This window comes from Anas platyrhynchos, chromosome 2 (assembly GCF_047663525.1).
Source record: "Anas platyrhynchos isolate ZD024472 breed Pekin duck chromosome 2, IASCAAS_PekinDuck_T2T, whole genome shotgun sequence".
Taxonomy (NCBI): Eukaryota; Metazoa; Chordata; class Aves; order Anseriformes; family Anatidae; genus Anas; species Anas platyrhynchos.
In genome coordinates, this window is record NC_092588.1 from 112,264,648 (window position 1) to 112,510,221 (window position 245,574).

General features: G+C 40.3%; 3 protein-coding genes and 1 long non-coding RNA gene across 6 annotated transcripts; 2 read left to right on the top strand and 2 right to left on the bottom strand.

Annotated features, from left to right (window-relative positions):
* Nucleotides 1-11,232: 11,232 nt before the first annotated feature.
* On the top strand, nucleotides 11,233-98,627 carry CTDP1 (CTD phosphatase subunit 1). The gene is made up of 13 exons (XM_027451192.3): nucleotides 11,233-11,778; nucleotides 24,517-24,600; nucleotides 29,072-29,165; nucleotides 30,540-30,668; nucleotides 31,920-32,070; nucleotides 37,961-38,051; nucleotides 39,174-39,340; nucleotides 40,859-41,944; nucleotides 48,146-48,287; nucleotides 50,584-50,814; nucleotides 57,288-57,453; nucleotides 75,704-75,891; nucleotides 97,561-98,627. The coding sequence occupies exons 1-13, from the start codon at nucleotides 11,405-11,407 to the stop codon at nucleotides 97,700-97,702; spliced, it is 3,045 nt and encodes a 1,014-aa protein (XP_027306993.2). The 5' UTR covers nucleotides 11,233-11,404; the 3' UTR covers nucleotides 97,703-98,627.
* Nucleotides 98,628-120,063: 21,436 nt separating this feature from the next.
* LOC110353027 (uncharacterized) lies at nucleotides 120,064-130,517 on the bottom strand. The gene is made up of 3 exons (XR_011806896.1): nucleotides 127,188-130,517; nucleotides 125,236-125,396; nucleotides 120,064-121,104 (listed from the first exon to the last, which is right to left on the bottom strand). It is a non-coding gene; the product is annotated as an uncharacterized lncRNA (long non-coding RNA).
* Nucleotides 130,518-130,577: 60 nt separating this feature from the next.
* On the top strand, nucleotides 130,578-192,894 carry KCNG2 (potassium voltage-gated channel modifier subfamily G member 2). 2 transcript variants are annotated; one of them, XM_027451191.3, is made up of 3 exons: nucleotides 130,578-131,187; nucleotides 163,335-164,158; nucleotides 183,134-192,894. In XM_027451191.3, the coding sequence occupies exons 2-3, from the start codon at nucleotides 163,415-163,417 to the stop codon at nucleotides 183,926-183,928; spliced, it is 1,539 nt and encodes a 512-aa protein (XP_027306992.2). In that variant the 5' UTR covers nucleotides 130,578-131,187; nucleotides 163,335-163,414; the 3' UTR covers nucleotides 183,929-192,894. The 2 variants fall into 2 exon arrangements, with proteins under 2 accessions (XP_027306992.2, XP_038030945.2); XM_038175017.2 differs by lacking the exon at nucleotides 130,578-131,187 and adding an exon at nucleotides 146,651-146,751.
* On the bottom strand, nucleotides 191,146-241,615 carry SLC66A2 (solute carrier family 66 member 2). Of its 2 annotated transcripts, XM_027451190.3 has the most exons (6): nucleotides 241,460-241,615; nucleotides 240,994-241,270; nucleotides 232,821-232,954; nucleotides 228,608-228,661; nucleotides 208,251-208,467; nucleotides 191,146-194,283 (listed from the first exon to the last, which is right to left on the bottom strand). In XM_027451190.3, exons 2-6 carry the CDS (start codon nucleotides 241,194-241,196, stop codon nucleotides 194,076-194,078), a joined length of 816 nt encoding a protein of 271 aa, XP_027306991.3. In that variant the 5' UTR covers nucleotides 241,197-241,270; nucleotides 241,460-241,615; the 3' UTR covers nucleotides 191,146-194,075. The 2 variants fall into 2 exon arrangements, with proteins under 2 accessions (XP_027306991.3, XP_071889448.1); XM_072033347.1 differs by lacking the exon at nucleotides 228,608-228,661.
* Nucleotides 241,616-245,574: the final 3,959 nt, after the last annotated feature.

Genomic DNA, 245,574 nt, shown 5'->3' on the forward strand with positions numbered 1-245,574 from the left:
TGTGTTGAAAGTTAGGAGAACGTGAATTTGTCCAGCTCATGGATTGCAAGTTATCTTCTGTGAAATCTGACAGCTGTGCAGCAGAGCTGGCAACAGCTCAAGTACCAGCTCTGCGGTAATGGTACTTGGCGTCTCACTTTCTAGGAGAGGTAGAAAATTCTGTAAAGATGACGACACCCTTAGCTTGATGGTTGTGTTCCTAACAAGCAGTGCCTCCCAGGCCTTTCCACATCTTCGCTAGGGTTACAACTTTTCTGATCTCAGGGAGATTGCTGTGAGCACCTTCCATATACCGCAGGCTTTTACTGACACCCTCTTTTCACTGCTGTGCCAGAAGTCTGCTGGCTTTCTCAGAGTTACACCATGAATTGCCCCAAGAAGCAGAAAGTAGAATATCAAATACTGTTCTTTTGCATCCAGTATCTTCTACAGAGCTTTCAGAAGACACGTTGTTCATCTCCAGGAATGTAGGTTCTTAATCAAAAGAAAGGGAAAATAGTCTGGGTGGTCAAATGGTGAATAATAGTAGCTGTGGTATGGCAGGCCAGGTGAGGAAAGTACAGATAGCCTGGAGCTGAGTCCTTGGGGATCATTTGGAACTAATGGTCAGCTAAAAGACAGTTTGGGGACTCTCCTGATGTTGATTTGGGCCTATGAAAAGTATAGTGAAGTTCACTTGTAAATAGGTCATAAATTCCTGCTCACTGGCTAAATGGATTTTTTTCCAGTGAATCACCACTAGGCATAAAAAGGAAAAAATGGACAAGCCAAAAGGGCATGAAGTCAGCCAACAAGAGAAAGAGAGAGATTTCATGCAAATAGTGTGCAAAATATGCAGTTGAAAAGTAAAATGTTTGCTAGAAAGTCTTGATTGTACTTGAACTCTGCATGAGGATGGTTCTGATAGGTGCTTTCACATTCAAGGCTTGCTCTTTTTACTAGACTGTGATTTCACTACAATAAAAAAAGAAAAAAGTGAAGTTGGTATACTGAGCACTGTCTTCACCCTCAGCAGACACATACCCTATTCACTTGCATCTCTAAAACAGAGACTTTTTGTCAGACTGAGATGCATACAATACATACATTTGTCTAAAAACCAGTGACAGGGTACCCTGGGATACTGTGGGTTCTTAGCTCTCAGTATGTCTCACTTAGGAAACACATAGTCCTAGTAAAAGACTGCATGATCCAGGACTGTGTTAATTCAGAGCTGGCTTCTCCATCTGTGTAATGTATCAAAAGCTGTAAGAAATTGGCCCATATAGTAATGTATACTGACTGAGGCTCCTGCCTGGATCACTAAGAACTTTTTTTTTTTCTATTTAAAAACTGCCTATCAGCAGCATCAGGGTGAATCCAAATTTTGCGACAAAGAGGACAGAATATCTCTCCCACAAGATATTCCTGAAATAATGAAAAAGAAAAATCTCAGCACTATGTAGAAAGTTTCCAGATAAAGAGGGAAGAAGGACTTAACCCTCATTTTGCACACCCACATTGTTTCTGAGTGTCTCAACATATGATTATGGGTTCCTTAGCAATGAGCATGGAACTGCACTTCCACCAATGCAGGTACTTACACCTAATGTTACTGCCATAATTTATGGTTGGTTAAGCTACCACGCTTGTCTCTTATGCTAATGCAGCATATGGTATGTCTTCTTTGATTGTTTATGCGGCTGTACCATCTTCTCCCCTCCATTTCAGATGTACTTGTTTTCATCCCTGCTTTGAAAAAAAAAAAAAAAAAAAAAAAAAAAAAAAAAGTGGTGCTTGCCTCACCCTGTTCTCACCTGTTCTGTTACCAGGCACATCTTTCCTCAGCAATGCACTATACCAAATGACTTTTTGTTATCACTTCTATTGGCAGCTCTGTTCTAGGTCACTTTTGATTTGGCCTATCTCCTTTGCCATGCTATTTTTTTTTTCCTTTGATTAAAGATCACTGCATACAGCTTATTCTTTTTTTTACCTCTTTATCCCTTCTTGCTTTTTTTGAACGTTGCTTGATCCACCACAAGCACGAATGTGTTACCTTCAATACTCTTCTGAACTGGTTTGAATTCTACCTGATCCGTTTTACCTGCTCCTATGCAGACGAAAAAATATACTTCTTATTTCCCAGCTGAGTGGATTCTTCCCTAGTGTTCTAAATAGGCTTGTGGAGATTTTTTCTCGCAGAAATAAAAACTGTTACACTCAGTATTTTCAACTTTATTTCTCAAAGAACACGGCGGCATTTTGCTTAAGGGACAGTACAGACAAATGTATGCCACTACCGCTGCAGAAAGCAGTCCGGCTGTGCCACCTTGTGGGCACGGTGCACAGCACAAGCCGCGCTATCCAGCCTCATTGCTGCCACCTGCCCGTCTCCAAAAGATGTTCAAAACCTTTTTTTTTTCTTGGGCTGAAGACTCGTGGCAGTGGTTTTAAAGGGAAGGGAAAGGTAAAAGGTGTTCGTCACAAAACATTTCTCACATCTGTTAAGAAGGGCTTTTCAACGACTTGCTGTTTTTCATCTCTGTACATTTTCCAGTGGAGGTGGGGACCCCCTAGGACATTCACACCTGTAGATTATTAGGCAGCAAAGTGTCTTTCTTAACCACCACCAATGGACCTCAACAGGTCACAGGAGTCTGCTGAACACAGGCTGGAAATAACTGTTCTAAAGTTTTGCAGTCACAAACAGCTTCAACTGCCTGACAATTCATCTGTCCTTTCTGGCTGATGGTCTGCTCTAGAGCTTGAATGAATTTCAGCTCTTACGGCACAAGAATTTCTGCTATTAGCTTCTATTCACTTTTGTCCCAAATGAATCAACAAGAAAATGCCTTGATATATTGTCCTTCTGCCGAGGAGGGAAGGGATGTTGAGTTTTACATATCCCTGCTAAGGACGGGGAGAAGTGCTTCCAAGTCACATATTTCAAAAATCTGTGAGCTCCAAGATGTGAAGCCTGACTGTCATGGCACCAGGGGAGTAGCCTCAACAAAGTAAATTATGGTTTACATTATGACTAAGGACAAATACCTGAAGGGTTTTCAAGGGCAGGACCAAAAGGATGTGTCTGTGCTGAGGTACGTATGGGTAGCCCCACTCATGTAGGTGTGTATGTGATAATCTCTCGTATGGATGAGCTGGCCTGAGCCAGTTTGTATACTGACATATAGGGCCATGCAAAAAATTTCTGCACTCCTAAAAATATACCTATGCAGATTCATCAGTGTAAAACTAACTCCTGTTGTAGAGAAGGGGCAGAGGGAGAGGAAAGTAATGAACTTTTCTTTTTTTATATCCTTTTCTTTCAGGTTGCCCAAGAAAAACAAAAATTGAGAAGCTAAATTAGCCTCTTCTATATTTCCACTGAAGAGCACAGAGCTTTGCCAAATGTATTTGCCAGAAATATCTGAGCATGAAGATTGCATTTTTCAAAAAAGAGCCAGGTGATGTAAAAGTTGGTGAAACCACACATTTAAGCTGCCTGCAAATTGATTATTGTGGTGTCAATAATTTGTATTTTCTCCTTTTGAAGGCAATTAACAATATTCATGATAGTTCAGTGTGAGTGAGATCAAGCCCCAGATGTGCATTTTATTGTATTCTTTGTGTTAAATTCATTCCTGTAGTTGCATCTGCAAAAGCCAGCAGAAAACCTGGCAGAAGGTCCTTGGCTGAGCAGTCAAGAAACTAGAAACAGGAAAGGATTGCCACAATGGAAGCAACCCAAACCTCTTTTACACAGGGTGTTCACATGGAGCAAAAGCTGCTGTGGCTTCTGATGATAAGTCCTCCAGGCTTTTCAGGAGGTTAAAGCTTAACTTTCTACTGGAAACTCTCAAAAAATAGGATGACGTTATTTCACTTCCCCAAGTGAAATCTGCCACTGGTTATCACAGTGGGTGCAATGAGGTGTCTGGATGTATGTATATAGCACAGAAGAGCTGTGAGAGCTTTTAAATATCTCCATAATTTCTTGAAATATATAAAAATGTAATACCACCTTACAAGCTTCTTGCACTTAGGATGTAAATGACTATTAACTCCCTGCCATAGCGATTGGCTGATCTGTGACTCTTGAACAATGTCTGTGTAACTCCTGAGTAGTCCAGGTGCATCACATCGTGTAATTGGCAATGGGATTGTCTAGCACCAGGGTAGCTGCTTCATGCAAATCCTCACCTACAGGCAAATGAGGAGAGTGACTTTGCTCAGACACCCTGCATTGCAGCTGCATACCCCGGCTTTGGGATGGAGTGGGGTCCTCAGATTGTTGGCAAGCTGCTGTCACATCCTTTTGCAAAGCAAGCCATAGCTCTCCTGGGAACAGTGAGGTATACACTGTGTGCTTTGTGGCTCTTACCCATTTCCAGATTTCAGTAAGTACACAGAATCATAGAACATCCCAAGTTTAAGGGACCCATACAGATCACCAAGTCCAACTCCTGGCACCACAAAGGTCTACCCAAAAATTCAGACCATATGACTAAGAGCATGGTCCAAATGCTTCTCAAACTCTGACAGGCTCGGTGCCGTGACTACATCCCTGGGGAGCCTGCTCCAGTGTGCAACAACCCTCTCAGTGAAGAACCTCTTTCTGATATCCAGCCTGAACTGGCTCAGTTCAGCCTGAACTGGTTAAGCCTGCCTCAGCTTAACACCATTCCCATGGGTCCTATCACTGGTCACTAAAGAGAATAAGTCGGTGCCTGCCCCTCCACTCCCCCTGGTGAGGAAGCTGTAGGCTGCAATGAGGTCTCCCCTCAGCCTCCTCTTTTCCAGGCTGAACAGGCCCAGAGCCCTCAGCCACTCCTCATACATCTTCCTGTCTAGGCCCTTCACCATCTTCGTAGCCCTCCTCTAGATACTCTCCAACAGTTTCATGTCTTTTTTTTGTACTGCGATGCCCAGAACTGCACACAGTACTTGAGGCCTTTCTACCCTCAACAGAGTCAACAACTCCTCCCAGGTTAGTATCATCAGCAAACTTACTCAAAATACCTTCTAGTCCTACATCCAAATGATTTATAAAAACACTGAAGAGCACTGGCCTTAAAATGGAGCCTTGGGGGACCCCACTGATGATTGATCATCAGCCTGATGTTGCCCCATTTACCACAAGCCTTTGAGCCCTGCCCATCAGCCAATTGCTCACCCATCGGATGATGTTTTTGTCTAGCTGTATGCTGGACATTTTGTCCAGTAGGATCCTATGGGAAACTGTGTCAAAAGCTTTACTGAAATCCAAAAAGATCACATCAGCTGGTTTCCCTTGATCGACTGGATGGGTGATCTTATCAGAAAACAAAATCAAATTTGTCAAACAGGACCTATCCCTTGTGAACCCATGTTGTCTGGGACCAATGACTGCATTGTCTCCAGGTGTGCTTCAGTAACTCCCACGACAATCTTCTCCATATTTCTACCAGGCACTGATGTGAGACTGACAGGCCTGTAGTTGTCAGGGTCTTCTTTCTTGAAAATTGCTGCATGTTGCTTTTAGACTTCAGGAGGCTGGCCAACTTGTATACTTTACATCCTCCCAAAGTTTCTACATAAAAGACACTAGCGTGGTTTAAAGATGCTGTGACAGGATTACAGCATAAAAATCTGAGTATGAAAATATTCAGCCAAGTCATCTTTAAGAGGCATTATATAATGCATTTTGAATATTTATTATAGCAAGAACACACAAAGTAAGGTAATGTTTTTTAAGAGAAATTTAGCTAAGCATGTTTCAAACATAGAATCGCAGAATGGCTTGGGTTGGAAAGGACGTTAAAGATCACCCAGTTCCAACCCCCCCTGCCACGGGCAGGGATGCCATCCACTAGACAAGGTTGCTCAGGGGCTCATCTAACCTGGTCTTGAATACCTCCAGGGATGGGGTATCCACAACTACTCTGGGCAATCTGTAACAGTGCCTCACCACCCTCTGAGTGAAGAATTTCCTCCTAACCTCTAATCTAAATCTCCCCTCTTTTAGTTTAAAACCATTACCCTTTGTGATAGGTCACTACACTGTCTGGTAGAGTCCCTCAACAGTTTCCTGTAGGCCCCCTTTAGGTACTGGACGGCTGCTATAAGATCTCCCCGGAGCATTCTCTTCTCCAGGCTGAACAGCCCCAAGTCCCTCAGCCTGCCTTCAGAGGAGAGCTGCTCCAGCCTTCTGATCATGCTCATGGCCCTCCTCTGGACTCACTCTAATAGGTCCATGTCCTTCTTTTGCTGGGGGCCACAGAGCTCAATGCAGTGGTCCAGGTGGGTTCTCACAAGAGCAGAGCAGAGGGGGAGAATCACATCCCTTGACCTGCTGGCCATGTTTCTTTTGATGGAGCCCAGGGTACGGTTGGCCTTCTGGGCTGCAAGCACACATTGCCAGCTCATGTTGAGCTTCTCATCAACCAACACTTCCCAGGTCCTTCTCATCAGGGCTGCACTCAAACCATTCTCCATCCAGCCTCTATTTGTGTTTGGGACTGCCCTGACCCAGATGAAGGACCTTGCACTCGGTCTTGTTGAACTTCATGAGGTTCACACAGGTCTAGCTCTCAGGCCTGTCCAGGTCCCTCTTGATGGCATCCCTTCCCTCTAGCACATGAGCCACACCATATCACTTGTTGTCATTGGCAAATAGGCTGAGGATGCACTCAATCCCACTGTCCATGTCACGGATAAAGATGTCAAATAGCACAGGTCTCAATAGCAACCCCTGAGGAACACCACTCGTCACTGATCTCTACTCAGACATTGAGCTGTTATCTGCAACTCTTTCAGTGTGACCATGCAGCCAATTCCTTACCCACCAAGCGGTCCGTCCATCAAATTGATGTCTCTCCAATTTAGAGACAAGAATATCACATGGGGCAGTGTCAAACGCTTTTCACAGGTCCAGGTAGATACTTAAGTAAACAAACTACCAAATATCTCCTTTACCTCCTTAGAAGTCAGCCGTACTGAGTGCATGTACTTTTTAAATTGCCCATCTATCACTTTCAAGAAATGCTTCTCTACAAGGCTTTATCTAAAACCCCAGTGCTTTCACTTGGCAGTTATATGAAGCTGATATCTACAGCATATGCTTTTGTTCACACAATGTATTCAAATGCATAGGCGTGTTAAAATTCTGATGTTCTTTTTGAACGGAAGTCTGGGAAAAACATCTGCCTCTTGATGGAAGTCATCTAGTATTACCAGACATGAAGTCAAGCATTTTAACATGGTGTATTCCTTAGCATTATACTTAAGGGAATTACAGATTCTTCCCCTAATGTTCTCATTATACACCATCTCAGAAACTTTCCCTTGCACCTAGCTAGGATTGATCAGTGCAATTATTTTGTAAAGCTTTGCCTCAGTGCATTCAAACTAACCAGAAACATTAATTATTATGTAGATTTCATTTGTTACTCTCCCAGCTGAGATTTTTGTCTGCACAACTACAGGTGAAGAGAAAATCACAAAATAGTTTCTGTGGAATGAGAGGCTGCAGAGGCTTTCTGAGATTAACATTGCTGTAGAAGCTGCAGTACCCCCTTGCTTTGTTCCAGAGATAAGTTAATGGATCAGTGTTGGTAAGGTGAAGTTCTTCTTACTTCATTCCTTGCCTATAATATCACCTATTCTAGCCCTGTGTGGCTATGCACTGTTAGACTTCAAAGTCACTGAATTCTTACATACATCAAGCCTGTCAGTAAGGGATCAAATATTTTCTATCCCTACGCAACCAAGGAGGTCTGATTGGATAGATACGATGCTGAAATACAAAGAAGCTGTGTGGTAGGCCACCTTTCAAAAAAGCACAGGTGTTCAGAAAGCTGCAAGAGATTAAATGTGAGTATTGGGTGAGAGAGATTAGCAGGCAAAATGAAAGCAGAGTAACCATAGGTCTGAGATATTTGTAGGGCAAAGTGACATCATTTTTGTGACATGGCTCTTCTCTGCTGCCAAGACTCACATCACAACATAGAATAAGGGGACATTCAGTACCGACAAATACAGTTGTTGTTTTTGTTTGGTTGGTTGGTTTTGTTTTGTTTGTTTTTAACTGAGGTCATCTTCAAACAAAGGGCAAAGATGATTATGCTCAGGGAATCTGGAGATAGTCTGCTGTCTTTTCTGGTTTCTCTAAAGAGGTTATTTCCTCTGGCAGAAATAGAAAAATAAATATATGTATTGCATGAACATGAAGCTGGTCCTTGATGCTTTATAGTATTTTAGGAGGGTCCTGCCAATAGTTACTCATTCACTGGTGGTTTGTCCAGGGATCGACACTGCGGCCAGTATTGATGTCAATGATGGGACAGAGTGCACATTCAGCAACTTTCCAGATGATACAAAGCTGGGAAGAGTAGGTGACAATCCAGAAGGACTTTGTTGGGCTGCAGAAATCAGCAGATAGGAACCTCATCAAGTTCAAGCCAAGGAAATGCCAAGTCCTGCCCTTGGGGCAGAAAAACCCCACGTACCAGTACAGGCTGGGGACCAGCTCTGGAAAGCAGATCTACAGTAAAGGCCCTGAGAACCCTGATGGACACCAAGCTGACCATGAACCAGCAAATGTGCCCTTCCAGCAAAGAAGGCAACAGTATCCTGGGCTGCATTAGAAAGAGTGCTTGCCAGCAGGACAAGGGAGGTGATCATTCCCCTCAGCACTGGTGACACGACAAGGGCTGTGCTGTGTGCAGTACAAAAGAGGCATGGGCATACTAGAGAGAGTGCAGCAAAGGGCCACAAACATTATTAAAAGACTTGGAGCATCTGTCACATGAGAAGCAGCTGAGAGAGCTGGGACTGCTCAGCATGGAGAAGACTCAAGGGATCAATGTGTATAAATACATTGAGATTGTGTTTGGGGTGGAAAGGAAGGTTGATAAAGAGAACAGAGCCAGACTCTTCTCAGTGTTGCTGGCCAACAGGAAAAGACGCAATGAACACAAACTGAAATACAAGACATTCCAGCTTTTTTCGCTATGAGGGTGTTTCAACACCAGAACAGGTTGCTCAGAGAGGCTGCAGGGATTACCATCCTTGGAGATACTGAAAATCCAACTGGTGAGCAACTGGTGAGCAACCTGCTAGTTACCCTACTTTGAGCTGAGGGATGAGGCTATTGATCTCCAGAGGTCCCATCCCGCCTCAGATACTGTTTCAGTCTTTCTTTGACTATCATGCCTACCAATCTTGATGGAACAGGTTTTTTTTGCTAGACTTGGAAGTCTATAAAGGCTTTAAGAATAGGGAAATACCTGATCAATTCTCCTGCTCCTTGAGACTCCCCCTCTTCCTTTGCACTCCTTAATAGGAGCAGTCCCATAAGGCAGGCATGGAATAATTGCCAGAGGTGACTTAGAAATTAAATTTATATTCACATTTTAAAGAAAAGGGGCAGGATTCAGGAAGCTTCCAGGGTGGAGTGTAGTTGCATTCCATAGAAGTTTGCTAGGCCGCCAACCCTAGATGTTGACCACGCCAGAAGAACTTGGTGTACCGACTCTGAGAAGAACTATACGGGGTGGAGTGGAGTGAGGAGCGGAGCCACGCTCTGTGATAAGATGGGAACTTGGTTGTTCTTGTGCACACTGAAACCAAGCTCTGTATTTATTACCCTGGGCCAACAGCCTGTCACGTTTTTGACAAAATGTTGTCCTTCTGGTGAACTTTGCCCATTATAATACCAAAACACACCTCTGTCCCAAAGGCTACCCACTTCCAAGGCGTAACCACACCTCACTGTGCTTGAGCTTTAAATTTTTCGTCTATACCTTTAAAAGCAAAGTGAGAAAATTTCACACCAATCATAACAAAGGTATGCATGACTAGAGTCACTCAAGCTCCACCTGACAGATGAAAAGTGATATAAATTAGCTTAAGGGAGAGAGGATGTTAGGGAAGATACCCTTGTGAAAGATACCTCCTGACTTCTGGGATCAGTTGATGGGTTGAGCCTCTCTTTCCCTCCCATATCAGGACACCTTTGGGTAAGATTTGAGCACTTGGTTCTGCCAAGTACCTCCCCCACAAACTTAGAAATCTTTATAGACTCGCTTTGTATCTTTTAATGCGTTTGTATCCAGGCTGTGTTACTCATACTCTAGGTATTTTCACGTGCTTTGCAAACAGTGAATTTATCACCGGCAATCCAAAGCACCTGTGTAGCCGTTCCTTCAATAAATTGCACTACTCGTTAATCTAGCCATGGTAGTTCTCATTGAACATGACCAAACTCTTTGCGTGTGCCCGTGGTAATTCATGGAACGTGACAAGACTGAGGTTGTATTATGTTATTTGTGCACCCGTAATCATGATAGTTCAGTACCCTGAACACGACCAGACTTTTAACGATGAATTGAGCATCACTTTTAACACGACAGCAGACCTCAGCCTGCTGCCCCTGAGCAGGACATTAACAATCCGCCCCCGAAAAGGAAAAAGCCTGGATGCAAGCTAAAAACCGTGGCCAGGTGAGAGCTGAGGAGAAATGCTGCAAGGCAGCACTTCCAGGTGGAACTCCCAGGTGAGCTCTGGTGACTGCCACCGGCCTCATCAGCGGTCACCAGTGGTGGTATAGATGCCAGTTTTCATGTGCAAAAGGACAATGATAAGTTTCTTCAGGGCTGATTGTTTTTATTTTAGATTAAGAAGTAGGAAATAGAAACAACATAGGTTGTAGAGGGTACCAGACTCCCCAGTAAGGTTTGGTCTTGTAGAGGAAGGAGTGGTAGGCAAAAAGGAAGCAGCTCATCTTTTATGAGGTAGCTTTACTGCATGTACATGACAACGTTAAAATAATATTATTTAGAAGTTTAGGAATCCCTGGAAGTCTTTAAAAGACGTTTAGATGTAGAGCTTAGGGATATGGTTTAGTGGAGGACTTGTTAGTGTTAGGTCAGAGGTTGGACTCGATGATCTTGAGGTCTCTTCCAACCTAGAAATTCTGTGATTCTGTAATATCCAGCGTTCAGTTTTAACTCCAGTGTTCAGTGTGTGGCCTTATTCCCCGCTTAGTTCCCTGTGCTCAAGTTTTCTTGTAACTCCCTAGAACACTGAGCACTGCAGGGCTGGGACGCCATGTTCCCCCTCGCCCTGAGGCAGGAGGACTACAACCCCCATCATGCCCCGCGCCCCCCGCCCCTCAACCAAAACCCCGCAGGCCGCCGGTGCACGCTGGGGCGTGTAGGCCGGAAGCGTGTTGCAAACGAGACGGGGGGGGAGTGGGGGCCGTGGCAGGAAGGGGCGGGCGCGGGCAGCGCGGCGCGGCGGTGCCTTTAAGCCCGGCGGGGCTCGCAGCACCCCACGCCTGCGCACGGCGGCCGCGACCTCGCTGCGTGTCGGCGCCGCCGGTGTGTGTCGGGGCGGCCGCGGCTCCCCCGCCGGGCGCGGCGTTGCCATAGCGACCGCGAGGATGGAGGCCGGCGGCGGCGGGGAGGAGGCCGCGGGTGGTGGTGGTGGTGGTGGTGGCGGTGGCGGAGGCGCGGAGGGCCCGGCGGGGCTGGTGACGGAGATCCGCGCCCCGGGCCCGCGGCCGCTGCGGCTGCTGGAGTGGAAGGTGTCGGTGGGGGCGGCCGTGCAGATCGGCTCGGTGCTGGCGCTCTGCGCCCCGCTGCCGCCCGCCCCGCGGCCCGCCGTCCCGCCCGGTGCCGGTGCCGCCACCACAGCCACCGCCGCCGCCGGCAGCCCCAGGCCGCAGCGGGCCGCAGCCGAGCGCAAGCTGAAAGCCGAGCGGCCCGGCGTGGTGAGGGAGCTGTGCGCCAGGCCCGGGCAGGTCGTCGCGCCCGGGTGAGTGCCGGGGGACGGGGGAAGGGGGCGGGCAGGGCACCGCTGTTAGCGCACCTCTAGGTGAAAGCGGGCCGGTGGCTTGCTGCCCCGCGCTTCAAGCACGTTTATTTATGTTTTTCCTCAACAGGAAGCCATCGGAAGCCTGCGCTTCCTCTGTTTTATGGCAGCAAGCTGTTTTGTTTTACTGCAGGTCTCTGGTTGGCAGGTGGCTGCACCCAAACCCAAACTTTACTAATTGAAAAATAATTCCCCTATACTAAACCTCTGTGTATACAGGCTTTTTCAAGGGGTCAGGAGAAAGCAATTGTTTTCTTATCAATAACATAAGTTGCAGAGGAGATGTAATAGGCTGCCCAGGGAGGTTGTGGAGTCTCCTTCTCTGGAGATATTCAGCACCCATCTGGACACCCCCAGCTCTAGGGAACCTGCTTTAGCAACAGGGTTGTACCCAGTGATCTCTTGAGGTCCCTTCCAACCCCTACAATTTTGTGGTAGGCTGCATTTTGCTTGCTACCGAGAGCGTTATTCTTTCTGAGGTAAGGCTGTGGCTTTCCCGTTGTGCTGCATCAGTGTTTAGCTACCACATCTGCCGTGAGATGGATGATCTTTCAACCTTCAGCTTAGCGCAAAGGTGCCGTAAATGCTAGGTCAGAATAAAAGCAGCTGGAAAAATGCAGACCAGGATTTTCAAGCAGTGCATGTGTGATGAAATTCATCTTGATAATGCTGAGTGGAGGGGGAGATAAAGTTGTCTTGTGTGTTTGTTACGTTAGCTAAGCACTTGAGGGGGGAAAAATGGACCAAGAAGATGGTTAATATGAACGATTTAAAATACGTGGGTCTGATACAGCAGCTCTTTAGGTTTAGCTTTGTGCAATGTAAACTTCAGGGCTTGAATGCACCGATTTTTGTGCGCTGCTTATGTTGGTTTGTTCGCTCTTGATTCACTTGACTGTAATTAGCAAGTGCTTCCTTTTGAAACAGTTAGAAAATAAATTACTGTTCTTTAGTACTGTCGTTCCAGGTTTCCCAAAATGCTTGTTTCTGAAACCGATAAAAGTTAGGTTTTAGTATTGGCTATTGTCAGCCTTTACTCTTCTGGAAGTCTGAGCTTTCAGCATTGTTTCTTTGTTACGTGCTGTAACGTTAGCTACTGAGTAAATATAAAAGAAAACTTCAATTGAAGAGGTGGAAAAAGCGTGACCTGAAGGGAGTAGAGCTGGTCAACAATTTGAGACATCACTGCTTTTGTTCAGTAACTTAGAAGGTTTTGTGTGGTGCATATTTGATTTCTTGCCTGTGACTTGTCGTTTTGTGGAATGGAAATAATAACATAAAACTATCAGCAATATTTAGATGTATATTAAGGTTGTTTGTTATTAAAGTACTGTAGTGATTAAGGTAGGCAACATAACTGAAACTTTTTTGTTATTTCCAGAGGATACACTTTTTTGTCCTTTCCAATCCAAGCTCTCTGGCGTCGCAGGTGCTGTTTGCTGCTTTCAAACAATTGGGTTTGGCCACTTTAGCCCTGAATTCTCTGCAAACCATATGTGCAAATATTTGCCAGTCACTTAAATGCTGTAGGCATACTCTTTCTAGTCCAAATGTTTTTTACTTTTATTTAGAAATGAAAATGTAAATTGATTAAATCTTTTTTTATTTGAGGATAAATAACATGACTAAGTTCTTACCATGGCGGTTTAGCCATCTTTATTTATGAAAATAATTGTCTTATAGCACAGTTCTCTTAAGAAGATGCATTTCTAATGTTTGGTTTGTTTTTTTAACCTGTCAGGCACAAGATAAAATCTTTAGGCATGTGAAAAGAGCACACCATGTATAGCACTTAATTTTTTTTGTTACTTGGTTTGCTACTTGTTGGAATAGGTCGTGGCTTTAGCAGTCCTCTTCAGTGTGTGTCATCCTCTCTGAGTGTTCCTAGCGTGCACTGTGTTGGAAAAAATAGTTAAAATGACTGATCTCTTGAACTTAAGAGGAAGCTTCTTCATCAGTTTTTCAGCAGGCTCTAGTCCTTGATCCAGTCTAATGTATTGGCGTGCAAAGAGGTGTCATCACAGAGAAAGGGGATGGTGCAGGGTGACACCGACAGCCTGAGGCAGGCAGGAGGTGGCTGGTGCTTATACAAGCATAGCTAGGTGTGCATCAAACGCCAAGGCAGGGCTTGAGAGACCAAGTATGACCTGTTGGAGGACTGTAAATAACATGACAGCAAGCAGTTAATGGAAGGTCTTTGATGTTAACAAAGCATAATTTCCACTAGTGGCAGAAGCAACAAATGAAATGCCAAAAAGTGCTGCTGCACTGCTCTGTGTATAGTTAGTGCTAGTTACCCGTCAAAGTTAACCAGTTTGGAGCTGCCACTGGCACGTCACGATTCTGGGCTGGGTCAGTATTTTATGTGAGTATTTGTGTAAATTTTTGTAATGTGAAACACTTGACCCCTTTCAGACCCTAATGATGGGATGGACTGCTGAAATTCTCTTGCATGGTTTATATTAACAGAATCTTCCAAAAGATTTATTACCAGTACATTTAAGTTGGACATTCTTCTGTCTTGCTGTATACCCCTAGTAGGTAAAATGTGTTCTTTTACAAATAAGTATATGAGAGTATCAAAGTCTTGGTTAAATGCATCTGGATTCTGATCAAGCCAAGGTTTTATCTTTTTGGAGAAGATAGCAGGAAAGAGGTGGGAATGTGTTCTCTAATTTAAAAAAAAAAAAAAAAAAAAAAAAGCCAAGTAACAGCACAATAATCTACAGTTTTTAATCTAAGAAAATCTTCCTTTGATTATCTAATGTTCCAAAGCCTCAGGGCTTCATTTACCACACAAGATGAGAAGGACTTTTAACCCTGGACCTCAATACCTTTCATTTTGCAGTCTTCAAGAGGAGTAAAATACAGATGAATTATACTTTTTGAAGTGATGGGACTTGTAACAAACTATAAGAAAAACAATTTGCTGTTTCGGTCAGATGCAATTTTTTTTCACAATATCCTGTCAAACATCTAATGAGCTTATTAGAGCCTGAAGAAAATCTCGTTACTCAGTATGGTTGAATAATACTTAACTTATTTACTATATTTACTTAGTTCCTTTCTATATTCGTATTCATTCAATTTTTTATAGTAAGTTATGGCATGCATTCTTTGCAACCTGTGTTCTGTGCATCCTTTATTTCTTTCTTATACTGTGAGTGCTGATATTAGGGAAGCTGCTTTTAATGCATCCATCTGGTGTTTGGCTGAAACTGATATTGAAAAAGGTCCAAGCTCAAAGCCAGGGGCTTCCTTACTTTCTTCTATTCCTAGTTCTCTGGTATCCAACAAGATGGGAGCTCACGTTATAGCGAATGCCATGGGAGGGTCCTGCAGGAAGGTTGAGGGGTTTTTTATTGTTTTGTTACCATCTATTTTCACAAACTTTGTAGGACCTTTGTTATCTCAGCAAATCGACCTGCTCAGTGGTGTTTGGTTGGAATCGGACCTCAGGTGCAGAAGTCACCAGGAGAGAGGCAGGACAATGTACCGTGTGGTTATAGCAGTGTTGTGCATGTAGTTCTCCTCAGCGTGGCTTTCTTTGCCTGTGGTTTCAGGATTTCTTCTGGCTGATGGGAGAGGTGGCTGGTAGGCATCCTCACACTTTGCTCACACTTCTGTGTGCCTCCAGCTTGCACCGAATTGTGTGTTGGAAATCATGTAGCTGAAGCTGGCTTGCCCTCCCTTCTTGCTTTTCAGCCTTCCAACCCAGACTCCTGCTAAATTATCTGTACTCATCAGTACCCTCATTTAGCTCAGTAGATGCCGTAGGAGTGTAGTATGGGGAAGGGGAGGGCAGAATTTGCTTTTCAAACAGTAACCAGCATTTAGGTCACATCAAACTGGGCTTGTAAAAGCCATTGCAGTCCTTAAGGGGTTTAATAATAGTTTGAAATCAAGAAATAATGTTACTGAGGTTGTGTATGTTCCATACTGCATTTCATATGGTGGTCTTTAGTAACACGTTGCTTTTATGCTTACAGGGTTTCTCCCAGACCAGGGAAATGTCTGTTCTCAGAGTTCTCACTACAAGTTGGTCATCTTCGTTGGGTGCAAGGACTTTGCCAGTGTGTGTGAGCACAGGCAGAATCCTGTGGGTCAGCAGAGTGACATAGCTCATTGGACTATTTTATGCATTTCAGTGTAGATCTATAAGATGACTAGCTTTTTTCTTTTAAATACTATGTATTTGTAGATGTCTGTGCTGGAAATCTGTTTTGCTTTTTCCCGGGCTGCAGTGAATTTCTATTCAACTGCTGTCTAGGTAGTTTCTTAGCTGTATTTTTGAGCTTTGCTTCAATACCATATTTGTTTAGAAAACCAGGGTCTTTTCAAAGGCAAGCCTACATGTTGTTTCTTTCTTAATTGCAAGACAAATAGTGTCCTGAAGATAAAATGTCTGTACAAAATTTCTGACTTCAAGACTGAAATGAGACTTGAATGTTTGTGCTGTGCAATACCTGGGCCTTCGAACTGGAGGGGAGTGGAGGAAATAAAAATGAGGAAAGAAGTCAGATGAGACTTGTGCTTTGAATGTTCTCAAAAGTTTGTCTTGACCTAAAAGTTTTCTTGTTCCTTGTTTTGTTTTGTTTTTTTCTTCTTGAGAAATCTTAGTACAACTTGTGTGCATGGAACTTTCTCACTTGATGACTGTGCATTTGGTGTTAACCTAAGGTCTGACCCTAGCAGGGATCCTAGCCTTTTGGATCTTTTTAAGCCAGTATTTCCCAGTGGAAGACTCTTCTTAGCTAATTTGATAAACCAAGATTTGAAGTCCATAAATAAAAATAAATATGGGTTGATGGTATTGCAAATTCTTAAACACTACTGAAAGTATATATAAATATTTCCAGTTGGGACTTCATAGCCTGAAGGTTCAGGAAAAGAACTACCAGCCTTTCATTATGGGATCTCTTTTTCAGAAGAATGAAAGATAATTCATAGCAAGTTGTCAATAAAATATCCTTATGAAAAGTGTTCTTTGTTTTGTGTAGTTAAAAATGTTAGTTTTTAATGTCTTCTAGCACATGTGAGTAGTTTAAATATGGAGAGGATGCCTTAACGTATAGGGGAGCATAGTAAAACTTCCTGAAAAGCAAGTGGTATTGTGTTACAGGTTACAGTTGAAGGATCTTGATTGCACATTCTGTTCAGGTATTGTTTTGCTGATCCCAGACCTATGGAATTGGAAATCTCACCATTGGACAGTAGTGAAAGGATATTCTTGCTAACAGGTGACATTTGCTGGTCTGCAAAGTTTGTTGGAAAGTAGAAAGGTGATCACTTTGTTGGTTTGGAGCAGTTAAGTACTACGTGTGTAACTTGTACTATGAAACTCGGGGTGCAAATCTCTCGCTGTATCGCCTAGTATGGTGAAATGATACTCAACAATGGTGTGTTTTATCCAGAACCTATATTCACGTATCTAATGAAGAACTGCTTGTTATCCAAAAAGATGAACTCCTTCCAGCTGGTAGAAGCTACTTCTGTTGACCTTAGAGTAGCCTTTTTGTGAGAAGGAATTAGCCTGAGTGAAATACATAAGCCATTTGTGAGAGCACACTGTATCTTTTCTGATGCTTTCTCTATCACTGGCCCTATTAAAAAAAAGGAGGGTGGGCAGGGAAGGATAGAAAGACAGAGGGTGAGAAGATGTGATCTTTCCAGTTGTGGAATAATTGCCAGAGGTGACTTAGAAATTAAATTTACATTCACATTTTAAAGAAAAGCTACAGCATTCAAGAAGCTTTTGGGGTGGAGTGTAGCTGCATTTCTTGGAAGCTCCCTAGGCCTCCAACCTTAGATGTTGCCCACACAGGGGGTGCTTGGTGTGCTGACTCTAAGAGGAACTATACAGAGGGTGGAGTGGAGTGGGGACACCGCAGCCAGGCTCTGTGATAAGATGGGAACTTGAAGGTCCATCAGAACTGATAAGCTGCATATTTGCTATCTTGGGCCAACGGCCTGTCATGTTTTTGACAAAACGCTGTCCTTTTGGTGAACTTTGCCCATTATAGTACCAAAACATACCTCTATCCCAAAGGCTACCTGCCTCCAAGGTGTAACCACGCCTCACTGAGCTTGTGCTTTAAGTTTTTCTAGGCTATACGTTTAAAAGCAAAGCGAGAACATTTCACGCCATTCATAACAAGTGTATGTATGGCTAGAGTCATTCAAGCTCCACCTGATAGATGAAAAAATGATATAAATTCTCTTAAGGGAGAGAGGATGTTAGGGAAGATACTATTGTGTAAGGGAAAATACCATTGCGAAAGATACCTTCTGATTTTGGGATCAGTCAATGGGCTGAGCCTCTCCTCTGCCCCCCCCCCATCAGACCACCTTTGGGTAGGATTCAAACATCTGGTTAATTGGGCATTGCTCCCAATGACTTTAATCTTTAACATAATACAAGTGCAATGGGAAGGGACTTTTACTTTAGTCATCTGATGTTATTGAAATAACAGGTCTAGGGTAACTTGGCTGATGTTGGTTGACTTGTACAAGATGTCATTCATCAGCATTGTCTGCATCCAGAAGGACTCTTTCTCTTTACACACACTGTGTAAAAAGCTTGCAGTATACCAGATAGATTTCTTCTTATAGATGTGTGAAAATGTTTTTCTTAGTATGCTTTTTAAAGTTAAAGGACAGATGGGAAACTGCCAAGGTATTATTTTGCTCCTAATCTTAAAAAAAAAAAAAAAAAAAAAAACAAAAAAAAAAAAACAACTTGCCTTCCTACAAGTGCTTTGAGAATGCAGTCGAATACAGTAGTGGCATCGGACATGCAGAGTAGAACTGAATAATGCATATGTTTGCATTGTAGTGCTTTGTTGCTGTAAAGTTGCATCCAAAAATTTGTAGCATTCAGCTGGTGTGTAAGGCAAAACTTCTTGGTCCAAGGTTAGCAAAGTAAATTATATGAATTCCCGTTCTCAGGAGAGGGAGTGGATGAGTGGTCCTAGCCAAAGAAGGCATGTTTAAAACAGGAAGGGAACTTAACCTTCTAGGTAACATATCTGTAGATATATGTGGTATTTTTCCCTTTTTATACTGAATAGCCTTTTAAACTGTTGCACTCTGGTTTTGGAGTATTTGTCAGAATTTGGCACTTCCATTATGCTGTTGGTTATCCCTACAGCATAGTAAGTCACACAGGTGTTCCCAGCTTTGGAACTGCTGCCCCTTGCCTTGAACAGTGCTGTGTAACCCATGACAGTTTTATTTGTAAACCTTTTTTGAGGGTGTTAAGAGTAATTAAATTTTCCTGTATAGGTGTGTGTGTACAGACGGTTGTATCAAGATGAAAGAGTATCAAAAAAAAAAAAAAAAGGAAAGGAGGAAGCTTTTAGACTTGAGGATTCTGCATCCTGTAATAAGCCTTCTCCTATTTTGTTTGTTGTTTGGGAATAATGGATGAAAGGACCATGATAGCTTAAGTGTGATCTTCTTGAGAAAGGAGAAAGTAGTCAAAAGTTCGGGGATGATATAATGTTTCCTTTTAATAGATGCAGCTTTCTAAAGTAGGGGGATAGGTATCAGAAAAAATCTGGGAGCATCCTGTGCACAGGAGGTAGGATAAGCCTGGGACGGTTGCCACTTGGCTTTGCAGCAGTTTAGCTGTGACTTACCATTGTCTTGTAACTTACATGAAAGTCAATTGATGTGTGGTTCAAGAAAACCCTGTACTTGTCATCCAAGGTATTTTTAATTGATTGTTCAAGGACTTTGCTTCTTGGCAGATATTCTCAAGAATTTAAAAAAATAAAATCTGATGGTTAAATACCTATGGAATTAATCTTCTGTGGTTGTTTCAAGGTGATTAAATACTCGAAAAATCCTTGCTGTGAAACTGGAGTCCTATATAATGGAAGCTGTGGTTGGAAGTTACAGTAAGTTGGGCTTGAGGGCTCTTTGAGGTGCTGCAGCCACACGCCACTCAATGCTGTTCTGATGTAAGCTAACAAGAACATCATTTTTTCACAAATTTTAGTGGATTAAAATGTAGAAGCAGGCTTTAAGCTGAATGAGACTTCAGTTATCTGCCACTCTAGTCTTACGACAGCTAAAATACTGTGTATTACTATGTGGTCTAGATCAGTTGGACGATTGAGTAATACCTGGTATTAATAATCATGAGCCTGGTGTGTATTTGCTATTTTTATCTGCTCACAATTTGTTGATAACTTTTTGAGCATGCTGCAGGATGGTGCATGGGGTGGGGGAAGAGTTTGATTAGTTGTTCATTGGAGTCTTCTTTTGATGTATTAGTACAGTTTTACATCTGATACTAATTGCAAAATCATATGGCATCAGGTGGAGGACAGCAGCTTGAAGTGACAACTTAGTGACAACCAAGGAGTATGGGACACCTGTGGTATTTCTTTATACTGTAGTGGTCCAAGGAAACTCAGAAATTCCTTGGCTTTTGGTAGATGCTAGTGAAGTACAAGCAAGTATAAGGCGGTAACTAGGACCTGTAATTGTCAGTTTTCCCACTTATACACTTGACAAATTGCCCTCTTTTTTTTTTTTTTTTTTTTTTTTTAATGCCAGTGCTTTGTTCATTTAAAAAAGACTTTGTGAAAGGCATGGCGCAGTCTCCAGAGTGTGGAGGTGTTCCAGCTAGTCCTGAACAAACAGGGGAGGTAAATGCTAACAGCAGGGGCCTGGTCACTGTCGGGGACAGTTCCAGGAAGTGAGGTGCTGAAACTGCCTGCATTTTAGCCATGTGTTTTGGTTTGTTTACAAATACCTGCATCTTTTCCCCATCAGCAGCCCTTGCTGGATTACTCTGTTGGCTGCTTTGATGCTAAACCCAGCAGCAAACCTGGACAGGGTTGGCTGGTCTCCCAGCTCCCAGGTTAGTGAAGTAGCCATTTCTGGACGTGCTTTCAAGAGGAAACTCGAGGGTGTGGGGAAGCAAAGCGTCACCTTTCTTTGGCAGAAAGCCATTAGATCAGTTGCCTGTGAAAAGGGTGCCCTGGTATAATGAAAGGCTGTGGCTAACTTACCCTCAAGTTGGAGTGCTTTTGAATGACTTAGGATAACCCATCTGTTACCACATGATGCTGAGTGGACAGACCCTTAAAGTACAGGTCTTCATAAGTTTTTCTCAGGAAAGCTGTCATGGCCATTGCCCTCCTGTGCTGGTGTTGGATGGCACCTCCACACCCCACATTGCTGCCTTCAGTTTTCATTGCTGGAAGTGTAAGATCATGCTGGAGGGGAAAAAAAGAAAAAGGAAAAAAAAAAAGTAAAACAACAAAGCACAAAGCAAATAAAACCTTTGGTGGTTGCTTTTTCTTTGTAGTGGGCTTGCTTCAGTGATCTAGCGAACCGTTCAAACTGAGGAGTAGCAAATTGATGAAAGAACAGATACAAGAACCTTATGTGCTAACTCTCCCATTGAAATTAACCTGCCTGGAACTGTAGCCCCCATTGCATTTGTTACAGACTGCTGCGTTTTTGAGTCAACGCTAGTGACCAGGCTTTACAATTAGCAAAGGCATTGACTTCTGCTGTTAATGAAAGCAAAATGCTCATATCAGATTTCATGAAAGCTTTTTTTTTCTTCCTCGTGCTTCTGATTAAAAGCAGATACAGTTAAAAGGGTTGTTTTAGAAACAGACAAAATGTAGGAGTGTGGAAGTGCTGGGAGAGCAGTGATGGGCTTGAGGTCATCCGGTGCATCCTGAGGCCGTTTACTAATGGTTGTCCCTGATCATGATTGTTGCAACAAAAATAAAATTTTGCTATACTGGTATCCCTAGTGTCTGTTTCTTATCTACAAGCACATCTGGAAAGAATGTGAATAAGATCTTAAAGCAGGTTTCCTTATTTACTTATTCAAGTTTTACTTCAATCACATTTTATTTCTTTCACTTAAAAGAATCAGTGTGAGCAGTGCATACTGCTGTCCTGTTGCAGTCCTTCGTATTTCAGCTTGGATATTGCAATGATCTACCCCCCTCCATATCCATCCCCCCAGTTTTATCTGTTAATCATCTTTGATCTTGGTCACTATATTTTGAAAATCCATCACTTCAGCGGTGAAGGGAATGCTTTCAGTTCTGAAATTCACAAAAGCCATTTTTCTTGAGTTCCATGGCTATTTTTATGCAGCATACTTTTACTAAATCTGCTTTTTTAGAATACACTTAAAACATATGTGCTAAAGTTTATATGGGTAAAATATTTGGACGTGCTTAAGCCTTAGAAGAAAGTGGAGGCCTGGCAGTTGTCTTTGAAACGTGACAATCTCAGTTGTACAGTGCTCACAAGTTCACAAGGGCAGAGTTCTTCCTCTGTCCTTTGACTTACACATTATAGTGGAAATGGAATTAGGGAGGGTTTGCTATCTGACTTCTTTGCTCTAGCAAGCATCAGCAAATTAGATGTTCTGCTCACGTTTAAATGTGCAGGGTCGGAACTGTTATTTAGCAGTGTGTTTGAGTATGTGACCATTTATAGAGATGCTAGTTAGAAAAAATATCAATGAATAATTTAGAACTCTCATTTTCTTATAAGAATCTCTGCTCTGTTGAGATCAAAAGTTCACGAGCTTGTGATGAGAATTTCTTGCATATCCTAATTTAACTCTTACCTCAGTTGAGGGTTACACCAGACCCTCTGGTAGTAGGCTTGGAGTGTGATTTACCTCATGTGCCAGGTAGAGAATGTCTGAAGAGATTTTAGCTTTCTGAGGTGTCATCAAGAGTTTTTGTTTTTGTTTTTTTCCTGAGTTATTGAAAACCAATTAAGTTGGGGTAAGCACCGATATTCCAGTCATTGTAAGGTTTTTACACGTATTCCCATGGCTTCTGTTGTGTTTTGGTTTGGTTCAGTTTGTGTTTTTTGGCTGTTGACGTGTCTGTATAATTTCAGGTTCATGCACTGAACGCAGGTTAAAGATGAGCAATTCTGGCATGCTCATTAGTGTGAGCTGGTAGCCGAGGGTAGGTGAAGAAGGAGCTTAGGGATGAACCAAGGCAAAGGAGAGCAAGGCAGGAACGTTTGTAAAATGGGGAGAAAGAAGGATGAGTCAAATGATGAAGAAATGTAGATTTGGGGGGATGAGAGGGGAAGTAAGCAAACAACAAATTACTAGTAGTTAAGGACCACAAAAATTGCTCGTCTCTTGTGAGATCAACTGTTTATTATTATTTGATCTATGAACATATATACCTTCTTTATATTTGTTTATATATTTGATTTCTATAATACTTTTATGTTTTATAAATATTTAGGTATAACATACATACTCTATTTAAAAAATGTAAAATGCTTACAGAGGAAGAGAAGGTATAATTGACAAGAAGTTGATGACTGCAATTGCAAAGGGACTGAAGCTGCCCTTTTGTAAATGAAAGTACTAGCAATATGGTGACTTATGAAAATGTTTATTTAAATACGCCTGATCAGAATCTATCTTTCGCTTTCAAAGACAAAAATAATCCCAGCGTGTGCGTTAACTGCAGTGCTGTTAGTAAGTAATCTCATCAAACTTTTGGTCACTAAGAAATTTGTGAAGTACTGGAAGCAAGCAGCTATATGCGTTATCTGAAGAGTGGATTTCTTCTTGCAATCCTCAAATGCCTAGTAGTCAAATCAATAAATGAGAGACTTCAACAAATGTGGAAGTTTCTTTCCTGGCGTTCTTTTTATTGTAGTGTAGATTTGAAATCTAAGAGAACACTACAACTAACTTATGAATGAAAGAACATAATTTTTTTTTTCTACTCCTTTTTATTTTTTTGTATCTCTGAAAAATTAGACGTTGCAGCCTGTGGTGTTGGAGTTGGGGTAACTTTGTGGTGGCTGAACTATATCTGCCTGTTTTTTTTATTTTCTTCTTAAAAGTCTGTCTTAAAGATTAATTCCTTTAAGTGTATTGAAGAAAATGGGAGGAGTGTCTCTCAATGACTATTCGGGTACTTGAGAGAGAAGAGATCATGGATGTTTTCAAGACCTGAATTTTGAGAACTAAATTTGAACAAAAGAGTACTTCAGTTGGATCATTTTACTGACAAGCAGTTTTATTATTTTCTAAGCAGTTTAGAATAGTAAATATCACTCTTAACTGAAGCATTTTGAGTTCTAATTTCTGGTTTGTTTTAGACATTGGAAGAAAATAAAATGTAATTTTGCCTGTCTGTATAAAACGTGACAATCTGAAGCTTAAGCATAACAAAATTAAAATATTTTGTTGATAAGTCTAAAGAAATATGTTTATGCCATGACACAAAAAGATAAACCACGATGAAATTGGTGTAGAACAGAAAAGTTTCCATATTTGATAGTCAGTAGCATGTTAATGGGAACTGAGTCTGACCGAATGTAATCTGTTTCTGTGCTGTTCAAGCAATGCTTGTTTTGTTAATGCACTAATTTCTTTGCTAAATTAAGGTTAGAAACTGACATCATTAAATATTTTAGTGACTTTTAAGGGTAGTAAATTGAGTAATTCAAATCAAATACTTGTGTCGTATTTTTTCCCCCCCTCTCTGTAGGGGGTAAGAGCACGTGTTAGGGGGACAGTACTTGAATAATAACCAAAATTATTATTTGAACTCTCAGTTTCCAGTCGGTAATTTCTCAGTTTCCAGTTGGTAATCTAAGTGTCTGAAATCAACAGTAGAACTAATGTGTGTTTTTTTTTTTTCTCGCCAGGGGTGTCTTGGTGAAACTAGAAGGATGTAGCCATCCAGTTGTTATGAAAGGCTTGTGTGCAGAATGTGGCCAGGACTTGACTCAGTAAGTGTTCCAGAATTTTTTTTTCCAGACTATCATTGTTTGTGATTAGGGCTTCAAGCTCTTCCTTCTCTCATTTACTTTGCTTCTCTGTTCTGAGGCTTAGTAGTTGTGAATCATATCTGTAAGTGGAATTGTGGAGGTATAGGTAATAGTAAGGAGGGAGGACAGTATTCATACTGCCTAACATAAGCAGGTCTACTCAGAGTACTCCTGTAAAGTTGAGGAGGAGTTTGCTCTAGGAGTTAAATTATAGCACAAAGCATTCTTCCTTATTTGATTTTAAAAAATCTGTTGAGAATATCTTATGAAATTCTTGCTTAAAGTAGAGTGTCATGAATATATTAAGTCATGATCACATTATTAATAGTATGATCATATATTTTTAATGGGAAAATTGATATATGTAAGTGAGAATCGGTGTTCCTTGTGGATAAAACCAATGTAAAAAGAATTTGGCAAGATACATGCCATTGTTGCAAGCTGCTGTAATTTACTTTTACTGTTTACACAAGGCACTTATTCTGTTATCCTGAAACAGACTTTCAAATGTGACCTCTTTCTCCTTATATGTCACTGTGCTTGCAGACGCATTGTTTAGTACTGTATTTACTTTTAGCTATTACAGAGATTAATAACTAGGAATATGGGTGAATAAAATGCCATGAGGGCGCTTGGATTGCAGTTCACATTACAAATTTACAACTCTATTAACTGCATACTCTTTCTGTGGAGATAACCTTAGGATAACTTACTATCTCAGAAAAAGTAAAGAGCGTGCATACAGACATGAATTCTCATCACACTATAGTCAAATTTGCTTTTTATGTGTTTATAACTGAGGTTGAGAGTTGGAAGTTGTGTCGATAGAGACTTAAGTGTGAGTTTTTTATCTGTGCAGGTGTAAATAGCTGTGAGGAAGTATCAGTATCATTCATGTGACCTTTCCTCATTTAGATGTCTGAGTGGGAGCTAGCTTGTCTCTACTGTTTTCAGTTTAAGGCTTCAGAACCGTTTTCATTTTTTGTAAAATATTCTGCCATGAATCTGAAGGAATTTAAGCCTTAAGCCAAAAAAGCAAATTTGAAGGATGATTTTATTTTTCTTTTGCTCTCGTTAGTACAGTTGGTAAAGAGAATTTTCTTATGCATGTCAAATTATTAATTCAATATCTGTTTTCTAAAATAGACTGAATGATAGAATGGATTTTAAAAATTAATGGTGCATGATCATTCAATTTGGTAGGAAGTACTTTGGTTTCTTTTTAATTCATAGTCATTATTAGGAATTATTTTGTGAACTGCATACCATAAACAAGATAAAGTGGACCAAATATTTAAACTTTTATGCTTTGCATAGCCCAGTTAATGGAAGGGTGTAACTTCTAATGAAAAGTTGATTGCTAATACTTTATAGATGAGCATTTGTCAAAACAACAACCCTAACAAAAAGGTAGCAATTGCAATAATTGCAAAATAGGGCTTTGCCAGTCCTGAATGGATATTGTCATATCTAAATATTGGTGTACTGTTATTATTTCATAAAAATCTACATGAATTCAGGGTTTGCAGTGTATTCGGTTCTCTCAGTTAAATACTACTTTGCTTCAGAGAGCATCCTCATTTTATACAAAATGGCTTATATATTTGGTATAATGTATTAGGTCTGCTGAACCTACACATCAGAAGGCAGTGGAAAAGCATCAATGCTTTTCTTGCTTGAAGAAAAGTGAGTGTAGATAGTTCACTCCCAGCATGCCAGGTGTTAACCAATGGGGCATCCTTTCCATTACACAATTCTTAGGTTCATTTGTATGGGCCAAGTGAAATACTGCTTATTTCTGGATACAGGTAGTGCTTCCAAACACTACAGTACAGTAGAAGCATATCTTCCTGTGACTGTCTTTTTCAAGCCCCTACATGGCTGAAAAATATTTTTTTTCCTCAGGATCTTGTTTGTAAACTATGTGGCACTATTTTCATGAAGTGATACATGCTGGAAATACAATACAGCCCAGAGGAAGCAGTTTAGGAGGTTCTTGGAGTTTGTGGAAGATATCTTCCTGACTCAGCTGGTTAGTGAGCCTGCTGGAGGGGTGCCCCGCTAGACCTGCTGTTCATGAACAGAGAAGGACTGGTGGGAGATGTGGTTGGAGCTGTCTTGGGCAGAGTGACCACGCAATGGTAGAGTTCTCTATTCTGAAGTAGAAGTATTCTGAACTGTTCTATTTTCCTCCTGAAGTCAGGAGGGGGGTCAGTAAAACTGCTGCCTTGGACTTCCAGAGGGCAGGACACTGGTAGGGAGGGTCTCTTGGGAGTCAGTCCTGAGGGGCAGAGGGGTCCAGGAAGGCTGGACTCTCCTCGAGAAGGAAGTCTTCAAGTTGCAGGAGCAGGCTGTCCCTGTGTACTGTAAGATGAGCCAGTGGGGAAGAAGGCTTGCATGGCTGAACAGGGAACTTTTGCTGAGTCTTCAGGAGAAAAAGAGTTTATGTCCGGTGGAAGAAGGGACAGGCAAGCTGGGGAGAGTACAAGGAAGTTGCCAGCATATGCAGGGAGAAAATCGGACAGGCTAAAGCCCAGCATGAGCTCAACCTGGCCCCTGTGGTTAAAAAAAAAAAAAAAGCTTTTTTTAATATATTAACAATAAGAGGAGGGCCAAGGACAACCTCCATCCATCCTTTACTGGATGCAGTGGAGAACATGACTACTGAGGATAAGGAAAAGGCTGAGGTTCTCAGTGCCTTCTTTACATCTGTCTTTAGTAGTCAGACCACTTGCCCATGGGGTACTCAGCCTTCTGACTTGGAAATCTGGGACGGGGAGCAGAACTAATCCCCCATGATTTAGGTGGAAACAGACCTGCTACTCCTTGCTTACAGGCCTATCAGCCTGACCTCAGTACCAGGAAAGGTGACGGAACAGGTCATCTTGAATACAGTCACACAGCATATGCGGGACAACCAGGGAATAAGGTGCAGTCAGCATGGGTTTATGAAAGGCAAGTCCTGCCTGACATTGAATACTGTGTTCAGCTTCGGGGCCCTCACTACAAGAAGGACATTGAGGCCACGGAGCATGTCCAGAGAAGGACTATGAGGCTGATGAAGGGCCTGGAGCACAAGTCCTGTGAGGAGCAGCTGAGGGAACTGGGGTTGTTTAGTCTGGAGAAGAGGAGGCTCAGGGGAGACCTTATTGCTCTCTGCAACTACCACAAAGGAAGGTATGGGCAGCTGGGGGTCAGCCTCTTCTTGCAGATAACCAGTGGTAGTAATAGAGGGAATGGCCTCAAGTTGTGCCAGGAGAGGTTTATGTTGGAAATTAGGAGAAATTTCTTCTTAGAAAGAGCAGTCAGGCATTGGAACAGGTTCTGCAGGGAGGTGGTGGAGTCACTGTCCCTGGGGGTGTTCAAGGAAAGGTTGGATGTGGTGCTTAGGGACATGGTTTAGTGGGTGACATTAGTGGTAGGGTGATGGTGGGACCAGATGATCTTGGAGGTCTTTTCCAACCATAATGATTCTGTGAGTGAAAGCTGTTTTCACTGGCTTTTATATTGGATCAACAGCCAGAGATTAAAAGAATTTTGTCCTTGGTTGGACAGGTACATGGAAAAATTAAATGATGCATGTCACATGCTGCAAAACTTGTACAGTAGTATTTTTAGTGTAGATGGACCAGAAATAGTCTTGAATTGGGTATTACTTTGCAACAAATTTTTGTGTTAGTTGGAAGCTAGTAATACTGAAGCTATATAGAGTTACTTGGTCCATTTTCAAGGAACTTCATATTTGCATGTACGTGTGTATAGATAGACATAATCATGTATATGAGAGGATATAATTCCACATGTCTGAATACATATCCACTTCTATATCATTCAGATGTTCATATGAGTGTGTATATATAATTCACACATAGTATACCATTCTGTGCCAAAGGGAGGCATATGTATAAGGTTTTTTGGCTGCTTTTCTTGAAGCAGCCAGTCACATGTAAGTCACTCTGCTACACATAAAGAGTAACTTTGCCTATCATTTGCATAGATTTATTTCGTAGTCTGGCTTGGAGAAGAGTAGGCAATAGTTTGCTGAATGATTATGGAAAAAAAAAAAAAGGAGAATAAGTTTTAACTTTAGTAGTTACACTTAACTTATAACTTTTCAAATACTCAATACATAATGCCTTTTATTTAACCTTAGTGTCATTATACAAGGTTATATGAAGCATAACTAATTACAACGAATTTTTTGGCAAGGTTTTTATGGAGAGCTTCTTTGGTCTTTTCATCCTTCCCCCCCCCCCCCCCCCCAGTAACCCACATTTTCAAGAATTTGAAAGAGCATATTAGTCAAAGTAGCTCTTTTTAACCTTTTTTTTTTTTTTTGGTGGTGACTGGTTTGGTACTACAGGTTTTAGTGTGTTGAACTTTTCCTTCACCAGTTTTGCTCTTTTGATGTCTGTTTTCCCTTTGTGATTAGGATACAAAGCAAGAACGGAAAACAGAATGTACCGCTATCCACAGCAACTGTGTCTATGGTTCATAGTGTCCCAGAACTGAAAGTGAGCTCTGAGGTAAGTACTGTCATGCTTTCCTTTATTTGTACCTTTCATTGTAGCTCCACTGTTGAGAAGCTTAGTTATAGGAGCTTCTTCAATGTTGTATATATTTATATAAAATATTCGGCTTCCTTTTGAAGAGAAATTTGGTGATGAACATCTGTAGCCCAGGGTTTTTGTGTGTTTACCCTAAGGTAGATTGATTGTATCAGGTTTTACAGTGGTTATTTTAGGGCTGTGCAGTGGAAAGATGGCACTTCTGCGACAGTAGGTAGAAAACTTACAACTTTAATATTTCTGTCTTGAAGAATGGACAGTTAGCAGAAAATTCTGTTTCCACTATCTGAAATATGTTCAAAGTTTGCAAAGTCCTTAATCAGGGTGAACACACATTTCAGTGAAATTAATCCTTGAAATACAGTCAAGATACTTTGTTTACAGTTTACCTCTATTTAAAATTTATTTCATTATTTTTCAAATATTTCATTTAGATGAGTTACCAAAATATTCATGTCAAATTATTTAGAGGAAAAAGTGTGTTTATTTTTACGATGGGCATCCCATTCATCTTTCTTACCAACATGATGCGGACTTTTTTGTGGTGTTTTTACTTTTTATGTTGTTTTTTTATCTTGTAGCTCTTTAAAGCATGCCAATGAGAATAAATATGTAGATACAAGCAGCTAGAAGCCATCCCCATTGTAGAGGAGCGTTTCAAAGGGCAGTTTGTGCTTGACACCTGCTGCTTGAGAATGCTCCACTTTTATGTTTAGTTGTCTGGTGGCTAGTACTGCGACTTGCCATTAGAAGTGACTAAAGTGAACACAGAGCTTAATGCACTACTTTGAAAGTTTCAAAAAGAAAAAAAATCAAACTTACAGGAAAATGCTTTTTAATCAATGCCTTGCTAGAACTACATGATTAAAATATTTGAAGATACATATACTTTAGGTTTAGATTAGCACCTTCAGTTTAAACCTCAACCTAAAGTTGTCAACAGCATTATACTTAATGGATATTATGTTTGGCCGTTTTATAACAGAAGTTTTCAGAACTAATGATGAAGATGTTTTACCCCAAAACTGCTAGTCTCAAGAATCTTGGCCTTAAATGAATTTGGTGTTTACTTATTATATATAGAAAGCTAGTTATTGAGTTAATCAATTTTAAAAGTTGTTAGTATCATATAGGTTAGTATAGACCTTTGGAATATTATTTTTATAGGAAAAATCGCAGATGTGGCTGTGATCACTTCATTTATGTTGAAGCATTATTTCTTTTGTAGTTAGCTTGTAGCAACATTTCTTCTCAAGTTCACAATGTACAGACACCAATAATCCTAGTTTATTTCTTCAAAATTAAGCTTAGCCTGTGAATATTTCATTTTAGCAAGCTGAACAATTAGGAAGAGAAGATCAACAGCGACTACACCGAAATCGAAAATTAGTGCTTATGGTTGATTTGGACCAAACATTGATCCATACTACTGAACAGCACTGTCAACAAATGTCCAATAAGGTATGTATTTGGTATCTGAAGAATAACAGAAAATTAAAAATGTCTTCTGAAATACATTCCTTTCCCCCACCCCTCATTTAAATTGACAGCTTTTTCTTCCATTAATGTGTCACTTTTCACTTTTCCATTCTAGTTGCTTAAAGCAAAAAAAAATTAAGGTAGCTATTTTTAATCTCATCTTTCCTTCCTGTACAGCCCAGACTGAATACCTAGTAATAAGACCTTTTTTTGTTCCTCCAAGTGTGAGATGTACATAGTGAATTATCATCAGAAGTCCCTTTCTGGGTAATTCTGTGTTTTACTAGGTTTGTCAGTTCTCCCTGAATGTGTATTAACACTCTTTTTTTCTTCCATGTGTTTTGTTTGCTTGCTTTCTTGGGTGTTGCTGTTTAATTTCATTAAACACCTATCATTGAATCGATAGGGGCTCTTACTGTTTATAGTATTTCCAACATGGAAACTTTAAAGCAAGAAGCATGTTGGAATGTGTCTTCAGTGTCTTGTACAGACGGATGCCAATCCAAATTCCAATTCAGTGTCATGCAACCTGTGGTTGCTTAGTTCATATCTTTTCTCCTGTCATTCTCTCGCGTCCAGTAGGTTGAGCAATTATTCATACCTGCTAGCAAAACCAAACTGTAAATGTACCTAAATGTAATTGATATGAAAGAGAATAGTGAGTATTCAGTTTAATAGCTCAAAACCCTTGGGTATTTGAAAAGTTGGGCCTTTATATATGCAAGTGCTTGGTTTTAAGAAAAGCATTTTTAAAAAGATGTTGAGACTTTTATTTGAGACTTTTTCTGCAAAGTTCCTCCCTGGTTTGCTATCTAATGGTATAATTTCATAGATGTACTATTTGTCATCCACCTAAGACTTTTTTTAAATTAATCTGAGTGAAGTCCATGCAGTAGTACTAGTTAAAGTGAGATTGTGAACTTTCTGAGAAATTTTTCAAGGAACATTTTTGAGATTGATGTGGTATAACTAAACTTATAAATGAAAGTTATTTTGATCATAAACATTTCAACAGTGCAGCTTCCTGAATTTGCAAAACTTTATATTGGACTGCTTTGCCTAAAGCAAAAATGTGGTTTGGATTTTTTTATCCACATAATCCTTGTGGTAGAAACTTGCTTTAGCCTAATCAAACAGAATAAAAGTAGTGGAAGTCATGAGAGGGGGACACTTCTGTGATGTTGGCATTTTTGTTTGGTATTTTGATGATATTAAACATGCTTTTTCTTTTAGGGAATATTTCATTTCCAATTAGGTCGAGGTGAGCCTATGTTGCATACTCGTTTGCGTCCACATTGCAAGGAATTCCTGGAAAAAATTGCCAAGCTGTATGAATTGCATGTTTTTACATTTGGCAGCAGACTTTATGCACATACAATTGCAGGTGAGTAGTATATTATATTCAGCAGTAGCCTGCCTTTTATACTCATACAATTCATTGTCTTCCAGTGTTTTGTTTTCAAGTATTTGTTCTTTGGTTTTGTGAAAATATTTCCTAAATAGTCTGTCTCTAAGCAGAATTCTTGTCTTGGAATTTAGGCACTATGCATGTATGGCCAGTAATAGTCTTTTTTTCCTTTTTAACCAGACATGCTTTTTATTGCTTCCCTGATTAGTTAGAGACAGATTGTAGCATGACAATTACTGCCTTCCTATTGAATTAAGATATTTTGTTGATGGAATTTAATAATTATATGCAACATTACTTATCTTAGAAATCGAAAACTACAGTTCTGTGTTGAGATTTTTATGGATCTCCTTCAGGGGAGAGGGGGAGCAGGGGAGAAACCTACTGTTTCCCTTCACTAGAGGAAGCTTGCTCTGTATCAAGTTAAAGAAGTTTTGTTCATGTCCTGGAGTTGTGATGCACTTAATAGAGGGCTAAGGGAGGGATCTAAAGGTATTTTCATGTATTCTGCTCAAAAACTCATGTTTTCTCCTTGTAACTGAAAATTTGCATTTAAATTCTAAAGTTTATAGCAGTAATAGTCTATGGTGTGGATCATTGTGTGAAATGTTTTGTTCTTCCAACATACATAAAAAGCAATCTACCCTGTTATGCAAGTGTATGGATCAAGGTAATGTTAAGGGTGTGACCACGTTTAAACTTTTTCTGGGAAAAAAAAAAAAAGAACTTTATCTTTAGTCTTCTTGATAGAGAAATCTGAGGTGAAAATCATGTTCTATATTAACAGCCTGTAACTCAGTATGATTAACAATGTTTTTAGGTTGTGGCTCTGCATGTCAACCTATACTTGCTGCTCTTCAATTTCACCTAGCTCACCCCACCCATCTACTTCAATTGTCTTTAACATCTTTTTTTTTGTGTGTCATTTTTGCCATGAGTGCAGTGAGCAATACTATCACAATGAAAAATAGCCATTGGGCAAGAAAGCAAACTTTCAAAATAGAGCTAACTATCCTAGTTAGCTTGTCTTAGGTCTTAGTAAGGAATTGTCTAATTAGATAATTCTTCATGCACGTTAAATATGCCACAGAAAATGCTTATAATAACAAATATAAGAGATTGTTATAGTCAGAAAGTAATTCCTATTTGTGGTCTCCAACTAGTTCTCCTTCTCAAAACAAAGTTCAGGAGAGTCATGTCCTCTCCTGCCCATCCAAGTGAATGTTTCTGTTATTCAATATTGACTGAGTTGTTTGAAGTTCTTCCTAAAGCTTTGTCCTTCTCACTGATGGATTATATGTTGTGTACTGCTAATGCACAACACTGTTGTACCTTAGTGTCTTCCTTAATGTGGAGCGTGGTTATTTCTTTTAGCAAAATTGGACTTAGTTTTTCTTATATAATAGATCTAAATACCTGACATTAAGAAAGCGGATGGCTGATCTTCTTGAAATGGACTGCTTGCCAAAATTTGCCTGTGGCATAAAGTCTGGAGATGCATACCACATATGCTTCAGACTCAAGAAAAAGAATGAAGTGTAGAGATAAGAAAGCACTTACTATTAACCAATGATTGCTGTTCTCTGAATGTGTGATTTGGTTTTGTTTGCTTATTCTAATCTCTGAGCTAAAGTTTTGTTCATCCTACAGTCCCCATGCTTAACTGCTTGACAGGTCTCTTTGAGGGCATCATACTTGACCTGCACCATCTGCTTCATAGAGGAAGTAGCTAAAATATGAGCACGCTAGGCTATTGTAGCTTCCTGACATCTCCAGGCTTCTGCATGCTTTCATGAAGTTGTCTAACCTCATCAGAAGCATTTGAAACACAAGTGGATTACTTTTTTTGCAGTGATAATGATACTTTCTGCTGAAATATGATGGTATGGAGATACAGTTAATACATCCTTGGGTCCATGTGCTCGCTCACCTGCATAACCAAGATGCAGTGAGAGAAATATATATATGTTAATACATATGCAGACCACCTGATGGCAGTATTGGTTAAATGATTTCTGATAGGAAGCTGTAGGCTTGATATTCTACCATTATCCCCATGCTACGTAAAGGAAGGACTTGTAACAAAATGCCAGGAATTTTTTTTGTGAGGTCCATACTTGTTTTCTCAGCAATTCTATATACAGTCTATGTTTTTCTGTGAAATCTGAGCTGCTGCTTCCATGTCCTGGAATGCTTTTCCCTCCTTTTGAAACTAGATGACATCAAATCAGTCCTTTTCTACTACCCCCATTGACTCCTGTCAGCTGTTAAGTGGGGTTAGCAGATATTTGTAAATACCATTTGTCTGAAGAAGTCATTTATCATAAGCCCTTTCTTAATTTGATGCAAAGTGGTATCTTGTACATCCATGAAACTTCGGATTTTCAAATCCAGAAGTTCCTGTAGTATTTCTCTTCTATATGATTATTTTGACCAATTTAATTTTTTCTTCTGCATATAAGAAGTTAATTATCTTTTAATACTGACATCAGCAGCATGTAAAAGTTTATGCCACTGAATTTTGGGTTCTGTGTTGATTTCACCCCAATGCCGTAATGGGTGGCTAAACTACACTACAAGAGCTCCCCCCCACCTTCAGCAAAGGAAGAGGGGGAGAAAACCTGTTGAAAAAGAGGGCTCAAGGGTTGAGATAAGGACAGGGAAATCACTCACAAATTACTGTCATGGGCATACCACTCCACATAAGGAGATTTAATATAATTTATCGTGTATTGCTAACAGACTAGAGCAGTAAGAAACTAAAAGCAAATTAAAAACACCTTTGACCCCACTCACCTGCTTTTAGCTCTCCCCCCCAGTAGTGCAGAGGAACAAGATCTTCAGATCATGTAGCACTACGGACTGTCTGCTATTCAGATCTCAAATGCTGTTGAAAGATAACAGTTCCTTCCTTGTTCTAACATAGGACCTAAACAGAACTGAAAGTGACTAATTTCTTCAAAAGTTCTAAATAAGATGATTTTTTAAAAAGGCTTCTTCCAATATATATTGGATCTTAGTGTTACATCACTTCTATTTGGAATTACTATTCACCTCAACCTTTCTCTAAGATTTGATACTTCCCCAGAATGAGCTACTTAATTTTGAATATTGTCTTGTATGTTGGGATTTGTTTATTTTTAACTTGTTGTTTACAAGTCTGGTTTTCTGAGGTTTATACAAAATGCAGCTAGATAAGTCTGTGTATACAGTCTGAGGTACTCCAAAACAAACAATTGGGAGGAATAGTCTTTGCTAGGTAAGTCTACTGAATAGTCCCAAGTAATATCCCGTCACAGGATAATGATAGGGTCTTCAATTTGTTTTCAGGAAACCTGAGACTATTTAAAAGCACACTTTCTCTATTTATCAGAATAAGTAGAAGGTGTCCGTTTTGAATTGAAACAGCAAGTTTTGACCAATCATTTTGACTTCTACAAAAGTTTTTATTCTTCTAAGCATGCTTACAAACTGTGAAATTAATTAACATTTATCCTTCTGCTGGAATGAGTTGAGCAAACTGATGCTTCTCCAATTAAATAAAATTCAGAACTGACACTAAAGCAGCAGGCTGTGACTGTAATTTTATTTTAGGATGTGGTGGTGGGAAAGGGATAGTAATAAATGAAATGAAGTTAATAGCACATCTTGGAAACATTCTACTATTTCTGTGTATTTGATACCTTTTCATCCTTCCCAAGTCATAGAAATTTGCAGCAAAATGCCCCCACAAAAAAGTGGTATCTAAAAACTATTTTGACAGTCTGTATTAACATTTCTTAAAGAAAACCACCAATATTTTGCAAGGTATTATCCATTTGAAACTTGCAGCTTTAATGATAAAGGTTAACACCCAGTATGCTATCATCAAATTCTAAATCTTTTCACGCTAAAATATTGAAAGACTTGTATTTTAAGGTTGCTAGTCTTTAATAATGGGGGTTTCCCAGTTCTTTTTGTTACTGAAAGCAGTATAGCTTTTTTTTGTAAATAAAGAACTTAAGTCTTAGTTATTGTTTTATCTTAGAGGGCATGCCCACATCTATTTATTTTTAATCTAAAGTTTTTATTTCTTCAGACTTGTGTTTTAATTGGCTTATGATTGCAAATCATAAGTTTTGAAAGACCCACCTCTTTTAAGATGGGCTTAGATGTTTGTGGGTCTCTGGTTATGCATATCCTCAGTGTATTTTCAGTGAATTGGGGGGTGAGGAGAGGCAGAGGAATTACTACATTTGGCAAGTCTTTACTAAAGCCAACCTGGATAGCTCTAGAACACTACTTCATCTGTAAGCCGTAGCAGTAAGAAGGGCTTCTGTGTTTGGAATTTCTTATTCAATTTCCATTTTTTTAAACAGTTTTTGCCAAACAACACTGCAGTTAAATGCCTCATTTTGGTTCTGCCATTTAATCAGTACCCTCCAGTCCACTTTACTGTAGGGGCTCTCTCTGTATTCAGATAATTAGCAGAAGAGAATCTGGCTGGGGAGAACAGCAACTTGTATGACAGCTAATGTAGTTTGTCGAAATATCTGTGTTTACAGCAATAAATCTTTGTAGCTAATTCTCTCAATTCATTATGCCTAGGTACTGCAAGGGTCTCACTACAGGGGATGATTCTACGAGTTTGCAGCAATTCTTAAGCATAGTCGGGTGAGTTAAGGTTGAACCTCTGTCCTTAACTCGGAATTTTCTTGCTTTTATGGGTTTTAAGTTATTCCAATTCCACAGTAATATTAAATACATACAAGATCAACCTTGCAGAAGTGACTACTTTTTTTTATTTTTCATCTATACCTTCTGTTTCTGAAGACCCAACTTAACATACCCCTTGGGAGCTGGACTTCTAAAAAGGAGTTGGATGTGTGTGGAAAACCTCAAAGCTCCCTGAAAGAAAATGTGGGTCCTTAGAGTCAGTAGTCATTCTGAACTCTGCTTCTGGCTATAAGATGGCCACCATTTAATAAAATAAAATAAAAACTTAAAAATTGTTCCTAAGTAAGTATTGACTGCCTTGTATTTTTCATAAGAATAGTGAGAAGTTAATGCTTGCTTCAGAGTAAATTTGGTGAAATTACAGATCCCAGTTAGCATGCAATTATGTAGCTGTGACATCTGTTCATGAAGATAAACTTCATTATTTGAGGATAGGTTCAGAAGCATGTGCATGTGTGTTTGTACACCTAAGTCACCATTTTCCTAAATAATGGTATTTTACTTTGCTTTAAAGTCTGCTAGCACAGCTTCTCTTGTTTTTTCCTTTTTTAAGAGTATAGTCAGACAAGTAACAGCAATCAAGCCTAAATATTTCTGAGATATATTCATTATATGTGAATGTATTAAAGTAGCGTTAAAGGTACAACTTAAAACCTACAAATGCTAGAGCTCCAGCTAAAACCGTCCCTTAACTTGCCCATTGTGCTTAAGTATTGCAGCACACTGCCAAATCTTGTGAGACTTCTCTGCAGTCCCTAGGCATAATGAGCTAGGGAGAGCATTTAGCTTTAAAGACAAGCAAAAAAACTACTATTGAGGTCTAAACGTAAGTTACAAAAAGAGTGTGTATCTATCACCTGCTGTATCTTTCAGCCTAATCTGTTTGGATGTCACAAATTAGTTACTTTCATATCAAATTTGTTGCTACATTGAAAGAAAACGAGATGGGATTTTTAAAATGAATCCCACTGTATTAGTTGGGAATATTTGATGTACTGTACTTACCTTTTACTCTATATATAATCTCTTACCTTAAAATTGTCTGATTGTTAAACTGCCTTTGCACAGATTAAAATAGGTGAATTATATAGAACAGTTACAAAGGAACAAGTGTCTTGAGTATTGACCTTGTGCCATCTTCTTCCAAAAGGATTTCTGGACCCTGAAAAGAAACTATTTTCCCATCGGATATTGTCAAGGGATGAATGTATCGATCCATTTTCTAAAACTGGGAATCTTAGGTACGTATGCGGGTCTTATGTTTTGAACAGAACAAAGAGAGAATACTGTCAGTTTCATTAAATTTACTCCCTCTGTACTTAGCTCGTTTATAGTGCTTCCTTATCTGCCTCTTAAATATCAACACTGCCTCAGTAAAACCAAGATGCTATGCCTTGCAGCATTTCATCTATTTAATGTATTCTCTGGCACTGGAACAACAAGTATGTGAAGCAATTGCATGTTATTTTTCACTTGGTTTTTATTCTTGTAATAACTATATTGCCATTTTATTGCTTGTAGACTTGTGTAATGACTTGTATATTGCATGTTTTTAATTACCTCAAAATTCTCAGTTTGTTAGTTCAAACATGCATATCTAGGTTTTTGGCTTTAAAATATGCTGTACATTTAGAAGCTTCTGTTCTGCAGTGGTGTTTTCTTGTTTGTTACTTTCTTTGAAATTAGGTCATCTAGAGCCTTTGAATTCATACTCTAGTCTAAACTCAGGTTCTAATCATGGATCATTATTATCTTTATTATAGGATAAAGACTTCTTCCCAAAAGACAAATATTTATTTCATGAAGCTAGATTAAAAAGTTGTGCACTCCTCATCAGACTGTAGCAGATGAGAAGCTTCTTTCTTTTCTTGCTATGTTTTTTCATATGCATTTATATATCTTGATCACTACTCCTTGTGGTTGATATAAATATTAGTACTTCTTGTTTCTTTTGTCTTGGATTGAATGGGTCAGCTCTTTTAAAACTGTTCTTGTCTTTTTCCTACTTATATAGACAGTGTATTATTTGTGTGATGGTTGGCTTGGGGCTATTTGTCAATGTAAACTGTCAATGTAAAACTAGACTGAAATGTAACATTTTGCTCTTGCTCAAGCTTGTTGGTTCTTGCTTCTGGCCTTTGGGATAAAGTTTTAAAAACAGCTGTTTTTATTAACTTTATTTAGCTTGACTATTGTATTTTGATGTCTGTAATTTTAATATAGGTGATTTGTTTTGATAGGTTCATATATCTGCACATCCTGCAGACATACACATAATAAACCAAAATCTCAGCAACAGTTATTTTAAGCAATGGTATTTATTTCTAAACTGTATTCATTTTATCAACTATTTTGTCTCTTAGAGATCTCTTCCCATGTGGGGATTCCATGGTTTGTATCATTGATGACAGAGAGGACGTTTGGAAGTTTGCACCCAATTTGATAACCGTGAAGAAATACGTATACTTTCAGGGGATAGGAGATATTAATGCACCTCCTGGATCAAGAGAAATTCAAGTGAAGAAGAAAAGTAATTAAACAATTCGTAAATTTTATTTTTTTTTCCACTTTTCAAACATGATTAGTGTAAGTCATTGTGGTGGTCTTCATAGTGTCACTGTTTCACTCAGGTGAATAACTGTAGGCTTATTGTCGTTGACAGACTGAGTACTCATGCAGCACATATGCAAACAGCTCAGTAGAACTGGACTATTGTTAATAGAATCATAGAATCATAGAATATCCTGAGTTGGAAGGGACCCTTAAGGATCATCAAGTCCAACTCTTGACACCGCACAGGTCTACCCAAAAGTTCAGACCACGTGACTAAGTGCACAGTCCAATCTCTTCTTAAATTCAGTCAGGCTCGGTGCAGTGACCACTTCCCTGGGGAGCCTGTTCCAGTGTGCAACCACTCTCTCTGTGAAGAACCCCCTCCTGATGTCAAGCCTAAACTTCCCCTGCCTCAGCTTAACCCCGTTAAGCTGAGGCAAGGGAAGTTTAAATAGCTTTCCTTTTGGTGGGGCATTGCAGCTAAAGTGGAGTTTTGGCAGTACTATTTTGGATGTTGGCAATAGTATTATGGATAAAGTTGAATTAGCATTTGTTCAGGGGTACAATGTATTTGAAAGGTGATGTCTAAGAAATAATTGCTTTTTGTCCAGTTTAGCCAAGTTTTTGTGTTTTTGTTTAATTTAATATTATACCATTTTTCATCTTTGAACTAGAAATATCCAGTATGGAAATAATGTAATGCAGCTGAATCAAGGCGTGGAACTTCTGTCCTTGATGGGTATCATTATTTAAAGGACACACACAGAAAAGAGGGACAAAGTGGGATGACTTCATCCAACATTCCTGATGAATATATGAGTGCAACTGTTTGGATGTCTGCTGCTTCTTTAATTATCTCTGTCTTCAGACATCTGATGAAGACATCGTAAAACTACTGTTCTGTTTTGAGTTCATTATACCTTACTTGCATTCCATCAGAACCTCAAATGAACTTTGAGCAGTATCTTTGTCTAGCTAAAATATTACATCTTTTCAGCTCTAAAAGTGCAGTTATTTCGGTTATGAAAACAGGAAATTATGAAAGCCATGGAGTTCTTGTAGTTGAGGTTCTAGACCAGGGCTATCTCAAGTGAATTCTGCCCTGTTTTTTGTTGTTCGTTTTTATCCCCTCTGCAGTAGTTTGATTTCCCGTGAAATGTAGTCCAAAGTCATGCTACAAGAATGTGTCTTCAATGTTTGCAAGGTTGAAAAATGATTTATGACCTCTGTGGTTAATAATAATAATAATCTGCTTAAACAGCTACCTTGCAAAGGTGAAGTTTATTAGGCTTGCTGGTTCTAGTAATAATTGGTACATGAAATACCTTAAGAGCTTTGAGTAGTTGTCAGTTGTCGTTACTGAGCATAGCGAAGTCTTAACTTTGCGTGTCAACTGTATGTTTAAGGCAGAAGGAAATTTTAAATAAAAGCTTAGTCAAGATTTAAAAAAAAAAAAAAAAACTGAGAAAATATGTATGTCCTCTTTTTGTCTTAGTAAACCACTCTACTAAACCAGAGGCACAGGATTCAACAGTGACATCAGCAAAAGATGCTGAAGAAGTGAAGAATGTTACGTGTATAGAAGAACAAAGCAATGGTCTCAAGAAAGCTACAAAGGACACTTGCACTGCAAATGGAAATACTTCTGTAAGCAGTGAAACATCTGTGTTAGATTTGAGTTCTTGTGATAAAGTGAATGCCCGGGACTCCTTAAATGATAGCACTGATCACAAAACAGACTGTGAGGTCAGTAACAATTTGTCAAGTACGAAGGAATCTCCGAATTTTTCTGAAGAAGTTGATAGGACAGTGTTAGAAAAACAGCAAACCCAAGAGAAGACAACAAGTGATTTAGACTTTGAACTCTCTAGTGACAGTGAAAGTGATGGTGGATTGGATACCAGAAAGTCACCCGTTTCTGTATCAGATAGTGAGAATGAGGAAAAGAGAAGTTGGAAGAAGTCCAAACAACCTCTGCAGGATGAAAATGTACAGCAAGGAAGTTGCCCTGATGCAAGTGAGAAAAAGGATGGTCAGGTGAACCACTCTGGGGACACACAATCTCTACCTAGTGAAAATATTCATGACAACACTGATCTTGAAGCACAAGAAGAAAGTGAACAGGAAAGCATTTGTGATTTAGGAAATGGGTGTGCAGACAAGAAAGAAGCAGAAACAGAGTCTCAGAATAGTGAACAGTCTGGAATTACAATGGGTGAGTCTTTAGACCAGAGTATGGAGGAAGAGGAGGAGGAGGATGATACTGATGATGATGATCACTTAATATACCTCGAAGAGATCCTTGTGCGGGTTCACACTGATTATTATACCAAGTATGATAAATACCTGAAAAAAGAGATTGAGGAAATTCCAGACATCAGAAAAATAGTACCAGAGCTGAAAAGTAAAGTTTTGGCAGATGTGACCATAATATTTAGTGGACTATACCCAACAAACTTCCCTATTGAGAAAACACGGGAACACTACCATGCTACAGCACTTGGAGCTAAAATTGTGAAGAATCTAGTACTAAGTGCTGATGATCCTGACAAAGCAACACATCTCATTGCAGCAAGGACAGGTAAGTAAATGAGACTAAGGTTTTCCATCAGCTTTTTTCCTGTGAGAATCCATTCATGCTGTGTGCTCTTTTTTTGTGTAAGCTACAGACTTTAATGCAAGTGATTAAATTTTAAATTAAAGAATAGATCTTAAGTTGGCTTAAAAATTCTTAAAAAGCTTTTTTTTTTTGCTGCTTTTTGACAAAGTATGACTATTAATTGTTGAAGGGCAGACCGTCTAAATTATCTCTGTAGCATTTCTATTCTTGGTTAAGAATTGTTGATATCAGGATCTTGACTGTTATGTACATTGTATAAAGCAACAAACTTCTATCTGTCACAAATATTAGTGGTCTTGCTATAGAGTTATAGAGGTAATTTCTTTTTTAGTTTCTCAGATATCTCCTGTAATGATTTGGTTTTGTTTTGTATGGAATACAATTTATCTTGAGTCAGGGATCTGATGATATCCTGTCACTCTCTGTATCATAGAATCATTAGGGTAGGAAAACACCCTCAAGATGATCTGGTCCAACCATCCCCCTACTACCAATGTCACCCTCTAAGCCATGTCCCAAAGCACCACATCCAACCTTTCCTTGAACATCCCCAGGGACGGTGATTCCACCACCTCCCTCAGCAACCTGTTCCAATGCCTGACTGCTCTTTCTGAGAATAAATTTCTCCTAGTTTCCAACCTGAACTTTATCTGGCACAACTTGAGGCCATTCCCTCTACTCCTATCACTGGTTATCTGTAAGAAGAGGTTGATTCCCAGCTGCCCACACCTTCCTTTCAGGTAGTTGTAGAGAGCAAAATGCTCTGTTCCCCTGAGCCTACTCTTCTCCAGACTAAACAACCCCATTTCCCTCAGCTGCTCCTCACAGGACTTGTGTTCTAGACCCTTTACCAGCTCCGTAGTCTTTCTCTGGACACCTTCCAGGGCCTCGATGACCTTCTTGTAGTGAGGGGCCCAAAGCTGAACACAGTACTCGAGGTGTGGCCTCACTAGAGCAGAGTACAGGGGGACGATCACCTCCCTGGTCCTGCTGGATACGCTATTCCTGATACAAGCCAGGATGCTGTTGCCCTTCTTGGCCACCTGGGCAAACTGCCAGCTCATGTTCAGGCAAGCATCATTCAGCACCCCCAAATCCCTCTTCTCTGCACAGCTTTCCAGCCACTCTCCCCCAAGCCTGTAGCACTGCATGGGGTTGTTGTGGCCGAAGTGCAGGACCCAGCACTTAGCCATGTTGAACCTCATCCCATTGGCCTCTGCCCATAGACCCAACCTGTCCAGGCCCCTCTGCAGGGCCTTCCTACCCTCCAGCAGATCGACACTTCCCCACAGCTTGGTATCATCTGCAAACTTGCTGAGGGTGCACACAATTCCCTCATCCAAATCATCAAAGATATTAAAGAGGATGGGCACCAACACTGATGCTTGGGAAACACCACCGGTGACCGGTCGCCAGCTGGATTTCATTCCATTCACCACCACTCTCTGGGCCCGGCCATCCAGCCAGTTTTTAACCCAGCAAAGAGTGTACCTGTCCAAGCCATGGGCTGCCAGCTTCTCCAGGAGAATACTGTGGGAGACCGTGTCAAAGACTTTGCTGACATCTAGGTAGGCTACATCAACAGCCTTTCCCTCATCCACCAGGAGGGTCACCCAGTCATAGAAGATGAGGTTGGTCAGGCAGCACTTGCCTTTCATGAACCCATGCTGGCTGGACAGGTTAGGGTTGGGGAGCACCATGTGTATGTACGAACACATCCTGGCTTCTAATTTTTAGCAAATTCCTCACTGCCTTGAACATTTGTAGTGAATTGTCCACTGATATAGATCTTAGTATAAAATTTGTTTTAACTTTAGATTTTGATTATATTCATGTTTTACAGTATTTGAATCTAGTTCATTAATTTGTGGAAAACTATTTTCAGTGCTGTTTTGAATAATAAATGAGTTGTGGCATTGCTCATATTTTTCCAACTGTTTTATCAAGACCGAGGCTCTTGTTTGGGATATTAACGTAACATTGGTCTTGCACCTGAAACTTAACACTGGAAAATCCATTCAAATATTGCAAATTTAAATTAAAACTAAAAATCATCAGAATACTGCTATTCTTGAGTTGTGGGGGTGAAAAAACTTTATTGTCAGTATTTAGAAGCTGATCTGTGTCTTCTGTAAGAAAATACAAAATAAGTAACTTGGCAGCTTTTTCTGCCTAATGAGAGAGACTGTTGTCAACTTTCATTGGCACTCTGTAATTATTTCTGTAACAATGGCAGTGAAATAGGAATATTTAGAGTGAAAAAGCTATGTTCTTTGATTCATTTTCCTTGTAAGATTTTCATGGATTGCATGTGGTTTTGGTTTTGCAAGGGAGTGGTTTGTTTGTTTCAACTGAAGACCTCTGAGATGTTTGGTTAGATTGGAATAATTTTGCTGTATCATTCTAATTTTATGACAGAAACTCTGATGTTCAATCAGAGATTTTAAGGATATAAATTGTCCTGTCACAGCTGGATTTGTGATAATTCAACCGTCAATGTGACTTTCATAGCTATTCTTGTGGTGTTAGAAGGTAAATTCTGCAAGTCTGTCACTGCATGTAAGCCACATGGATGTTAAATTTCTGGCTCCCATGGTAAACACATGAAGCACTGCTTGATGCCAAGTTGCTTGTGAAAGGGTGGAAGTTTTGGGTTTTATTCACAAATAAATTTCTGAGGTACTGAAACCAGAACAGTTGTGGGGCCAACCCTACCCCATCAGTCTGGTGCTTAGCTGTCAGCAGGGTGCTTTTGGATGGCACCACTAAGAATGGCAGACTTAGGACTCAGACCAAGTAAGTTAACTTACAAGATTACTGTTCATTAGTTGCGCTGTGGCAAAAGGACGTGTTCCTCATGTGCAGCAGCTGTGGGGGTGAATAGTGCTAGCTTTTGGATTTCAAAGAAAATTTGACTTCCTTTCGTTTCCTTTGCTAATGTGAAAAGAGAGCATCCCCTCAGACTTGGAGGGATGGGGGAGAAGGTCCCCCCCCACCAAGTGAACACATCATAGCTTGGTGTATGGAATGGACAGTTAAATAGTACCATTTGGGATTGTGTTTGCAGCATCCTTGCAGCCTATAGCAATAAATTTAAATTTCTTTTAGTGTGTTGGTGTGCATAGAAACTTGTCTGTTTCTATGCAGACAGACACTTAGTTTTTCTGCAGATAAAGATGCATTGAATTCTAAAATAAAGAAATCTTTGTTCTTAGAGAAAAGTAAAATTTTAATTTTCATTGTATAGGGGGGAAATACTATTTCCCTGGAATACTTAGATTTAAGAAAGCTGTTCAAATAATGAGTGACTGAGAAAAGGCTACCATGTATTCCTTCCCACTCTACCTATATGACATTTCATTTTTTGGAACATCTGTACTTTGCTTTAAGCAACAGCAAACCACACTGAATGATGATTTATTTTAGCCATATACACACTTGACCGAACAGTTACAACAATATTTCATAAACCTTGTTAGATTCCTTCCCAAACTAATGAAAGATACTGTAGTTGGTTGTGTTTTTGTGTGTGTGTGTTTGTTTTTACTAAATTTTTGCTCTTGGAGAGTAAAGATAAAGTTGTTCAGGTCATTCAAAAATTTTTCTATTTGGATAGAAGGGTAAAGTTTTCAGTCAAGACCATCAATTTTTCTATTATTTTTCAAAGTATTTCATTCTGTGTCTTTTCCCATACTTTGAAAGCTACATGGGCATCACTGCCTTACTCTTGGTGACTTAGCATATGTCAATTTCATTAAATATCAGGTTGCTTAAAATGCCATTGCCCTATGAACTACAGCTCCCCTTCTTCACCCTTATTTCTGTATTTAATGCTTATGCCAGAGTCTAGCTCTGAGATGCTGAGAGAGAATAGGAAGCTGCCAGCTGCTAGTGTTCCTGAAGTCTTGTTAGCCTGTCTTATGAACTGGTGCAAGAACTCACCCAACATAGCAGTAATGTATCTGCAGATTTTTTTTTTCCTGAAGAATCTTTCAAATGCTGTGCCAATAATATAAAACTAAAATCACTGCACTACTCTAAATGTGGGCACTAACCAGTGAAGAGCTTTTCCTCTCACTGGCACAGCACAGTGCAGTGTTCAGTCTGTAACTCTAGACCTGCTCTCCTAACAGTGTATCTATCAGTGTTTTGTGGTCAGTTAATCCTCATAGGGCAAAACCCTGATGTCTGTCTGGCATGTCTTAAGTCAGTGTCGTTGCAAATTAACACTCTGATTTGATCATGAATCAGGAAGGTTTATATATATATTTTTTTTTAAGTAAGTCTGAAGAGAAACTTCTAGCAGTCAAGTTTTCCAAGTGATGTTCAGTAATCTGGTTACAAGCTGTAACAAATTTACATTGCCTTCATGGTATTGGAAGCAGGAGGGTTGTGAGAGCAGATCTGGTCTCTCCCTTTAGTGTGTTTTGGCTCATTGTCAAGCAGTCCCGAGCATGCACGCTCGATTCCTTTTGGATCAAAGTGAATTGGAAGGTGCAGCCAGAGAGCACTTGCCAGCGTTCAGTCCACAGGACCAGCCAGGGTTAATTTAAGACAAAACACCCTGAAATCATTATGAGGCGGACATCAGTCCTTCAGCACCTGTTTTGCTCTGCAGATTTCCCTCTTGGGCTAGGCTATTTGGTAATGAGAACATATCCAAGTAGGCCGTATAACACTTATTAGTCTTCATAAATGTACAGCCTAAGTCTCATTTATCTTTGTTGCTTAAGTGTTTTCATACTTCAGGTAAGAGAAAATAAACTGTTATAATAAAACTGTCTCCTGAAGAACATCTGTAGAAGTTTATTTTTACATTGTTGATTTTAGATACTTTTAAAGTAACAAATTGTCAAAGTTAGTAGGAGGCTTCTGTTTTGTTTTTTTTTTTCTACCTTCTGTTTGCAAGTTCAGTAGTAGAGTTGGTCAAACCCTTGCTTCAAAATAATCTTCTGCCAATATTGTGTGTTTCTAGTTGTACTCATACTTAGCTGTTTCATATGGCAGGGCATGTATGCCTTAACTTTTTGAAACAATTTTAGACTGGAATTTTAAGTAAAGAAAGGTGATTACAGGAGAATTGGGGGGGGAGGTAAGGAGGGAAGTCCAGAAAAAGGAAAAAAAAAAAAATCTCCAGTGATTTTTAGCTGGATGATTCAGATATTCCTACCTGTGTTGGAAGTACTGTTGTTTGGATGGATCAAAATCCTTTTTACTAGTCTAATTGTTTCTTCTTAGTAAGCGTGCTTCTGAATGGTCAAGTTGCACCAATGAGAGGGAGAAGAGAAGGCAAGGATATTCAGCACTGCAGTACTGTTTCTTCTCTCCAGTTAAACTTAGTGTTCCACCAAGTCTTGCTCAAAGAACATCATATGTGTGAAGTTTTATTTTGTCAAGATGCAGAATTGTCAGGCTTCAATTAGTTTACAGTGGGGAAGGGGCTGTGTTTTTTTGTTGTAGTTGTTTTAGAAATAGGAACTAAAAGTAGTGCAATAATGTATTTATAGATGCCCGTGCACTAAGATAATATGTACAAATGAAGGAATTGCTGTGTATTTTAAATAAGATGACATTCTACTTCTAAAGGGTGGAGTTTGTTACTTATATGCTGTGTTGCTGATGGCTTCATATGGACTGTGTAGTAGCCTGCTGTGTTTAACTTTACATTTATTGTTCCCATTTGGCACTAAATAATTCATTTGTCTACTTTTGAAGGTGCATCTGTCAAACAGAGGTTGAGTGAGTGGCTGGCTGTCATCTGATAGTGTACTCCAGTATACAGACTGTGCATTAGAAAGATAGTATGGCAAATCAGTCCTAGGCTATAACAGCATTGAAGAGTCATTGGTGCTTAGACTCTGACAAATATAAATGAAGGAGATGAAATACAAAATTTGTGTGTTATTTATTTAAAGTAGACATGTAGAGGTTTCCATACAGATTAATTTTAGTGGAATACTTCTATGATGTCAGTTCCTTGTCTAGCTTGAATAGGACAATATCATGTGTTATATAGTCTTACTTTAATCAGTTGGAATTGTTTTGGTGGTTTTTTTTGTATTTTAAGTTTAGTGACAAAAATGCTTTTTCTTAAAACAGTGTGTGCTTAAAACTGTCTTGTGTATGTATCTGGGAACACTGTTCTGTTTGACTTCGTAATAGGCACAGAAAAAGTACGACAAGCTCAGGACTGCAAAGACCTCCATGTTGTAAACCCCGACTGGCTGTGGAGCTGCCTGGAGCGCTGGGACAAGGTTGAGGAGCAGCTTTTTCCCTTGAAGGATGATTACATCAAAACACACAGGTAAATGGAAGCCTGGGGAAGTAGAGACCATGAAAATAGATTATTCATACAGTTACTTGAACCTGTTAATGCAGCTATAAAACTAGATTCTGATAAGCTCAGTATAATGTCCAATGAAAACTGTTTTTTGTTTATTTCTATGCTTAAACTGAAGACTGTTAAAGGACTGATAAACAGTTCAGCAATTAACAGAATTAGAAGAATCCTGTGGTACTGCTCGTTTCTTCAGCAGTTGTTTTTTTTAGCCATCTTCAGTTGGAGCAGTTGACTTTGTTAGTTCATCTACATGCTAATGAAGAGAATGCCACCAAGATGCAGGAGTAATAATACCAGCAAATTAAAAAATAAATAAATAAAAAAAATATATGATACACTCCCACAACATGACACATTGAAGTGTTGCATATTTTTTTCTAAGGCTTGTTCAGGAGGAATGGAGGAACAGAAAGCTAGAACAGAAGAATCTAGTGCTGGGTGGAAAGTGTAAAGGTAGAAGGAAAAACTTGAAGAAAGGGAGTATAAAAGAGAGAGAGAGAGAGAGAGAGAATAAGTTTTGGGGATGACAAAATATGTTGAAGGAGAAGGTGTTATAAATAATCAGTGCATTAGGGTGTCAGCAAGTAGGAGGAAGGAATAGCCAAAAACTGTATTAACATGGGAAGTCAAAAGGCTGTTAAGGGCAGTCTTCTTTAGGAAAGTGCCATGACTAAAGTAACTTCCAACAGCATACCATAGAGCCAGCCTCTGTGCTTGATCAATTCAGATAGACTTGCATTAATTAATAGCACCCTGCAAGCCTATCAGAGGACCTTCCCTTCCAGGTCTAAGCAGGAAGGGGCATAGCGTATTTTCTGTATTAAAACAGTACTAGTATGATCAAATGACTGAACAGGCTAGAGATTTGCTTTCTGAGGGCAAAACATGCCTGTGTAATGTCAAATGCCAAAAAACAGTAGAAGTAGAAACATCAAAAGTAAGGTCACTTATCAAACAGGAGATTAGGTGGAAACCCAGGATCCCTAAAACTAAGTAAAGAGACATAGCTCACTTGTGGCTTGACTAGAACACTTTAAAAAAAAAAAAATGCTGTCAGTCTTTTTTTCTTTAAATAAGACTTTGGAATGTTGATATGTGATGTGTAACTTGTCACAGAGGCCTGATTCTACTACAAGACTTGGTGCCTGGCAGTGGACAGGAACGTGCAAGGATTGTTCTTGATGTCTAGGTGAATGTAGGACTTCCTACCTATCTAAATTTAGTCTTCTATTTTATTGAAACATGATAATAATTTTTTCCACTTTTGTTTCAAATAAAATATACTTTAATATCCTACTCTTTCCCTAAATCTTTAATGAGTTAGACATCTATCTTGAAGCAAGTACTTCATTAACCCAAATTGTGCAACTTTTTCGGATGAAGCTGTCTGAAATAGTAATTACTGACCAAGAGCTGTAAACTAAGTGAAGGATATACTCTGAGAAAATATTTGAGTATAAATGAGTTTACTTCATCTTTCTCCTATTCTTAAACTTGCAATTGGTTGACCTTAAATATTGATTCTACATCCAGACGACTTCAGAGATGTTGTACATGAAAGTCTATGTTAAAAGGTCCTGTGTGGCACTGCTAATATTTGTTACTATGTAATGTAATTTTTTTCTATAGTATTGGTTTCATAGTGTATAGCATACTACTTCATCTGATTACTTTTTTTTCTTTAATGCTTCAAATTGCTTCTTGTGGCACATAATCATAATTGGATAGTTTGCCATAATAGTTGTTGTAGTCTCCGGAAATGTTTTTACTAATGCTTCTAAAATTGTTCTAAAATGCAACAGGGTGATCAAATGTGATTTGGTATTTTAACAAATGAGTTTGGATGACTGGCAAATTAATGTATGTGTTTATTTTGTCTCAGGGCCAAGCTGAAGAGTAAATATTAAGATATGATACAATAGCATGCTCTTCTCTTTGTGATATATATGCACGTTATTGTGCTATTCTGGTTGTGTAGTTGTTCCTACCAGGAGGCAATTTCAGTTATTTTTAAAACATTTCTAAGGTACATATACTATTTTCATTTTTTTTAAGAATGTAAGTATGACTTTGTCTGTCTTTGCATTTTTGTTTTAATCTCAGTGAAACTTTAATGGGGGGAGAAAGGGAATGTTTCCTCAGAAATCTTCCAAAGCATTTTTTTTTTCTCCAAAATAAATAAATACCCACTTCTGATGTTCTGCTTAGATAGTCCATTTCAACTTCTAAAGCATTTTTTTTTCTGAATTTCATCCAACAGAGAAAATAGCCCTGCCACGTTTCCTGATACGCACAGCACATTTCAGACAGCTCTGTTTCACCCAACACCCATCCATCCCAAGTCTCAACCTGGTCCTGAAGTTCGACTTTATGATCCTAACACAGGAAAGCTGATCAGGAAAGGCTCTCAGACCCCTGGCCAGCCTGTGTACATCCAGTCTCCAGCTCCTCCCATCACCTTACCAGTCCATGGTGAACACTCGTCCTTCAGGTACATAAAGCGTAGCTAAGAGTCACGTCAACTGCATTTTCAGATGATATAGTAAATTTAAGTCATTATTTTCGCTTTTGATCATTGTCATCTTTGCTTAAGTTTTTTGTTTTCTAAAAAGAGTGGACTGTTTAAATAATTAGCAAAAGGAAATGAGTGAAACTGAATGAGTGAAAGCTGCAGTGAAATTGAGGTCATAGAATTCCAGATGCTTTTTGTGCTTTGCATAGGTGTGAGTAGAAACTTAAAATAAAAAATAAAAGAAAAGAAATGTAGTGTGTAACTTGTGTGCTCAAAAAGAATATTAGAATAACTCAAATCTAAAGTGAGGCATCCTCATTATTAACAAGTTTTTGTATACTGGATTTATTTGTGTTTTGTCTAAAATATATCTGATAGCACTTGGCTTGTGTTTGTAAAATTTTCCTCTTGACTAATAATTCCTTCAGTTGTGGCATTAGTCCTGTTTTGTTTTGAGGAATGTAAGTAGTGATGGAAGAGGAGTGTGGCTAATAGTATTATTTAAAAAGACCATATTATTGGGTACTAGTTAGTAATCCTTAGAGCATTAAATCAAACAGGTGGAGGCCTGCTTTTTGAAGTGTGAGGCTAACATCTGGACTTTGTCAAAACTTGTGGATTTGGTTAAGCCACAAAGGCAATGGATGCATAAAATATCTAAAATTCATTCCTAAGTACCTGTCTAAGACACCCAATTTTCTGGAATACTCAGTGTTCTTAGCAAGTCTTGTGGAATCCAGTGGTACCAAAGTATCCAGCTGTAGGCCAAGCACTTTGTTTTGTAAATCTTGATCAAAATTCTTTTGTACAATGTAATCAGAGTAACACAGTTACTATAAAACAGTTTATCAATCTGCTACAAAAATACAAATTGTAATCATAAATGCAAACTTTCTATCCTATCTCCTGCCTTTGAGGTGTTTCACTTGAAAATACCTTGTATATTGTCATAGCTTGTTATATTTCCACTTTCTTGTTGCTAAATTATTTTGGCCTACTTGTGTTTTTTTCAGTTTTCAAGTTTTTGTAGATTTTTACTTATTTCAGCTTCATTGTTTCTGTCAACACAGGAGTTTAAGTCTCTTGTTTGTGATGGCGTTGTTTTCAGTTCTTTTTAACTGTCTTTAAAGTCTGTTTTTTTCCCATTCATTTAACATGGCATAGTGAAACATTTTAAATAGTCAAGATGTAAGATGTATCCAGAGAAGCAAAAGCTGTTATTTTTTTTGTTTGTCAGATCTTGTGGAAAGAGGGGTCTAGAAATACTGCCAAGAACAACTATCACAACAGTTGTATACACACAACCTAAGATGCTTCAGCATGATCGTTTACTTTTTAAAGCATTGAATGATTAAGTTCAACATATAGCTCTTGATGCTTGTTCTACATTTGTCCATCAACAACTTGATGAGTAGTTGTGTCCACGACTAAACCTTTATTCTTTAATGCAGAGGTTTTTCATTTAATCATTTTATGGAAATCGAGAGAAACAGAGTTGCAGAATCACATAATGGTTTGGTTTGGAAGGGACCTTAAAGATCAGCTGTCATCTTAACCGAGTTTTTCAAAGACCCAGATAGATTGTGGGGGTGGAATGAGATTGTATCTCCTTCCCACACCCTTATTTAATTTCATTTCAGCATTTTTGACTGCCAGTGCTTGAGGCTGACATGGCTTAATTAAAGGAAGTGGATCAAGTTAGTCACTACTGTAACTTTACCACAAAACTAAGCAGCTGTAAGGAAGATTAGTGTTAAGAAGATGTATGCTGGGGGGAAAAAAAAGGCGGGGGGGAGGAAAAAAAACAGGAAATAAACACCACAGTATTTTCATAATGTCCTGGTGATTTAGTTCTAGTGATAAACTTACTGACTTGTAAACACTGATCCCTGAATTAGGGCATGTCTGTGTTCCTCAGCGCAGTTCATCTGTCTTCAATTATGACTATAAGGAATACCTTGATAAAAGCTGAGAGGAGAGAATCACCAAATACTACTTTAAGTACTTTGAATGTATAGCATGTACAATACAGGCCAAACTCCAAGGCTGTAAGTAACAGAAGGCTGAATGAACAGCTATACTGTGTTTTAACTGAGTGAAAGCAGAAGCAGAAGTACGGTATCATCACCTTTCTTTTTGAACACATCAATGCTAATTTCTAAAAAAAAAAAAAAAAAAAGCTTCAGAGGCTATTTAAAAATTGTTGTAATATTTGACTTCAGAAAATACTACTGTAGTGCAGTGATTTCTTGGTAAAGGGCAATGCATTTTGTGTCCTTACAGACTTAATGTGCTAGTTTGTTCACATCCTACAGAAATATGTGAGTATTTGTAATTAAGCTATTGAATTTAAGCACAGATAAAATTGTTTTCACTTGCAGCTGCTACTGTTGTGAAGGAGTAGTTAAAGCCTGCAATGATGTTTTTTGTTAATTTCTAAAAATCTTATCAGATCTTGAATTCTGGACAATGGGTAACAAGGCTGCTCCGATGTGCAACAAAACCACTGAGGAGTTAGTAGCCGCATACAGTGATATTAGCAGTGATACTTAATAATATTCTCTATTCTTCAAGAATAGACGTCCTTATGCTTAGAAGATAACCTGTTGCAAGGCTACTTACTGAAAAGTGCTATGAGTTATCTGAAAACAATTTCATAAATCTTTCAATTCTCACTTTCTATTTGGATTTTAATATTCTTGTTTTAAGTTTAATTCTGAAAAGAAACTAATCTGAAGTAGGACATGATTGGTTTAAGTATCTACAAGCAATTTACAGTGAACTTCATATGGTTCTTTTAGTCAGTGTCATCAGTGATGGGTATAGATCTTGACATTGTGCTTGGTTCTGTGAGACTCGAGAACACCTGCTTTTTGTCGTAGTTGTTGCAATCTAAATAGAAGGATAGAAAAGAATTTGTGGCTGTACTGGAAAGGATCGAAACTCTTGTTGGTTGTTCCTGAAAGCTAGCAATGCTTTTCTTCCTGTGTGAGAACAGTAAGGATAGCTCTTTAAAAAATAGGCAAAGAGCTTTGATGGTGCTTATGTATTTCAACAACTTGCACTTCCATAATGGAAAGTGTTCTACAAAAAACATAGGAAATACTGAAGCTGTAACAGCTTGTGAGATAAATAATTTAGTGTTGTCCTAGAGAAGAAATGCAGTTGACATCTTGTAATATCTTTTCTTTATTCTTGTCAAAGTTATTCTAGTGAACACTAATAATACATTCACAGGTAAGGCAAGGCTTAAAAAAAATAGGTATAGCTTACATGTGAGAAGTTAAAATCATCATTCTGATATCAAAAAAAATGAGAAGATTCACCAAATGTTTGGTTTGAAATGGTGGCTCAAGTAGATACTGAAGTAATTTTGGGGGGATTCATATAAACTTCAATTCTGAAATTTCTTGTCTAATTTACATACTCAGTATTACATATTTTCTTATCAGTTTTTACAGCAAAAATACAAAAAGTATAAAATTCAAATGATGAATGGAACTTTTTAAAAACACTTATGATAATATTGTAGCTTTTGGCCCTGGTGCGCTGTCAAAGGAAGTATTAAAATGTTTGTTACTTCCACAAATGTTGAACCCAGCCAGCATGCAGAGGGCTAACATATTTTTGTAATTGTGCCTGTAAGACTTAATAAGTATCAACCAACCTATACTGGGTTGAATATTGTGTCACTTCTGAAAAAGTACTCTTGAATCTCATCTGATAAGAAATAAATGTAAATTCCTGCATTTGTATGTCCTTAAATTTTAGTCTATATAACAGATGAAAATGTAAAGCCTGAAAAATGTCTTTAATAATAAAAAAAGTTTGTCACAAATCTCAAAGAAGTCTGTTTTATATTGCTTTTTGGAGTGCTTTCTTACCTAGTGTTTCTTACCTTGTAGCTGTTGGAAAATACTGGAAAAAATCTGTCAGAAGCCTTGAGAAGCTGTTACTAGTTATTTACAGTTAATATTTGAGTGTAAAATAATCTGATAAGCATGACCTCACCCTGTATTCTTGATTTAATATTTTTAACCAATGGTGAAGTCTTCCAAGACTAACCTGAGACTTGTAATGTTTTGGCATATTATTACTTCAGAATAAAGAGCTTCATAGCTATGTCAACTCTCTGGAATGCAGTAGCTCCTTTATTAAACTGTCCAAAATAGTTTTCATTTAATAATGATGGAAAATAATTCCTGCCTTGCCAACATTTGAGGTGAGGGTAATGTTCTCTAAAGTACTCGAAGTATATACATAAGAATACAATGATGCAGAAACTGCAAAAAGAGAAGCTCTTTCTGTCATCAGTATATGTTTCTTAAAAATAGACTAGATTTTTCTTCTAGTGTAAGAAAATCTGCTTGGCTGCCTGCCTGCTACATATAATTAAGGTGTATAATACTTGGCATAGTCAAGCTTTTTTATACAGTTGTGTAAGATGCTTATACCTTTTTGTTTTGTCATTTGCTATTTTACTAAGAATGTAAATAGCATCACCACCTTTCTTCTCTTGGCTAGAGTACCTGTTAAAAAGACATGGAAATCATATTATCAAAGACCCTTTTGGAAAATACAGTGGGGTATTGTATTTCTTCCTCTCTAATGAAAAGTATTGCCCAAGAGGAGTTTAATACCAAGGGAAAAGCGTGTAGTCTTGTAAAACAGAAATATTACTATCTTTTTTTGGGGGGGGGAAGGGAACTGTTAAGCTGTGATTAAAATCCCTTAAGAATAGAACGGGTTTGGATAGTTCATTTCCACAACATCTAAGTCTTTTCTTTTTTTTTGTTTCCTAAAAAATTCTAGTATATAAAATTGACAGAATATGAGGCATCTGATTTCTGCTGTGCTGCTAAGTAGTGTTGAGCTGATCTGAACCTTCTGTAACATGCAGTGCAATTCTTGGCAATACAGCAAATGACTTGAGTTTCTTACCTCCACCCGTAACTTTAAAAATTAATTCACATCTCAAGTATCTGTCCATGGGATCTGACAGGAATCAGACTCCTATTTAGGAAATAAGAGTCCTCAAAATGAACTCTATTAACAGCTTCAGCTGGCTTTCAGATTTCATGCATTCTGGGACTGAAATACTGATCTGAAAGAAGTCTTGATACTTAGGATACTTAGCCTCATCAAGAAGCTGTTAAGTTCATGACAGAAGAAATGATGCTGTAGAAAATTACATGTGACTGGATTTACAGTCTTATTGAATCTTTAGTACATGGTTGTGGTGTTTTTTGGATGGGGCTTGTACTTGTGCTCTAAAGCTGCTGCTTGGCAATGCAAGCTCAGTAAGAAGCAGTCATGCTCCACTGAGACTTGCCAGCAGACACTATGCCTTCTCCTTTCTGAATTGCTGCCACTGTCAGACCACTGTCAGAAACACCTTCATAATGGTGTCTCACCTGGCTGCTACAACTTGAAACAGTTTCTGATTTCGGATACGCACCTACTCTTATACTTGCTTGTGCTAATCATTCTCCACGTACAAGGTCTTGCAGCTAACATAAAGAATTAATGACCCATAAGCTTTTTATGACCTTGAGATCTTTGAATAGGATCCTGGATGGTGCTGAGCTGCTGTAATGTGTTTGAAAATACTAGTGCGATGATAATACCAATATTTTTAGTTAAATGTACTGCATAGCAGTTTTAGCTTCTGCAAGTCTTTATTAGTTAGGTAACTTTTGCCCCCACCATTATTACCTAAGAGAGGTGGAAGTCTTCTGTTGTTACAGATATTGTCAAGCTTTTATATTACAATTATATAGCAATTCACATGAAGTTATGATTATTTTATCTATTCTGATGAATATCTTGAGATTTTTTTATACTTAAATGTATGGTTTAAGTACAGTAACTAATAAGATGATAAAACTCAAATTAAAAGAAAATGCAACCATGTCTAAATACACTAGCCAAAAAGAAATATGGTCTGCTTTGTATCTCATCTAGACATCTAGGAAACATTTGAAGATCGAGGCTGCATATAAGAGCTTTCTACTTGCAAACCTCATGTTTGAGAGGTTGAGAATTAGAAAGATATACTTTAAGACTGAAGAGTACAAGCATAACATAGATCAAGAAAACCTTATTAGAATATAGGGATTGTTTTATAAATGATAAATGTGTCAAATGGACAAACTTTGAAGTATTTTATGGGAAACACCTCTCCAGCTAATGAAGCTCTTAGCTTCGTGAATGGTTTGATGCTTAAATAACAATAAGACAGGAGAGTACCTTGTCAATGGCAGAATAAGACCTTAAGCTGTAAGAGTGAAAATAAAAGCAGTGTCATTGGAAGACTTCTGTTGAAGAACCCTGAAGCTTGTTAAGTAAAGTCACCAATAGTCAGTAGTCACAAAATGCGTGTAGGATTTTATTTCTAGGAAAGCTATAAATCAAGTAAATCTTTCTTATGTGGGACCCCTGAAATTTTTCAGAGTTGTTCAGCCACACCAGCAGCAGATTTTTGAAGAAGATGACCTACCAGCAAGTGGAAATGAAGAGCAGCCTGGTCCATCTAAGCGGAAACGCCAGCCAAGTATGTCTGAGACGATGCCCCTGTACACGCTATGTAAAGAGGATTTAGAGAGTATGGATAAAGAGGTGAGCTTAATTGTGACAAGTTTCTAATGTAATAATTGTTAGTTATGCATAACAGTTTAGCTTCTGTTGAATTACGCATATATGTGAACAGACCTTATATGCCACTGTAGTAACGTGAAACAAAAGCTGTAGCTGACTAAGTACAGTTTGGTTTAAAACAAAACTATGTTCTACAAAGCAAACGTAACTTCAGGAACTGGAGTACTCATATGTGTAAGTAGGCCTTGAAAGCAGAAATTCATCTTAGTATGGCTTTTTATCAAGAAACAGCAGAGTTGCTGTGTGTTAAGTTTTGCGAGGTGTCACTTCAAAATAAATCTTCAAATTATTTGGACCAAGTCAGTAGCAGGATGGGAGAAGAGAGGTCAGGATATAAAGGGCACGGGCTGTAGGGAGTATCAAAGAGCCAGAGAAGAGAATGGGGTCTCATTATCCATTAATCTGTAATTGCAATGCTGTTAAATTACAGCTGTCATAGTTCTACAGATGATGGGAGCTTTCTGTTAAAGAAATAACTGTATTTTTTTAAAACACTACTACACCGTTTGAAAATTATTTTGGCCCTCTACCAGCTTTTTTCTTTTTAGTTACTTTTTGTGTGCACTTTCTTCAAATTAACTGCCTTCCTGTGTAATGCCAAATGATACATAGAAGGGAAAAAAAATCCTATCATTGCATGCCATGTTTTCATGAATTCATTACAATGTACATGACTCTACTATAAAATCTAGTGACCCTGGAACTCTAATTCATCTGTGAGCCTAGATCGTTAACTAGGGCTGGAGACAGGAGTGGATAACTTGATGGTTTCTGGCAGTAAGTTGCTTATGAGGTTCCAGCAATAACAGGCCTTCAGAGTTATCTTCAGAAAATATAATAAAAACATGGGAAGAAAACTGCACACTTTGTCAAGGAAAACATTTATGTATATAACATACCATAATTTTGAAACATGCTGTTGTTGGAGAGATTCTAGAGGAACTTCAAGCTGATATTTTAGGGGAAGGTCCAATAACTTTTAACTACTGCAATAATCTACCATGAATTTCATATCAGTGCTGTTAACTCTACCTAGTAACTCTTGGAGTTGACAACTTTTGATTTCTCTTGTTTATTTGTTGCCTGTTCTATCTAAGATTTTCACAAGAAAAAGTATTTCTTCTTATCATGGTGCCAGTTCCTGAACCCAACTGTTTCTTCCTTTGGTGTTTTCAGTGGCACCTAAAGCAACTTGTTATTACGGGTAGTTTTTGTGTCTGAGTACTAATGTTTTGTAATGGTGTGGCTTTTGGAAAACATGAATGAATTGCTGTTGCAGCAATTAGCTAAACGCACTTAGCTAAAAGAAAGTTGGCATGTTTTTCATAATTGCTGCAAAAAATATTTTTTAAGATACCATTCATAAATCTTGCTAAAACCCAGAGCTTCTGGTACTGTTTGTTTTGTGATTCATTACTCTTTATTTTGCTGCAGACCAAAGAAATGAAAGTTTTTCAAGTTATCCTACAAATATAAACATCTTAAACTATGATTTATCTTAAGTTCTCATTTTATTTAGCTTGCATATTTGGAAAACTAGACTAGATGAACTACAGAACAAATCAAGCCTGATTTCCAGGGCATTGTTTTCATAGTTGACTTAGCGTGGGTTCCAAGAATGTGATTTGAGGTTATAGTTGCTGCCAAAAGGTTTTCCTTTCAGTGGTCTCTGTTCCCACCAACAATGTCTTTGTATTTCTATGATCCCCAGGCAGCTGAATCAGAAGAAACTTTCTTGTTGCTGTTGTTGGGGGTGTATGTATTGGGTTTGTTTGGTGGGTGGCGGGGTGTTTCTGGAGTAAACGTTAGCACTGACATGGAGAAAAGTGCATGGAGGATGTATAACATGGAGGTTGAGCTGGAAGTAGTAGTGTCATCAGGTTGCTTCTCCTGAGAGCTGACTAGAGAGCCAGCCGGGGGAGATGAACCTTTCCAGACTAGTTTTGTCTAGTTTTGTGACTGTTACCTTCATCCTGCTGAAGATGTGTTCATGAAGAAGAAATGTAATTTAAGTAATAAAATAGGATTCAATGGTGTCATGTGGGAGTATGCTTATGAAAAAGGAGGAATATGTGTGGTAATGTAGTCTGTAAAATGTTAAAAAAAAAAAAAAAAAAAAGTTTATACAAAGTAGTGTGGAAGCTGGAGAGACTTGATTCTCCAATCTAATCACTTTTTCATTTTCAGTGTGAAGCATTTATTTTCAAGTGGCTTAAAGCAAGTGACAAACTTTAGTCTTGCTGGGTTTCTTCACTCTGAGGTTAGTTTTCTGTAGAGAAATGATGATGCTGTTATGCTAGGAATCAGTGTACTGGTGCTATTTATGTTCATAGAGCACTTGTGTTGTGAAGTGGCTGGCAGATGCAACAAGAAAAGTTACTTGGTTTTGTAAAGAACATGTTCAGTGCTCTGTCACCCTCTCAGTAAAGAAGTGCTGTCTGCTGTCTCATACGCAGTTTGTGCCCATTCCTTCTCATTCTGTCACTGGGCACAACTGAAGTCTGATTCCATCCTCTTGACACCCTCCCTTTAGATATTTATATGCATTGATGAGAAAAGGTCAATAAGTTATCGCAGCAAAAGGCACAAGTCTACTGTGCCCCTAAGCCTCATCACCTTACTAGAAGAAATGATCATGAAAAATAATGTCAGCATTCTGTTTTCTCAACGCTTTAGGGAAGACTGAAGGCCACTGCATTTTCTTGTTTCTAAATCAGTATCTATTCCACATCTCCTCTTCCTTTCACATCCCACCTCGCGGTTTGTTTGTTAGGCTACCTCAGACATCTCTTTGTCAAGCATATCTTGAGCAAATTTTTGCAGCCACAATCTCACCTCCATTTCCTTGATTCAAATAGGGTAAATCCTGAAACATGTCCATGTATCACTCTTTCCAACTTGCTTATCTTCCTTTGAGTGTTGTCTGCAGCTTGCTACAGTGGAAGGGAGAGAAGAAAGAAGGGAAGTCAAACATTCAAAGGAAACAGGATATCAGTTATTTCTGCTATTTTGTATCTTGCTTTAAAGAACTTAATTTCCATTGAAAACAGAAACAATTCTAAAAAGTAGCTCTGCATTTTTTTCTTTATTTTAATTTTCAAAAGATGTAATATTTATTTTAAATCTGTATCAATAGTGGTCAAGTTGTAGGTATGTCATCCTGATCAGAAACATTAAGATTGACTTTTATTCAGGCAGTTGAAAGAACTCTAGAAATGTAGTGTAGCTAAAGCTAGTGGAATTAAATTATCAGCATACTTGATTATCATATCATACTTGTCTTTTTTTCAGTCTGATATTTGTCTGCAGAGCCTTAGTTTGCCCACTAATTGCATAGAGCTGGCTGTCTGATACTTTTTATGTTTATTAGAAGGACGTCATGGTCAAAACTTGTTCTAAATGTAGCAGCTCTAAGTGTTTGTAAATAGTTCTGTTTGTTTTTGGTTTTTTTTGTAATGTTTTACATGGAGATAACTGATTACTGAAGTAAGAAGGATTATTATCTACTTTCATATTAACTCAAGTAGACAATTGATTTTGGACTGCTTTTGTTTCCAAATGTTGCTTAGAAAACATAATTTAAGCTCGCTTTCCCAGTCTCTGGTGTACTTGGACATCTTAGTCTTACTCCCCTGTGCAAATAAAAATTCATTAAAAAATTAAAATATATTGGAACCTTCTGGCACATTCAGACAGCATACTATTATTAATATATTAATCTTGTAGCTAAAAATTGGAACTACCTATATGTAAGAAAGTGTTAGATGGCACTCATGAAAAAGCTGATAATTAGGTGCTACTCATTTTGCACAAGATTCTGTATAATATGATTACTCAAATTCTTGGCAGGTCAGGCCATTGTTAAGAGAAAATATAAATAATGTATGATTGAGGTTGATTCACTTGTCTTATGCTCAGATATCTTAACAGGTAATTTAATCAGGAGATAAGTACAAATGGTTATGCTACAACAACAGTTATTAATGGGCTGTACTAAACAAACATTAACTGAAGAGGCAGCTGTGCTTACTTCAAAATTGACCCCTTTGAGGAATCCGATAAACTGTATGTATAGTAATAAGACTTTGCCTGGGTTTTGTCTGGATTTCCCTGTTTATTCTATTGACAATCAGTCAATGATTGAATGGATTTACTTAAAATAAAAGATGTTCCTGCCATCTTGTATGTTTTTCATACTTTTCTGATGCAATCAAAATATTGTTCAGATCCTTTGCCATTCTTCCAAAGCTGTTCTCAAAATTGTTTTTGTAAGGAGTCTTAGCATTTCAGAGGGTTTACTTAAAGTACTGAGAAAAGTAGCTGCTTTTTATATATCGCTATCATTCTAGCACTTCTGCTAAGCATAGAGTAGAAATTCTTATGCAAATGAGGTCAAATCTAAGCTCTTCACGTTTTTTAGATTTAAACAACTTTTATTGTCCCTTAAAGTTTGCCTGCTGTGTAGCAAATATTTTATTCTAATGTTATGCAATCTGAAATAGAAACTGGATCTATAAACATCTACTTACAGAATATATTTACAGAGTGTCAAAGTGAAGCTTGAATATTCTGTAGAGAAGAAAGCATTTCCATACATTCTGTGTTTGATTTTTCTGGGCAGTGCTGAATAGGTCTTTATGTATCTGCAGCCTTCTGTGTTTTGCCTTAGTAAAGAGAAGCCGTAAAAGTTTTTCAACTGCTTGTTTACTGAAAATGGGGCTAAACTTCTCTAAATGTAGCTCAATAACTTCACTGGAACATATGCATCTAACTCCATATTCTAAATCAAACACAGGCTGTCAGCGCTACTTGGATTTAGTTAGAAACGAGTGGTCTGAGCAATATAAAACAATTTAGAAGCTGATCACTAACATAATTCTGAGCATTCTGTGTATAGGGTCTAACTGAGCCTCATCACATAACTGAGTATGTTTCTACACTAAAATTTTAGTTGTTTTTCCTCTGAATAAGATTTAAACTTCTGTTGAATTCTTGGTCCAAGTATGAACTATTTTTTTCGTGCCTATTACTTTATAAAGATGCTCTGATATTGGTATTTCAACATAAGAAAAAATATTAGGCAGTATAGCATAATATATGCTAGGTATTGTGGAATACTTTTAGAAATGTGCATATTTGAGGTAAAATAGCTTTCCTTTGCTTTTGTAGAGTCATATCAGCTGCTGGCATCAGACAGCAATTATATTCACTTACTGGCTTATAACGGATATAAGTGAATATAGCCATTCAGTTCTCTCTCTGTGTGCTAGTCTTGCAGTTGCAAGTGTTTTAGCTACTTTGTCAACATTATCAGGAATGTTTGCACTCTGTCTACAACTTTAACAGACTATAAAAAAATGCAGAACTACAGCTCCCTACTGATGGAAAAGATTCCATGATGTGAGGCAGTCACAAAATCAATAATTACCAGAATAACCGTGTTGCTCTAAGTTTGTGGTCTACCATAGTGGTATTAATTCTAGATTTTGAAAGAATGTAATTGGTATTCTTATTGTTCTGTTTTTTATATATGAGCTTGCACCTTTTCGTAACAGGGATTATATTCAACTGTAGACCATGTTCTCTGTCACTCCACATAGCAAGTTTAATATTGCTTTCTTTGAGATGAGCACAGGCAGCTGCCTATCTCAGATATTTTAGTGCTCTGACATCAAACTTCTTTCATCAGAGGTATTGAGAACTGGATATAGCTGGCATACCACGACACATCAATCATCTCAAAACTTGTGTAGCAGGCATCACCTTCATATTGAGCCCACCACTTTCGAAAACGACCACTGCATAGTGCCTGGACTTATATTTTTTTGTGTCTGTGTTTGGTGGGGTTGGTTTTTTTGTGTGTTTGGTGTTTTTTATAAATATCCAGAACTAAGCATGGAATGAGTGGTCTAGCTATGCAAGGCACTTTTTGCAGACGCAGTGCCCATATCACTTTACTGCTTTGTTTAAAAACCCCATGCTTTGATTATACAGGTCAGCAGGAACCATTTCAAACCAGCTTAGCTTCACTATCTTCTTTAAGATTCCATTAAAGGCAATTTAGAAATAGTTTTCCTCAATGTTCATTATTTCAGTGGCTTTATTAGCTTGAATGCAGTAATAAATGTCTGTTGGCTATTATGATAATGAGACCAATCTAATAAGGTATGCTGAAGAGGGAGGTTCACTGACAACCAGGCAGTGCTTCATGAAGCTGATGTCTGGTAATGGTAATGCTAACCTCAGGTAAAATGAAGTCCTGACACATCCAAGCTGGTTATGCTTATAGATAGCTTGGATCAGGGAGGGTGTACTGGTTGGTTCATAGTATGTGGGGAAAAAAACTTACACTGAACACAGCTTATCTGTGTTTATGGAGCATGGAGTTTTGGAGCTCATAAGCCCTACCATGTCCTAGGGGATTTACAAAGTGATAATTTAGGTTCATTTGAGCTGTGATACAGAAAATCTGCACTTACAGATACAGGAAAGCTGATTTTTGCCTGTCTTGTTTTCTTATCTTAGTATTTTGAACTTCTTAGACCATGACTTTTGAATAGCTCTTTATGATGCTCAACAAGAATATGGGGTCTCTGAAATGTAATAATGCTTATTTTCTCCAAAATATGTATGTAGTGATGAACATCCACAGCTTCTGAGTGAAAGATATGCTTTCAGTATATCTTAGAATAATAAAATCTAGAACTGGTTTTAGTAGAGACATTAAAACCTCTTGTAACAAGGATTCGTTATAAGAAACAAGTAAAACACATGAGAAGCAAAAATATACTGTTTTCATATACATGTTGTATATACCAGAAATTTTTCATTTATACCTGAATATATTTTCTTTTTAAGGTATGGATTATTTGGGTTCTCATACCTATTGGAGTAAAGTCCACAGTTTTGACTATTCTTCTGCAAAAGCAATGTTTTCTGGTTATTATACTGTTTAATAATGGACTGTTTCTTTGGTTGCAGCATTTCAGGAAGTGTTTGTCTCCTGTGCTGAAGCACATTAGAGACTTAAATGCAATCTAAATAATCTGTAGTTCATGTTAGAGTAAATTAGTACAAATCAAGTTACCTCCCACCCTTTGATATCTTAAAATAACCGAGTAAATCACAAATGATTCTCTCAGAAGCTTTCAAGGATAATGTGCTAGGTAATAAGTGTACTCACAGCTTTATTTACAGTATTAACTAATACCTTTGCTGATGAATTGAAAGAGAATACGTAGGTTAGTGTCCTGGTGCATTTTTCACAGCAGCTGAGAATTTGTTTAGAAGTACAAGCTGCAAAAACAACTTCATTTTCCACATTTTTTTTTAAACCTTCCACAAGTTCAGCAGATGTTGCTATATAAAACAAAATAACGAGTGCATAGAGAATACTGTAGAAGACTGTCTTGTTCTGTTTTTAAAACCAATTGGACAGACAACAAGATGGATTGATGGTAGAAACCTACCCACACCTCTACAAAACTGCCCGTGTTGAAGAACATAATATCAATTGGACTAGAATGGTTGTGACTTCCAGCAATAGATTATACTTCATTCTAGTCTTTGTTATCTAGGAATCCTATTGTTTGTTTGTTTTTAATTTGGGTAATCAATATGTTGTCCTCTACAAAATGCTTGTGGATGTAAGCACCATAATAAATGTAGTCGTTGTCTATGGATTTTGTCATTTTGACAAAATGAATAAACGCTGTCAGAAGGCACTTGAACATTTTTTGTTGATCAAAAAATTGTTGTACAATGAAGCTTATATCCAAAGAAGAAATGCTTTGAGGGAATGATTGGAAGCAAAACAAACAGAATAAATTTTACATTGATTTGTTCTTTTTTTATAACATAATATAAAACCAGAATAGGAGCTCAGAAAAAGTATGATCCATTAATACTAAAGTCCTGTTACTGTACTGCCTTCAGCACTTCATTAGCATCTTACTACAAGTGGCTCCCTTGGTAGTGAAATATGTCAGAAAAGATCACTCAGAGCTGAGAAGCTGTGTCCCCTCAAATTGCAATGTGTCGTTTTTAGTAGTATGTTATGATATCCAACTTTGTGTTGTGTTTTGATTGTATTTAAACTCCTTTTGCAAGTGTTCTTTCATTAGCAAATTAGATTGATTTATGTTAATAAAAAAGTCATGAACCCTAGACTAGTTTTGCATGTCTCTTGGTAAATGTTTACGAACAAGAAAAATATTAAGACTTACAGCAGAGCTACGCCTTAGGTAATAACTAGATTGTTTTGAAGTTTTGCAAGTTTGTCTCATCAAAGCTTCATACTGTATGTCTGCAAAATACAGTTTAAGTAGGAAGGGTAGCTTTCAGAAAAAACTATTAACAGGTGTTTGGAAACATCAGCAGACATCTCTGTAGATTTTCTAGTCTCTGCATGTTTAGATAATGCCTTTTTTTGTATTAAAAAAAAAAGTGCAATGGAATTTTCTACAAAGACGTCACCTGTAGATTCCCTCACCAGCTCACTCCTCTAAGATGTGGATTAGTCTAAAGTCAGGAAGCTTGGTAAAGTATGGTTCTTAAGGGCACGCAGCTAAGGCTTCTGTTCCTCTGCAGGTTTTTGGGGTTTGTTTAAGATCTGTAGATATGGGAAAATCTGAAAGATTACCCAATGGCACAAATTTTACTATCCATAACATAATCAGCTGATAATGTCAGTAAGCTGCAAAAAGAGCAGATGGTTTGGTCCACCAGTTTATTGAATTCTAAGTTGTTTGAGAGAGCATGTGGCCTCTTGCAGATAGCTAGCGATAGGGCAAGAGGGAATGGCCTGAAGTTGCACCAGAGAGGTTCAGGTTGGAAATTAGGAGAAATTTATTCTCAGAAAGCACTCCTTAGTTAGGCATTGGAACGGGTTGCTTAGGGAGGTGATTGAGTCACTGTCCCTGCAGGTATTTAAGTACCAGTGGGACATGGTGCTTAGGGACATGATTTAATGAGTGATATTGGTGGTTGGGGCATGGTTGGAACAGATGATCTTGAAGGTCTTTTCCAACCTTATTGAGTCTGATTCTAATGCTTTTAATGTAGGTTTTCCAAGATGTTGGTCTGCTTCCAGTTGCAGATATCCACTATTCAAGTTCTGGCTATGCATTTAACATAGATGCTTAATCAAAATCTGTAAACAGTTGTTTGTTCCTGGTGTCACATATCATTATGGCATGGATGCTTGTGTAGACATAACATAATTGTGAAATGGAACAGGGAACTTGTGTAAGCAATAACTCACCTTAAAAAAAAGTACTTAGAGGTAATTAAGCTGTTAATACCACTGAAAGCTGTTAATACCATTGAGACGCAGCTTATCAAGCAATGAGATAATCCAGTCCAGCAGCAGGAAGCTGAAGGTGACAGTTCTGATTGCTTCTGGAGGTCATCTTACAAGATCAGAAAATCTGTACTTAAATTTAAACCGATTATCTAGTTGCTGAATATGTAGTGATTATTTCACTTGATACTAGGTATTGTGTTACACAGGGGAGCAGAAAAAAAAAAAGGGGGATAAAGCAAACTAAATTCCTCCTCCCTTTTGATGCAGAGTTTTCATTCAGTAGTTTTTTCTTTGGCTCTCTCACAAACACTGTATCAAACACTGAAATGGTATTTATGGTGTAAATACTTCCAAAAATGCTTCCAGTCATTAATTTAAAAAGCATGCATTTTCTGTCCTGTTGAGAACATGCTCTAAATGGAAAGGCAAAGTATCTTCTCATCTTCTGAGCTCCTTTCTTTTCGCACACTGATGCCAGTGTAGTAGTGTTAAGATTGGAAGGGATCTCAAGAAATCGTCTAGTCCAACCTTCTGCTCAGAGTGCAGACAGCATTAAATTAAGAGCAGGTTGCTTAGTTCTTTGTCCAGCTGGGTCTCGAAAGCCTTGAAAGACAGACTCTCCTTCTCTGTGCGTAGCTTGATCAGATGCCTGACTGATCTTATGATGAAAACATTTCCTTTCTGTCATGCTGCAACACCCCTGTTTCAGCTGGCGACTGTTGGCTCTTGCTGTGACATGCTTCCCTCCCTAAGGAGCCAGGCTTAGTTTTCTCAACAAATGTTGTCTTTGGTACTGTAAGGTTGGCACCATAAGTTTGATCCCTCTTCTCCTCCCCTCCAAGGTTTCACTTCTCCAGGATTAATAGGCTCCAGTCCCTCAGCAAGTGCTCTCTCCCCCACTGTCTTGGTGGCCTTCAGCTGAAATAGCTCTGGTACAGTCACTGTTCTTCCTGTATCAGGGAGTTTGTAAAACTGAATGGAGCACTCTAGCTATTATCTAACAAGTGCTGAAGAGGGATAGGGACAAGATGATTAATCACTTCCCTTAATTTGCCAGCTACACATCTGTTAGTGTAGCCTGGTATGTTTTCATCCTTGCTTGCTTCCAGGGCACGTAATCAGTGTGATTCTTCCACTTTTAAGACCACATGTCTGTTTTTTAAAATGTTTTGTAGTATCACGAGACAAATACTAGAAACTTCTGAATGCAAAAAAAAAAAAAAAAAAATCGTATTTGTGTTACACAGTAGACTGATAAGCAAAAAATAAAAAGCATATTAACCTGAAAGGAAGAGGAATATGAATTTAATACTACTTTTTAAATTATGGGTGTAAAACCACTTTCTTCTGAGGTAAATACAGGAAATATTGTTAAGCATAGAAACATGCTATCTAGTAAAGTCATAAGATCTTAATGTCTGGATTTGGAATGGTTCAGAGAACATCTTCAATGAGGGTACAGATCTGTTCCTTCAGAGAGGAAGGGAGAGAAAGGATTGGCTGAATCTTCCAAATATTTTTGAGTCCTGATCTTCTTTTTCCCCTCTAATGAGGGTGAGGAGGATGACACAGATGGGCTGTGTACAACCACATCATAGCTTAGAGAGGACAGAGGCAGACCTTTCCCAAAGGTACCTGTTAATGGGACAAGATGGCATTGACATGAATTGCAATATGGGTTATTTTGACTGTATATAAGGGAAAACTTTTCTAGCAATGAGGGTGATCAAACATCAGAACAAGTTGCTCAGAGCAATTGTAGATCTCCATATCTGGACATACTCAAAATTATTCTGTAATTCCCCTGAGAAACCTGATATAACTGGAGTGGCTTCAAGCAGTGACCTGCAGAGTTCTCCTCCAACCTAAATCATTCTGTGATTCTAGTTGGTTCCAAACTAACAAACTCTCACGTGTCCTGTAAGGTGTTGGTTTTAACAAGTATCACACAGAATTTCACACAGAATTTCTAGGTTGGAAGAGACCTCAAGATCATCGAGTCCAAAAAAAGTAGGATAAGTGAAATTAAAAATAAATAAATAAATAAAAGCAAGATTAATACTTTGCTTCACAGAAATGCTGAACACTCAAATGGTTTCCATTTCCAACTTTTTTCCTTCAAACTCTTGAGATTGTTTACCAGTCAAATCCTGTGATTTTTCAGTAGGGAATCCAACAGAGGAGACTATGCAGTTCATGACCATGTATGTAAGGGTATAGCCTTTTCTCTAACCTGTTTTGTTTTTGCCAACTATTTCAGCAGAGTGCATTGAAATTATATGTAGTGATCCAAGATGTGAAAGTCAATATTTAAATAAACTACCTATGAAATGTCTTAAAAGATTTTTTTCTGAGGTTTGGTTATATTCCTTAAAATGTTTACATGAAATTTTCTGAATGAGACAGTGGTAATTGTGTTGGACAACAGGAAAATCTGCACATGAAAAAAGAAACGGGTGTTGAATCACATGCATAAATATACGTGATTGTAAAAATCAAGTCCAAATCTACTTCCAACAATTTAACCTTCCAGTGACATTTTTATAGAAATAAATATTTTATTTCAAAATACCATAAGTCCAGATCTCTTAATACAGACTTTCATTGTAGGAAAGTTTTATCATTCACGCAGTGTTATAATATCGCCTCTAAAAGCATCTTAAACTCCTATCTTTTCTTGAAGATATGGGTAATAAAGTCCTGCTCAGATAATTGTTCCTAAGCATAAGAGTTCAGAAGAATATAATATATATATATATATATATATATATAATCTAATCAGTTCATTGAGACAAAGTGCAAAATCAAAAGTTTTCATACTTAAAACAGGTCTTTTACTCATTAAAAAATCAAAAAATTAAAAGATCAAAGGTAACTTACTAGATTAGCTACTGTATTTGGGGGGGGGGGGAAATTCCAATGTCAAAATTTTTCAATGTCTTGTGGCTAAATGATACAAGTGGTGCAGAGTATGTTAAAGTATTCTAGTCCTGAGGTCTCAGTCTCTTCTACCGTGCTTTCTGTGGTCACTTGACTGAACTTGGAGAGGAGGAATGTGTCTTACTTGACTCTTACTTCATTTTGCTTAATGACTGGGTAAAGTAGTAATGGGGAAGCAATGAAGGTGATGTTGCAAAAGTAAGCATGACAGTATAGGAGAGTCTAACAATGTTACTACACTGACAGTGTTTCCTCCTGCGGGGAGGCAGTGTTCCTTCTGTGTTTTATGTGAGGAATGGTTGCTTTCCAAGGACACAAGGACAGCGCTCTTCATACTAGTCTTTTTTTTTTTTTTTTTTTTTTTAACTGAAAGCCAAAACTTTAATGACTAAGGGTTAGAAACAGGCTAAAAACACATTCTTTCTTTGAAGTATAGTTGTAGATCATTTTACTTATTGTCTTTTAATTCATGTCAGAGAAGATTACTTTCTGGAATTTTAGCCTGGATGTTTTCAGGAGTCTATTGAAGAGTCATTGCATTTAGAAGCCAGGGATCTCTTATCTCTGTTAAGGTATTGTTGTTTTGGAAATGCTGCGACCAAAGAAATAGAGGGCTCTATCCTTTCTGCCTCTTGTAGACTCGATCTATCCTTCCTCTCCATCACAACCATAAGATAATGTACAGTCAGAGCTGAACTGAAATGCTGGTCTTGTACATCAGTGATTCCTGACAACAATATCCTGCTAGGATAGATGAACAGCTGTATTCTGGCCATAGGTATTGCAGTCACTTTTATTTTATTCTTAGACTGCAACATTTAAAAAAAAAAATGTAGTTTACAAGGTTATTGCAATTTAACAACCTTTTGTCAGAGGATTTCTTCTGAAAACAGAGTAAAGAAAAGGAAGATTACAGGTATGAATGGCCTTGTAATCAGATAAAGCAGTAGTTTCCAGGCTGCAGATGTGTTGCTGACTCAGGAGACTTTGGAGAAGCTATTACACTATCTCTCTTGAGACATTTTCTCTATGGAGACTTTGAATTAAAAGATCATTGTGACTTTTACAATTAGTAACTCTTAGTCCATGGGAATTTGTGTTCCAAAAATTGGTAGTTAGGAAGGGTTTTTTTCTTTCCAACATCATGAAGTGTTGCTGCTTCAAAGCAATTTCATTATGCTAATAATAATGTTGGTGTTTAGAAGAACTGCACAGAATGCTTAAATCAGCTCTTGAGGCACCCTAATTACCAAGGCAAGACTCAAGCTCATGTTTCTTTTAGTGGTTTCAAGTGTTTGCCCTTAAGATCTCAAATTTTTACAAACTTTCTATTCAAATCTAGACATTGCTTTCCAGCTGGGAAATTCAAAGCCATTCAGGACTTCTGAATGGCATTCCTTAAAGGGCTTATCATAAACTAGGATGGAGAATCGTTACTAGCCTAGCATTTTACTAATAGTATCGTTGTGTAACCTCTGGGTAATATTTTATTTCCTTTCCAGTTTAAGTGTTAATTGTGGAGTAAAAACCATTCAGTGAATTGTACAGTTCTAGTCACAGATACATTACCTTTTCATTTGCAAACATTAAGTTGTCTGGTTAATATATGCAACCATTTTGTTTCATTAGTTTTTTTCCTAGCGGTATTTGCCTTGTAGGAGTATACATTATTGCCCAAGGTTGCAATTAAAATGTATGCAGGCTTTATAGCCAGTGCTGTGCATCAGTACTGTGAGCTACATCTGTTGGGACTGCTGTTGTCACTGTTCATTCCCTAGCAAGGTCCAAGTATAATCTCCGGTGACTGCCAATGAGAGCTCCTCTAAGTAACTTTTCCATAGTCCTTCTAAGTTGTTTTTCAAATTTTATCATAGCAGTAGCTGCTCTCAATGTAGAGCAAAGGCTTAAAGCTTCTTTTCTGACATAGTTGCTTTTCATCCTAAAATTGGTATGTCTTTTACTAAAGGCTGCTGTTTTTTATGTGTGAAATTTAATAACTTTAGATGGAAGGAATTCCACACCACAATGGATGGGAAGCACATGTTACAGATTCTTTTGCTCTCATTGTGAAGGCCTTAATCTTAAAGTAACTCAGAAATCTCTCTGCTACTTAAACTAAGAGAGCTATCTAGGGGTATCTACAATACTACTTCACAGAGGAAAAAAGGCAACAACTGCCACACAAAAATATTATAGAATCATATATTATCCTGAGTTGGAAGAGACCCACAAGGATCATCGCATCCAACTCCTGTCCATATATACAATAGGATATTTAGAAAAAAAAAAAAAAGATATTTTAAATATAATACGTTTTGAGAAATAAGATTGCATTTATTCAGGGACTTTTGCCACTGAAGAACAAGATGGTGATGAATGGAGACTTGATTACTCAGTTAATATTGTTGTATTCAAAAAACACAGTAAAATGTTTTAATGGTACCATGATTGTTAATGAAGAAATTCATTCTGGGGCTGTTTTTGTGGTGTTTGGTGGTGTGCGCTTGTTTGTGTTTTTTTTTAAAGGTAGAGAGTCTGAATCTCAGCATACAAAGGTGACCCGACAAATATTTGAAAAACATAACAGAAAGTGTATTTACACATAAATATAAGAACCAAGAGCAGGAATAATTAACCGCTATTAATATCAAGAAGAAAAAAAATATAAACACCACAGTTCTATTTCTTAATTTTATACCATTCTGTATAAAAAGGCAGAATATCAACACTGATATTCAGTAACTATTCCTGTTTGTTTTTTTTTCCTTTCGCATTTATTTGGTTTTAGACATGGTTCAGTACTTAACATCTGTGGGCCACAGGTTTTCACTTGGAAATTTAAAGACTTTTGATCTAGTGTTTTGAGGTTTTTTAACCTCTTATATAAAGACTTTATGCCTATTTTTGAGAACTCAGGTGTATAAGTCTGTCCTTTTTTTTTTTTTTTTTTTTTTTTTCTTTCAGTATTTTAGGGAAGCAATACTTCTAGATAGCTTCCAGCTTTCTGGGTTTTCTAGCAGAATGCTGCCTACCAGAAGACTAATCATAGCTTTAGCATCTAGAGCCTGTCCTCACTGGTCTTTTTCTTCCTTCTCCCAATCCCTTCCTTATGTTGAATATTTTGGATGAGATGTTGTTTGATCCTTCTCCCGTATGTTCTTATTAACCTGTTCTTATTTTCCCAATTTTCTATTGTGATTTGATATTTACACTTTGTATGTAGTTCTGTTTGGTCCTTGGTATCTAATATGTTTCTTGCTGTGAATTAACTTGTAAATTTATTTTGAAACAGTTGTTTTAATTTTAAAACCAGTTAAACAGTGGTAGAAAATAAACTAAGGAAGGCTTCTTTTTCTTTTTAGTGCATAATTTTGCATTTTTTTACAACTGCTACTCTAATCTGTAACCTGAATGTAGAACTCTGTTTTTTAAAAGATTTACGCAGATGGGACTCACTATTCAGGGGAAAAAAAAAAAAGAAAAAAAAGAATATCTGCTTGTGAGAGACATCTGTAAAATACAACTTCTTGGAGAAGTATTGCTTTAGTAATGAGGGTATGCAATTTTAAACACAAGATTTGCTGGAAAGGAGTTGTTATAGCTGTAGATTTCTTCTATCATTTGACTGTCAATTTGTGGACATGTTAGTTATGATGAGTATAATTTTAATAAAGATATACAAATATTGTGTTCCTGCCATCCCATCTCAGAAAATGTAGTACTAGAGCACTTCAGATTTTGCATTTTCTATACACACCACTTCACACACTTCAGCAGGATTCACTGTCCACTTATCTCTAGCAGTCTTTCCAGTCTCTTTGACCATCAATTTGCATTCCATGGTTCCATATGTGTGACAAGTTTTGGTCATGGGAAAAGCAGTTTGGATTAAATGAGCTGCATTTTGTCTAATACATGAATACTGATGAACTGTATCTCATCGATAATGAGATCTGTTAATTTGATACAGCAATTCTTGCAGTTTCTACCTGAAAATGTCATCTGTGTTCAGATGCGCTAAGCTGATAGGTGGTTCTCTTTTATTATGTCTTCTCCACAGCCCTCACAATGAGAGAGCTGGGTATTAGCAATTTTTCATGTAATAAAAATGTATCAAGACAAGGGCCAATGGAAAACTGGATTATACCGTAGCTCTAAGAACCCAGTAGATTATTTTTCATTTTGTTTAACAATCATTACAACCCAGGATAGTGTAGCATTGATTTTTAAAACCAGTTTGTAAAGCTTGAGCTGCATATCCCTGAAAAAATTAAATGTTTTGAATATAAAGTTTTGATAACTATACTTTATAACAAAATGTCTTTGCTTTCTCTTATGCTGGTGAGTCTCAAAATCATCATTCTGCATCATTTCTTTTCTAACGTGCATCTATATAGATGGTTAGAATCCTCAGTGGAAAGTAGCACAAGGAAGAAGAATGTTCGGTCAGACAGGAGTAGCTGACTACTACTGGCTATGAGAATATTAATAAATCCCTCAAATCTGTTTGTTTAGCAGAGGACTGAAGACAAATGTTACATATTTTATCTTTCTGAAGTCAACAGGAGAAGTATGGTGGGAATCACCTACATGTTTGAAGTTGCCCTGTAGAGCACCTTCATTATCTTGAATCATGTGTCTTGCCTCTCTCATAGGACATCGTTAAAAACATAAAAATAGGTCTTTTGGTGATAACAAAACTGTATTTTCTATTTCCTCTCCCGTCTTGCTTGCAAACTCTCCCTCGAGTTTTCTTTGTTAAAAAATAGTATTTCATTTACCTCTACTGTATTTGAGATGGAATACTGGAAAGGTGTTGAATTTTGCACTTAGTTTGAGAAACGGAGTAGCTCTGAGTTTCGTGCCATGCATATCAAGGTAAACAAACAAACAAAAAATTGAGGTGCATTTATGAAGCACTAGATACAATGTGACCTTTCTTATTTCATGGCTTTTGTTTGCCTTTTGGAATTTATCTATTGCAAACGATGTAAAATCTTTTGGTCTGTGTTCATACACAGAGGTTTTCTTAGTCTTCAAAAATGTGGCATTAGTGAGAATTGAGACTAATGAGATGTATTTCAATTTATGCTAAGAAAAGCTGCTTTTAGGAATAATGGAATGCGCACAGTTAGCTTCTTCCCATATCCTCCTGTGGGATCTTCAGCTATATTTTCTCATGATTTCTTATTTTTCTGAAGGTTGAATGCTAACTAAAAGGATACAAACCTTTGAAGCTCAGCAGGGTGGATCATGAGTATGATTTGCTTTTAGTGTTAGTTTCAGCTGTTCTGGACCTGATGGAGCAGAGTAACATGAATTTCATACTCTTCCAAAAACAATGCTAACTATTTAGAAACAAAGGCCAAATAATTGCTTAATAAAATACATAACCATATTCATAAACTTGCATTTATTAGCATAAGCAAATTGGTTAGAGCAGGATTCATTATGTTCAGTTCCATTAGTACTGTAGTATTTAGGAATACACTTACTTAAAGTTAGGTATCTATCTAGAAATATCTGAAAATGTAAGAATAGTTATTAGCTAGAGACTTTAATTTGCCTTGCACAAGTGGTTGTTTATATATGTTATAAATTATAGTATAAAATATCGATCCCTTTATGTTACAAATGCTGTCAATTTAGAAATTAATATAGTTTATTGTTTTCAGCTTCAGTATTACTATAATTAACTGCAAATGCCTTCAAATGTAACTGTATCGTGTCTGTGAGTATATATACACCGATCGAGTTAGGCAGACAAAAAATATTTAATATGAATAGAATGTTGCTAGAGCTGTTACAGAAACTTCAAGCTATTTGTGTTTAATACAAATTTTCAAAGAGAAAGTCAAAAAAAAAATTTGAAGCATATCCTTAATGATTACCTAAGAGCTATCTAGTAATTACAGAAGAATAATTATAGTCTTTTAAAGGATGCATTGACTCTTTACTCTTTGGTAGGTTGATGACATCTTAGGAGAAGGCAGTGATGAAAGCGACAGTGAAAAAAAAAAGCCAGAGAAGGAAGGTGAAAAACCTCAGATTAGTGCAACAGAGACTGTAGGAATGAAAACAGATCAGAGACCCGGATCATCATCGTCGTCATCGTCATCATCAAGTGAAAAAAGCTTAACAAGCAGTGCACCCAGGTATGAGTTTTCTCAAGTGTAAAAAGAAGCGTTAATGATGTTTCACTGTGTTCCTGCACTATTTATTGTGTTTTTTGACAATACGATCTTTGTTGTTAACCTCAGTGTGTAGGTAACTTTTCTTGGTAGCTAGTTGAAATTGCCCTGTTGATTTCTGCAGTGTTTGGGGATTGTTTTTAAAGAAATGGTTGTAAGAAATATCTATTGAGAACCAGGATCTCATCTGTTTTGAAAGAACTGAAGATCACTAACCCATACTTACTTTAAAGTAGTCTTGATCTTGAATCAAATTTGGGACAATGTGCTCTGTAGAGTTAATTTAAATGAAATACTAAGTACGGTTTTGGGAAGCTATGGCTTTTTTTGTTTGTTTTTAATTCTGAATTTTTGAGATTTTTTTTTTTAGTGGGAAATTCATAAAAATGAGGTTAGAAACTCATTTAAACTTAGTAGTCCCTTTTGCAAAAATTATTTTGATGTCCCACCGTTGATGGTTTCATAGCCATTGTTCAAACAAATTTGCTGGTAAACTCGAACTTGATGAAATAAATGCCTATTTTAAATGCATTGAGGAAAGGTACTCAGTCTGCAACTCCTTAAGTTTTTAAGCCTGACAATATATAAAAGACAACATAAGATGAAGATCATATCAGTTTTAATTAAGAATTGCTGGGATCATCATCCTGTACCGCCAAGTGTTAAAAAGACATGCAGTGTAGCTTTTCTGCTTGCTTAACTGTATAAGAACATATTGTCTTCTGTTGTAAGAATTTAAGCTCAGGAGCTTAAATGAACTAACAGTTTTTCTTTAATAGTGGGTAACGTACATAGGAGGATGTAAGCAATTTATTTACATTATTTTAACTTTTTTGACCTATTCATGTGATAAGTTGGAACCACCTGCTTAAAGATTAAAGCAAGTACTGCAGTCCAAGTTAAAAGTTACTGCCTTCTGAACAGTAAGATGTAACTAAACATGAGATCAGCTCACAAAGTGCTGATACAGTTGTTGATGTTGTATGCTTTCTAGACAGGAAATTCTGCTTGATAGAAAGGAGTCTGTCATCCTAATTCCATTTTAAGTTTGAGTTTTGGATTGATGTTTTCATGGTCGATCAGTGTTATACGTGGTAATGGTACCAGAGAGATGATGTAAGAACAGTCATTAAACAGAAGGATTGAAATAACCCGGAACTTCGTCCATTCCAACAGAAATAATGGTTACAGTTTCTGGGGGCCATGTTTCTAAAACCTAAGTGCTGTACAAGCATACAGCAAGATCAGAAGTTTCTGTTCTGAAATTTGGCATCCTTGAGGTGTTAGGAGCATAACAAGGCTGAAATTATATTTAGTAATTTTCAGTTAGTTCTGCTCTGTCGTATAGTCTGGAGTTGCATTTTATTTGTTACCATGAATGCCATCACCTCTTGCCACATTGAAAACACAGGCCTATTGCAAAGGCCCACCCCAACTATTAATGATGTAAATCTACCCTTGGATTTAAATCATTGTTTCACAACTTGCTTTAATCTCCCTCACATTCCTATTTTAGCTATTAATATGTCCAAAGTCTATAAAATAAAAATAAATTTTCAAAAATCATCAAGAATTGAAGCTTTTACCACCTTCCTTTTTGCCAAATGTGTGCATTCCAGTATGTGTACTCCAAACTGGAAAATTTTTGTGTTCCCTGATGGTACAACTTAATCTGAATATAACTATAGTTCAGACAAGCTAAGAGTATCTTTAAATGGATGAATTTCCTTGCATTTCTAACACTCAAAGTAAACATTCTTTGTATGTAGTGTACATAGGCAACTAAAAACTTTCTACGGCTTCAGCTAGGTTTTTTTTCCCTAGAAATAATGGTGAAACATTCCAGACTGAAGTCCAGGATCAGCTTCTAACGACAAGTGCTTCTGTTGGCAGCACAACTTGCTGTTCTCACATGAGCAGGATGTTCTGCAGAACGTTAATGTCGCTTCTGTTTGGAAGTGAATTTGAAGGCTTTAAAAATGAAGAGGCCTCTGGGCATGCAAAACAATTTATTTATATACTTGACTATCAGGGAACTACCGTTATTGAATGAATTTCCAATGTAAACATTAAGTATATATTTCTATTTAAGAACACTTACTTGAAAGCTATCGTTATCCTTTTTTTTTCCTTAGCTCAGAAATTTGTTTCTATACACACTTTCTCGTAAAGAAAACTTTCTATTCAAGGATCTATGCCCTATCCCCATTTTCACTCCAACTATTCGCGTTCTTTTGTACTAGTGTTCTCAGAATAGTAGTCCTAATTGTCCTTATTTAGACTTGTAATAAAATACATATAAACTATAAACTATAAAACTGCCAAAATATTTCCTGATATACATGCAGTTATGTCTTGTAACCATGTCTAGTAGTGTAAGGAGGTAGGTAGCAAAAAGTTGCTGTATAATTATGAAACTGCAACCTGCTTTTAAAAAAAAAAAAAAAACTCTTTATCATGTGGGGCAAAGATCTAAAATACTCATCTACCCAAACATTTTGCTGTTGTACAAATTAAATACACAATGCAGTCATGCCTAAAAGCATGACTTAGATTCCCAGTCCTTCTTAGATGCATTTAGCTTAAAGATCTAAAAAGCACACTGGAAAGGAGGGAAATTTTGGAAAATAATAATGATTGAAGACATCTGTCTTTCCAGAAATTGTCTTCAGATAGCCATTTTAATAGGTGGGATCAGTCGCATTCAGTTGCCTGACGCTTTTTTCTTACATAACTCCACTTCAGTGGCTTGTATCATTGCCAGTCATAAACTGGTAGAGCTAAAACACATTTAGATTTTCTCTGTATTTCACACTTCATTGCTTTTGGAAAAATTTAGTAAAAATGGTTCAGCCTCTTGAGTTGAGAAGAGAAAATTCTATTTAAACTTAAAAAAAAAAAAAAAAAAAGGCTTTTCATTATTTGGAAAGAACTTCTTGTGGCTTGTTAATTTTGGAGTGTTGGATCTCGGGTAACAGGTAGCCTATGGATCAAGTCTGTACTTTTTTGAGTCCCTGATGGAAGTTGACCAAATACAGTCAAGTTCCAAGTATACGTGTTTCTCCAAAAAGTTTGTTAGGCACATGTTAGGCCATCCTTATTAACACTTCATATGATTAGTAAAGGATTTCATATCCAGTATTTACTGCTGGAAAAACTTATAAGTAGTCTAATTGAGAATGGACTAGGATTCTAGTGATTCTGACCTAATTTGAGTGTCTACATATACTAGGGTAAATCTCACTCCTTAATACTTCTTTGCTTCAAGGTGCAAAAAGTTATTTTTATGAGAAAAATGTGCATAGGGTAGCTATACTTGAAAAATGTAGTTACAGCCCATGCTCTGTTTTGTCTCTTGTTTTATGAAAAATAGATTTGATCAGAGTGAAATGCTCTCCAAACTTCTTAAGTGATTTCCTTCCCAGAGCAATCTTTATGATACAGTATATACTGACAAGTTATTTTAATGGTATCTTTACTCATTTATTTTAAAAATGAATTACTTTTGTAGCAGGAAAGTTTCAACAATATTAGAATATAATTGCAAATGTCTAGACAAGGTGGGGAACTTAAAAAGTAGAAGAAAAAATTAAAAGCTGGAAGTCTTACTCTTAAAATTGCATCCACCTGCATGCATGCTCCTGTTCATCATCCATTTTACTATCTTTAAACTAGATTTCTTTTTCATTTTAAGGATGCCATTTGACCACAAACATACTTTAAAAAAAAAAATCATTCTTGTGTTCCATTCTTAGAAAAAAATACAGAATAGATTTTTCATTTGCAAGTGTAAGCAATGTTGCAGTTGGCTAACCCAGTGCTCCTTTTACAGATCTATTTGAAGACTTCTAGTGCAGAAAAAATGACTATTCAAATGTCATAAGTCTAAATTTGTATGCATGTTTGCCCTAAAATATGGCTGTTAAAATCCCATTTTGATGATATGAAGGGTTACATTATACCTGTGTAAAACAGAAAAATAATCATACTAACTGCCTGAAAGACTTTTGAATTTCAAATTTGCAATATATTGCTCAGTAGACTTGAGTCATTGTAACAGCAAGCATACAGCCTTCTTAACAAATCAAGAATTTCCTCTTATGAAGTGATTTACATCATTTAAAGCTTTTCCTTGGTTTTACTTGTCATTTGTCTCTTATAAGACAGTTAATCTTTCAGTCTGTGTCTATTTAAGTACCATAACCATATGGAAGATCCAACATGAATTTTACCCTGAAGAATAACAATATTCTTTCTACTTTGCTGTGCCTGAAATGTCTTTTAGCTAACTCATTTATTTGTCTTTTCTTTGTTAGATGCGCAGAAGGAGTTGTAATGCTTCATAAATTTCTTTTCACACAAGAATTCAGAAGTGATTTCTGTGAACAGATTATACCAAATTTGCTGTGCTGTGTTCCACATAACCTTCCTAGAAAGTTTTTGCTAACAGAAAGGTGATAGTCTCTGGAGGTCCTTCTGTGGCAAATATTTGATTTTTCAAATTTTTCTCAATATTAAATTAGGTCACAAATCTGCTATAAAACTAGACGTTTTTTTGCTTCTTCAAAACTATGAGGTATAGCTATGGCATGTTATATCTAGGGGGCTAACTAAATCATAAAAAAATGCTGGTTTGAGAAATAAGTACAACCTGCTTTTTTTGAGGTTTTTGCATCACTGTTTTACCAGTGTTAAGTGAGGGTGCAGAGGATTGGATTTTCTATGCCTTTGTAACCCCACAGGTAGATGAAAAGATGCTGAAAGTTATTGGTAGGTAGATGTAGTGGTAGATGTGATCTAAGGAACATAAATGTGTTGTGCTGTTTTATTTGATATTGAAGCTACCCGTCAAGAAAAAGTCAGGCATGCCTGACTAAACTGCTTGCTTAAGGAGTGTTAAATTTCTTTAAAAATAAATAAATAAGGAAAGAAAAAGCTAACAAAATTTGAAAGAAATTATCTTGGAGACCTGCCACAAATAGTGTTATAATAGGTTTTTGGCACTGAACATTTATTTTCAGGAAGTCTGAGTAGAAAACTATATAATAAAAATTAAATCTGAGTTTTGAATTTTGTTTTTTATTGTAAGTGAAAAATACCTTTCTTCTTCGTTTGCTCTTATATACTGTCTGAGAAAACTATTCTGCAGGAGGATATTTGAGATATGAGATTGAGACATATATTAATTTGCTTGTTTTTTTAAGATAAGCTATCTTGCTATTAATATCTTAAACCTTCAGAACTAGTTTGTGTGCTTCTACCCCCACCCCCCATCTTTATTTTTTAGCTTTTGTATTTAATTTTCTTCCGTTCTTGTGGTAAAGTTTTTCATTCTATTCCTAATTTGAAGGAATTAAGTTTTATAAACTTGTATGGAAAAGTTCTTGTGGGCAAGTCTAAAAATTAATAAATCATAGTTTAAAATACTCCAGCTGTCCAGAAAAAAATAGCAAAACATACGATAAAGTTGTCAGTAATGGGGCTATAACTCAATTCACAGTTGGTTTTGAAGAATCTTCTGGTTTATTTCTATATGCCATTCAGCTCCAAAAAAAGGAAAATTTTGTACCATTGCTGCTTGATGAGTTATCACTTGATCTGTGCAGAATTAGGCTCCTTTATATGCCATCAAATCACATTTTCAACTGTGATTTCATTAATATAATAATCTGTATTTCAAATATACTAACATCATGACCAGCCAGCATTATAATCAAGTATAATAGTAAAATTTTGCTTTGCTCAGAAAATTATAATAGCCTTCTCTTTGTAAGGGACATTACAAAATGTAGGTTCCTTATCTCTGTGGAGCTGTTGGTCATTTTTCATTTCACGCATGGGTAGTCTCAGATGTAGTGATTTTTCTATGGTCACTCTTCCAAATTGGTGTAATCCAGAGAAGGATTAATGATGATGATGTGACTGGGTGGGGAGTAGGGATTCCTGGTGAATTAAAGCAGTGATACCAGAGTTGTGTGGATGTATTTCTTTCATTCAAATTTCTTCGAAAATAAATCAGAGAAGAAACTATAGCAAACATTGGAGGAGTTGTGGACTCGAATGAGGGTGGAAAGGCCTTGCAGAGGGATCTGGATAGGTTGGAGAGCTGGGCGATCACCAACCGCATGAAGTTCAATAAGAGCAAGTGCCGGGTCCTGCACCTGGGACGGGGAAACCCTGGCTGCACGTACAGACTGGGCAATGAGACGCTGGAGAACAGCCTAGAAGAGAGGGATCTGGGGGTCGTGGTAGACAGCAAGTTGAATATGAGCCGGCAGTGTGCCCTGGCAGCCAGGAGGGCCAACCGTGTCCTGGGGTGCATCAAGCACGGCATCGCTAGTAGGTCGAGGGAGGTGATTGTCCCGCTCTACTCTGCGCTGGTGCGGCCTCACCTCGAGTACTGTGTGCAGTTCTGGGCACCACAGTATAAAAAGGACATGAAACTGTTGGAGAGTGTCCAGAGGAGGGCTACAAAGATGGTGAAAGGCCTGGAGGGGAAGACATACGAGGAACGGCTGAGGGCACTGGGCCTGTTCAGCCTGGAGAAGAGGAGGCTGCGGGGAGACCTCATCGCAGTCTACAACTTCCTTGTAAGGGGGTGTCGAGAGGCAGGAGACCTTTTCTCCATTAACACCAGCGACAGGACCCGCGGGAACGGGGTTAAGCTGAGGCAGGGGAAGTTTAGGCTTGACATCAGGAGGAAGTTCTTCACAGAGAAAGTGGTTGCACACTGGAACAGGCTCCCCAGGGAAGTGGTCACTGCACCGAGCCTGACTGAATTTAAGAAGAGATTGGACTGTGCACTTAGTCAAATGGTCTGAACTTTTGGGTAGACCTGTGCGGTGTCAAGAGTTGGACTTGATGATCCTTAAGGGTCCCTTCCAACTCAGGATATTCTATGATTCTATGATTTGAAAGAAGTACTAAGAAATGAAGTAACAATCGCTTTGTATATGGTAGGCACACAGCTCTCAGGAAGAGCAAACAGCGGTGGCAACAGTGTGCCTTGGTACTTAAAGGTCTTATCTACATTGATATTTTAGCTCAGGTCAGGAGCAGCGTGCCTTTGAAGCAAGTGTTCGTCACTGTTTACCATGCTTTGGTGTGTGTCTCAAAGGATCTGTCCCATGCACAAATCAGCTCCTTTAGGTGAATGTAAGCTGGGATTTAGCTGCAAGATCTTGCCTGCTATGCTCCAACTGCTAATGTACAAGATGGGAATGTGGATTGAATGATAGTCCAAAGTAAAACTCTATTTCTGTATTTTCTGTCTTTAATCAGCTGTAAGGTTCGTATGTAGCAATGCCAAATGTATTTCTTCCCTACATACAATGTCAATAGGGCAACAGTAAGTCAACTCAGATACTCCATTTAAACTTAGCTATGTGTTCAGAGTTGTGTCCTAGTTTTATCATTTCTGATAGTTACTATCAGAAGTATACAGTAACCACATTTTTGTCTTTCTTTTTTGATAATTTAAGCATTGGTACATTGCAGTATATTGCTTTATTTTAAAATTTATAGTGGGAAATTACTTAAATTATGAGAGCATCACTGAATGGTAAAATCAGCTATATAATGAAAATGCACATGGATTAGTTTTTTATGAGTACTCAATTAAGTAGATGAGATATTCATATCTGCAAGCTTGTTAATGAATTTAATGGCCTAAATTTTCAAGCTGTTACTAAAAATATATCTACTTGCAAGTTCTGTTAATTTCTAGGTTAAATTACAGTTGTGTTTCCAGCTGCTGATTAGTCTTGTTGGTATACAGTGTGCGTGTGGGTATCAAGTAAATAGTGAGAGAAATATTTCAGAAACTAAACCTGAAAGAATCAGTAAGTTAGAGTTACAAGTGGTTGCAGTTGGCCTCATGGCTTTTTTTCTGAGCATTGCTACGATTAGCTTTACCCCTATAATATGTTGTTTTTATCAAGAATTTTATTATACCAAAAAGTAGAGACAGCCTAGATATTTGTACTTAAAATGCACCATAGTTTATCTTTTTTTAACCTTTTAGTTGACTGAACTTGAGCTTACGTGCTTTGAGGTTCTTAAACAAAAAGCGTATTTACTGTATTTTCTTTAGCAGCTCTTCAAGTAATGAAAAATAGAAACTTCTTGGCAAAAATATTTTGATGGAGAGGCAAAAATTAGTTTTTTACATGACATGTTTGTCAAGCATGTGAGCACATTACTTGTCTTTTTTTAAAAAAGTTTGGATTTGACATAGATAAAATCGTACTTATTCTGTTGTTCTTAGAAAGCGATGACAGTATTAACCTCAAAGCATCCAATTACACTGAACAGATAACATTTGTTAAAAAGCTTTCTCGTGGCTATCTGTAGCAGCCTTCAGGAAGACATAAAGGTGACCCAATCAGTTCTCAATTATTCAGAAAAATGCCACATTCAAAAGTCAGTTCTCAGTAAACTAAGTTCTTGTTTAGGATGGTTGTCTGGGAAAACAAGCAGCCCAGCAGAATTTTGATGTATAAAAACATGCTTTCATTTTCAGTTTTAATTTTGAACAAAGCTGAGTTAATCTGTAAACTACTAATATTTTCTTACGTACAATATTGTTTTATGTAGGTAAGTCAAATGTTGACTTCAATATTTCATATATATTAGGCTTGATTATAATGTAGTCTTAAAAACCTATCTGACTGCAAAGCTGCATTTTATTTCTAGCTCTGAATCAGCTAGAATATAGATCGTTCCAAGAAATTATAGGTTTGTTTTTTGGAAGGATGGTACTTCGCTAGTAATAAATCTACAGTGAGTACCTTTTATCTGGCTCTATTATTACCTCTCAGGCAAGGCAACTGTTACTGTGACTTATGATTTCATGGACAACAGAAATACTATGTGAACATTCACATAAGAACCAAGAACAAAGTAGTTGATAATTATCTTCAGTTTTTGGTACGTGAGCTGCAGCTACACTGGGGGGGAGGAGGGGGAAGCCAGAAAGCTGGAAGTATAGTGATTCATTTATTCGCTTCTCCTACTGTAGTGTCATAGTCAGACTCAGTTATTACAATAACCTCAGTGTTTTCGGTGCTGTATGTTCTTTGAAATTTAGTTTTATCCACATACAAAAATATGTCCCTGAAACTAGAAAGATGCTAGAGACGTCCAGATGAACAAAAGGAATGTTTCACCTAGAAGTAAAGCCAGTGGATGTTTGTGTTCCTTGATTTCTGTAGGACTTTGATCTGGAACTTTAATCAGCCTTTCTGTCTTTTCCATGGTCTACTGGTATGGATAGTTGTGCAGGGAGAAGCGGTTCAAATTTTCAGGAGGTTTACAAAGATCTATCTGTTAGTATCACATCTTCTTAATGAATAGCCCATGTTTGTTTAGCTGTGTTTTTTTATTATTTTTCTTGTTTTTTTATATTGTGAGAGCAGATGTATCAGTCTGTAAAACACTAGAAACTATGTGATGATTGATTATGATTGGTGTCTCAACATCTGGGAAGCATGTAATTGGTTTACCTTGTGCTTTTCCATGTCCAGTTGAAAAGACAGTTTTGCGTCTCTCTGTGGTTGCTGTCACTGGAAGGATATGAGCAACAGACTAGCAACATATTACAAATGCCATATATCATAAAAGCTGCTTCCTTCTTCCAGAAGGAGGCTGTGGTAGCTCGGGAAAATGAAGGGGTACTAGAAAGATCTGGAAAACAACAGAAAGCACCAAATAATTTTGAGTGATATTTAAGGCAATGGATGATGAAAAGGATAGGAAGAGTAAGTATTTTAGCAAGTCATTTAACTGTCTGCCCATCGTTGTGCTCCAGTACTGTTGTAAACACAGGACCAGCACGCAGCTGTTTTCTTTTTTTTTTCCAAATGATTTGAAATGTATTTGAGTGGAGAAGAGGTAAGGACAAGGAAGCACCACAGGTGAATACTGCCTCCTCAGAATCTGCTGGCTCTCAGATGTGTCCCAAGGTACTTAGCACTTGGATCCCATAACAGGGAAATTGTGAATGATTTCATATCTCTGCAGGTCTAATCTAAGACTTGTTCAGCATCAGACTTTTCACTTGATCATAAGATTTCCGGTAATTGTTTCATGAAGGTGCTGAGGGAGTTGGCGGATGTGATTGTCGAGCCACTTTCCGCCATTTACAAGCAGTCATGGTCAACCAGAGAGGTCCCGCATGACTGGAGACTTGCTAATGTGACACTCATCTATAAGAAGGGTCGTAAGGAGGATCTGGGGAACCACAGGCTTGTCAGCCTGACCTCGGTGCCAGGAAAGGTGATGGAACAAATCATCTTGTGTGCAATCACACAACATGTGCAAGACAACCAGGGGATCGGGCCCAGCCAGCATGGGTTCATGAAAGGCAAGTCCTGCCTGACCAACCTCATCTCCTTCTGTGACCAGGTGAAATGCCTGGTAGATGAGGAAAAGGCTGTTTAAAGCAGGCAACTCTTTAGATGTGGATTTTTATTTAACCAGAAAGTAAGGTGCCAGAGAAGTACTGTAAATGATGTGTGTGCATGATTAGTCCTCTAAAATTCCACTGTCTGTGCTGTGATGGAAAGGGCTTCAGCTCAGAATAAGCTAGTTTTCAGGGAGTAATACAGCTATTAGATCTAGTATTTTTTTCTCAAATCCCCTTTTGTTTTAAATATCTATATATATCTACATATATCTATATATATATAAATATAGATAGATAGATATACACACACATATATATATTATATTATGTATATTACATATACATATGTATGTTTGTCAGGGCTGTATCCTGATTTTTTTCTCCTTTGTAAAATAGTTGTTCTGTGTAGAAATTTAATCAACGCCCAAGAGAATAGAATGGAAATCCATTGTGCAGGGGGATGTTCCGATACTTAAATTAGTGTTCCATTCCCACTTACAACAAAATCAAACTCTCAAAATTATCCTGAAACATTACTGAGAAATGCAAATATACCTTGTTGTATGTTGAGAGGTGCATAAATCAATAGGAAAACAAAAGCATGTTTATTCATCTGTTTTAGCTGAAAGTCCTTGTTCTAAGGCTGCAAGCACACATCACTGATACGTAGCACAAGAGATACTCTCTCACCTCAGGAGAAATCACAGAAGGACATCATTTACTTTGTAGCTGCTGCCTATAGACTCTGAACGATCAGAGGCCTGGAGCACCTCTACGGGGAGGTCAGGCTGAGAGAGTTGGGGTTGTTCAGCCTGGAAAAAAGAAGTGAACACCTTTCAGTGTCATTCCAGTACTTAAAAGAGGCCTACAGGGAAGCTAGAGTGGGACTCTACCAGCAAGTGTAGTGATAGGACAAGGGGATTTTTAACTAAAAGAGATTTAGATTGGATATAAGGAAGAAATTATTTACTATGAGGGTGGTGAGGCATTGGAATAAGTTGCGTAGAGAAGTGGACACCCCCTCCTTGGAAGCATTCAAGGCCAGGTTGGATGGGACTTTGAGCAACCTGCTCTTAGTGGATGGTGTCCCTATCCATTGCAGGGGGAGGGTTGGAACCAGATGATCTTTAAGGTCCCCTCCAACTGAAACCATTCTAGCTTTCTAAATACTTTGAGCTGCTAATCAATGAGGTATTTCAAAGGCCTAATACAGTATCTGTTAGTTAAAGAGAAACATGCGTTTTGGAAAGCATCAGATCGTTAACTGGATAAGAAAAAGAAGTTACAGGAGAGAACAGCGAGAGTGTAAACTTTCACACATTTAGATTATTAACTAGAGCTAAAATTAACTGAGGTGCTGGTTCGCATTTAGATCATGAGACTGAAATGGGTCTTCTACTTCTCTGTTTCCTACAAGGAGGAAGTACACAGCTTATGCATGTTTGCTAAAAGTGTCAAGCTGCTAAGTTTCTATTGCAATTTTTTTCTCCTCTAAAATAGATATTCTTATCCTTGAATCTTTTAGAAAGGCTAATTATACAATCTTAAAACTCTCTGTCCCTTCCAAGCAAGCCTTGGTGCAGAATTAATGCACAAAGCAACTAGCGTTATTATACTGAGGACTGCCCTACTGCCTGGGTTAGCCTCAAGACAGTTTTATAAAGTGTAGATGGGGCCACTCCAGCAACTGTAAGTGACAAATGTGCCCAGTGTTGTAGTTCACACATCATATAACCCTGGCACTTGTCCTCAGAGGGCTGGCTGTGCTCCCTAGCCTGCAATGTCAATGCTTCCTTGGCCTCCAGGAGCAGCCTGCTCATAATTGCAGCCAAAGAATGAAATTAGCACGGGAGTATGCTGATGATTATTATTGTGTGGTCTGTGACAATGTTCTCATCCTTACAAACTTCAGTATTATCACTAGTTCTTTTTTTCCCCCCCTGAAATCTTACATGACAGGTGCCGTAGCTGAATTTCAAGCGAACTGGCAGTATGTCACTGGGTTTTGCTGGCTTCTCCCAAGACGATTCTTTTTTGAGAGAACGTCTGAATTATTTCTGTTAGATGGTATTCTTAAACAATTGTATATACGTTGCTTCTTGGTAGAATTCATATCCTTAAACATGATATTTTTTTTTCAATTCAAATCTATCAAATTTAAATAGCAGCAGGATTTTTTAAAAACTTTTCTCATTTTGCTGGGAATATTCTTTTCCAAAGCAATTCTCTCTCCATATGGGTATGATACCACTTTTGCCAAGTTTCTGTAGAATTTGGTGGTTTAATAAGCAAGGTATTCTTCACTTTAACTATAACCTAAATATGGTTAATATTACATTAAGAGCAAAGTATTCTGTTACAGTTCCCTAAATATTTTATTCATTATTCAGTAAAAAGCTGAACACTGGTACTTTCAACTTGTGCAAGGCATTTTAACATGATTCTGTGCTATCTTCACATTTCTTTCTACAATATGAAGGGTTCACATCACTGCGAATTGCTAAAAGGCATGTCAGCTATACAGCACTGCTTTTCTTGCAGTGCAGGCAATTATCAGTCATTGCTTTGTGTTTGTATTAGGTCACATCAGGTAGAAAGTCTGAAATCCTTTGAAATAATCAGGTTAGAGTGACCATTTGCCTCTGGCTTATTTTACTCCCTGTTGTAATGCCTAGAAGTCGTGTAGATACATTTTGTTCTTTGTTGATACAAACTTGTTTAGATGTATTATACAATAATGCAGTATTATCCAGCAAACGTCTCTGTCTGCAGATAATATAACCGAGGTTACACCTGTTAGTAGGTAATGATTAAGCAGTTGAGATTGGGAAGAGAAGTTTCTTTGAAAATGTGAAAAATAGCATAAACCTCTCTTATACCTAGTGTTTGCAGTAACAGATTTTAAAACTAGTGTGTCATCTTAGTGTATAGAGAAGTCACTAAAATTAACTAAAACATCGATGCCATTTTTTCTTTATGGGTTTTCCTACTTCAATACTATGCCCTATTCTTGGGAGTCTGCATGACACACAAGTACTAACTGCCCTAATCCTTAGGGGAAGACGAGGTGATCTGAAGTCTTCTATCTCTTACTAGAATTAGGGAAGAGCTGTTACAAGAGATGCTTATTTTCTTGATTACTTCAGTACTAAATAGGCTTCACTTAGGCATCACATAAGAAATGTGCTAGTATTTGGAAAATGAACTGAATCTAAAGTATTTCTTTTTTTCTAGTTTATAAAGCAGCAGTAGTTTGGAACTGTAATGTAGGTTGTCAAGAATTAAGAGTATTTACCTTCTCCTTTTCTCCTGAAATGTTCTAATAACTGCTAAAGTGTATACAGGAATTGCTGTTATTCTTATGTTTTCTTTTTTTCGAACTCTTAACCATTTGTAATGATTTGGTCAATCTGTGTAACTTGAGTTCTGGGTGAAGTAATGAAATTGATTTATCATTAATGCTTCAATGCATTTGAAGTAGAAGTCTTTCTGTAGTCAGTGCCTTTTATCACAGCAGAGCCATTAACTAATAGCTTCTACCCTGGGACAATGGAGTGGCTAGAGCCTAAGGAAAAATATTTTTTTATAATGCATCTGCAAGAAGCACCAGTCCACAGCAGCTGAATTTTGTAGAAGTAGACTATAGAAATCAAGTATTTGTTATTGTCCTTTTAGATAGAAACAGTGAGGCCTGAAAAGTGATGAGACATTCACAAAATCAGAGAAAAAGGACAGAGAAAAGAGATGTGCTTTTCAGCAGAGGATTCTTTTTTAACTATGGAGCTAGATGAAAAAGAAAGTGCAAAGCATTGAAAGCAACACTTCTTCAGTTTGGAGAAGAGTCTGTGCACAGAGAGGAGGGTCTCAGCCACCTTAGGGGACCCCAACATAGAGCTTAGGGAGCATTTTAGACTAATGAGACAAAAAAATCAGGTGAATATGCCTGATTCTTATCTAGCTCAGTTTTTCTTTTGCTTCTGCAGTAACAATGAGTTTGTCTTAGAATCAAGAGCATGTCTTTTGTTTACTTTAAGTAGCATATCACTGTTAAATGAACTGTAAAATGAGCATCTTTGGGGTCAGAGTTGAAGGAAAGGGTACACATAAGCTACCTGGGAGTCAGAAGAGCCCATGATAAGGACTTAGAAGCCTGCAGCAGGTGTGCATGAGGTGAAAGAGGAGTACAACGAGTGCTGATAAGATCCCAGCATAACCCTAACTCAAGGAAATCTGGCTATTGACACTGAGCAGCTCCCACATAGGTGGAATCCTTAATATGTAACACTACCCCTTGAGAGTCCTGTCTGTGGGATTGTTCAAAACCATCTTGCAGGTACAAGTGGAGAGTTTTCGGAACAATACACAAAGAGCAGTTAGGTGATACTGGCTCTGTAGCCAATCTGGGAGAGGTGCTACTGATGTATTGCCTATATTAAAAATTTGCCAAAAGTACTGTTTATGTTTGAAGAGATGAAGGCTGCAAGAAACAAGGAAATGAGTTGGGAGTTCCTAGCTTTGTCTGCTTAAGGTTTTATTGTTACTGTTCTGCCATCTAGTATTATCCACAGCTCTACCTTGGCTTGCCAGATTGCCATAGGAAGAGGGGGAGGACTGGAAATCTGAGTTAATTAACTGAGTTAATTTGGAGAAAGAAAAAAAAAGCAAAAAAGAAACATCCTGCTTGGTGGTGAACAGCTAAAGCCAGCCAATTAGACATGCTGGGGAGGAGGGCAAGGGAAGTGAAGATCTCTTGTATCATACCCTCCAAATATGTTACCTTTTTTTTATTATTATTAAAAAATATGTATATATTTTATTTTTATTTAAAAAAAAAAGTATTAATTTCTGACCAGTTCTCATAACCCACCCTGAGCTCTTAATGTCTGGTCCCTTTTCACACAAGGGGAACAATAAGAAAACCATTTCACTCTATCTTATAGTTCAGAGCACTTGTGCCACAAATAGTGCACTGTTCCAGTTCTGGCTGATGGTAAAAACCTCCAAGTATCAGATGGTTTTGGAGTTGGAGTTATTTCTGTTTCTCCACAGGAGCAATCAGCTGTACCAGTCTCTGGTATCCTGTTCCCCCTCATCAGTGAAACAGCTCCCCAAGCACTGGACAAATATTTAAGCACTTATTATTAGCACCACCCCCATTTCAGCCATCTGTGGATATTAATATTCGTTTGCAACTGTGACTTGAAAGGAGTGGTGAGAGATAAAGAAGGACATAAAATTCACGATGAGGAAAACTGGTGACATACTGCTTTAATTTACATACCAGTGAGAAAGTTGACACAAAGCCTCTGAAGAATTGCCTGGCCATAAAGTAATTTAGCCAGCATTTTTCCCTTTAGTGAAGCTGAATGCTTCACTGCAATTTATAAGCTATTAAACAATTAAGGTTTTTCCTTAGTAAAATATATGGATATTTAAATATCTCTTGAGAATAAGGAAACCAAGAAGTACATTAACAACTATTAGCAAAGGTTTTTAATCCTTCATTCCATGACACTATTAAGACCTTGGAACATTAACATGAATATTGTGAAGGCAATGTTGTTCCAATCAGGAAAAATAGCTAATATGTTACAACCCTCTAGTTTCCCTAAAGAGTTCTAAAAGTACTTTACATTTCACATAATAATTAATGTACATTAATCTTGACCCCTGACAGACTGTAATGGCTGCTAAACAGCAGTATATATTAACAATTAAAATGATTACTTAAAGCCTGTTCTGAAAACACTGAGAGAAGAAAGGCAGTGCTGTTTCTTAATGCAGGGGATAAAAACCAGAAATTAAAATGGACAGATCACCAACTTGTGAGTGGTTTCTTAATCATATGAACTCCTACTAGGCTTTTCCATTTGGAAAAACAAAGTCAGGTTTTGCAGAAAACTTGAGCTTAACATAATGTACTTCTGAAATACGCTGATTGCAGGGACTCGTCCCTGCATTGTTATCAGCCAAGCATGTGAAAAGTAAAACGTAGATGATTTAAGTCCCCACTCCACAGAAGTGTCTTTTGCTATGTGCCTCATGCATATTGCAACCACACTGTACAGAAGGATTTTTTCTTCATTGAAAGGAGCGTCTCCCTTTCTCATTTTGCCACTTTTAAACTGCTGGTGTGGCTTATGTGTGCCTTCAGATATCCCAGGAAATATACACTGACGAATTTAATAGATGACAGTATTTGATTTGCTGGTTACAAGGAAATAGCCCTTGAGTTACTGAATTTGAATGTTCATAAAAATACATTCATGCTAGACAGGCAAGCTTGCTGTGTTCCTCTTCTAGTTGCTTTGCTTATTAGATGTTTCTATTTTAATGTAGCATTGTATTTCTTAAAAGGGTTCCATTAAGATGTTGAACAGACCTGACAGAATCTGCTTTTCAATTAACAGAGAGCAAAAAAATCCAACGCTATTTATTTTCAACTAACTACAAACTAAGGATGACAGAAGCAACAAATACTGAACTTCCTTTCACTGCTTTGTTTCTTATGACTCTTCCAGAGAACTAAATTTGAGTGAAAACTAAGAGAATGGAATTTTCATTTGACCTATAGTACTTTGCAGTCATATTGTAGTAATTATTCTAACAGTTCTAACAATGCATTTTTATTTTAAGCATTTTTTCATGGTTTATTTTTCACATGCATGCACCATGTTCAATTGCAACTTCATAGTTTCTTCTATTCCTTTCTCTACTTTTGGAGTACCACTAAGTGTATTTAGGGCTCACTAGCATTCTGTAGATGAAATTTTCCTAAAAAAATAACTTTTTTGCATTTATAATTGTGTTTTATATTTTAATATCATCACGGATTCTACTTGATGTTTATTTAAATATGTTGCTAATTCATTTAAATACTTCTTTTCTGAAAATGCAGTTCTCTTTTAAACTGATTTCTTCATCCCAGATAAGAAAAATAAAGTAATGCCTCTTTTGGTATGATTTAAAGAAAGGAGGTGAGACTCGAGAATTCTTGCTTCAGAAAGTTTGAGATGAACTGGGCCATAGGAAGGAAAGCTGTAGTCTAGAATTGTATAACTGTGGGCTTCATAGGACTGATTATACAATGGAAAAATATTTAATGCATAGGCAATGGAAATATGACTTTTACATGTTTTTCACAGAGCTGTCAGGTATTTAAAGTTCCAAGTTTAGTCTTTTGGAAAACTTAATTGTTTGTGAAGTTAATAATACTTAGTTATTTTGTTGTTGTTGTTTAATAGAAGTCAAGCAAAATTGCATTTAAAAATACAAATCAGGCTAATGGAAACCTGTAACGTAGAGCTGAATCACACTTCCTAAATATTAAGAAGGAATTATTTATGTGCATAACTTTTGCCACACAAAAGTGTTATGCACTATGTCTTGGAAGCTTGAAATAACAAGGAGTGGGCACAAAATAAGAGGAAAACATACATTTTATATTGTTTGTTCTCTTAATAGATATGCTGCCATGGGGATATACTGCTTTACTCTGAAGACAGTAATCATTGATATGATGTTATTGCTCTTTACCGAATTCAAAAATAAAAAAAAATGCAACATTGTATTATTGATGTTATTACTCCATATTTTTATCAGAGTTAGCTTTGCATTTTATTTCAAAATATGTATTTAGATACTTCTGGAATAACTGTACAGCTGTGGTTTACAGTACACAAGTAGTGAAAGGTTTTTATATCTTAATAAGAGCAATCATTCTGGAGAGGTTTTTCCTTTCTTACAGCAGAGGATTAACTCAGATGTGTTTGGGTTTTTTTCTGTTACTTTGTTTCGTTCTTTTTTTTATGTTTTTTTCTCCTCCCAGACAGTGAAGAAGTTTTCATATCTAGACTGAATAGAGTTGTCATTCTATCTTTTCAAAAGAACAAGGACTGACAAATAGCATTCATCTTTTTGCATTTCCAAAGGTGATGTTTAGTACAGCTGAATGAGGGATGGAACTATGTCAGGACGTTCCCTTAAAGTTTTCTGGAAAGTCTTTCTGTCGACTTGTACACCATTCTTACATTAAGTAGTTAATTGAGTATTTCAGGTCCCTGTATTTTGTTGATTGTCCTCAACAAAATGAAGTTGCTGTGGCATGGATTTAAATAAAAAGGAGGGTTTGCTGCAAGGACTAGTAATTCCAAATGCTTTTCCCTTAATTTTTCAGTAAATAAACAGTTCCATATTTTTAGGAAATAATCAACTGGCAATGAAATACTGGTTTCTTCACAGATATATTTCTATGGAATCTTTGCTATTGAGTTAGGTATGAACAAACTCACAGCATTTGCAGTATATGCTGTCAGACTACCTTTTGGTTTTCGGTTGGCAGAACACCATCAGTTTCCATAGCTATAATATTGTAACAGGTGAATATTTTGAACTGTGAATGTTGTGCTATAGTTTGCCCCCATGTCTTTATTTATCTTACTGTTTAGTTAGCACTACATGTATGCATCTGATCCACTACCTGTTAAACAACTTCTTCCTTCTTTTTCTTCTTTAATATGCAATCGGCTTTTTTCCAGCTAATAGTATCATTGATGACTAAAATAGTGCTATATCTCTGAAGGTTGAAATCATTGAGAAGTGAGCAAAGTGAAACTCAAGCTCCATACGTTTATATAACTTTTAATGGAAATGTGCTAAGATTCCTTCTGACTGGGCATTTTTAGCCTAGGCACTTCTTCATCTGAACTGTGTGCTAATGCAGCCTGCATAAAAGCCACCAATATGCTTGAGAAGCTGATTTTTATCCTGTATTAGGCTTGACTTTTGTGCACTGTGATTCCCTCATCAGGTTGCATTTGAGTTGAGATAGCAAAACCTGCGGGAAATGCTTTTACCTCACCCCATTTTTCCTTGTTAAGAATTTGCACCCCAGATTGAATCCATAACTTGCTGGGTCATTACTCACAAAATAACTGAGTAACAGTTGAGTGTGGAAGGGCTTTCCAGAAGTCAAATGGTCCAACCCCCTGGTCAAGCAGAGGCACATACAGCAAGCTACCCAGGACCTGGATGGCTTTTTGGAGATCTCCAAGGATGGAGACCCCACAACCTCTCTGGGATACCTGTGCCAGTGCTTCCTCATATTCAGAAGGAACCTCACGTGTTTCAGTTTGTGCCCACTGCCCCTTGTTCTGTCAGTGGACTCCGCTGGCTCCATCTCATTGCATCCTCCCTTCGGGGATTTACATACATTGATATATACATTGATCCCCTGAGCCTTCCCTTCTCGGCTGAATAATCCAGGCTCTCCTGGCCTTTTCTCATAGGAGAGATGCTCTATTCCCTTTACCATCCTTATGGCCCTTCGTTTTATTAGGGCCATTGGGAGCCCAGGGCTGGATACAGTATCCCCGGTGTGGCCTCACCAGGGCCAAACAGACCTCTCTTGACTGGCAGGCAATACTTTGCCTACTTCTGCCCAGGATACCCTTGCAGTCTTCTTTGTGGCAAATGCATACTGCTGGCTCATGTTCAGCTTGGTGTCCGTCAAGGCCCCCAAGTCAATTTCTGTAAAACTGCTTTCCATCTGGGCAGCCCCCAGCACAGGTTGGTGCAGGGCTTTGCACCTCTCATTGTTGAACTGCGTGAGGTTCTTGTCACGCTAGCCAGCCTGGCCAGATCCCTCTGGATAGCAGCGTGGCCCTCTGGTGCCTCAGCCACTCCTCCAGCTTCATGTCATCTGCAGACTTGCTCTTACCACCCTGTACTGCAGGAAAAATAAACCTAACATCACTGTGATGAGGTAATCAGTAAAGCAGCAGCTGTGTATCTTTTGGTCCCACTGGTGCAGCATCAGGGTGCTACAGTACTGTTCTCTTACCATTTTGATTCAGACGTCCCTCCTGGCCTCACAACCAGGTGTCAGTTTCCTTGAAGAGCTGAGAAAGGGAAGGTCAGGCTGAGCCAGACAACAAGACAAGTAGTCCAGGCTTCTGAGAACTAATATTTCTGGAAAAGTGGTAGTAAGATTGTCTTTGTATAAATATAAATTGTTTTGTATTTCAGTTTTGCTTAGAAACTCATATTTGACTTAGAATATTTATATTTGTTTCCTTTGGGTATATGAGGTTCAACTTGGTATTTATCAAAGGTCTTTCTTGCTGTAATGATACATTTCTATGCTCTTAGAAGTAGAGGAACAATGGTTAAATTGTTGTTCTTTCCAAAAAGATACTTTATTAATTTTTTGTTACTGAAAGTGAATGCATTGTTTTTAATGAAACCCTCCCTACCTGCTGCTGAAAAGGACAGTTATTTAGGAGAGACCTGGTTTGCACATATTTCTGCTTGAAATTTGATCAAATGACCAAGGAAGGATTTTTTGAAGGTATTTCTACATCTCATTATGAATTCTGTTGAAAGTCTTGTATTTTTGCCTCAGAAGTGTATGTCTGATATAAAATTCCCTTTTGGCAAAGAAAAGAGATTTTAGGATTCCACAAATCCAAATTCTTTTGCTTATGGCTATGTCCCAGTTGAAGCATTAGATCTTCCTCTGAGATCTTTCACAACCAGGAATATGATTCTTTCAGCAGAGTGTGGTGCACATAAGGTTCCTGTTTAATCTGGTTAGTTCTCTGGAGATGCGAAGAAATGTGTTGTTCAGACCAGCAGTGCTAATTCAAAGAGACATAAAAGAGGAGAATCAGATCCCAGGTTTGCAAGCGTGCAAGTTTAGATGCTAATGCAGTGAGAATGGTTGATCAGTTAAGGTTTTTTTGTTGGTGGTGGTTTGTTTTTGTTTTGTTTTGTTTTTTAAAAGGAAAAAGTTATTTTGTCATATGTTTTTGAAAAATATATTTTGGTATTCTCTCATTCACATGATATATTTTTCTTTCTTTTGGTATGTGAGGGGAAAGTAAATCAACTGTGTTGGGTGGTCTTTTTTTGTTGTTTTTCTTTTTGAAGCATTATACTTTGTTTTCATTCTTTGTTTGGAGAAATGGGAGAAATAAAATTAGCAAAACTTTGTTTGCACCCACATCAGACAGTAACTAGCAGCAATTAGAAAATCAATTGTGGAGGTAGTAGTTAGACCTCTTAAAAGTAATTGCTTTACCTTTTTGTCTAGCCCTGGAAAAAAAAAAAGTGGAGTCCTTTAGTCCTGTTCTTTTTTTTTTTTTTTATTCCACCTGTCATATAATAATGGTCTGAAAGAGCAATCAGATACCTCAATTCACAGACTTTCTCTCCATCTACCCTTCCAGGGGTCACAAGCGCAAACTAGATGAAGATGATGCTGCCAGTGAATCCAGTAAAGAGTCTAGCAATGAAGATGAGGAAGGAAGCAGTTCTGAAGCAGATGAAATGGCAGCAGCACTTGAAGCTGAATTGAATGACTTCATGTGACATTCATGCAGAAGATGGAGTTTGTATTTATATTTTACTTATCATAAGCAGATCAGACTTCAGATGAGTCCCTTATGTCAGTACTCAATGTTTTTCCAAAATATGTGTGTATATTTTGCAAAGCAACACGAGAGTTGACACATTATTTTACAAAATCAGAAATAGATGTTTTTAAGGTGTTTTACTAAAGGAAAATATCCTTTTTTTAGACAAAAAAAAAAGTATTAAATGGGACTTGGTGTGCTATGCCAAAGACATGTTATGAGCTCTGCAGAACCTTCATGTACAGTACAGTTACAAAAAAGTAATACAAAAATTTGTGATTTAACATGCAACAACTTTTCAAAATATTGCGGTTTGTTGTTTATTGGTTACAATCTTAAAAAAAAAAAAAAGGGAGGGGGAGGGAGATAAAGTAGATGGAATTGTCTGAGTAATACAGCAGGAACCTGATGAACTGATCGTCGTTTTCCATGAATAAATGCTATCAAATATAAGAGGATTTTTAAAAGAAAAAAAAAAGAAAAAACAATTTATATTTGTATAGAAACAGAGAATGTGATATGCAAGCTTTGTGAACTCTGCACTTGACCCACCTGTCATTCGCTTCTAAAAGAGTACATAATGATCAGAAGTCATGTTTTTAAGTTACTTTGTGAAATAGTTGGGTTCATTAGGGAAACACTTTAGTTTTTTAACTTTTCTTCTCTGTAACCAGAAATTTAGCACAGCATACTGTGTTATTCTGTACTGCCATAAGAAGCATATTCACCCATTTGTGTTCTTGGAAAGAACGAGTGCTGCTTCAGTCTAGATAGGATTTAATTTCTTTGAAAAGAGATTTGATGTAAAGTTTTTGTATATTCTATTTCATATTTGACCCACAAAACAGATTTTCTTTCATTTAATAAAAATTCATTTTGTAGATCGTTTCCCTTTCCTGTATCACAGAAGTGAGTAACAAGAGTTCATTTGCTTCTGCCAATCACAATGCCCCTTTGCACATTATTTTTCTTGTACAGTACATGAAAATGATGAAAAACTCTGAAAGTGAGTGTGAAGTTGTAGATTCAGGGAGTTAACTGAGCCAGAGAAGAGAAACACTACCTCTGAAAATTACCTTTTCTTTGGTATGTGAACTGTTACATTATGACACTTTCTCTTCTCTCTTTGGTTGACCTGTGAAGATACTGTAAGAGTCACTACTGTGGCATGGGATTTCTGAGGCTAGAACTGTGGTATATTCTCAAGGCTTAGCAACTGGAGAGACATTCTTTTAAAATTTGTTAGCAAAAGAATGCTCATTAATTCACGTCTGGTGCAGAAATGCTTAGTTTTGCCACTTTAACGGTACAATTGAGAGAACATTTCAGTAGACTCTTCTGGTTTACAAAGAACAGGCTAGTTCCTAAAGCTTCATAATGATGATAAAAGGATGAGAGAGAAAACAGGAGAATCTTCTCAGGTTAATACTGCTTTTCCACTTCAGAATGCAAGGTCAGCATCCATGAGAGAAAAATGTTCTCAGTAATAAAATATTAAACTTCCTGGACATTTACATAGGGACCACATAACTGAAGCCTACACTGACCTGTTTCCTAAGCTTTTCATAAAAACAAACAGGACTTCTCCAAATGAGCTAAACTGTATAACAGAAAACAAACAAAGACTGCACAAAAAAAAAATCTAACAGAAGTCAAAACATTTTTTTCAGCAACTTTAATGCAGCCTCCCCAGATAGTGGAGGATGATTCCCTTCCATTAAACTAAATGTCAGGGCTGGTGGGTATTTTCTGTGTTTTCTTAAATTTCTAGCTGAAATAATGTGAAGTAATACCAACTTTGGGGGTCACTGTGATGCTGCAAGTGATTTCACAACATGAATTTCAGCAGGGAACCATTTTGGCTGATGGTCTCTGCCAGTGACACAGCTATGAACATAAACACAGCTAGGGAACAAAATCGGTAGATTGCTATGACTTCGGTGATGTTCTTATCTTGGTTTAAGCTGCTCGTTGGGTACCACGTTCCTGCGCAGCCAGCTGTCTCAGTGCTAAGTGGAGCAATTCCATACGCACAATTTGAAAAGCTTTTTGGTGTGAAAGGCTGTATCCTGTTCCCAGTTTTATTTTATGGCTGCCACTTTTGCTGTAACTACTATTTGCGTCTGTCTGGGCAAGAATCCTAAAAACGATCAGCCCTCTGCTAGACCCAGTATTGTCTGGGACCCTTGTGTAAACACCAAGCAAGAACTCTTTTCCAGACAGTGATAGACCCCATCTATCTAGGGCTCTGGTACCAGCAAAGACTCTTCTGTCTCTATGGGTTTTACAAAAGATTACAATGAGTACCATACACAGAGGCAGGGAGCAGGCAGCACACTGCCAGGATTACAGCCAAGCAGTTCCCTAATAACTGTTGCATCACAGGCAATGCTTGTTTTGACATTAATTATTCAGGTAGCTCTAATAACCCCAGCTCTTTAATCCTCGAGGTGTTGTGGGGACCGAGTATGGGTTTTTTTTGAGAGGTACTAGCACTGTTCACTGCCAGATTAATCCAGCAATTCAGCTTGCTTGCTGTTTAAAAGTAGAATTGTGCTCCTTTTGGTACCTGCTTTGAGTAAACTGGTCACCAGACTCTGTACAGACAGGGGAGAAAAATGGAAACTGAAAATTGAGTAGATAAAAAGTTGAATGCCATGGCCAACCTCCCCAAAAGAAGCCTTTCAATGTATGAAAGGCTTATGCTGCCAGGAAGGGCTCTCTCAGAGCAGACCTGAAGCCTGGGCTCCTGTTGGACTTACTGAGCACTGCTGTTTTCTAAAGGGGTACCAGGCATGGAAGTGAGCATAGAAGAGGCATACAACGCTTCATTAAGCTTTCTGTAGACATACCAGCACTGCTGACTAGGAAGGACAGCTTCTGATGTCCGACAGCTGTTTAAGAACAGGTAAAAGCAGTCAGTTCAATTTAAAGACTGACAGTTTTGCTTTTTCCTTCTAGATTTGCCCTAAGCAGTTCTTAAGAGAATGGGAAGGCATCCCAGCTCTGTGTAGGGATGTGTTGAGGACCTGTGATGAAAGCAAAAAGCATTGGGTAGTGGCCTAAGCTTTTTTACTTTTGTGCTTAGGTGCTGGAGGAGGGGAAGGTGAGGAAACTTGTCACTTGACACTGAGATGTGAAAAAACAAGTACGCAAATACTTCCCCTGTCAGGTTTTGTGCATATGTGGAGCGGGCCCTGGTGTCTTCTCGGCGTTAGGTAGTAACATCCTCTGCAGAGGCTGCAAAGTCTCAAGTTTCTTTCTTGGCACTACTGCTTGTAAAATAGGTGACTGTCTTACAAGTGTGAAAATCCACACACTCAAACTCGGAGCTGTACCTAAAGATTTCTCAGTTCTGCCTATTTTTACTACAGCGAACGCTGCAGTAGATGACAAGTCAGAGAATGAATATATAGTAGTCCTGTTAAGGAAGTGGATAATTTCATGGAGTTGAAAATTCAGCATGGGAAGTCTCCCATAAATTATTAAATCAAGCTTATCCAAAATGTAAACATTCGTGAACCACTTTTAATTAAAAAGCAAAAGCACAGATTCAAAACATTTTTTTTTTAGGAGAAATTTTCCCTAGTAGCTAAGACTGCTAGTCAAGCTGATGCCATGAAAAGGTATGGTTATGGGTGTGGTGCCTCAGGAGGGAGAGGCAAGGCAGGGCGAGCAGGCAGGGCAGAGCACTCCCCCCCACCCATACGAACACCTCCTCTAATGGTGGTCTGCCGCTAGCTCAGCTGCAATGGTGTACACCAGGCACAGTGCTCTCTAGGAAGTCTGTACACACCCAGACCGACTGCCTGCTCAGTTCAGGTCTCTGGGTGCAGGGAGTGCCTGAGCCTGCTGCTACCACCTGCGGGGGGCAGAGAGACTGTGTGCGTGAGGTGCGAGCAGGTGGACGACCTGGTCAGCCTGGTGGCAGAACTCAAGGAGGAGGTCGAGAGGTTGAGGGATATCAGGGAGTGTAAGCGGGAGATAGACTGGTGGAGCAACTCCCTGCAGGGCCTGAAGGACAGGTGCCAGGGTGAGACACCCCAAATGGGGATGGACCCCCTGCCCTGTTGCTGTCGGGCAGAGGGAGGGGACCTGGGAGTTGAGGAGGAATGGAGACAGGTCCCTGCTCGACATCGCAGGTGATGCCCTCCCCTACCGGCCCCACCTTCCCTGGTGCCCTTACACAACAGGTTTGAGGCCCTGGAGCTTGAGAGGCCGGTAGCTGAGGAAGAGGTGGAAAGTCTACCCAGGAGGATGCCTAGGGCGAGGAAGTCAACTCCACGCCTCAGGACTGCCTCCACCAGGACAATCTGGCTACTGCCGTCAAAGACAACAAAAAATGTTTTTACAAATACATCAGCGCAAAGCGGAGGACTACGAGAATCTCCATCCTTTAGTGGATGCGAGGGGGAACTTAATTACAAAAGATGAGGAAAACGCGGAGGTGCTTAATGCCTTCTTTGCCTCAGCCTTTAGTGGCAAAACCAGTTGCTCTCTGGATACCCAGTACCCTGAACTGGTGGAAGGGGATGGGGAGCAGAATGTGGCCCTATCCATGAGGAATTGGTCAGCGACCTGCTACGGCACTTGGCTATATTCAAGTCCATGGAGCCAGATGGGATCTACCTGAGGATACTGAGAGAACTGGCAGAGGAGTGGCCAAGCCGCTTTCCATCATTTATCAGCAGTCCTGGCTATCGGGGGAGGTCCCAGTCAACTGGCGGCTAGCAAACGTGACGCCCATCTACAAGAAGGGCTGGAGGGCAGATCTCAGTACCAGGGAAGCTCATGGAGCAGATTGTCTTGAGTGTCACCATGCGGCACTTACAGGGCCACCAGGTGATCAGGCCCAGTCAGCATGGGTTTATAAAAGGCAGGTCCTGCTTGACGAACCTGATCTCCTTCTATGACAAAGTGACACGCTTGGTGGATGAAGGAAAGGCTGTGGATGTGGTCTATCTTAACTTCATCAAGGCTTTTGACACTGTTTCCCACAGCATTCTCCTCAAGAAACTGTCTGCTTGTGGCTTGGACTGGTGTACGCTTCGTTGGGTTAGAAACTGGCTGGATAGCTGGGCCCAAAGAGTCGTGGTGAATGGAGTCAAATCCAGTTGGAGGCCAGTTACTAGTGGCGTTCCCCAGGGCTCGGTGCTGGGGCCGGTCCTCTTTAACATCTTCATCAATGATCTGGATGAGGGCATTGAGTGCACCCTCAGTAAGTTCGCAGATGAACCAAGTTAGGTGCATGTGTTGATCTGCTCGAGGGTAGGAAGGCTCTGCAGGATGATCTGGATAGGCTGCACCGATGGGCTGAGGTCAACTGCATGAAGTTCAACAAGGCCAAGTGCCGGGTCCTGCACCTGGGGCGCAATAACCCCAAGCAGAGCTACAGACTGAGAGATGAGTGGTTGGAAAGCTGCCTGGTGGAGAAGGACCTGGGAGTTGATAGTTGGCCGAATATGAGCCAGCAGTGTGCTCAGGTGGCCAAGAAGGCCAACAGCATCCTGGCTTGCATAAGAAGCAGTGTGGCCAGCAGGGCTAGGAAAGTGATTGTCCCCCTGTACTTGGCTCTGGTGAGGCCCCACCTTGAGTACTGTGTTCAGTTTTGGGCCCCTCGCTACAAGAAGGACATCAAGGTGCTCCAGTGAGTCCAGAGAAGGGCGACGAAGCTGGTGAGGGGCCTGGAGAACAAGTCCTACGAGGAGCGGCTGAGGGAGCTGGGCTTGTTCAGCCTGGAGAAAAGGAGGCTCAGGGGTGACCTTATTGCTCTCTACAGGTACCTTAAAGGAGGCTGTAGTGAGGTGGGGGTTGGTCTGTTCTCCCACGTGCCTGGTGACAGGATGAGAGGGAATGGGCTAAAGTTGAGCCAGGGGTGTTTTAGGTTGGATATTAGGAAGAACTTCTTTACCAAAAGGGTTGTTAGGCACTGGAACAGGCTGCCCAGAGAAGTGGTGGAGTCACCATCCTTGGAGGTCTCTAAAAGACATTTAGATGTAGAGCTTAGGGTTTAGTGGAGGACTTGTTAGTGTTAGGTCAGAGGTTGGACTCGGTGATCTTGAGGTCTCTTCAAACCTAGACAATTCTGTGATTCTGTGATCCCCACAGAACAGATTGTTTGCTTTATTTTGCACTTTCTTTTTAACATGATCTTACATATTATTAATAGTTGTTATTTTATCATTTTATTCTGATTATGCCAGCCTTTCCCCTCCCCACCTGAAACATGCTATAAGAACATACAGCTCACGTAGTGCCTCTTCTTGTCATCACATCACCTACCTGTTCTCCCCATAGAAACATCAGAAACAGGCCTATACATAAAGGTTTCCACCCTCAGCACAGCCCCATCAGCAAAATCCTCCTCATCCTGGTGTACTGCTGCTCTCCCAGCTCCTGGTCCAGCATTGTGATCCCCAGCAGTGAACCCAGCAGATACCAAGGCAATTCTCATTCATGACCATGCAGGTAAGGTAGTCCTGCTCGGGAGCAGCAGGAGGATGAAGTCCTCAGTGCTCCACCTGTTGCACACATGGTCACTTCACAAAGCTGGTCTAGGTAAGTCTCAGTTTCTTCCAGGTGGGCAAGTACCTCCCACAGTTGTTTTTAATGAAGAGTCTTAGACTATCTTTATTTTATATGTATGAACAACAGTGACAGCAGTCCAAATGTTACAGATTAGTGGAACCACTGCCTCTCTACAAATTCCTGAGCAGGGGAAGTGGAAAAGGAGCTGCTGGTCTCTCCTCCTTGGTGACCAATGACAGGACACACTAGGAACGGCACAAAGCTGTGCCAGTGGAAGTTCAGACTGGGCATTAGGAAAAATTTCTCTTTTGTGAGGGTGGTCAAACACAGGAACAGGCTTCCTAGAAAGGTGGCTGATGTCCCATGCCTGTCAGTGTTCAAGAGGCACTTGGACAATACCCTCTGTGAATGCTTTCATGTGGAGGGAGGAACGTCTTTATTCCTCAGTGTCATACACATCATTATGACAAATGAAAAAACTCACCTTGCTTCTGGTCTAGGTGCCCACCCTTCAGCTGGCTGATTCCCAGCAGCTGCACGGTCATTTTCACCAAAAACTAGGACAGCTGCTTTCCTGGAGCTCCAAGGGGAACACATGTACTGCTGTGATCTTTCTCCTCAAAGGACAAAAACTGTCTATTGTCATCAATATGTGCATATACACAGAGAAAATCACTGAACCATAGTCGTGGCTGAATTAGGAAAGGACTTCTGGAGTTCATTTAGTCCACGCCCCCTGCTCAAGCAGGATCAGCTGGAGTAGGTTGCCAAGGACTCAAAACCAGGCAGGTTTTGAGTAACTCCAAGGACGGACACTCTGCAGTTTGTGTGCAGCCTGTTCCAATGCTCAGACCCCCTTCACAATAAGAAAGATTTTCTTTTTTCATGATTAATGAGGGGATGTGCAAGGGAAAAAGAATGAGCAAGATTGTTATTGCATATATCACATGCATCTCTTAACACATTCCAGTATTTCTTCCAAAGAGGAATTATTAAGTAGATTTTAATATAATTGTGGTGGCATTTTTTGAGCCACTTGAAATTTCCATATGGGAAAACAAGTTTTGAGAAGGTTGTCAAGCATTTGGTTGGAGGGCAGAATTGCTAGAATGGTGGAGAAGCAGAAATGAGATAAAAGCTTGTGTTTTTGCATAAGCGCTGTTTCTGGTACAGCCAATTATCTATTTCACGGTATTGTGGCACTTTCTCTTTTCGCTAGAGGAACAGAAAGAACCTGTGGCCTGATCTCAGGGCACAATGGCTTTGTTCATATACCCCAAGCCCAGAATATTAAGACCATTTACTTGGCAAGGTGGGAGCTGATGTTGACACAGATCCTGTTTGTTCATGCAGCAGGAGACGGGTTTGATGTGTTTGCATTACTCTGCGTTGCTGAGATGCTCTGGCACTGTTTAAACCCACTGGAGTTCTCTTACCTTGTAGTTTCCATGCCCAAAGTGCCTGTGCTGTCACAGTAATGAGTTGTGACTGATTTGCATGGGAAAGAGCTCCCTTGTCAGAGGATGGTTCCTGTGTGACGAATTCTGTTTCCTAACAAGACATGGAGCCTCATCCAGTAGACATAAGCATATATGGCATTTCTAAGTATCTCTGCCCCAAGAAGAAGATGGAATGATTTAGCAATCGGATAGGTTTGGAGGTGCTTTAAATATTAACCTTTAACACGACAGTGCATTTTGTGGCCACATACATGGGATGGACATCTATGTCTGGGGCTCGTTATGTGCTGCCCTGTTCCACTGAGCTGCCAGCTGTGAGTCAGTGTGTCTCACAAGGGGGGGGACTGGGAAGAGGAAACGGGATGAGGCTTTCCTCCTTGTGCATCCTTCCCGCTTCCCTGTTTAGTTACCCACCTTCCCGCTGGTATCTTCCAGAGCCAAACTCTCACCATAGCTGGTAGACAGCAAGTGTGTTGCAAAGTCACATTGGTTTAACACAGGGTGACAAAACATCCATCTTTTTCTGAGTTTGCTGCAGGACTTCAGCAATGCAGACATCTCCTATCTGCTCCTCACAGGAACAATAAGAAAATGCCCTACTTATTCCCAGGACACCCCAGAGAGCTGAGTTCCCCTCCATGTCCCTTCATTACAAGAGACCAGCACCCCCAAGAGTGTTTGCCTGCCTTGTCTCTCAGATTTTGGGTGTTGTCGCTCTTTCACAACAGCCAAGCTGTTCTCACCAAAGCACCGCCTACTGTTGCTATTGATCAACTGTCAGCAGCAAAGCCTGGAGGCAACAGCCTCCTCCTCATCGTGCTGCCTTCAGACCAAGTGCCGGTACTTTTTGGCAGGGAGTATAGGAAGAAGCCATAAAAGCTTTTTATATTTTCAGATCTACTGCTATGGATGTGTATGACCCTTTCAGGACAAAAGTATTAAATGTGCCACTTAGTGCCCATATAAATGGTCCTTGGTAAGTTCTCTGTTTTAATTAAGAGGATATGCTTGGTCCTTGGAGAACTCAGCATGCACTTGGGTGAATAAATGTTTTAGTAACTCATCTTTGTCTCGCCTAATCTTATAGCTGCAACCTACAGCAAAAATTCTTTTCCCTGACACAGAATACCAAATTAAAAATGTCCCATTTTATTTCTCCATTTCTTCCTTTCTGGCCTTGAATGCAAATCCTTAGCCAGCCCCTCAGACCACACAGAAACCCCACTTCATGGACAGGACCCCATATGTAGCAGCTCCCTGCTGGCTCTGGAGGCATCCTCCTTGGCACTCACTTGAGGAACTGCTCAGGAAAACAGTGGCACCTCCAAGCACATCTGAGAGCAGTGGCTGCGTGTCTTCAAGCACTGTCCAAGACAATTGCTGTCTGCTTCACTGACCATTGTCTTTTTCTCAGTGGTGGAAATATCATTTCAGCTGGTTTGTGTGACACGGTCAGCTTCCCCCCCCCCCCTCCACTGGCTCCTTCTGTCAGTAATTCAAGCCACTTTCCAGCACTCCTTTTTTTACATTACACTTAAAAATTTCTCTTGCATTTTACACTTCAGAAGTCAGATAAGAGGTGAAAGCAGAGGCCCCAGGTGGACTGTATGACTTGAAGAGAAAAGCAACTCAACAGTCCAAAAGTTATGCGTTGTCTAAAAGAACTCGTCTATTGCAACAGAGGCTGTGCTTGGCATGCATTTAATCTGAATGTACAAACCAGGCAAGGGAAGATATCAGTCAGTCATTTTTCCAGCCTGAGGTACAATCTACAACTATTTCTGATGACTATGAGCTGTGTATTGGATTTAGAATTGGGATTTTGTTTGATGGTCTTATTCCGTAAGATTGTAAGATTGTGATCTAAAGTAAACTGTCCACACAAACAGGCTAGGTGTGATAAATGTCTGCATGTCAGAAACCTGGGATGCTTTTAAGGACAAGAAGAGGAGAAATCTAAAGCAGTGAACAAAGGCTGCACACTGTTTCATTACACAAGAGGGTTGTTGATCCATGAGAGAAAGCAGAATGGCAAAACAGCAGTTCATTGGACTAAAAATTGCCCTAAGTAGCATGTGCTCATGACTGCAGTTCAGCAAGCCTGTATTGGCCCAGCACCTATTACTGTCATTGTCACTTGAGCCTAAGTCTATGATTAGGCCCTCCAGCAGAGTCTCCTGATTTGGTTTATCACTGGAAAGCAGCTCAGCTCATCTGTGCACACTCTGCCCGAAAATGGGTACAAACCAGTGCACAGCATGGGTTAATGTCTGCTGTGACCTTTCATTACTTTTATTGTAACTGTCTGCCTTTGACAACTGTGAGGCTAAGTCACTAGCAGACACAGCATCAGTGCTGAGTAATTAGTCTGTGAGTAATTCTTGTGTTCTTCCCATCTTGTATCATGTATGTCATTACAGCGTTGCTTGGTGCCTTCAGCTGCTTTTTGCTCACTCTGAGCTAACAGGTTTCACGTCCAATAGGTGCCACGTCCTTCTCAGCCAAGCCAGGTCTCACCTTAGGCACAAGGAACTTTCCCCTGTGTCCAGGCTGCAGTGATGCTGGTGGTGTGCAAAGCCAACCCAAGAACTCTATAACCGTGGTGCAACGTCTGTACAATGAAAATGTAAGATGTTCAAGGAACATCATCTAGCTGTGTTTCATTGCCGTGACACTTCATGTGCTGTGGCACAAATAGCAGCACAGAAACAATTGATGTTTTCGTGCATCCTTCAGTAAGCAAACACTAAAAATGCTGCTCATATGGGAGAGGAATTGTTTACTGAGCTACAGCTTGTTTACCTCTGGTGCACCTAGCCTGGAGCAACTCCAGAGTGCTCACAGAGGACCTACAAACCCCCTATCCTTATGTCTTTGCAAAGGATTTGGATCCAATTTCCCAGTGGCCATATATGAAATTCAGGCCTTGTTATTAGGTCTATAAAAATGCCTTGTTTTTGCAGATTCCTCCTATTGCTTGTGATTACCTCTAGTGCTGCAGGACATTACAGGTTCCCGAAGGGGCAGATCCTGCCCTGTGAAAACTGCCCTGGCTCCCTTGACACGAGCCCTGAAGCCCCCGGAAGGGTTGTGCTGGCTGAGAAGGTGCTCTCTGGCATTTCTGGAAGCTGTTGCACACTGCTGCCTGGACAAGTGGAAGAAACTCAGAAGTCAACTCAGGAAAGTTTGCTGGGTCACTGTGGAAGCATACAGCATCTTGAGACCTTGAGAAAAATACAGAGAAAATACCTTCATTGCTCAGAGTTTCCTGTTGTGACATTAAAGGCTCGATGCTTTTAGTTCTTGTGTTTTTATATTTGCTTGGCTTTGCTTGAAGGTACTTAGCTAATCAATCTAATTTAGCATATTTGTATCTATAAATGCGGCTTTGTAACTCTTGCAAGACATGCTTTTGCTACAAAGCCTCAGGTTACCAACTCTTTTTCTAGCTAGAACTGTGGTTTCTGGAGTCCACTAACTTTAAGAATCTCAATTTGCACTTTAAGAAAATACATTTTTTTTCTGTCTCCTTCAGGTTGTGAAGCAAAGTTTGAAAGTATGACTTGTCTGCATAGCCGCAACATATATACCTGGTCATTCTTAAAGCTAAGTTAATGGCTTTGTGAGGTTTTACTTGCAGTTTTGAATGTGAGGGGCTATGAATAGTAGTCTTGAGGCAAGGGGTTGTAAAGGTGTAAACAAATTTCCCAGCTGGGCTGAAATGAGACTCCTTCAAGTCTTTTGTGAAATCTCAGCACAGCTCAATAAAAAAACATATATATGAGCAGCATGTGGGATGCAGTGTTGGAAACAGGTTCTTCAAGTGTTAACAAGTAAGCATCCTGCCTCAGAAATTACATTCAAGCATTTTCAGAGCAGAGGGTCTTATAAATATATTCTTTATGTTCTGATATGTGAGATCAGGCACTGGTGGATGCATCTGTTTTCCAGCAGAGAGGATCTGAACAATATAGTTTGAAGAGTAGAGTTAGGGCTCAGAAATAAAGTCTAGCTGTGTATTATCCTACAAAATAACAAAAAAAATAGTCCAAGATTCAGAGACATTTGGGTATAAAGGCATGCAAACCACCCCAGATACTAATGACTTTGATATAGGGGCATGGATATAGTCTTTTACAAAATTCTGCATTCTTCATCATTTAGGTCATTTTTTTCCACTGTAAGGACTACCTGAGATAAAGGCTCTGATCAAAACTTGTGCAATTAGCCAAATTCTCACTGCCTGTTTGCTATACATTACGTAGACATTTTGGACCAAATATTTTAAAATATTTTTCATGTCCCATCTTGTTTGATTTAATATGCAGTTCTTCACTGGTTCTTTCAAAAGGTCCAAATTCAGCTGTTTAGCTGTTGTGCACACAAACTGACTAATTGAAGCAGCAGTATATTCTTGTTTGCACCTGCAACCCTTTAGTCTTTTCAGGACCCAAACTGAAAGTCCAAAGTGGCTGATTGTGTTAAAAATATCAATGTCCTGAAGTTGAGCTGTGTTACCGAGTTGATTCAAAGCCTAAATTTTGAAAACATAAAAATTGGCTTTTAGTAGCCTGCCTGACAGAGGCAGAGAGATTATATTGGCAAGATGACCACTGTGGAATAGTTGTATCGAGTTGTACTTCAATAATAACAGTGCTGAGAAGTTCCCTTAGTAAAGAGTGATAAGCAAGCTTCATCCTCTTCCTCACTGAGATCTGGGGCAGCACTGTGTTTGGTTAGCTTTGGAGCATTATCTTTTAATAGCTAAGCAATATACTTCACTTGAAGTATGAATAATAGAGTGTTTTCTTCCCCTCTCTTATCCCCCACTCTGCCACTTCACTTTCAGTATAGCATCTTCCATTGTTGGTTATTGCCATTATCAACTAATTTTCCAAACCACCGCTTTAACAATCTTTTCCTAGCTCCTAGGCATTAAGCAAAGATTGCTGCAGCATAATTGGATTAATTTAGAGACTGACTTTGAACAGCATAATTGATTTGAATTTTATTCCATTTCCTCTAGCCACTTATTTCACTAAAAAATCACAGTTTGGCAAGGCCTATGAGCCCAGGCGTGGGCTCAAGCCTTCCCCTGGCAAATCCCTGGCTGTGGGGCCCTCCCTTGCCAAGGGGTACCTCCACCCATGCTCTGTGCACCCCAGTTCTGGGGAGGGGTCCCCATGAGGCTTCATGTTCCTTCTTTATGCCACTCTTTGCAGCGTTTGGGGTGCCAGAGAGATCTTGAACAGGCTTGCTTCTTCCACATTGCTGAGGAGGGAGTCACTGCTGCTCACGGGGGAGAAAATGAAGTGCAGAGAAAACAAGGCATGGTGGGCATGGCCCTGTGACCATGGCTGCCTCTTTGTGGAGAAGGCCTCTTTGTGGAGAAGGCCACGAGTCAACTCAGAGTCCATGAGGCAGGCACCCATCCCAGGCATACAAAGGAACAGCAGGAGCTGTTCAAAGTCTCCTGTGCTGGAGCATCGCCAGCACTGTTTAAAAACAGCACTGTTTTTAATGCCTGCATCTGTGTAATGCACATCACTTCTCCAACCTGGATGGTAAGGGCCTTACAAAGGCCCAGGGGACAAGGGGCACCAGAAATGCAAGCAGTAGAGCTCACAATGGGAGGAAAGCCAGGCACTAGAAATGATGTTTTTTCATCTGCTGATAAATACCACCAAGAGCCTTGGAATGAGGAGGTGCCTCACCAGGGCTCATGCAGCTCCCTACAGGCCCCAGGAGCTGATGTACCTCCCACAGGGACTGTCCCACTGCTGCCACCCCATCACCATCACCACTGCTCTGCAGGTGCCTCACCAGGGTCCTGAGGCAGAGTGTGCTCCATGGGGATCCCCAAACACACTGTCTGGTTCACTCTCAGTGCTTCCTTTGTGCAGCGTCTGCTCTTCATTTTGGTGACTCATCTTCACGGGACTGCTAGAGAGAATGAAAAGCTTTGGGTTTTCAATTATAAAACAGAATAATTACAAAAATATCAGCCAAGCAGTGTGGCTGCAGCCCATCCTCCTGTGTAGCTCTGAGTTCCCAATGCCTCGTCAGCTCCTTTCAGAGCTGCACTCACAGAGGCGTTCGGCATTTGCAGTTCCTGATAGGTGAAGGTGCTTGTCTGGGGCTTTACAGCAATGCCTACCTCAAAGGTAGATTTTCCCAGTGCTAGGTAGGATTCTAGCGTGAGCTACCCAGTCTTGTGTATAGTACCTGTCGTGACTTCTACACAGTGGATGGGATGTCTGAATTCCCCACAAAAACTATTTGTCATAATATTTCCAAACACATTACAGACAGTAGGGATGGCAGAAGTGCACCCTTCCTGCCCTGGTGCCTGCAAATCCCACACAACAGGAAGAAGCCTGCCCTAGTGTCTTTCCTTACCAAAATGCATGTGGGCATTTACACTTAGAATTTGTGTCCAACAGCACACAAAGGGGAAGATAGCTGTAGAGACATTCATAAAAATATGAGGGTGGTGAGGCACTGGCACAGGCTGCCCAGAGAAGCTGTGGATGCCCCATCCCTGGAGGTGTTCAAGGCCAGGATGGATGGGGCTTTGGGCAACCTGGTCTGGTGGGAGGTGTCCCTGCCCGTGGCAGGGGGTTGGAACTGGGTGGTCCTGAAGAAAAGAAGAGAAAGGGGGACTCCCAAATCTATACAACTGGACTCTTGTAATTCCCCTACAATAACTCCTCCTCCAAGTAAGTAACAAGGCTGTTTGTACAGCCATACTCATGGTGCCAATTTGCAAAGGCAGAACTGTGAAGGGTGAGGTGAAATGACTCTCATCTTTCCCTTAATGAATGGCTGATCTTTCAAGCACCTGGCCTAGCCTTGGCTGTTGCTTTTTAACTTCTCACTGCACTGCAAACCTGCTCAAGCAGCTGCCCCCTGGGTGGGCCCTGCTGCCATTCAGTCAGGCCGTGGCTTACCTGGTGGTTTCCTCCTATGGTATCACCTCAGCTGAATGTAAGGATCTAGCAGTAGGTGAGGTGGCTTGTGCCTTTTCCAGTAACTGGAGAACTTTAGTGTTCTTCCATGTATTCCCTCTTCATTGTTCTCTTCCTTGATTAGTCATTCTCCCCTATTCAAATGCAGGCTCTTTCCATGCAGATATTATGATTATATACAGTGGAACACACTGGAAGACTTATTTTCCCTCCTCCACAAATATCTAAACTTATCCCTAACTACTTAGCTAATCTGTCTATCCAATCCAAATTGTCCCAGCATTTGGGGGTGTTTGGGTTTGGGATTCTGATTCAGACTTACAAAAAATAAATAAAATAAAAATTGAAAGGTCACTGCATTTTATTTCATCCAGTAAATGAAGCTGAAAGACATTCAGAGCTACTGTATAAATGTATCGTCTGAAACATATATCTACCTGCAAACAGTGTGACTAATTTGGGTCTGGAAGAGTTTTATGTAAGTATTGCTTTACTTTTAATGCTCTCTTTACTTTACATTGCTTCTTTAAATCTCATCAAAGGCAAGATTCCTCACAAGATGATGTCCTGGCATTTTCACTCAATGATATTGTCTTTTTAATGGCAGTGGGGGAATAAACTAGTAGATTAAACCATCCAATCAATTGCCCTCCTGCCTGTATTATGTGTATTATTTCCCACAGTACGTATTCAATGTTACACTGTATGATCATTAACACAGTGGGTGCTGTTAGACAATGAAACCCAGCAGCGTGCTAATAAAAGATTTAATGAATAACACGATATCCTTTCCAATAGCAACAGAGAATTTGTTTTAGGAAAACAGAAACTGTGAGCTGGGGCACATTGTACGTGAAGCAGGGTTGTCTGTGCTAATGAGACTCCTTTATCACAGTGCTGATGTGAAATGCTGGCCCAGAGAGAAAACAGGGTTTGAGGGAAATATCCACTTGGATCACAGAGGTGGGCAGATAACCTCCCAGCAACTCACTTTTGATGCTGTGCAGCTTAACTGCTCATCAGAACATCAACACCAAGAAATTTAACAAGCATTTTCCAGTTTCAGAATTGCCAGGTTCCTGAGCCATGACATTGGTCTTAGCTCCCCAAATTTGTAATTCTAATCCTACCTGCTGGTCTCCTCTGCTTTGTGAAAGAGGACAAAACGTTGTACCTCTTCCCAAAGAAGATCACTCCTGCAGTTGCCAGAAACAGCCTCTTGTTCCCAGCTAACACAGTTTCCACTAAGTCTTGTACTTGCCACGCTTAGAAACGCCATTAGGATATGCTGGACAGTCTTACCTGGGCATAGTTAGATCTGCAAAACAAACATAATACATAGTCCAGAGCAGTGTCTGTGCTAGAATTTAACTTATCTCTGTCAAAAAGGGGCAAAGAAAATATCCGGGTTTAACTGCTACACAGAGACTGTGCTGAAGGAGGGCAGGGTATGGTAGGGTATGCTAGCCCAGCAACCAAATCTGCTCACTCCTTGCTATCTTCTCTAGCATATTTTGTTCTCGGGTTTTAAATGGGCCTAGTGACATTTCTTTCATTACGTCTCCTGCAAGATCACTGCAAAAACACAGAATTTGCTGCTAGGGAAGGGACTGTTGACACCCACTCCAAACTCCTCCTGTCTTAATTTCACCTATTAATTCTTATTTTAACTTTGCTTTCAGTTTGCTAGCTATGTGCCTTTATCTACACTATTTATAGTTTTTGTATATTTCAAGACTCTTCTTTTGTTTCCAAGCTGTATTTGTCTCTTAATCTAATTATAGGTTTTGAAGTCTTTTCATTCATCCTTATAAATCAGACTTACTTTGGACTTTGATAAGTATGTTTGCTGCTCCTATCTGAATTGTCTCCTAATATCAGATCTTTTTCATCTGACGCAGAAATGAACAGATTATTGAAGGTGTGACTGTGAAAGGATTCTATTTGTATCTTCCAGTCTCATTATATGTTGCTCTGGCTATTTTATCTTGCTATTCCACATTGCAAATAAAATCCCCTAGCATTTTTTCCATATAATTTATTTGCAGGTTTATCTGATTATTTGATTGTGCATGTCTTAGATTGTTCTTTCCCCTTGTGAATAAGAATTGGTTTTTAGGTTTTTAGTTTTATTCCATAAATGGTATCACATTTTCTCGCTTTCTCCCTATATTTATCCAGTTGAGTGCTTTCCTATTTTTCATGTCTTTTTTGTTTGTGTTTTTTTTTTCGTATTCACAGTTTCTTTCAATTTAATATATCTGGAACTTTCATTAATATGTTCTTTACTCTTTACTTTCGATCATTTGTAAAAGTATAAAAAAAAAAAAAGTTGTAAGTTATTTAACAGAGGTCTCTATAGTGTTCCTGCCACCCTTGAAGTCATTACTTCAACCATTTGTTTAGAATGCTAACTTTTATCTTTAAAAAATATGATCCTCTCTTAACCCTTATAAATGATGTTGAGAAGGAGATCAATGAGAGTCTCCTAAAAAAAAAAAAAAACTATAAATATTTCCAAGTATTACAGGAGGAGGTTGAATAAGACCATTTATCTGACCATCTCTTTTGTCTTCATATTACATATGTCTCTGTATTACATATGTTGTATTACTGTTTCTGATTGTTTTGCAATTTTGGTTTGTAACATTGAAAAAAAAAACGATGCTCAAAAGACATGAGATTTCTGTTCTTTGCATTACTGACTCTTTTTATTTTTATTTAAGTTCTGTGGCTCTGAAAGGACTTTAACTTTCAAAGGAAAAATAGATTATCTTTCTTCTGTGACAAAACAACATCAAAATCATGGAAACTTTAAGTGACTTCTTCTGACTTCAGAAGCTCAGCAAAGCTTTTTCATGAATAATCTATTTCCAGTGAAATCAGTCAAAACTCTGTCTCAATGCTGACTATGACTAGAAATCTCACTCATGAAAGGTAAAATCCTGGTGGGCTTTCTTTTTTCAGTTCTCTCTATGTTTTTCTTTGTTTGAAACCCTATATACAAGAATAAAAAAATGTTGCAATGCACTTCGAGTACACTGTCCCAAAACTGTGAAAAGGGTCATTAAACCCAAGTGCTTCAAAAGGATCAAATTATCCCAAAGTTTCCCCATTTAGCTTCATATTTTCCTTACTGGTGGATGTGGTTGATCCTATATTCCTCTAATCTCTCTCCTCATGTTTTTGTGCTTCTTCCTGCTTTCATTTTCCCAATTTTCACGCTATCAGAATTGCTCTCCAAGGCTTTCAGGACCTGCATGGATGCAGACCAGCTGTTTCTCCATTGTTGTTCATACCATAACTTAGCCAGAACCAGAAAGCAGACCTCTTCTGAAAATCCTGTATGGCTTTTACTGATCTCTAACCTTCCACAAAGCCTTGCATTATCCCAAATCTATAACATTTACGTAAGTAATATAGGGAGTTTATTGGCTAATAATGATAGAGAGCAGTGGGGTTTCACTGACTTGCTCTTTAGTGGGAGGACGCTCTCAGACCCCTAAAATATAACCCTTGATACCAGATGACTTCTTCAAAATCTCTAGGTCTTTGCAAATCAATTTCTTATCAATATTCCTTTTCATGTTTTCCTCCCTGCCCACTTAGCCCATACTTCTCACATTATCATAGCTTGATAATTCAGAAAAAATGCCTGCATTTTGTGTAAGCAGTGTATGTATACCACTCATTTCCTTTGCCTGCTTTTCATTGTGATGGAATATTTTCCTACATTGGTATTCAGTATCTCAGCCAATAACCAAAAGATGGTTTAAAGTACCATTCATCGAAAGATGGATTAAAGTACCTAAAGGTCTAAGCCGAGAATCTTCGCCTGTACAGACAGTTGCACAATCTGTAACTATGAAGGCCCTAAAACAGAATCAAGTGTTTTCAAAGCAGAATTGTTTTGTTTCTGCAAAATCAAAGGCACAGCAAAAATGCAGTGCCAGAAGCACCTTGACTTAATCTAAAATAAACAATGACACTGAAAAATTGTTGCAGTGACACATGATTGGCTAAATCATGTGACACATGATGACTAAAGTGGTCCATGGGCAGTGAGTTGTTGCCAGTGTACCCATATTTATTTTAGCTTAGGTTAAATGGAATGGGCTGGAAAAAAAAAAAAAAAATTCATTTTAGTGAGTATTTACTCCCAAAGACAGATTACTAAATGATAATGCATAATTGGAAAAAAAAAAATAAAAAATCATCAAATAAGTCTACTGTAGTAGTAATAAATAAGATTATATTGTATGAGTGCAAAATGTAAAATAAAGCTTCATCTCAGCCTGGAAAATTGTTTTAAATTATATAAGTTGTATTTTAATACATATAACCCTTAAAATTGTTTCCTCATTGTAACCAGAAAAAATACATAACAAAATCACAAGAGCCTATATCTATGTTTTTTGTCTAAGAAGAGTTTCTGGGGTTTATTCATAGTTTATTCTGTTTCCCTTACCATAAAACAGAAGCAAAATTTTAATTGCACTATAGAAGGAATGTCAGAGAACACTGCTGTTCTCGCTAGGTTAAAAAGTAACTAATCCCTGCATGTCACTTTGACTAAAGCACGTTAGCGTATAATGCAGGTGGGATTGCAGGTGGTTTGGTCTGTCCTCTGCTTCTTTGCAGCCTTGTAGATTTGAGCTTATCCCAAGGGCTATGGCAATGCCCCAGAAGAGGAGCAGCCTGAGGAGAGCTGTGCACCCTCCAGGGCACCCAAAGCTGACCAGCTTCTGCTCTGGCTGGAGCAGGCTGTTTCCACTGCTGAGCTTCTGGCTGCAAGTCCAGTGCTAATGCTGGTCTGACTCCTCTCCAAGCCCTCACCTTCTCTGGCTTGCAGGTGAGCCTTGCCTTCAGCTCCCACTTGATCTGTCCTTCCTGCAAGCCCCTCACGGCTCGCAAATCCAACTCCAATCCCCATTGTGATGGCAGAGCCCCTTCAAAGCCTGACACCATTCAAACATTGCTTAGGAAACAAAACAACAGAGCGAGTTGACACTAGTTTAAAAAACAGCCACACTGCACCCAGACCTGCCAAAAACATGTGCTGAGCTTCACTTCCCACTCTGCACAGATGACTGATTTGATTGGAAATTTGTACCCACCTGCCGCTGAGGTGCCATCTCAGCCATCCAGACACTGCCTCCAGAGCACAAATGTTCTCCTTTGCAAACAATTTTTATTGTCCACATACTCTCCTTTTTGAAAATAATACAAATTTTAAGCTGTCAGAAAGAAAATAAATGGAGACGTATATACTAAAGCTCCAGGGGCTGGCATGCTTTGTCTTGTACATGGGAGGATGACATTTCTCTGTTTACCTTTACTGCAGTAGCTCTCTGGTAGCAAGCAGCAGCCTCATCTTACAGAATCACAGAATTTCTAGGTTGGAAGAGACCTCAGGATCATCGAGTCCAACCTCTGACCTAACGCTAACAGTCCCCACTAAACCATATCCCTAAGCTCTACATCTAAACGTCTTTTAAAGACTTCCAGGGATGGTGACTCCACCACTTCCCTGGGCAGCCTGTTACAAAGTCTAACAACCCTTTCGGTAAAGAAGTTCTTCCTAACATCCAGCCTAAAACTCCCCTGGCGCAACTTTAACCCATTCCCCCTCGTCCTGTCACCAGGCACGTGGGAGAATAGACCAACCCCCACCTCGCTACAGCCTCCTTTAAGGTATCTGTAGAGAGCGATAAGGTCACCCCTGAGCCTCCTTTTCTCCAGGCTGAACAAGCCCAGCTCCCTCAGCCTCTCCTCGTAGGACTTGTTCTCCAGGCCCTTCACCAGCTTCGTCGCACTTCTCTGGACCCGCTCAAGCACCTCCATGTCCTTCTTTGTCCTTCTTTTCTATCATAACTGTGAATCCACTTCTGGATTCAGGGTGTAACTGCTGGCTAATATTCAATTGGATGGTATTTTCTGAATGAGCTGCATGACAGAGCCTGCACACACCAAGTCAGAACTGTGCAAAGGCCCTCGATGTGTACCTCAACATATAATGTATGTGCAAGTGCTCTGCTGACCTGGAAACAGGGATAGAAGACAAATGACCACAGAAAGGGAAAATTTTTTAAGGCAGTAGATAACTCCGAATTGTACTGTCTCCCTCTGCACAGAAATTCTTGGTTGGTCCGTCACTCATTCCTCTGGTCAATGCTGGGAGCTGCTCAGAAGCAGCCACCAGCATATGCCTCCCAGAGCTCTGCTGGTAACTCTGTGAGGGTGGCAGTGAGCGGCTCCAGAAGTTAGTCAATGTACTGTATTGGTTGCCCTGGCAGAGGGATAATTGTGAGGGTGAAAACTAAACTAGGGAACCCAGGAGGGCTTCTGAAACAGCCAGGCAAATCAGCTTTGGCAGGTTTCTGACTCCTGTTTTAGAATACGTTTGTAGTTCCCAAAAGAGTTTTGCAACTGAGAAGTGACCTAATTATTAAACACTCTTCACTGAGGTCCTGTCTCCTATTTGCTGCCCAATGTGTTTTCTGTTTGTTTGTTTATTATTTTGTTTTGCTTTGTTTTGTTTTGTGAATTCTACTTTAAAGGCATTTTCTTTCAGTTATCTTTAATCACTACCCTGGTTAGTGCTTGTGCCAACAGCCCCCAGGCCTTATCTCTAGGGAGACTAGAAATCTTTCTTTCCTCTCTCCCCAAGCCGACCATATTCAAACAAAACACAATACTTGTGCAGAGGTGCTAATGTGTTTTCCTGGCCTTTTTAGACATGATTTAAGAGCTGGTAGTTAAATGTGGTAGTTAAAATTAGGAAAATGCACTTGCAAAAGGATACATTTTTCTCCCACCTATTTTTTTGAAGTAGGACTATCAACTTTTCTCTGAGAAATTGGAGCCAAAGCTCATTTTCCTTTGTGCCTATTTGGTTGTAGTTGAATTACAATTTAATTATAGGTTATTTATTTATTTTGCTATTCACCACTATTTATAAGCCTATGGTGGCTCTTCAGGCTTTACCTGGGTGTCCTCATGTTCTCTGCATCCACAGATCAGTAAAGCATGATCCATAATGCGATTTTAAGCATGATGGTGCCATCAATTTTAGAAATAAAATATTTTCCTGGTTTTTCACTGTCAATCCAGGATTTTCTATAGCATCCAGCTCTTCAGATATTTTGTTCTTTCTTTTGATCCACTCCTTCAGGCCATATATTTTTCTTCCTGTAACTGTAGTTTCATGTTCAACTAATACCTTGGTATTCAGACTTCTGCAGGAGACTGACAATGATATTTTATGGTTAAATTTGAAATTTTCAGATCTGAAATAACCTGCTCTCCTTTACTCCACTGAAAGTGTGCCTGTCACACACTCTTCTCCCATTCTGCTCTTATGAATGTGCTGACACTATTTTTTCCTCAGGATGAAACTCCTCTTCTCTTGCACTTTTCCAGCTGCTGTTGCCTTGTACTTCTCCCCACCTTCCTGATACATTATGCTGAGGAGTCAAGCCACACGACCACTTAGTGGCATCTGATTGAGTAATTTTTATTATTTTCACACCTGCCTTTAGCATCTGGACTTAGACCACTGATTACTTTCACATCCAACTATTTGAGTAAAGGTATTGGTGTCTTGCTGCTGTCTTATAAATGAATGAGTTGAATACAGTTTAGGCTACACTGGATTTTGACTCTAAATTTCTTATTCTCTAGCTAATGGCCCATAATTCCTATGCTAGAAAGAGCTACTACAAAGTATTTTCAGATAAAATCTTTTTGTATGCTGAAATAAACTACATGGTTTTATATCACAAGTAGTGCAGTACAGGAGAGGGTGCCTTAAGTATGAGCTTTTTGTCACCATTTTTACACAGGTGTCTTTTTTGATGATGGTTGAGAGCATGTTGTTCTGGGGAAAGACATTTGGTTTGTTTGTTTTCGTCAGCAACTTACTGAGTTTGTTTGCTTTCTGCACATGAACGTGTTCATGATCCTGGGCAATTGCTATATTATTGTAAATTGAATTAAGTAGTAGGATAAAAAGACCATTTGGGTGAATGTTTCTTACATGTGCAGAAAGTACAATAATCTTGAACTTTATTATGCTGTTTTTTTGTGTGTTTATTGTTGCTTTTGGTTTGGTTTGTTTTTTTAGTTGACATCCCAGGTAATTTTTTTTTTCCACAGACAAGCTAGTTGACAGATGCTGTAGTAGCACAAGAGTTAAGTCAGTCATGTGGTGGGGCTCTGGTACACCATGTCACCCTTGATGTCACTGAGGTGGTTTCCCCGTAGAGCTCTGGGTCAGGGAGCAGATGAACAGCTGTCAGACTGCCAGTCTGCACAAAGTTCCGGTCAGGAAACTGGGACCCTCAGACCCAGCTGTGGGACATCTTCATCTCTCCCCATAACAGTTTGCCAGGCAGAATGACCTATAAATTCACAATGAGGAGATGAGAGGTGAGGAAGAAAAGTTGGTCATGTGAAATACATTAATTTGGTGTTTTAAAGTTATGCAGACTTCAAGAAAGATCAACATTTTCTCAGCCAGGGGAGATGCAAAATGAGGAAAATGTCAAGCACATGCATAATTCCTTGGTGTAAGCTCAGACAAACCTGTTGATTTTAACAAGATTATAGGAAAGCATGGTATTTTTCTCAAAAAAATATAAATAAATAAAGGGAGAATTAAAACAAACAAACAAACAAACAAAAAAAAAACCAACAACAACAGAAAATTCAAGGAAGAATAGCATCTTTGGTAATATCTTGAATGAAAGAAATGTAAATATTAAACACAAACTATAATTTATCGTGTCTCTTCTTGGAATAAACTTGTGGAAGACAGTTAGGAAAAAAAAATTGCAGCCCTGAAAGCCTGTGTGTTGAGATTGGTACCCACTGGCCAACTGAAAGCCAGCTGCTATAGCTGCTTCCAGCCCTTCTCAGCAACAAGGTCTAACCCTCAGATCTTCTTAGCAACTTCCAGAGAACCCCCCTCATTAGAAGAAAATAAATAAATAAACATTTCTAGATTGTGAAGATACTTGTGCCAGTTTCCATGTAGCTTTTGGCAATGTACTATGTATTTAATCAACTTTAATTTCTTCTTGGGCTTTGAAAGAGTGTTTTGCAAATGTGTACTGTAAGGAAGCAACCGCACCATTGAACTACAATAATGAAATAGGTTTTAGTAGCAAATTACTCATAAAAAAAGATGAGTCTTACGTGTTTGCTGATTCACCCAAAGAATCATTAATTAAAAGGAAAAGTATGAAGGTTGTTAGTGACATTTTATCTGTCACCTTGGTTTTACTGAAGATAGATAACTAGAATGAGGGATACAGAAGATAGATAGCTAGAATGAGAAATGACCTTCTTCAGTCAAGTAAACCATCTGTTTTCACACTGTACCTAGAGGTGTTTCACCTGAAATTCATATGAATTTTTCAGGTGTGCTGTTGGGCTCTAAATGAGGTGTCACTTTCCCATTAAAAATAAAAAAAATTAAAAAACAAAAAAATCCTGGGGAGATATTTGTGAATGGTTAAGCAAAGATGTCTGCTCAATATGCACCATCAAACCAAAAGGCTTATGGGCTTCTGGGGTGTGTCATTCTGAAAAGGGCTAAAAAACAAACAAACAATAAATAAATAAATAAAAATAGCTGTTGGGTTCTATTTGAATTAATAAAACCACATCTCAAAACCAGCTGGCTGAAAGAGGGCAATGAAAAGTGAGTGACATCTTTTGCTTTCAATGGTTCAACACAAGAATTTCCCAGCACAAAGTATGGTTTGATTCTGCTGCTGCGGATGGTGTTGGTTGCATTGTGACTTGCATAAGTGAGTCAATTTTGCACTTTCCAGCAGTCTCATCTCTGTCATGACCATTAAGTGACAATAAGCATTTCACAAAATAGCAGCCTCATCTTCTAACTCAAGTTAATTGCTGGTTGAGGAGAGGCAGTGTGCCAGCTCCCAAATAGCCTAATAACTACTTTTTTTTTTTCAAAAGCTACCTTCAGTCTGAAACTGAAAATGAGCAAAAGACAACTGAGATGGCTGCTGCTCCTTGACAAACCACTTCACTCCGTCTCCTTTCTTGTCCTCCCTTCTCCTGCGCAGCAATTCCTGCTCTATGGAAATGGAAAAGATTCCTTCATTACAAAAAAGGAGAAGGAGCCAAAGGCAATTGGCTTTTTTTTTGTAACACTTCCCACTGGCAGAATCCCTGCCAGTGTTTCTGAGCAATCACCTCCACCTCTGGGAATTCAGAAGTTTGGTGTTTGTTTGCTATTTGCCAGAAACACTGCTGGTGACTCTGGGTATTCATTACCTGGTAATGCAATCACTTGACTTTCCTGACAATTTTTTGTTTGTTTGTTTTGAGCAGCTCCATTGCTATTAAGCAGTAAATGTGATAAGCAGAGCAGAGAAGACATCAGTCTTACCCTCATCAAGCCTAAACGCTATGAAAATAGCCTCAGCTATCACACAAATCCACTTAAATAATTCTGCAGATACCACCACTGAAATTACTCATGTTCTTCACTGCAGTGGCTTTTTTCTGTTTCATGCTATGACCCACTGTCATTTGCAAATAGATATTTAAACATCATTCAACTTCACAAGCAATGCAACATACATCAAACTTTCTTCTACAAGTCTTAGTGGAATTCTGTTTTGTTTGTTTTTGTTTTTTTTTAAGACACATTGCTTATGTGAACTACGCCAGAATTAATGGGGTAATAGCATTCTTCTCCCCATTCTCCAGATGTCTGCATCCTTTTACAAATCCTAACTCTCTCTTTTTTTAAAAATCCATAGTTGACAGAATCACAAATAACACAATGTGCATCTTGCTTTTCAGAAAGCCCTTCACCTATCTCTTATGCACACCAGAATCCAAAAAAGTAGCTGCATAGTATCTTGGATATTTGAGATTTATGTACAGAACATAACCACAGCTATTTGGGACCCACCTGTAGCCATCTGCTTTCTTTTCTGTCTTAATTGCTATGTAAAGAGGACAAACACATTTGCTGAACCTCGCAGTTTTCTCTAATTTATGTTGCAGGCTGCTTGAAGTGTAGGTCTGTTTTCTTAGGAATAAAAGCCACATATGCCAGTACTACATTAAATATTAATTGCAACATGAGGAAATTATTTACCTGTTTCTTTTTTGTTCAGTGGCGAGAGATTAAAGGCTGAAAGGTGATCCTCACAGCAATGTACACAGCTAACAAAAGAAACGCTAAAGTCCATGGTAGTACAGTGGTAATAGATCCCTTCTTGAACCTTTAAATCTGTTTCAAAGGTTCTGCAGTAAGCTAACACAGAAAGCTGCAAATGTCATTAATAATATGAAATCTTTAAAAAGACACAGTCAAATTCATTAAGCCCACTGACCACTTGCCTAGTGAATTCTGCAGGCAGCATGTTTATTACTTATGGGAGTCCAGTGTTTCCAGTGCTATTTGATTACTGTTTCTCATGGCAAACAGACTTGGGGAGGAAGAGCTTCAGGACCAGTTCTCAATGCAGCCTTTATGACGTGCTTTTTGTAACAGAGTGCTATGCGTGCTCTGAACAAAGTCGCTTTTATTTCCACATCAAGTGCTGTGACAATTTGAATGGTGCCACCGGCATCAAAATAAAGAGTGCTCTTCTGCATCCTTGTCCCACAAAATGGAAAAGGCTAATGCAGGGACGCCCTGAGCCATCCTTTAGCAGGTCTCTAGGACATTGGTCAGCCCAGGCTCCCAGTGAGCCCAGGCTGGCATCGGACTGGCCCTTCTGTGTACGACATGCACTGCTTGGGCATGTCTGCTTTAGCATCACAGTTCAGCTTAGGGCCACGCTTTTGAAAACAGTTCTTTTTACTCCCCATTTATTCTTCTGGGGTTCACACTGCCTGACCTGGAGCTCTTCTGCAGGAACTGAACTGAAAGACATGCTTCAGCTACTAATGGGCACTGGGTCCCTGTGTGCATGCTGCAGCTAGTCTGAACTAAAAACTCCTGAAACACATAGAGTGCAGATATTGAGTCCTCCACACCATTTTCCCCCTAATGTTGGCATAGCCATCATTTACTACTTGTCCTCTGATCTATTTTGTACCTGAAGTGTTGCAATTTGTGCAAAGCAAGCTGAATAATGTGTACACTGTATCTATCGTATCTATTTGTATGCAGATCTATGCAGGAAGTTACTGTGAAGTTAGAGTGGGATTGTAAACACTACTGTATACTAACTCCTTACAAAAAACACTCCCAGTGGCAGTTTACTCTTTTGTGAAAGTACAATATTGTCCTGCAATGAGAATTTGAAAGCTGCTTTACAGTACCTTAAGTTTCCCATGCTCATAAACTTCCACAAGGCTGCAATGCTGGATTTATTAAATATTAATCTGAATCAACTTGCAAAATGATTTTGTTAAACTGTTTTAAATTTCTGTGTATTGACATTCAGATTTACTTCTCCTATTGCATTTCCCCAAATGAACTACAATTTAATGAGAAAACCTGAGTTCTGATTAAGAGAGTCAACATAGAAACCTACCTTGGTTTAATGATCCATTTAAAAAAATCTGAAACCAGTTAATTTGGATTATTTTTTGAGTACAAAAGTGTAGATAAACCCCATAGAGATCATCCTGATATTATCCTCTCATTGTCCTGGATTTTCAGCCAAATTTCTTAAGAGTCTTCAGACTGCAAAGCCTGTAATACAACAAATATAATACTTCAGGTGAATGTTGAATTTACACAACAAATTGTGTTAAAGAAGCATTAACCCTTGAGGTTGAAATTTTGCCAGAAGCAGGGTAGGATCAACACTGTTGGATTTTTCCTCATTTGTTTGGCTGTCTGAGCCTGTCTTTATTCAGTAAGCATCATTTCATCTCAGAGTCTCAGGTGCCTATGTCTGCTTTGAGAGATGAAACCTGTTTTCAAAATTCCTTGCAGTTTAGGCACTGTATTTCTTCCCACTTACAGAATGTTTTCTGCCTTGGTATTTTGAGTGGGCAAATCCTGACACTAGCAAAATATCTTTTCAGCCTGAGCCTGGCTGATGGGATTTGTTGTGCCAACATGGAGGCTGACATATGCTGATTTTTACATTTGAACCTTTTGTAGAAAAGAAATTTCTGAATGTGTGGCACAGCCTACAATCAGACCAGCATTGCTGCCTGGATGGGAGGAGTGCTGTTATCCACCTGAGATTGGCAGTCTGGTCGGATCTGTACATGGGGACAGTCATAGCATAAATTTTCACCCCTGCTGGAAAAAAGTAGCTGAAATATAACTGTACATTTCATTCTCCAGAGGCTTCTGGATTGATAAATACTGTTAATATGTATGCCTAGGTCTCATTTTCAAATCAAAGAGCCAAGGAGCTAGCAGTTACTTGCTTGGAAGAGCTACACTCCCCTCCACCCCACCTGCCCTCTGGAGATACAATGAGGAGAAAATAAACACTTCCATACATAATGAGTTTAATGAGATTTCCATTTCAGTGTAGATTTGCATATACTGCCTTAAATCCGGGTTTAGCTTTAATTGGGAAATAGCTTGTGTTCTGTTTGTTACAACTGTGGTCTTGGAACTGGATACAAAAGATTGTAGAGACCCAAATTCATTGTTGTGACTCTCAGCAAAGCTGCAATAACATAACCTGATGTCTAATAAAAGAGGAAATACCAGAGCTGTAACTCACAGCAATATTATTTCCACACAGAAAGGATATAGAGTGATTATGAGCCTATCACCACGGTAGCTCTATGATGTCTTGTCATTTTCTTAATTTCCTTTGTTTACTTAACTCTTGTGATTTTACAGCTAGGGTAATTTTCCCTGAAATACTTTGAAAAATTGTCTTTAATATAAAAAGTACACCCTGCCTGCAGCTGGTTATATAATTCCTATATATAGGTTGCAGAAATCTCAACATCCTCCTTCTTCTTTAACAAAAAAATAAAAATAAAAAAAAAAAAACATAAATACACAGAAAAAATATTATATTTATATATGTCTGGCCACTGTTATAGCAAATTGTTAATATTTTGCACATGCACATGAGCACTTCACTCACAAATAGCTTGAGGGAAAAACTACTCTATTTTCTTCACTGCTGTCACTGATACAGTTACATTGTCCCTCCCCACCGCATTGCTATCTGTAGTATAATTTCTCAGCTCCAAGAACTTCGTTCACATCAGGTACCTGGAAAGGAATTGGTTGCAGTCATGCAAACACAGTTTGAATTAATTATTTCCTATTTGAAAAATCACTCTTACCTGAAGCAAGCGATGCTTCATTTTCCTTTCTCATTTTTTTCCTATTCTTTTCCCTCTTTACAGCTACAGAAATAATTATCTCCATGACAGGTAGCAAAATTTTGCTGTCTGTCTCTCTGTCCCTTCAAAAGCACACTCAGCAATACTTGGTGACAATCTATCAAAATTATTGCAATAATGGTTTTTGACAGTCTTTGCAGACACTTTCACTTACCATCTCTGGGATTTCTTTCTGCTATTAGAGTTGAGGAGTGGGAGTCAGGCTTCCTGGGGCTTCCTTTTATCTCTGTCACTTATTTTGAGGAGTGAGTTTCTATACCTGTCGACACAGTCTACAACACACCCCAGGCAGTCAAAATTCACGGTCACCCGTCACCTTTCCCTCTCTTTTGGGATTCATCTTTTTACGTGAGAACAGCACATCAGCTTCAGCTTCTGCTTGATGCTGGTGTTTCTAGGCATGTTCCCTGCAAAGACTTCCAATTTACTCTTTGAGACAGATGGAGACAACTCGGTTTCCAGATAACACAACCTGCCTGACTGGGCCACCAGGATGAAACTGCAAAATCACTCTGTAGCTTTAGCACAGGTTCTTACTGCCTAAAGCTGTGTCCCATTTCTTTGGTCACCAGTGAAGTAATTTAACCATAGTGTCTCAGTTTCTCCCTCTGCAAAACAGGAGTACTAATACCTATATAAACCTTAATCCCTAATGCTATTTATCCCAAAAGAGTCCCAGGAAGGTGGAAGCATTTACAGAGTGTTTTTCAACACCCATCTGAAACATCTTATTGACCCACAAAATCCTTTCTAGATTAGATAATACAAATACTAAATCAATTCATCATGGCAGTAATAACAACCAAGGTGATAAAACAATCTAGAGAAATCAACAAGTGTTAAGGATGACCCTACAGTAAATCTAGAGTATGGCAGCCTTTCCCTCTTCCTAGCTCTTGGATAACAGTCTATCTTTTCTCAGTTTTCAGATAATAAACCTTTAAGGATTGCACTACAAACTTCTTTTTCTGCTTTATGAAAGTAGGTCTCAGTGAGCACTGCAAGCATGTAAGGTGTGAATGATTTTAAGTTAATAAATTTATTTTCTAAATGATTATTTAAGAAGTTTTAAACTAATTAAACAAGTTAAACTGATGTATGTCCTGGCGTTGGTGTTTGCCCTGTTGCTGTCACAATAGCTTTTGTGGAACAGAAGCAACGGTAACACTAGTAGAATGGATTGGGAAGAAATGGGCAAACATATCTGCAAAGCATTTAATCATACTTTCTTTGACATAATTGGGACTTCGGGTGATAATTTCATTTGGAGAAGAAGCAACTAGACCAACTAGAAACTGGAAATTTTAAACGGTAAGAATGATGAGGCTGTACCTATATATTCATCTAAAAAAATAGCTCTTCAGAGAAAACTATAGAAATGTCTTTTTAGTTGCAAAAGGAAGGCTTGATTGTAAACAAAACCTGATACATTTACTTCAGGCAAGCACTGGAACAAGAGTAAGAAGGAACAGTAGCTCTCCCACTCTTCTACAGGCATGGGCATGAAGCAAAGCTGCCATTCTACATTTTGATTTGTGGCCCACTATTTTTGCTATGATCTTCAGAAGGATTGAAAAAGAGTCTACAGCCTCCCTGCTGCAGTTGTGGGTGTGGTGCGAGGAGGCATGGAAAGACACACATGAGATTGCCCATAAGGAACACTAGCACGTAGCAACACAAAGGCAACATCACCATGTGAAGAAGACTGGAGCTGGAGACTTGGCTTTCAGCATCAGTTCTGCCATGAATGTACAACTATGGTCCTATCCAAACCAGTGAAGTGCTCCTTGCAATCTTTTCTCCATCTGTTTGTAAAAGCAGATTTGTATTTTTGAAGGTCAGTGGCGTGGACCCTATAAATGGCATACTGCCCTCTTCGCCATCACAGTTATTGAGTCCAGTAGAGAATTTTGTTCAGATGTCTAGGAACTCAGTGGAATTTGGAGAATAAAGACATTGTTAGATACTTTGGACATATTCAAACATGAAATTACACTTGTAGAGTCTTGTGCAGTCATGCTCGCTTTTCACTTCTGGGACATCCAACTAACTGCATGCAGAACAGCTTGGTCCACTGCAAGCCAAAAGCTAATTTCTGAAGTTCACCTGCACATGAACAGAATCGGGATCCAAATGTCCATAGACTTCTCAAATTACTGGTTAGGAATTAGAGGAAGAAATAATAAAGGTATGGTTCAGCATTTTTTAACTCAGGACTTTTTGACAAAATGCAAGCTGTATATGGTGAAGGTGAGTGGATAAATAAACAGGTGAACACTGAAAAGTAAATGGGTAGAAATCTCACGCCAGCGGAAGTATGTCCTGGGCTGCATGTGCTGTCAGGCAACAAACAAAATAAAAAAGATCTTGCTGTGAGAGAAACGTGAGTGGTTTTGGATAATTCTTTAGTATGGGTAAAAACAAGGTCAGATCCTGAGATGCTTGTCTCACTGCCACAGACTTCAATGGGAGAGCTGAGGCGATGATTCATGGAGAGAATGCAAGAAGGAGTGCCAAGAAGGAGCTGAGAAGGACACAGGGAAGGGTGAATGGGTGGTCTTGTTTGTCCATTTTTTCCATAAAGCAAGAAAAGAATATGAAATGAACTTAGGAGGCAATATATTTAAATTGATGATCTCTTCTTCAATATTACCTTGAAAATGAGATACTTAAGAACAATGAAGTACTCCCTTGAGACTTGATGGATTTATGTATTAAATGTAAGCAATAACTTGTAGAAGGATGAAATGTATGTACAAAGAGAACCTCCCTAATGCCTACAGATTGTATAAACACAACTAAATGGGGACAGAGAACATCAAGCAGCATGAGATGAGCAACCCACTGGCTTCTTTCACCACGCTTCTGTAAGTGGGCATCCTCGCGGCTGCTTACAGCAGATAAGGGTTTGCTCTTTTCTCTGAGACGTGCAGAGCTGGCTCCTTGCAGAGGCAAGGGGCTGCCAGAAACTGGCAGTTTTTAATCAAGTTTGATGGTTCCTATATTCTTGCATCAGATTCACTAACTGAGAAAAGACACTAATAATACAAACACAATCTTTGCTTCGGTTTTAAGAGGCAAAAAGCATAACAGAAGCCAATAATAGCCAGAAGGTTCCCCAAGGAGATGGGGCAGAAGAAAGACTAAAAGAAATTGGAATGAATGATACCATACGCAGTAAATAAATTAAAAAGTGTAAAGACTGACAAAAATCAGGAGCCAGATACTAAGCACAGAGTCATTCTGAAGAAACTGGGAGATAGGGGGGGTACCTCAGGAAAAGTATTTCAATCCCTCTTGCAAACAAGATGCCATAGCCTAGAACAACCTGACGGAGGGAAGTCCAGGACGGTGTCCTTGTTATTAAAAACACGAAAATTGCAGGCATTGTGTTTCCTGTTTGCACGGCAGCGTGGTACACGTGGGCAGACCCTGACCACACACTGGCATCAAAAGGCTCCACATCTTCCTGAATCCCTGCATGCAGACCAGAGGCTTCGGGCAGGGAAACGACTGTCCCTGTCCATACGTGAACGCTGCTCCCGGCTCAGCTGGTCCGAGGAGTCCTGGAAGCCCCAGAGGCACCTGGAAGAGGGTCTGTGCACACCCACCCCGGGGCGTGCTTTGCTGGGGTCCTGAGGCACTGCTTCGAGATGCGTTTCCTTGCCCGGCTCCCCGCACGTAGGCGCACAGCAGGTGCGCCAGAGTTCAGCAGAAACTTGGGAAGAAGACAGCTCTCCCGAGGCGTGGAAAGCACTTCGCTCGCCGTGCGGGCTCGCTGACAGCTCTCGCCTGCCGGAGCCGAGCTGCATCTGCTGCACCGACCCTGCGAGAGGCTTTCTGAACGGGCTGAACCTACCCGAGATGGACGGCGCGACCGGGGCGCACCCGTCAGCCGGGAGGGCGCCTTCACCATTTGGGAAGGTCCCTGCCTGCCTCCCCGTCTCCCCGCGCCCAGCCCGGCGGTGAAGGGCTCGGGGCAGCCCCTCCGCAAGGCAGCCCCGGCTCCGTGCGGCGGCTGGCACGGGAGCTTGCCCCGGGAGAGGCGTGCCCCCGGCGGCAGGCGGCGCTCGGAGGGGCGCCGAGCCCATCCCCGGCCGGCGGGGCTCGCCATGGAGCGGAGAGCGCCCGGCGGCGAGGAGGCAGCGCCTGAGGTGAGAGGGGACCGCGGTGTGCGGGGACACGGGGCCGTGAGGGACCTCCCCGCGGGCGCTGAGGCGGTGCCGGGCTCGGGGGGCTCGGTCCGGGGGTTATCGGCGGCGCCCCGCTGGCTGCCGGCCCGTCCTTCCGCGGCTGAAGATAACGGGGAGGGCTCTCGGAGATAGTGTGCTCTGGAAGGAGACTGCCCCCGAGCCCCAAATCCAGTACTTTTTTTGCATAGGCAGAGTCCCCGCTGGGTCCCGGGGTCTTAATCAAGGTCTAAAATACTCGGTCGGGTTGGCACAGCCGCTAACTAGCATGCAGAGCCAACGCGGTTATGAATTTCAGTCGGGATCTTCAGCAAAATTTGCTCTGAATATGCATGTCAGTCGCAGTCATGATTTGTTAAATGTCTTAGAAACTGTGACTGTTGACAAATTCTCGGTAAGACCTGGCTGTAATTTGAGAATAATTATGATTATTACTGATTCAGAACCACACTGTACAGTTTTCATGTGCCGTCCCAAAAGCAGGGGTTAAGATTTGTCCCATGGAAGATTTTTTGTCTGTGAGACCCTCGATAACCTTGATCACTTCCAATGGCATCTTTCCATAAGAGACGAGCTCTCTTTTCCTGGAAGCCTTGGTGCCAGAGTTACTTTTGTACAAAGGAACTTTTTGTCACTTTTTTTTTTCCTTTTTCTTTCTTTTTTTTTTTTTTTTTTTTTTTCATGGGGAAGATTGGTCAGGTCCTTAAAAAATGGGAAACCTTCACGTGGAGGCATATTTTTGGCACAGCCTCCAGCACCAAAGCCGTTTCAGAAGGATTGGTGTCTTCCAAGTCTGCTTTTCCACCCCTGCTATTTCCGTGGTTCTGAAATGACTTGGGGATGGCATTCAGAGGAGGAATTCAACTTTGTTCGGAGGGTTTCAGACCTCTTCTATTTGCTCTTCTTAAGGCTTCCCTAAAACAAACAAGTAGAGCGTTTGAAAAGAAACCTATGGCTGAATATTCAGCACTTCCCTTCCCTTGAGGGAAAGCTGACAGACATCCCCACTTGTTTTGGATCCCAGGAAGGTTTCTAGCCAAGCAAAAAAGATCAGATTTGATACTGCTAAAGGACAAAATGGGGCAGGGGAAGGGACAGTGGTCATTTTTTTATGCATCATTCCCTACATGGAAAAAGAGGGTTTAAAACGAGCAAATTGTCTCAGATTTTTTCCAGGTCAACATTATTTTGGTTGTTTAATCAGCGTGTCAGTTTCTGTGAAATCTCTAGACTTCTGCCTTTTAAATAATATTAGCAATATTGCCAGATACTTTCATGCAGTGTGTATCTGAGACACGACTGCACTTGTTAGGAGATTAACAGCACTTGCCCTTGCACCTCTGTCCCTGTGCCTATTAGCAGCAGTGCATTAACTGTCAGTAAATGTCTGTCATCTCTTAGGGCTTAATTATGAAATGGTTTTAAAATGGCATGCAAGGGAAACTTTCAGCTCAGCTTTTAAATGTGATACAGCCCTGTGTATGAATAACTCTCGTGGTGCCCAGACTTGCTGTCCTTATTAACAGAGCCCAGCTCTGTTTCTGTGGCTTCAGTTTTGAAGCCCTAAAATGTGTGTTCTACTTACTTATTTTCTCCTCTAACAGTTCTGTGCTGATAGAACAAAAAAGTGAACAGATGCATTTTTTTCTGGAACAAGATGCTTAGGCAGGATCACAATGGTCATTGCGTGCTTTTTGCCTTTCCCCTTTCTTTGCTGTTGTGTTTGATTCTCAGAGAAGTAACTTTAAATGCCTGACTATGGTTTCAGGACAGTCTGAGATTGCTTCTAGGTGATCCATCCTGCATCAGGTGCTGAACCCATTTCTGTCTGGAAACATATAAGCCAGTGTTGGCTGTTTTTTTATATGCTGTGAAAACCCTCTATAAAAAAGTCATACGTTTGTAGCATAGGACCTGTCTAATTAGAGAAGCTAGGGCCAGAAAAGCCGGTGAGAACTGAATATATGGTATCTAACCTACACTAACACCATGCACCAGCACTATTGCTACAGGGTGAGTGTATCCAGACAGTGAGTAGAATAAGCAGAATAAGTATTGTCTTTTGAAGTCTGAGCACAGCTTTTGTCTTGTTAACTTGCTTGTAGGCAACTGTTTGGTTGTTTATTTTGAGCAACTGGAAGAAGGACAGAATTGGATGTGATCGCCATATCCTCACATAGTTTGCAAGGCAGAAAGATGGGCAGCAGCATCTTGAGACTGGACAGACAGTAAAATAAATTTTTGATTTGAATGTTATTAAGGGAAGAAACAGAAAACAGGAGATAGTGAAAACTCTAAACATTTCCTAAATGTCTAAGTGATTGGGGAGGCATTTTCCTATTTTAAAAATTACATAGGCACTCTAGGATCAGTATTTTTGAGGTTTTGATACACGTAGATCTCATTAGGGGATTCAGAAACTTTGTCAGATGTATGTAGGTGATGAGGATCGAGATTGTTTCTTTTTTTTTTTGTAGTTTTCAAAAAGAAAAAATAAAAAAGCCCTGTCTGCTCTGATCAGATACCTCTTTAAATAGACAGTGTATATTACATAGCATTGAGTAGTTCATTTGCTCAATTAAGGCATCAGTTCAGAGTTATGTGACTTACCCATTTCCCTACTCAGATTCATGTCTTTGTTACAGTGAATGCTACACCGTTTATATTCAATGGTTTTTAATGTTTTGTTTTTGTCAGTCAGGCATTTTTAAGTACTCATTAATTAAACTTGAAAACTTCCAGTTACCTCATGCTTCTTTCGTGGTGAGTTTAGTTTGTATTCTTATTCTGTATCACAGCTGAACCTATCTCCCATTTCAGGATGCAGTTTAGCTGTGTGGAAAATCAGACTTTTACTTCTTTTCCTCTTGCATAATCTTGTGGTCTTGTCTTGTTCTGTGGAAGACTTTTTCCCTGGTTCCACTTTTTTATTTTTTTTATTTTTTTCCAAAGATACTAAAGTGAATTCAGGTTCTGTGCAATGTGTTTAAATGTTGAGTAGAATCAAGATTATTTTTTTTTAAAAAAAAAAAGGGTTTTGAAGATGCTGGCACTGGTCATATTGTCTGATGTGAGATAAGTGCTCCCTGACTGCCAGTACCTTTCCCCTGGCTTGCCAGCAGAATGTATGGATGCTCTTCTAGTTATTAAAGATGAGAGAGGGGCCAGAGTCCCTCTGCTTTCTTATAATTTTCCTTTTGCCCTTATCAAATCAAAAATCATTTATGGTATCATACTAAAAGCCAGTGTGCTTTTAGTACTGCTTCCAGTAACTTTATGTGCATGTATTCCATTGAAGAGCAATTTCTGGAGCATCGTTCTAATTAAATATTTACAATCTCTCTTTTATTTATTTTTTTTACACCCTGGAAAAAAAGATGAGAAATATACAGTCTCTCAGCTTCCTAACATGAACTGACTTCTCTGTTAAACATTCACGTTATACCAACAAATTTGCCATTTCAGAACCATAATGATGATAGAATCTAAAACATTAAAGTGAAATAGATGCTGAGGTTTGTGGCATGTTTTCCTAATGACAGAAAACTGAAGGAGGAGCTTAAACTACTGTAACTGAATGGAGTCACTTTAACATGTTTCTACTCCTGAGTAGAAAAGGTGACAAGTGATCTCTTTCTCTTTGTCTTTCTTTTGTCTTAACCTAAATTAAAAATAATAAGGATCATTAATACTGGTAACTGTGATGCCAGCTATTGGGAAAAAATATCATAATGCGGCTGTGTTTACAGGACATCTACACAAATAATGGTCCTCCATGCTACTTGGTTAACCAGTATCTTTCATTTTCTGAGCAATCTTGGTAGAACTTGTGAATTTTGTTGAAAACAAGGGATCCAACTAAAGTGTGTTAAAGTGGAGCTCTGCACAGCTGGCAGGAGGTAAATCAATATTAGACAAATGGGAAAGAACACGAATATTTAAAAGGAAAAATACTGTGGTGAAGATTTCAGGAATACTAAAGCAATAAAGACTAAAAAATAAAGCATTAAAAACATATCCTTTCAGCATCGCTTCAGAATGTCAAGAATTACACATCAAAGATTATTCAGATTATTATAGTCTTGTTTTTCAGAACTTCACAATTCTTGAAGAAACAAATATTGTTTAGGCTGAGATACTACCCACAGGAAGCATTTTGAAAGGCCAATGGTGTTGGATTTTTTTGACAATTGAGTTAGAACCATTTGCCTGAGCCTTCTATTGATGATTCCATTAGTAGAATGAATAGATTGATATCAATAAGTCAGGGAATAATTGGTCAGCTTTAGGGCTGCCTGGATTCAGGATTGTCTTGTGCCAGGATGGCCAAGTGTAGTTCTACACTCCCTTTGCTGAACAGGAGCCCCACCAGAACAGCTGTGGGTGTGCTGGTGATGCCTTTGTCTGAACTGTGTTTCAGATCCAGTCATTGCCTCCCTTCCTTCCCAAGTGGAAGGGGAGCTGACAAATATGTTTGTTGGCTTTACTTGGTCCACCCTGAATTCGAGCATGGTCCCCTGGAAACTTGGGAGAGGAATGATAAATAAATTCAGTTTTCTGAGAAGCCAGCCCATATATGTATACCTTTTGCCACACTGTGATTTTTTGTTTTTATGTTTCCAGTCAGACATTATTGTAATGAGCTGAAAATGCAGTTTCTAAGGTGTATCGTAAAGCAGGCGTTGTGTGTCGGCTGCAAGGCAAATTCCTCACACATTTTCATTTTATGTATATTTACTCCACTATGTGAATTATAAGACATCTTGAATTTTAAAATGTTTGGGAAGAGACTGGACAGATCAAGGAAAGAGGAGAAGTAAGAGTCAGATTTAGGATAAACTTCTTCCTCTTCTATCTATCCCTTGCCATGGCTCAGTCAGATCATGAGCCTGGTTTCTGTGCCTTACACTGCTGCAGGTTCAAGTGGGTTTGGGATTATTGAGCTATTACTGGCCTGAGCTGGAACAATTTCATTCAGAGCTAAACCGAAAATTCTGTTGCAGCTAAAGTGATGCTCACTTGGGTTAGTAATAATGTAACAACACCATATTCAGCAGCAGCAGCAGGAACATGCCAGTTTAACAGTAGAAAGGATGTAGATTAATGATGTGTATTGTAAACACTGGAAAGGTCAGAAGAATGAGGGACAGATTGAGCTTGAGGAAGGTGAGGGTCTTTGAACTTCTCAGAGTGAAGTGCAAGAACCTTAGGTCCTCCCTGCTGAGCAGATTGTGGTGGACAGCAGTAGAAACAGTTGCTTTCCTTCAGATTCAGTGCAATTTTTTGAACTGATAAAACCATGAAGCTGGAGATTCTGCAAATCATGATATGAATTCATTCAACAGAAGTCTGAATGAAAGCCAAGTCTCTTTAGTTTACAGCTTTTCAAATATTATTCCAAGGCTAAAGTCTGTATAGGTTAGGATGCTACTTTATTCTGACCTGCTCAAATGAAATTTTTACATGGCTGTCAAGAATGATTTCTCATTCTTTCTAGACTGCCTTTGATAATGGGATTGATTTAAGGGGGAAATACATTTAAAAAGCAGTTATTTCCCAGCAGTTATTAAAAAGCATCCTCAGAAATTCTAGTTTGTGATTCTGACATCAGAAATTATTCCTTATGGTGGTCACTGTGAAGTGTTTCTGGTTTATGAAGATTTTGATGCATTTTCAGGATTGATACCATATTTATTTGTTTCTCACTTCCTTTTATCTTAGTTTTCTCTGTAGTGAATTTGCAGTTATATTTTGACGGCAGAAATTTGCTATGTGTCTCCACAGGAATACTACTACCATCACTGTTACTGAACCTTTTGCCATCTTTTCAGGGTGCACAATGTTGTTGATCAGCTGAACTGGTAAATTTGTTTACAAGAAATAAACCTGGTTCTGAGCTAGTTCTACGCTTATCCCACTGTTCAGAATTATGACTGATCTTAGTGATCTTACCTGCCAGCAGTTGTCAGACCTAAGCAGTCAGTGAAGCCACAGGAAGCTTGTTTGGGGTTTTTGTTGATATGTACATATGCTTACCTTGCATTATATTCGAATTAATTCATTTTAATGAATTAATTCATAATGAATTAACATGGATTTAATTCATATTATAATTCATTTATATGGTATCTCTCAATGTCCAGAAGTACACATTAAAAACCTTGACCCTGTTATATTTAAACACGGAGACAATTCCTGTGGCAGTAGTCACATTAACATATAAAGCCTTACTTCTAAGTTAAGTTTTATGTATCTCCTCCTACATTCCATTTAGCTGATCTTGAATTTGTTGAATTGAGGAGAGCTGTGGTTTCACAGCCGTGCATTAGACATGCACTCTTCAGCCTACAAGAAAGCAAGAATAACTCCAGGCATACCAGTTCGAGTTCACATACAATTGGTTTCCTCTAAGTTCTGTACATAGAATAATTTTCTTGCTGTGTTCTTGTTTCTCATGTTTTTCAAGGTCATTTATTCAGGCTTGCCTTTCAACTGTATTTTTTACTGTTATTAGATGTCTGTTCTGTCATCAAAGGTGTTTCGGGAAGAACTGAGTAGGACTATAGATTGTGAATCTTCCCTTTTGTGTGTCTATTCTTTAATGTAAATGTCACCAAAATATTCTCAGTTGTTTTGTTGTTGTTGTTGTTGTTGTTAGTTTTTTTTTTTTTTTTTTGCTTGTTTGTTTGTTTGTTTTATGTAAATCAAAAGAGCCTGTCCAGAACTACTTTGGTATAAATGAGAACACATCCAAGGTTTAGATGTTTGTTCTAGTATTTCTTTATACTTGTACTGTAGTCTACAGCTGAAACCTTCAGAGTCATGGATTAATAACATATTGTCCTTGGGCTAAACAAGGGTAACACTTCTGATTTGATTTCTTTTCTAACATTAAAATAAAAATTTGTGAAAAGAGCTTACATTCAGTGTCTGATCCTGCAAGACTTTTAGTCTTTGTTGGTAATCCCTATTCATACAAACATTGCTACTGAATACATAGGTATCCTGAACTAAGTCCAGACTCCTGAAGGAAGGAGTTTCAAGAGTGGGTCCTTACAGAACATTTAGAAACCTTATATTTATTAAACCTCATGCATTTTAATTACTAGTTCACAGTTCCTATGCTTTGTCATGTTAATAAGTGCCGAATCATTTTTAATAGCCACTGCATTTCTCTGTAGTCTCTAATAGTCTATGTGGTAGACTGTGACAAATAACACCTGTTCAGATTCTGTAAATGTATGTGTGCATACTTTTCAGAAATATACTTTTTAGTGTCATATTAAACAAGCTGCTTATGCAACAACATACTATTATTCTAAATAATGCTGTGTGTTGTTTTTTTTAAGATTGTCTAGAATACATTTATTCTCCAAATGAAGGTGTCTTCCTTCAGCTTAAGTGAGAGAAGACCAGTGTATGCACCCAAGACTCATACATCAATGAACTGGGTTAACTGCACTACTTATATAAATACGTTGTAAGGGGGTTACCTTGCTGTATGCATTTATCAGCCTGAAAATCCAAAGACAGATAGGGATTTGTCATATATAATGGTGGCAGCCTGATTCTTCTCTTAAGCCTCTGGAGGCAACATTTCCCTGGACTTTTCTTGCCTCTTTCTTAGTTGAGAAGATTTTTCAAGGATGACCTAAAAATCAATGTGTTGCTGACCTAAAAATCAATGTGTTGTTGACATGATTTTCTTTTTGCCCTCCCACCCCCCCTTTTTTTTTTTGCTTCCTTGACACCCTTTGTTCTGATTATTCATATTTGAATATCCTTGCAAATAGGATAGTTTCTATTTGTTCTTCTTTTACTCTGGAAGTATGGCTAACTTGGTGAATTACAACTATAAAGTAAGGTTGCTGCTCATTGTAAATAAGCACAAGAAGTGAGATAAAACATAAGCTCAATGGTAGCACATGCAGCAGTGAGCTCTACAGATTGATGCCTGTTTACACTGATTGCATCTCTCTGGAAGCAAGAAAGAAGCCAATTACTACCGTCCTGGCCATGATGGGATTAGCAGTAGCTTTGACAAGACAGATTTCATCTTTCTTTCCAGTACTCTTCCATCATCATCACTTACGAGATCTCTGCAGGATCCTGGCATCACATGCTGCAGTCACTGCCCTGAACTTTGTCACAAGAGCTATATGAGGCCCATAATGACCTATTTAAAGGATTTTGATAGTACCTTCCTTCTCAATAACCTAGTTATTGCCTGCATAGTTTCCATAGCTTGACCAACCTCAATTGCAGGCAGAACTGTTGAAGAGACAGAGTGAAGATCTCAAAGGAATTCACAGAAATAATTTGCAGTCCTGATAGAGAGCAATATTTTCTTAATTATCTTTTTCCGTGAATCTTAAGAATACACAGGAGTATGTCAGTTTATGCCACTGGAAAAGGGAAGGGAAAAGGAAAAGGAAGAGGAGGAGGAGAAGGAGAAGGAGAAGGAAAAGGAAGAGGAAAAGGAAAAGGAAAAGGAAAAGAAAGAGGAAAAGGAAAAGGAACAGGAAAAGGAAAAGAAAAAGGAAAAGAAAAAGGAAAAGAAAAAGAAAAAGAAAAAGAAAAAGAAAAAGAAAAAGAAAAAGAAAAAGAAAAAGAAAAAGAAAAAGAAAAAGAAAAAGAAAAAGAAAAAGAAAAAGAAAAAGAAAAGTAATTGTACTACAGAATAATTCTACACTACAATTTTTAAGTTATTCTATGAGTCACTGGAGATTTCAGTGCAAAATAATGGAGCAAGGGAAACAGCTGCAGTTATATTAAATAGTATAGAAAGGTATAAAAGAAATCAGGCCATTTATTTTCAGAATGTAAATGAAAATGCAGTGTCAGGGTTTGCCCATCATAAGGGCAATATACCCATTACTGTGCATTACTTGCCCTTATGAGCAAGATAGCCATTTCCATGCATTATGAGGTTCCTTGAACCTTCCAGTGAAAAGTGTTATTTTAGCCACTGATTTTTACCTCTTATTTTTATTAATGAAGGCTAGTAGAGGAGGTCTGACTTTGATCCATTTGTTGCTGGTGTTTCAGATGGCCATCAAATGTATTAAAATTGGCATAATATAAGCATAACAATAAGAAGCTAGAGTAAAACTGCACAGACTGCTATTCTGGCTTCAAATGGTACCAGGTCAAAGCAGAACAGTATTCAGGCTGTTTATGCACACATCTGGCAGTATACATAGTCCTCTGCTGTCCTGAACATGAAGAACAAGTTTTGTCCCCATTCACTTAACTGTTCAGAGAGTTAACTGATGTCTCAAAGAGCCATCTGAAGTGGCTTTGTAGCCACCAGCTGCATATTCTCAGAAATACGACGTAGGTGCTTACAAGCTAGGGTCTACAACGCCTAACTTGTAGGCTTCTAAATCAACTCCTAAACCCAGGACTGTGCCCTAGGTGTTAGCACCTGTATTAGTGGTGGTACATAGGTTGCTTCTCATCTAGTGAGAGTGGATGAAAAATAATGAATTAACATGATAAAGGTTTCCCAAGTGAAGGTGGTAAGAGGAGTGCTTTCCATGACCTGGCATGGAGGACTTGGCAGGAGGGAAGACTTAGGTGAGGTTACAAGAGGGAGGTCTTGGCTGGAGCTTCCATTTCAAAACCTTTCTTTGAGGGTAATAGGTGATAAGGTTTATTTTACTGTGGAAGGGCGGGAAGCTAGTGTTTGGGGAAGCTAGCATGGGTGGCTAGAGGAGAATAGGGACAAACCTGTAAGGGCTTTCAGTAGTATTGCACAACACAGTTCTGACTCCACGTGGGTGTTGGTGTTGTAGAGCACTTCAAAGAGTCTGTCTCTACACAGAAGGTACTGCTCAACTTTAATGATACATAGTGAAGCTGTTGTTTTGTTATAACAAATGTTAAAGGGATAGACTTGGGCTGGGCATAGCAGAGGTTTAGCTCTTCTCCCTTTGCCTTTCTCTCCAGCTCCCTTGATGCAGTGCAGGGAATCAGAACAACACTATGGGTTCCCTCCACCACCTCAACCCTGTGTGCTACTCACAAGGAGTCAGAGACAAAAAGACAGTCCTAGCAAAAGACTACCCCTTCTCCCTATCATTTGCTTTGCATCTTGGACTTAACTTAGCATGGACCCTCACATGAGCCCATGTCCCTGTTGCATCACCTAACACAACATCTGTAGAAAAGATCTATATTTTTCTTGTAAAGGTGCCTAAAGCACTGAAAATGTATTTCAGCACCTTGGGGCAGGGTGAGAAGATACATCAGTCTGCAAGTAGATACCAGTTGTAAAGTACAAAATTTTTAGGAAGTCTTAGTGGACTTAAAGTACAGAGAGCTGATTTCCTCCAGAGAGGATGTGAGTGAAGGAGAGTTAAACAACATCATATGGCATTTTGGCTCTGAAAAGGCACTGTGCAAAATGACACCTCCATATTTAGCAGATTCATTTCCTCTGTGTGAGCAGGACCATGTGCCCTAACTTTCATTTTGTAGAAGACCTAATTCTTTCCTTGACAACTGAATGGTTTGAGTCTGGAAATGGAAAATCTCAAGGTTCTGCTGACTGAAGTTTTTTCCAAAGTGGAAAGATGCTATCAGCTTCAAGGCAAATAACATACGTTAGAGGAGAATTTTAGAAGGCAGTATACCAAGATTTTAGGCCAAATCCTTAGAAAACATTTCAAAAGCATTTCAAGAGTAACTGCATACAGAAGAAAAAAAATTATGAAGAAAAAGTCCATTTACTTTCATAGAATTATAGAATGGCTTGGATTGTAAGGAACTTTTGAAGACATCTGGTTCCAAGCCCCTTGCCATGGATGAGAACACCTTCCATTAGATCAGGCTGCTCAAAGTCCCATCCAGCCTGGCCTTGAACACTTACAAGGATGAGGCATCCACAGCTTTGTTAGTTCATGTGCAGTTTTTCATTCACCAATACCCTCAAGTCCTTCTCCTCAGGGCTGCTCTCAGTCCAGACTGTATACATGCCTGGGATCACCCTGACCCAAGTGCAGGACCTTGCACTTGGCCTTGTTGAACTTCATGGGCCAACCTCTCGAACTTGTCAGGGTCCCTCTGAATGGCATCCCTTCCCTCCAGCATATCAACTGCACCACACAGCTTTATGTCATCCACTAATTTACTGAGGGTGTGTTCAGTGCCACTGTCCACGTAACCAAAAAAGATGTTAATTACCATTGGTCTTAATACCAACCCTTGGAGAACACCACTTGTCTCTTATCTCTACCTGGTCATCAAGCTGTTGACTGCAACTCTTTGAGTGCAACCATACAGCCAATTCCTTATCCGCACAGAGGTCTATGCATCAGATTCATATCTTTCATCTGCTTCTGAGCTGGACAAAATCAAAGGAAGATCTTTACTTAACCACAGACACATCTCAGAAACATCTGCAGGCTGATGCTTCAAATAACCTACTTCTTCCTTCTCTGAAAGGAAGCAGCCCTACTCTTCCCCTCTGTAGGGCTAGGAGGAGAAGTACAGGTAGGAGGAAACTGGTACTTAGTAGAAAGAGAAGTTATGTTTGGTGTGACAAGTTGCAGATTTTATTCTCACTTGAAGTTACCTTGAGCTTGGTTTCATGCTCTGTGAGCCACCTTGAAGAAGCCACGGAGTGCTGCCTTGAGTTGTTGAGCAAATGATAGATAGCTGCTGGTGCAAACTAGAGTGATGTGGTTTGAGACAGAAGGCCAAATAAAAGAAAAATAGCTCAGTGTAACTAACTGAGATTTTGTTTCTAATATACCTGGCCCTTTTATGTTCAAATCAACATGAGAAATATTCATTTCCACATCAAAAATTAAAGCAGGAGATGTATAGAGTATTTCCTTAAATTTTGCCTTTTCAGCATGTTGGTAATCTGGTATAAAACTTGTTGGCCTCATCTCCTAAAGGAGAAAAAAATAAATAAATAAAATCATCTATATCCAGCTACCTTAGGGAAAGTAGTCAGATGGTGTAATTTCAGTCAGAGTGCTTGGAATCTTATAAAAGCAAGGACTAGAAGGAAAATGTTAGAATTGCTTGTTTATCCATTGACTAAGGAATAAAAGAATATTTTTTTTCCTAGGACAGGCATATATTTTGTTTTTTTTTTTGGTTCATATAGTGTGCCTCAGGTATACTTTTATCCATTGAATGGTAAACAAAGTAAAACTAGTCAGGGCTAAGCAGAGCTGTGTGCTCAAAATTTGCCATACTCTTTTGTCAAGATTATAAACTGTCCTTATGTCATCCCACACGGGTATTGAATTTCAGCAGACTAAATTCTGAAGGTTTTTAGAACTCCAAGGTGTAATCAATAGAGATAAATCTATGGAGGGAAAAGATGCTGGGGGAAGATGAAAAGTGCTGACAGTTTATTTAGTTAGTAAACTGTAAGCCTAAAGGTTACATGTGCCATCTAACAGGAAGAAAGAAAGCTAGTGAAAATAAAGGAAATTTGATGCTTTTCTTTGTCCTAGAAGGTAAAAGATGATATGGGAAAAAGGGGCATATGGAACATTAAATGCAAGTATATGTTACAGATACTTACGGTAAGTTTCAAGCAATAAAATTTGCAGAACTGAACAAAAAGAGGTGGGAGGACTTAGAGTAACATTAATTAGAGCATAAGATAACTTATAGGAAGAAGTTCCAGGAACAGAAGAAATACAAAGTCAGTAAAATAAGTTTAAAATAGTCTCCATGCACTCATCAGACAGGTCTGCTTGTTCTGTTTGTGGGAGCTTTTGCACATTCTAAATTTTACAGTACTCTCTAACCAGATTTATTTTCAGTGAATCGCATGTGATTCTTTTCATGCACAAACTGCAAATGATGAATGGGGTACTATAGCAATAATTTATAATATTAAAATGCAGATTTTGTTATTCAATATGCAATATCCTCTAGCTTTAATAGCCAAATTTTTGTTGAGGTTCTGTTTTGTGTGTTTACATTCATTCAGATATGAAAAATCTGTATTTGTGCATACAGAGCTGCACTTGAGGAAGCATTTGAATAGCTGCTTAGCTAATTAGCTGATACATCTATGTGGGCATACTTTGTGCATACAAACAAAGAGACAGTGAAAAATGTGACCTTAAATATCACTTACTTTTATCACTGTTTGGATAATTAAAAAGCTGTTAGTCATTGCTTATTTAAAGTGTCAGAAAATTTTTGTTGCCCACGTATTCCCTCTGTGGTAATAGTAGCTCACAAATCCAGTTGTGTCAGAGCACACAGCAACAAGCAAAGAAGAACAGATGACATCAGAGCACAGAACAGTAAATGAAAAGGCAGAGTTAACTTCTAAAACAACTACCAAATAAAAGTTCATCATTTGAAAAGCTGATTTAAGTACTCTTTCAAAAATCAGTTTCAAGGCCTGTGTGGATCAGATCACAATAGCTTAGAAGGTAGGGCTTAGGTAAATAAATGACAATTTTTCAAAACCCAGCTTCAGTAATCCATATTCAGTCAGAGCAACTGTAAAGAGCAACCTTTATGGCTTAGATTTGATGGGTACATATAATTGTAATAATTGTGATGAATGAAGTTCTGTTGTGGAAAACAGTTGCAGGACTATTTTTTAGAATGCATGACCAAGTTATATGTGATTTATATATGCTAAATGGTATAAACATAATTATGAATGTCTCTTTGGAAGAGAAAATTGATCTGATAATGAGGAGACAGAACTGATGCATGATGAGTTCATACTGTGAGATGTTTATTTGGGGTGAAAGGGTCTGTAAAGAGAGTATAAGTATGTTGCTGTAGTGGAAAATGACTTGGAGAGAGGGTGAAGAAACTGCTGCACCCTCATCAAGTTTGCAGATGATACCAAGTTGGGGGGAAGTGTCGATCTGCTGGAGGGTAGGAAGGCCCTGCAGAGGGACCTGGATAGGTTGGGTCGATGGGCAGGGGCCAATGGGATGAGGTTCAACATGGCTAAGTGCTGGGTCCTGCACTTTGGCCACAACAACCCCATGCAGTGCTACAGGCTTGGGGGAGAGTGGCTGGAAAGCTGTGCAGAGGTAAAGGATCCAAGGGTGCTGACTGATGCTTGGCTGAACATGAGCCAACAGTTTGCCCAGGTGGCCAAGAAGGCCATCAGCATCCTGGCTTGTATCAGGAATAGTGCAGCCAGCAGGGTCAGGGAGGTGATCGTCCCCCTGTACTCTGCTCTGGTGAGGCTGCAACTCAAGTACTGTGTTCAGCTTTGGGCCCCTCACTACAAGAAGGACATCGAGGCCCTGGAGCATGCTCAGAGAAAGACTAAGAAGCTGGTGAAGGGTTTGAAACACAAGTCCTATGAGGAGTGACTAAGGGAACTGGATTTGTTTAGCCTGGAGAAGAGGAGGCTCAGGGAGACCTTATTGCTCTCTACAGCTACCTGAAAGGAAGGTGTGGGGAGCCGGGGGTCAGCCTCTTCTCACAGATAACCAGCCACAGGACTAGAGGGAATGGCCTCAAATTGCACCAGGGGAGGTTTAGGTTGGAAATTAGGAGACATTTCTTCTTAGAGTAGTCAGGCACTGGAACAGTAGGGTGATGGTTGGACCAGATGAAGTTTTTTTAGCTCCATGCCTTTTTATTAGGAAAGTAGCAAAATGAGAAATCACTACACAGGATTATTAGAAGAACAGAAGAAGATGTTTTTATTCATTAATTAGGAAAAAAAGAAGCTCAAGATTTCCTTGGGAGGAGGGAGCATTAAACTCTGGCAAGGGTGTAAAAGTCAATGTCTAAAAGGGAGGTGCTTGGCAACAATTATGACACATCCAGGAAAATTTGGCATGAAGATGTCTATGGCATCTATAGGATTCCTCTCCACTGTCCACCTGGGATGACTTGGCTGGGGGCAGTGGAGCTTTTGATGTTCCACTCTTTCCAGGAAATAAAGCCATTTGGGAGTGTGACACTGGGGAGTGAAAGAGGATACGTGTTGTCCTGTCCCTTACCTTGTCCTCATCTTATTGCTACTATTTTGCACTCTTCTTTCAGGAAGGCTCCAGTGTAGTGATTTCTCATTCTTTGCTTTTCTCTTTTTCAGCTCATTCAGTGGGGCCTCACTGAATCCAGTAGGTCTGCTGGAGCTGAAGAAACACTGGGTTTTGTGTGTGCAAATTAACCAGAAATCTGAAAATCTTAACAAGTTTTACAAGAGTGAGGACATTCTTTGCTGTATGCTATTCTGTATATCCAGAATTAAAATGAACCTTCTATATTTAGATGCAAATAAGCAGTCCATATTGTGAGACTACATGTACAATTAAGATCTTTATCAGCTGTGCATTTATAACATTTTATGACAGTGTGACGAACAGCACAATATATAAGCATTCTGAAACAGCTACCAATTAATGCTTTATGTTTTTTATATACATTATGAAAAGTAGCTTTTTTTTTTTTTAACTGTTGTGGACTGGTGAAGTCAATGACCCTGACTTTCCTATAGCTGTAACAAAATGCAAGTTGCCTTTAATCAAGTGGGAATGCAGAGAATGCATAAAACAGAGGCAAAAGGTAAAAGCATGAGATCCTCACATAGGTGTTACAGAAAAAATATATCTAGTTATATTATTTTTATCACTGAGCTTTTTTTCCATATAAGTAAAATGAATAGAGCGATTTCTAGGGTTTGAAGGAAACTTGCATTATTTTGTTGTGATTCCTGAGGAATGCAGTTCGAGAAGGGTATCTCCTATTTTTAGATGACAACATTTATCCAGCACCAGAAGAGGTGACACCAACTGACAGTCTTTGACCCTTGTGCTGGCTTCTCTTTTGCAATATGACTCTTCTTTATGTATATGTACCTTAGAATGAATGTGTGAGCACTGTCTGAAAGGAAAAGCACAGCCCTTTTGTTACATGAGGACTGTCAAGGTATGTTCTTTCCAAATCCAGGAATAATATATTCTGTTTTCAGCTTAGATGCATATATATTGTCATAAACACACATATACATATTTCCACCTGCTTCCTGTGACAAGTACCTGTGTAGACACTCGAGTAGACACCCAATCAAGCTATGCACATGGGAAATTTGAATGCATAGGCTGAGTACAAGCAAAACCAGTATCTGCAGCAATTGCATTTAACAGAAGAATTAAAAGGGGATATACCTCCTAACAGAAATTCTGGGAACATGTTCTGCTTCAATAAAACAAGAAACATTTAGTAATAAATATACCAGCCTATTGTGAGTCTTACAAAAAACTTCCTCAAGCATAGCACTCAGTTTTAATTACAGAATATTTTAGGTTTATGTGCACTACAAAAATGTAGAAATCAATTGATTTTTAGTAGTATTTTTGCTATTTCAGTCTATCTTTTCTGAGAGATCACTTGATACTCAGTGCTGACTTCTGATGTCAGAGTGGCATACTTTAAAAAGTTATAAATTTGAAGGATCTTTTGTTATGGAAATGGAAATGGGAAGGGAAGGGAAGGGAAGGGAAGGGAAGGGAAGGGAAGGGAAGGGAAGGGAAGGGAAGGGAAGGGAAGGGAAGGGAAGGGAAGGGAAGGGAAGGGAAGGGAAGGGAAGGGAAGGGAAGGGAAGGGAAGGGAAGGGAAGGGAAGGGAAGGGAAGGGAAGGGAAGGGAAGGGAAGGGAAGGGAAGGGAAGGGAAGGGAAGGGAAGGGAAGGGAAGGGAAGGGAAGGGAAGGGAAGGGAAGGGAAGGGAAGGGAAGGGAAGGGAAGGGAAGGGAAGGGAAGGGAAGGGAAGGGAAGGGAAGGGAAGGGAAGGGAAGGGAAGGGAAGGGAAGGGAAGGGAAGGGAAGGGAAGAACTACTGGCTGAGGATACATGGGTTGTCTGGTGTGGAGAAAAGAAGGCCAAGAGGCAACCTCATTGCTCTCTACAGCTTCCTGAGAAGCAGAGAGGTAGGCTATAGTGCTACCACACACATCACAGCAACATCACGTCTGCCATTCTCAGATATCCCAGGGTGTCTCAGATTGCCCTCTGGGTGGGCACCAGATTCAAGCTTCCTTGTTTCCACCGTAACCTGGCAGGACCTGATGGCTGATTTGACCTTTGTTCCTTCCCTGCCCTGTGCTCCTGAGGGCTGTACTTGGAAATGCACAAGTGTTTAATCTCTCAAATCTCATGTCTGTCATTGCCCTGTGTGTTCAGGGGAATATATCTGTATGTGTGTGGATATAAGTGTGTGTATGTGTAATATATAGATGTATGGGGAAAATATATAAGGGGAACACACACACACATTTAAGCTTGTCCTTAGTACCAGTTATGCATTTACTTGGAAACAGTTTTCTTAGGTGGTATTGCACACTAAAGGCCTGATTCTGAGAAGGTAGAGAGCTTACTACTATTATATTTTGCTTGGCAGTTACTAATTTACATGTGCAGGGACTCAGCATACCCTTGGATTATGCTCTGCAATAATGAAGTAGCTGCTTTATACCATATTTGTCTCTATTCAAAGCCTTTTATCCTTCACTTCTCCTTCTTCACAGCATTTCAGGAAATTACATATTTATTTTTGACTTATTAGTTGTTGTAAGCATAAAACCACCGAGCGATCTTAGTTCATTATCACAGTTTCTCTGGAACAGTGCGATTTACATTTCTTTGTCAACCACAAGAGGTTTGGCTAAGTGATTTCTCTTTCCCATTCTCTTTCTGTAAACCCGTTTATGTTAGCTCATGTCATATATTTATTTTACATTTTGCTTAGTTTCTAGATCATGAGGCTATTCTTTACGGCCCCAAAAGATCCATGTAATGACTACAAAAACAGATACTTACATTATGAACTGGTCTCATTGTACGACACTGATAGGATCTTTTCTACTGATTAGCTCTATCAGGCAGGCATTGCCAGTGATCCCCTCTACTCCAGCCTGAGGATTTACATCCCTAGAAGCCTGTTTCCATAGCCTTTCAATTCCTATTGATTCAGTTGAGGCTAGGGTTTATGGAGTATGATGGTATACTTTGGCACAGTGTTTGAGACCAAATGGGGCTGCAAATTCCTGTCAGGGTGTAGAATTATTCAGCAGCCTAATATTTATTTCATGTAGTTGTATGGGATTGACTTTGGAGAGCTAATTCTCTTGTAGGAAAGGGGACTGAATAAAAGAGAGCAGCTACTTGTTCAGAGCTTAAGCTAAACAATTCTGCGTCAGTGTAAGCTACTGAGACTGCTAAATGCATTAAATAAAAGTGTAAAATAAATTATGCAAAAAGAATTACGCACTACAAATCAGATTACATGCTTTCCTTTCAAACATCCTCATTAAGTAGCTGTTATCTACTTATTTACTTATCTTTACTTACATTTGTAAATGCTGATATCCATGTTTACTCTTTGTTTTCTCACTTGGTGAGAAAGCAAAGGAGATATGAATTTATATTTTATGAAATGTTATATTTATTGAAAATTTTCAGGAGGACAGAGGACAAAAGGTTTTTTTTGTGCACATTTCCTCAATGCCTTCTGTATGAGTAGTAGAAGTGTCTAGCAGGAAAACAATAACAAAATAATGAAGTTTTGTTTGGGAGTAATCCTATAGAATAAGTAAAATAGAGGTAGGTAAATCTGGGGTATTCTGTTTTATTTCATGATGCAAATATCACAGAGCTGTTGAGCATATAAGCACTGTGCCATAGAAACACTTTCACTCAGTACTTTTGCTATGGAGTGAAACTGCCTTTATAGAGACCAGGCTCTAAATTCCTTAGTGGACAAGGCGTATTAGATATTTGCCACTCACAATACAAACTTGAAACTGAGATGGGTCATACCTTCCTTTTTGTTGTTATCTGTGAAGCTCTGCTTTCTCAGTTAGTCAAGCATCAAGCTACTCTTCCCAAGCAATGCTGGTAATGCAGCACTTCACCACCAAAAAAAAAAAAAAAAAAAAAGTGACCTGAAGAGTTAGACCAGCTTATTCACCTGCAAAACACCTTCTAGGGAGCCTTCTTTGGCAGTCAGGAGCATTGGTCCGAGAAAAAGAGGTGCAAAGTTATGCCTACATGTGGCAGTCTCCAGGTCTTCTGAGAGCATGCTGGAGCTTCTGGCAACAAAGAAAGTTAAAGCAGCCTTCCACTGCTGAAAATGGAATAGTCATACATACCCTCTTAGTTGAAAAAATAAAATGGCTAGCTACTATGCCGGCCTATCAGGTAAAGGTGGAATGAAGAAGGAGCAAGCAACCTTGGGTTGCAAATTGGGAAGAGGGAACTTAGAGAACCAATTTCCACAACTCTACAGGCCCAGATCACCAACATCTTAATCACCTTTTTCTTTTCCATTGGTAATGGGGTTCCCACAGGTCTGTTGCCCTTTGTACATACAGTTGTGAGCGAAGTCATCAAGGCAGGCACTAGGGTGATCCTGCAATACATGGTATTTATGTTCAGATTTGAAGTGTCAGATATCCAACATAATCCAGGTGCAGGGTAAATTAGCTTATGTGGTTGTAGTGATTTTGCTTATGTGAAACCCATTGTGTGTCTGCACAGCACCACATAATAACCCTACACCTATGGAGTTTTGTTACGTGTAAGTTGCACTGGGAAGTTAGAACTAAGTGAGAATGATCATCTACTGGGAACCCTGAAGAAGCCCTGGATTCTGCAGAGAAGTTTTACACACCTTCTGAACAAAGCCCTTGGGTTAATAACCTCCTAAATTTCAATTTTAAAATGATGAGATAGTGCAGCTCATGGAGCCTTCCTCACAGAAAGAGAATTTTGGGTGGTAATGGACTGCAGTAGCTTTAAATTCCTGGTCATCTTTCTGATGGCAATGAGATTTATGATATAGGGGAAGAACAACTTGGAGAAGAAACCCATGAGGATTGGAGCGTGCTAGAGGTATTGGGATTTCTCCCTCTACACTACCCTTCTGAGTCCCCACATGGAGTACTGCATCCATCTCTGGGTCCCCCAGCACAAGAAAGACATGGACCTGTTAGAGCAGGTCTGGAGGAGGGCCACAAAAATAATCAGAGGGCTGGAGCACCTCTCCTGTGAAGAAGTGCTGAGAGAGCTGGGGCTGTTCAGCCTGGAGAAGAGAAGGCTCCAAGGAGACCTTTTAGCAGCCTTCCAGTACCTAAAAGGGTCTCATAAGAAAGATGGGAAGAGACTTTTTATAAGGGCATGTAGCAATGGGACAAGAGGTAATAGTTTTAATCTGAGAGAGGGTAGATTTAGATTAGATGTTACAAGGAAATGTTTAACTCAGAGGGTTGTGAGGCACTGGCACAAGCTGCCCAGAGAAGCTGTGGATGCCCCATCCCTGGAGGTGTTCAAGGCTGGGTTGGATGGGGCTTTTGGCAGCCTGGTCTAGAGGAAGGTGTCCCTGCCCATGGCGGGGGAAGGTGAGCTAAAAAATCGCTAAAGGTTCTTTCCAACCCAAACCATTCTACGGTTCTGTGATCTGGCAGAAGGATTTATTGTTTGCAGCACTTGCAGAATAATGTATGCTTTGTGAGTAACAACATGTTCTTTCGCAACATGAAAATAACTGCTCAGAAACAACCCCCTGTCGGTAGCAGTGATGCTGTTAAATGAACCCCATAGCTTTATTTTATCCTGATATTTCTGTGTATCTGTTGACATTTCAGGTAGAACAACAGTGAACAATTTGGCACAAGCAGAAAGTGTTCTGAAAAAAAGGAGTGCTTTCTCATGGAGGGCATCAATTGTACATGTGCTAGCACAATAAAATACCTGCTAAAACAATTAGTAAATAAATTACCAACCTGAGCATCACCCAAAGGCCTGGATTGTTTTCTTAACATACTGTTTTCTCACCTACTTTCATTGCCCCAAAAGCTCTCCTTACTCAGTGGTTCTTATAAACCTGTTGGGTCAAAAACCCCTAGACAGGAGGCATGGTTAGAGCTGAGCTTCTTGTGTTTCTGTCACTGAAGCAGTTCTCCCTAATGTTATGCCAGAGTCTGTATTTGCAACCTCTGGTCCACCAGTGTTCTCCAACAAGATGTCACTGCAACGTTTTCATCTGTTATGCACACAATTATTGAGTCTGTCACCCTATCTCTTGCACCTGTTCCAGGGTTTTTGGAAAGGGACATAATTTTTGAAGGGTTCAATGTGATTGTTGAAGATACTGCACGTGATTGGGACAGTCATATTTTACTTGATTTTAAAGCCGTCATCTTCACAGTGAAATTCCTTCATTGCCACTGTGTCACTTAGACAAGTCCATCAAAAATACAGACATATAGAGAGCAAGGTCTTAAAATTCTATCACCGTTGTTCTGCAAGCTCACTGAAATAAGAGAAATGAACAAACATGTTTAGTGAATTTAAGGGTTTCTCTGCAGAATGCAACAATGGCAAGTCAGGGCAAGGAGAAGTGGGATGCTGATGAGATGAATTACAGAGATGCCTTAGGCTATTCTGGGTCATTTTTCATCCTCAGAATTTTTCATCTTCATTTTCAGTAGGTCAAGATTGCGAGATCTGTTACACCAAACTGCCAAAGGTTTCTACTGTCACCTGACTGAGGAAAAATATCCAAGCCATCTATTACCATTCCAGCAGCCAAAACCAGCAACATTTCCACCCAGAAGCTCTGACTTCATCCTGTCAGCTTTTTTTAAGTAGGTTAATGTTGTTAGTACGGGCACCTGCCTAGGAGGAATTCAGAACAGAATATGTCATGAAATTGAATGGTGTTTCAAAATGGTATTTTATGTTTAAAATAATATAAGCACATGAGGGATACTTTCCTAGTTATTTTATTCATTTTCATATTTAATTCAGAAAAAAAAAAAAATAATTTACTTCAAGCTGCTGCAAAATTTCCAGTTCACCCCACCTGAAAGCTGCAAAATGTGAGTGTCACTTGGTAAAGACTACACAGAATAGAAAGGCTCTGGGATCTTCATCTCCAGACAACGAAGCTTATTAGTTGTGAAAATGGAACATGTATACAGGGCAAGATCTGGAGAGCCTTTTCATTTAAGAACATGTCTGGCAGGCAGGATTTCCTAATTCTGCCCACAGAGCAGAGGATAGGGAATGCTCACTGCATTATGCAGCAGTTAGTTGCATTTTTTTCATTATTCTTAGTGTTCAGTACATGGCACCATGCCTCATTGGAGCTCTACTGTAGAGTTAAAAAACCCTCTCTGTTTGAAGGTCACCTCATAGAACAGTTCTAAAAGTGCAGCCTTATTTATATTGTGCTAAGATATTTGTCCCTGTGCATATGCACAGAAATGGGAGTGTAGTTGAACCTGGGAAGAAGAGAGGGTGACTGAAAAGTGTTTTTCATTTTAGCTCTCACTGTCCTACTCTGTTATTAATTGGACATACATTAATCTTCCCCAAGTCAAGTGTTTTTCCTGTGACAGTAATTGGTCAGTGATCTCCCTGTCCTTACCTCAGTCCATTAGCTTTTTCATTGTAGTTTCTCCCTGCCTTCTTCTGAGGAGGGGATGTGAGAGGGCAGGCGTCTCATGGCCAGTCAAGGCTAGCCCACCACGGGTAGATTATCATGGGTTCAGCTGGAAACAGTTACGTGTCATCCCTGTTTTTCCTATGTGGTCTCTGTGCTGATTTGATACCATGCTCAAATGGCTGAATTTTAAGATTTCACTTATGCCTTAAAATCTGGAGTATGCTTTCATCAGAAAAGGGAAGTGAGGGAGACTAAGTAGTAAAAAACTGGAAGAATCTACGAAGTTTAGGCAGAAAAGTTTTTCCCTACAGAATTATTTTTACTTAAAAACAGAGCTTCATGTCCAAATTGTGTTTTATTTGTTTAGGTATATTAAGCCTTAGTTTGGTTACAAGAAGACAATATGCTTGTAAAATGTGTTTTCATAATCAGTTCTAGTTTCCAGAACATATTAGCAAGGTACCAGGTATGAACAAAGCCTAGCGATGGATAAAGTGAACAGACTTCAGATCAAGAGATATACTTTAGAGTTTGAGGCAGTTAGATTGCGCATGGAGTACTGTTTGATCCTGTTAACTACAAACATGGATCAGTCTCAAGAGTTTAAAATTAAAATGTGTTCTTTCTGCATTTGCTTGGTCAGTGACCGAGCCATGCTAACAGGGTACCTTTGATCCTGAATCCTGGCAGCCACTAGACGATGAAATTTCTATCCTTCTATGAATCATGCATGAGTTTGTTCTAAGAGATTTAACAATTAATCCTTTTACTATCCTGTTTAATCAGCCAGCGTAAGAGACTCAGATATGGTTGTATATGAGTACTAAACTTTGCTGCTTACGGTGGTGTTAGTTGCCAATCTGAAATATTTCTTTCCATGCCTTTAGATTGCTCTATTTCAGCATAACTAATCATCAGAATCAATTTTTTTAAAAATATGTACTTCAGTCACGATTATGCATCCACAGCTGGCCTAAGGTACAATGTGAATGGTACTATCAAATGCAAATGACAGACTGTGTAGTGTGTTAAAACAGCATTGTTTATTCCTCTCACCCAGGAAATTAAACAGATTATCTCATTTCTGTTGCCAAAATTCTGGCAGCATGGAAAAACAAATGAGTTACGGTGTCTTTGCAAGTCATGGAATTATGATTCAGGTGTTCCAGTGGATCTGCATCGCTGCAGTAGGGAAAGCAGTTTATAGCTCCTTCTCTAATGCAGATACCAGTATCTTTTATTTCTGATCTATCCTACTGATTTTTGCAATTCTATTCTTAGTAATTTCCCACCCAGATGACTAATATACTTGATTTAATACAAAACGTAGCATTTACACTCCTGACTGGAAATACAGAGTTCAGACTATGACGCCACTCTCGGCCCAGTTTCACATCCAGATGTTCATGATGATTTGCTGGGTCACTTTTCCTAGTAAAAGGGTGAGTGTACCTCTTCTTATGTATCTTTTTGGGCCATTTACAGGTTTGTATGAATGGTCATTAGACATATATTTTCAAATACATGTTCTTTATCAAGTACCTGTAGGTTTTAAATGAAAATTAGGCTTTTTTATCTTCCGTATGAAATCCTTTACAGAAAAGATGAAGTGTTTGTATAAAGATGTGTCTTGCTCCTTTTGTTAGATTTAATAAGTTAACACTGGATCCTATGTGTTTTCATTGGTTTTTTTTTGGTTGGTTGGTTGGTTGTTTTTTGTGGTTTTTTTTTTTGCTGATGACATTCTTCCTCTCATGTGATTCATAACTTATTTGTGTATTGACCTGAAGAATATTCCCATTTTCTCTATTTAAAGAGAAGTTTCCCTTTGAATTCAACATGATTTTAGTTTATCATTAATGTCATTGCATACAATACCTTTTAATTTTAAACTCATGAGGCTGTATACTTCATCCATGTTTGTAGTTAACCGGAACTGTAGGGAAAAACTTTTCTACTTTGTAGAAAATCCTTGTAGGATCTACCCAAATCTTTTAGGTTCTTCTACGTGTTTTTTTTTGTTTGTTTGTTTTTTTTTTGTTTTGTTTTGTTTTTACTGCTTAGGATCTATCAGTTCCCTTTACTTAAATACACTTTGAAAGTGCACTCCAAATTTTAAGACATTTGTGACATCTCCAAGCTTGCTAGCCTGAACAAAATTCTGTAATTGTGGGGAGAATGTAAAAGCAAGCATTAGTTCCTCTCATTTGTCTGTTTTCTAGCATGTCTCTCCTCATCTATTGTGCAGTTGAAATGTGCAAATAGCTTCACAGAAAAAATAAATAAATTCTGTTTAAGAGCAATGAAAGCTTGTGGAAGTGCAGAAAAACATTATTTTATGCTATGGAGATACAGATAAGGATCCTATATCTTAAGGTAGCTTGTTGTACCAAGTCTCTGATTTCTTAAGAATTTCACAGTGATAATGCTTTCACTGTACAGCTCTGGCAAGTGCAGTACCGCTAGATAACTCATAATCTGCCTAATGGAGCTATTTGTATAGCTATGGACACATGTCAGAATAATTAGTGTTGAGTCAAGTTATTTGACTTGTTCATTTTACAAATTGAATTATTGCAGCTAATTGTGCAGCATGGCAAAGATGTAGTGAGGGAAGATGACAAAACTTCCTTTTTTCCTCTACTAAATTAATGAAATTGTTAAAAGAAAATGTACGTTCAGGATGTGCCAAAAATGTCCAGCTTCACATGCTGAATTTTGCAACTACCATTGCAATATGACTCTTCCTGTTTTTGTTTTGTTGTTGTTGTTGCTGGGTTAGCTGATACAGCATCTCCCTGTAGCCCCAGACTACTCTGGAGAAGGCTATTTTAGCTTTTCTGGTCTACTGTGCCTTTCTCTGTTAGATCCTGTAACTGATGTAGAAATGAAAAAAAATAATAAAGGATTGTTCACAATTTCAACTTCTTGGACTACTGCCTTTTCTAAGTGTGTTTAATAGGTTATTGATATTAAAGTTTATTGATAGTAAACACAAAAATACATAAAGTTCAACTTTTTGGAGTTACATAGAAAATACTCTGTGTGAAATTAACACATCTCCCCTTTGTCCTTTGTGGTATACCTTTTACTAGTTTATATTCCTTATGAAACAACATTGTTTTGTGATGTGAAAGTAGGAAAGCAACAGGCAGAATTCAGACCCCTGTTGTGCTTGGAGGGGTACAAATATGCAGTAAGATGGTTCTTGCTTAGAAAACTTTAAACAAAAACTCGAAGAAAAGTGTGAGACAAATTCTGTCCATGTCTTTGTATAAAGATACTTTAACGTAGATTGGAGAGCTGAGGTACAAAGTCTTGGATCTGTCTTGTTGTGGTTCACCTCTTTCCAATTTTGTGTCTAAGTTGTAGTCCCTTGTTGACCTCATTGTATATGTCTTGGCTTGTAGTTTGATCTACTTGTACACATGTAGAGTAGTTCCTTTATCAAGGGAATTTGAATGTAGATATTCGAACACTGCTGCCAGAAGTAGTCTAATGCAACCCTTAGAGTTATGAATGCTCTGCCTGCAAAGATGAGTATCAGACTGCAAAAATATTTGGTGTGGACAAACTCAGAAACTAATCCCCCAGATCAGAAGTCTGCTTTTTTTGCTAAGATGTGTCTTTTATTGTTTCCATATCCTCCTAGTCTCAGTTTTTGTTTTTGTTTTTCCCATTTGTCTATTGCATCCCACCTGTTCTATATTGTTTAAGCCCCTGGAGCAGGTGCTGTCATCTCTTCGTCTCTGTCATCTCTTCAGGTTTCACAGTGTCTGTCAGGGAATCCAGGTTCTACCAAAATGTAGTAAGTGTAAGGATAACATGGATTTCCTGAACATTTTCATCCAAAGCATTAGCTGTAATACCACCACATGTAAGGTCAACTGCATGTGTAAGCTTTACAATTAAAATAATTGTGTACACAGTAAATTATGAATAATGTCACAGCAAGCTGTGGGTACTGCTTTGGCAGTAGGCAGCAATGTCAAATTTGTCTCTGACTGAAAATGGCTGAGTGCTGCAGAATGAATTCACTGACTCAACTCTCTCTGGACTTGAGAGAAAGCATCTTGTGTTCACCCTAATTTATGCTTCATGTCTGTGACTTCAAATTATGACAAAGTAACCTGTGCTCTGTCAAAGTGTGTTTCATTTCACAAGGAAAATTTTAAAACTTTAATTACTAAAAAGCCTCGTGGCTTCCTTTTGCTGCCATAGTATGAGTATAAACCTTCAGAACTTTGTAACTTAAAGTTCAAAAGAGCATATTCACAAAATCACAGAGTAGTTGAGGTGGGAAGGGACTTGTGTAGTTCATTGAGTTTAACCTCCACCGCCCAAAGAGCAATCAGCTAGACAGTCTCCTCATCATTGTATACAGTTGTGATCTGAATACTCCAGGAGAGCCCACAGCCTCTCTCAGCAGCCTGTGTGACCACCCTCACAGTACCAGTTTCTTCTTACATATAAGAAGAATACAGGAAATGCAACAATTTCCTAAATGTCATTTGTGCCCATTGCCTCCTGTTCTTTCACTGGGGACCACTGAAAGGAGCCTGGTTCCATCTTTAGTGCCTGCCATCTCACAAACATCAATCAGATCACCCTTAGCCTTCTCTTCTCCAAACTGAACAGCCACAGCTCTCTTAGTCTTTCCTCATACGTTGGATGTTCCAAGCCTTTGATTGTCTTTATGGCCTTTTGGTGGACTTTCACCAGTACATCCACGCCTCATTTTTACTGGGGAGCCCAGAATTGAATGTGGCATTCCCAAATGTGTTGCACCAGTATCTCACCTCCCTCAACCTGCTGACAGCAATCTTTCTAATGGGCAGTCCACCAGGACCCCCATTCCCTTTTGCAGTCTCTAGCTGATTGGCACCCAGCTTGTACAGGTTCATGGGGTTATCCTTTCTTATTCTTTCCCAGGGGAAGGACTTTGCATTTCACGTTTGTTGAACTCCTAGAGGTTCCTGTTGGTGTATTTCTCCAGCACGTCCAGGTCCCTCTGAATGTCAGCACAACCATTTGATGTATCAACAGCTCCTCCTGATTTCATATAATCTGCAAACTTGCTGAGTGTGTGCTCTGTCCCATCATGCAGTCATTAATGAAGATATTAAAAAGTATTGGACATCACGATTGACTGCCCTCCAGTTGCACTTTGTGCTATTGATCAGAACCCTTTGGGCTCAGCAGTTCAGACAGTTTTCAGGCCGCCTGGCTGCCCACTTAATCTAGTCTGTATTTTCTCAGTTTGTCTGAAGACTTAGCAGGCATCTCTGTCATTGCTAAAGTCAAGATAAAAAGTATCCACTGCTCTCCTAGTCCACCAAGCTTGTCATCATCTCAGAAGGCTGTCAGGTTGGTCAGGCACGTTACCCTCTTCATAAAGCCCTGCTGGTGACTCCTAGTCACCTTCTTGTGATTCCTTCGTGTTTTTAGAAATGTTTTCCAGGATTATTTGTTCCATCACATTCCTGGGGATCAAGATGAGGCTGACTGGCCTGTAGTTCCCCAGATCCATCTTGCCCTTCTTGAAGACCAGAATCAGCTTTCTTCCAGTCCTCAGAAGTGTCTCTTGATTGAAAGATTGTCAAGGGTGGCCTCAGAATGACATCAATCATCTCGCTTGGTACTTGTGCATGCATACTGTCAGGTCCCATGGACATGTGTACGTCTAGTCTGTTCAGGTGTTTCCTAGCCTGATCCTCCTTCACAAAGGGCAAATTTTCCTTGCTCCATACTTTACCTTTGGTCTTGACACCTTGGGATTCCTGCAGGCAATTCTTAGCAGTAAAGACCAAAGCAAAGATGGCAATAGATACCTTGGACTTTTCCATTGTCACTCGGTTCCTTGTACTATTCAGCAACAGGCCAGCATTTTCTCTCCTCTTCCTTCTGCAGCTGATGCACACCTTCTGCAGCCCTTCTAGCTGTCCTTCATAACACTCATCAGATTCAGTTCTAGGTGCCCTTCATCTTTCCTAATCATTTTCCTGCACATTCCTCCTGGGTTCCCCATTCCCACTTCTGGCCCACCAGCCCTGACCCCTAAGCTCTTGATAGGCTCATTGTCATTGCTAGCCTGTGCATTCCCTCTGCCTGCATTCCTCTCACATGCAGGACAGCTCTTGCTCCTTGCCATCCCAGTCTGTCATTCAAACTGAAGCATTTATAAGGCATTTCTTCTGCAGCATTTTAAAATGATGAACAACAAATACAGAGCCAAATTCTGTCCTGTGTCACTACACAGGGAAGAGCATTGCAGGCTCTGTTTTTTTTCTTGTCCTTCCTGAACCTACGTGTCTGATCAAATGGTAGGAATGTCAAATGGATGATAATGTACCATCATTTCTGGAACTATTGGCTTTTAAAGTTAATCTTAAATGGGATGCTTTTCAGTAGGCATGCAAAAACTATTTTAAGACCCAAATAATTTTGTAATAACCTTTAATATTCACTGAAGGTCATGGTACATTCCATGCATGTAAGATCAGAAACAAACTTTCTAGGGTTATTTTACTTCTCAGTATAGAGTTCAGATTGGGAGCCTGCGTTAATGTCTTTTGTTTTTCTGTAGGGCAGTTACAGTGGCACAACAAGCTCTTTCATGCCATTCCACTGACATCTCAGCCCTGGTCTTGGGCAACCACTTCACAGAGGTGCCAAGAAGAAGAATACAACTTTATACACATGCTTATCTTTTAGCTGAGATTTCCAAAACAATATCTGCCAACTAATAATGTATACCGTTATGAATTATGGAATCTGGAGTGTTTGTCTTACAAAGAATGAGGACAAAAAATTTACTTTAGGAGCTGAACAGTCTAATGTCCAGAATCAGCCTATCAAACTAAAGGCAGGAACATCTGTAACTACTTCTAATATCACTTTCTATTTATCTACTGATGATCCCAAAAAATAAAAATGAATAGATACATCCTTAAGCTTTACATTTAATCAACATAATTTTATATTCACAACATAAAAAAACTAACCATCTGTAAGCCCAAGATTTTGTAATAAAAAATATACTTCCAGATTTTCACATTGAATTAGCTGCTTCTTGGAAGAAGGAGGAAGCAGATATAAGGTTAGATTCAAAATAGTTCTGTGAAATGTATCTGATTCCTTTATGCAACGACTTGCTACATGAGGGAGAGGAGAAAAGCAAATCCTGGACTTGATGTCAAAACAATGTACATTACTTTTTAAATGTTGACTTGTGTAACAAGCAAGGCATGAAAACAGAAGCACAGTTCCCAGAGTAGTAGCAGTGAATATTTTATCTTACTGACAAAAAGCAACAAGAAAGTAAATTCTTAAGGCATACACGATGCTTACAATGCGCTCTTATTGTGACAGTAGTGGTATTTGGAGTCCCAGCTGCACTCAAGCCTGTGATACGAAAGAACCTGTTTCTCAGAGTGAATGTTGCTATCATTTACCCTTTACTGGCCCTTAGTGAGAGGGATGAGATTTGGTCTGTTGTTCATGTCGGCATGTGTAAAGAAATCTCTGAAAAACCTTTTTTGCCCTAAATTAAACTGGAAACGTTTTGGCATCATTGGCTCTTCTCAAATTTTCTTAGTGCCAAAAAGTATCTTTTGGTGACTGAGCACCCTTTTTATATGTAAACCAGCCTTTTTCTGACTTCTTGCAAATATACAACATAAATGCCTTTCTAAAATTTTATGTCTGTATCTGAAACACAGAAGAGGGAGTACTGCTGCAATTGCCATGATTCAGTTGGATGTGGTTGGTAGTATTTAGCGGGTGACTCATGGCCTTGAGCAGCAAACGTTCACCACTTCTTTTTGGAGATTGTTTTGATTAAGTCTAATGAACTCAGAGACAGTGAGTTGATTATGGATAAAGAAATATGCGTCTCTGGGAATGTGCTCTAATTTTTCTTGGCACTCTCTTGTTCAGTATCCTCTCCAGGCTGAGACATGAGACTCAAAGGGAATTAGAAGGATGTTGCTTATAAATTATGGAATTACAACCTCATGGTTACCATCTTTTCATCAGTAACATTAGACCATCCTTCATACTTCAACTTTTTCTCCTGTCTTTTGTCAGCTTGCAAGGTTTCTACATACTCTTCTTAAAATCATTTACCATCGCTGTATCCATTCTCTGTCCAAATCTTTCATGTGGAGTCTCAACACTCACACCAGTTTCTTGTTTCCTACTTTGCATTTAAGCAATTGAGGAAATTTTAGGTGATTCACTAATGTAGTTACACGGTAGCAATTCAAGACATCCTGATACTGCTTTGGAGAGACAGCCATGGAGAACTTTGGTGGAGAACTCTGGAAAAGGTGAGAAAGCAACATAACAGGTGAAAAAATGTGTTCAAGAGATCTGTGCATGATGATGTGGTAAAGGACGTGTAAGCAGAAAGCACAAACTGAATCCTGGAGTTACCATAATGCTTGATTGGGTAAGGCAGAGTGCAGCAGCATATTAGCCTACTTAGCTGTCTGAGCAAAACTTCTTGCAGCAAGAATCTTTCACCTCACATTAAAAAGCTGCAAACTTCCCTTTTGTCTTGTAGCCTGGTTAGAAAATGAAGGTAAAATCCATTTCCCAGCCCCTTGCTTTCTGCCACCCCTTTGAGATCAGTGGAAAAATCCATCTGATTTCACCCTGGTTATTTGTTCAGGAACATTTGTCAGGAAGAGGGCAGAGCAATCACTACCTTACACCTACCTCTATTAAACTGGGATCAGCTGGATTCTGCATTACCCAGAAACAAGAGCAGCGAGCTGGTCGCTTCCAGCTCTGCTTTGTTCTGAGGTTCAGCTTCCCATTTCAGAGTTGCTGCTGGGCTGCAGGGTATTCTTTCCACCTCTATTAGTTAGTCTAACCACACCAGAATCTCCCAAGGCTCCTGGAGTGATTTCTGTTCCAGATTGCCACCTCTGACAGCCTCCACTGAGGCAGGATGTGCACCTCCCTGCAGGAGATTTCTTTAGACTGTATGGAAGTTACCTAGGCATGACAGCACAGCTTTTCTGCTTTTATCTACTGGTAGATATGCCCAGTATAGCTTTTAATGCATTTTGATGGGACAACAGTAGCAAGTGAATCTCAGTAGTACAGACTTTGTGCTCAAGCACCCAAACTGGCTTGGGTGCTGGCTGCAAACTTGATTCTCAGCTCCAGCATATTCATTGCTATTAGTAGCTAAACTTGGCAAATTTAAAATAGCAGTTACCAGCATTACTGCAATCGCATTTCTGATGGTACTGTAGACATGCATTTTATCCTCGCACTTCAGGCATTTTTGTGATGGGTATTTTAAATAGATGGGTCAAAATAATCAAAAAAGATTTGCAACTAAGTTCCTTCCTTAAGTTGCTAAAATGTAAATTCCCATTTACCTAAAAGCCCTGTTTTCCTTTCCCTAGGCATCTAGGATAGAGCTTGAACCTGTAGAAGAGATTGCTGAAAATGTAACATGCTTTTTTTTTTTTTTTTCCATTCATTCAATGACTAAACTATAGAAGTGTGGACATGGCTTTCAACCTTACTGCAGTTTAAGTTCTTACTCTCCAGTGGGCATAGGGCGAATATGGTTATAACATAATAGGGGGGAAAGTAATGTCATGGAGAAAAGTTTAATGAGATGAGGTCGTTTTTCACCTAGCAAAGTATTCATTTTGTTGTTGTTTAAAAATTCTGTTTCACAGACCAACTCTCCAATCAAGGACCAGATGCTCTTGTTTGAGTAGCCTCTACCTCCCTATGAACTCCACAAATGTATTAAGAAATGGCATTACTCACTGGAAATGCAGATCCTGCGTTCAGCTCCTACTCCTTCAATAACTTGGAAAGCTTGTGTGAAGTGCAAACCAAGAAAGGACTTTTCTACAAAAAGGCCAAACTTCTGCACCCTGGGGAAGACTTGTGCTGCTTAGCCCGCCTGGATGACCGGACCAGGTTTGTGATCATCAACGTAGGTGGCATTAAATACAAAATCCCATGGACCACCTTGGAGAACTGCCCCTTGACCAGGCTTGGGAAGCTAAAATCTTGCAACAATCATGATGAGATCATGAACATCTGTGATGACTATGATGTTAGCTGCAATGAATTTTTTTTTGACCGTAATCCTTGTGCCTTCAGGACAATCATGACTTTCCTGACAGCTGGGAAGCTGAGGCTGCTCAGGGAGATGTGTGCTCTTTCTTTTCAGGAGGAGCTTGTGTACTGGGGAATAGAAGAGGACCACCTAGAGTGGTGTTGTAAAAAGAGATTGCGACAGAAAGAGGAGGAGGCAGCTGAGGCCAGGCTGTATGAAGGGGAGATGGTATTTAGCGAAACTACGCAATGTGCCTTCCAGGACAATAGCCGACTGAGTTTGTGCATGAGAAAGCTCAGGGATATGGTGGAGAACCCCCACTCAGGGATCCCAGGAAAGATCTTTGCTTGTATTTCAATCTCTTTTGTTGCCATCACTGCAGTCAGCCTCTGTATCAGCACCATGCCAGATGTCAGAGAAGAAGAAGATCGGGTGAGTGCAGCTTTTCTCAGAGTAAAGTGTGTTTTGCGTTGTTGTCTCCTCATGGAAGGTGATCGGCAAAGTCGCTCTTGCAACCATGCAGGTATTGTATTCAATATTTGCGATGTGGAGAGCTGGCCAGAGTTGAGCACAGCAAGCATTATGCACTTAATATTGAGGGAAGACGGGGCCAAGCTCTATCTTGCCAGCACATCTTTGCCAGTTTACACAAGATGACAGCTTTATCTAACAGATTTGTTTACTGTTATCATGACAAGATGAAAAAATAGCTGTTGTGGTTATCAAAATTAGCCTTGCTTGGGAGTTAATGCTTTGAAGAGCATTCAGATTTAAGAGCTAACAGATCAGTTTTCCTTAGAAGAACTTTAATGTACTCCTTTTAATGAACTCTCAGTAACTCACTGTAAAAAACATATCTAAAAATATTTTAATGCTACAGGTGAGTTAAAGGGCAGGGAAGCTGAGGCAGAGATTTAACTGTAGAAACAGAGTCAATTTCCCAAGGATATAGTGCTTTGTTTGTGAAGAAGTTCAGATTCCTAGAATTAGCTGTATGTAGGCCAAAGAGAGTTCATGTGAAGACTGATAAAGGAGGACTTTCACAATTGAACTCAGTACATGCTGGAATGCAATCTAATGGGGTTGGAGAGGCAACTTTTAGCAGAGTTCATGGCCTCTTTAGTTGTACCCAGATCATAGAATAGCATCATAGAATCATGAAGGTTGGAAAAGAGCTCCAAGATCATCTGGTCCAACCATCACCCTACCACCAATGTCACCCACTAAACTGTGTCCCTATGTGCCAGGTCCAACCTTTCTTTGAACACCCCCAGGGATGGTGACTCCATCACCTCCCTGGGCAACCCCTTCCAATACCACACTATTCTTTCTGAGAAGAAATGTCTCCTAATTTCCATCCTAAACTTCCCCTGGCACAACTTGACGCTGTTCCCTCTAGTCCTATCACTAGCTACCTGTGAGAAGAGGCCAACCTCCCAGCTCCCCACGCCTTCCTTTCAGATCCAAGCAAGATGCTAAAAGTTTGGGCTTCTTTTCTAGCCCAATGATCATTAAATGTGTTTGTGAACTTGACCTCCCAAGACAGTCAAGTCTTGACCTTCATCCAGTCAAGTTCTGTCTACTAGTTGAATACTAAACTCACCTTAAAGCAGATCTCTTCTTGTGTGCCATCTCCTAGGTGCTGAATGGCTCATCACTCACTGCTATTAACAGAAAGAGAGTGGTCATTAACTGACAGAAGACATTTAGTGTTTTGTACTGTTGGAAGTAAAAGCATGCATATGGAAAATGGGTCCAGCAATTCCACAGAGACTCATGCTGCATTTGACTGAGTACTTTGTGTGCAGTTAAACCAACCTTTGCTTGTATGCTTAGGTTAGATATCAACTGAGTTGTTTGATATGAATCATTTAATAGCAGCAGTCATGCCAAGAAAAACAAAAATATTTATTATGTTGCTTAGTGGTTGATTCATTATGACACCTTTGTTTTCAAGACTTTTTATCACACAAAATTTGAGGATAGTAGCTAAACTGGGTAACAGGTTTATACTGTCCTAATAATTAAAACAAAAAAAAATGCCTGTTACTTTTTGTGCCTTTTACTCTAATTAAACAATAGTGCTCCAGTATGCTAGAATTTTAGGCACAGGGGGGATATTTTATGCTTGAAAACTGAGATGTATTTTATATTTAGATGTTCCTTGCTTTAAATGAGAGCTGAACAATTGCTTTCAGAATAATCTGTTGGAGTTTAGGCTCCTTACATTTTTACCAATGATCAGAACATGAATAGGGACTATTCACTAATAAAATTTCTTGGGAAGAGAAGCATAATAAGGGGGACAGAGCAAACATATGAGAGAAGCATGGAGTTCTTGGTAGTCTGTGGCCATTAAAAGGAGCATATTTTCATACAAGCAGGTACAAAATTGTGCAATGAAAATGAAGGCAAACTTACTCTGGCAAAAGTGGGGAGTCTCTAAAAAGGATGTAGAGGACAATCAATGAAATATAAGTTCCTTTTGCAGTATAAAATCAAAAGGGTTAATACAATCCTTGAATTTGCAAGCTTAGGTAGTAGTGATTAGAAGCTGAAAGATAACTTTGTGCCTCTGTGCAGCATAGGTGAGAGTGACACTAGCATACTGCAGTCAGTTCTTGCATTCACGTTTTTAAATGTTGTTTTGAAAAAATGGAAGAGGATGAAAAAAACTGTCAATATCAGACACCTGGAGAAAATGCCATACAGTAAGAAATCTGAACATTTTCATTTATTTAGATTATCAAAAGGAACATTGTAGGGTGACTTGATTAATCAAAAAAGAGCCTTTTATTGGGGGAGGGAAGTATATAAACTACAAGACCTTTAAATTAAGAAGAGAAAGGATGTATGGTTAAACTCTGAATCCTAATAAATTCATATGGGAAACTAGGTGTCAATGTTTAATACCACGGTGATTAATTACTGGGGCAGTATGAAGAGAATTATTGGATTTTGTATTTTTTGATATTTTGACTTCTAAGCTCAGTGCCCTGCTGGAAGGTAGCCTTTGGCTAAACACATTCTAATTCATTTAGATAAATTACTGATTTCAGTTCAAGTTGCAAAGGTGAAATGCTTGTGATATAAAGGAGATCAGAGTAAATGATCTGATGTTTTCTTATGCCCTTAAATTCCAAAAGCACAGACCTTCTGCAAATAAGCTTTGTTCTGTCCTTTCCACAGAGAAGGACCGTGGACAGACTGGAAGCTGTTATTTTTTTTGAGATAAAGGTAATTCTGTAGCACAGAGCACAGGTGAGGTATCACTTCTTACATAGCTTACTTCATGTCATGTTCCTGGCCTACTACTGAGTCAGAGCAAGTCAGCACTCTGAGTTGTAATTAGTCATTCCAGGAGTTATACACAATGACTGATTTTGGTCCTGCACAAATGGATGTGAATACTTGTGTAGATCTTTTCAGTCTCAGTAAAGCTGGACAAGGAGTCAGGCATCTGCCCACGTGGAGTGGCTTGTCAGAGCAGATACCTAAGTTACAGACTCCTTGTGTGTCATCTGTACATGGCTCGGCAAGGCAAAGCAGCTCCTCAAATAATAGGTGTGGAGAGAAGAGAGCTCGTGTGAATTCAAAGGCATGTTAATCGCCCTGAGCTGTATCCTTTAGAACCTACTATAAAATTCGTACCCATGGGTAGCTCGTTGGTCTGATTTTGCAGTCTCCTAACAAGCAGAAATGTGTCTGCATCTCTTCTGGCTAAGGAACAAAAACAAACAGTAAATATTATTTCAAGGACGTGCAGTACTCAGTGTGTACATTTTCCAGGCTGTCTGGCTGGAGTTATTGTTGTTATGATTCTGTGTCAGAGCTGTTGCAGTAGGTACTCTGATTAACAAACAGTGGTCTTTTCCCTGAGCTGGCATTTTCTAGAAGAGATTTATATACCACCTATCTGTCCTGTTATTGCTGCAGGGAAAGAGAAGACTTTATAATGAACCAAGTGTGCTGGAGTGCAGTTTTTCATGCCCTGATCCCTTAATATGATCTGAAGGGACCAGCTGTTACTACCAGTGATGTGTTGAAGAGGTGTAAGTAAATGTGGGATCTTAAAAGCCTTAATTACCAAGTATATGAGGAAATCATAGAATCATTAAGGTTGGAAAAGACCTCCAAGATCATCTGGTCCAACCATCACCCTACCACCAATGTCACCCACTAAACCATGTCCCTAAGCACCAGGTCCAACCTTTCCTTGAACACCCCCAGGGATGGTGACTCCACCACCTCCCTGGGCAACCCTTTCCAATGCCTGACTGCTCTTTCTGAGAAGAAATGTCTCCTCATTTCCAACCTAAACCTCCCCTGGCACAACTTGAGGCCATTCCCTCTATTCCTACCACTAGTTATCTGCAAGAAGAGGCTGACCCTCAGCTCCCCACACCTTCCTTTCAGGTAGTTGTAGAGATCAATAAGGCCTCCCCTGAACCTCCTCTCCTCCAGACTAAACAAACCCATTTCCCTCAGCCGCTCCTCACAGGACTTGTGTTCCAACCCCTTCACCAGCTTCAGAGTCCTTCTCTGGACACCTTCCAGGGCCTCGATGTCCTTCTTGTAGTGAGGGGCCCGAAGCTGAACACAGTACTTGAGGTACATTATTTTAGGTATCTGCTTATCTCTTTTAAAATACAGAAAAAGCATCAATCATACATTTTGTTGTCTTTATTAGCTGATCCAGGTGTTCTAAATGACAGTGGCAATCCCTAGTGTCAAGAGTGTGAAAGGATAGTGTTCCCATGCACTGCAACCATCTTATCCTCATTAATGGTCACCCTGATTCATCTCAAGTTTTACTTTTTTTGGAAAGAGTATCAGATTTCAGGTGCTGTACAACTATTAATAAAGCTGGCAGAATCAGATTCTAAACTACTTTTTACTTACCAAATTAGGACATACATTCTGTGATTTTTTTTATCATTTAGCTTTTGTTTACTAATTAAATCAAATAAAACCACCAATCCAGTGATGCACATGCTAACTGCTTCTGAAATTTGCAGGAAAGTGAAGTGGCTTAACCAAGTTGGGAATACATTACAGTAAAAGCTTTCAGAACACAGTAAGAGCTGAACAATCAAAAAACATTAAGAGATTCATCTGAAAGCCAGGTGGCCATCATACTAGACTCTTCTTTTTTTCTTAAAGAAAAAAAGAAATTTCAACCATTTCTATCTAAAGAAGAAAGCTTCTTTCTTTTGTTAGGCAATCTTCCTCATCACAAAAAAAAAAAAAAAAAAAAAAAAAAAAAAAAAAAAAAAAAAAAAAAAAAAAAAACACGGTGAACAAAGAGATTAACATCAGCCATTTTGTCCTGATTCACAAAAGCATTTGTAGGGCTGAGTCCCACTGAGCTCAATCATTTGTAGTGGTATTGTGTAAAAAGCAGGAGAAGAAAATCAGATGGTACTTCCTTCTTCACTATGCTTTCTAATGCATTGGGAAAAGCTAGGCTAATTAAAGATGCTCTGATAGGAAGTTACAGTTCAGTAACCTTCAGCTGAAGAACGTTACAACAAAGAGAGACTCATAAATAATGAAGTTAATAATAGCTCATAAAGAAGCCTGAAACTATTTAACCTTCTAAGCTTAATTTGCACACTGTGCTTCGACTTTCATGAAGAGTAGATAAATTTTGAATGTGTGTTTTAAACAAAGTTGTGACTAAAGACTGCGGTTTGCAAAGGTACATGACAAACCTAATTTCAGACAAGGTTAAGAGAGTCTTGCATAACGAGTCATCAGGAGGAGCTGTTGATGTGTGTACAGGCTGGATGAGCAGACAGTGAGATGTGTTGAAAACTGGTTGAATGGACAGGCCTAGGCTGGTGATCGATGGTGCAAAGTTTGGTTGGAGGCCAGTCTGGTCAGGGATCTGGTGAACACCAAGTTGAAGATAAGCCAACAATGTGCCCATGCTGCCAAGAAGGCTAATGGTATCCCAGACTGCATAAGGCAAAGTATTGCCAGCAGGTTGAGGCAGGTCAACCTTCGCCTCTACTCAGTGTTGGCAATGTCACCCCTGGAGTACTGTGTCCACTCCTGGGCTCCACAACTGAGTACAAGAGAGACATGGAGCTACTGGAGAGAGTCCAATGAATGGCCATAAAAATGATGAATGAAAGGTAGAGAGAGATGGGACTGTTCAGCCTAGTGAAGAGAAGGTTCAGAGGGAGTCTTATCAGTGATACCTAAGGGATGGTACAAAGAGGAAGTAGGCAGGCTCTTTTCAGTGATGCCCAGTGACAGGACAAGAGGCAGTGGGCACAAAATGGAAGACAGGAGGCTTTGTCTGAACACCAGGTGACTTTACTGTGCAGGTGATTGAGCACTGGTACAGGTATTCCAGAGACCTAGTGGAGTCTCTCTCCTTGGAGATATTCAGAAGCCATCTGGACATGGTTCTGGGCAACATGCTGTAGGTGGCCCTGCCTGAGCAAGGGAATTGGACCAGATGACCTTGACCAGAGGTCCTTTCCAACCTCAATCATTCAGTGATTCTTTGATGATTAATGTTGATTTCTTTAGGTTTGTAGTCTAAATAGGTCATTAAATGAGGAAGAAATACAAGTATTTAGGGCCTCGGGGTGTCAGAAATGCTAACATTTTGTTGAATGAAAGAGAGATACTACCTCATCTCAAAAGTCGTGTAGTTTGAGGTACTTCTAAATGGGGAAAACTGTCATTTTTGCATTAAGTCATCCACTGATTTCAGTGAAAAAGTATTGTAGAGGATTTTAACTCAGCAGCATTTGTGTTGCATAGATCATTTGTTTTCATGAATGAAAATCTTAATAAAATTGTAGCTTGTGTTTTTCTTTTCTTTATGGAATAAACTGTTACAGGAATTACCACACAGTCAACATAAAACGTGTATTTTTAAAAAATCCCATCTGGCATTACAGATAACTATTTACAGTATATAGGCACCAAGGGTAAGTTTTTATAAAAAGAATCTTAAGCAATTGAACTAACTTATTTCCCTAGGGATCATCTGAGAATGTTTTATACCATTTCCACAGCTCTGCTGCTTAAATGCAAAAACAATGAGCTTTGGCAATATCAGCAGTTAAGGCATCTAACTCTCAGTACATCATACTGATGTAGTCGTCTCCCATATTGCTAGGTTGCATTTTGTGTTCACTCTGGGCAGTCCATGCCACAGCTAGCTGGGGGGAAAGGAATGGAGGAGACCAAATAACTTGCTAAGATTTGTGACCTGCCTTTTCTACAGCATTGTTGTCAATGAGGTTCCTGCAGACTCCTAAGATTCATGTTCAGTTTCACTTTCACATAGTACTCACAGCACTGCAGAGCTGTATGTGAACTATAATTGAAGCATTCCTTATTTTTTTTCCATCCTAAACTTTAGGTACGTTTTCTGTTCAGATGGTGCTTACATTAAAATGTTAACATAAACACCAAATTATAGGCTTTGAGGACATCCTTTACCTTAGTGATGACTTTAGTCATCAGAAATAAGCAAAAGTTTGTTTCAATGTTTGCATGCTCCATCTATTTCATGTAGTTTGATCTCCTGTAGTTCAGTTAGATTGTGAATGCTTTTGGACAGAAAGCCTGAGTATGTTTGGAGACTTTATCTTCACAAATAAAAATTGCATCTATAATGCTATTCAGATTCAAGTGCACATTCATCATATGTCAGCCTCGGAGCTAGGTTTCTAAGTAAGGATTTTTATAATTACTATTTTCATCAATGAGACCATCTTAGTTCATACAAGATGCAGTCGCTGTATGATATCATTACTATCTCAGACTGAGGAGTAGCTGCAAGTTCTCTCATGGTGCAAGTCTGAGTCATCGTGGTGTAGTCTCCCAGCTCCTATCTGACGGTCAGAGAAATTTGCTGTGCATGTGGCCTTTCAGGCAGCTGAAAGTTGACTGAAAGCAGTTGAAAATGATGAGGTTTGCTTCTGTGGATCACACACATACCTTTAAAATCAAGGAATCGAGGATGTCTTCACAATCTAAACTTTAAATGTTGAGTTATGTGGGTTGTTGTTGTGTGTGTTGTTTTTTTTTTGAGTTGTGTTCATCTTTTATCTAATTCCCATGGAATCTGCAAGTAAAAGACTAACAGCACGGTGTTCTCTGCAAATACAAAGAAGTGGTGATAGTGGTGATAATGTCCTTTGGCCCCCAAAAATTCACACAGGGAACTGTGCTTGCCTGTGGTTCACCTGAATGGTACAGTTCTTAATGTAAAAGGAATATGTATGTTAATCTTTCTTTTGTGGATCTGAATCTAAATCTGTATTGGTTATCTGCAGAGTGTTTCTCTGCACTGTTAGCTTGGGGATGAAGTAAGAATTGGGTAAGTCAAAATTCCTATTGACTTGTTGATAACTTTATGATGTACTAATGAATTCTGTCTACAAGGTATCTTCTCATGAATAAATAGCAGGCTTAAGTTTTCTTTTAAATATTGTATAAATATACTGCAATATAACATTGGTGATAAATAAGTAAACAGCTAAGATGCTTCCATAAAAGCATTGGTAATTATGTCACGTCAACTTGTTTATGTTTTGTGCAATGTGTCTCACCCAGAAAATCGTACTCATATTTAGTTTCTTTTAAATTTCTGTGGCTCCACTGCCATAAACATCAATACCTACCAGTGGGCTTGAATCATCTAGGTAAATCATCCAGGGAGTCTTTGAAGCAATCTCATGATAATAGTTGTGTGGTCTCCAGTCACATTTGTAAAATCAATGCAGCTACTCAGTATAGCCTGGATTGTAATATTGTCAGGGAACAGCATAGCTTCTTCACCCCATGGTTTGTGCCACTGCCTTTTGCAAGAGAGTTTGTGCTGTATGAGTATGTTTAATATTGTCCTAGTGTTTTTAAAGAGAGGAATCTTTCACTGATTTGTAACAAAAACAAAGTCTCTGTATTCATCTCAGATCTCCAGGGCATGTCGCTGTCCATCCCAGAGGTTTCGAATAAAAGAAAGCAACCAGATTTTTGATTGGCTAGATCTCATAGAAGTAGGCTGAGGTAATGAGCTGACTGGGCTGTGCACTAAAGCATTTAACGTTATACTTAGATTTTCATTGCTTAACGTGTCATGACTAAGATGAAGTATAGACGTTCTTGAAATTGAGGACTTTTTATAATGTTCATGGAGACATTTAAGTTCAAGACAAATTAAGAGAGGAGTGAGTGGTATACAAATCAGAAAAAAAAAAAAAAAGAAAAAGGTTAAAAATTTTACAATAGCTTTTTAACAAAGGCTTAAGAGAGGGCTGGAAGAAAACTACAAGGTTGATAGACTTTAAAAACATAAGCATAATATTAGTTCCAAGTAAAACTATAAAAAATAATTCTGTTCAGAAGACGCCTCATTAGTCAAACAATATAATTTTATAAAGTTATGAAGTTTTCTGGAAAAAAATGACTTCTAGTGTAGGTACTTATACTTCTGTAAGATGTTTAAATCAGTGCCACATATCCTTCTTTAATAAAAATGACATTTTTCAAAAACTTACCTCTAATATTAAATGTTTTACAAATTTCTATTAGATCTCAAAGTAGCAGAAAACTAACATCAGGAATCATCACCCAGTGACAGTGTATGTGGAAAGACGTGAAACTGTTTCTGGTTTTGGTTCAGAGCTGCTTAGGTGTTTTGTTGATGGTTTGGTACATCCTGAGCTGTGCTTGGAACAGAAATTCCAGCACCTTTCTGAAAAGTTCACACACACACACACAGAGTTTCTGGGGGCAGAAGCTGTGGATATTTTCTCCAAGTCCCTAGCTAGCTGCCTTTGTACACGGCAGAACTTCTGCCTAATTAATTCTAAGATAAGTCACACAGTTCTGCTCTGCTTCAGCATCACAGGAAACACCATTGCCTTGAGCAGAAAGAAGAAATATAGAAGAGTGCAGGGCTTCACAGTGGTCAGATTCATCATGCAAAAAATTCACCCACTTCACAAATTCAGGAATACAGCTCAGGGTGTTTTAATGCAAGGGCAATGCAGCAGCAGATTGCCAGCTGCAGCTGAGCCACTACACAGCAGGGGAGCAAATCTGCCCAGAGGCAAGACAGGCAAATCCTTCGCTTGTTTTCGGCTAATAGGATAAAGTGAAAGAGAGGGTTAAAAAAAGCAGGTTTGGAAAAACATGTAAGAGGAAAAGAATAAGCTTGACTCTGTCCTTCATTCCTCCAAGTTGAAAAAACAGACACCCCCCAACTTCTATAGCAGGTTGCAGGGTTGCAGGAACCAGTAAAACTAATTTGGGTCAGTAACACAGAACCAGCAGTGAGTGGGAGGCAGTAGGAGGAAAAAAGCCTATAAAATGGATTGAAAGAAAGGGAAAACCAGGGAAAATATGAGGGAAAATAAGCTTTAAAATGCTTTAAAGAATCAGTTGTTCTTTTTAATCCAATTAGCAAGTCACAAAATGTGTGTGTGAGAGTGAGAATAAGAGTCTCTTTTAGTGTGTGAAGCAATCTTGAAAAGAAGAAGAAAAGAATATGATGCTGGGCTTACAAGCTTGAGAAGTGGGCCCACGTGTTAAACCATTAATGAGGTTCAACAAATCTAAACGCAACGTGCTGCACCTGGGCCTGGGCAATCCTGGACATGAGCACAGGCTGAGAGAAGAACTCACTGAGAGCAGCCCTGCAGAGAAGGACTTGGGGGTTCTGGTGGATGAGAAGCTCGACACGAGCCAGCAGTGCACGCTTGCAGCCCTGAAGGCCAACTGCATCCTGGGCTGCATCAACAGAGGGGTGGCCAGCAGGGGAGGGAGGTGATTGTGCCCCTCTGCTCTGCCCTTGTGAGGCCCCACCTGGAGTGCTGCGTCCAGGTCTGGGGGCCCCAGCACAAGAAGGCTGTGGAGCTGTTAGAGCAGGTCCAGAGGAGGGCCACAAAGATGACCAGAGGGCTGGTGTACCTCCTCCATGAAGAAAGGCTGAGAGAGCTGGGCCTGTTCAGCCTGGAGAAGAGAAGGCTGAGGGGTGACCTCACTGCAGCCTTTCAGTGCTTAAAGGGGACTTGTAAAAAAGATGGAGAACAACTCTTTGCTCAGTCAGATAATGACAGGACAAGGGGGAATGATTTTAATCTAAAAGAGGGGATTTAGATTAGCGGTTAGGAGGAAATTCTTCACTCAGGAGGTGGTGAGGCACTGGAACAGGTTGCCCAAAGAGGTTGTGGATGCCTCATCCCTAGAGGTTTTCAAGACCAGGTTGGATGAGGTCCTGAGCAACCCCACCAACCAACTAGTGTGTGGTGTCCCTACCAACGGGAGGGGATTGGAACTGGATGATCTTTGAGGTCCCTTCCAACCCAAACTATTCTATGATTCTTAGGAAGCTCACAGTTGTAGAAATGGTATATCTGTATCAAGATAAAAAAGAAGACCTGAAGGTCTGAAAAGACCTCTAAGATCATGTGGTCCAACCTTTTAAAAATCATCATTCTTTTCTGTGTTGCTGTCGGTAATACTGGCAGTGGCACTGGTAAACAAATCCTTTGCGCTGAGCTCCCTGAGGTGAGGCTGGGCAAGCAATGCCTGGTCCAAGCACGACAGGCTTTGTGGGAGCCACGTACACACATTGCCCTTGCGTGCTTCCCACAGGGAAGATCTGCTGCAGAACAAAGCTGCTAGAAAGAAAGAGATATGGGCAGTGGCCTGTGAAATCTTGCTTTGAATGCTGTGGCAGCTCTTAAATTTCAGATATAGTATCTTATTTTCATGGACCTATGTCTTCTTGTGTAGCTGTTAATCTTCAGGCAATTTCCAAAGGTCACTGAGAGATTATAAAATTGCCAAAACAGAGCCCAGATACAGCTCACTGCTGTTTTGACTCAGAGTATCTGTTCACAAAAATGATGGCAAACAAGTTCTTGAACACAGAGGTCATAGGGCTCTGAATGTCATTACTAGCCCACTTACTGTCTTACACTGTCCTTTAGATAACAATCACAGAATCACAGAATGGTTGAGGTTGGAAGGGACCTCTGGAGATCATCTGGTCCAACTCCTTTGTTCAAGCAGGGACACCAAGAGGTTGCTCATGACCATGTCCAGATAGCTTCTGAGGAAAGTGAGGGAAGTTTGACTTATCCTGTTTGACTTTGTGCTGAAGAGGACTAGAGAACAAAAATTAAGGGTTATGCAATAAAGAATTAAAGAATGAAAAGGATTAAGTCCTGTTCTGTGGACTGAGATGGGGACTAAACATCCAGGCAATCAATTAAGATTACAGTATTTTCAGCTAGTCCACATAAATCCGTGTGAGAACATTTGACCACACCATTAAACAGTGCTTCTCTTCATTCCTTTGTAATATTTACAGACAGCATCTGTGCCTCTTTTCTACCTTCATTTAATGGTGGCAAACAACTCCAATGCAATTAATTGTCTGTTTCTAAGGAAGTTTTTCCGTTCTACTAATCATCCAAGTGACCTTGGATTATTACTTTCTCAACTCATTCCAGTTTGAATCATCCCTCTTGAACATGAATGGTTCTTGAAGAAATCAAATCCTTCACTTACATCTTGCAATCTGTCAGTGAGCACCACATACAAATGTTGTTTATTTCTTCTGAAGTAGTAGCGTAGCCCCTCTCTCCTCGTGTGTAGTGTGATCAGACTGAGAGATAGCAGCAGCTGGCTGCTGGGGCACATACCATTCCCTCAAGTCAGTCACAGAGTCTGAGGAGTTTTTAAGGTCTTAGATGTCTTTACATCCCCCCCAGCCTCTCCAGATGAGGTATTGCTCCATTACTGATAATCATCTGAAGAACAGGGAGGTTGATCATGTTCTATTTCATGGATATTTATGGTCTCTTTTATTCTTTACATGCTTCTTCTTCCTTGGAGTTCACAGTTTTTGGTTGCTTTCCATAAAGCACAGCCAGATAACACTCTTTTCCCTCCAACAAATGCTGTTGCTTTTTGAGATGTGGGTTTTAAAAGTAGGTGTATCTGTGAGGAAAACTGGTTGAGAAGAAGATGCTTATGAGAGGTTGTTCTGTGCACCTGTAGGACGAGTTATCTGCTTTCCATTCTTCCCAGAAATTCTTGTATCTTCCTCCAATATTCAGATACATCTGAATCTGTGCAGTCAGAGTGCAGCTGTTAAGAGGTTTACAAGATTTTCAGGGAAAAAGGGTAAATGGGTCTCAAGGTTCAACATTTACAGCTTAGGAACATTTATAGGGGGCAGTTACCATAGTCTGTAGGCACCTCTTGTTCCTGTTGGTGTTCCATGGTTATTTGCAGCTTCACCAGCAGATTAAAAGTTACGGGCTGAAAGGTATTGAAAAGTGGTGATTTGTGGCTGTGTTGTATTAGTGGTCAAAAGGAATTCAGAGAGAGAGCAGGTATAGCTCCTGCCCATCTCCTCTGTTCTCAATAAAGTTCTGTGGAAAAAAAAAAAAAAAAAAAAAAAAAGGTGCTATTTTATATCAGTAATACCACTGCAAACTGTTAGTGACAATCCTCCTCAATAAAGACAAGACTTCTGCTATCTCTTCTAGCAGCTAGTTGAAGCACAAACTGAGCTCTAGCTCCAGATCAAAGCGTCTACAGCAAGAACTAGAGGGTTGTTCTGTGGCCCCTTAGTGGCTTGACAAACAGATAACACTACTTTGAATTCACAGCCAGAGAGCTGTGAGGACAGACTGTGCAGCAGCTGAATCATCTTTGCTCAGGAGCACAAGAAATGCTCAGAGCAGGCTGGCTGCCAGTTCAGGCTGACCTCGGTTTTAATGGCAGAAGTACTAAATTGCAGTAACCGAGTCTGTCAGTGGCCACCAGGAAAGGGGAGCATGCCTGTGCCCAAGGCGGGGGGTTACTCTGCCATTCCAGCACTCCAGTGGTGGGTCACGTAGCAGAAGTCGTACACCCATCCTTGCTGTGAAAATTGGCTGGGTACTTTTATCAGAAAATCGCTTTTCATCCCAAAATTGCTTTTCATCAGAAAATGCCAGTGGGAGCAGAATCTTTGTGTCTTCTTTGTGTGTGTGCCTGGTAATGCTGCTGGCTTTGCTGGAGCTTCTGTCAGGAAAGGGTTCTTAGTTTCGGAGTGATGCTCAGGACCTTGACCCAGCAAGGCAGGGCCAGGCTGGGACAGGGCCAGGTGCAGGTTTCCACACTCGTGTTTCAAAGCAGCAGCTGGGTCTCTCACCAGCCAGGCAAGCACACCGATGATTAGGCCGCTGAATAATTGGAAGTGTGTCTGGGGAGGGAAGGGGGTGTGGGAAAGGTGTGTCTGTCCTCCAGACCTCTCTGCAGACAGTCAGTGAAACGAGCAGCTCGGCCTCACACCCAAATCTGGCAAGAATTACATAAAGCACCGGGCTGGGGGCTGTCTCGCAACTTTGAAGCTATGGACAACCTTTGTATAAGGACCTTCGTCTGCAGGTCTCTGCGATGCTGATCTCCAGTGCTGAGACTGTCGTTCCACAGAATCTCTTATTTAAAAAATAACTTGATTTGTCATGCACAGAGCAGCATTCAAAAAACAAGACCCAAAATGCCCAAGTGTCAAAAGGCAAGTAGACAAGGATCCCAATAATGTTTTAGAAATGTCATGATTTTAAAGTTTATGTAAGGATTTTTTTATGCAATTCCTCTCATGGTTTTGTTGTTGTTGTTATTGTTTCCTTACCCTACAAACTGGGTAGGGAAGGAAATCCTCTATATGGGTAGAGGGGGTGACATTGAAACTTCTTCCTTGAAAGTACTGTGGAGCTACTGAACATGCAAAAATGCATGCAAAACAACACAAGAACTGGGATGGTTAAGAGATGATCTGGCTTTTGGCATCTTCTCATACCAGAGGGGGGAGATTGCAACAAAGCCTGTGAGAACCTAAAGAAAAGTCAAAATTTCTTCTTGGGAAGTCAGAGGAAAAATCAGGGGAAATCAGACAAAACAAGGCTCAAGAAGTCACGTAACAAAGTCTAGAATTTTTCTGAGTCACAGTCCAGGGAATGCCAGTGGAAGGAACCCCACAACCAAACCACAACATTTCTGAGAGGTGGATGAAACTTTTAGGCTATGTAGAGCAGTGAGTACAGTCGGGTTTGAACTCCAGTGACACCAGCTTTTCTTTATGTAATTTTCTCAGTAGTTCTTTTGGCAAAGAGAATCTGTCCCCAGAAGAAAGGCACTGCAGTTGGCTTTTTGACAGCAAATTTCTGTAAATCCTAGTGAAAGAGACTCACTTTAATTTGACTGCACAGAATTATTCACTAAGACATTCTGTCTTTTCTTTTTTTGTGTCCTGAGTTGACATTAGCACGTGTCCCCAAAATCCTGTGTAACTGCAGATGTTTTTTTACTATACCACTGCTTTTTGTAATCAAAAGTCTAAGACATTACTTATTTAATGGTATGGCTACATATGTATTAAGAAATACATTTTGAAATATGTATTAAGAAATACATATGTTAGTCTTTTAGTATTAAAAAAAAGTGTAACGGGAGTGTCATTTGTGATTGCTGTTCATTTATTTTTTTTGTTGTTGTTTAGACCCCTAAATGACAAGAAGAAATCAAACTGTTGTGAAAACTAAAAAACTTTTTTTTTTTTCCCATGGCCCATCCTTATAAAACTAGGTATAAAAATGTAACCATAAAAATGTATCAGTTAGATTACCAGACAAAGAAATATGGTTAGTCAGAGAGCTAGCTAAGAGGTAGCTTTTTTACTTTGAAAAAGTCAAAAGCAATATGTAGTTGTTGATATGTGTGTTTATAGCTATGATATAACTTCATCTTTTTATGAGAACATGCAGCATTGATATGGATCTGTTTTGGGCAGGACACTATCCAATTCTGTTAGGACTTGTTTTTCCTATATTCCAATGGCTGGTTCATTCTTGGTTGCCCTGTTTCCCGTGTGTGTGTTTCTGTACTTTTCTATTTGTTTTCTTGAGTAGAAAAAAAAAAAAAAATCAAAAACCTAAGCACAGTTACAGCATCTGGATGGACTCTTAAATGCATTGTTAAAAAAATTAGAATGAGAATATTTGCTGGTTTTTTACAATGTTGCTATCAAGGGGAAAAATCTGCAAGCAAAAGCAGCTGCAGCCAAAAGAAGCAAAGTGCAAGGAGCATGAAACATGCGTTCGTTGTTTCTGTTTGTGATTTCATCTGAAGATTGTAACAGGTCATGCCTAGATGTAATTGAAACATGGTCCAGAGAAGGGGAAGACATTTAATTAATGCAAAAAGGCCTGTGGCAGGTTAATTGACACACGGGTCTGCTTTCTAGGACCTGCTCAAACCCTCTTATCCTCAGGACAGTTTTTGGACAGAGCTAGGCTTGTTTAGATTGCAATAGGTTAATAACGATACGGAAGAGTAATACTTTGCTGAAGATAATTATGCATCAGCTAAAAAAGGGGGTTGTTTCATCCCATTAAAGTGAGCTCCATGTATCAGAGCATTATCTCTCCTCTCTACTGAAAGTAAACATCGGAGCATTTGCAATGTCAGCTGCAGAAAGTGGGAAGAGTGGGGAAAAGCCAGAGCCCCCCATCAGTTCCGGATGGAGTACATTTCGGCTCTTCATTACAGTGATGGGTAAAGATGCTGGTTTAATTCTGCTGAATTGGATGGCCCAAACTCCGGATACAGCCAAGTGTTTTGTGCTGAGCTGAGTGCAGCTTGCCAGGCTGCTCCTGCGCTTGCTTTTTTGATGTAGTTCTGCAGGAGACTGGAGGCATAAATAGCAAAGCTGTGGATTTGTGAATCTACCCAGGATAAACATGTCACAATGTAGGAAGGCAGACAGAGTCTTATGGAAGACATCTCCTCTGGTATTCCATTAATTGAGAACAATGTTCACTCCTCTTTGCTCCTATACCAAAATTCATAGACAGAATTACTTGGGAATGTTAACTTCCCTTCTGCACCACGTGGGATGGAATACTAGACACCAAGTTAACTATTAAAATCTTAACATCTTCATAGGTTTATTCCAAGGCTAAATTATCCATAGGCTTCACTGACCTTCCTTAAACTTTTAATGGCATGGAAAACACATAAAAATAAAGACCACTTCTTGGCAGATAGGTCTGTTAAAGCAGGCTACATTTTAGTCTCCTTGCATGGTGGTCCAGGTAGTGATCTACCATTCAGAGAAAGGAAATGTGCACATTGGTGGGTTTTTGTTTTGTTTTGTTTTGTTTCCTTCTTGTCTTTTCTGCTGCTTCACTTTAGCCAGGATTATTCTTCTGTAGGTTTTCTTCAGAAAGCCTCAGTTTGATCCTTTTGTGTAAGAGCAAGGATAGTGTCAAGAGCTGCAAATCACCTGCAACCATTGCCCTTAGGAGCAAGCATATCCTGATAAGATAGATTTGTGCAGTGAGATGAAATCTTCTTTGTTATCTAATGGAAGAACCTCACAACTTAATTATGACATGAGAGAAGCCCCTAAAAACAGCATTTTGTCCCATGTGTTATGTCTGTGACAAAAATACTTATGACCATATTAGTGTAGTGAGGCAGATACCAGTCTTGGTACCTATCAAAATTAGAGAGGAAGTTGATTACAGGCTGAGCTACTACATTAGTAAAACCAGATCCTCTCCTCCCTGTGATATGCTTAAGATCTTGGCAGGGCAGCAATTTCAATGGGACAAGTAATTAATTTTCTTTCCATACCAGAATGCCCCCCGGGAGACAATGGGAGGTACATCATGCCAACAGGAAGCTGAATTAAAAACAGCTTGAAGTACAAAGCGCTGCAGCCTTTCGTGGTGTTTTATACAAGGATCACAAAAGCAGGATCTGAGGATTCCTATCTTAAATGTGAAAGAGGAGGAACACCTCAGCACTTCGGATAATATCTTGGGGTAGCAGGGCTTTTGTACTCGAAATGTGTATCCAGTTACTCCCTCGCAAGTTGGGGAATGCTGTAGTTAGCGACTGAAGAAAAATCTGTTACTTTTTTTGCTGTTATGTTTAACAACAAGAATAACAGAATGTATAAACACTTAGAGAAGTGATGAAAGTAGGATGTGTCACTGTGCAGTAAAATTTTCCTCAGCTCTGTCTCACAGAAGACACCTGTGGTGAGCGTGTGGGCAGAAGTTGTTTATAGATGTGCCAGATTTTGAGATTGGCCATTGGTGAAACAGGCCTCTCCCACTGACACAGCCTCACAGCTCTTTAATGAGATTTTATCGCTATGATTTAGCATAGGCAAGCAGAACGATGTTTTACATTCATACCTAATAGCTGGTGTGTTCAGTGGGAGTTACATATCCCTCCAGTGTGGATGTATTCCTACATGGTTACAAGAGTTTTCATGAACTCTTCCAAGTCAAACTGATTCACCAAATAAATATACACTTCCCATAAATAAATATACACTTCCCTTCCGCTCAAAGCCACCAGTGTATTAACACTTTTATGTGAGCATTTAGAGAGAAAACAGCGCTAGCCCTATAATTGTCCACATCAAAATCTATTTAAAGAAGCTGGTTATTATTCAGCTGGAGTTACCAGCAGTGAAGTAGAGGAGAATTGCCACAGTATTTCTGCTGTTGAATTAACAATCAAAGAACAGTCATCATCACCATTATTGTTTGTTTCTGTTCACACGTTCCAGATGCTTGTTTACAGGCTTTGTAAGGAAAGAAGTAAGGTTCTGTTGATTTTCCACTCATTGAGCCTGGGGCACTTTTTTTTCCAGTGCTTTTCTACCTCAGAAAGCTTGTGGGGTCATCATGGTCATTGGTTGTTATAGGTTAGGTAATTTTAAATGGTCCATGGAGTTCCTCCTCTTTTTCTTTTAGAAATACCTACATTTGTCAGTACTTCCTATGAGCTTTTGGCTATAGGGCTAGTGGGTTAATAAATGCTCACTGGCGTTTCAAAACCATTCTGTATTCCGTGAATAATAGATTGTAGGTGACTCCAACCACACAACATAAAAAGCTGTGGGTGTTTATCAGCCATTTATAAGCAATTTATCATTTATCAGGAGGGGATGGTGCAATCTTCCATTTATTAAGGTCTGTGAATCATGTACTAATCCTTTCTGCATAATGTTAAAGGCTTGATCAGAAATGAGGCGTGAGCTTTTCAGCAGGGGCTGTCCGACTGGCAGCTGATAACATCACAGCAAATTCTTGGCAGCTCTGGGACACTCCAGAACATTGTTAACCTGTCCTGCAGCCAAGCACACAGTTAGCTGCTCTGTTTTTCAGTCATTCATTCCAACTGCTCTTAGCAGTAATGATTTTACTTTGGTAGCTAGCGATTTGTATCAATGTAACATGCTATTGGTACTTGCCTTCAAGAACTCCTACTTGGTGTTTCTTTGGTTTGCTCTCTGGCTAAATCTTTTTCTTTCCCCCTTTTTGTTTTTCCTGCTCCTCTTTTCCCCAGGGTGAATGTTCACAGAAGTGCTACAACATCTTTGTGCTGGAGACAGTGTGCGTGGCTTGGTTTTCATTTGAGTTCCTCCTGCGATCCATCCAGGCAGAGAACAAGTGTGCTTTCCTGAAAACCCCACTCAACATCATCGACATCCTGGCTATCCTGCCTTTCTATATCTCTCTCATTGTGGATATGGTCTCTACAAAAAACAGCAGCAAGCCTGGCGGAGGAGCAGGGAACAAGTACCTGGAACGAGTGGGCCTGGTGCTGCGCTTCCTGCGGGCTCTGCGCATCCTCTACGTGATGCGATTAGCGCGGCACTCGCTGGGGCTGCAGACCCTGGGGCTCACCGTGCGCCGGTGCACGAGGGAGTTTGGGCTCCTCCTGCTCTTCCTTTGTGTTGCCATGGCCCTCTTCTCGCCACTGGTATATCTGGCTGAGAGCGAACTGGGAGCCAAGCAAGAATTCACAAGTGTCCCCACCAGTTACTGGTGGGCTGTCATCTCCATGACCACTGTTGGCTACGGGGACATGGTGCCTCGTAGCATCCCGGGACAAGTGGTAGCCCTGAGCAGTATCTTGAGCGGTATTTTACTGATGGCCTTCCCGGTCACCTCCATCTTTCATACCTTTTCCCGTTCCTACAGTGAGCTGAAGGAGCAGCAGCAACGAGCAGCAAGCAGGCAGATGCGCCAGCTAGAAGAGAGCACCAAGCTCACAGGTGGTGACAGTGTTGCCTCCCCACTAGATGCTGCCAGGGAGGTGGGTCAGCCAGCGGTGGACCAGGAAGCCAAAAGAAGTTAATTCTCAACAGTTAAAGTGAGTTGGCAGTACAAGAAGCAGTAGACATGAGGTGGAGGATCAATTCTGCAATCAGAACCTCCTGAATTGCATAAATTAGGGGCACACACACACAAGATTTTCCCCAAAGACCAACTTTTGATCTTAAGGGCCTACTGAAAAGCGTCCCTAGGAACTCTACCAAGTTCGGCTCTGCTCCATCACTATTTGTAGGGCATTTCTTTTCTATTGAGCAACTGGTTTTGGCAACCTCAAGGAGCAGCTGTTGAATGCAGCCAGACAGGAGGATATTATTGAAGCACCAAGAGTCCACACCGGGGTACTGTTTGGTGGGGCAGTGAACGTGTCGCCTCCTCCCTGCGCTGCGACACCGTGCTCGACGTGCCGAGTGAGGGGTTTCCCCTGGTGTGCTCCGTGCACAGGGAGTTCATTTTGGCAGCTCCACTGAGGAACATGAATCTCAGACAAGTAAAGGGATGAGGGGGAGAGAAGGGCAGAAATAACTCTTCGGCTTTCACAGGGGCTTGGTTTTGTCTGTCTTACAAATCAGGCACCACCAGCTGCCAGCTCCAACGTGTGCTCTAGCTCAGTACGCGCTATTTAGTAAATATGCATATTTACCACAGTGAGCTTTGTATCTTAGCCCCATGACAGAAATATACATAGAAAATCTTCCCGACTGTTGTACTGAATGTTGAATTGTTGGTTTTCTTTTTTTTTTTCTTACAGTTGAATATAAGAAATACTTTTACAATTCACAACATTTCTCCATTTTCTTTTAACGCTTTCCATCTCCCATATATCAAAACCACGTTTAACAGATGAATAAACAATAATACAAATTACATCCTGCCCAAGAAGGGGAAGGTAATGTTATACTGGCAAGGACTCCCAGTTCTGCATACTCTTCCTCAGTGACTGCAGTCAGGACCAGTACAAATTGAGTAAAGTCAATGAGACTCCTCCAGTGGCCTAAGCTGCAGCACAGCAGCTGTGAGCTACGTCAGGAGTAAGCTTTTTTCCCCCCTACTAAGAAAAAGATGATCCTGTCATCTAAAAATCAATATTATCGTTCTGTCTGTTCCTCCTGGCTCTCAAAAAAAAAAAAAAAAACACTTGTCAGTTGAAAGGGAAAATGAGTATGGTGTCATCTGCATGTTGTTTACTGCTGCTCATCTCATGAGCTTTCCAGTCCTCTAATGTATGGTTTTGCTACTTGAGGAGCCATGTAGCTGGTCTAAGACAGTGCACTGTGTGCATTTTTAGGTATTCCTACAAGTGGGATACTTCAGGAGATAGCAGGAAACAGGGCACAAATGCCTCTTGTACCTACAGCTCCATTGGTATTAGCAGAGCTGTAGGACCAACCCCGTGGTGTCATCCTTCATATTCACCTCCTACCAGGAAGGGAACAAAATATTAAAGGTGGGTTTGTTGGTTTTTTTGGTTGCTTTTTTGCCTCAGCTTATAGCACCAACCCTACACTAGCGGAGTTCTGTATTTAGCCATTCCTTATAGGAATGGAGCAAGGGGGGAAATAAAGGTTACACTTGATTTTAATAAAAATTGGAAGCTGTGTTGCAGAACAAGTGCCTCTAGTGATACTTACAAGTTGTGTGACGGGGGGAAGGTGATGTTTCTCTGTGCTGGCGTGTGCCTGATGGAGCCAGCAGACAAGACACACACACATACGCACACGCATGCAGCCTCTGCTCGGGACAGCCACAAATGCATTTTGCAAGGAGGGGAGGGCTCGACTCCCTCTCAGTGCCACCTGCCTAGGGAAGGGAGCTTCGTGTGCCTGTTTCTGCGGACGGGAGCCTGGCCATGGAGGCACGTGGCTATGGCAGGCTCCCAGCACCAGGGCTGTGGGACACACTCTGGGCTTTGTGCTTGCAGCCACCGGAGCTGCAGCCCTGGCACTGCTCCCTTGCTGCCGCAGCAGAGGGTGCCTCGGGGAAGCACAGCCGTGCCAGATACTCCCAAGCACTGCTGTGAGACGTGAAGGGAGCACACTGAGCCCAGGCACTCACCAGGCTGTATCTGGGTCTCCAGTCCCCTGCCTGCACTGAGTTACAAACAAACTCAGGGCTCTGCCACCAGTCACAGCCTGCTGCCACACGGAGCTCGCTTTTGTGTGCCAGGCAAGGAGGGTGATGGATGCCACCTGTGCTGACTCAGACTCCTGGCAAACCAACACCAGCGTTAGGTTGCTGTGACTCACTGAGAGATTTGAATTTATTTTTTCTTAAATCCTGACACAGGAGTTTCTTGCATTAAGGCTTATTAAGGTTTGACACTGAGGTTCAGCATTGCGGCTGGGTAAATCCAGCAAAGTGAAGAACATGGGTGGGCAAGGCATGGCACGGCGATGAGGGGGGGACAGCGCATTTTATGATGTCTTCGTGTGCATTCAGGTGAAAGCCTTCCGTGGTACTTATGTCCCATGCACATCCCCTTCAGTTCAGAGCTAAATCTCTGGTGTGAATGCAGTGAGCAGCGGCCCCTCAAAGGGTGCAGAACACGTCTCCTCAGGGGGGTAGGGCCCATGAACGTTCATCAGTACTAGCTTACTCCTAACAGCTTACTCACTTTAAAGCAGACATCCTTGCAGAATGAAGAGCTTCACGCTTGCAGTGCTAGCAAATAAGCTTTAATTAATGCCTCCTGCGGTCCTACAGCATGAAAAAACTACCCTGAGACAGCTAACTGCAGCTCTGCAGCTGTGCAGCAAAAGTTGACACCCATTATTGCTGCGGTCCATCAAGTTGCTATTGTCCTACAACAGCAAGTTCTTTGTTTTTCCAAAAGGCACATAATTAATTCCAGCACACACTGATTTTTAATAAAGTGACAAAACCCACTCATCGTGTTTGTTAGTCGAGGTCTGACTTTTAATAAAGTTTCATTTTATCTATTGAGATGACAGATGAAGAGACAAATATAAACCAGGAACCTTTTAAACAAATTATTTTTGGAAGCTGTATAAAGTTCTGGTGCACGCATTGCCAGACATGAAAGATACCCAGAGGACAGTGAGTTCCCCCCAGCATAGCTGTTATTATGAGTGATGGCTATTACTTTTGATCAATAGCTGGAGAATTGTTGGTTTTGTGTGTGGTTGTTTTCCTTGACATGGCACATGAATGATTTAGGGCCATTTATCACTAACTGGAAAAAATGCTGTACTAGTGCCTGCATGCATGCCAGTGCCAGTAGATAGCTATATATACTTGTGAAGCACAATCTAACACTTCATGGTTGCAGCACATTCTCTTTGCATCAAAGAAAAAAAAATGTCCTCTCTGGCATGGGACTGAGATGTTTGAGAGCTAAAAATGTGGTAACGAGCTTGTAAAGGGACAGTGTTAGAGGGAGTGGCACAAAGTCAGGCACAATTCCTGCTGCTGGTATTGGCACATGTACGGCCATCTTCCACCTCAGAGCAACCTTAATTAAGAAAAATTACTATCATAAGAAAACCATGACAGTCAAAACACACTCCTCAGTGGTCACCCAGACAAAGGTTGCTGTCACATCAACAGGGCCAGAACAGGCATAACCTAGGGCAGCCTCACAGCAGCTGCTTCACAGGGGGCACAATATCCACAGCTCTCACAGCACCTCACTTCAACTAACTATGGCCTTAAGAGAGTTGGAAGCACTTGAGCAGAAGAGGGGAGAGGCAGATGAAAAGAGTAAAAAAATCCCGTGTGGTTCTGCTGGCCTGCCTGAGGCTGAGCAAAACCCCTCAGCTGCAGCTTAGCACAGGTAGGACAGTACCTGTGAGAATCAAATTCAAGTAAGCTGGGACACAGAAGGGGCAGGATGGGGGTCTGGAAGTCAAAAGCCTTACTGAAGTCAAGGTAGACCACATCCACAGCCTTTCCCTCATCCACCAAGCGTGTCACTTTGTCATAGAAGGAGATCAGGTTCGTCAAGCAGGACCTGCCTTCCATAAACCCATGCTGACTGGGCCTGACCACCTGGCTGCCCTGCAAGTGCTGCGTGATGACTCTCAAGATAATCTGCTCCATGAGTTTCCCTGGCACTGAGGACAAACTGACAGGCCTGTAGTTCCCCGGGTCTACCCTCCGGCCCTTGTAGATGGGCATCACGTTTGCTAGCCGCCAGTTGACTGGGACCTCCCCCGATAGCCAGGACTGCTGATAAATGATGGTAAGCGGCTTGGCCACTCCTCTGCCAGTTCTCTCAGTATCCTCGGGTGGAACCCATCCGGCCCCATCGGCTTTTGTACATCCAAGTGCCGTAGCAGGTCGCCAACCATTTCCTCATGGATAGTGAGGGCCACATTCTGCTCCCCATCCCCTTCCACCAGTTCAGGGTACTGGGTATCCAGAGAGCAACTGGTTTTGCCACTAAAGACTAAAGCAAAGAAGGCATTAAGCACCTCTGCCTTTTCCTCATCTCTTGTAACTAAGCTCCCACCCCGCACCCAGTAAAGGATGGAGATTCTCCTTAGTCCTCCGTTTTGCGTTGATGTATTTGTGAAAACATTTTTTGTTGTCTTTGACGGCAGTAGCCAGATTGAGCTCCAGATGAGTTTTGGCCTTTCTAATTTTGTCCCTGCACTGCCTCGCAGCACCCTTATAGTCCTTCCGAATGGCCTGCCCTCTTTTCCAAAGATTGTAAACCCTCTTTTTCCTCCTAAGCTCAAGCCACAACTCTCTGTTCAGCCAGGCTGGTCTTCATCCCTGCTGGCTCGTCTTTGGGTATGTGGGGACAGACCGCTCCTGCACCACTAAGATTTCCTTCTTGAAAGGTGCGCAGCCTTCCTGGACTCCTCTGCCCTTCAGAACCGCCTCCCAAGGGACTCTGCCAACCAGTGTCCTGAACAGTTCAAAGTCAGCCCTCCGGAAGTCCAAGACAGCGGTTTTACTGATCCCCCTCCTGGCTTCTCCAAGAATGGAGAACTCCACCATTTTGTGGTCACTCTGCCCAAGACAGTTTCCAACCACCACATCTCCCACCAGTCCTTCTCTGTTTGTGAAGAGAAGGTCTAGCGGGGAACCTCCCCCAGTAGGCTCACTAACCAGCTGCGTCAGGAAGCTGTCTTCCACGCTCTCCAGAAACCTCCTAGACTGCTTTCTCTGGGCTGTGTTGTGCTTCCAGGATATATCTGGGAAGTTGAAGTCCCCCACAAGAACAAGCGCTGACGATTTCACAATTTTTGTCAGCTGCCTGTAGAACTCCTCATCAGTCTCCTCATCCTGGTTCAGTGGTCCATAACAGACCCCCACCAGGATGTTTGCCTTGTTGGCCTTCCCACTGATCCTAACCCACAGGGACTCAACCTTGTCGTTCCCAGCCTCAAGTTCCACGACATCAAAACTCTCTCTGATATAGGGAGCCACACCACCACCCCTTCCATGCTGCCTGTCCCTTCTGAAGAGCCTATAGCCAGACACTGCAGCACTCCAGTCCTGAGAGTGGTCCCACCATGTTTCCGTGATGGCAACCAAGTCGTAGCCTGCCTGCCACACGATGGCTTCCAGCTCCTCCTGTTTGTTACCCATGCTGCGTGCATTAGTGTAGATGCACTTCAGTTGGGCCACTGCCTTCTCTCCCAGCCTTGCCATTGCTACCCCTGGCATACCTCCAACAAGCCTTGTTTCAGCCCCGTCCCCCTTCTTACCCAGTTTAAAGCCCTCTCAATGAGCCCCGCCAGCTCCTGGCCCAGGATCCATTTTCCCCTAAGAGACAGGGACCCGTCTGCGGCCATCAGGCTGGGTGCTGAGTAAAGCGCCCCTTGGTCAAAAAAAACAAAATTTCTGTGTTGGCACCAGCCTCTGAGCCATGTGTTTATCAGGTGGGCTTTCCGTGTCCTCTCTGTATCCCTCCCTGCCACAGTAGGGATGGATGAAATCACCACCTGTGCTCCCGCTCCATCCACTAACCATCCCAGTCCCCTAAAGTCCCGTTTGATAGCCTTCAGGCTTCTCTCTTCAATGTCATCACCGCCAGCCTGGACTATTAAAAGAGGATAACAGTCAGAGGGGCGAACCAGGTTGGGAAGCTTTCTGGCAATGCCCCTGACCCTGGCCCCAGGGAGGCAGCAGACTTCCCTATGGATAGGGTCAGGCCGACAAACAGGGCCCTCTGTTCCCCTGAGAAGGGAGTCGCCCACATCACCCTTCTTTCTGTCCTGGTGGAGGCAGTCCTGAGGTGTGGAGTCGACTTCTTCGCCCTAGGCATCCTCCTGGCTAGACTTTCCACCTCTTCCTCAGCTGCCGGTCTCTCAAGCTCCAGGGCCTCAAACCTGTTGTGTAAGGGCACCTGGGAAGGTGGGGCCGGTAGGGGAGGGCATCGCCCGCCATGTCGAGCAGGGACCTGTCTCCACTCCTCCTCAACTCCCAGGTCCCCTCCCTCTGCCCAACAGCAACAGGGCAGGGGGTCCACCCCCATTTGGGGTGTCTCACCCCAGTACCTGTCCTTCAGGCCCCGCAGGGAGTCACTCCACCAGTCTATCTCCCGCTCACACTCCCTGATATCCCTCAACCTCTCGACCTCCTCTTTGAGCTCTGCCACCAGGCGGACCAGGTCGTCCACCTCCTCGCACCTCACGCACACAGTCTCTGTGCCCCCCGCAGGTAGTAGCAACAGGCTCAGGCACTCCCTGCACCTGGAGACCTGAACTGCCGCATTTCTGAGCGGGCAGTCAGTCTGCATGTGTACAGACTTCCTAGAGAGCACTGTGCCCGGTGTACACCATTGCAGCTGAGCTAGCGGCAGACCGCCATTAGACGAGGTGTTCGTATGGGTGGGGGGGAGCGCTCAGCTGCCTCCTGTCTTTGACCTCTTTGTGCAGTTTGCCTGACATGGTTTTGTTTGTTTGTGTATTTTTTTTTTGTTTTGTTTGTTTGTTTTTGTTTGTTTGTTTTGTTTGTTTGTTTTTAATCTACATAGTAATCTCTTGGTAATTTGTTTTTACCATGAACATCACAACCGTACAAGAGGGTAGGTTAAAAAAAGATAGTTAAGTTTGCCCCAGAATGTATGAAAGAGCTGAGGACAGATATGCACAATTCCTGCCATCCTCTATCACCACCTCCTGACAAACTACACCTTGTGCTTACCCACTCATCAGGAGGAAAAACAGTGCTAATTATTTCAATGGATGATGCTCTGTACAGGATGAATTACAGTAACAGTTACGAAACATGTATCTTATATCCGAACAAAACACAGCAATGCTGCAGTTTATGTATAACAGGTTTCTTTTATTTAAAAAGCATTGCAACTGACAGAAAATAAACTCGTGAAATGTGCCATACATTCAAAGAGTTATTTAAAGTAATTGATTTATTTTTCTCCGAGGTGATCATTGATACAGATACTTCATGACAACTAAGGAACAAAGTTCTGTAACATCTTCTCTGTAAAGTATCTTGCAAGGTGATGTTCAACAGTTCCCAGCCGAGTCCTACCTTATTAAATGCCACATACAGAAGATGACTTTAGATGTGTTTTTACTGGCTTCTCTTCCAATATTTGCACCTCTAGTGTGAATGAGACTGCACACTGGTTTGGGTACTGGTGGCAGGCTCAAGAAACTGCCCACGGGAGAGTCCCATTTGGAAAAAACAAGTTATTTTATCAATAATACCTGTAGATTAAAGCCAAAGGGGTGGCCAAAAGTGTGCACTCCCAGGTGAAGCTGTAACATACAGAAGCGTATTTCTTAACAGCCATTTAATTTTTATATCCCCTTTTCATAGATTAGAAAAGACCACCATATACAAAAATCTTATCATTACAAGGTATTAAAAAAATCAGACCATTAAAACACACAGGAAAGTGTTCATTTGCATACAGTAGAAATACAATCCTCATTAAAGCAGCATACCAGAGAAGCCAGTTGTTAAATAAGTCTTCGATTAAAAAAGACAAAAGCCCAGATGTTCATTTAACATAACCAGAACACTGGAAAAAAAAAAAAAGAAAAGAAAAAAAAAAAAGAGAGGAACAAAACATTCATAGTCTGCCATGCCGGGTACATTGTCATTGTAAGGTCACTTCAGGCCTAAAAGAGAAGGGTATCGAACAAGGAGCGTGGAGGCAGTGCCCAGGCAGAGCATCTGTGCCCACCCCTCAGAAAGAGCAGCCGCCCTCCCTCCTGGTCTGCTGCATCTGCCTGGGCAGGAGGGACTTTGCGAGGATGCCCCTTACCTCCACCTTCAGCAGTGTCCCACAGAAGGGAAGGGTGGCCCAGCCTCAAGGGACAACCTTTGCTCACAGATTTGGGGCTCAGTGCTCTGCCACCAACACAGCAGTGCCAAAACCAAATGGCACGTGCGGTGGGAGCCCTGACGTCAGCCTGGGCTGCCTGGGGAGCAGCAGGAGCATGGGTCTGCAAAGCAGCACAGACCGCGGGGCCAGCCCACTGCCCCCTGTCCTACAAGGGACATTCCCAACCAGGCATCATGCAACTGCTGCTGTGGCCTGCTGCTGCTTTCCCAACAGAGGGGAGTTTGCCACCAGTGAGGACAGTCCAGACTCAGGTCATGAGATTCCCAAATAACATAGGGTAGGGAAAGTACCTGATTTACTCACTGAAGTTATTAAACCTCAGACTTGCTCCCGTTGATAAGAAAACATAAGCTCTTGTGCTAATCTTGGAGAAAAAAAAAAAAATGATTCTCAGAAATCTATCCTAGCTCCAATGCCTTGCCTGCAGTCACACAGGGCTCATCCCGCAGCAGGGAGGGAGGTTCACAAAGAAGAAAGCAGCACAGGCATAAATGCTCCTGGGGCTCTGCATCTTGCTGTACTTGTATGAGCCCAACCGTGGTGGCTTCCTCATGGCAACTGGCAGAAGAAGCCCATGGGCTTGGGCACAGCTCCGTGAGGGTCTCACACCATCCACAGCTGCTAGACATGCAGTGCTCAGAAAGGGCGCAGTGACCTACGCTGGCAAGCAGCCAGTACAGCCAACATCTGTGTTTATACTCTCTGCCCTATCAGCTTTCTCAGTCCCTCTGTCCAACTACAGACTTTTGATTCTCCAAAGAGCTTGGAAGATCTTAAGCAACAGAAAAAGGAAAAATGTGGACTCCTTCCTTGTTGGGTCAGCACAAGAAACACCCCCAAATACAAACTGCTTCTTGTTTGGCATTAAACAGCGTGAACGTGACTCTCAGCTTTGACAAATCAAGTGGTCAGATGCTAGTCCTATTCCATAGGACATGACTTTGTCTCAAACTTTTTCACTTCTCCCTCTAGGGCAATGGAAGTGGACTCACTTCCACCTGTGTGGCTCTGATTTGCTGCCTAGAAGTACCTGCCTGGCAATGCACGTCTACTGGCCCCTGGGACAGGCATCTTCCAGCCCAGTCCTATCCTGTGCATGGCTGCAGCAGTCAGCCCCTCAGCAGTTAGAGCCCCTCACACAATCTCCTGTTCGCTTCTCCTTTTGTCTGACCGCTTGATCGACTGTGCCTGCTTTACATATGGTGCCTGTGCTCAGCCACCATTCCTCACGCTGACATTTCTGCCTGCTGCACTGATTCTGCAGCAGGCACGTGTTACAGTTCACTCTTCGGCATGCTGACACTTCATACTGTGTATGACTTGCTCATTTTTGGTTGTTCGCCTCTTTGCAGGGCTTCTCTCCCTTTCTGCCTACCCTTCTTCAACAAAAAAAGAGAAAGCTCCTACATTTGCTCTCCAATACTTCTTCCTACGTCATGGAGATACTGAATGCTAACGTATGCCACAACCTTCCTGCCAATATACAGACTTCATATTATATAAATAGGTAAAAGTCTCAGACAAAATATCCTATCATTTCTGTGGTGTAACATTTTTAAATAGCATTAAAAACACAAAACATCCAGCCCTTGTGATTAATATACAAACCTATGTGAATCGATAAGGCTCATAGGTACATATGCAAAAATAAAGTGTCCCTCCCCCCACCAGGAACCAGTTCTGTACAGCAAAGCCTGAGAACAGAGAGAGCAAGTTATTTAAAATAAAAACCCCAGAGCTGGAAGTGCAACCAGGCTTTCGATCCTTGTTCTCTTTTCTGCTTTCAGCTCAGCAATGCAGGAGTATTTACAAGTGGAAGAGGAGGTGCCGTGGCTGACCCTGCAGCGCCACTGACCTGCAGCCTGTCCTGCCCAGCACCTCACAGGGCCTTGGTGCTGGCAGGGTGCGCCGTGTGGGAGGTGGGCTTCTGAGGGTAGGAGCTGTACAAGTAAACCTGCAGCAGGATAGCGATGTCCACGAAGACCTGCAGGAGTCCACAGATGGAGAACTGTAAAGGGGCCTGGTTCAAGATAAAGTAAACAGTCTTGAAGGTGTCCCCGCTCGTCCACATCAGCACCATCTTGACACTAAAAGACAGAGAAGAAGGGTATTGGTATTTATGGCAAGGAAGAACTCAGCGTGTGATTAGATCAGCTGTACCAGAGGATCCACCTACATCAGCCAGGGTTTATACTCTACGGTAGCCTGAGGTTCCTCTCTGCTAGGACACACAGCTTAGCCTCGCCATAAGGTGTGGCGCTGTACTTGGAAATTCTCCACCCCACAACCTCTGGTGCTCTTACCTCAGCAACTATAGCTTCAAATGCCATGGCTGTGAAGGCACATTTTAGACATCCAACATTTTAAAATGCCCAGCTAGGATATTTGACTCAGGAGTGCTCTGTAAACACGACTGACACGCTGACAGCACTGACCATGAAACAAAGTAATCCAGTGCATGCAAAAAAATCAGTTAATCCCAGCTTCTTCTTGTCTGTACGATTTTGTGCTCACACAGAATCACAGAATCACAGAATCACAGAATTTCTAGGTTGGAAGAGACCTCAAGATCATCGAGTCCAACCTCTAACCTAACACTAACAGTCCCCACTAAACCATATCCCTAAGCTCTACATCTAAACGTCTTTTGAAGACTTCCAGGGATGGTGACTCCACCACCTCCCTGGGCAGCCTGTTCCAGTGCCTAACAACCCTCTCAGTAAAGAAATTCTTCCTAACATCTAACCTAAAACTCCCCTGGCGTAACTTTAGCCCATTCCCCCTCGTCCTGTCACCAGGCACATGGGAGAACAGGCCAACCCCCACCTCGCTACAGCCTCCCTTAATGTACTTATACAGAGCAATAAGGTCACCCCTGAGCCTCCTCTTCTCTAGGCTGAACAAGCCCAGCTCCTTCAGCCCATGTGAAGTAACAAGATATACCTGCTCCCTCATGCATGCACACTTTTTTAGCATCTTGTAGAAACAGAATAGCATCATGTTATTTTAGCATCAGGGAGAAACACATTTCTGATAGATGCAAGAAATCTTTTCTTACTGAAGAAAATAAAAACCTAAAACCCAGAAAGACAGACTGTCCAGCAATAGAGAAAGAGGGGAAATCACGTGTCTGCTGTTTACCAGAAGGCTGAATATCAACAGGGATTTTCATCAAGGACACAGAATAAGACCAATGCCCACCCAGACTTCCTTTTAATTAGCCATCTTTGCTTTTATCTTGCTGTCTCACCAAGACACCTCCTGTCCTGCAACCAAGCTCATGCATCACAAGAACTCTGGGGAACAGAAGAAAGTTCTTCAAGCTTCACACAAACCATTTTTTTCTGTGCTTTCAACAAAACATGAACAGCTAGCTCCTGAAGGCTGGTTCTGAGGTTAATGTGCTTTAACCGGAGAGTTTGCAGAGCAGCTGGATAAGCGGCAGTAGACAAAGCTTTGTAGTTCACAGTATGAGCATTGTGCATGATTTGTCGTAATTAGGAACAATTATGTTTTGCCAGCACTGACTTCAATTCATCAAATGCAGTCACGCACGCACAGCAGGTTAGGAGAATGTTCGCTTCCCTAACATTCAGCCAGGGAGCTAGCACAATTTTTGTTTTGGACACAAGTACACAACGCTGTTTTGCAAGCCAAATGCTGCAGCCCGCTCTCTCCCCAGACGGGAATGGTGGTCAAGAGCATCAGCTTATATTGACTCAGGGCACTACAGAAACATCAGCTTTTGTGACTCACGTCACCCGACTGACAGCATAAAACAAGGAGTCTGCGATGTTACAGACCTTCCAAAGAGAGGCAGTGTGTGGAAGTGCAAGCAATGACATGGGGCTGAGTGAGCAGTCACTCCCCACTCGAGGTAATTCTAAAAATGTACATAAATGATCAGAGAAGAAGGAAAACAACTGCTGAACCCACAGCATCATCTGTGCTCAGCGCAAATAGCTTGCGCCACCTGCCTTGCATCCATCCCCAGTCTCAACAGATCACGTTATGTCCCACTTACGGGAGGTTTACACATGTAGGGGGTGGTGGGGATTGTGTGGGATTTTAATTAGGTTGGATGGCGAACTCTGAGGGTAAGAAAACTGCCAATTTGCTTGCAGGCAGCCAAGATTCCTCCTCTTCTGCTTTTAAGCTTGTCAGTGATTGCTGGGCAGCTGATCACCATTGAAAAGCATGGCTGGGGACCAGCACTAGAGGTGCAGTATGCAGTATGACCTTGGCAGGCCAGACAAACTGTTATATCACCAACATAAAGTTAATTTAGGCATGCCACCAAAGATTTGAATAGGAATTTAACATACATCGGATGTTCTCTGTGTCATTCCACACGGAGAAAGCTAGCCAGGTTTTAAAAATGACCCCACAGTGCAGTGAAGACGTGGAAAAAATGCACTGTCAGGAGGTTTATAGTTTTAATAGTTTCAACACCCAAAGAAGGAAAAATCGCTGGGTGAAACCTTGTGGATACCTGCAGTTCAGCAGTGCCTTAGGAACTAAACTCTAGACACAGACTTCTAGTTTTGTCACACATTGTGCTGAGTTTTGTATTGGGCTCACATGGCAAGGTTTTGTTAGCAGAGGGGGCTGCAGGGGTGGCCTCCGTGAAGAGTCCAGAAGTTGCCCCATGTTAGATCAGAGGCAGCTACAGCTGGCTCCTAAAGGGACCCACCACTGGCCAGAATTGAGCCATGAACGATGCTGGCTTCACCTCTGTGAGAGCACATTTAAGAAAGGCTAAAAAACACTATACAACGGCAGCTGGGAGAGAGAGGAATGAGAAGATGTGAAGAGAAGCAGCCCTGCAGCCCCCAAGGTCAGTGCAGCAGGAGGGCAGTAGGTGCTCCAGGTAGGCAGCAGCAGTTCCCCTGCGGCCTGTGGAGAGGCCCCTGGTGGAGCAGGCTGTCCCCCTGCAGCCCAGGGGTCCCACATGGAGCAGATCTCCACGCTGCAGCCCCCCCATGGGTGGAGGAGCCCCCGGTGGAGCAGGTGGATGTGGCCTGGAGGAGGCTGCGGCCCATGGAGAGCCCCCGCAGGAGCAGGGGTCTGGGGGGAGCTGCCGCCCACCCATGGGGGACCCGTGCTGGAGCAGTTTGCTCCTGGGGGATGGACCCCGTGGTATAGAGCTGTGTGGGAGCAGTGCTTGAAGAGCTGCTGCCTGTGGGCAGCCCCTGCAGGATCAGTTTGGGAAGGACGGCGTCCCGTGAGAGGGACCCCATGGGGAGCAGGGGCAGAGGGACCGTGAGGGAGCGGCAGAGACAAAGTGTTAGGGACTGACCACAGTCCACAGTCCCCAATCCCCTGAGTCACTTTGGGGAGGTAGAAGAGGGTGGATGGAGTGAAGGTGTTTTTAGTTTGGTTATAGTTCTCACTGCTCTAGCCTGTTATCAGTAGGCAATAAAGTACATTCATTTTCCTTACGCTGAATCTGTTTTCCCCATAATGATAACTGGTGAGCAATCTCTCTGTCCTTATCTAAGCCCATGAGCTCTTTTAATCATTTTCTCCCCGCCTTTTTGAGGAGGGGGAGTGAGAGCATGTTGTGGTGGCGGTGAGCTAGGAATCAGTGTTAAATCACCAGAGTTTACTAAAGCAAACTCAGGGTTGTGCTGGAAAACCACCGGTGAACTCAGCAGCTCGCAGTACCAACAGGGCAACTTGGTAGGTATTTCATGAGCCTTTGCATGTTCTCGAGTCCCTCTCTTCAGCTGGCGTATCAGATGCTCAAGGAAAGCAGCAACATGCCAGGGATGTTCACCGAGATCTGGCAAAATGCTCTATACACAAGAACATCTCAATTTGTCCTTTTCAAAAATGATTTTAGAAACATCACAGACAGTTTAAAACTCTAACAACAGCAATCAAAAAATGTACATCCTTCCTCTGTTGAATAGCTTGAACTATAAAAATACAAAATAAAAACACATAAAATATTAGGTGTTCCTCAAAGATTTTGTATTGCAGCTGCACCTAGCTTGCCAGAACCCAGGGTTAATGCAGCACAGTGACAGGGAGTGCTGGCTGCTCGCTCTCCTCTGCTTCCCTGGAGTAGAAACTCAGTCTGGATGAAAAGAGCATGTACAGCACGGACCTGAAGGTGTGGGGGGTAACCCAAAACAGCTTGGCAAGGAAACGGGGATGAACAAGAAGTGAGAGGAAATGAAAAGCCCTGGAAGAAAGCTGGTAAGATACCAGAGGTTGGTTGGATGAGAAGGGGAAAAAGAGGCTACAACACTGCAGGGGATGACAGCAAATGGAAGAAAAAGGCGAACTTGTGGTACAAGTCTTTGGGAAGAATGCAATAGTCATGGTCCTGCCCCCATACTTAGGCTGTGCAGTTCCTTTGTCCTTGCTGCATACGTCATTCACAGTAATGCAAAGGTGTGTGCATGATTGTGCATGACCAACTGCACGGTTATACCATCACTGCTCTCTAATTTCCAGCTACCGTTTCACTTCCAGACTGGATAGAAAAGCCAGTTTTTGTCTGCAGCTTCTCAACACTGCCCACTTGTTCAGGAAAGGGAAGTAATTTGTGAATTTTTTCTTACTTTTGGAGTAGAAAACAAAGAAAGCAACGAACTCTAGTCAGATCAGCTGCCATCCTACCTGCCTCAGAGGAGAAAAGAGCAGAGTGTCTGTGCAGAAACGTGGTTTTGTTGACCAAATAAATGTTTTTTGTTTTTTTTTTTTTTCATTTGGTTGTGGGGAAGGAACAGGAAAAAATGGGGAGTACACTTGAGCCTTTCCTCCAGTGTTCTGCTGTAACCTCCACTCCGCTTGCTCCAGTCCCTTCCTGTAAGATGTTTGCAGCTCATTTTTAAAAAGCCACCAATATTCTAAAGGGGGCAACCCACAAGTCCCTCAGCTTTCTTTCCCTGCAGGACTCCACATGCCACATGACAGATGTGCAGGATCACAGTAACAGTCTGAGCTGTTACACAGAGCCATGTAATGCAGCAGCGGCTCTAGTGCAGGCAGTCAGCAGTGGTGAGCAAGCCCTCTGCCTGGCTCTGCATCTCCAAAACACCACGCACCAGGTGCCACCAGCTGCCAGATCACAGCATCACAGGGCAAGAGGAGCTGCCGTGCTGTTAACACAGAAGAGTTTTGCTGCAAGAAGCAGGCAGGCCCTATCACCACCACTGGACAGCTCAGCACATGGAAGCAAAGCAGGATTTAGGAGTAAACAAACTGGTATCCCTCCAGGAACAGCCTAAAGCCACACCGGAGAGGCATGGAAGGCAGGAAATGTTCACTTTGTTTATATGAAGTATGTAATCATTAGGAGAGCACAATGTCCATTCTGCTGTTGGCACAAAGGAGTGAGTGGGTTACAGGAGTGCAGGACCACAGAGCAATTTGAGGAGGCAGAAAGAAACAAATGGTAGCATTGGGTTCTGCAATAACAGAAGTGCCAACTGGAGGGGCAGGAGGAAGGACTGCACAGAAATAGATGGTATTGCCAGAGGCCAAAGCAGATGTGAAGTAAAAATAGCACTTACCTGTAATGTAATGTAACGTAAAAGTAGTAAGTACTGCAGTGCCCAGTGACAACAAACCTCCTAAAAGCAAGCACTTCCTTAGATCATCATTTCTGATGAAGACTAGGGGTGCGTTGCTAAATTCTATTGTTTAATATGGCAATATAAAAATGCCCTACAGTGCTTCTGTACTGTGCCACTGATAGCACGTATCATAAGGACACTGCACCAATATCATTTTCTAAACAAATAAATGGCATGCTGGAAAACAGCATTCATTTTTCTCAAGAAACGAACTTGCCTCATTCAGGTTCCTTGTACTTTATGTATTAATTCTGAGGTGACAGCAACTCGAGATAATGTCAATGAGTACACCATTATCTACAGTCAGCCAATGAATCATGGTTTTTAAAGAATACTCACCAAATTATTCATGTGTAGAGTTTGTAAAGTGTATTAAAAAAAAAAGAAAAACCTCATTGTGTTTATTCTCTGTGAGTAACTGTACTAAAGTCTGTGTAATTTACAAAACAGTGAGATTAGCCAGATATTTAGGCTCAACACCCACCCCAGCCAGGATTAATTCTGCTGGAATCAGAAAAGCTTTTAATTTTTTTTTCATTCCTTCTGCTGAAAACCTGACTGTCACAATCTCAGAGCTTTGATTTTCTGGTGGAGTCTGTTGAGCATACTCTGCTCAACGTCAGCCACTTCTTGGTCATTATACCTTTCTTCATTATATCTTTCTTCATCTGGAAGAGCAAAATTGCGAAGAAGATCTTGTAGAAAAAAATACACAAGAAGCCTCCTCCCTTCCCTCCCCGCTAAACCACTCCGTCTTAAGGCTACTTGCAACCACCTATCACAACAACTTATGAACTGTGACACATTAGCAGAGCTGCAGAACAGCACTTTGCAGAACATGGGCTGATATTGGCACCAACCTACACAAAAACAGAAACATGGCAGTGCTCGCTTCCTGTTTGCTCTGTAGATTTTCTTACATCAATGTTATGACTGCATGTTTGTATCTTAACACACAAACCCCAAAATACGCTGCATTCTGGAAGGCACAAAGAGAATCAGACATTAGACGGTGACTTCTGCTGTGAAATTCTGTAGTGGTTTGAGCAGACATACCAGCACAAATAGCAACAGGAGGTACGTGTTGCCCTGATGTAATTGCATCCTGTGACAGCCACCAACTTGGTGCCAACTGTGCTCAGGCAGTCAATGATCACAAAAATCCCAACAGTTATGTTCAATAACAGAAAAACTATTAAGATTTATTAATCTTCATCTACTTCACAAGCTGTTTTTTTCCTTCTGTCTCAGGCAAGTGGACCTAAAAAAAGGAGAATTACCTTAGATTCCTTTTGTTCAAGACTTCTTTGTGGAAGGTGACTACAACTTCCCCAAATCATGGCCAAGAGCTAGACCAAGACACAGGCAATGCTGGATTCAAAGTCTGATTTTTGTAGATAGCAGATTCTGTTACAATACCCTGACTCTGGAAAACTTTCAGCTCCCATCTGCAGCTCCAAAATAAGCTGCTTAGAGAAGACAACAAGTATCCCGAACACTGCACTTCAATCAGAGGCTGGCCTGCCTTCAACAGTGAAATGCAAAACCGGAAAACATGAAATCCTAATGGCGTGGTATTTTTAACACTGTACAAAACAAACAAAAATCAGTAAACACAGCATTTGTTCCTAACAAAACAAACAAACAAAAAGGCTTAACAAAGAAGGAGCTTTCCTGATGCTAGGCAAATCATTCAGCATGCCAAAAGTTGGGGGGGGGTAAGCAACTTTGGGATCAGCTATACAAAGGCTGGAGTTTGAAATTCTGGGAACTAAATGTGTATACTGGTCCTTCTATGTATGCAAGCATAGATTTCTAATGCTCTACAGCCTTAGGCTACATGATGCCGCAGGAAGAAGGGCAGCAGATCTGAACAGCCTCAAACACCCTCAGTCTGCACAGCAGGTGTTAAAATAAATCTCTTCTGTGGATCAGAGGAAAAGACCTGAACCACATCTCACACCAGTGCCCTCCTTCCAGGAAATGGAGAAATGGACACCAGCCAGGCTGCGAAGCTCAGGGCTGCTCAGACAAGTGGCACAAACATGCATCAGAAGGACTCTGAGTTCTGCTCCTGATGGGTTTGGAAGTTGCAAGAATTGTCAAGACAGGGAGCTGCTTTCCTCAGGTCAAGGGGCTGGGAAACAAACCGCACCTTGCACTGCTCACAGCACAGTCTGCAGCACTGTCTGCCACCACCACAGGGCCCAGTAGTGTCAGTTCAGTGGAGATGGTCTAGAGCACACCTGAATTACAGCATCCTTTAGGATCTCCCTCATGAATTTGTTCTAGAGCATTTGTCCCCCTTTACCTCTCTCTCTTTCATTTTATACTTGTAAGTAAGTTGGGACACAATCAATTTAAAGAGGGATGAAATCCAAATGCAATCCAAAAGGGACAGACATCCCCTAGGCTAACTTCATCCCCAAACTCTTTCCCATCTCCTCCTTTGCCCAGTATGAATCCTGTTTTAGGAAATTCTCTAGCACAGGATTTAGTATCTGAAGGGACAGTTCTTCCACCACTACTGTGAAAGCTTAGATGAAAATGCCAGGACGCCTTTCTTGTCATTTGATTCCATTCCCTTATGTTCACATATACCATTTCCAGCCATCCTCCCTGGAACAAATTATAACCCTACCTTTGAGCACCACCGAAACAGCTTTTTTTTGACAGCAAATTTCATTTCTTTCATCATCCCACTCATGAATGTTACAAGCACTTCTTTCCCTCTTTTAGCTTTTGGGCAGACCATCCAGCACATCAGACACAGCACTGCTGGCTCTTCTTCTCTTTGTTTTTCCCTCAGTATCTGAAGAGCAGGGACCAGATGCACCATTGCAGGTCAACTGGAAACAGAAAATCCCATCTTTCTGGACCATTCTGCAAAGTCACTTCCCAGCCTAAATTCCACTAACCCGTTTTTTCTGCTACTCAACTATTTACCACTTAAATCACTCGCACTTTACAAATCTTCATCACAATTAATATCACCACTCTGGATATTTGCATCCTCACATCTCGATTTACATTCGTCCCAAGCATAATCTCATTCTTCTTCCCTTCCAGTTTCCTTATCTAGCTTGGTCCTACTGCATGGAGGAGGGCAATTTCATTGCCACATAAGCAGACAAATCATCCTTCTTATACAACTGGCTGCTGTGAACAACAGCAGAATCATCCAGGTGCTGGCATTCCAAGAATCAAAGCATTTTTGCTCCCAAATTTGTTAGGTGTCAAAGGAACAATGCATTTTTTAGAAAAGTTTCATCTCTCAGGTTCCTGTAATAAGACCAACTCTGACCTTATGTGATTTGGCAAGACCGGGCCTTAATTATGCAAAATAACTTGCATGAAACTTCCTTGCCAGCAGAAAACAGTGTGACCAGATTTAATGGAATGCTTTTGTTACAGAAGTACAAAAATTTTTCTCTTGTATTTCAAATTTTCAGGGCACAGACAAAAGCACTAACCGAAGAGAGCATTGCTTGGACATGCAGGCAGTGCTTTATTCCCTTTAATGTGATGAAGCCTTGAACTATTTGTAAAAGATGAATGCTTTTGGTTTGAAGTCATTTTCTTTGAATTTGCTTTTTGAGCTGATGGGATTAGGTGCCAGGGGAAGGGAAAAGAGAAAGAGGTTCAATATGTACACGAGCTTGAGCAATCCATACCACGCTACAATCTGGATGATGCATAAGGAAGCTGATACTGCTGCTCATACACTGTCAGAAGTGCTGGAAGGGCGAGGGAAGGAAGGTCTCACACTCCCTCCTGTGTTTTTTTTCAACCCGCCTCTTCCTTCAGTTCCTGAAATTCCTATGTGTTGGGTACACAGGGCACAAAGAACTGTCTTTGGAGCCTCACACTGAGTGACTGCAAATCTCGAGAGAACAGCTCTGGGGAGACATGCCAGGCAAAAACAGAGATGAACATGGTGCTGGCCTCAGCACAGCAACCTGCAGGCAATGTGTCCACAGAAATTCTGCAGACACTGAAGAACAGAAGAGGGAAGGAAAGGACACAGGACCAAGGGCAGAGCGATCACGGGTTTGCTGGAACTGAAAAGAAGGGGTGGGAAAATAGGAGAGAAGCCCTTTATTTCCACGGATTGGAACAAAATGGTTTTCATGCTATCTGTTTACCTGCTGAGAGAGGACTCTATGCCATTCTGAGGGCACTTAAGAGAGACCAAGCCCATTTATTTTCCTGATGTAGTAACTCTTAGAAGAGGCTAGCAATCTTCTGAGGACTTACACTTGCTTTACCCACTTAACTCTAAAGAAGGCAGACTCAGAAAGGGAATCTGATGTTTCTGGTGTTCTTTAGAAACTCAAATGAAGAGGTGAAGAGAGAAGAGGTAAAGAGAGAAGTGCTAAGCCTTCCAAAATCTTGTCCATCTTGTCATGAAAACTCTTTACTGGCTGCTCCATAAATTTCTGCAAACCTGGATGTATATACAAAGAGCAAAAGCGATAATCCCCAAAGAACAGTTTTTATAAAGGTCGCTATAAAGGACAATAGTAACCAGCTAATCAGTGCTATAATAGTGAAAGAAGAAAAGTCAGCAAAGCAAGATGATGAAAGAACTAAAACTTCCCCAGAAAAATCATGTGAATTATACAAGTGAACCATACAATTACAATTAACTCTCTTTGTACTTTCATTGGTGAAAGCACCAGATGAGACACAAGGCATTACCAACTCAGGTAACCATCACATTCAACAGTGTCTACTTCAAAATTTTGGTACAGGCATCCTTTATTCCTACTCCTATTCTTTTTGATTTTGGTATCATCCATGCAAGGTCTGGCAATGAGAAACAAGAGTTGGAGTAAAAACAAACAAACCACAATACTGCCATTGACTACAAGTCTTCTCCCCTCTTAATTTTCCTTCTTTTCAGCACTTTTTAAATCCTTTTCCAGCTTATTTCTCTTCCTCCTTTACTGAACTGCCCCAAGGAACCACAGATATTAACAAAATTGCTGTAACAGATGTTGATGGTATCTGACATACCGAATTTTTCCTCGTTCAGCCTTTTCAGGTCAGCTTTCTCAAGACAGATTGAAAGGAACAGAAAAGCAGGCTAACCGATTGTGCCAGCTGTCCCTGAGTATCAAAGCTTTGAGTCTTTCACACAGTGTTGGCCAAACTTGGCAAAGGATGCGCAGAAAGGTCTACCTCTCAGGCAGACTCCAAGATACACAGCCCAGCTCAGTCCTACTGCCAGATCCCCTTCCTGAACCTGGGGAGTTTCTACAACACAGCAGCTTTGAAACTCCAAGCACTGCCTGGAAAGAAACCACAGCTCCACGGGGCTTGAGCAGCAGTTGACAGGCAAAGAGGGTCACTGCCAAGTGATTTTGATGAGCTTTTGTGAAAAACCTTCAATGATGGTCAATTATTGTCTCAGAACAGGGCAGGACAGTGGACAGGAATGCAAAAAAAAAAAAAAAAAAAAAAGACTGCCCTGAAGCAAACCCACGCCTTGTGCAGTACCAGGGTTAACACAGCCCTGCGTAGGACAGCACACCTACAGCTTTTTCGTAGTATACAAAGAGGAACACCCTCCACACTCCTCCTTCGGTACAGGCAGGTCTAATGAGATTATGAAGGGTGCATAATAATAACACCAGTGCCTGCATGAGCCTGAGCCTCCGCAGAGATGAGATTCTTCCCACCAAAAAGCACACAACTCCCACTGCAGGAGTTCTGCAAAAGCTGCTTTCCCCATAAGGGTGGGATTCTCTGTCTTATCCTCCTGTCCAGGAGGTCCTTACCTTTGTGTGCAGCAGTGCTAGACCTAGAACCTCCTTCTCCAGTGCCTCACATTGAACACTGCCTTTTCTCTAAAATACAGCTTATTAGAAGGGGAAAGCATCTACCAGTCAAGTATGTCAGGAGAGGGGACACAAAGATAAATAAGCAGGGAAATTCTTGTCTGTATGGTTTTTGTCCCAAAGCAAAAGCATTGAGTAATACCAGGAGCATCCGATCACAACTGTAGCAGAGTTGGCATCACTGCCTCTATTTTGTTGGTTTACACTTAGGAAAGTATTTTTTTGCTAAAATAGAAATATATTTAACATATCAGCTGCTGCGTCCTATTCTACCCTAATTCAGTGACAGATGCATGTTGCTGTTTTCCTCAGCCAAGCCATGAGGACGTTTAAGGAATCTCTTCTCTGACCTCAGTAAATTTTGTGATGCAAATCAGGGACATGGGCTCCACTTATGCAACGCGGGTGACAAAATTGCTGTAGTTTAAAAAGTTATCACCTCTAACCAGGACATAATTGTCCAGAAGGTCACTAAATAGACTAAACAGAGCAGCTTAATTCTCATTGCCCTCCCCATTGAGTTTAAAGCCACAAAGATATTTGAAGCTCATCTATTTTACTTTGCCACTGAGGACTGCTACGAGAATATCTGGCAGCCAGCCATTATGGCCCAACTGACAGGCAAAGGCTCACCAGCTCAATTGCTTTTGACAGTGTAAACATCCACATGCACACTATTTCTGCATGGAGTGGTAAATAAATCCCCATGGGCATCAGCAAGTTCGGAAATTCAGTCCTGTGAGTAGCGTGGCTGGACTGCTGCATGCTCAATTCTGTCCTTCCAGGACTGGTGTATCTTCTCTGACATGCTTTTAGACAGAGAAGTAGGCACAGGAAAGCAAGTTGAGAAAAAAAATTTCCAACAGCTTCTTCGACAACTGTTAAAATAGTAGCAGAAGTCCTTCTAACAGTAGGAACAGCCTGGTAATGCTTATCATTAAGTCAACTCAGTATTGCATACAGCTAGAAAGTATATGTGGTTCCGGCAAGATATATAAAACTACAGTATAACCTGAGAAAAGAAAGATACAAACATCTACATTGGCACAAACATAAGTACATGTACACTAAGTGGTATACAGTCTCATCAGTACCCAATGTCATACAAAGTACTGCTTTGGGAGCAGAACCCATAGCAAACCCATTGGCACAGCTGATAAGGAGGATGGCTACCTTTGGACCCAGTTCTGTTTGATGGCAAGGGAATGAGAACTTTTATGCTGTTTTCTCTTGACTAAACACAGCATTCTTTTCTGAAGCAGTTTTAGACGAGAATTCTGCAATTCTTTGCTTAATGCTTTACATGAAAACACAAAGATTTTTTTCCTTCTTTTACGGAATAGCATATACAGGAGACTAGAAAACTAAGCTCAGATCTCCAGAGAGGAACTAAGGAAAAACAAAACACTACCTGGCAGCAACTATTATAATATGGCATTATGTTGTTACAACTCATAGGTAAAAAACATACAGGGAAAAATCAAACCAGCGTATGAACAAGGTCTAGCAGGTAAATTGTTGTCTGGGTATCATGCGTTCCGACAATACCAAGGCATTGTGTGCATGCAAAATAATCAAATATTTTGGAAGAAAATCCTGACTCTGTGCCAAATGTACTCCCAACCAAAAAATGCCTTGAGCATCAAAGCAGATTTCTAAACATTCCCTCAAAAACATTTCAAGCTGGAAAAGAACTTAAGTAGCTAACATAAGTGTTTCCAAGCCAAACAAGCAAGGGAAACAATACCAACACACAAAAAACATAGTTACTTTGAACTGAGAGAGGTGGGGGGTGGTTATTTGTTGTGACCAAAGTAAAAATTAGGCTAGCAAGCTTAAAATCAATGAAAGAGAAAGTGTTTCAAAACAAGGAAACAGAAGTCAATCACAAATGACCAAAGCACTTAGTGAATTGAATTTGCAGCTGAACTGTTTCTACAGACCTGTGCAGTGATGCACCACAGTGAATCTTTCCTCTCTTAAAGATTTTACAAGTTGCCTTTGCAATTTGGAAACCTTAGTGTTAACACTGACATATCCAATAAACCGTATGAAACAAAAATCTAGTTTAATGCCCCAACAGTCGACACAAGATTAAAATTTTCTGTCCCACACTTGTTTATGTGACTGTAAACTTCTCATGTTTGAGCTTTTTAAAATATCAGTATTTTTAAATACACTATTACATAAAAGTGATGAATAAATTTGTGAGAAAATAGTGATGGGCAAACATGTGAGTTACACTTGACAGTGACAAGCTGCAGACTCAAAATACTTTCTCTTTAGTCCATTCCTAATCAGAAGTGTGGCACAGCTTGAGTTGAACTACAATATGTTGCTAATGGCAAAAGCAGTAGTTTTACACATTTATTTTAATAAAACACATTCCACCTTTGAACTGCCCAGCTGGACTTGAACAACGGGTCCAACCTCAGAGGTCTAAGTGAGGTCAGCACCAGCGTGTGCTGACAGAGGACCTACTCCAACAACTGCTGCATTTTCAAGCAAAATTTAAAAAGATGATGTCGCCCCACACAGAAAGTATTATACCCACACTATACAAAAGTTTACCTACACACACATGCACACACTTTATTGTTTTATTTAAGACAAACACCGTACCTCATTCCTTCTGTAGACCTGTTCTGGTAGTTACGGTAGAGCTGGGGAACACCTAACATAGCCTCAGTGAACACTGCAAGGAAGCCCAGTGTTTCCACGAACAGAGATGAGTCAAGCCAGAGGTAAGTGATGTAACCGGTGACACCAGTGAAGGTCAGGACACACTGCACGTAGTCTGTAAACTTGCTCCAATGCCAAAAATAGTTCAAGTCAAAATCTGTAACAGAACAGGAATGGAGGAATTAAAACAAGTTTTTCCAACATAACTCAAAGTTTATCAGGGTGGAATTGAGAACCAGTACAACTGTCAGCCTTTGGGGAAGGGGAGAAGCAGAAATAAGACAAAACTTATTTATTTTAAAATAAATAGATAAATAAATAAAAATTCAATACATATATATAAACAGAAAAAAAATGAAAAACATAGAAAACTTGATTTGCAAAATATTTTTTTGGTGGGGATGTTCAATACGGGAACAATAAAACAAAGACCTGCAAAACCTTTATTTTTAATTTAAATATTACTTTTTTTAAAAAAAAGTCATTTTTGTTAAGACAAACCTTTGACCTTCAGGTATGAAACATATACTCTGGAGATGAATGTAACAGAGTTGGCACAGGAATTGCTCCACAAAAAACTTCACAATTCCAAGCATGGGTCCCAAGCACATCAATGCCAGCGTGCTTTCATTTAGTACCATTATCTTTAGCTTCAAAGTGCCTGAATGCAGGCTGAAAGAAGGTCACCTGAAGTCCACAGCTCTGTACCCTGGTGTGGTACTGCTGCCTGCAGCCAAGGGCAAGCTGTGATGCACAGGCAGTACAGGTTTACTGAGGAAGATGCACAACTGTGAAGAGAATCCAACCTGGAACACGACCTCCCACAGACATCACTTTGCTCTCCAAGGGCAAAGTGTACTTTTTCACATTTGTACTTTGCCAGTACAAATGAGTGTAAGGTTTACATTTATTTTTACGCCTATGAGAACACTATGCCACAAAATACTCTCTCTCAAGAAAGAATAAGACAAAGAACAAACCAAGAGTGATGTTTGCTTACATTAACAACATGCCACTGGAAGATACACATTTATTTTATTGATGAATAATAAAATATACAAACCCATAGTCATTGACAGTATAGAAAAACAACAGCTGAATTTCCAATAATAAAAATCCTGAAATAACTGTTCATTTGCAGCTGCTGATCACGTCTTCCTTTCTAAGAGCACTTTAAGTTAAAAAAGCTATTAGTCTGGTGGACGGTCTTTATTAACTACTCTCCCTTTTTTAATACTTGGCAAAACCGTGCCTCAAGACAAGTACTGCACCCAGTTAAATCCTTTCTTTGCCATACAAAGGAGGCAAAACCAGCCAGAAGCCATTCCCAACCTGCAGCATAACACATTTTTGTATGTCAGCCATCACCTACAAGAACTACACTACATTAAATAATCATTACATTACACTGACAGAGCCACTGTCAATGTAATGTTGACCTTCAGTATTTTATGGCAGTGCCTCCTCAACCTCAGAGTTCACTTCCAGGGACATAAGACTAAATAAAATTAGCCCTGGTGCTGGCACAGCCACCCCAGCATGCGAGCATCACACACGCATTTCTGGAGCTCTGTGAAGGCTTTTGTTTGTGGGGGTGAAGAAAGAACAGAACAGAAAGCAGCAGAAAAAGGACATCACAAGACAGCCATAACCACCAAGGCAGGAAATACATTATTCATTTTACTTTACCGCATTAAGCACAGCTTAGCCAGCTGGTCAAAAGAGATGATTGCCTCAGTGTATTTAGTGCTGGCATGGCCTCGCCTTGAATACCGTGTACAGCTCTGGACTCCGCACTATAAAGTGAGCATTAAGGTACTTGAAAGCATCCAGAGGATGGCAACAAAACTGGTAAGAGGGCTGGAAGGCATGTCCTGGGAGGAGAGGCTGAGGACACTTGGTCTCTCTAGCTTGGAGAAAGCGAGGCTGAGAGGCAAACGCGTTGCTCTTTACAGCTTCCTGAGGAGGGGAAGTGGAGAGGGAGGTGCCCGTCTCTTCCCCCCGGTAATCGATGAAAGGACACGTGGGAATGGCACACAGCTATGCCAGGGGACGTTCAGACGGGACATTAGGAAAAATTTCTTTATCATGAGAGAGATTAAACTCTGGAACAGGTTTCCCAGCATGGTGGTTGATGCCCCACGCCTGCCAGTGTTCAAAAGATGTTTGGATAATGTCCTTGTTAATATGGCTTCACTTTTGGCTCGCCCTGAAGCGGTCAGGCAGTAGGAATCAATGACCACTGTAAGCACCTTCCAACTGAACTATTCCATCCTATGCTATCCTTAGTCTAACAACAATTAGCAAGAGGGATAACAGAGTAAATTCACTGATTTTCCCACTGTGCACTCAGCTTCTTGAGCCATCCCAAGCAAATGGCCTAACCCACCAAAAGAGACCTGACACTATGCAACTGTTAAAATAGCAAGAGACGCTCTGGGACAGAGGCATTTGGGCTTACAGTGGGGACAGAATAATGAACAGTAGAAAAAAAGTGTGCAGAAATAAAATGTGGCAAGATTATGGATCATTTAAAAAAGCAACCTCCATTCTAGAAGAGGAGAGCTACTAATGGCTTTGGATTAAGACATAATAGCTACTTTGACCAGATTACTTCTTTAAACCATGTCTGAGATGTTCTCAAAGAGACTTCAGTTTGTTTGTTTGTTTGTTTTTTACAGACACCTCAAGCACTGGCCTTCATCCCTTAAAGAGGCAATTCTTTTATTATAATTCAGACCTCTTACATCCAAACACATTGGGTGGAAAACCTGCATTTACTTTCCAGCACGGTCATTCAACTTTATACAGTGTTGATCAGATAACTGACACAGACCACTACCAGATTAGTAACGAGTGGCAGCCATAGACAAGAGCACACCAGCCACACTCCTCCAGCCCTAGGAGAGGCCCTCTTGGCTCTCAAGCTGGGCACATAGTTGTTACACCTCAAATCATGGACTCAACAGCTTAGTTTGGAACTCGCTTGCATGGCATCAGGACCCTTGGCCCCTCACTTACTGACCCCTCACACAGCTGCCACAGTTGCTCTGCATACCTTGTGTTTTTCCTCCTGCATTCTCCACATGCTCAAAGACCCTTTTGAAGATAATCATCACTGTACACCAAATTTTTATTTCCCCAAATTCATTGTCATAACAGAAATGATCAAAGCACATCTCTAAAATAAAAGAAGCCAATGTTCATAGACCTACCATGAGGCCAGCTACAAGACCCATGGCCTCGTGCAAGCACTTGAACACATGAATACCTCCTACTTTGTCAGCTGTTCGTGTGCCTTTTCAGTATTGCTACCCTGAAGTTCATTTCCATTCACGTAAATACATCTCTGAACCCAGTATTAGGCAGACAGGAAATCTGGTAATGGCAGTAATTTAGCCATCATCCTTTATCTGAAAACCTTGGGTATTATTTCTGTTATAATAACACACACAGACCAGAAAACCATTGTGTGAAACAGGACTTCAGCTGAAGCAATTAATTACTAAACAAGGAAACAGACAGAGATTCTTCTGTTTCATCTTTTGCTCAAAACTATCACGATGCTATGCAGTGTCCATTTTGCTATACTAAGTTATAGGTAAATTCTAGTTTCTGAAATTTGAGTACATTTCTAGTTTATAACCAAGATTATATATTATTATTGAAAATATTTACATCTGAAGAACATTGTAAACGATAAAGAAAATATTGGCACTTCTGCTCCCCTGCAAACATCACCCTTTTTCTTTAAAAGGATGAAACAGGAAATTCCTCTGCACCACAGTTTATTTCCATCAGTCATCTCAAAATCTGTCCAAGTTAAGCCCAGATGCTTACCTTTCTATTCCCTGAAATAGGAAGGCACTGTTTGCACTGTTCACTCCTCTCACTAGCTCCCCTCCTCTCACTAGCTCCCCCTCCTCCTCTTTATGTTTGAAAATCCTATTGATGCTGGGGGGGGAGGGCAGATGCAGAAAAGCCAATGTAGATTAAGGATGAAGAAAGATGAGATTAAAATACTCCTTTGAGAGGCATGTTGCAGGTTAGATATAAAAAATGTTAAGCAGGCAGATACACTATTGCAAATAGCCGTGGTTGGCATTAGTCAAGACAAACTGAGAGCAGAAAATTCAAGATTCTGGTGTGGTGTAAATGCCAACTGACATAAAAAGTCTACAGTGTTGGCTTTCAAGAGAGGGTGAGTGTGACACAGAGGTCCAAATGGTTAAATTAGTCTTAGCCAAGAAGCATTTTACAACATCAGCTATGTTAAGTTTCTTTTGGGAAGCAAAGGCTTTGACAGCCTAAAACTGGTGCCTGACCATTCTCACAGTAAAGTATTTCTTCTTAATGATTAAGCTAAATCAATCTTTTATTAGTTTAAAATCATTACCTCGTCCTATCGCTACGCTCCCTGATAGGACATTTAGATGTACTTCCCATCTTGTTTATCCTCGACAGCTCCCCAGTCAGCAGGTGCGTTTCTCCAATCCCCAGTTCGGAAATTCCTGAGCACCCCACTGTGCACCCAATAAATACCTGGAGGGCTTTGCATGACTCTTCCTAGGTGATCCATAACGAATTCCTTCATGCTCATTAGCAATGTATCCAGCTAGACACTTCTTTTCTTTCAGCAAGAAGAAAGGAAGCAGCATAAGACACATACAGTGAATACTGGTGCATTTAGGATTTTTTTCTTTGTTTTTTTTTGAGAAAGCGATAGAAACCTGCAACATACTGTGTGAAGCCAGAATTTCTTTTACACTTTCTGGGACTAAAGAGGCACTTGCTATGTTTCACACAGGGTACAAGAGAAGAAACGGGAGTTTAGCACCAAGAACTTCTGGCTCTGATCCAAACACCTCTCCTTCAGAAAAAAAAAATATATATATATATATAAAAATAAGGAATCCTTCATCGTGCACAGATGAAGATGCTACTATCAACACCCTGCGTATCGCCATTCCTTCAGGCTTGTGACCTAGGAATTTCTGCATCTCTGTTTACGTTTCAGTATCTGACAGCCCTGCTACCACAGTACACAAGCATCTCCCTGTGTCTATCTTACAATGTTCCTGTCCTACAGATTCTTCCTAGCTGGCCTTCACACTTGGTAGTACCCAAATGCTGTCTCTTCTTCTCTACTACTTTTAGGATGGAAGCAAAATAATCCAGGAAGTCTTAAACCTTCTGAAAGTATCAACCCAACCTATACAAAACAAATTTTTGTCATTTAATGAAATCCATTTTGGGGATCCTTTGAAGGCACATACTTGGCTTATTTTTCTTTGCCTCGTTTTATGCGTTGTCACCAGCTTTTATAGTCTCTTATACTAGCTCTCTGCTTTGTCACATCAAGTTCATTTCTTCCCCATATCAGGTTGTCACCCACTGTTCTTCCTCCTTGTCGACAGAACTATACAGGAGTGGGGCGATATGTACCTCTTTTTTTTCCCAGCACTGTCCCCACCTCAGTGTTACACTCATACTCCATAGAGTTCCTCAGCACAGCTCTAAACATCAGCAGCAATTGTTCTGCTGTCCTCCTACAGTTTCTCTATGGTCCACTCAACCACCTCACCAAAGGAAATTAATAATTGCAAGGTTAAGAAACACTTTAGTTCCTTAAAAAAAAAAAAAAAAAAAAAACATGCAAATGAACTGGTATATATTAAAAGTCGCACAACCACACTATTTCCTAACACCCCACCTTTCCCATTATTTTGCTCTTTTCCTGATTTTATGGCCTTTGGCTTAAGGGAAACCCTTGAATATCACTTAGCACAGTGGTCTTTACCAGAGATAATTAGCAGTAACAGCCCTATTGACTATTTTGTGAACCTTAAGGAACAGCAATAAAAGTTAGACTTAGTCTGAAAATTTCACCCCCTGCTGCTAACAATACACAAGACAGCTAAGAATGAAAAACCAAACCAAAACACTCTCCCTGGGCAGGTAACAGACAGCCTTTGCTGTGCCTACAGTGTAATTTGCTTTGTACACAAGCTTCAATTTATGGGAGGCTCACACTAAAAAGAATTAAAAAATTCTAGAGAAAAATGCAGTTGTATAAACCCACAAAATTAAATTAAAAAAAAAAAAAAGTCTCTGAAACTACCTTTACCTCATCCTCAGCATTTTATGCTGTTTTTGCAAAAAGATGCAAAATTGTTTACATCACTTGTGGTGCCCGACAACCAGCCTCTGTTGAAATTTTCTTGTGTGTTTTCATAGGTACACATACATACACACATCTATATTCCTCATGGCACTACAAACTTTATAAGCATTGAAGAGAAAGCAAAATTATGAAGCAAGCAGAGGAGAAGACTTTTTGTTTTAATACAGATGGCAGATGTTTTCAAGGCAATCGTGCAGAAGGTATTCTTGCAACAACCTACCAAGTTACCTCGTGAAACACATGCGTCCAAACTCTTTTCCTCTCAGTTCCAGCTGAGAGAAAACACCAAATCTGTACTCCTACAGCAGGTCAGTCAGATTAGAAGAAAAAAGAAAGACCCACACCCACAGATGCATACCGATATTGCTACTAGGGCAAGGCACTTAAATTTATCCTAGATATATCAAAATGAATAGGAAAAATAGGACTGCATTTCCTCTGTGAAGACTGGCCTTCTCAGTAACATTAACACAGAAATAATCTACTGTGATAGTGCTACTTTGGCCTGTTTGGAGCAGAAAAAGGCTCTCTCTTTCTACTCCAATGCACTGACCATTCTTCTTACTCACTGCCTCTATGAGATCATCTCAACTGCTGGAAAAAGCAGCTATTATCTGACCTACAAGATGACTGATGAAGGAGAACAGCTTAATAATTAGGCAGATAATGGAGCTAGGAAAGCCACTGAAATGTGGTAGCTGTGACCCAAAGGAATTAGCGCTGTGGAAAACAAACTATGCATTTGAAAGCCGGAGTGAAAGCAGCACGAACAGCTTTATAAACCACATGACGACAGCAAGCGTGGACTTCAGGAGGAGCATCTCTCAAGAAGCGGCCAGGAAGAAGAGGAATGGCAAGCCCAGGGAGCAACCCAGAAGAAGGAATTTTGATGACTATGGGAAGCAAACATCCCTGATCCTGCTCACCTCCTGCCAAGAGCATCAAAAATCCCAAAGTACCACGGGATCACAGGAAGTCAAACTAAGCAAATAAGTCCCCCAGCCCTTTGCCCACAAGGACAGCCCTGAAGTCAGGCCTTCACTCCAAACGACACTAACGATGGAGGCAGCAGATTAGAGCTAAATTCTTCTTTTGGCTAGATACTACGCTAACTATAGAAATCAGCTTCTTTTTTAACCAGCTAGCTACACAGGGATGAGGCGGATGTCACAGCAAGAACGTATAGCACCAAGATGCTATTTTTACAATCATTTCAACAGCATTTTACACTACCCTCAGCACGGCTTATCTAAGTGACCACCCACAGCCCTATCAGGCAGTTCACAAAGGTCTCCAGACAAAAGACTTCTCTCTAAGAGGCAATTGGTTAAGGACTGCAGAGCAAGCAGTCTTGGCTCCAGGTTCTTGTAGCTGGAGTTATAAACTCTATTGGAAACAGTTTAATTTATTTTCAATAGTACCGAGGCTAATTTAGTGTCTAATTAGCACAGTCTAATTCTCAAAAGATATTAAGCCTACTATAGTGAGTCTAATTCTCAAAAGATAGCAAGCCTACTACACTGCTAGAAACAATGTGTACACGTCATACTCCATTCCAAGACTACAATTAGACTTACAGAGATGAATAAAAATATTAAATATTACAGAAACAAGTTGTTCATTAGTCTAGATGCAGGCTGTCTCAGTTACCACAGCACCAGAGACTACAATGCCAGGCTGCACACACAATACAGCAAGTTACCCCCAGAAACTCTTGACGTGACTGTCAGGCAACAACACACCCCCCTCTTGAACTGCACATCTCTGGGGAAAACACTAAATACCAACTGACTTGCATAAAGAGAAATGATCTCTCTTAATTAACCCTGAGCTTAGGTACCTGAGGCCCTATTTCCTCTGTTGTGAAGACACCACAGAAAGAAAACATTTGTGTGATTATTTTTTTTTGTTTTCAGAAACCGAAGTCAGGCATGCGTTTGCAAACGTGTATACAACACAAAGCTAAACAGCCTTCCTAAAAATATAAACTCCTCTCTTCATTTAGGATCTTTTTTTGAAAGTTTAGTCCTTGTTGCCTAGGTAACCCACCACCAGGCAAGACAAATTCTAACCCCCAAACTGGCCCTACTAATTTAGTACCCAAACAGAGTCATGCATTGTGCAGCTGCCTCCTCTGCTCAAGTATGCCATGTGGCCTGCTAAACATCTCCTGGCAATTGCCTAAATTAACCTCAGAACGACCCATTTTCAGTATCAGTAGTTTAACACCTCAGAATCCTCAGATGCACGTAGGAAGCTGTAGGAAGCTTTTGGATCTTTTTTTTCTTTCACGTGCTTCTCTCCTTCTGTCCATTCTCTGACTGCCATATGACAACCTTAGACATTTTCTTTAATAATCAGAACTCATTACAAAGATGCTAGTACCTCTAAGTGACCGCACAATCTGCTCTGTTTCATAGGGTACCCTTCTAAATATCAATTGCAGATAAGAACAAAAGGGGAGGGTGGTGAACAAGATTTCTGTTTTGAAAAAATAAATTAGTATTTCTGGATTTTTGCTGTATAGCAGAAGAAAAGACTCTGAAAACCTTGTGAGGAGGAAGAGAAGCAAACATACAGATGGGATTTGGGAAAAAGATTCAAATTTTTTCCTTCTCTGGTTTGAAATAAGGAGGACCTTCAGCACAGGTTTTTCTACATCCTAAGGGACCACCCAGTCACTAGACCTATTCAGGTCAGAAAGCATCTTCTCTCAGCATAAATCCTACCCTTTACAGATGAACAAATCATGATGATGAAACAAATTCCTTGAAATCATTTATGCGTGTGTTTGTGAACATGTGATCATCCACCAGTGACAACCTTTTTCCCCAACAATCAATTCACAAATTTCTGGCCAGCACTAACAGAAAAATCTCAAATACAATTTCTGACTTGCTAGCATAAACATCAGGTAAGCATACTGGCACTTATAGAACTAACTGTGGAAAATCATTTTGAAAAAAAATATATTTTTTAGGTAGATGAAGTTAGAAATAATTTTATTCTCCCTATGATTTTTTAAGGAAAGGAAAAAAGGGCCTTCTGGCAGTGGAAGGTTTTCCATATCCTACATAGCCTGCAGTGTTCTCTTACAACATTTAAACCAAAACTTACTCTATTTACCACAAGTCTGCAGAGATCTAAAGTACTGTATGCGGTGACCAAACAGGAGAAATTTCCATACAAGTGACTTCATTACATTAGCAGGAGGAATTTATAGGGAGGGAGACCCATACAGAGTTTCACTTGAGTGCTTGCAGGCTGCTTTACTGATTACAGCACTTGTAACTGGAGGAGCCAAGTGAAACAGAGCCACCCTGAAACAGAATTTCCCCTTCAACTTCCCAGCTGTTTAGTCTGACCGCAGATAAATCCCTGCTTTGACAGGAGCAGTGATGGTTAAGCAAGATGCATTTTTGAATACCACAGGGTTTCTGAACACCTCGTGTCTACAGTTTAATGTTGCATTAGTCAAGGTGTCTTCAAGATCTGGAAAGAAAGGTAGCAGTAGTGGATTTAAGATGGGTTTGGTTGCAATGCAGGTCATGCACTCACAAACTGTTCACATTTCCAAGCAGAAGTTTAAGCCCCTCTCACCCCCCTCAAGCTGCAACAGGACAACTGTTTAGTTTCCTGAAGCAGCTAGTTCTTATTGAAGATGAAGAATGTGGGCTTTTTTTAAATTAAAAAAAAAAAAAAAGCCTGCATCATCAGCCAGATCTGTTCTTTATTTGGTTCGAAACATAATCCCAGGAACAGTTTTCTCAGTACCACTGCGAGAGCAAGAAAGTGGGGGCGAGGAGGTTGGGATGAGCAGGAGGGGGAGTATCGGGAGGAGAGGAGGAGGATCAGGACTATCTTAGGCAGGCATTGCTGCCAAAGGGTTTGGCACCCAGCCACTGCTGGAGGCAAAAGCCTTCGGCTGTTATGCCCCATTATAAATATAATTAGTTTTTAAAATGACAACAACAAAAAATCCAAAGCAAACAGAAGACAGTACGCTCTCAGTGTCTACCAGTTAGATGACTCTGTCCCCACAGGTTACAGCCTTCGCTCTCCTGACCAAGTGATGCAGGACTTTCCCTTCCTTTGCCACATCCTTTATACATCCCTTACTCAGGAGTGCAGGGGATGCAGAAATGACAGCTGATGAACCATAAATAATTGACTGCTGAACAACAGTCTTACCCACAAGTTCCTCGTTAAATTTCTGTGCGCAGTGGCTGTCAAAGGCTGTTCTTTGACAGCCACTGCGCACAGAAATTTAACGAGGAACTTGTAGATAAAGATCATCTTAAATCATTTTGATATTAAGTTTGCTATTTTCCCTCAGTGCACAGTTACATGTTCTGCTACATCCTACTCCCAACAGGGAGTGAAGTAAGGCATAAGAGAGTAAACAGTGTCTCTGAAGACAAAGTAAGGAATTTAGAGCAAATTAAGTTTTCTGAAATAACTGCTTTGATTTTTTTACATGCCAAAGGGTACAAAGATTAGAGAAAGTACAGCAATGTAAAACTTCAACATAGGCGAGGAGTCATTCCCAGTTTTGGTGGTTTGTATAAATGGACAAGAAAAAAAAAAAAAAAACATGTGAAAGGAAGTAGAGAATTTTTAAAACCATCAACTGTTTGTTTTGTTTTGTTTTCTCCAAAGGCTATACAGATCGGAGATAAGGAGAAAATCCTTTTTCTTCAAGTTTTATGTAGGGTGGGGTGTGGGCGGGTGTAAATAAGTAAGTAACCCGCAGAGGGCAGGAAACCCACAAAGGCTACTGCTAGTGTGTATAGAAACAGAGCAGTCTTTCTAGTTTAGAAACAGCTATATTGTCCTGGTTTTTGTCCTGAGGAGAAAAAAATCCTAAATCTCATAAACCTTCATTGAAGAAGCAGAGATATTTTGAATATTTAAAATGTTTAATCTCCAAAGTTCTTATCAGGCTTTTCAGCTGCAATAAGTAATAGTAAAAAAGACAGCTTTAAGCAGCTATTAAAATTAAATAGTGTTTCCCTGAAATTATGAGTATCTGTCTTCATTTCTCTAGTTCCTATATCTCCAAGGAATCCATCCAGGTTGAACAAGGCCCCTTTTTTTTTTTAATCTACAATGCAAGTAAAACTAAATGTCAGAACTGAATTCTGGGTTTGGGATTTTTCCCCTACCCATGGGAGGGAACATAGGATCCTGATGCAATACGTGTAATGCATACTGATCACAGAGCAGCGCAAAGAGAAATTAGGGCACATAATAAATGCATATGAAAGGAGACATGAAGAACTTCAGGATTACTGGTGGTAGACTTCCCTCCACAAGGACTAAAACATGCTGATTACTAGCCATCAAAGTATCTGAAGGGAGACTGCGTATGCCCTGACTCTCACCATAAATTCACGATTTGCAGAAAAAAAGCTACCTTATCTTACTGATTCAAGAGGATATAGGCAGCACCTTCTCATGAACAGCTAGGTTACATTCTTCCTTCCCCAACCTCACTCAGCATTGTCATCTCCTCACACAGACAGAGTGTATGTAATTGTTCTAGTAACATGATAAAATGAAATTTTAACATTTAAAACTTTTACTCTGAAAAACAGAACCAATTAAAAGTTTAAAATATGATTACAAACATTAACTGAGGCCTGTGATTACCAAGCTATTATATTACTTAAATCACTGTGCATCTACTGCATAGCTTTAAAGAGTCAAATACTAAACCCAAAAAATTACCAACTATTTCACTGGAACCAGACCTTAGAAAGCTTTGTTTGCTCCTGCAAGAACATATTTTTACTTTTTAAAATTTTTCTGTAAAAATACCTCATTTATTCAAATAATGGGAAACAACAATTGGGAACTGAACGAACACGTGTTTCCCTCTCTGTCTTTGAAGAATGACTGAGAGTAAAAAGAATGAGATAAGAAAAAAGATGAGCAAATTAATTTTATTGAAAATTTATCAAAAATAGATATTTAAAAAATAGTCTTTTTTTTTTAAAGTATGTTCCCACAAAATAAATATGCAATATACTGTAGCTTATTTACAATTTTTAAAATTTAAATCAATTATTCTGCAGTTCAATTGAAATCAGTTTTTAAACAAAAACTGTTTGACATAAGTTGCAAGTAAAAGCAGTCTAATACATGAACATCTGATGCATTTCTAACATGATAAAAAATGTAATTTCTCACACCATAGGCAAAAACTTGTGTTTATTTCATTATGCAGGAGATGGGCAAGTTCTTCTTTCCAGACACATTACAGTGCTATTAATTTGTATATCTCAACTTGAACATTCATTTTAACTTTTTTTTTTTTTTTTTAACCATGCCTCTTAAAAATACTCATTGCTACATGTCTAAACCATTTGTCCTGATATCTACTGCAATTCTCTCTTCTAAAATTGTTTATTCAGGGTGCATGTAATAGTAAAATGTTTCTTGCCAGAAGGGAGGGAAGGGAGATGATAACGTACTGTGTTTCTTCAAAAGTTGACTGTCATGCTGAGACAGAGTACAGGCATAGGAAGAAAGTATTTCTTCTAAATTCACTAAATTCAGAAGAAATAGATTCTTTATGTTATCCAAAAGTACGACAAACCGAAAGTTTAGCTATCAGCTTCTATGTGCCAGCCAAGTCTGTGTTACCGCTGCACTCCCATCAAACAGCCACTGCGCTGAATGCCTAGCTCTGTGCTGTTTTCCTTAGCGATGCCTATCTCCCCAGCATTTGGGAACAGAGCCTAGGACTAATTCCTAAACAAGTTTCTTCTTGTCAGCATATGTAAGTTGCTCTTCGGGCAACCTGTTAATTTGCCAGCATCAAAAGTGACAATTTGGCACTTGTACCAGAGGGGTGCTTGTTTGCTTTTTGCTTTTCAGTATGCCTTGGGCCTGCAGGTTCATAAAAAATAACACAAAAAATAAACATTCATAAAGACAACTGTGAACTCACTGTCTTAAAAGAATAATTAGAAAGCAAAACTCATTAGTAGAGAGGGGGAAGTTTTATACAAGGCGCTGCTGATCCTCAATACCACAGAGCACAGTCACTATTCATCTCACCAAACCTGAGCAATATCTAGATAAAGTCTAATCCACTGCTTAGTTTTCTGGTTTCAGACCTCAGGCATAACATGGAATTTCCTGCATCTCCTCCCAAAAGCAAACAGCCTAGGGAGACTGGCTAACTGGAGCATACCAAAGATTTTTCTTCTTACTTGAAAAATCTACCTAGGGCTTGTAAATCCTTTTCTAGTCAATGTATCTTTGGGAAATCACTGTTTTTAAAGTGGGAGTGCGTAGGGGGTGAAGGTGGGAATCTTTCAGTAAAATAAAGTTATCCCTCAACAGTTTTCATTCAAGGATAGTCAGCGTAGTCCATTACAAGTTAAAAACATGACACTTGGGTTTTAATAGAAAAGGTCATTTTTTCTTTTTTCCCCCCTGTGAAACAGCAACAATGCTGCAGTGATACGTGCCTTTCAATATCCAGCAAGAGGAAATGCCTTATTAACACCTTTATTTATATATAAGAGCTTCTGAATGGCAGTCTTATTAAATGTGTTCCCTATTTCTAGCTTAGCAGAAACTATTAATTTTACATTCCCAGCGCACTTTAAATGACAGAAGGCTAATACAACGTAAAGGACACAAAACGCAGTGGAAAAAATAAATCAGGCTGAATGCAACAATAAGGATGTTTCTTTACCATCAGCTCCACATATAGCTCACTTCATAAAGTGCATTATGCCAGCTCAGACATCCTACTGTCACACAAGCCCCCGTAACATCATTGCAGTTGTCCTGAGTATGTATCAAACGAGCAGCTTTCCACAGTGACAGCATGCCTACCTTTCCTATTGAGTCTATTTACAAAAATCAGCAGCAGAAACTGGGTGCAAGCTATCCCTCCATCTCTTGTACAGGACGTAACTGTTGATGTATTGGCCCAGTTGAGGTGTTGAACTGCTGATTCTAAATCATTTATATAAATGCAAAGACAGCATTCTTTAGAAATACATGAAATCTACAAAATATAGATGTGCCGGGATCTACAACAAGATCCTAAAAGCGTGCTGCAGCCAGATTTTTTTCCCTAGCAAGCTGTCCAGCCAATCCATTACATCTGAACAAAGTTGGGTAACAACACTTCCTTAAACACATTTCTTGTCATCCAGTGCTACAAACCACTGAAAAAACAGAGCTACCAACATATCTGTACTAAGAACTAAAAGTATTTCACCTTGGAAGATTTTTTGGAAATCTGCAGGGAGATTAGTGTCTATCAACTTGGCTATCATATAGAAAATAACAGTTTCTTCTCACCTGCCTGCTTTGCTTAGAACTGAAAGACACGAGACAGGCAGCAAAGCAGGGTATCACAATGAAAGCTAGAAAACTAATTCTCTTGGATTTAAACCTATATTCATCTTTCTTGCATTAATAACAGTTTGATGAGCTTTCACTGGCAAGGACTGCCCTCTACAGTTCCTGAGCCCTACTAACAGGGTTGAGTGCATGAAGCATTACCCACAGATGATGAAGGTATGAGTTTGGAAGCACTTATGTTAATGGATACTTCTAAGGATGTGAAAGTGCAGGCTTATGTCTTTCAAGGATGTTTTCAGTCACCTCTAGAAGTTCATGGTGATTTGGATGGGTTCTCAATGATAGGAAAAAGGAAAAGGAGAAAAACAAACAACAACAAAAAATCACACCTATCTTCGATGAAGAGTATATGTGGAACCAACATGCCAGTCACCCTAACCTTATCGCTAGGAGGATTATGTAAGAAATATGGAAGAAAATGGTACTTCCGATCCATTTCAAAGCACATGAAGGACAAAAAGGTGACTAGTAACAGACAACACAGATTTACAAAGGGCAAAGTGCATTAGAACAATGTGATTACCTTGTATTAGGAGATGACTGACTTTAAGGGAAAGAAGAAAGGATTGGATATTGTTTATATTGCCTTTAGCAAAGCAGTTGACAGTCTCCTACAGTATGCTTATTAGCAAGATACCAACTGGTAAGTGGAGAATAAAGAGTGCAGAAAATTGTCTTGGACCATCAGGCTCTACAAATTTTTCCTCTCAATGGAAAAACATACAATTGATGGTCAGTTACAAGGCAACCTACTAAGCAATCACTATCAGGGCCAATACTCCCTAACATTTTGTTACCAACTTGGATAAGAAGTTCATGAACGACACCAAGTTATGGGGTGCTATTCAAAGGGATAGAGATACAAGCTGACAGGAATACCATGAAGTTCAGTGCAGTTGCACACCCGGGGAGCAATAACAACATGCCACAGTAGGGCTATAGGGGACTGCCTTACTAGAGAGGAGGCTTGTGGAAAAGTGGAGGGGAGCCTGGCAAACTGAACGTGAGTCAGCCCTTGGGGCAAAGGCAGCCAATTGCATACTGAACTATACAGTTGAGTAAGTGTACAGCCAGCAGGTGGAGAGAAGTGTTTATTCCTCTCTGTTCAACACCCTGGAGACCCTATTGGGAATACTGTGTTCAGTTTTGTGCCACCAGGTACAAGAAAGACATTGCTGTACTGAAATGAGCCCAGGAGTGGGTCACCAAGATGACTAAGGAGCTGAGGTACATGGCATACATGAAGAAACTAAGAACTGATCTTTTCAGCCTCCAGAAGAGAAGGCTTCAAAATCTGTTTATTCACTATTTCTACAGGTAGCACAACAGGCCTGAAAGCAGGATCAGTCCCTCACAGGCTCCAGGTGAGTGGCTCTGCTGAAGACTGGGAAACCCGAGAGCACCCTCATGTGGCTCGATGTTGCTATGAGCTTTTCTTCTATATATTTTAAATAAGATCCTACAGCTATCAACGTAAGTTTTTTTGTAACAAGTTCCAAACTGCCACTTTATCCTTCGACTCTCCATTTCTGATTTTATTTTCAATGTCTTATGAAAAGGATTAAATACTACTGCAGAGAAATAAGGGGGGAGTAACTGTCCCCACCGCATGCAGAACCACAACCAAACTGCGGATGCAGCTGGATGTCATTCCATCAGGCAAACATCCTAGTTTCACACAGAGACGCTGTTACAAACCCCTCTCCTAGGCTCCCTTCCTAAAAGGCCAAAAAAAGCACTATAAAAAGAGTCTAACAAGGGAGTGTGTACTCCTGGCAAGAAGGTATTTAACTCCCCTTATGTCTACTTGCAGTTATGCAGGGACAGAGGCTGTGACAGCTGTGTACCAGCAACAACTGTGCTTTTATTACGTATTTAACTACCCAACAGTCATATGGGGATTCAGTAACTAGAAACTATGGTGTGAAAGACAAACCTTCAATGAAACCAAAGCGATGCCCACATAACTGGCAAAGAGAAACTGTGTCTGTGACTCTGCTCAGGCTAGTGAGGCCTGGATGGAGCAGCACGCTGTAAGCACCCGCAGACAACCGCATTGCACATCTGCTTGTCTGCTAGCTGGACGCTCCTGTTCGACCTAGACAAATTGAGTACTATGACCTGAGGGAGCCAGAGAGCTGACTGAAAAAAGTTTACAGCCGTCACAGGGCACGCGATGTGTCAGCTGCGTCCCAGAGTGTGCCAACTCACAATTTATCATGAGCCAGCTGATCCCCTGAGTGAAGTGAAGGGACAAAAGAGGTGAACATGCAAGTTACTCACAGGGCTGCCACGATGACTGTGCAGTGGTTTAACTCAGCAGGCAGCTCAGCACCACACAGCCAGTCACTCCCGTCCCCGTGGGATGGGGGAGAGAATGGAAAAACAGTAAAACTCATGGGTTGAAATAAAGACAGTTTAAAAGGAAATGGAAGAGGAAAATATTATTACTATAATTATGATAAAATAATACACAAAGCAATTGACATTCCGTGCAATTGCTCACCACCCACTCATTGATGTCCACCCAGTCCCAGAACAGCAGCCAACCTGCTCCCTTGCCAACCCCCCCAGTTTTATTTTTCAGCATGACATCGGGTATTATGGAATATCCCTTTGGCCAACGTGGGTCAGCGTTCCTGGCTGTGTCCCCTCCCAGCTCCTGGTGCACCCACCCCCATCCTCCTCGCTGGCAGGGCAGTATTAGAAGCTGAAAAGTCCCTGGCTTAGTGTAAGCACTGCTCCCTGTCAGCAACTGAAAACATCAGCATTATTCCCATCCTAAACCCAAAACACAGCACCATACCAGCTACTGGGAACAAAATGAGCTTTATCCCAGACAAAACCAGGACAAAGTGGAAACAGCACAGAGTAGCAGATGTGCCTACTTCATTCACGTCGCTCTTTTGTCTTCATTACTATGCAGGTTCTAACTCTGAACTTACCTGCACAGACATTTTACATTTTTCACCCAAAGAAAATAAGTCATTTTAAATATTAATGCAACAGGGAGATCATCTGCATTTTAGTTATTACTGTTGCTTTAAAACTCCTTACTTGGATAACTTTCTGTTTGGGCAAAAAGCAAGGTTCAGGGTTCAGTAGCATGGAAAGTTTTAAACCCAGCTTCACATAAGAGAGGAAAACTCTTGTCATCTACTGGAAGCGTCCTTCAAAGCGTTTAAATATTTACTTGGAAAATCAAACAAATCACATTCACTTTGGGATTCATTTGTCATGTCAATGAGACCCTTTGAAACAGTTTCACACAATACATCTTTGGAGCAATGTCTTGCTTAGTGTTTTCCTACTTCTGTGACAACAGCCTCTAATTCTTATTTTACTGCAATTCGGTGAAACAGATTAAGACATTTATCCACAAACTAGGTGACCTTTAGAGGACCTTCCATCTCAAATCATTCAATGATTCTATGATTTGTTCTAAAGCACATCAAGAAAAAATAAATTAATCATGTCCTTAACTTTCACAGTACATTCTCGGATTAATGCTTCAACATCTACACTAATAGTTTTTGTGGATAGCCAATCTTCATCTACAAAAAGAATAGGCTGAATGTTTACTACATAAAAAGAAAAAGAAAGTAATACAATGATCTCCGGAGTCTGAAAGCACATTGAAGAATATTTTCAGAAAACCAAAATAAACAGGGAAAAGGAAGAAGCCAATCTCTCCTTGAACAAAATTTTCGTTAGAACTCATTAGAAGACATTGTGAGAATGTCCTCATACCACCGGAAAATACAGCAAATATTCCCCTTAACTACTCTCTAAGTGAGTTTTCCAGAGCTGTAGCAAACAGAGCACCTGAGGACATAGCTCACCCAGTTTAATAACCCCCTGCCAGTCAAAGTATGACTTATGCTGTGATGTAAAGCACTGTATAGCCCACTTGTATGCCCACTTGGGCATACTTCTGCATGTGCACTACACACAAATACCTCAAAACATCTCTTACTTTGTTTGCACCAGTAAGAATTACGCCATTTGAACAGAGAACAGACGTGCCAACCTATCACTAAATCTCTGAGCATGAGACTACCCTTTTTCCTTAGTGATAATGCAATTCATCTCATTATTTTGCTAAGCAGCTCCAAAATGACCTTCAGTCACCATTTATTAACCAATTGTTTCAGATTTAAATCAGTTAGACTAAGATTAAACGTTTTTTTTCCTTACAAATGTCAACCTTTTTAAGCACTTGAACCACAAAGCAATAATTTTTAACAAAAAAAAAAAATCAGAAATGAATAAAAGGTCACATTAAGTTACTTTTTTTCTGTTTAATTTTAACCACATGAAGCATTTTGAAATAACACACTCAGTCATATCTATGAGCAGAGGCAGCTGATTCTAGCTCTGCCACTGTAAATAAAACATTTCTGAGTACCAGTAAAAGACAACAGGAAGATAGGCGCAAAAAGGATAGAATTGTTTAAAGTTTACTTTCCATTGGTTAGTGTTGCAAGCCAGTGAAAACCACTACAAAGTAGAAAACAAACAGCAAAATAAAACAGTTTCATACAAAGTCCAGAAAAAATGTTTTGAAAGCACACAACAAAAAGGTACTTTGCAAAATACTGCCATCAAACCAATTTAAGATGCGTTTTTGTCCCTAAATCTGAAAGGAAAGATCCAGAAGATTAATGGTATAATCTATTTAACCCTTACAGGTTTGGTTTTATGGTTTCAAGACAGTACTCAGGTTAATGCTTCTCTTTGTGTTTCTCAAAGCTTGCTCCAGTTTAATTAACTGTTGATAAATATAGTATAGACTTTTTTGCACCAGGAATACTTTTCTTTACCCTGTATGTCTTTAATTGATCCCTTATTAGCTTGAGAATTGCAATAGAAAATAACTAGTATCAATGTGAGATTCTTCATCAATTCATTTTAAACCAATATAAAAGTTGACTTTGGACAACTTTTGTGTCTGCGGCTGGTATAATTACCTTAACATGATACCCCCAACTAGTTAAAAAAAAAAAAAAAAACTTCACAAAAACTGTCTCCCTAGCTACTGAGAGCTGAAAACACTACAAAGCTTGTTTGCACCTAATACTTCCTCTTCCTCTTAGGCAAATTAAAAGAACATAGATTCCAATTCTGAAAGTGATTACAGTTGGAAGCTCCCAATTTAGAGTGTTACTAATTACCAAGAAACAATTTTGAGGCTACTCTAATAAAGAGAGGAACAAGCCAGGGGAAAAAAAAAAATCACAAAGATGCAGGCATTTTGCTGAACATCGGATGTTGTGGGAAAATTCTTATCTAGCATTCTGAACAATGCTGAAAGATACTCCTGTATTTTCCATTGTTTCCTCCAGAGGCAGGGCTAGAAGAGGAGGAATATGACTATGACGATATGGATCCCTGTATCACACAGTATTTTGCTTTTCTACCTTGGGGAAGGAAAAAGAGAAAGATGTGAAACACACAATGCAATGAATTCAACTGCCTTCAAAAACTGATTTCTGAAGTAGAACTGTAAGCACGTTTTCCACTATGTAGGTTAAAAGTGAGGAAGGGAAAATTAAAACGAAACCATGCACCAGACTTTAGTATGTCACACAAACTTAATGCAAACATTTAATATAGTAGTGATCATGCAATTGTTTCTAAAAATGGTTACAAAAAGTGGCAAAGCATGAAATAGGTAGTTGAAAAGGCAACTTCATGCAGAGTGAGTTTGGACAGTACATACCCAGATAGGATCTCTTGGGAGGTGCTTTAATTTCTTCATCCTTACTATCTGCAGCTACATAAAAAAAGTTGAGGGGGAGAAAAAAAGGAAGGAAAGACAAAATAGACTTGTATGATTAAATGAAACAGTGGGTCTTTTAGTTCAAGTTTAGTCAGTTAGTATATTTTGCTTATAAAACATACAAGCCAAAAAAAAAAATATGACAAATTTTAGTCTCCATGCTTTCTGTAATGCTTCCACCCAGTGACATTAAGATAGGGTCAAGCAGCAGGAAGGCTCAGAACAGCCTCAGTGTACATCCCCAACAGCAATTTACTCAGGGGGAGAAAATGAAGACTTAAAAACATTGGAAGAGAAAGCTAAACTCTCACTTCATATGTTTCTCATGATCACAGAAAACAAGTTGTTAGCCCAGCAACATTGAATATGTACACACACATGTATAATCTGTTAAGACAATACAGGTGCATTACCTCCTGGAAAAATACTGCTCTAAAATAGTTTCAAAAAGCCTCAGCTCAAGCTAATCTTATCAACAAGGACAAAGTAGACCCCATCTGCAATCATTCTGCATCCTAAAATTTTTAACTCTCCTTTTCCTGCCAGTTGAAAACCACATATTGTGCAAGAGTGTTTTCCAGTGACAAAATCAGAGCTCTTCAAGAGATCAAGATGCTATAATAAGATACAAGTTATAAAGCAGTTTAAGAAAATAAGTAGCTGGAAGGAAGATAAAACTGGACAAATGACCAGACATAATCATCTTTGCGTAACACCAGATAACCATGTAAGGAGCCTTCACTGTACTGTAAGAAGAAGAGATGTCTAAGAACCTGTTTTTAACAAAAGTTGCCCGCTGGCTTTCAGCATAGTTCATGTACTCAGGGTGCTTGACATCTGGCACAATGCCTTAGGCATAACTGCAACTGAATCTTTGTTGAGAAGAGAGTGAAGGCTTATTTTGGGGAAGAAAAGGAAGACCCTTAGTAGAGTGCCACTCCAAGCATATGAAGACTCTGTCCTGGCCTGTCAACGTTTCCAAGAGTGACTAGATGCTTTTAGCAGTCTGTATTTGTGAGCAACTTGCTTCAGCCTCCTGAAAAGGCCTTGATTCTGGAGTCAAGAAATGAGTCAGGCATGTGGATTTTGTTCTTCTGTATCTAGCTCTCTAGCATGGTAGCATCATTATGACCCAGAAATAATACAGCATTTTGAACAAAACCACCTTTAACAAAATAAAGCAGCACTGAACCTTGAGCCTTTCTGTACTGAGTCAACAAGACAGCATAAATACAGCTGGACAGACACCAATTTAAATACCAGCAATGAATAAGGAGAGCTGTTACCACAACAATGGTGCCTGGATATCTACATGTAAAGCATTCAAGATTGAATTAAAATGGTGTTAAATAAAGTATAAAAGATGGTAAGCTATTATTCATGCCTGTTGACTTCATCTGAGGACTTCTTCACATAAACACTACCTTTCATAGGTAGTCACATGCCAAGAGAAAACTGGCCTATCATTAGAGGGTTTAAAATAAAGTTTTTGTTGTTCTCTTGATGTTTTGTTTTTTTTTTTCTTTCAATACAGAATAGTTCAGTTAAAAACTGGCTATACAGTCAAGTGTAAAAAAAAAAATACAACAATTGGACATATAAAGAGGGCTTATTCTCTTTTCAAGCAGTACCTGCATTTTAAGGCTAAATTTATGTATCCAGAACAAAAAGACAGAGAAGACAGCACCAGCACAAGATGGGCTCTGGCACTTTCAACTTGCTTTCTCTTTGCAAGACTATTATTAAGTGACCTTACTTTGAGAATAATGAAAAGAAAAAAAAAAAAAAGGAAAAAAAGGAAAACCAAAAGGGTTGTTAGACACTGGAACAGGCTGCCCAGGGAAGTGGTGGAGTCACCATCCCTGGAAGTCTTTAAAAGACGTTTAGATGTAGAGCTTAGGGATATGGTTTAGTGGGGACTGTTAGCGTTAGGTCAGAGGTTGGACTCGATGATCTTGAGGTCTCTTCCAACCTAGAAATTCTGTGATTCTGTGTGAAAAGGTAACTCCGACATAGTTCAAGATATACCGATAAAAATATATACTAATGTGACAAGGGAGGAACCACAGCATTTACTAGTAATACAAGAAAGCAGTAAGAACAACTTCACTTTCTAAATATTTTGGATTGTTTTGTAGAAACATTCAGAGGGAGGATAGAAATTAAAGAAAAAGATTTAAATCGAAGACCAGCCATCTGAGGGATTATAAATGACACTATCATACAGAAATCTTGCACTTTCCACTCAGGATTCTGAAAGGTTCATGAAAAACACTGACTTCAAACCTAGCTTCCCACTAACCTGGTGAACTATGAGGAAAGAAAGTAAGTACACAGATTTATCAGTTTGTCTGAATCACCATAAAACTTAAGATAAGATTAGAAGTAGGATTAGAAATGCAAATCTCACTCGACATGCTTGAAATATAAACCCTCTTCTGCCTCACTTGAAAGGAGTTTAGTATGAAATTAAATGTTCTGAGACATCCCAGTAGAGCTCGCAGAGGGTCAATGTCCTCAGTGTGTCTGTTCTGTCCAGTCTGATGACATTTGAGATTGATTTTTAAGTAAGAGATGAAAAATTATCACACATAAGAAAAGGATTTTAACTGGTCTCAAAGTCTGTGGGAAGATGCAAGCATTCCAACAAAAAGAAACAATTAATGTCCACAAGTAAAAATCAGTCTCTCTAGCTACTAAAACAAGTAACAAGCTGAGTTTCAGGAAAAAGGATCAAATGACACAACACAACCTTGAGGAGTTTCCACTACCTGGTATAAAAAACTGTATGTCTTTCAGGAAGGGATGTTTAAAGAAGGCTATATGCTAAACTGAATAGCCTCCCTTTTTGTCCAAAGGTTACTGAGGAAGCCTGCAAGAGCGTGCATAAACGTGCACAAGGATAATTTCACCTCATAAAGTGCAAACAGAGAAACCTTTCTGCCAGTTCATGAAACGCAAGCATTGAGAGGCAGAAAGCATACACATCCCTCCTAAATACTCCCCGGATTTAACTGCTGCTAAATATGGATGAAACTAAGTTTTTAAAACATTCATCCTGCCAGACTAACAATAGTAGAGGACACGGCAACTTTTGTTCAGGAGGTGCAGTGCAGTCCCCCTTCCACATGAATTTACTTAACTGAACAGTTTCACACTACACTCCATAGTAAGCAGGGATAGAAGTAGTTTCCTCAAGTATTAGATACATTACCCTACCGCACAGTCAGTATCCACTGCCTTGAAGGCCATGAATATGTGGAACTAAATCAGACCCTCAATTTTTAGGGAGTGAAGGAAGAGAACAGATGGAGAGAATAAATTATGCATCCATATTGGTAAAACAACTGCCAAAATTTTAGCTGATAGTATTAATTCTGATCTTGTTGGTAATAAGCTGTAATATAAAATGTTGTAAGTCAAAGTCATTCTAGATAAAAAACAAAAACTATCCCTTTCATGTCATTATCTGGGGGAGGGGAGAAAAACAAAGACATTCTGCAGAACAAGAATATTTGATTACATAAAGGATAATAGTCTGGTCCCAGCTGGAAGTATCAATGCCTAAAAATGAGATAAACAACTATATAAAAATATATGTGAAAGTTCCCAGAACTCCCACACTAAAAAAAAAAAGTATACAAAAAGACAGTTTTGCATCTAAAATATGACAACATCTGTTTTTATAGCCAATAATTTATTAAGCAGAAAATAAATTCTGTGCAAAAGCAAGTGTTGGCAACTGCAAAATAAGATCTCAGATAATAGCGTATGATCAGGATCTAACTCCCACCTAAGAACATGGTAGAGAATACAATAGAAGAAAATTTCTTATGCAGGACAAGATCTTAAAAAATATCCAGGTTAGCATAACTGCATGACAGCCTGTGTCCTAGGGCATGATGTGAAACATTAAGAACTCCTACTTACAGACTGAACCAAGACCCATTTAAAATAAAGTTAAAATGTTAAACATTCATCTGGGAGGAAGTGGTTTCAAAAAAAAAAAAAAAAAAAAAAAAGTTGAAGTAGCGCTACACTGATTCATCAAGAAAGGAGACTGGGTTGCAATTCAGGCAGAACTTTTGTCCAAAACAAGTGCAATATGCTTTCAAAAAGGTTCATTCTGCAACAACTAGTTCCTGTCACTAACCTGCAAAAGAGCGGCGTTTTATGTTTAGGTCGTTGGACACACGAACTTCAGTGCACAGTTTCAGCATCAGTAACATAGTAATGATCATGATAATGCTTTGCCACAAAAGAGGGGATTCAAAACGCCTTCCAAACCTAAAAAACAAAAACAAAAAACAAAAAGGAAAGGAAAATATATAAAACATCTCAAAGATGACAAATGTTGCATTCAGTTACTTTCATTCTTTCACCCTAAGCACCAGAAAAAGTAAATCCTAAACTACCCTTACTGTAACAGTTGCGAAAGGCCAGGAAGAAAAAGTCACTAGCTAAAACCAGATGCACATACAGTAGGCTCAGAGTCACAATCCCCTTATAGGAGTAACAAGGTTGTTGGATAAAACATCCTTCCTGTGGACTGATCCTAGAAATTCTGAAAATAGAAGCTTTAGTTTTTGTTTCTCAAACCAGCAGCAAACCTATTATAATGAAAGGACAGGCAGATTCAACAGCAGTTGAAACAGCACAGAGACTGGAGGGTTGTGCTGCACTGAGATCAGCTACATGTTCTCTCTATATATTTAGCCCATTGATTTCACAAGGACATCCGTGCAAAACTTCTCTCTCTCTCTTTTTTATTGTTGAGGACATTTGTCCCATAAAATATACCCACAGCTCTTAGCTTAGTAGGATTAACATAACTTCCTCCTATAGAAAAAGAAAATAATATATAAGCCTCATGCTTTGTCTGCCTCCAGATATCTGAGCAGCAGGTCAGCGAACCACACCAACTCACTCATCAGGTTATATCTAATTTGGACCAAGGTTTGGGAAAGAAAGAAATCTAAAAGGTACCAGAACTGAACATTCACACTTTGTCCTCTCTTGCCCTTTCCTCCTCTTCCACCCCCAGCCCCAAATTCAATTTCCATTTGCTCAGAGATGATGTGTGGTGGGGCCTACTGAGCTTTCCTGAACGTAACACAAAAAGAGAAATTTGGATTGTGGTGAGTCTCTGCTGAAGGGCTTTCTCTTCTATGCTTGCATAAGGTTCTGCCAGGTGAAAACAAGATCCTTCAGTGCAGACTCGTGGCTCCAAGTTTCTCTTCCTGCATTGCTTGATGAAGTTCAGCAACCCTCACCATGTTCCCTAAATGGATTAGGGGTAAAGGGTGGAAGCTTTACACATGCAGCCCTAGAAGGATATTAGATTAACAACAGGAAGGCTACACAACACATGGAGCTGCCTCTCTCTGCTCAACTCTTCTGGGTTTTATGCCTTGAGGACAGAGATGCTGAGAACGGAGAAGACGCATTGCTGTACTCCCCAGCTCCTTCAGCCCACACCATGTTACACGGACCTTTCAAAAGCATTTACTGACACCTTTATCCAAGCACATCAAGCTGCCAGAGACCTCAGCTACATTGCCATCTGCAGCCACGTCCAAGGCCATGATAACTGCCTCTAGACAGTGCCTGCTCTATGGTAAGAAATAATTTCTTATGCCTGGGCTAATTCAGTGGCAGAGCTCTGTTGGTAAAAAGAGGTTCATCATCACACTCTCTTACATGATACTGAATTTACAGGAATTACAACCATTCCAACAGAGCTATATTTTTTTTCTTGTTATGAATCAACTGATAAGGGGCAGGAGACCAGCTTCCTTGGAAATCTTCCTGTACAGAGCAGCCAACCAGCCCACACCAAGGAAAGTGTACAAGTATTCCCTGCCTAGTGGCACAGCCAGAATACTACAACACCTTGAGCCTCCACGCCATCATCAAAAACACCACTGGAAGAGTAACAGTGACATATATTTCACTAGGATATAGAAGTCCTACCCTTCTTCCTACCATCTTTGTGGTGGGTCACAACAGCCAGTATCTTAACACATTTGGAGGACATCATGAGGAAGGGAGTAAAGAACACAACTGATGCAGATAACTGCAAGCACAGCATGCTCTGACCTTCATTGTGCTGGGAAAAATGTAAGGCAGAAGGACCAAATTTGGCCCAGTCTATGTCCCATGCCCGCGATACCAAAACTCATGCAGCCTCTGTTGCTGACTGTGGCCAAGGTCCCCTGAACCACTGCAATCTGCTGCTGTATGTGCCTCCTATTCAGGGAATGAGGAAGAAACAGCTAAAAATTAGTTAGAATTAACACTCAGTTAAAAATGTTTACACCAAGCTTAAAAAACCCTCTCCAATTACAAATACGTTTGCATGTAAAGTCATAAGGTATTCAAGAGGGGCTGAGCTAGCAGTGCAATAAGCTAGAAACTATTATGACAGTAAATCCAGCACAGGTTGCTGCAAGGTTAGTTTCTCCCCGCTGATGAGACCATCGGTGATTCAGTAATGGCTGTGTGACAAATGGATGGCTTAGAGTACAAACATCCACCCACTGCAAACACACATAAGCAAGGCCACCTGCTGTCTCGTCGTAACAATTTGCCATCACTACAGCCTTAATGTAAATGAGACTGGAAGTATTATGGCAGATTTTTTATCTCTTTGACAATTAAAAAAGCACATCAGAACGCTCAACACACAAGAATTGTTCTGTAAACAAGATTTGTGAAGATTCTTAAAAAAAAAATGAAAACACAGTGGTTTCCTAAGAACTAGTACTAGTTATATGTGTGAAATAAAGAAGAAGGTAGGGTCTTACATTTTATTAGTATTTCAACAGCCTTAAACTAATTATCGTGTGGTCAGGTGATGAAGACAAGAGGAGGAGACATTCAGGCCACAGCAGAAACTGACTAGTCATTGGCAAAACTATGTAATTCCATCAGTACGCCTCAATCCTACTGCAACAATCCTGCTAATCCAGTCCTGTGAAAAAGCAGCCCAAACTAGACTAAACAGCATCTCTTTTCCTAAAACATCTCCCAAAAGAAGTTGGTTGCTGTTGGTGCAACCAGATCACCACCACCCCGACCGCATGGTTTCCTCCTACGCCCACGGCCACCATTCCAGTGCTGTCTGCTACCCCCAGCAAGGCCCAGCCCGGGGCAAGGCTTTCTCTTTGTGCTGTGCCCCTGCACAGGACCATCACAGCACTGCCTCGGCTCACAAGGGCAGTTCTGCTCACTGCAATAGTAGAAACCACCAAGCAACCAAAGCTACCACAGGCTTCACCACCCTGGTTCAGCTTTTCCAACTCTTTGGGAAGTTAAAGATGCAAAGCAAGATGGAAAGCGTGCAGGACACTGTATGCCACCACTTGGGCCACAGGAAAGACACACAGTGCCTTTCTGAAAAGACAGCCCACACAATCACAGAACGTAATCAGCAAGAAGCTCAAGAAAGAAACTAGTTTAACAACAGGATTTCTTTATGTGAGCTCCTCCTTGAGATGTAAACTTCCAGGACACTACAGAGCACCCAAAACAAGCATCTCGCTTGGGCATACAAAGTCCTACTTTACTCTTCGTACAGAACAGCAGTGCACTTTGTACTTGGCATTTATGAGGAGGAGGAATTGCATAGCACTTTTGCTCTCAGTACCTGAGCAAGACTCCACTAGCAGACCACAGGTAAAGCAATCTCTCAACGTTACATTTCCAGCATCATCTCACCCTCCCCGTGTAGAAAAAGCTACCAGTATTCATTTTAGTAACAGAAGTCTTAGAAGTTTCTCCTTCCCACAGTATGTCCTGCAGACCCCACTGCACTACTACCTGAAGTCAAAGCAACACCCGACATCAGGACCAGATCCACAAGTAGCACCATAGGTGTTGCAGCAAAATAAACAAACGTGTAGGAGCCTACCCCGTCCAACAGCAAGTCCAACACCTTCCTACACATCACCTCCCGCTGCATACTTGTCTCGGTAAGCCTGTTAGGCAGCTGATTCTACAGACTCCAGCACAGAGAGCTCCCAATTCTACTGGTATTAGCTTTCAGAACCAAGCTTGTTTCAGATGAACTGGTATGGAACTGGTAGTAGGGTGACTTTGCTCAGAAATAACAAAATCAGTACCTTCCACTGTTTCCCTTACTGTCAGAACATGTTTCCAGAGCTTGCCTCAAGGCAACAATTTCGCAAGAACTCAAAAAATGGGAAGGTTGTGTGCTACTTTCTGTTGCTTGGATTTCTCTGACGTTGTTGCATGATGCTTAGGCCACTGGCCAACAGAACTACATCTCAAAACTCATGGAACACAGATCATCTTCCTGAAAAATATACAAGTCACGTTATACTACTATATGAAGCATTTTATTAACTGCACAACTGAAAAAAGTCCAAAGCCCTCTGGAAACAGCAGGAAGCTTTTGGCTGAACTTTCCCTAGATACAACTAAAATGCCTACTGCTGACTTCTAATGAATCTGTAGTTCTTTTTCCTCCAGCTATTTATTTATTCTGGTTTTAATAATATAAGAAACCATAATTTATTATAAGCTGCTTTAAACAAAAGAGGGCAACGAGGGCAGGGAGAGAACTCTCGCAAATTCTTCTGCATGCTCCACTCCCAGCTGATTGCACAACTCTTCACTTTCTTATTCCTGTTCTCGATCACAGTAATTCAAAGCTTGGCAGCTGGCAAACTGAAGGGCAGACGCACCAAGAAGGCACGTTCATCTTTGTCACCACCGTGCCCAAGTGCCACAGTGAGCTCTGAAGCTGGCAGCCAGAGCTCAGCTTCAAAACTGCACAAGACAACTTCACCAGATCACTGACCACCCAAAGCTCAAGCACCAGTAAGACCACGTATCCTTTAGATATTTTACCAACCAAGCTAGAACAAGAAATCAGAGCTAACTCTAGCAAGTACAGGAAGAATCAGCTAACAAAAATGGTGCTGCAAAAAGTCAAAAGACTGCATGCTCAAACTTCTACTTTCTTTTTCCTAAATGAAAGCCACATATGCGTAAACAAAGTGAAATGGACTCATGCACACTGCTATCTGTATGTTGTTTTCGTTCTTGCAGGCCAGTCCTCTCCCACTACTTTTCCATAAAGTTCTGGCATAAAGCTCACTATTGGCACAGACGAGGCCAAACACCCCAAAGTGAAAGCAGAGCTCTCCTTCTAAAGATGAAGTTTTGAGACGCTCTGAAATAGAGAAGCATGAAAAGTGGTTTAGTAGATAACGTGTTACTGTCATCACTAGCAAATGCACACTCTTCTCTTTGAACACGCCATGAAACTAAGGGTTTAGTTGGGAGGAAGATGAGGAGAAGAAGCAGTGTGCTAAGTCCTCCAACTTTAAAAATTGCTTACCATTAGAAACAGTGTAATCAGAGGAGAAGAAATTGAAAAGAGGAATCAGGATTGTTATCTTTGCTCTCAGAAGTACTTTGTTCATTAGCTGCCATCACAGTGCTAACACTCCACCTACAAAAATATGCCAAGAAGAATGGGAAATAAATACCTTATTTGGAGAGGAGGCCAAACTCCATGACAACATCAGGGGGAGAGGAGTAGAGTTCTAGGAACGCGTGGAATCTGCCCATTCACAAATAGGAAATGAGGGAATTGTCCCAGAGCTTAAGTGAACAGGCAGAGTAGAGCCAGGAGGGGAGAGTTGGGACTGGATGCCTGGACATCTGTTACGACTGACACAGATACAGAAAGACCAGCACACATAAGAATGAAAACACATAGCAAACATGGCACAAATGCAGGAATTGTCTGTTCCTGTTGTGCATGGATCAAAAAAATGCGACATTCTGCTCTGTGACCCTTGTATTTAAGAAAAATATATGAAATTAAGGAAAATCTGGAAGTAACAACAGAAACAATCAGCAAATTAGAGAAACGTCTTTGAAGTTAAAATAAACAAACAGCCTTCCTAAGGAATAATTAGAGCCTGCAAAGCAGCACAATTAGAACCTGAGAGTTTTTAAAGCCTACAATTTTAAGTACTTATTTTTGGATCAGGATGGAGGGGAAGTCAGGAAGGATGAATCTGGCACATACGTGATAACAAAGTAATGAAGAGAAACTAAAAATAATTGAAAATAAGAGCCAAATGTCACTGAAGATTCCAAAAGAGAGACCTGTGTTAAGATCTGGATTGATTTGCTAAAGAAAAGGGGGACTGGTCTTATCGACTGGTACTTTGAAAGTCAGATTGGGGAAAATTATAGGCAAAACAAAATAAACAGCTCTGTTCCAGCACAAGAATGGATCAAATTATTCAATAAATTTAAAATCAAATACACCACAACTAATTCCTTCCAATGGCATATATGATTAAAATAATTCTGCTGCTTATGTCACATTACCTAGAGCGCTGCATCCCAGATAAGGTACATAGTATCATCAGCTATAGATGACATTAAGCTATTAACAGAAAAATCATTTTGCCAAGTTGCTCTAGGGGTGCATTTAAAACGTGTTCCAGTAAGTCTGAGGCTCTTACTCTGCTATCTTACTCTAATCAACCATATGGCCAAGAACAATGTCCACCCACAATACTGTATTTGTGACTTACTAGTGTTTATTGTGGACTCATAGGGATGCCTAATCTTTACAAGTAGAGAAACTAAATATTCCCTCTCCGTGAACACTGAATTATCATTAGGCAAGTCTTCTTTCCTGTCATTTAGCTAATAGAAACAGAAAGAGACACTTCATTATAAGCACAGATATGTTTCTGTAGGCTCATGCCTACAGTATAAGCCTGTGGAAGTGGCTGTATCACAAGCCAGCAGCATCCCTTACGCTCCTGCTGTAGCCATGCCAGATATGTCTATGTATACGATGTATGAAGCCATTCAGCATCACTGACAAGCTCTGAGATGACTAGAGCACACACAGAACTACTGTGTGTCAAGGAGTAATACTTTTATATAGCTTAAATACACACAGCAAAAAATAAAATAAAAAATAATTAAGAAAAAACACATGACCAATGTAACTGCATTTTCTCTCTTTTCAAATGCTGACAAAGCTTTTAAGGTTAATATCAAATAAAATTTTTCACTATTCACAGTATTTATTCTTCCGCACATCTCTTAATGAGATATACTTAAAATCAACTCAAAATTAGATTTTCCAGCTCTTCCATCCTCCATATCTCATTTAACAGATGCACTCTCTTGGGTTACCTAGGAACTGCCAGCATCTCCATTCGGCTGTAAATCATTTGTATATTTCAGCTTCCTTAGTAAAACAAAACAAAAAAAAATCTTTAATTTCTCCCCTCCCATCAGCTCCTCTACTTTCCTTTTGCTTTTTCCAACACCTGTCCCATACACTTCTCTTTCCAATGCTTTCTCCCCAAGAAAGCAGAGTTCCAGCGCAACAAGTAGCTCTGATCCAGTGATGATTCCCCCGTTCAACTGCTGGCTATAGTCTCAGGAGAGGGTCCACAGGTTTCCCTGCTACACTGCAACACTGATTTTGCTGGAGAAGAATCCAGAAAGCTGCATACACTTAAGGAAGTAGAGAAGCTTTGAAAAGAAACTGGAAACCAACAGAAGGAAGTGGCTTTTTACCTATCAGTCCTTTGCAGACTACAAAGCGCTATTTTAAGTCAAAATATTCTTAGAATGACTGTCCTTAGTTGCAGTCATTTCCCAGACTTTCTCACCATTGGTTTCTCAAATATATGACCAATGCTGCAGCACCTACACTATTAGAAGTAGCGAGGAATGTAAGTTAATAAAATTTATTCACGGAAATCATGCACGCCCTAATAAAACGTTATTTGCTCAACATCACCAGATCAAGCTACGAAAATAAACACGCCTTTTAACGCTGAGAAGCGTGCTGGAAACAGGAAGAGCGTGCTTTGGGCAACAGCCCACCATTTTCCTGCTTATCAAATTACGATGCTTTCATCCGTGGAGCTGCGGAAGCGAACCTCCCCTGAAGCCAGCTGGCATCGCAGGGAAGGGCGAGCACATCTGGGCAGCGTCCCAGCAGCTTTCAGACCTGCTGGAGATTACAACGAGCGCGCAGGGCTGGGGCCTTCGCTCAGAGCACAGAGCTGGAGGGAAGGGGAAGGATAAAAGAGGAAGAAAAGAGGTCTGACTTAAAATAATTATTTTTATTTAGCAGCAAGTCAGAAAATGCTGTTTGGAAGGACGGGCTCCTGTGCCCGGCTGGTTACACTCAGTGCAGATTCACCCACGAAGCAGCTTTTTGGTGTTTGCGAGAGGGGCAAGAAGCACATAAAAACGGCGTTATTTCCTCGGGGATTCCAAATGAAGGCTCAGAAGCGGGTGCTTACCAGAAGAGTATCCGCAGGATGTTGGCCACCAGCAGCACCAGGCACACGTAGGTGGAGAAGCCCTCTGCGTTCTGCGTGCGGCGGATGTCCCGGTACTGCGGGATGTAGGGCACCACGCCGCCAAACACCATGGCCCCGGCGGCGCCCCAGGCCACCAGCTGCCGCACGGGCACCAGCAGCCACTCCAGGCCCTCCGTCTCCATGGCGGGGGCAGGCAGGAGAGCCGAGCCGAGCCGAGCCGAGCCGAGCCTCTCTCAGCCGCACTCCTCGCCGGGACCTGCCGGGGGGGAGACGGGAGGGCGTGAGCGCAGCGCCGAGCACGGGACGCGGGCAGCGGGGCGGCCCCGCAGCCCCTCCGAGCGCGGCCCCGCCGCCCGGCCGGCTCTCGGGCGGGGCCTCCCCGCTCCTCCCGCACGCCCCAAGCTCCCCCCACATCCCCTGGCTGCCGGTTCACGCCCGCCCCGACCTGGTCGCCCCGCTGCGGCCCCCGCCATGGCCGCGCCGGCAGCCGGCGGGGCCCCCGCGAGCTCCGTGACGCCGCGGGGACCCGCAGCGCCTCCGCCAATGGGCGCCGGGGCCGCCCCGCGGCCGCCGTGAGGGGAGGCCGGGCCGTGGAGGGAGGGCGGGTGCTGTTAGCGTAAAATATGAGTGGGTTTTGGAGAAAAGCCCGTGGAATTGTTAAAAGTCGTTTGGGTTCGTTTCAGATGAAGACGAGAATGTAAAAATCATAGCTCGTTGACACGCTGCTGCTTGAACACAGCACAGATCTGGTCCCATAAAAAGGCCCTCCTTGTTCAGGAATTAGTCACACAACCTAAAATGATTGCCAGTGCCAGGCTGGCTGGCAGGTGCGGTGACAGGTTGGCTTCAAGCTGCTGAGCCGCACAGCAGCTTGTGCCAGCACGGGGGGCTCTGCTCAGGTGTCAGAACAAGCAGCTGAAGTAACATCCTCTGGCAGCGGTGCCAACCTCCGGTGCTCCCCGGCTAACCATAACACACAGTCTGGCATGCAAACATCCCACCACAGCAGTCCCAGCAAGGCTCTGACAGGAGAGCCCTGCAGAGAAAATCTACAGCTCGGGAGATAGCAGCTGGTTTTAAACATTGCCTCACCGAGGAAAAGTTCAGCAGCCTACAGGCCTGGGTTCAGCCAGGTGAACCCTTGTAAGGGTTTACATCCAGCTGCTTTTCTGAGGGAGCTCAGGAGGACCACTGCTCTGGTGTGAAAGCGGAGCCCACCATGGAAACAGCACTGCTACACTGCCAGAAATCAATCCCAGTGAACTGCAGACGAAATAGGTGTATTTAGTTTTCCCTATGGACTGGCAAAGTTCTCCCTTTAATATATATATATCTATATCTTTCATTTGGTAGAACTGTGTTACCCACTCAGAAAACAGCAGCATACAGGACGCTTCACACCAGGTCTTTGAAGACTAACATTAATCTTCTATGATAACTGCCGTAAGAGCATTGAAATTGAGTATGTGAGCAACTTTAGTCGCCTAGTTGCAAACTAGCTCCCAGCAGTTAGTATTTGGGTAACAGCACAGGACCTAAACTTCTAATGGGAACATGAATTTTGATTTATTCCAGATTAAAAAATCTGATAGAGATGGTACCTATCCAGAATTGCCCTGTCTTTGGATACAGTTTACACAAGATGAACGTGTTGAATAGACATGGGATGTTTTCAAATGGGTTTTAACATTGGAGAGGTAGAAAAGTATTATATAAGGTTTTGCTTTGTAGATAGGTCTACTGAATTAGGAGAGTTAGAAGAGGCTTGTTTCTACAATTGTATCCATGTAGCCATATTCTCAGCAGAAGGATGCTAGGGCCTTCTGGGACACTTGGAATGCAGGAATCAACCATCCATGTTCAACCAGTTTCAAGACCTTAGCAGTCTTAGCAACTTCTCTGCAGTTTGGGGTCATTTGTTCATTCATCTTCTGGGGGTTGGGGATGCTTCACAGTTCATCACTGCAGCAGCAAAAGTAGCAGATTGCTGCAAGTCTTCTACCTGGCCTGTGTTCTGACAATTCATTTTAAAAGTTGAGTATTAAAATAATTTTATAGTCTACATTAGACAAATGTTGTTACACTCAAGCAAATGTAGGAAGTCCCTGCAAGACAGTCTAAAGACACAATGCAGATAAGGTCCGAGCCTTGAATGCATTGCACAATAAATGCTGTCATAAGGCTTATGTGAATTCCTGCAGTAGCCAAAATTCCCTTCCGTTATCACATTTTATCTCATCCTATAAATAGAGTCACAGTGAGATTAAAAGGAAATATTCACTGTACCGTTCATAAAACAAGTAAATGAGTCTTAAGTACATTGAAATTGACCGTTCCTACCAAGATATATTATCACTAAATCAGCTGTCCTCTTCACTCCACACTTGATTTTTTAAAGCAACCCTGTTATAGCTGGTGGCAGAAGCTACCTCCTGGACTGTTCAAAGCACAGGTGAGCCCCTGTTTTTGTGACTGATAGAAAGAATTAAACTAACATTAATGGGAGAGGCTGTTTTATTGCTCATCTTCACCACTTTACTTCCTCCTTCAGTATTGTTCTTTGTAAACTGACCAAAATCTCCACAGACCAGTGAGTATAAACGTGGGTGCAACACCCACTGGTATGACAAGGAATTCCCTCTCCATTTTCATGGCAGACCTACCAAACATGTGTCTGGCATACAAGCCCATCTCTCTCTCACTCCACATAGCGGTGGCATGCTCCACTTTGCTGTGCTGTGTCACCGTGCCCCTTGACTGCAGAATCACCTCAGCCAGCTCCTGGTGGCAGAGCAGCCAGCGGGCAGCCCCCACGTGGCACCAGTGACCCTTCCACCTGAGTGGCCTTGCCTTTATCTAACAGTGCAGGAAGGAGTTGTCATATGAACAACTTTTAGGAATGGAGTTGTTCACTTGTAGGAAAACTATTTAATAGCTCGAAGGACCAAAAAGAATGAGCTTCTCTCTACAGACAGGAACTGCACAGCATCCCCTGGGAATATCCATCCAGGGTCCATCTGATGCTGCATGAACATATGGTGCCCAGCAGCTGAAGGGGCTATAGATTTACTTGCTATCTATATTCCCCTTCTTATTCAGTCTTATAAAAACAGCTGTTTTATTAAGCCATTTGTTGTCATCAGGCCTTCATTATTGAGATACAAAAAGAGCCCTGTACTGTCTCTCTCTCCCTCACTTCAGTCCCCAGTGCAAAACACTTACTAATTACAGGATCACTGCATTCAGCAAGGGGCTTTTGATACCGAGGAAAGAGACAGCGTGGTCGGCTGACCCCAGGCAGCAGCAAAGACCCTACACAGCTGCTCACTCCAACAGGATGGGGGAAAGAATCAAAAGGGCATAAGCAAGAAAAAAAACTAATGGGTTGAGATAAAGACAGTTTAATATATGGAGAAAAACAAGTGATGCAATGGCAATCGCTCACCACCTCCCACCAGCAGAACTATCCTGTCTTTTGCCCAGCTTCCAGCCTCTTCAGCACAGGCCTTTTCAACAAATTTTGTACTCTTTCCATCACATCCCTGCCCACACCCATACCACATTTAATCTCTGCATATAAAACGTACATTCTGCAGTGGCCATGAGGCACCTAAACAAACAGGCAAGGCTATGGGATTTGAGCAGGGGGCCTTTCCATGTGAAGCTGGATCGCCATCCCTATGCTGCAAAAGCTGATTTGCCTCACCAGTGTGGTGGGACACAGGCAGATCCTTACCTGTCACATGTTTTTTTCTTCAGGAAAGCTCCATCTGGCACCTACAACATCCAACTAGGTTGGAGCAGAAAACAGTACAAGTAGCATCTTTTACCAACCATACCTGAGAAAGAGCGCTAGAGATTTCTGGATTACAGCATAATAATTTGGTCAACAGCAGCTAGACAGGTGATTTCACACAGCTATGAGTTATACAAAACTCTTCACACAGCCAAAGGACACTACCACTCCAGTCTCCATACCCGAAGCATCTGCAGGTGGGTGTTCTGCTCCTCCTACAAACGCACATTTATCCCCAGTGCAGAACACTTAGAGAGAAAACCATACCCTGTTTTCTCTTACAGTTACTTGGTGATACATGACACCCTACTTCCCACAAGAAACTTCTCATAAAGAGTATCTTTAACCCTGACAGTTTTCTTTCTGCAGAAATTTGTAGAAAGGGACCGACTGAACAAGCTTCACATTTAGGGCATTCACATGAGCAGCAGAACCAAAAATCACACAGAATCACACACAGAATCTCTAGGTTGGAAGAGACCTCAAGATCATCGAGTCCAACCTCTGACCTAACACTAACAGTCCCCACTAAACCATATCCCTAAGTTCTACATCTAAACGTCTTTTGAAGACTTCCAGGGATGGTGACTCAACCACCTCCCTGGGCAGCCTGTTCCAATGTCTAACAACCCTTTCAGTAAAGAAATTCTTCCTAACATCTAACCTAAAACTCCCCTGGCGCAACTTTAGCCCATTCCCCCTCGTCCTGTCACCAGGCACATGGGAGAACAGGCCAACCCCCATCTCGCTAGAGCCTCCTTTAA

Bases quoted from the DNA above. Each gene is read 5' to 3' on its own strand.
- CTDP1 (XM_027451192.3), top strand. From the start codon at position 11,405: ATGGAGGCCGGCGGCGGCGGGGAGGAGGCCGCGGGTGGTGGTGGTGGT. The intron at 32,071-37,960 runs GTGAGTAGTATA...TTCTTCCAAAAG, and splicing joins TTATGCACATACAATTGCAG to GATTTCTGGACCCTGAAAAG. The intron at 50,815-57,287 runs GTACATAAAGCG...GAAATTTTTCAG, and splicing joins GGTGAACACTCGTCCTTCAG to AGTTGTTCAGCCACACCAGC.
- KCNG2 (XM_027451191.3), top strand. From the start codon at position 163,415: ATGGCATTACTCACTGGAAATGCAGATCCTGCGTTCAGCTCCTACTCC. The intron at 164,159-183,133 runs GTGAGTGCAGCT...TCTTTTCCCCAG, and splicing joins TCAGAGAAGAAGAAGATCGG to GGTGAATGTTCACAGAAGTG.
- SLC66A2 (XM_027451190.3), bottom strand. From the start codon at position 241,196: ATGGAGACGGAGGGCCTGGAGTGGCTGCTGGTGCCCGTGCGGCAGCTG. The intron at 208,468-228,607 runs GTATGTACTGTC...GTTCTGTTACAG, and splicing joins TCCCAAGAGATCCTATCTGG to ATTTTGACTTGAACTATTTT. The intron at 194,284-208,250 runs GTACGGTGTTTG...TCTGTCTTTTAG, and splicing joins AGGTCTACAGAAGGAATGAG to TGTCAAGATGGTGCTGATGT.